Genomic DNA, 288,358 nt, shown 5'->3' with positions numbered 1-288,358 from the left:
ATTACTTTACTAGCATGTGAGATGAGTGCAATTGTGTGGTAGTTTGAGCATTCTTTGGCATTGCCTTTCTTTGGGATTGGAATGAAAAGTGACCTTTTCCAGCCCTGTGGCCACTGCTGAGTTTTCCAAATTTGCTGGCATATTGAGTGCAGCACTTTCACAGCATCATCTTTCAGTATTTGAAATAGCTCCACTGGAATTCCATCACCTCCACTAGCTTTGTTCATAGTTATGTCTACTTTGGCAGACTCCCCAAGGGCTTTTTCTAAGGCTCACTTGACTTCACATTCCAGGATGTCTGGCTCTAGGTGAGTGATCACACCATCGTGATTATCTTGGTAGTGAAGATCTTTTTTGTACAGTTCTTCTGTGTATTCTTGCCACCTCTTCTTAGTATCTTATGCTTCTGTTAGGTCCATACCATTTCTGTCCTTTATCAAGCTCATCTTTGCATGAAATGTTCCCTTGGTATCTCTAATTTTCTTGAAGAGATCTAGTCTTTTCCATTCTGTTATTTTCCTCTATTTCTTTGCACTGATCACTGAAGAAGGCTTTCTTATCTCTCCTTGCTATTCTTTGGAACTCTGCATTCAGATGCTTATATCTTTCTTTTTCTCCTTTGCTTTTTGCTTCTCTTCTTTTCACAACTATTTGTAAGGCCTCCCCAGACAGCCATTTTGCTTTTTTGCATTTCTTTTCCATGGGGATGGTCTTGATCGCTGTCTCCTGTACAATGTCACAAACCTCCGTCCATAGTTCATCAGGCACTTTATCTATCAGATCTAGTCCCTTGAATCTATTTCTCACTTCCACTGTATAATCATAAGGGATTTGATTTAGGTCATACCTGAATGGTTTAGTATGTTTCTAGATGAAATGGTCTAGAAAGTTTCCCTACTTTCTTCAATTTAAGTCTGAATTTGGCAATAAGGAGTTCGTGATCTGAGCCACAGACTGGGAGTCAGCTCCCGGTCTTGTTTTTGCTGACTGTATAGAGCTTCTCCATCTTTGGCTGCAAAGAATATAATCAATCTGATTTCAGTGTTGACCATCTGGTGATGTCCATGTGTAGAGTCTTCTCTTGTGTCGTTGGAAGACAGTGTTTGCTATGATCAGTGTGTTCTCTTGGTAAAACTCTATTAGCATTTGCCCTGCTTCATTCCGTATTCCAAGGCCAAATTTGCCTGTTACCCCAGGTGTTTCTTGACTTCCTACTTTTGCATTCCAGTCCCCTATAATGAAAAGGACATCTTTTTGGGGTGTTAGTTCTAAAAGGTCTTGTAGATCTTCATAGAACCATTCAACTTAAGCTTCTTCAGCATTACTGGTTGGGACATAGACTTGGATTACTGTGATATTGAATGGTTTGCCTTGGAAACGAACAGAGATCATTCTGTCGTTTTTGAGATTGCATCCAAGTACTGCATTTTGGACTCTTCTGTTGACCATGGTGGCTACTCCATTTCTTCTAAGGGATTCCTGCCCGCAGTAGTAGCTATAATGGTCATCTGAGTTAAATTCACCCATTCCAGTCTATTTTAGTTCACTTCTGTATTAAAAAAACCAGTCTGGCAGCTTATATCACAGTTTCTCGGAAGCATTCTGGGCCTTCTGGTTTGGCGCTCAGATGGGGAGCGCTGAGCAGAGGGAGGCAGCGGCATGGGAGGAGCCCTTGTGATGCCAGAGGCTGAATGTGCCCCCTCGAGATGTATCCGCGTCCTCACCCTCTGTCCCTGTGACTGTGAGGCCAAATGTGCCCCCTCAAGAAGTGTCCACGTCCTCACCCTCTGTCCCTGTGACTGTGAGGCTGAATGTGCCCCCTCGAGAAGTGTCCACGTCCTCACCCTCTGTCCCTGTGACTGTGAGGCCAAATGTGCCCCCTCAAGAAGTGTCCACGTCCTCACCCTCTGTCCCTGTGACTGTGAGGCCGAATGTGCCCCCTCGAGAAGTGTCCAAGTCCTCACCCTCTGTACCTGTGACTGTGACTTTCCTTGGAAATAGGGTTTTTGCAGACGTAATTATGAGGATCTTGAAATGAGACTGATTGGATTTAGGGTGGACCCAATTCCAATGAGTGGCGATCTTCAAGAGGAAAAAGGAAGGAGGTTTGAGATGCAGAGATGCACAGGGGGGACGGCCATGTGAAGTGGAGACTGAGGTTGGAATGACAGGTCTACAAGCCGAGGAATGCCGAGGACTGCCGGATACCAGGAGCTAGAAGAAAGGCCCAGGGCATTTCCCCTCAGAGCCTCCAAAAAGAACCAAGCTGCCAACACCTCGATTTTTGGATGTCTGGCCTCTAGGACTGTGAGACTGTGAAGCTCTATTGTGGTAAGCCACTGAGTGTGTGGTCATTTGTTGTAACCCTAGGAAATGAATACAGGGATGTATTGGAGACAATTTTAGGAGAGCAGGGGAAGGACTAACCATCAAGTCACTGTGATAACTAATTAGAGAGATCACCTCACATGTGGGCAAGAGACAATGAGGTCTAAATACAGTTCGGGCCGTAAGGGTGGAAAGAAGTAGAGAGATGTAAGCGATCTGTATTACATGTGTTCAAAGGCAGATTATTCCCTTTCAGACTCTGCTACTCTGGAGTGGAGGCACAGCGTCTTGTCAATCACGCTCTTTTCTACCCACGTAAAAACTCCTACTGCACAGATGGTGTAATAAAGGCCACACCTAAGAACTGAGCCTATAATGTGAGTTGTTGTTTAGTCCCTAAGTTCTGTCCAACTCTTTGTGACCCCACGGACTGTGGCGCACCAGGCTTCTCTGTCCATAGGATTCTCTAGGCAAGAAAACTGGAGCGAGTTGTCATTTCCTTCTCCAGGGGATCTTCCCAACCCAGGGGTGTAACCGGCGTCCCCTGTATTGGCAGGCGGATCCTTTACCAGTGAGTCTTCATGGTTCTCTATAATGTGTAACAGGGTGCTAAAATGGACTCTTCTTTCAGTCTTGAAACTTCAGCAGAGGCTCCAAGATTCAAGGACAAAACAATAAGTGCCAAGCACTCCCTCATGCTAATGCAAGGCAGTGGCTTGCCTACACAGAGCGTGTGAAGAGACCGTGAAATGGTTTTGCCGGCATCAGCCCATAAGCCACCTCCAGACTGCAGAAGAGAAGGCGAAGGATCATTGTGGGGCTGGAGAGCCTCCTGTGAGGAGTCCTTTGCAGAGAGGTGTCTGTGTGCTCCTGGAACAGGGTAGCGGAGGTAGGGAGTGTTTCCAACACACTTGAAGCCAATGAGAGGAACTTAGAGAAAACCACATTTGGAGAGCTCGAACTTGTTGCCTTGACAATTGAGAGTCATTGTGGAGTGAAAGCCAAGAGGCAGTGGTAGGAACTAGGTTTGCCTGGCAGCAGCTGCAGGAGGAGAGATGGTTGCTTAGGAATGGCCTGTGCTCTTACAGATGGCAGAGCAAAAATGACTCAGGGTGTTCTGTGGGCTGGGGACCACGGGGAGGCAGCTGGATAGAGCCCTTTGGAGAGGAACCCCCATCCAAATAGGCAACCTGCTAGGAGGCTGGGATGGGGGGAGAGATTCTAACAACTAAACGAGCACACGGCAGATACCCAGAAAGGGTAGCATTGGGGATTTCCCTGGTGGCTCAGTGGTTGAGACTCCACCTGTCAATGCACGGTACAGGGGTTTATTCCATCCCTGGTCCGGGAAGATTTCACACGTAGCAGGGCAACTAAACCCATGCACCGCGACTACTGAAACCTGCATGTCTAGAGCCATGCTCCACAATAAGACAAGCCACCGCAATGAGAAACCTGTGTGCTGCTACTAGAGAAAGCCCACATGCAGCAGCGAAGACCCAGTGCAGCCAAATATAAATTAACTTTTGGGTTCAGGATTGGGAACTCATGTACACCTGTGGCGGATTCATGTTGATGTATGGTATAAAAAATTTAAAAATTCGAAAAAAAAGAAAAAGAAAAAAAGAAGAAAGAACAGGTAGCGCTTTAACCCCAAAAGCCAACATGAGAGAGACTCATCCTCGCTAGGGGTGATAGGGGCTCTCCAAACATCCCCCCAGAGCACCAATGAGACTCAGAGCTGGCTCTGACTTTCATCCGACTCCAGCGATGCTGATGAAGACCACAGCCACCAAGTTAAATATTTTGCGCCTATTCCCTCTCATCACCAGTCTTCTAGTATTATATCCCTGTGAAGTGAGTAAAAGTCACTCAGTTGTGTCTGACTGTTTGTCACCCCGTGGACTGAATGGAATTCTCCAGGCCAGAATACTGGAGTGGGTAGCCTTTCTCTTCTCCGGGGGATCTTCCCAACCCAGGGATTGAACCCAGGTCAATGGCACCCCACTCCAGTACTCTTGCCTGGAAAGTCCCATGGACTGAGGAGCCTAGTGGACTGCAGTCCATGGGGTCGCTAAGAGTCGGCACAACTGAGGGACTTCACTTTCGCTTTTCACTTTCATGCATTGGAGAAGACAATGGCAACCCACTCCAGTGTTCTTGCCTGGAGAATCCCAGGGACAGAGGAGCCTAGTGGGCTGCTGTCTATGGGGTCACACAGAGTCAGACACGACTGAATCGACTTAGCAGCAACAGCAGCAGTTCCCGCATTGCAGGCAGATTCTTTACTAGCTGAGCCACAAGGGAAATCCTATCCAGAAGGGCCCAAAACAGTATCCAAATCATGAAAAAAAGGTAAACACTAGAGAGGAATCATAAAACTAAATTATCCTCCTTATGGCACATTTCTCAGCCTGACTCAGGCAAGGGAAGAGGTTTTAAACTGGAAGGGTCTTTTCAGTTTCACTACTACCCTGGGCTGGACTTTTATCTTTTTTTGGACAGATTTTAGTTGTGCCTTCTTTCACCTTAGTTCACTGAAAGTGTTTTAAAGATCCTATACCTAAAGTAACCTCTTGCTAATGTGGAATACAGCTCACACTTCTTGGCATGGTTTTATTTATTAAGCAGTATTTCCCAGGTGGCGCAGCGGTAAAGAATCCGCCTGCCAATGTAGGAGACGTGAGAGATGCTGGTTCCATCTCTGGGTTGGGAAGGTTCCCCTGGAGGAGGGCACGGCAACCCACTCCAGTATTCTTGCCTGGAGAAACATGTGGATAGAGGAGTCTGGCGGGCTCCAGTCCATGGGGTCACAGAGTCGGACACGACTGAGCATGTAGCGCAGAGGCAGGGATTCTACATACACAGGGTGAGTTTTGATCCAGTATGTACACAGTCTAAGGTAACAGGACTGTGAATTTTCTGTGATACTCTCATGAAAATAGTCAAGAGTAAACCCCATGCAAGAAGCAGGGAAGCATCAAGTTGTTTCTTGTATATTAAAACTTAGAAGACGTCTAACTCTTGACATTAATATTTGTAAAGCACATATGTCTCCTTTTACTACACTGATTTCATTATTGTCATGCACTCAGTACAAGGGGGTTTGGATGGTTGTTTCGTCTAACGGTGATAACTGAAGTACTCTTAAAAATGTGAGAAATTAGACCAAATTTATACATTTTTAAGGTTTATATTAGTTAGCGGGGTTTTCCTGTGTGTAATTGTCCAAACAAAGTAAGAATTTGCTAATGCTGCCAGAGAGTTAGCTTATGGTGTACTCTCTGTAAGGAAACCCTGAACAGCCATTCAGAGTCAGAGTTGTTTTTTTTTTTAATATATCCCCATGTATCCTGCTTTTTGCCAACTTGCTATGGCAAATAGGTTTAAGGGGGGTGGTTATGTTTGATGACTTATGTTTATAGATCCTCTATGGAGAAAATGGGCTTCCCTTGTGACTCAACTGGTAAAGAATCTGCCTGCAATGTGGTAGACCTTGGTTTGATCCCTGGGTTGGGAAGATCCCCTGGAGAAGGGAAAGGCTACCCACTCCAGTATTCTGGCCTGGAGAATTCCATGGACTGTACAGTTCATGGGGTAGCAAAGAGTCGGACACAACTGAACAACTTTCACACACATTATGGAGAAAATATCTGCAAATGATACGACTGACAAGAGCTTAATTTCTAAATTATACACACAGCTCACACAGCTCAATATCAAAAAATAAAAATAAAACTTGAACAAAATGGGCAGAAGACCTAAATAGACATTTCTCCAAAGAAGACATAGAGATGGCCAAAAGGCATGTGAAAAGATGCTCAGCCTCACTAATCATTAGAGAAATGCAAATCAAAACTACAAGGAGGTACCACCTCACAGCAGTCAGAATGGCCATCATCAAAAAGTCTACAAATAATAAATGCTAGAGAGGGTGTAGAGAAAAGGGAACCCTTCTGCATTGTTGGTAGGAGTGTCAATTAGTGTAATAACTACAGAGAACAGGATGGCGGTTCCTTAAAAAATTCAAAATAGAGTTACCATATGATTCAGCAATCCCACTCTTGGGCGTATATCTAGAAAAGATGAAAATTCTGATTGGAAAAGATACATGCACTCCAGTGTTCATAGCACTATTGGCAATAGCCAAGACATGGAAGTAACCTAAATATCTACTGACAGATGAATGGATAAAGAAGATGGGGTACATTTATACAATGGAATATGGCTCAGCTATAAAAAAAAAGTGAAATAACATCATTTGCAGCAACATGAGCAGACCTAGAAATTATCGTACTATGATAATGTCTATATGACAGAAATAAACTTATTTTTGAAACAGAGACAGATTCACAAGCATAGAAAACAAACTATGGTTACCCAGTGGAAAACAGTGGGAGGAGGGATTTTAAAAAGTCCTCTATAGAGATTTCTCTGCTGCTGCTGCTGCTGCTAAGTCACTTCAGTCGTGTCCGACTCTGTGCGACCCCATAGATGGCAGCCCACCAGGCTCCCCCGTCCCTGGGATTCTCCAGGCAGGAACACTGGAGTGGGTTGCCATTTCCTTCTCCAATGCACGAAAGTGATAAGTGAAAGGGAAGTCGCTCAGTTGTCTAGTTGAATAGAAAATCTGCTATTAAAAGTCAGCAGTTCTGTGAACCTAAAGGCAGTATATCTTTAGGTGCCTTTAAGTTACTTCTCGAATTGTAAGTTCCTTTTGGGCTTTAAAGTAACTCCAACGTCTAACTCATTAGCAACTTACTTTTAAACTCCTGAAAACAAGAGCCCCTAGGTTAAATAATGTAGCTTTTTCAAAGCATGAATGGGCTCATTTGGAGCTCAGGTTTTCTACTTGAAAAACAATAGCCGCTTCTCAAAACTCCTCAGTGGGAACACTCCTCTTTGATGACCAGTGACTGATGAATTGATCAGTCATGGTTGGTAACATCCTGCTTATCTTTGGTGAGGGTTTAAAACACTCTAGAATAGATGCCTTTTATGAGTCTTCCACTGGCTTTTTCATTCTAAGTGCCTCCTGAGAGGCACACGTCACATACAGAAGTTCATCTCCATCCTGCTCACCTCCTCTTGCTTTACAAATTGCCATGGAAACACCCTCCATGTGTGTCCCTTCAGCAACAGGAAGAAGGCTTGATTAGCATTCAGCTGTATGCCCTTGGAATTATTCTGATTAATCACTCATGTTAACATGATCTGGTCCAAGGAACCTGGCTTCATCCTGTACAGGAAGCTTCCCACCCTTGGATCTTTCTATTATTGCTGGGATTTGGGCAGGATGCTCCTGTGACATCAGTCAGTGGGGGAGAGGACTGTTGGGGGTGGGGAGGGGGACTTCCATTACATCCCCCTTGCCCCGCAGCCAGGTCAGCAGAACTGGACTTTTTATTACATGACAGGGACCAGAAAGGTGACAAAGCTTGCCTGAGATTTCTTCCAGAGCAGCCCTAGAATGGATCTACAGTACAGGTTACAGGAGGAGAGATGAGCAGGAAAAACACTGAACTCTGCTTGTACCTACCAAGCCCAGCACATTCAATAAGCCAGCTGTTATTAGAGGATTTGGAGGATCTGGGTTCTCAGCAGTGACCTGTCATGCAAGACAGAGTTTTGGCCTGGATGGCTGGACATCTAAAGAAGGTGGAGGCAGGGAGGGGCAGAAAGAGGATGGAGAGGAAGAGGGAAGTTTCCAGAAAAGATTTAAAGGTATTTATATTAAATGGTGAGATCATTTATATTAAATAGAGAAGGAAATGGCAACCCACTCCAGTGTTCTTGCCTGGAGAATCCTGTGGACGGAGGACCCAGGTGGGCTGCCGTCTATGGGGTCTTACAGAGTTGGACACGACTGAAGCAACTTAGCATAGCACGCATATTAAGTGGTGGTTTAGTCGCTCAATCGTGTAGGACTCTTTGCAACCCGGTGGACTGCAGCCCATTAGGTTCCTCTGTCCGTGGGATTCTCCAGGCAAGAATACTCAAGTGGGTTGCCATATCCTCCTCCAAGGGGTCTTCCTGACTCAGGGATCAAATCTGCGTCTCCTGCTTTGCAGGGAGATTCTTCACTACTGAGCCACTAGGGACGCCCATTTATATTAAAAGGCATCCACTATTTCCTTAGGACACAAATGAGAATGTGTTGAATACCAAAATTAATAGTCCTGCCAAGTTTAAATCATTTCATCAGCTGTTTTTCTTTCTTGCCTTTTTTGGCTGTGCTGTGCAGCTTGCGGGGTCTTTGTTCTCCATCCAGGGTTCAAACCCCCACCCTCGGCAGTGAAAGTGTTAGCTGAGTGCTAACCATGACTGCCAGGGAATTCCTTCATCAGCTATTTTCTGATAACAGCAAGTTAGAAAATAAATATCTGTGAATTTAACAGATTTTTTTTTTTAAGAAATGAACTCTGCCCTTCTGTTGTCATCTCACTCCTAGGGTAACAGAAAGGAAGCCAATAGTTTCAGTACCCTTCACAGAGTTAGTGAATAGTTTGGTCTATAATGCCCTCAGTGGCCCTTCATCACATCAGGGCAGTGGGCCGGGCTATAGTGCTGAGAACCTGTGTCTACAGGTGACATGTTTACGTGGTTATTCATCACAGCGTTTTGTTGAAATAAAAAAAGGACTGAAAATAACTAAAATGACATCCAAAGGAGATTCATTACATGTTATTTTACACAACTCACTGGAATATAATGCAACTATAAAAACAGTAATTTTTAATGTACTTTAATGACATCCATACTTAAGTATTAGGTTAAAAAACAAACAACAACAACAACAACAAAACCCCCAAAAAGTGTGCATTCTGTGTTACATTTGTGTTAAAATATGGTGATACTGAGTATACATATATACACACACATATATCAGTTCAGTTCAGTTCAGTTCAGTCACTCAGTCGTGTCCGACTCTGCGACCCCATGAATCGCAGCATGCCAGGCCTCCCTGTCCATCACCAACTCCCGGAGTTCACTCAGACTCACGTCCATCGAGTCAGTGATGCCATCCAGCCATCTCATCCTCTGTCGTCCCCTTCTCCTCCTGCCCCCAATCCCTCCCAGCATCAGAGTCTTTTCCAATGAGTCAACTCTTCACATGAGGTGGCCAAAGTACTGGAGTTTCAGCTTTAGCATCATTCCTTCCAAAGAAATCCCAGGGCTGATCTCCTTCAGAATGGACTGGTTGGATCTCCTTGCAGTCCAAGGGACTCTCAAGAGTCTTCTCCAACACCACAGTTCAAAAGCATCAATTCTTCGGTGCTCAGCTTTCTTCACAGTCCAACTCTCACATCCATACATGACCACTGGAAAAACCATAGCCTTGACTAGACAGACCTTAGTCGGCAAAGTAATGTCTCTGCTTTTGAATATGGCCTTGTACAATTTTAGGGTTATTTCTGGAAAGACATGCAAGAAACCAGCAATTTTGGGAAGGCACTAGGCAGCTGGAAGCAGAGGTGAGAGAGAGAGAGAGATTTCACTGAAATACTTTCATATCTTTTGAACCATGTGGATGTATTGTACATTCTGAGGGATGAGAAGGGAGGTGGGAGGGAGGTTCAAGAGAGAGGGGACATATGTATACCTATGGCTGATTCACACTGACGTTTGGCAGAAACCAACCCAATTCTATAATGCAATTATCCTTCAATTACAAATAAATAAATTTAAAATAAACAGTATTTAAAACCTTAGGTTTACTATCTATCTCATACAAAGTCTTTCTGCATTTGCTCATGGCCTATTGTCAAATTTCCTATTATTTTATTTTTCTGAATTCTTTTTCACAAGGCAGTAGAGCATAATTTTGTTCTTTTAAGAGTGTGGGTTTGCAGTGAGGCAGATACAGATTGAGAGCTGGCTCTACCACCAGCTGGCTGTGGGAATTTCAGCAAGTTGCTTTACCTGAATCTCACATCCCTTTTTTTTACAAAATGCTCTCTACAGTATAGCGGCTAGTTTCCCCCTGAGTAAGCGACCCAAGGGCAACAGGTACTAAGTGCCTTTTGTGGCAACCACTAGTAACACACCATCATGTCTGCCTTACTCTATTTCTTTAAAGCCAGCCACTAATCCAGTCCATGGCCAAGGAGTGGAGAAATAGACTCCACCTCTTGATGGGGGGAACTACAGAGAATCTGTAGACATATTTTAAAACCACCTGCAAAAGAGTGACCATATAATTTATCATTCAAACTCAGACATTTTTAACAGTGAAAAGTGGTGCTATTAGTAATCAGGGTTGGACAGCAAGTGTAAACTGGGACTCTCCTGGCCAAACCCAGATGTCTGGTCACTGAGCTACTGGTCTTCCCATAACTGCTCATGAAGATGCATCTCAAACCAAGACACATGTGCAAACATCTATTACAGATCGACTTCCAAACACACATACTTGCTTTGTAAGCCCCGTGAAACTGTAGCTCCTTGATCGCCTAGGAACACCAGCAAACGCCTTGCAGGAAAGGTTAATTCCCAGGCAAAATGAGAAAACATTCTGCCTGAAGATCAGCTAGCTTCCTAATCAGATCAGACAAGAGAAACCTCCATTAAGAGAAGGAAGGCAGGACAGAGTTCTGAATCTGGGAATTTTCCCCAAGGCTTTAGGCTGCCAGGCCCCTCATCATTCATTTCACTGTTACGCTATCCCTTTAAATCCCCTTAAGTGCAGATTCAGGGAGAAATTTTTGAAGTTCTTGCAGAAATGTCATCCAGGGTATAGCATCTTTTATGGGTAACCCACTTTTCAAGTGTGAATTCATGATTAGAATGCTTTATGATTAAAACTAATTTAAACATATACCTACATATCACATATGCCGAAGCACTTTAATTTCAGACTGTATATAAAAAACACAATAACTGTGTTCCTAAGCAAACTTCAGTTTCTAAAAATTTCATTAAAAAATTATCCTTTCAAGGATAAGATGGAAGTTACAGGTTAGAGAAAGTCAGACTAGTAGTAATAGCTATTTTTCCTACAAAAATGTCCAAAATAAAATATTTTCTTCAATAGCCAATCACTATCAAATTTAAATTGAGAAAATGCAATATTAGATCATCTCAAGTTTTTCTTGAGTTACCTCCTTTTTTTTTTTACTTACCACAGAAAAACTATCATTAGTGCCTCTGTAATTTATTTTGATTATGAATAAAACCACAACCACCCACTCAAACAAGCAAACACAGCAGCTGTTTTCCAGCCATTTTCAAAACCCTGGTCCCAGTTCCCACTTATAACATTACCACAACAGCAGCATATGCCGTCCTTTCTTGATGGTGTCATACCCGCCTCCCGTTGCCAAAATACAATGCCAAGAAGTGCCTTTCAAACACTGTGATATTCAAAATGTGCCATAATTTGACCCAGCACTATCCTGTAGAAAATAATATTAGCCACAAATATAATTTAGACTTTTTAGTAGTCACATTTAAAAAGCTTTTTTTAAAAAAAGTGGAGGGACTTCCCGGTGGTCCAGTGGCTAAGACGTCACTTTCCAATACAGGGGATGCTGGTTTAATCCCTGGACAGGGAGCTAAAATCCCACATGCTTTGCAGCCCACCTCACCCCAAAACATTTTTAAAAAGTGAAGCTAATTTTAATAGTACATTTTATCTAATCCAATATATCTTGAGGGGGTTCAGAGAGTATACCATCCTCAAATATGCCACTCTGGCCTAAGGATTATTTTGACTGAGGGCATGTGGAAGAAAGCAGATGCAAGAAAAACTCTCCCTCCTCTCCCCACAATTCTCCTAGAAAGAATAGAACAATTCTTCATTCCTTTCCCTAGAAAACTCTAGGATTTATAAACCCAGAGACGGCACTAGAGGAATCTACACAAGCATCACTAGAACAATTCTCATCTTCCAGTAGTTTCTCCATACTTGTGTCTTCCCACGATTAGCCTCCCCTAGAAGCTCAATCCAGGGCTTCCCAGGTGCCACTAATGGTAAAGAACCCGCCTGCCAATGAAGGAGGCAGTTTCAGTCCCTGGGTCAGGAAGATCCCCTGGAGGAGGGAATGGCAACTCACTCCAATATTCTTGCCTGGAGAATCCCATGGACAGAGGAGCCTGGTGGTCTTTAGTCCATAGGGTAGTCGGACATTACTGAAGCAACTTAGCACACACACAGAAACTCAAAGCTCCTTTCCTTTGTCTTGTCACTTCTCTACAAACTGACTGTTCTTTGTTAAGACGTGAAATAAGCCCATGTTCTAACGGCCCCTTTACTCGTCACTGAGTACTCCTATGTATACGAGGGGTCCACAGGTTAATACAATTGCATTTTTCTCTTGTTAATCTGTCTTTTATCTAATTTGCAGGGCCCTACCTAGTGAACTTAAGGTGGCTAGAGGAAAAAGGAAATATATAAATATTATTTCAACATATAAACAATTGTAAAGAAGAAAATGTTGCCTTCCATTCCAATCCTAGAGGGATCAAGCCATTAGCCACTGTAGTTACTTATAGACAGTGTGCTCTGAGGGAGTTCAGGATGGAGAAAAATAGGAACCATTCCATGCTTTGAATATGTTGTTTTTGTTTAATCTGTAAGTCATGTACAACTCTTTGCAACCCTATGGACTGTAGCCCGCCAAGCTCCTCTGTCCATGGAATTTTCTAAGCAAGAATACTGGAGTGGGTAGCTATTCCCTTCTGCAGGGGATCTTCCCGACCTAGGGATTGAACTAGAGTCTCCTGTGTTGGAAAGCAGATTCTTTACCTCCCTGGGAAGCCATCATGCTTTGGATATACTGGCCCTTAGATGGTTAAGATACGTACCTAAGAAAAATTTCCAAAGACTCCAGATTCCTGCATCTTCGCAAACATGAAAAGCAATAAAACTTGAGATGCCTGTTCTTTGTGATTAGCAGTAACCTTCTGATATTTGACTACATAATTTTGCCAGCAACAAATTCATACGGATCCTGGCTCCTCCCTTATCTCTTTAGAGCAGTTCCTCAGAGTGATCTGAGAGGCGGGCTCTTAGACTCTCATCCTCAATAAGTTCCCTGAATAAAACTTGACTCACAACTTTTACATATTTTTCAGTTGACGTGGTATAAAAATATTAATGAGATTTTTTTTTAATTAAGTGTTCAAAATCTGGTGTATATATTACACATAGAGCACGTTTCTGTTTGGACTAGCCAAGAGCTCAGAGCTCAGGAGCCACACGTGGCTAGTGGCAGCTATTTTGGAAAGACCAGCCCTACCAGTTCCTGATCCCTTAAATTTCTGTCAACCATATTCATTCTTCCCTGACTGTTCCCTTTTCTTGGAAATTCCTTCTCCTATCTTTTGAATCCTGCCTACCTTTCAGTGTCATCTCCAATGCAAGTTAAAGCTTTCCACTTGGGCTAAAGGTGTTGGCTCATTTATCTTTTCTACCATAGATTATCTTAATGTGTGCACGAATATCATTTCTCTTTATTGTCTTGTTGAAAGTCTTGAGACTTACTTTTGTTTCTCTCCTCAGGCCTAACAGATTGCTTTGCACAAAGTAAGTGCTCAATAAATCACTCGTCGTTTTAAAGTAGATTGCATTGAATTCACTGCAAAGGAAAAGAACTAGTGTATTGAGAATCAAATCACCAATAGCTAGTGAAACAGCTGTCTGGCAATCTGTTTTCTACCTACAGGGAAACGAGAAGCCTGCTGACTTCGACACTCTCTATCCAAAGCAACCATTAGTTATATGGAAATTGTTCACATAATGTAATATGGTGATTCCAGAGAATCCTCATCATTAAGTTGATTATATTTTATTTCGCTGTTACCACTTTAAGACTGTGCAGGGCTCCCTTTTTAACTTAGCTAGAATAATCTCTGTCATTTCTCAAAAAACTGCCAGTTAGTCGGTTTCAGGCGCTGAGGATTGTTGAAAGGGATGGAAGGAAATGGTAATTGCTTTGACTAAATATTTATAAAGTTCTCACAGCTTCCTTGTCCTATTCTATCTGAAAAGAGAATTCTGTCTGCTAGGGAAAATAGGGAAGGAGCACTATAACACCATATTTCCTCTCTCTGAGTTCTGTCTTTGCACCTCTGCTTGTTTCTATCTGCTGTGAGGCTGCAAACAGCATCAGACTGCCTTCCTTACAGAGGTCCCAGAGCCGAGGTAACTTAAGTTTCTTCTCCAGAGAACATGAAAAATTACCTCATACCAAAGACTAGTTGGGATTCCCTGATGGCTCAGATGGTTAAAGAATCTGCCTGCAATGCAGGAGACCCAGGTTCGATCCCTGGGTCAGGAAGATTCCCTGGAGAAGGAAATGGCAACCCACTCCAGTATTCTTGCCTGAAGAATTCTGTGGACAGAGGAGCCTGGCAGGCTACAGTCCATGGGGTCACCAAAGAGTTGGACACAACTGAGCAACTAACACTTTCCAAGACTAGTTACTAATAGTTTCTAAAGTGTTAACTTTACACAAGTGTTTGCACTGTATTTATTTGACAATAGAAATGAGACCTTGTGGGTCTTTGACTTACCTGGAGTCACACCTTTAGCCTGACTCTCCTGTAGGTATCAAGACCAACTCCTCACTCACACGAGCACTAGACTTGCAGAATACGGAGGCTCTCAAGCAAGAGGAGATTACTCCATGTTAGGAACTTGGGCTCTGACAAGAAAAGTCCTGGGTTAACAACCATTCACTGACTGTGAGATATTGAATAAGTTCATAAACTGAGCTTTGTTTCTTCCCATATAATACTATTTAGCTCATAAAACAGTGGACAAAAAATGTTGCCTGTCATTTCAGCAAGCACGGAACATTGCCTGTCATCAAGCCATCAACCACTGCAGCCGCTCCCAGCAGAGCACCCTGAGGGGAGTTCAGGCTGGAGAGCAACAGGATGCTGGCCCTAGATAGATAAGATGCATATCAAAGGAATAAGTTCAATGAACCCAGACTCTTGTGTCTTCTCTTACTTAGAAAATCAGTAAAATCATTAACTTCAGAAGTCTGGTTTTTTTTTGTGATTAGCAGTAATCTTTTGTTGTTCGACTACACTTTTTTTTCCTGACAAAAATTCCTGTATATCTTGGCTCCAACCTTACCTCTTTGAAACAGTTCCTCAGAACTAACTGATAGCCTGTCCAGGGTATAGTCCTCAGTGAGGTCACCGAATAAACCATTATTCTCAACTTTAGGTTATGCCTTGTTTTGTTTTGTTTTGTCGATAAAATCACTGTGAGGTTTACAGGAGATAAGGTGCCAAGGTACATAAATTGCCTGATGCATAGTAGGTGCCTGATAAATATGAAATATTATCATCTTCCTTTGAGAAAGACATCCACTTACAAAACAGTAGGTAACACACTTTTTAACGTCTCCTGTAGTCCAGACCCTATGCTGGCTTTCTGTATGTGCATGTTCAGTCGCTCAGTCATGTCCAGCTGTTTGGGACCCTATGGAATGCAGCCCACCAGTCTCCTCTGTCCATGGAATTTTTCAGGCAGGAGTACTGGAATGGGTCGCCACTTCCTACTCAGGGGATCTTCCCGACCCTTGGATTGAATTTGCATCTCTTGTATTTGGAGGCAGATTCTTTACCACTGTGCCACCTGAGATACATAAGACCTTTTCCAGGTCATGACCCACATGTAAAATGGTAATTGCCGCAGTCCTCAGAGGCTAACCAGTGAGGCTGCCCAAAGCAAGAGGAAAGCAACCCTGGGGTTAGAGCCAAGATCTTGGCATCCTTGTCACACAATTGTGATGGGGGCAGAATGTGCCACTCAAAACATGCCTTTTTAGCATAAGGATTATTTTGAGCTGATTCTTTTTAGAAACTGCAGGCACAGGAGCTCTGAAAAGGGAGTAGATGTCACTGTTTTCTGTTTTGTAGGTGAAATTTACATTAGAAAGGGAGCCTGTGCCAGAAAGAGAGTTATTATCAGAAATAACTTTTTCACCTGAGAGAGTTATCTGCATAGCCAGGCAACTTTTGCTTACCTAACATTTCCTCTTCTCACCTTTTGATGAATTGCCAGAACCCTCTCCCTTTCTTTAGCTTGGGATGGTCTATAAGCTTCAATGTCTAGCTGTCTTTTGAGTCTCATATCTTTGTGGGGGCCCCATAACCAATTAATTAAATACACTAATTTCCAACCTAATTTTAAAAATAAAAAATTTAAATTAATTAATTTAATTAACTTAATTAAGTACCTAATTAATTTAATTTACACACTTAATTAAACATTTTTTTCTTCTGTTGATGTCTTCTATTAAAAGTGGGGGGTGGTCAGCCAAGAACATAGAAAAAGAAAAAGAAAATTATTTTTCCTCCCCTGTGTATTTAGGATACCAGGGTGCCTCAGAACATCAGTTGAAAGTTTGGTATATTATTGTCCCCTGCAGTATACATGGGCTTACCAGGTAGTGCTAGTGGTAAAGAACCTGCCTGCCAATGCAGGAGACTGTAAGAGATGCAGGTTAGATCCCTGGGTCTGGAAGATCCCCTGGAGGAGGAAATGGCAACCCACTTCAGTGTTCTTGCCTGGAGAGTTCCATGTACAGAGGAGCCTGGAGGGCTATAGCCCATAGGGTCACAAAGAGTTGGACACCACTGAAGCAACTTAGGCATGCACTATCTATTGGAGAAAAACTGAGGCTTGAGAAAGTTAAGGCTACATAACTCATCAGTACCTAATAAGTACTGGTGCTGTTGCTAGTAAGCAGTGGTGCTGAGATTTAGTATGCAGTAATCCTCTCATTATTTGGTCAAACCAACACGTTTAATATTTATGGAAGTTATTTCTTGTTAAACTTTTTATTTTGAAGCTCTAATTCATATGCAGTTGTAAGAAATAATACAGAGAGAGCAAGAGAGATCCCATTAACCTTTAACCCATTTTCTCCCAATAATAACATCTTGCAAAACTATATTATCACAACCAGTACATCCACCTTGATACCGTCAAACCACAAAATATTTCCATGACCAGAAGGTGCCTTCATTTACCACTTTATAGCCACTTCCATTTCCCTCCTGCTTACTCCCCATCCTAACCCTGGAAAGCACTAACCCTGTTCTCCATTTCTATAATTTTGTCATTTCATGAATGTACATAAATGGAAAAATGAGGCTTTCTTGTTGCTTCAGTCTACATTAGATATGAGTCAAAGTATATACACTCTTTCAGTGAACTATAAATATGAGTATAGGGTGTATGAAAAGGCTTGAAGGTTACAATGCCAGAGAGATAGGGGAGGGCCAGATCATATGTGCCATATGGAGTACTTTGAATGTTATCCTGTAGGCCATGGAAAGCTGTGTAAGGATTTTAATTAGGAGGGTGACAACTTCAGATGTGTCATTTAAAGAGCTCATTCTGTCAACCATGTACTGGATTGGTCTCGGCTGGAAGCAGGAAGAGCAGTCAGAATCTAATGTCAGTAGTCCATGGAAGAGACTCCAAAGAGCTGAGCTAAGCATGGGCAGGAAGAGGAGGAGGAACCATCGGACAAAATTATTGAAGAGAAAGGATGTATGTGGAGGATGAAGTCTGGGACTCTGGCTTGGATGACTGGCTGAGTTGTTGTTGCTTGAGTTGCTCGGTCATGTCTGACTCTTTTGCAACCCCATGGATTATAGCCTGCCAGGCTCCTCTATCTATGGGATCTTCCAGGAAAGAATACTAGAGTGGGTTGCCATTTCCTTCTCCAGGGAATCTTCCCGACCCAGGGATTTGACCCACGTTTTTTACCTCTCCTGCATTGGCAGGTGGATTCTTTACCACTGAACCATCTGGGAGCCCACTTGGCTGAGTAGTAGGGCCATTTACCAGGATAAATGAAGGTCAAGAATGGAGTGAAGAGGATGGGCTTAGATTTAATTTCTAGGTACTTGTGAGATATCTGTGGACAATGTACAGTAGGATACATGGGGAGTGAGCTCTAAAGAGAGGTCTGAGCTGAAGATAATGATTTGCAGTCTTCTACCCGTAAGTAAGAGACAATGGAATTCATGGTGATGAAGAGTTCCCACAGAGATGGCCAACACAGGGAGAAGACAGAGTAAGATAAGTCATTTCCCTTCTATTTTTTACTCTGCAAATGGGCTATAGTGATAACCATCAAATCTACATCGTATTTCCAAGGGAGATGGGCAGAGGGGGAATATGCCTGATTAGGGTTAAAACCACTATAAGGAAAGAAAAAAAGAGAAGTCACTCAGTCTTGTCTGACTCTTTGCAACCCCATGGACTGTAGCCTACCAGGCTCCTCTGTCCATGGGATTTTCCAGGCAAGAGTACTGGAGTGGGTTGCCATTTCCTTCTCCAGGGGATCTTCCCAACGCAAGTATCAAACCTGGGTCTCCCGCATTGCAGCAGATTCTTTACCCTCTAAGCCACTAGGGAAGCCCACTAAAACCACTATAGATTTTGATAAATTCAAGGTATTACTACTACAGTAAGGATAATCTTAAAATATAAACCTATAATAAGATACTGGCTAGTTTTCAGCCCTTTTTATTTTTTTCCTTTTAGCACTTAGCACTTTTCTAAACTTTTCTGAACATCTAAGTCATACCCCTATATTTGAAGAAGTCAGAAAGGCAGACATGCAATTACAGTGGTATTCTGAGCAGTTGTTCAGGCATAAACAGCAGCTTCAACAGCCAGTATCTTATAATTACAGGCAAGTCCTCAACCATAGCTCCAGAAAAAGTGGGATAGGACCAAGCAAAGCACCACAGGATTATCTCCTCAACTGAGGAAGTGAAAAAGCAACACCCAGTGAATCTTTTCTTCAGTTCAAAGATGCATTCATCTTTGAAATTTCCATGGGCATATTGCTTGGAACATCTTGCACCAACAGAAGATGGCTCAAATAGAGAGGAGATACTCACATGCAAGAGCCCTCTTACAAATCAAAACATGTGTCAGTTCAGTTCAGTTGCTCAGTCGTGTCTAACTCTTTGCAACCCCATGGACTGCAGCACGCCAGGCCTTCCTGTCCATCACCAACTCCTGGAGTTTACCCAAACTCATGTCCATTGCATAGGTGATACCATCCAACCATCTCATCCTCTGTTGTCCCCTTCTCCTCCCATCTTCAATCTTTTCCAGCATCAGGGTCTTTTCCAATAAGTCAGTTCTTTGCATCAGGTGGCAAAGTATTGGAGTTTCAGCTTCAACATTACTCCTTCCAGTGAATATTTAGGACTGATTTCCTTTGGGATGGACTGATTGGATCTTCTTGCAGTCCAAGGGACTCTCAAGAGTCTTCTCCAACACCACAGTTCAAAAGCATCAATCATTCAGTACTCAGCTTTCTTTATAGTCCAACTCTCACATCCATACATGACCGCTGGAAAAACCATAGCCTTGACTAGATGGACCTTTGTTGGCAAAGTAATATCTCTGCTTTTTAATATGCTGTCTAGGTTGGTCATAACTTTTCTTCCAAAGAGCAACCATCTTTTAATTTCATGGCTGCAGTCACCATCTTCAGTGATTTTGGAGCCCAAGAAAATAAAGTCTGCCACTGTTTCCACTGTTTCCCCATCTATTTCCCATGAAGTGATGGGACCAGATGCCATGATCTTAGTTTTCCGAATGTTGAGCTTTAAGCCAACTCTTTCACTTTCCTCTTTCACTTTCATCAAGAGCCTCTTTAGTTCTTCTTCACTTTCTGTCATAAGGGTGGACCACAGCCTTGTCTAACTCAGTGAAACTATGAGCCGTTTCGTGTAGGGCCACCCAAGATGGAAAGGTCATGGTGGAGAGTTCTGACAAAATGTGGTCCACTGGAGAAGGGAATGGCAAACCACTTCAGCTTTCTTGCCTTGAGAACCCCATGAACAGTATGAAAAGGAAAAACGTGTATAGTTGTATCTATTAATCCTTCCGCCCTCCATTTGCACCACAGTCCCCAACCTCACTGTGGGGCTGACTTACCTTCACTTTCTGTTTTTTATTAATAGTATTCGTGGATACTACAGTCAAAGTACAGAGAGGATGCCAAACTGATTAACAAAGAAAATGCACAGAAGTTCCTATCTGTGCAAAAAGTTTGATGCTAAACCATAATATACTCTGTGTATCTGGGATATGAAATCACAGATTTCCAAATACTCAATATCACAGATTCTATCAAACTTACACATATATTTATTAGGCTAGTTTCCTTTTACTAGACTGAGGGAAATAGGAACTATTTATTCAAATTCTTTCTGTCACACTGACTGATGAACTCTTTCATTCAACCGGCCACTATCTGTCTGGGGAGGACTGGGAGCAGGTTTGGGTGAGGCCTGGGGCTTGGGGAGAGCAGAGTAGTTTGGAAAATTTATAGTCTGGTGGATACCAGAGATTTAATAGAATCTTGATTTTGAGGTTATCAGAATCTCTTCACATTTTTTAAGAATTCCATATTATCTAAGGGATCTCAGGAAACCAAAGGCATATATACTGTGGATTCTCCACATTTGCTAAAACTGTGTTTTTGGATAAAGCAATCTATAGTGAGTTATTTATCACTCCTTAATTTAGAAAAGGCTGTGAGCCAGGTGATAAAGGTCCCAGGCATGAGTTAAATAAAGGAGGGCTGCACAAGTACAATGGGCTTCCCTGGTAGCTCATCTGGTAAAGAATCTGCCTGCAATGCAAGAGACCCTGGTTTGACTCCTGGGTCAAGAATATCCACTCAAGAAGCAATAGGCTACCCACTCCAATATTCTGGCCTTCAGAATTCCTTAAACAGAGGAGCTTGGCAGGCTACAGTCCATGGGGTCTCAAAGGGTCACAGCTGAGCACAAGTACAATAAGGAATCCTACAAAACCAGTTGACCCACCAATGGTACATCTGCCCAGGGGAGAAAAGTATTATTGCAGGAAGTCACTCTGCCACTCTGAAGCTTTGATGAATGGAGTTGTGGACTAAGCCAAGGCATTAAATTAATAAGACTGGCTCACAGTTTAATAACAGATGAAATTCATGAAGGTAGAAAGCATCCTCCTGAAAGGTCCCATCCACCTCTGTCCTGTGTCTCTCTGCTTTTCACCTAGGTTTCACCTGTATTGAGAAGAATCACTCCCGGTTACCAGGAATCAGTGAAGCTGAGAAAAGCTATAAGGAGGAGCTGATGATGGCTCACCATGTGCTACAATAAAGTTGGGAGGTGGGGTGGGAGGTGGGATCATGTTGAGGGTCTGTGTTGGGACTCAACATGACCAAATCTATTGTAGGTCTGGGTGTGGGAGAGAGGAGTAGACCTGGGGACAGGGAAGGTAGAGAAGGGAAAATATACAAGTTGGTTCCTCTGCTTTCTGGAATGCATGGCTTCTTATCCTGGGAGGAGGACATGGCAACCAGCTTCAGTATTCTTGCCTGGGAAACCCCATAGACAGAGGAACCTGGCAGGCTAGTCCATGGAGTCTCAAAAGAGCTGGCCACGATGGAGCGACCAAGCGTGAATGCGTGCATGGCTTCCTACTGCTTCTAAATTCAAAATGGGTTTTTGGGCTGGCTGACTCTTCCTCTCTCCAATAATGAGAGTGAGAAGGAATATCAGTTAGTTTAACTAATCATGCATTCAACAAATATTTATTGCACAAGGGCCATGTATCACCTATTCCAGGAATTGCAGTGAACAAGTCAAGGAGCTCATCTTCTGGGTTGGGGTAGGGGATAGACATTCTAAAGAGTAAAAAAACCCAGCATCCTGGTAGCACTGATCTTCCCAGTGCCCTTGACCCAAGTCTTCCACATTCCACTTGTTTGCACTTCCCTGGCCTCTCATCCACTTGCTCTATCTACAGGGAACCATTGTCATAACCACAAGCCACACATTCTTGACTGCTCCTATACTCAGGCTCAGGCATGCTGTTTCCACTCTTCTTATTCATCCTTGTGGTCTCATTATCTGCCCAGTTCACTCCTATGCCTTGTCGGCAACAGGAGCACCATGAGCAGATTTTAGGATTTAGTCAAGCCCCGAGCCCTGAGTCCACTTCTCACATTACACCTTGATGGACTTCCAGGTACAACATACCACCCGCTTGGCCTTTGTTTTGCTACAAGTGCTCAGCTTTTAAATGCATCCCTCCCAATGCTGCCTTGTGTACACACTCTTCTCTGCTGACTATCACAACCAACCAGGAGATAATTCCTGGCAGACGCACCACTCTGGTGACCACCGCACATACTTGTGCTGAGAAAGCATACATACCGTCCTTCCCGTGTACAGTAGGCTGTGCCCCGCTTGCAGGCCCCAGTGGGGGTGATGCCCACTGCCATACCCCAAGGCATCACTCAGCACTATTGGAACTATTCTTCTGGGCCACTGTCTTCTTTAAAAATCAGAGTAACCAGCTCTCTGAGAGTTGGGCCTGGACACTCCAAGGAGGGTAGAGGAGAGGAAGCAAAATCCCCAGTCCCTGTACTTGGGCATGGACTGACCAGACAGGCTCAGGATTGTGCCTTGAGCTGGAACATTACCAGGTTACCATCTGTGTGCATACTCCGTTGCTCAGTCATGTCTGACTCTTTGTGACCCCATGGACTGTAGCCCACCAGGCTCCCCTGCCCATGGAATTTTCCAGGCAAGCATATAAATTGCCATTTCCTACCCCAGCGGATCTTACTGACCCAGGGATCGAAATTGTGTCTCCTGCATTAGCAGCCACCTGGGAAGCCTATTACCAACTGAGGATATATCGCTATTGCTAATGACTGCATATCTTACAAGATATGCGAGAGAATATTACCCCAAGATAAGAGTAATTGGTTGATGTTGGTTGATGACCAGCTGTCCGTAATGCTTTCTAAGAGATGGTGACAACTGAAAGGCAAAGAGTCCTTGTCTAGCACCCTCCCCCTCTTTGGGGACAGGTATTGGGATGGAGGAGCCTAGTGGGCTGCCGTCTATGGGGTCGCACAGTCGGACACGACTGAAGTGACTTAGCAGCAGCAGCAGCATTGGGAATTGTCTTGGTTCTCACTTCTTCCCACTCATTAATATAAGTCACTTACTAGTCTGTAGGAGTCTTGAGGTGGAAATGCTGTCCTGGAGAACTAAAAACTAAATCAAAAGCATGGCCTCTGGGGCGCTTCTTTGTGTCAAAGAGAATCAGATCTTTCAGGCACTTTGATGTCCTTGGGGAGATCAAACATAGATTCGTGAAGTAGCAAAAAGAGTTGTGTAAAGCAATATTGCAAACAAATGCAAATGAAAGTTGAATGGCTATACATTCTAGAGAGATCTGGAATAGAGATGCAATATAGAGATGACGGTAAAGGAAGGCTTGCTGGAAACAGCATCCTCTGAAGATAGTGGGCATCGTACCTACTGCCAGTCTTTACCACACCAACTGCTAGACAGAAGGAAAACTGGCCAGTGTTGCTAGGGAAAATATCCAAAGTCAGTGTTGAGCTGCCAGACCATCATTAGCATTCCCCTGATCACAGAAGAGCTCAGACTTGAAGGTCTTGCCTGATCAAACATAGTTGCTGTATAATGAAGTATTGAGCCAGTCCTTGGAATAGAAAACCTGAAGGTCTCCTTGGAACTACACAGCATTTGGAGTATGTTCATCTTCTGTTTGTGGGATCAAGTCCCCATCAGGTCCATTTTCTTTCTTAAATTTCAACTATTAAAATGGAAGGAAATGACTTTATTTAAGGTAGAATTGACCTTAAATCCAAGTTCTTTCTTCCAAACTGGTTAGCAACAGTGTTGGCTGTTCTGATGTAATAAATAGTACTTGTGTTGACCTAATGCATTTTGAAATAAGAAATGAATATAATTCTAAAAAAGGTCATTTAAACAGATCATTTTTTCCTTCTGGTTAATTTATTTTACCCACTTTACATTATGTGCATACTTTAAATACATTTCTTTTTTATTCAAATAAATGTCATTTTTTCAATTTGTCTAAATTTTTAAGGCAGCCTTTTCCACTATATATTAGGGTAACAAATATATAACCAAATTTCCTAAAGGAAGTCTCTTAGAAACGTGTTCATACTTGTTGCATCATCAAAAATAAATACTAGGTTTATCCAAGGTGCTCTGAATCTATGCAACAGTATGATTCAGGGGTCAGAACAACTGGGTTGTCATCCTATTCTTAGATTCTCAGGAGTCTGTAATTAATTCTCCACAACTTGCTGAGGGTGTATATCTCTAGGATTTGTCTGGACAGCAAAGAGTTTAAGGAACCTTCAGGGTAACTAGCATTGATGGAGGTGTTCATTTCTAAGCCAGCTAATTACTTAGTTCCTGAGAGGTTACACCCAAACTCCAAAAGCTTCCTGAAGAATAAAACCTGTGCCGCTAAGGCTATAATTGTTGGCATGAGTGTATCCTTGGGCTCCATTCCTAGAGGATTAATCAGCACACAGTAGTTCTTCTCCATGTAGACATAATGTTACTTAAAAACACCTAAGGAAGGGATTTCCTTGGCTGTCCAGTGGCTAAGACTCTGTGCTTCCACGGCAGGAGGATCCCTTCATGCCTTTTGGTGGCCAAAAACAAAATAAAAATCTAAACAAACAAAAAAATACCCAAGGAAATACTGTTTGACGTGGAAGAACTTAAAACCTTATACAGAAAAAGTAAGAAAACTTGGAAGAACCAGCTGTACATCAATTTAGGAAAACTCATATTTTTAAGGGTACTAAAATACAACAACAAAGAGAATGTGAGAAAAGGGGAAGTTGGGGAGTGATAGCATCCAAATAATTTTGCTTCATTTAATTGTATATCTGGATATTTGACTGTCTGTCCCTCTTTCACTACTTCAGGAATATTAAACACAAAATTGTTTCATTTTGTCGCAGATAACATATTCAAGAGAATATAAAGATGTGTTTTTTCTCCTCTTGGTGGCTCCCTTCTTACCTTGCTGCTGTTACTTACTCATTCAGTCATGTCTGACTGTTTTGGGATTCCATGGATTGTAGCTCCTCTGTCCATGGGATTCTCCAGGCAAGAATACTGGAGTGGGTTGCCATTTCCTTCTGTAGGGGATCTTCCCGACCCAGAAATTAGACCTGCATCTCCTGTGTTGACAGGTGGGTTTGTTACTGTTGAGCCTTACTCTGTTAGAAATGCAGTCTGCTTCAAATAACCAAAAATACAGTGGCTCAAGGTTTTCATCAAGAATCACAGTCTTTCCACTTCCATCTTTTCCACGAGTCACTTCCATCCTTGGTCACATGGTTTTCTTCCTCATGACTGCAGGATGACTGCTGTTTTTGCAGCATCAGGACCACTTCCAAGGCAGGAAGGAGAAAGACCAAAGGGGAATAGCAGTACTCTTTCTTTCTGGAGGCTTTGTCATTTGTTGGAGAACCAAAGTCTGTAGGGAGTTTTGCTTCTATCTCATTGGTCTCACATCACACCCACAGTTGAAAGAGAATCTAGGAAGACTAGAGTTGGTTTTCTTCCTGTTTTTCTAATTTTTTTAAACTTTTTATTTTGTATTGGGGTATAGCCAATATCACAACAATGTTGTGATAGTTTCAGATGCACAGTGAACGGACTTAGCTCTACAGAAACATATAATTACTCTCCCCTAAACTCCTTTCTCTTGTGTTGTTGGAAGAGGGTGTCTGCTATGACCAGCGGGTTCTCTTGGCAAAACTCTATTAGCCTTTGCCCTGCTTCATTCCGTACTCCAAGGCCAAATTTGCCTGTTACCCCAGGTGTTTCTTGACTTCCTACTTTTGCATTCCAGTCCCCTATGATGGAAAGGACATCTTTTTTGGGTGTTAGTTCTAAAAGGTCTTGTAGGTCTTCAAAGAACCGTTCAAATTCAGCTTCTTCAGCATTAGTGGTTGGGACATAGGCTTGGATCACTGTGATATTGAGTGGTTTGCCTTGGAAACGAACAGAGATCATTCTGTCATTTTTGAGACTGCATCCAAGTACTGCATTTTGGACTCTTTTGTTGACCATGATGGCTACTCCATTTCTTCTAAGGGATTCCTGCCCACAGTAGTAGATATAATGGTCATTTGAGTTAAATTCACCCATTCCAGTCCATTTTAGTTCAAAAGCAGACATTACTTTGTCAACAAAGGTCTGTCTTGTCAAGGCTATGGTTTTTCCAGTAGTCATGTATGGATGTGAGAGCTGGACTGAAGAAAGCTGAGCACCGAAGAATTGATGCTTTTGAACTGTGGTGTTGGAGAAGACTCTTGAGAGTTCCTTGGACTGCAAAGAGATCCGACCAGTCCATTCTAAAGAAGATCAGTCTTGGGGTTCTTTGGAAGGAATGATGCTAAAGCTGAAACTCCAGTACTTTGGCCACCTCATGTGAAGAGTTGACTCACTGGAAAAGACTCTGATGCTGGGAGGGATTGGGGGCAGGAGGAGAAGGGGACGACAGAGGATGAGATGGCTGGATGGCATCACCAACTCGATGGATGTGGGTGTGAGTGAACTCCGGAAAATGGTGATGGACAGGGAGGCCTGGCGTGCTGCAATTCATGGGGTTGCAAAGAGTCGGACATGACTGAGTGACTGAACTGAACTGAAACTTTTCTCACCCAGTCTGCCACATAACATTGAATAGAGTCCCATATACTATGCAGTAGGTCCTTGTTGGTTACCCATTTAAATATAGCAGTGTGTACCTGTCCACCCCAAACTCCCTAATCATCCTTTTCCCCTTTTCTTTCCCTCACACCAACCCCAACGACCATAAGTTCATTCCCTAAGTCTGTGAGTCTTTTTCTGTAGGAAAACTAGAGTTTTTAACCAATGGTATTTCTGCTCTAAACAAAGAAGCATTTTGTTAATTTAGAAGAAGGGGGAAATCCCATCGATAACCAGTGATATTTGCTACAAATTTCTTTCTGAATGTGGAACTCTGGAGCTAATGATCTCTACCTCCTGCTTCCCATCTCCTCAGCTCTTCAGTACCTCTCTCTGCTTGTACCCTCCCACGGACTGTGGCTTATAGGCCCTGGCTTACTTTCAATTATCTTCTTTTATCTTTCCAGTATTTCACTGAAAAAAATCTCTCCTCTTTTCCTGCCAACTCTGCCTCCTTTGGTCCATGCCTATTACTTCACTTTTTTCCCCTACTTTTTTCCTAGGTACCTCTAACAGAAGCTGCTCCTGATCCAAAATTCTTTTGTTAATCAAAACACACCCAGAAATAATTTTCTGCATATCCTCTTCCAAGTGCCTCATTAAACATCAGGCATTAGTCAGATATTTTTGTATTTGTAAAATTTTGCATTTGTAACATGAGCATAAACTGGCTAACAAGGGCTGTGGGGTGTGGAGGGTGGGGAGTGGGGCAGCTCTAAAGTAGGTGTTTGGCCATTGAGGGGGTTATATCCTTGGACCAAAAGGCAGAGCCTTAGTCAGAACCAACACTGAGTGTAGAGTCTCAGACTGGCAGAGCACGGCAGGGTGGAGGCTGGACAATGTTTGCCTTTGCAGCATTTGTAGACATGCTGCAATGCGTTGCTGAATTAGTGATGACATTGTGAAAATAGAGTATACACACAAAATACTGAATCTTCTTTGAGCACGTGCTGGGGGTAGGCAGGGGTGGCTGGCTGAGATGCTGAAGTGGGCAGTCAGATGCACCCAGATACGTACAGAAAGGAAAATGTAAAGTCAGAAGGTAAGAACCTCATAGCTGCAGATAGCAGCTGGCGTGGTCCAGGAGAATTTAAACAACTTGCCTCCCAAGAAGCAAGCTCATCCATGTCAACTGGACAGTTTGGGACCTGAGGATGTGACCAAGACAGACTTCTCTCTTGGGAGAAGCAGGCTGTTTTTTGGCAGCAAAACTGACTTTGAATCCAGATAATCTTTCTAACTGCACCACTCTAACCAACGTACACTTTCATAAAATGCTACATGCAAGGGGATTTTCCACACTGCCTACATCTTCTCATGATAAAGACCTTGCCAATGGATCTGCTGCCACTTGAAAAATGAGAAGGTATAATAACTGGGGGAGGCGGGGAAGAGAATGGTAAAGAGAAAGAGGCTGAGAGGACAGGAACCAATACTTTCAAATAAGACTAGTTGCCACGGAAGAAAGGAAAGTTGTCATCCTTGACAAATGGATAGACAGGGAGTGTCAGCTGGAAAACACTGGCAGGAAGGAGACATGATGCTTTGCTAAGACACTGGACACAGACACGCTGAGCCTTCAAGATCCAAAAGCTCATGATAAGGATGTTTATTTGAAAAGATTTTATACTCATCATGTACTTTGACAGTTTAGACATAGTTATCACGTTTGTTTTATAGCAACAAGAGTGATTATGTAATGCCTAGCTTTTTGAATTGCTCCTCAACACACATTATATTTTGTCAAATCCTGTAAGACCTGGTCTAAAATGAAAGGCAAATACATGCCTTCATCATGTTTCAGGCATTTTTAGATTAGGGCAGTGGCTTTGTGTTGACTTATGTTGCCATTGGAACGTAAGCACCCGATCTTTGAAAGGCAATTTGTATATTTGCCCTCAAATTATGTTCTTACACCACATAACTGACCGACTGATACCATATATTACAAAACCCTTAAAGGGAATAACTTTTAGATAATTATAATTATAAGTGAAATATACTCAGTGTCTACCATAATCCTGAACTAATGTTGCTGTTGTTCAGTTGCCCAGCCAAGTCTGACTCTGCGGCCCCATGGACTGCAGCACGCCAGGCCTCCCTGTCCCTCACCATCTCCTGAAGTTCACCCCAAGTTCGTGTTCACTGTATCGGTGATGCCTGAATTAATAGGAACACATTAAACGTAGACCCATATAAAACAATATATTCTTCTCTTACAGTTTTTGTATGAAGATTTTCAAGGATAAGGACATCTGTATCCTACAGATACAGCCCATGGGAACCAAGGCCAGTTGGGGAAACCATAACCTCCTCTCACCCTCCTGCATGGCCAAGTGATGTGGGTTCTCCCCAGGATGGTGCAGAGCAGCCTGTAAGATTGTTAAGAACATCTTTGCCTTCTCTCCTTCTGTGATTTCCTTGCTCATCCAAGCTGGAGAGGGGGACAGGCGAGGGGGAGTGTGAACACATCATCCTGGTGCTTTGGTTTCCTTAGTCCTCCTTCTCTACTCAGCTTGCCTCTTCCCGTCATCCCCTGGGAAGAACGATGGATGGGCTGTCTGACCTTAAGACACACCTTCTTCCATGTGGCAGCAGCTGTCGGAGCTTTGCTGTCATAGTCAGCACAGGTTTCTTCTCTAGCCCATAGGAGAACTCCATAAGCTGGCTCCTCCAGGCTGGTGCTACTGTCCATTAAAGAGGACAGAGACCAGCTGAAAAATCCTCTCTCAGATCTCAGCAGCCTGACTTGGAAGTCTTTAAAAATTTTTTTCCTGCATAATCTTATTTTTTATGCTAGAATCTGAACAAGATAAAGTGAAGTGTTTCTGTTTTTTTTTTCGCTTTCTTTTTTTACATTTCTTCTTACTTATAAAGAAGTAATTACTCTTCATAATAAATCCCAGTATCCAAGACTGTCCACCTCCACAATCTTTAATTAGATGGATACTCAGGTCAACTGGTGAAGGCCACCCTCTCAGAGAGGGAAAAGAAAAAAGTACTTGACTCACTTTCATCATTTTCCCCCTTGCAAAATAAATATGCTGCCATGAGAAGTCACCTCACTTCTACACAGAGATGGATGCTCTGCCACCTACCAATTCCTTAAAAAAAATCACAGAAGATGCAAAGATTTGTTTTTTACTGCCCAGTGGGGTTTTCGTTACTGTATATAGAAGCCAGAACATTCTTCTTTTTTACAGACACATTTCTTGCACCAAGTGCATGACTGTGCATTAAACAAATAGCTACTCCTTTCTGTATATAGGGAACAAAGCTTGACATTTTACCAAGCATAGCAGGGTTTACTATTAGGACAAATTTATCCACACCCATGAAGTGTTGGCTTATGGCTGAAAAAGAAATCTTAGATGAGATAGACACATGGATTCCTCTCATAGTTAACTGAAACAGTACACACAAAAAGGGGTCTTCATCTACACTCTCTCCCTTACATATTGTAAAAATACCAACAGCTGACTGCAGCCATCACTATCACGTGGCTTGTCAAACCAAGACCTCCTTTCATAGGCTCTGCATTCTCTATATCTTGCTGCCAGATATCCTGGCTTTTTCATAAATTTTAAAACAAATCTCATCATTATGCAAGGGAACATGCTGAAGCTTCCATGGTCTGTTCCCTCTCAATACAATGCACAGAAATTTACCCATTACAGGAGCCTCTTTTCCTTGGCATATGACCTTGCCGCTTACTAGGATATTTGAATCCAGAGCTTCCCAAACTCACATAGTCCTCTAGATTTTGCTAAGATCAAATCATTCCCTTGCACATGCTTGATAACCAGGTGTACCTTCTCACATTAAAACGTTTCTTATGGGCAGACAGTTTCAGTGCTTGGAATAACAGGGTGCACAGAACACGCCGCAGCTGCTGAGTTCCGTCCCTCTCTATGTCCAAGTAAAGCTGAGTGAGACTTTCAGTTCCAGTCCTATGTGTGTCTACAGAAGGTGGCACAAAAAATGAACAAAGACATGGAATATTGCTATGGAATAAACTGCAATCAACAGACTAACTAATGGTTAACTATTCAAGCAAATCCCTCTTTGCTACCAGCATGTCATCATCTTGCATCAGGAACTATCCCACAACAGGGCAAGACAGACGAAGCCACGACAGAACAGCTTTATATAAGCAAGTCAACTCACCATTGCACCCATCATTACTGGCATTTAGTTTTACATTTTAAATAATAGCAGAGAGTTTTGCCCAGACTCAGTTACATACATTGGTGAATTGGGCACTGGCAAGATGTGGGATCAGGGAATCGCAACGTGACCGCTAATTTCTATTCTTGATGGTGACATCAGGCACGGCTCCCTCCTCCAGAAAGGGAAGAGCTCCAGTAAAAACAAACAAACAAACCAACCTCGGTTGTAAAAGACTGACATGTAACACACAACATAAAGATGCAGCGTAAGTTCTATAAGCACCGTCCCAGGTGACATTTGGAAATATTTCATAAACCAAGACCCAGGAGTATCTGGTTACCATATTAAATTTTATCTCCCTATATCTGTTCAATATTTTTTAGAGGTGAAGTCCAGCTTCTTATGGAAAAAGGGAGGAGAATGTGGGCCCCACCTCAGGTTCCAATCCTTCATACCCCAGGAGCAAAGCAGTGAAACTTTGGTTAACTGAACCTATACTCGGTGTTTCAGTGAATCTCTGGGTGACTCCAAATGATGCCGGAGTCCTGAGCTCTCACCTTCATCTATCTACAAAGCCTTTCCTACATGTACAGTACTCTCCCTGAAGTGAGTTCTGCCCAGCACGGTTTTCTTAATCTTATTATGTCTCCAGAAATGTTCTGCTACCCCTGACCAATTAGTGCCTCTACCAGCTGTCTCACTGACCTTCTACCTAATCCAGCTTTGAAAACATCTGGACCCCAGAAAGTTTTCTCCTCTATCTGGGTGGCCACATGTTAATATGAGTTTATTAAGAAAAAAAAAAAATGTAGCCGTCCAAAAAAATGTACCCTACAGAAGCCTAGAAGCCCTTGTAACTGTGGACAGAACGGGGGAAGGTGAGGTTCAGGCAATCACAGATAAGAAATGGGAATAGAAGGCCTCATTCTCTCTTCTTTCTTTTCTTTTTCTGTAATATAATCAGATGTCTTTGTAACCTGATCACGATTCACAGAGGCTGAGCAAAATGTTAATGACTTATAATCACTTCTGTTGGCAAATGAGATTCTTGGGACCCATTTTCTCTCTTAAGAAATAAAACTCCAGTCATGTAGGATGACGACTGGCATGCCTTAGCTTAGAATTAGGTCATGAGAGCAAGATTACAGGAAACCAGAGTGGGGCTCCTTCTGTATTGTTGTTTTCCAGCACAGATCTGAGAGGTTCAAGCACACAGCAATAACAGTGAAAGAATTGCTAAGTGCTTGCATGTCCAAGAATCCGCCTACAGTGCAGAAAACCGGGGTTTGATCCCTGGGTTGAACCGGGAGAAGATCCCCTGGAGAAGGGAAAGGCTATCCACTCCAGTATTCTTGCCTGGAGAATTTCACAGACTGTATCGTCCATGGGGTCGCTAAGAGTCGGGTATGACTGAGCAACTTTCACTTCACTGCATGTCCAAGGCACTATGCTAAGGAACTTACACACGTGCTCACGACATTGCTTACCCCTGCCTTATAGGTAGGGCTTCCCTGGTGGCTCAGTGGTAGAGTCTGCCTGTCAATGCATGTGACATGGGTTCCATCCCTGGGTCAGGAAGATCCCCTAGAGAAGGAAATGGCAACCCATTCCAGTATTCTTACTTAGGAAATCCCACGGACAGAGCAATCTAGCAGGCTATGGTCCATGGGGTCACAAAAAGGTTAGACATGACTTAGAGACTAAACAACAACTATTTTATAGATGAGGAAAGTAAGTTTCAAAACTTTTCATAAATTTAAGACTCGCCGCTTGGTAAGATGCACAGCTGGGACTCACACCCAAGAAAATTGCTTAATCTCGACTCATTAGTAAATTGGGACAAATAATTTACCATGCAGAGTGATTGTGCAACAAACAAGTAAATATGTGGCAGTTTCCTGATGTCTAGTACCAGGTATTGAGACATACATTGAAAATCTATTATTAACTTTTGCTTCTCCTAAATGTCTTCTCTGCAGACTAAGTTACAGCTTCTGTCCATTTAATCTTTTCCAAACTATGGATTAAAACTCATTTAGTATCCAAATTCATTCTGTTTGCTTCTCCTTTTAAACTATTTGAGTGTGTACTGCCCATTGCCCTGGACCTCTTCCTATCACATCATTTTTTAAATTGAAGCAAGATAAAAAAGAGGTGTCTTTTTCTTACACTCTTTCCTTAAAAAAAAAAATATGTTTTACCATGTATATGCATAAACTCCTCAAAAAGTAACAAGCATTTAAAAAATCAACTTAAGGTATATTGCAACATACTTGTCTACCATACCTCATCAGTTACATGATTACTGTGTCTCATTTCTAAAGGAAATGCCTTCCTTGAAATGTACATATTTTAGGATTGGCAAATTCTTTAGCAGTTAAGCTAATATTTTGATGTATCTAGTACTTACTTAAGGAGATATGTTTTCATCCAGAAAGTGTTTATGCAATTGAGTATCACCAACACCTAAATCTCTCTGGAGAGGCACTGCAAAAGTCCCAAACAGTTGACACCCAGTCCCGAGAGGAAGACTTGCTATTTGTCATAGATAAACGCCTTTCCTCAATCAGGACATAGTTGATTTAAGTTTAAACAAAACTTTCACACCTGTCCATCAAAAGCTAACACTATTGTTTCAGGAACTCTTTTCTTTGGAAAACTACCACTGTCTCTAAAGGGTCTCAGCATTTCTCAGGCTTAAGCTATTAAGGTTTCTAGCCATCCAGGTAGGCCGGCTCTGTGTGTGTCTCTTCTTCCTGGTGGGGTCAACTGCAGATCCAGGCCTGTTGAGAGTTAGGGTTTAAAAACCATATACACATAAAACTGACAATTTTAATCTGACATATAACCAGATCTCATGTTACTTGTTTGTATGCTCTTTAATTTCTCTAAACTTCCTGATGGCTCAATCTCCATGCAATGCTGGCCTGAAATTAGTACTCAGCGAACTTGTGGGGGAGGAGAATTTTGCCCTTTCCCCTCCTCAGTTCTTCTGGCTGGCAATGAAAATGACATAAGGCAGATTAACAGGAGAAAATTAAATTTATTACTTGTGTACAGGGAAACCACAAGAGCATGAAGAATTCAAAGATAGCAAGGCAAGATAAAGTGTAAATATACATATACAAACCATTCTGAACTCTGAAAGGGGAAGTTGGGGTTTGGGACTTTGAAGGAAGTCCCAGGTGGCTCAGCGGTAAAGAACTTGACCACCATGCATTGACGCAAGAAACGCAGGTTTGATCCCTGGATTGGGAAAATCCCCTGGAAAAGGAAATGGCAACCCACTCCACTATTCTTGTCTGGGAACTCCTATGGATGGAGGAGCCTGGCAGGTGTAGTCCATGGCGTCACAAAGAGTCAGACATGCCTTGAGCACACAGTTATCCACCAAATATCCTGGATTACACATTCCTAAGTGCTTCCTTCTGTGCCTGTTAATAAGGCAATTCAGAGGAAGATGAGAAGAATTAATGCTTTGTAAACAAATGTTTGCTGAGTCATCTAAAGACAATGAGACACAGAGAAGACTTTGATCAAAAGGGCCTTGCTAGGTTCTTCCCTGTGACACTGAGTGTATACTTTCCGATAGTCATCTATGGTGATAGCTACTTCCTGGAATAAGCCTTCTATTTTAAATTCTTTCAGCAGTGAAGGGGAAGTTCAATGGTTCTTCCTGAGTCTTTTGAGCCTTGCTTGTTTTCAGCTCAAAATAACCCACATGCCAGAGTGGCACATCTTGGTGTGGTCTCCCCTGAACCCCATCAAACTCGTTCATTCAACAAGCGATTTAATCTCACAGTTGCAGGCCAGTAGGCCCTCACTCACCATAAATACAATTTAAAACTCAAGTAGTGGATAAAACCAACTTCAACCATTCCCACTGTATTAACCTTTTGAAAAAGGAAACTAGTAAGTAATATTGCTGCAGTGAAAAGGATAAGAGGAGGAATGAGCGGTTTTTTATCTTTCCCTTTCCTGAGAACAAAGAAGATGAAGAGGACAGTGAATAGGCCTGAACATTCCTAGCTTTTCACTTTAACTGCTTCTAACTCTGCATGTCTGTAACCAAGTTTGCTTTTCTGCCCCCTTAACATTGCAGGAGCTACACTTCACATCTATTTTCCTTTGACTCTATGCTAAATGCGGAGAAGGCAATGGCAACCCACTCCATTACTCTCGCCTGGAAAATCCCAGGGATGGAGGAGCCTGGTAGGCTACAGTCCATGGGGTCACGAAGAGTCAGACATGACTGAGCGACTTCACTTTCACTTTTCCTTTCATGCATTGGAGAAGGAAATGGCAACCCACTCCAGCGTTCTTGCCTGGAGAATCCCAGGGATGGGGGAGCCTGGTGGGCTGCCATCTATGGGGTTGCACAGAGTCGGACACGACTGAAGCGACTTAGCAGCAGCAGCATGCTAAACGCATCCTGTATCTGGTGTTTAGCATTACAACACCCTTCCCCTTGTAGTTCCATATCAGAAAGAAGGCCACAGAGCCACCAAACTGCCAGACTCAATTTCTGGGTTACTGACATCAGCCCATGACTGTCTCTAAAATAATGCAAGAGGAAGAAATTAAGATCCCAAGACCTTTGTTCCTCATCACTGACTCCTGACTGTGAGCCCTTATCTTATAGAAGCCCCTAGACTTCTCATGGGGTGGGGGGCACAGCTCTTGAAGTATGAGCCTACTGTGTTCCCCTCTGCATCAGCTGAGGATTAAAGCCAACTTTCTATTTCCTCCAAACTCTGTCTCCATATATTTTATTTGGTGGTCAGAGAAAACCAAGATTTTGGCCAGCAATAATATTATAAACAAGGGCCTGGGTGGTTGGGGCAGCTGGGGTGTCAGGGAGCGGCTCAGGAACAGGAAAGGCAGGTGCCTGTAGATAGCTTTGCCCATGCCATTGCAGTCCTGCTTCATGGTGCTTCTCCCGGCACCCCATGGGAAAGAGCCCCTTCATACAGGGAGAAGGGTGTCCTGACCAATTAGGAGCAGATAACCATTCAGAGATCAAATGGCCATCATCCGCTGGATCATTGATAAACCAAGAGAGTTCCAGGAAAACATCTATTTCTGCTTTATTGACTATGCCAAAGCCTTTGACTGTGTGGATCACAATCAACGGTGGAAAATTCTGAATGAGATGGGAATACCAGAGCACCTGACCTGCCTCTTGAGAAACCTATATGCAGGTCAGGAAGCAACAGTTAGAACTGGACATGGAACAACAGACTGGATCCAAATAGGAAAAGGAGTATGTCAAGGCTGTATATTGTCACCCTGCTTATTTAACTTCTATGCAGAGTACATCATGAGAAACGCTGGGCTGAAAGAAGCACAAGCTGGAATCAAGATTGCTGGGAGAAATATCAATAACCTCAGACATGCAGATGACACCACCCTTATGGCAGAAAGTGAAGAGGAACTAAAAAGCCTCTTGATGCGAGTGAAAGAGGAGTATGAAAAAGTTGGCTTAAAGCTCAACATTCAGAAAACGAAGATCATGACATCTGGTCCCATCACTTCATGGCAAATAGATGGGGAAACAGTAGAAACAGTGTCAGACTTTATTTTTTTGGGCTCCAAAATCACTGAAGATGGTGACTGCAGCCATGAAATTAAAAGATGCTTGCTCCTTGGAAGGAAAGTTATGACCAATCTAGATAGCATATTAAAGAGCAGAGATATTTTTCCAACAAAGGTCGGTCTAGTCAAGGCTATGGTTTTTCCAGTGGTCATATATGGATGTGAGAGTTGGACTGTGAAGAAAGCTGAGTGCTGAAGAATTGATGCTTTTGAACTGTGGTGTTGGAGAAGACTCTTGCAAGTCCCTTGGACTGCAAGGAGATCCAACCATTCCTTCTAAAGGAGACCAGTCTTGGGTGTTCATTGGAAGGACTGATGCTGAAGCTGAAACTCCAATACTTTGGCCACCTCATGCAAAGAGTTGACTCATTGGAAAAGACCCTGATGCTGGGAGGGATTGGGGGCAGGAGGATAAGGGGAGGACAGAGGATGAGATGGCTGGATGGCGTCACCAACTTGATGGATGTGGATTTGAATGAACTCTGGGAGATGGTGATAGACAGGGAAGCCTGGTGTGCTGCGATTTACGAGGTCACAAAGAGTCGGACATGACTGAGCGACTTCAACTGAATTGAACTGAACCATTCAAACAACCAACATTTACTGGACCTAAGATACAGGTCCAAATTAGTCAGAACAGCCTTCTCCCTGTATGAAGGGGCTCTTTCCCATGGGGTCCCAGGAGAACCATTCAGACAACCAATGTTTATTGACTATATCTTAGGTCCAAGGGCTTCCCTTGTGGCTCAGTTGGTAAAGAATCTGCCTGCAATGCCGGAGACCTGGGTTCGATCCCTGGTTTGGGAAGATCCCCTGGAGAAGGGAAAGGCTACTCACTCCAGTATTCTGGCTTGGAGAATTCCATGGACTATATAGCCCATGGGTCGCAAAGAGTCGGACATGACTGAGCAACTTTCATTTTCACTTTAGGTCCAAGGTCTTGTCCTGGACACTGTAGGACACGTAAAGACACAGACCAAGTCCCTGCATTCTAAGAAGTGCCAATCAATTTAATAGAAGATAAGAGGCATACACTAAACGGTTCTGACAAGTGCCATGGGAAAGATAGGAAGAAGTGGTGGGAGCTCCCTGGAGCATCTGAACTGAGCCTGGCGAGACAAGGAGGACTTGGGCAGTTGGAGACACAGAATGAGAATGTGCAAAGACAGTGAGCGCAAGCAGGAGGGAGGTGTGTTCTGCAAGCACCGCAGGGTCACTGAGAAGTAACAGGCTGTCAGCAACATTGGCAGGAAGCACAGGGCTGAGTTCTCTCCATCATGTGAAGGAACTCGCCCAGCTCCTTGAGACTCAGTGTCTCCATCTACAAAAGTGTAAGGGTTAAACAACACTGGATGAGAAACTAGGGTGATATGTTGTTATTTCCCCACATATTCCTCCAAAAATGAGTCATCAATTACAGTTCAACAGGGAAAGTATGTCAGTTTTATTATTGGACAGAAGGCCAACCCACAACCAAGAATATATGTCTTCAATTCGTTGGAAAAGGTTTACTTCCCTCTCAGATGATCCACTAATTCTTTTGATATTGGAGCAGTTAAGAAACTTGAATTCTGAGTCCTCTGTTTGTTGATGTTTGTTTTCCAGTTTATAAAAACTTTGCCAAAAGGTAAGAAACATCTCTTTGGTGAATCTGGGGAAAACGAGCTTTTCTTTAAAAAAAAGTTCCCCAAATTTATTTTTAAGATCATTTTACTCTTTGACCCATACAATCTACTAGAAACAGCAATTTTAACATATTTCCATTTGCTATGTAAGGTTTGTTTCCTTGTTGGTTTGTTCTATCCTCAAATAAGTTCTCTCAGGTTTGGGATGGACTTACTGGTTTGGGAACTCTTGAATGTGATCTGTAGGATCCGAGTACTATCTTTGAGAGTCTATCTGTCTGAATTGGGGAGGAGGTCTTCTTGCTCTCACACAGCAGAAATCCCACACTGATCAATGGGGCTCTTAAGTGATGTCTGGAAGGGGAAAGCTAGAACTATCTGCACTAGGAAAACAGCAGCTCCTCCTGACCAAGCTTGATTTCAACCACATTTTAAGGATATTTAGGCAAGTCTTTCTCTTGACATTTAGCCATCATGGACCAGAATCCCTGTTATGATGAACACTTTTTTGTTTTAAATGGCAGAATGTTATTTGCAGAGGGTAAAGAATTTCCTCTCTGTTCCACGTAATCTTCATAGAGATGGTATGTTGGAAGTTAGTTTTAAAGAAGGGTGATTTTGAATGGAGTTGGCTTCAGACTATACTATGAAACTATAGTAATCAAAACAGTATGGTACTGGCACAAAAACAGAAATACAGATCAATGGAATAGCATAGAAAGCCCAGAAAAATAAACTCACACAACTATGCACAACAAGAGAAGCAAGAACATAAATGGAAAAAAGACAGTCTCTTCAATAAGTGGTCCTGGGAAAACTGGACAGCTGTATGTAAAAAAATGAAACTAGAACATTCTCTAATACCATTCACAAAAATAAACTCAAAATGGATCAAAGACCTAAATGTAAAGCTAGACACTCTAGAACTCTTAGAGGAAAACATGGGCAGAACACTCTTTGAGATAAATTGCAGCAGCATCTTTTAGGATTCACCTCCTAGAGTAATGAAAATAAAAAACAAAAATAAACAAATGGGACCTAATTAAAAGGTTCTGGACAGCAAAGGAAACCATAAACAAAATGAAAAGACAACCCACAGAATGGGAGAAAATACTGCAAATAAAGTGATGGACAATGGCTTAATCTCCAAAATATACAAACAGCTCATTCAGCTCTATGTTAAAAAACAAACAAACAAAAAAAAACAAACAAGAACCCAATTTTAAAAAGTGGGAAGAAGATCTAAATAGACATTTCTCCAAAGAAGACATACAGATGGCCATAAAACACATGAAAAAATGCTCAACATCACTAATTACCAGAGAAATGTAAACCAAAATTATAGCAAGGTATCACCTCATACCAGTCAAAAAAGGCATAATTAAACAAAAAAACACCTATAAATAATAAATGCTGACGAGGGTGTAAATAAAAGGAAAGCCTCTTCCACTGTTGGTGGGAATGTAAGTTGGTACAACCACTATGGAGAACAGTGTGGCAGTACCTTAAAAAACCACCAAGTAAGTCAGACTGAGAAAGATCAGTATGTGAAATCACTCATATGTGGAAACTAATTAAAACAAGATACGAATGAACTCGTTTACAAAACAGAAACAGATATACGGATATTGAAAACAAACTGACAGTTATCAAAGGGGAAACATGGAGGGGGAATAAGTCAGGAGCTTGGGATGAACATAAGCATACTACCATATATTAATATAAGATAACCAGTGAGGACCTACAGCATTGGTGACTCTACTTGATATTCTGCGACAGTCTATACAAGAATCTAACATAGACTGAATATATTTATACGTATAACTGAATCATTATGCTGTACCCCTGAAACTAATACAACACTGTAAATCAGCTATGCTGCTGCTAAGTTGCTTCAGCCGTGTCCGACTCTGTGCGACCCCATAGATGGCAGCCCACCAGGCTCCCCCGTCCCTGGGATTCTCCAGGCAAGGACACTGGAGTGGGTTGCCATTTCCTTCTCCAATGCATGAAAGGGAAAAGTGAAAGTGAAGTTGCTCAGTCATGTCTGACTCTTTGCGACCCCATGGACTGCAGCCTACCAGGCTCCTCCGTCCATGGGATTTTCCAGGCAAGAGTACTGGAGTGGAGTGCCACTGCCTTCTCCGAAATCAGCTATACTTCAATAAAATTGAACCACCAAAAAATAAAGAAAGAAGGGTGAATTGGGCCTTGTGAGAAATGAATCTGGGGGGAGGAGCAGGGAATAAATACAGAGAGAACTGGCTCTGCAACCGTTTAGCTCTGTGACCTTTAGAAAGCACTTTGTTCTTCAGTGTTTGGGCTCCATCTGAGAGAGTGAACTGATGACACATTTCCGGTGCTTCACAGAACACCAGTTCCCAAGAAGGCACTTGCTCTCGGGGTTTTTGGGACTTTGCAGTTGACTTTGGGTGAACACCTTCTACTTTGTTCAAAGTACTGTGCTTTAAACTATGGATAGGACAACAAGCGAAAGGGAGATGGCTGCTCTTTTCAAGGAGCTCATATACAATTTTCTGTGTGTTGAATCACTTCTAAATTGGTTAAATGGAAAGGGCTCTGGGGGTCAAGATGAAGATATGATACTCCAAATGGTAAGTATGTAAGATTTTTAAACAAAGAGATCTTGTCTCTAAATAGCTCTAGATAACTAGGGTGTGTTCTGATATGTGGAGTTGGCATATTTATTAAAAGTTGTGTGAACTGATTATTCTGAGCATTTTCAGAGACCCTGGGAGCTATATCCTTCATCAGATCCTCTGCAATTTTTATAAAAAGTGAGTGCTATTTTGATTACTCTCTCTCTTCCCTCATCCCTCTCCACAGACTCATTGTTGTTGTTCAGTCACTCAGTCGTGTCCGACTCTTTGTTATTTCATGGACTGCAACACGCCAGGCTTCCCTGTCCTTCACTATCTCCCAGAGTTTGCTCAAACTCATGTCCATTGAGTCGGTGATGCCATCCAACCATCTCATCCTCTGTCGTCCCCTTTTCCTCCTGCTCTCAATTGTTCCCAGCATCAGTGCGTTTTCCAGTGAGTCAGCTCTTCACATCAGGTGGCCAAAGTACTGGAGCTTCAGCTTCAGCATCAGTCCTTACAATGAATACTCAGGATTTCCTTTAGGACTGACTAGTTTGATCTCCTTGCTGTCTGAGGAACTCTCAAGAATCTTCTCCATCACAGTTCAAAAGCATCAATTCTTCAGCACTCAATCTCCTTTATGGTCCAACTCCCACATCCCTACACGGCTACTGGAAAAACCGTAGCCTTGACTAAATGGACCTTTGTCAGCAAAGTGATGACTCTGCTTTTTAATACACGGTATAGGTTTGTCATTGCTTTTCTTCCAACAGACCTATTACTCTCCAAATTATATGCAAATACACATTTTACAAATAGTTGTTGTCTTTCAATTTGAAAGTTGTAGACATGTTTTTTCCAGTTTGTTTCTTTACCTAATATTGCCTTGTGTAGTTAGAAATGCTTCCAGGTGCAAGCAACAGAAGATACAATAGTAATCCAATTATCTCACATAACAAGTCTAATAACAACAGTTCCAGGGCTGGTGCAGTTCAGAGGTCATCAGGGTCCCAGGCTTGCTTGCTTTCTATCCTACTGTCTCAGCGCGTCAGCTTTGCACCTTAGAGCTCATAGCCATGACTGATGCTGTTCCCTGGAGCACAGCCTCTCACCATCACATTTAAGAATGGCACCAGGCAGCTCTCCTGGTGCCCTATCTTTGTTTTCCAGGAGAAAAATCTTTCTTAGAAACTCCACACCATGGTAGAGTCTCCTTATATGTGTTTGGCCAGAACTGTGTTACTGGTTGCCTCTAGCTGCAAGGAGATAGGAAGGTTTTTGAGGAAGTGCAATGGGATAGCGTGGCTAGAGTATAAAACTGAGCGACTATGATTTATCCCCTAAGGTAGGGCACATAGCCACTGGAACAGAGCTGGGACTCTGTTGTAAATGAAGAAGTAGGGGATGGTTATGGAGAAGGCGATGGCACCCCACTCCAGTTACTCTTGCCTGGAAAATCCCATGGGCAGAGGAGCCTGGTAGGCTGCGGTCCATGGGGTCACGAAGAGTCGGACACGACTGAGCGACTTCCCTTTCACTTTCCACTTTCATGCACTGGAGAAGGAAATGGCAACCCACTCCAGTGTTCTTGCCTGGAGAATCCCAGGGACAGGGGAGCCTGGTGGGCTGCCGTCTATGGGGTCACACAGAATTGGACACGACTGAGGTGACTTAGCAGCAGCAGCAGCAGGGGATGGTTGTCATAGACACAACAATTGTGCCTGCCCCAGCACTGAGGGGGACTCTGACACAGGTGTGCAGTTACCACGATTTAAACCAGGAGTTCTCAAACATCATCTGGTTACATCAGAATCATCAAAGGAGGTTTAAAAAGTGCCAGGAGAGCATTTCTATCCTCACTGCAGCATTATTTACAGCCAAGGTATGAAGGCAACCGAAGTGCCCATCAATAGGTGAATAGATAAAGAAGATGCAGTATATACACACAATGGACGACTCCTCATCCACAACAAAAAAAAGATGAAATCATGCCATTTGTGGCAACACAGATTGACCTGCTGCTGCTGCTGCTGCTAAGTCACTTCAGTCATGCCCGACTCTCTGTGACCCCATAGACGGCACCCACCAGGCTCCCCCGTCCCTGGAATTCTCCAGGCAAGAACACTGGAGTGGGTTGCCATTTCCTTCTCCAATGCATGCAAGTGAAAAGCGAAAGTGAAGTTGTTCAGTCATGTCTGACTCTTAGAGACCCCATGGACTGCAGCCCACCAGGTTCCTCTGCCCATGGGATTTTCCAGGCAAGAGTACTGGAGTGGGGTGCCATTGCCTTCTCCGTAGATTGACCTAGAGGGTATTAAATGAAATGTCAGACAAACATCATATGATTCATTTACATTTGGAATCTAAAAAACCAAAGTAAATGAACAAACAGAAATAGTCACAGATAAAAGAGAATGAACAGATGGTTGTCAGAGCAGAAGAAGGTGGGGGATAAGAGAAACAGGTGCAGGAGATTAAGAGGTAACAAATTTTCAGTTACATAAAGTGAGTTCCGTGTATGAAATGTGTCATTAATGTGGTGAAAGAGTCAAGATTCATATAGTATATTTGTATGGTGACAGATGGTAACTAGATTTATCATGGTGACCATTTTGAAATGTAGAGAAATCCTGAATCATTATGTTGTATACCAAGAACTAAGAGAGTGCAACAGATCAGCAATATTTCAAAAACATGTAAACTCACAGAAAAAGAGAACAAATATCCGATACCAGAGGTAGTAGGTGTTGGGGAGGGGGAATTGGAGGAAGGCAGTCAAAAGGCACAAACTTCCAGTTATAAGATATGCAGGTAGTAGGGATGTTGGAGAAGGCAATGGCACCCCACTCCAGTACTCTTGCCTGGAAAATCCCATGGGCAGAAGAACCTGGTAGGCTGCAGTCCATGGGGTCGCTAAGAGTCAGGCATGACTGAGCGACTTCACTTTCGCTTTTCACTTTCATGCATTGGAGAAGGCAATGGCAACCCACTCCAGTATTCTTGCCTGGAGAATCCCAGAGACAGAGGAGCCTAGTGGGCTGCTGTCTATGGGGTCTCACAAAGTCGGACATGACTAAAGCGACTTAGCAGGGATGTAAAGAAAGGCAATGCCAAAGAATGCTCAAACTATTGCACAATTGCACTCATCTCACACACTAGTAAAGTAATGCTCAAAATTCTCCAAGCCAGGCTTCAGCAATACATGAACCGTGAATTTCCAGATGTTCAAGCTGGTTTTAGAAAAGGCAGAGGAACCAGACATCAAATTGCCAATATCCATTGGATCATTGAAAAAGCAGGAGAGTTCCAGAAAAACATCTATTTCTGCTTTATTGACTATGCCAAAGCCTTTGACTGTGTGGATCACAATCAACTGTGGAAAATTCTGAAAGAGATGTGAATACCAGACCACCTGACCTGCCTCTTGAGGAACCTATATGCAGGTCAGGAAGCAACAGTTAGAACTGGACATGGAACAACAGACTAGTTCCAAATAGGAAAAGGAGTATGTCAAGGCTGTATATTGTCACCCTGCTTATTTAACTTCTATGCAGAGTACATCATGAGAAACGCTGGGCTGGAAGAAGCACAAGCTGGAATCAAGATTGCCGGGAGAAATATCAGTAACCTCAGATATGCAGATGACACCACCCTTATGGCAGAAAGTGAAGAGGAATTAAAAAGCCTCTTGATGAAAGTGAAAGAGGAGAGTGAAAAAGTTGGCTTAAAGCTCAGCATTCAGAAAACTAAGATCATGGCATCTGGTCCCATCACTTCATGGCAAATAGATGGGGAAACAGTGGAAACAGTGTCAGACTTTTATTTTGGGGGGCTCCAAAATCATTGAAGATGGTGACTGCAGCCATGAAATTAAAAGACGTTTACTCCTTGGAAGAAAAGTTATGACCAACCTAGACAGCATATTCAAAAGCAGAGACATTACTTTTCTGACTAAGGTCCATCTAGTCAAGGCTATGGTTTTTCCAGTGGTCATGTATGGATGTGAGAGTTGGACTGTGAAGAAAGCTGAGTGCTGAAGAATTGATGCTTTTGAACTGTGGTGTCGGAGAAGACTCTTGAGAGTCCGTTGGACTGCAAGGAGATCCAACCAGTCCATTCTGAAGGAGATCAACCCTGGCATTTCTTTGGAAGGAATGATGCTAAAGCTGAAACTCCAGTACTTTGGCCACCTCATGTGAAGAGTTGACTCATTGGAAAAGACTCTGATGCTGGGAGGGGTTGGGGGCAGGAGGAGAAGGGGACGACAGAGGATGAGATGGCTGCATGGCATCACTGACTCGATGGACGTGTGTCTGAGTGAACTCCGGGAGATGGTGATGGACAGGGACGCCTGGCGTTCTGTGATTCATGGGGTCACAAAGAGTCGGACACGACTGAGCAACTGAACTGAACTAAACTGAACTGAAGGATGTAAGTACAACATGATAAAGATACCATTGCTATATGTTATAACTGAAAGTTAAAGTCCTGAGAGTTTTCACACAAGAAAAACATTTGTTTTTCTATTGCTTTAATATTGAGTCTATGTGAGATGATGGATGTTCACTAAATTTATTTTGGTCATCATTTCATGATGTATATAAGTCAAATTATTATACTGTATACCTTAAAACTTATACAGGGCTATATTTAAATTACATTTTAATAAAATTGGAAGAAAATCAAACAGTAAATAGATAAACAAGCCCTGTGACTAAAACTAAGTAAAAAAAAAAAAAATTAAAGCGTCAGAGGGCTGGACTGCACCGACTCAGGACTGTGCCACAGGAATTTCAGAAGCTCATGAGGTGATTCTGGTGTGCGCCGGGATTGAGAGCTCACTGGACTCATCTCTTAGTTTCTGTGAGCACCAGTCAGCAGTCTATGACGGTATTAGGATGCTAACAGCATTTGCCACATAGGATAGGTGTTTGGAGTGCAGGCACATGAAGCTCCAGCTCCAGTCAGCACATAATGACGCATAATATGCTTTGGATCTCAGGCTACCCTCCCCTTCTGACAGACTGGTTTTAGAGGCAGTTGCTAATTTTCTCCAAAGAAACAAGGGCTTTACAAAATAGTGAGGAGTGAACTTGTTGATTTTGGCTACTGTACTAGCTCTCTGTTGCTGTAGTAACAAATTACCACACATTTATCAGCTTAAAACAGCACCGATCTGTAATCTCACAATTCTGTAGGTCAGAAGTCCAGACAGGCTCCATGCTCGGGGTCTCCTCTCCGGCAGCTTGGGTAAAAAATACATTTCAGGCTCACTGAGGATGATAGCACAACTCAGGCCCTCGCAGCTGGGGACTGAAACCCCATTTTCTCGCTGAATGTCAGCTGGGGTTCGCTCTGCTGCTAGAGGATGTGCACATTTATTTTTATGTGGTCCCCCTTAGCTTCAAAGCAACAACAGGGTGTCAAGTTCGTCCATGCTTCAGATCTGACGTCCTTTTCTACTCTGGATGGAGAAAGCTCTCCATTCCTAAAGGCTCTTGTGATTACACTGGGTTCATCTGGATAATGCCAGATAATCTCGTTTTAAGAAAGTAAACTATGATTTGGGCTTCCCAGGTGGCTCAGTGATAAAGAATCTGCCTGCCAATGAAGGCGATGTGGGTTGGATCCCTGGGTTGGGAAGATCCCCTAGAGGAGGGCATGGCAACCCATTCCAGTATTCTTGCCTGGAGAATCCCATGGACAGAGGAACCTGGCGGGCTACAGGCCATGGGGTCACAGGATCAGATACGACTGAGAGACAGCACAGCACGGCAAACTATACTTTAGCACAACAGAATCACGGAAGTGGCATCTCCTCAGATTCACAGGTTCTGGGGGTTAGGCTGGGACATTTTTGGAGAGGGGAGGCTATTTTACAAATTCCATCTACCGTAACTGCCCATCTACTTCACAGCTGAGCACTCCTTTACCCCAAAGGCCCTCATTCATTCTTCAACCGTGTTATCAGCAGGTATTCAGCAATCCCCAGGTAAGTGCTAGTACCTTTCATGTCTTTTACTACAGCTCCAATAGGTACAATTTAGCTCACGTATTAGGTAAAAACCAGGGCAGGAATGATGTCAGCTTCACATGTATGCCCTTTCATGGACACAGAGGAACAACAAGCTGACCTCACCTCAAGGTGTCAGAGGTATCAGGTAACCAAGCCTGGAAATTCCAATCAGACACAACGTGATAAACAAAACAGTTCACCCTAAGAGCAAAGTGAATGACACTGACGGGGTGAGCAACACCACGGTTTAAGAGGTAGTTATGAATGGAGACAATTTCAGAACTGAGTGGCCCCAGGCAATCTCCGTGACCATCCTAGCCACTCTGCACAGGCAGCTCCCAACTTTCCTGCCTGCTCAATTCACTTTTCCCAGAAGCCCAGATTGGTTAGAACAGTGTTCTTTTGAGCCAAGCATATCTGGGAGATGTTCAGAGCAATCTAAGGAGTTCCCGGGCAAGTACTGTTTTAGCTTCACTCTCAGTCTTTAAACTGGCAAATGTTTTAAAGCATTGAAAAATCAAAGCACAAACGGTGAGAGAGTGGGAAGGTCTGGATACTCTCAAAGAGCCAAAAGAAAACAAAACGATAAAGGACTGAAGACAGAAGCCACAGGTGAGCTTTAATGGCCAGATTTTTACTGAGATTCTGTAGTGGACACCACCACAGTGGATTCTGTAGCGAGGTGGGGTCCAGTCTCCCCTGCATGTCTGAGGCACTTGTTATTCCCCAGCTGCTGGGAGTGTGGGCAGCTGATGGTTCTCAATCAAGTTCCAAGAATTACCCTCAACTGAAGAGAGCTACCTTGTCCAAAACCATGCCATTTCTTTGGGCAGTCCTTATCCACTGACCAGCTAAATAGAGGTTTCCTGGCTCTCTGAAAGTGCAGCGTTGCTATGAAAGCTTTCATAAGCTGAAATGGCATAAAGCAAACAAGCAATTACCTTAGGACACATCTTGCACAAAACAGATGCACAGAATAAACTGAGATGGAGCACAGATGCTCCCAGACACAGTTCAAAACGCGGGTGGTGTGATGCTGAGATGCTGAGTGTAGTCCTTGGAGAAGGGCTTGATGGTGCCGCTTGCTCCCCTCTCAGGAGGGTGTGCTCTGTCTCTGTAATGGCTCCATCACAGCAAAATCAATGCTGTGGAATGGTATTTTCACTTTTCTTACCTTCTCCATAAAAGTGAAAATCTTCTTTGGATTTCTTTGTTAATAAGTGAAAGTGAAAGTCGTTCAGTCGTGTCCGACTCTTTGCGGCCCCATGGGCTATACAGTCCGTGGGATTCTCCAGGCCAGAATACTGGAGTGGGGAGCATTTCTCTTCTCCAGGGGATCTTCCCAACCCAGGTCTCCCACATTGCAGGCGGATTCTTTACCAGCTGAGCCACAAGGGGAGCCCAAGAATACTGGAGTGGATAGCCTATCCCTTCTCCAGCAGATCTTACCAACCCAGGAATTGAACCGGGGTCTCCTGCATTGCAGTTGGATTCTTCATCAACTGAGCTATCAGGGAAACAGGTACTAATATAGGTGTTTTGTAAAAGCAAAGTGGAGGAGAGCAACTTTTAAAGTGGGGGATATCTGTATTGGTGCCTAAGGGCCAGGCAGCCTTGCCCCAATTATACAGAATAGAAAGACTGAAGGGCCCACCCTCCTCCAGGGGATCTTCCTGGAGAGTTTCCCTGTTCCCTCTCCCTGGGTGTGACTCTCAAGGCCACTTAGCATCTGCCTTTCTGCATGCTCTGCTCAGGTCAGCAGCAGATCCTCACAGGTCCCATTAGTCCTGACAATAGATTGTTCACCAGAGGTCGCCAAAGTGTGTGCGTATGTGTACAGGCATGCAAGTGTGTGTTGTGCTTAATTCAAGAAAGAATGGGCAAACGATCTGGCAGTTTAACATACGACTGGAAAATAAATTTGTATTTTAAAATTGCACTATGAGCTTTGATTTTGCTTTTTTAAAGCCTCAATTTCACCTACCAAAAACGGTACCGAAAGCTAACAATGAAAAGGTGAAAAATCCAGAGGCGCAGAAACTGTGAATATATTTTGACTCTGTATGTTCAAGTCACACGCCTGATGTGATTTCAGCTTGATCGCACAGTTCATTGGAATTATTCACCAACACTCCCATTCACCATCCTGGTCTTGATATTAGAGTGGGGAGCAAATTGAGAATTGAGAGCAAAAAATAAAATTACTAGTTGGAATTGTTTGAGCATTAAATGATGTCCAGGAGACAATCTGACACGAAGAACTGCAAGAATAAAAAAGAGTACTGGGGGAAAATTGAATTACGTATTTAGCTGAAAATTAGAAAGACACTGAAGATTGAGAAAGCAAGAATTACATCTCATTTATCTTTTTATCTCCCACAGAGGTTTTCAGAGTAGGTCATCCATCATTATTTGCTCAACTAAAGGATCTAAGATTGTGACTTCATTACACCTTATAACTGTCACACACCTGTCTGCTGTGGTTATAATCCAAGGGGTTTGGGCTGGGTAACACTCCTCTAGCACTGAAGCAAGCCATCCTATGATGCCAGTTTTTCTTATAGCTTAGTGTGCCTTGACTCTAGAAGCCGGATTGTTTCTTGTCAAGTTGTCATTCTTTCTCATGTGGAAGAGAATACTGACTGACGGGCTTAGAATTAGGGTATTAGGAGATTTGAAGTCTCTATTACCACACCCCAGCTGCCTGGGTGTGATTTTGACTTATATTAATCTAACAAAATAAATCAAATGTTTGCTGACCTTCTGTACACAAAAGAGCTTGGGCTGAACCTTGGGAAGAATTACCTGTGGAGAGATGAAAGAAGAGGTAACCATGACAGCTCCTGATTTTAACATGATCTGCCATGGGGTGAGGTTAATTTTTAATTCTTAGGTGTGAGAAGTACAGTCACTTTTAGAGAGGAAATCACTAACATCTTTCCACCCTATCACATAAGGTGGAGTCTGGAGAAAACAGTGTCAAAGTAGACCAATCTACTTTAATTAAAATAAAAAACAACTCACTGATGATAATAATCGTGCTTTTGGGTAAAATTATTATATTTTCACACCTTCTATTTCCCTTGCTTCACTTATTTGAATTTCAGTAATGGCAAGAAGTTTGGGTAATTCTACATCAAAAGTTCTAGATGCAAACAGTTAAAAGAAAACCCTTGAAAAGATACTCTGATACGTGAGTTTCAAATAATCTATGTGGCGATCTAGAGTTATTAGAGAGCAAATATATTTACATTATTATGAGAGAATCAATTAGCCCTAAATGAGGTCATTTGTGATCTTAAAATTTGTGAGCACCAAGTAATTTTTCATTTCATCCCACTTTTAAGTCAGTAAAGGAAACTGGGTCTTGGTGTTTTTTGAAACTTCAGACTCAGATTAAATTTCACCACTCAGTTCTGCTTCACTTGTCGAGTCACCTGACTTCTGAACAGCTTTCCATCTGGTAAATCTGAGACCTTAGCAGCCTAAGAGTGTAAGGACAATAAAACATGAAAAGAAAGTCTAACTTAGTAAAATTATGAGACTGTCAGATGGATAATAACACCAAATGTCATTATTACTTAGATTGCAGAAATAGCAGGGCACATGTCTAATTTAGGATCACTAAGGAAACACAGGTGATTCACTCATTATTTCCCAATTCTTTTGTTCTGCTTCTACTTCTAAAATTTTGACACTTTAAAGAAGATGAAGATTTGAAAGCGGCTAATTTTTAAAGAGGAAAATGATATAAATGAAGTTATCACGCAACCTCTGTTAAGCTTCAAGGTTGATGACTCTTATAGTGAAGTGAGCATATAGCTGAAATTGGATCCTAAGACCAGTTTAAAACCCTTACTGTGCTGAGACAGAACAGGTACAGGACTGAGCCTGGTGTGCCTTCACCTGGCTTTGGCTGTTGCTGCTCCACATGGGATTTATTTAAGAAGGAACAATACAGACTTCACAAAATACACTGAAGTCAGATTACTGGCTATTTCCACATGGGAATCACAAATCCAGACACACTCCTCTGGGTAAAGATGGGATTTCCTCTGAAGACTTGGGCTTCCCTTGTGGCTTAGCTGGTCAAGAATCCACTTGCAAATGTGGGAGACCTCGGTTCGATCCCTGGGTTGGGAAGATCCCTGGAGGAGGGAAAAGCTACCCACTCCAGTATTCTGGCCTGGAGAATTCCATGGGGTCACAAAGAGTTGAACACGACTGAGCGACTTTCACTTTCACAGATTACTGGGTATTTCCACATGGGGACCACAAATCCAGACCACACTCCTCTGGGTAAAGATGAGATTTCCTCTGAAGATAGTGAATGTTTTCCCTATCAGTTTCCCAGGGGAGGAGTCAGTTCTCCAGCAGGAAGTGAAGTGTGAGAGCTGTAACCTGGGGTGAAGGAAGAGCTTCTTTATTTTACACAGGGTAGATGTCAATTTGGTGGACACTATAAAAACGTAGTGGTATCTGAAATGCTTCTAGTGGGGGTGGTTCAGCTACTGCTGGTGCTTTGGAAATAAGGCAAGGGAAACAGTCTGGTGAGCGGCAGGAGGATCCCAATCCTTCTAGGCAGCTCTCATAGGTTATTCTCTGCACTTTCTCTTCTGTTATTCTGGAACATCCAGGAGCATCTGTCCTCTGCTCTGCGCTAGGGAGAGGACAAGTTCCTCCCTCAGGACCAAACACGGTGGTAGGTGGAAGTCACAGCACAAGATGACAGCACACAGAGCAGCTGGCAACAGCCAGCCAGAGGCGAAGCCTCCGCCTCATTGTTTCAAATAAAACAGAAAAACACCTGTGATTCTGTTCTGGAGAGAAGCCTCTGCCACGGTGAAAGTCAAAGTCGCTCAGTCGTGTCCGACTCTGTGTGACCCCATGGACTATACAGTCACCTCTAGGCCAGAACACTGAACGGGTAGCCTTTCCCTTCTCCAGGGGATCTTCCCAACCCAGGTCTCCCACACTGCAGGCGGATTCTTTCCCACTTGAGCCACAAGGGAAACCTACGGGTGCCACAGGGGTGCCACGAAGAGCACCACTCAAAGCCTCGCACACCACTCTTGCCAGACAAGCTGATACCAATTTGGGGTTAAAAACAGTACGGCAGATTCTCACTGGTTTTCAAATACTGCAAAAAAAAAAAAAAAAAAAATCACCCGTATTTTTAGAGGGGTAGGTTCTAGAAGGAAACGTTTCCATACAAAAGAGAAAATTCTAGGATTCTAATGACGTGTATTCTCTGAGTCCTTTCTATTAGTTCTAGGAAATTATTTCTTCCTTCTCCTTTCTGTTGATTCTAGGGAAGTTTCTTCAGCTGGTGGGAGGGAACTGAAATTCACCAAAAAACACGTGATTAAAAAAAATTCTTTAAAACACATCTGCTGATAGGAAATGGGGGCAAAAAAAAAAAAAAAAGCCTAAAGAAACAAAAGCACTGCTGCCAATGGGAGGAAGAGAAAAAAAGCAAAGACAAGGGATGAGAGAAGCAAAGAATAGGGGAAGGTTCAAAGAGCCAGAAATTCAAAGGCAGGAAGTGAGGCAAAATTCAACCAGGTGAGGAGGTTGTAAAAATTAATTTTTATGAACAACAAATCATTTCTATGCCTAACTACTCTAAGCATATACCTTCATCTCGTCAAATAAAATTACAACATAAATCTTACCAGTATGAAAAAATAAAAAATAATACTTTCAAGAAAAAATTCAACTATTAAAATAATCATACCTTTCTAGTCTTCTCTCTCACACACATGTCCACTGAACAGTACAGTTATAAGGATGATATCCTTATGTAAAACTGAAGGAAAAAACTGAATCATTAGTTCTCTTTCAAACTCCTGCCTAGACTTTAGCATTGCTCTACAATCTGACAGCAACAATGAAAAGTGAAATTCAACCCTGAATGTTATCAGGAGTACGATTCCAGTGCTACAGGAATAGGAGGAAGAAAGACAAGGTGGCGAGCCTTCACATATGCCCAAAGCATGCTTGAGCAGAGGTGGGAAACAACAGTCTTACCATTTTTTTCATAGTAGGAGCAAAGAACTTCATAGATATAAGTACCTTTGAAGTATATAAAATGTCTGTCATTCAAGTCAGCTCAAAGACTACCTCAAAGATTACCTCCTGACCCCCCACCCAGAAAATTCTTCTACCACATCACACTTTTATTTTCCTACCACCACTCTGAAACATGGTGTTCTTTCATCTACTACCTTGTTTATTGCCTAGCTGTAGAATTAGGGTCCTATGGGAACAGAAATCTTATATACACAGTTCACCTCTGTATTTCTAGTAGATCCTGGGCACAATTATTAAATAATTAGCTGAATAAATAAATTTATAAAGTGTACGTGACAGATAAAAGTATACCAAGAAATAGGAAAGCAATCTTTTCTTTTCATATGTTCTTTCTATAACATATATGTATATCTATAAACATACATACACAGATACACACTTACCTGGACAAAAGCATAGGTGTTTCTGTTTTTTTTTTAATGTAGATTATTCAAAATCAGAGGTGGAATATTTTGTTGCTTTAAAGAAAAATAACATGTTGCAGTAAAAATTATTTAAGCCTATTTAAATTGAATAACTTTGATGGGAAAACTGCTTAATATTTTTGGTAAAATAACCCCAAAACTACCCATTAAAGACAATGTTTCTCCCACAACTTTTACATCAGTTAAAAATAATCAGATAAAGCAGCTTTAAAATGGTAATTTATTTTATGCAGTTGTTTAAATCCATTGTTTAAAAATGTTCAAAAGGCACTTTAAAAAACATTTAAAAATACATTTTTTCTGACTTATTGGTGATCACTTAAAATAAGCAAGTCACCAGACATTTTAAAATCATTCATGATACTATTACGTTACATAATTTTTAAATTCCAAAACACAAACATTCTCTGGGCAATATAACACACTGCTTAGCAGTAAGATTAGTTCCCCTCTAATAATATACTTTATATGGATCGCTGCAGGGCCCTGTAAAGTTTTTTAAACTTTGCTGATATAAACTAAAATCTAGAGAGGTAAAGGAGTTGAAACAGAGCCCTATTCAACTGTGAAACTAGTTTTAGAGTTGGTTTCTCTAAAGAGAATTTATAAAGTTTCTCATTCTAATCTGAACTAAAATTTCTATTTCAACTCCAGTATATAAACATAAGCCATTTTTTTAATTAATAGAGGTTATATTTAGTCCAACATAAACCACAGGTTGCCCCCCAGATTTCTTAAGTACGCTTCTGTGAAGCCTACTATAAATAAGCAGTGAAATGAGGCAAATGAGGGTGTTTTTTTTGAGAAAAAGGGAAGTTGGGGAGTGGAAGAATGCAAATAATTTTAAATAATTCTACTTCATTTAATTGAATATCTAAAATTAGTTTAAAATTGTAGACTTTTAAGTAGGTCAAGTATCCTGAGAGCCAGCAGGCATTATTCTTAGACAAATTTTTACTTCTAATCTCATAGGGAAACAATATCAATAGGTATAAAATTATGTAAGTGATATATACAAACTCTAATCACTAAGAATAGCTGAATTAATTTTGTGAGGGCAGCATTAGCAGTAGTTAGAAAGTGGAAGTTAGTTATCAGGGAAATAAAGATGGGCAATAAATACAAAGAAGTAGAAATTGTCAATATTCTAAAGAAGTAAAATATTCTAAAGAAATAAAAATTTAAATGAATAAAAGGGTAGACTTCATCTAATCTATCAAATGAGGGATTTTTCAAGCCTCAATCTGGTAATAATACAGTATAACAGGCTCAAGGAAGTGAAAAATTAATACTCAAACAATTATCAAAATAACCAATTAGCAAATTTAATGCTCAAATTCAATTACCATACTTTTAAATATATTAAAACCTGGTTAGTCATTTATTTCCAAATCTTCTTACATGTAACAGAAACTCCTCTGAAGTTCAAGGTATTTGAAAACAACTGAACTCTGGGGAAAAAATCTGCTTTGTATCATCTACAGACTTCCCACTTAAAATACAAGTATACTGTTATTGGAGAACAAAAGACAGCAAAGCCTGTTTTAAGACCATACTAAAGTCACTTACCCAGATGACAAAAATCTTCATTTAAAAGACAGTAAGTCATTATCCTCATCAAATCTGGTTTTATGTGCTCTATTAATTACTTGGAGAGATTTTTGCTTTACTACGTCCTATAGGACAGTCAACTGATCCTCGAAAGTGATGAATTTTGATAGAATTAGCAGAAAAACATTCTGCATACTATATATATAATAGTACTTTACTATCTCTATTGAAAATTTTTTACCACCAATTGTAGACATTTTTTATGATATTTATTTAGGTATGCTTTTAATGAATTATTGTGTACTTAACTAGTAATTACTGAACATTTTCTGCCCTAATATGAAACTACTAAACTTCATATTTTACTGTGGGCCCTGATATTAGTCACTCTGAAGAACCTAAAGGATTTTGTCAAATGAATGATTCACTGACCTTTTATATCATTTTTAGTCTCTTACCAAATATATTTATATTATCTTTAGTCTTTTACTAATATAGTGTGATTCTATATGAGACCCATAGTATAGAACTATGCTGTATCTAAATTTTGAAGGGTAACCACACTTATGGGGAAGTAATCCTCAGTGTGTTATAAGGATGATTTGCATATGATCACCAGGTTTAGGGGGTAATTGGAGGGCTTATTTAAACATAATTATTTGCTTCCACCACTAGAGTTTCAGAATTCAGCAGGTCTGGGGTGAGGTCCAGACTGACAAGTTCCCGGGTGATGCTGCCACTGCGGGTTGGAACCACACTTTGAGAACCGGTGCCCAAGGGAATCTGGGAAGAATGCATACTTCTGGGTCCCAAGAAAGAATCAAAATTTCTGGAATTGGGGTCTTGAAACCTCCATTTTAACAAGTTCCCAGGCAAGAGTATATGAACCACAATATAAGAATCATTATGACAATTTGGCTGGTTAATTTGACAACTACTGGCCAATGTATCAGATGTCATATGTCATTAAATAAAAATGGAAATAATGTTGCATGATTGACCTCAAGGCTAACATGGTGCAAAGAACACAGGCTCTGAGTATAAACCTTAGCTCTGTTACTCACTAACTTTCTGACAGTGGAAAAATGACTGTAGTTCTCTGAGCCTCAGTTTTCTCATCTATAATATGGGAGTAACCCCCAATTTGTGAGGATTAACACAGAGTATCTAAGCACATTACCTGGTGTATAGTAGGCATCAAATAAAAACTAGCTATTACTTATTATAAGAAATGTATGAAATATTTCCTTTAATATCTGATTTCATTAAAGCAGATTTCTCATTCATTTAAAATAAATATACTCCAAGGTAAAGAATAATAAAAAAATGTTACACTTAGCACTCCATACTCTGGGACAAACAGTGTTCTTAAAAGCCATACACATAGTCATTCATTTAATCCTCATAACAATCCTGTGAGGTAGGTAGTATTCCTGTCCCTAGTCTACAGATGAGGAAATTGAGGCACAGAGTTAAGATTAAGCAAATTGCTCAAGGCTACAAAACTAGTGACGGAACAAGACTTTAAACCCAGGTGGTCCAACTCCAGACCTCAGGATTCATCACAATGCTGATTTCATATGAGTCAATTTTAAGGTTTTTGGATGTTTATGGTAAACAATTTAGAATTCTAGTACAGAAAAGTAGCGTGTATGGACTGCAATTAAATTCATATTCATACCAAGGTAAAGAGTTGCTCAAAGAAGAGAATGCCTTGAAAGTTTGGCAGCTGATATCACCAAGAAAATAACAAAAAGTAATTTAATAGGTAAAAACTAGTCTAAGTTTTCACTATGTTGACAGAGTAATGCCATCATTAGCCACTAGGATGCACATTCTCTCAAATATACAACACAAAGAGGTCTTGGTTTTGACATATTTTGGCACAATAAATATAAACTATTTAGCTAAGCAGCAGAATCAATGGCATGACAGCCACATAAAATTAGCATTATGATAAAACATAAGAGAAATGTAAATTATTTGTAACATTTAAGATAATCATATAGGAGGTGTATTCTGTTATGATACACTCAGATGATACTTGGTAAAAACAACTAAAATTTAACATTTTCTTTCCTTCCAGAAATTCTTTAAATAGAGTGTTAGATGAAATAGAGGGTTAAAATTAGAATGAAACACTTATGTGTTTTTGACGACAGTCTTGAACGGGTATTCTGCTTTGTTCCAACTGTCCATTGACAAAAATGATCATCCTCAAAGAAGTCAGCATCAAAATTCAGTGTTATTCATAAATTAAGCATTTGGTCTCTTAATATTTGACACATTTCAGTTTGTTTAAGAATTCTGCATTTTTAAATGTTTTTAATTAACTCTGGTCAAAATCTTACAAATTATTTAGCCAGTGTAACTAACAGCCACCTCAGAACCGAAAAATGAATCTCAAACCTCTGCTTTAAACAAGTTATGCAAGGCACAAACAAGTTCTCATCTCTCAACAGAATGAGAAAGAAAGGAACTATGACTATGTAGTTGGACAGAGTTTTAAATAATCAGTTAAAAATGTTACTGATTCCTGAGAATAGCACTATTATAAGAAATGCATCTCCAAATAGCATTAAATTTACTATTCATTAGTTACCCATAATTAACAATGGGTAAAACAAGGAATAAAATATTTTAAAATGCATGTTTATAGAATGCTATTAATGCTTTCAGTAAACAAATATCAATAGTTGAGAATGGCATTTGAGAATGGTTAAGCACATTTAGAGAAGAGGCAACGGGGACTCCACAAAAGATTAACTATTAATTAGAATGAAGTATATAATACAGTCAAGGCCCATGATAATTTCAAAATGTGGTTTTATTAATGCACTTTAAGGACAAGTGCCATTCTTATTCTACCTTCTTCTGGAAGAAATACTACCAATTATAAATAGTCACAGCAAATTTTCATTAGACATAAACTGTCCGTGTGTGTGTCAGGGGGCAGTTGGTTCATTTATATCAGACTGCAAATATAAACTCATGTTCTGAGTCTACAGACAACACTGAGCAACAATATTTCCTTCTAAATTTTCTTTAAGGCAGATCTGTTTAGCATTGTGTGTGAGTTACTAACATGGTGCAGTGTAGTTTTAGCAAATTTAACTTTTAATTTCCCAGTGAAAGTAATACATATGGTCAGGAATAGGCAACGATATCTCTTTTCTAGTCCCTCTGCCTGGCCACCATTTTAAAAACACAAGTTTTTCTTATACATATATATATATTACTGTATCAAAACACATTTTAACAGACTTCACAGCACACTTAAAGCTTCAGTTTACAGTCGTTCATACGAAAGGTTTCTAACATGGAACGTTCACTTGGAAAGAATTCCTCACTGGGGTTCCAGTGTTCTCTATCAGGAATGGAGAAGTTCTTCTTCAGTGCAATGCTAGGCATTTTACCTCTGTTCATTTATGTTTTTCTTTCAAGGGCTCCTGATTTACTTTTGTATCTTCATTTTTGTATATCTGACTTACTTCCTTTAGTATCTTCTCAGGTAAGGCAGGTTGATATCTGTATAAATAACCATACGGACGAAGATGATAAACGAGGTATTCTAACTCATACATAGCTGTAGGATCAACATAGTGAAAAGAAACTGCAAGATCAGAACAGCAACCAGGACCCTAAAAAAGCAGCAGAAACAGGCATTATTAATAAATGGCATATTATTATGTACAATATTAACATAAGGATAAAAAAGGAAACACTAGTTTTAACAGAATCAAAGCATTAAAGCTGGCAGACTAAAGCAGAACCACATGCTTTATTAGATCCATGAAAGAAACCAAGTGTTTTCAGAGTTCTCAACAATGTAAAATCAAAGATGAAATTGCTGAAGTATATCTAACTGAAATAAAATTCTCTCATACCCTATAGATTAGCACCCCTCCAAAAAAACCAAACCTAGAAAACCGTGAGACTTCTTCAAATGAAAGAGTCAGCTATACAAAGGACAAAGTTCTATTTCTCCAAGTTTTGCTTTCTCTTCATAATTTTCTCATTATAAATTTTTGCTTGGCTCAGCCTCAGAAAGACACCTTTAGAACATTCAGTGACAACAAAGCCTTGCCCATAATGTATCTGCAAGCTAAAACTTCATCGATAGATTAACCCAAACAATCTGGTACTTAAGAGAGGAAGTGCTAAGTCATACCTAGGTTTGAGCCCCTATTTTGCCTACTAGTGTATAGTCTGGGGCAAATTACTTAATCTCTATAAGCTTCAACTTCCCCACGTGCAAAAAAAGATGCTTACTTAAAGGAGACAAAATGGCTGGTACCATGCTTTACCTGTAGTAAATACTCAATAAATGTTAGCTTACACTGACAGAATAATCACATTCCAGTGGCCCTCAGTTAAACTTTTGTTCAGTTATATAATTCTCATAGATTTCTGAGCTGGCATGAGAGCAGTTAAATCAAAGAAGACAGAAACAAAATAGCAACAAAAATACAAAAGCAGGAAAGAATAAAAAAGGAATAAAATAGAATAAAAAAAACTGGTCCCAGAATTAAGTAGTCACTCACAAGGTCATTCTGGGGTCAAAACTGGCATCTGGAGACTGTTTCACTCAAATAACTCCAAGAAAACTTAAGACTATCTACCATCTTTGCAATGACCCACGGAGAAAAAGTCAGACAAGTTCCCAGAGAAGATTCATAGTGATCCACTAAATCAAACATTTAATAATTCATGTTTGGAAGTATGCAGCTTACAATGCAGCAAAAATCATGAAGAAATTGTCCATTGTATTTTCTCTAGCCTTTTTCTAAACTCCTTTGAAACAAACACTGAATAGATGGGTTTCTTGGACGAACATGTAGACACTGAAAAATCTCTTTTCTACTTTTTACATTTTTAGGGAATTTAAAAGTAGAAATAAATATGAAAACTAAACAGATAGGTCAACTTGTGATTATCAAATCAGCTCTATTCAGTAGATATATGTGATCAAAAAATGCCACAGTCATACTTATAAAGTAGAAAGAAAGAGGTGAAATTAATTTGAGTATGTTTTAACTGAATAAATCTTTATTATTTTAATATTTAGATAGGTGATCAATATTTTCTAAATTATTGATGAAATCATTATTTTTATTTGTGCTAAGTCCGTGAAATCAAGTATGACGTCTATTACTGGGCACATCTAAATTTCAGTAGTCATACTTGAAGCACTCAACAGTCATATGTGGTTAGTGGCCGCTATAGTGGCCAGTGCATAGTAAACTAAAGACTAGGACAAAAGCGGTTAATATTAAATTCCTGGATCTTCTCTGGAAGCAATTTTATATCACTCTGAAATATTATTATAATATTTTGCTTAGATTTACTGTAGTAATTATGTTATACTCCATTGTGCTGTTTTTTTACTGGATGGCCAGGATAACTGCTTAATAATAACAGTTTTTTACTTATTATTTATTTAGTTAATATTTATAAGCAATAAAAGGCAATATAATAAAATAGTTATAATCCTTAGAAACAAAGTACCTAGTTCTTTGCATATGATTATGGATACCCCCCAAACTCAACAGAGTGAAAAATCATCAGAAATAAAAAAATCCAGGAACAGAGCCAGATTTTAAAGATGCTTAGGGAAAAAAAAACCTTTCATATATATATGCATATACACACTAGTTTAAAAGTGTTAAGCAAAGAAACCAATTAGAAGAGTAACAAAAATGCTAAAAACCTAAGGAGATATTTAAGAAATAAAGATTTACTTGAAGAAAACTATAAAAATTTACTAAGGGACCTAAAAGGAAATTTAAAAAATAATGGGCAAAGATATCCATTGTTCCTAAAGTAATTAAGTTTATGTACAAGCATAAAATTTGAGAGTTGCCAAAACAATTTAAAAGAAAAAGAGAGGGAGCAATAAAGAAGACAAGACACAGTCTTAGATTAATAATTTGAAGACTTTGTAAAGCTACAAGGTTCAAAGCAATATGGTACTGAGCCAAAACCAAACAGAACAATGGAACAGAACTGAAACCTCAGATATCGACCCCACTGTAAGTAATGCTACAGTGAATGATAATAATGGAGGTATTTTTACATCAGCAGTGAACAAAGGACTATTAATAAATGGCACTGGAATAATTAGTTAACAATTTGGAAAAATCAGGAGTTCTCTGCATCAACCATATACACTATTAAGTTTCAAATGGATTAGAGGTAATATAAACAAAACTGAAGAATTAATATGCTAAAACAACATTGGATCATTTCTGACCTATAAAAAAGGCAATTTCACACATAGAGGAATGTTTTTTTAATATTTGAAAATCCACTATATTTTAAATCTGCTGTATTAAGACTGACTTCAAAATTTTCTTGTGAAAAAAAATCTACTGCTAGGAAACAGACTGGAGTCCTAGGGAAAAGATTTCATTTCTGGGAATAGATTCACTTCCAAGTGAGAAGGTAGTGTGAAAGGGAACAGCATGAAAAGTCCTGAACAACTAATGTAAGAGCATAACTTTTTGATTAACTACAGTATTTCACACCCTAACCTGCTAGATACAATTTTCTTTCTTGGAGCTGTTTTTTTTTTTTTAAAATTAGAGTATAACTGCTTTATAATGTTGAATTATAGACAAATCTTTTCCACACTGTATCTTTAGTGACTACTCATTGGACAAGACTCTGATGCTGGGAGGGGTTGGGGGCAGGAGGAGAAGGGGACAACAGAGGATGAGATGGCTGGATGGCATCACGGACTCAATGGACGTGAGTCTGAGTGAACTCCGGGAGTTGGTGATGGACAGGGAGGCCTGGCGTGCTGCGACTCATGGGGTCGCAAAGAGTCGGACATGACTGAGCGACTGAACTGAACTGAAGGAAAGCAAGCAAGTATGTATGAGATTCAGGACAGCTTTGCAAACAGCAACTCCCTTAGAGAGAAGACAATTTATTAAATGATGAATAGTAACAGAAGTGTGGTTTCACTCTGGGTTTATATAGACCCTCCTGAGAGAGAAGAAGCAAAATCAGGCTGGGTCAATTTTGGAACTTACAAATCTGTTTTACAGTTTTTAAAATAACATAAATTTTGAGAGAATAAACGTAAAATTTCCCATCCATTTAAAAAGCTAGTACAATTTAAATAAGATATGTGCCTGGATGGGAGGAGAGTTTAGGAGAGAATGGATATATGTACATGCATGGGTGAGTCCCTTTGCTGTTCACCTGAAATGATCACAACATTGTTAATCAGCTATATCCCAATGCAAAACAAAAAGTTCAAAAGAAAAAAGAAAGCCATGATACAACTAAAAATAAATAAAATATGTGCTCTGTGAATATTTGTTAATATAAAATATATTATTAGGTATACCTTATTTTCAGGCAGGAACTGTTGGTAGTACTTTTAAGGGCAAAGTGGGATATTTTACTGTTTGAAAATAACAATTATTATGCCCCTTTGCTATTACTGTTATGTGTATCCAACATCAAAAACTCTTAGTGAAATCTTACATGCATTTAGGTGTTTTCATTATTATGCATTTGTAATGTTCTTGACTTTAGTATATTTTTGTACGGTAGGGGAGCAGAATTGAGACGGGAAGAGGTCAAGTAATCCTGGATAGCTTAAGAAAACTTTGCACTGAAAAAGCACCCCAAGTAGTACCTCACTGAAACCAAAACCAAAACAGACGATCAAAAGTCAGACTTGGGAATACATGTGTTTTACAGTTTAGGAAATTCTTGCATCTATAATAGCGGTAAGATGCTAGCATATGGATTCAAAAACTTCATTACATAAAACTGAACTTTAAAATGTTTGTTTATTCAAGTGGAATTTATCCCAACAAAAGAATATTTATTCTAACACACTCTACACTCCTGTGGGGAGCACATATAAGATTAATCAGACAGCAGTGGCCATGATAGAAATAATAAGAGCTTTTAAAATCAGAGAGGGACTGCAAATACTGCCAAGGCTACTCATCAGGATAGTCAAGTTACGTGACTCTCCTGAGTCTGTTTTGTCCTTTGTTAAGTGTAGGTTTACCATTAAGGATTAGCTATCACTTCTGTATAAGTACCAGGGACACACTGGTGGTTGAGAGCTGAAAAAGTAGTAATTTGCTTTAAAATTTCCTTTTAAAGCTGAAAACTTAAAAGCTCAGGTCAGATGTTCCAGGTCAAGGTTCGAAACTTCAGTGCTACTGACATTTGGGGCTGGATAATTCTCTGTTGTGAGGGGCTGTCCTGTGCATTGTGGAATACTCAGCATCTAGTAAGTTTACAATCTTGTGGATTTCTACCCATTAGATGCTAGTAGCAACCACTAAGTAAGCAACCAAACAGGTCTCTGCTGCTCCTGCTTCTGCTAAGTCGCTTCAGTCATGTCTGACTCTGTGCGACCCCATAGACGGAGGCCCACCAGGCTCCCCCGTCCCTGGGATTCTCCAGGCAAGAACACTGGAGTGGGTTGCCATTTCCTTCTCCAGTGCATGAAAGTGAAAAGTGAAAGGGAAGTCGCTTAGTCTAGATTTTCCCAAAAGTCCTCTGGGAGGCAAAAAAGAGCCCTTGGTTGAGAAACACTGTTTTAGATGGTGATTTGAAAACAATGGCTTGTAAAGAAGAGAACAGTACCATAAAGTGTATTATTGGTTACCTCAGGGCCAGAGAAAAGGTAAACAGCACCAGGGACCTGCCTCAAGACATTAATCAATAACAGAACTGAGGCTAAAAGCTAGACTCTGTGATTCCTGGTCTCCAGTCAGTCATTGATGGAATGCTAATATAGTGAAAAACTGGCAACAGCTTACTAAATATATACAGGCAGGAGGATGGGTAGGTTACAGTATATTCATATATTAGATTATTATACAGCTTGCCTGGAGAATCCCAGGGACGGGGGAGCCTGGTGGGTTGCCGTCTATGGGGTCGCACAGAGTCGGACATGACTGAAGCGACTTAGCAGCAGCAGATTATTATACAGCGGTTTAAAATTAATGAAGCAGATACACATATTAATGTTGATAAATTTTAATGTTGCAAAAAAGGCAAATGTGCAAGGATGCCTATGGTACAATTCTACTTATTTAAAAACCTGCAAAACAACATACTATGTATTATTTACAAATACAGAAACATGTAGGAAAAACATAAATACACGCATGGTAATGATAAACACTAAACTTGTTACAGTGGTTAATTCTCAGGAAGGAGCTAAGAGAAATGGACTGAGGCGAGGACACTGGCCTCACCTATCTCTACACCTTTTTGTTTAAAAAGAAAAAAATCTAAAGCAAATGGGGCAAAAGACTAATATTTGGTAAAGCTGGTTGTGTTGTATGTGCGTACCCAGTCATTGGTGGGTACAAAACAGTATATCCTCGAATATTTAGCTGTACATTTGAAATATTTAATAATTTATTTTAGATAAAATTCTCAGGAATGTAAGCTAAGGTATCAAGTAAGGTCCAGGACTGACAGGTACTCCCTGTATAACAGACACTGTCCTGTATCATGATGAACACTGGATCAGACAGGTAGATCAGGTCTGTCTTACAAATGAGGAAACAGGCTCAGGGGTTAGGCAAATTCTGTCCATCCAAGGTCACTCAACTATTAAGTGGGAGAGCAGGATTTGAACCTAGGTCTTTCTGAACCTCAAAATCTTTTCAGGTATTGTTCCTGAAGATGAGAAGGCTCTTTACCTAGATCTTCCCATAGCCTGCTTGCTAACCTCACTCAGGTTTCTGTTCAAAAGGTACCCTTTTAGCGAAGCTTTCTTCATTTGCCCAAACTGAAGTATCCCTTCCAACTCTGGTCACTCTCCATCCTCTTACCTGGCTCCATTGTTCTCCAGGGCACTTGCACTACCTAAAATCATTTTATAACTGGACTTGTCTGCCTGTTTATTGTATGTCTCCTCATCAAGAATGTAAGGTTCATAAGAATTGGAACTTGACAATATTACTGCTATCTTCTTAGTGCTGGGCATGCAGCAATACAAATATTTATTGGAATTATTATTGCTGATACCTTCATTCTCATCTGCTCTGTTATACTGCCATTCGATATAAAAAGACTAAGAGATTCTTGGCTACTGATACTAAAGAACATCACATTATTAGTTTTTTTAAATAAACAAAAGTCAAAGTACCTATACAGTAATAAAATTTCTAAACTTACCTCTACAGGAGGATAATAGTTATAATTCCAGTACCAAAAGGTTCTCGGCAGATAACCCTTGATTAAGTGGTGCTCTGGTACAAAAGGATGAAAAGTTTCTTTTCCGGTGGTATCTCTGGAATCTCCTGCTTCTACATTTATAATTTCCATGCATCTTCCCAGTGCTAAATCTTCGATTGAGGAGCTGTGCGTACATTTGTCTGTTTTAAATGCCTCAACAAATCTCTTCAAAGCTTCTTTACTCAGTACATATCCTGCTCCTCCACTCATGTAGCCCTGCTTTACATAGGGCTTAAATCTTCTCCCAAAGTAAATGGGTTCTTCAGGGTTGTATTTTGAGAGAAGCCATCTCAAGTTATCTAGTATAACGTAAGTATCATCATCTGCTTTCATAAACCAATCAGCATCTTCTAAATAATGATCATGGACATACTGAAAGGCTTTAATTGTTTTCCAGTACAGCTGGTCTCTGCCTTCTCTGGTTTTTAATCCCACAGCAGGGAAGTCCTTGTTTTCTTCTGAACTCATAAACAACACTTTATTACAACGCTGGGCCCAGGTAGCTTTGACATGTTTAGCCTTTTTCTCTAGATTCTGAGGCCCTGTCATTACCCAGCAAAGAATTTTAACCTTCTGATAGAGCTTTTCAGCGATGTCAGTGTTCTCATCTATTAAACAAAAATTGCTTAAAGTTAATTTACATGGTTGTAAATTCAAAATAAATTATACCAAAGAAGACATTTTCTTGAACAATTTCAAAAGACTCCCCTCCCCCTTCTATATACCTCTCTACTGTTAGTGATTCAGCTGAAAAAAAAAAAAAAGAAACACAACACTGACAGGAATGTTTCACTGCTGCGAATAAGCTTCTGAAGGGCAGGCAGCACAGACTCCTGAAGCAGCAGTCCATCCTGCCCACATCTTGTGTTATGCATCTACAGGTACCCTGAGGTGGCTTTAAAAGATTTTCATGACTACCCCAGTTCAAAAAAGATGAGTTAATGCAAAGCTGAGATCATTTCTTATAGTAACATACTTCATTCCAAAGTGCAAATCCACCAGAAACAGGACACAAGAACAAGCAGAGGTAGTATTTCCAAGATTGTCAAGAGCAGTGTTTTTCACAGTATAGGTTTGCAAAGAAACAGGGAGCTCATGCCAAAATATAAAGCAATACATTGGGCTTCCCTGGTGATGCAGAGCACAAGAATCTGCTTGCCAATGCAGGGGACGTGGGTTCAATCCGTGCTCCAGGAAGATGCCACATCCCTCAGGGCAACAAAGCCCACGCGCAGCAATGAAGCACAGCAATGAAGACCCAGCACAGCCAAAAATAAAACAATTAAAAAAATCATAAGGCAACATCTTACTTCTTCCATCAAGGAAGTCTTGCTACAATTTACCAAAAAGTCTATTTAACGAAGCAGTAAGCTTATCTGATTACATTCTGGCACCAGCTTCTAATCAGGATGCAGACAGGTTAACAAACAATTCACAGGCTGTTGGGCCAGGACTATATTTTGAGTAACACTGCTCCAGAGAAAGATTCCAATTATGAGATTCCACATCAGTGCTTGGTGAAGGATCAATTTTTATTTCCAGTAGTTAGAGACCTATACTTTTGCAACATGCCAAAAATGAATAATAAATAAAATTTCAAAAATAAATACAAAAACACAAGCCCTAAGTTTTTATGTTTAGATTTACACAAAAGTACTGTCTAATTACCATAAAAGTTTCTGACTGTTTAATTCTGATGTCAATACTTTTTTAGTTGTAGACCAGCATGACTCTACAAAACTGCACTTTGTGTAGCAATGCTTTTGGCAGCATCCTGAGGAAACGTCCTTGAAGTTAAGGTCAATCAGTTACAAAAGCTCAATCCTGTGAAAAATTAACAACTGGAGGGATACATTTCTAGTTAACCAAGAGCGAGTAAAGGGAAATGCTGGGAAGGGCATGAAAATATTCTAATTGTCCCTCTGAATATCAAGAATTTGCAATCCAAAACCAGACAAAACTGCCCTCTTTTCAGGCAGAGGCATTCATATTCCATACAGTGGAGGGGTTCAATCTCCTAGTTGTACATATATGCCAAATCCTGGGCGGGTAGGACTGTGGTGGGAGCAGAAATCCTTAATATGTTTCACATAGAGTAAGACATCCTTCTCCCTACAGTTGGAATCTGGTAGATAGCATTTCTCATTCTTTCAATTACTCATTCATTCATTACTCTGTGATGGGCATGCCGCTGGTAAAGGAGATAAAAAGATGAATAGAACACATGTTTTGCCACAGGAGAATTCATTCTAGCATGGGAACTTGGCATGCAAACCAATACTTGCTGTATATTAAAAGATGGTGTAACAGAGGTATGGGTAAAGGTTTCAATGAACTGAGGGGTAAGGTAATGGCTGAGAAACACTACAGAACAGTGGACTGGGAAGCTGGCTAGAACAGAGAAGAAGGGGATATAAGGCAGTGATCAGGAAAAATAAGAGACGATGCAGAAATTAGGTCTTTAAATGAAATTCACCAGAAGAAAGGACAAAAGACTCAGTGAAGCTAGGCTGAGCGCAAGTACATGGATACAACTGAAGGTCTGACTTAGGGGGAGCATGCTGCAGACTGAGAGAAGTAGCCTAGAAACGGTGAAGAAGCAGACTGTTCACATTCATGAGAAACAGGACTGCTGGTGAGCAGAGGAGAGCACCTACCATGACCTAGGCAGAAAGCAGTGAGCTATCTAACAACAGGAGGGAGAAAACATTTTAGGACTGCAAAGGAGAAGAAGGAGTATGGTGTACATGTTAAGTCTGTGAGAAACCTTTAGCACACCTACATTTTGTAGACCATCAAGTAGGAAAAGCAGGCCCTAATTTTGTGCCTGCAGTGAGGCTGATCTAGAACAGCCTCCCAGTAGAGAAGCCTGGCTCCCACTGAACAACTAAAGCCTAGAGCAACGGTGCAGAGCCAGTGCAGAGCCAGTGCAGAGTGAGCAAATGGCTCTCTGGTAAGAACACAGCAGCTCAGAGACGAACCACCGTCACAGAAACACTCACACATGACACTCTGTCACAGTATGCGTGTACTTGCTAGTTCATAAAATAACCAGGATGTGTACCTCACCCTCAATCTTAGATTGAGAGGTAGGAAAGAAGCAATTTACTGCCAAAAAGATAAGACAAACACCCCTTAATGTGGGACCCCGTTGCATCCCAGAATTCCAACCTTTTTTCCAAGCTGCTGTATTTTCTGTCAAATAAATCACCATTTGCAGAGATCTCTGAATTGTGAATGTCTTCTCATACTGTCTGGAACTAGGTTAAGGGAAAGACAGCAAGGAACAGATGGAAACTAAAATTATGAGGGCTGATGACATCACACAGGCAAAGAAAGAGCCAAAGAACAGAGGCTGAGAGCAAAGCAGCATTCACGGGGCACGGAGAGGACACAGTTGAGAACACCTGGTCGGAGGCAGAGGACCAGGAGAAAGTGAAGTCAAGTCATATCGATGTAACACATGCCTGGGTTTCTACTTCCCTAACAGTTTTATGCCTCTCAAAAGGAGAAAAGATTAGTTATGTCAGACACTGATAAAAAGTACACTGAAATTTATATATACCTCTTGAGTTTCTCTAGGAAAACAAGACTAAGCAAAAAACAAGACTAAAACAAGGTAACAGCAAAAACCAAAGACATAGATATGAACCATGAAAACAAAATTAAAATTTTCAGAACTAAATCTAACCTGAAAGTTTTGCCTTTTCCTAAGTTATGTTTTCTGAACTATTTATATTTGAAAATAAATTCAAAATTAATATCTTACATCCTAAATAAATCTGGGTTTTAGCAATTTTTTTCTCCTGAGGTAAAACAAAGAATTGTTATTTAATATCTGGAGTTAAGCTCATTTCCATCAAAAGATACAGTGATATAATAAGATTCATATAAGCAACTTTTTCTAATTCTCTCAACAGTTAAACATATTGAAAAATACAGTTTCTATTTACTCCTTAATACAGTAAACCATACCTTTATGTTGGCTGGCATCTGCATCGAAGTTCATCTGTCCTTCTAGATGATTCTGTTCATTGTCATCTGAATGCCTAGCGTGAGGATCATTATGAAGAATACTAGGCTGGATGTCCTTCTGTTCTTCCAACAAAATACTAAGTAGCTGAGAGCATAAAACAAATCCGACTGCTGATCCACAAAGGAAGGTTAAAATATTCAGCCAAGATTTAGAGGCCATTTCCCGAAAATGTATTTCTGTAAGAAAAAAGTTATTACGGTGTTATAAAGTAATACACATACCAAGAGGACTGGTAACTGTTAGCTATGTAACTGACGTTGCTTTAGTTGCTAAGGCGCATCTAACGCTTTGCAGCCCTATGGACTGTGGTGGCGCTGGTGGTCAGGACCCTGCCTGTGATGCAGGAGACAGAAGAGACGCAGCTTTGCTCCCCGCGCCGGGAAGACCGTGAGGAGGGCATGACAACCCACTTCAGTACTCCTGCCTGGAGAATTCCATGGACAGAGAAGGCTGGCGGGCTACAGTCCATGGGGTTGCACGGAGTTGGACACAACTGAAGTGACTTAGCAGCTGAACTGTAACCCACCAGGCTCCTCTCTTCATAGCATTTCCCAGGCAAGGATACTAGAGTGGGTTCCCATTTCCTTCTCTAGGAGATCTTCCTGATCTTGGAATGAAAATTCCTTTATAAGGAGAACATTTCTAAAGTATTTAACTTTCATCCCTCTATCTGCTGCTGAAACACACATTATGGACAGTTCGATAAAATAAATGAGTAGCAACTAGGAGGATCACTGTTGGGGTGGGACACAGGTAAATATGTCTGTATTTGCACACAGAATTACCTATTCTTCTCACCAAGATCCTCCATGGATCCAAGCCAGAGTGCCACATTCTTCTTTTTTCTTTGGTATCAAAGTACTTATATATACTTTTTTTCTCTATGTACTCTAATAAGGGGGTCAGCAATTTTTTTCTATAAAGAATTAGAAATAAAATACTTAAGGATTTGTGGACCACAGATGGTATTTTGTATATTATCTTTCTTCCTTTTTATTAAACAACCTTTAAAAATGTAAGAAACAGTCTTAGCTTGTGAAGGCTAGAGTCAGCACTGTTTCAGGACCTTCAGGCCAAACCTATCTGCCACCTGATTTTGTAAATGAAGTTTAACTGGAACATACCCAGGCCCAATCTGGAGAATGGCTGTTTCTGCTCTACAACAGCAAAGCTGAGTAGCGGCAGCAGCAGCAGTAAATCCCACAAAGCCTCATTTAGGCCTTTAAAGAAAAAGGTTGCCAACCCCTGTGCCCTAATACCCAGGGTTCACTGCAGTGTTGGATGCGGCCACCCTCTGCTCACTGCTTTTCACTGTTATCCCACTGGGCTGCAAGACCCTGAACAGCTTCTGCATAGCACTAGGATTAAGGAGGGTGCCTGGACAGTGGCTGCTGGATAAATGCCTGCTGAACTGCCTGACAACCAAACGGGTCCATTTTAAGGGTTTGCTAATAATTACTACATGTTGAACTTATAGATTCCTATGAGAACAGTCCTAAATCTATAGTTTCCAACTCCCCAAGATAATTTTTTTAAATGTTTGCTAAGCATCGACCACATGCCAGATGCAGTCCACACTTCATTCCACTTGAAAAACTTTTAATTTCACTCTTCATTCTCACTGTGACCACTGGGTGGGCAAGAGAACAGGAACAGAAATCTGGGACTTCCCTGGTGGTCCAGTGGTTAAGACTCTGCCTGCCAATGCAGACGACACAAGTTCCACCCCTGGTCTGGGAAGATTCCACGTGCCTCAAGGCACTAAGCCCACGGGCCACAGCTACTGAAGCCTGCATGCCACAGCCACTGAGTGAGCCTATGTGCTGCAATTACCGAAGCAGGCACACCCCAGAGTCTGTGCTCTGCAACAAGAGAAGCCACCACAATGAGAAGTCCATGCACTGCAACCAGAAAGGAGACCCCACTCAACACAACTAGAGAAAGCCCTCACGCAGCAACAAAGGCCCAGAGCAGCCATAAAATGAAAAAATCACTTAAAAAGGGAAAACAGAAAAATTTTAAAACCTAACTTGCACAGGCTGACACAATCGATGAAAGCTATGACTTGAATCCAAGTCTGTCTGCTTAAAAAGTCAGCGCTCTTCCCACTGCGTTTCTCAGATTCTTTACCCTCTCACCACCAACAGCACAGGACAATGGACGTGTGTAGTGAAGGCAGGGGTCTGGGAAATAGGACCATCAAGATAAAAATTGTTCTGAAACATTCTGTAAAACAAACCAATGATCACCACTGGAACAACAAACAACTTGATGTGGTTATATTTCCTGAACAGCTAGGTTTTTTAAAACTAAACCTAAGTACAACCAGCAAAACTGAACAAAATGTAAAAAGATGTAAGTCTGGTGACAGTGCTAAGATATCAAGGCCGTGAGAACTGCAGGGGGCTGGGGGAGGCGAGATCTGGAAATAGCAAGAAGCCAAGAAAGGAGGGCTGGACATCTGGCATGGCTTCATTCCTCAAGACAACCACTGACTCGGATAGAGAAAAGAAGAGCTGAGGCAAAGAAGGTAAGGAAGAAACGGAGGCCAACATCTGCCTAAGAGAAGAGGTTCTGGAAAACACTCAGGCTTTTATTTGGACCCTGAAAAGCCACAATCTAGGAACAAGGACGGAGCAGGTATTAGGCCAACCTTCACCAGGACTGAAGCCCAAGCTGGAATCATCTTAACCACTGATGGATTAGGGTGATCTGGCCCTAGCCTAACTGCAAACCGTAAAGTCTTCTGGAGAAGTAAAAAATTATGGAGAACTTCAAATTATCATTATCATTTTTTATAGCGATAATGTTCAACCCAATAAAAAAAATCAGATATCAAAATTAAAAGCTTGAATGAAGACAGAAAATAGTAGGAAATAGAAACAGACCCTCAGGAGACTTAGGTAAGAGATTTTCCTACTAATAACTTTTAGTTAGTCAATAAGTTAAATGACAAGACAAAGATATAAGGTATAGAAAAAACACAGATAAAGAGAAAAATTAATAAACCGAAAACCAGGTCAGAAGAAATTACACAGACTAAAGTACAAAGAGACAAAGATGGTAAGTAAAGAATTGAGTGAAAGAAACATAAGAAAGAGGAGAAAAGGTCTAACATATGTGTTAACTGGGATCTTTGAAGAAAAAGAGATAACTGATTGATGAGAAAGCACATGTGAAGGCAAATGACTGAACATTTCCCCAAACTGACAGAAGACTACCAACTCTCAGATTCAGGGGGCTCCATAAGACACACACACAGACACAGACACAGACACACACACCCCTATAAAGAAAACGATACCAAGATAAACCACAGCAGAACTGCCAAAAATCAAAGACAAAGAAAGCATTCTATACCTAGCAAAAATAGCCTTCAAAAATAAACCTGAAAAAGATTAAAAAACAAAAATCAGCTTTATTCTTAAAAGAAATACTAAAAGGAGTTCTTCAGGCAGAAAGAAAAGAATTTTAGATGAAAATTCAGAATCGTAAGAAGTTCAGTTCAGTCGCTCAGTCATGTCTGACTCTGCGACCCCATGAATCGCAGCACGCCAGGCCTCCCTGTCCATCACCAGCTCCCGGAGTTCACTCAGACTCACGTCCATTGAGTCAGTGATGCCATCCAGCCATCTCATCCTCTGTCGTCCCCTTCTTCTTCTGCCCCCAATCCCTCCCGGCATCAGAGTCTTTTCCAATGAGTCAACTCTTTGCATGAGGTGGCCAAAGTACTGGAGTTTCAGCTTTAGCATCAGTCCCTCCAAAGAAATCACAGGGCTGATCTCCTTCAGAATGGACTGGTTGGATCTCCTTGCAGTCCAACGGACTCTCAAGAGTCTTCTCCAACACCACAGTTCAAAAACATCAATTCTTCTGTGCTCAGCCTTCTTCACAGTCCAACTCTCATATTCATACATGACCACAGGAAAAACCATAGCCTTGACTAGACGGACCTTAGTCAGCAAAGTAATGTCTCTGCTTTTGAATATGCTATCTAGGTTGGTCATAACTTTTCTTCCAAGGAGTAAGTGTCTTTTAATTTCATGGCTGCAGTCACCATCTGCAGTGATTTTGGAGCCCCCCAAAATAAAGTCTGACACTGTTTCCACTGTTTCCCTATCTATTTTCCATGAAGTGATGGAAGGGTGAACCATAAAAACTTACTGTATGTATTGATGTGTACGCGACTGTTTGCAACCCTATGTGCTGTAGCCAACTAGGCTCCTCTCTCCATGGGATTCTCCAGGCAACAATACTGGAGTGGCTTGTCATGCCTTTTTCCAGGGGCTCTTCCTAACTCAGGAATCGAACCTACATCTCTTACGCATCTCCTGTTTTAGCACGTAGGTTTTTTTTTTTAACCACTAGTGCCACCTGGAATTTCATATATACATTGCTAAGTAAATCCAAATGAATATTGGCTAGATAAAACATTAAAATGTTCCCACAAATGCATTGTTAGCATTATCATTAAAATAAATGACAAAACTGGCACAAAAACTGTGAGGCTACAAGGAGTTTAAGTGTTCTAAAATCATTTTGTTGTGTAAAAATACTAATATCAGACTTTAAAAAACTAGGAGAGTATAATAGAAGGACTATTGTAATCATTAAAAAAAGTAAAACTCTAACAGAAAAAACTAAAACAGCACTTAATGATTAATACTTTAATCAAAGGTATTTTCAAGGCAAGAAAAAAGGAAGGAATGGATAAAAATAAATGAGACAGAAGGAAAACAAATAATAGTATGACTGACTTAAACACAAATTTATTTGGCAATGGCATTAACTGTAAAAGGACTAAAATGTGAATTCAAAAATAAAGATTACCTACCAGTCTAGAAGAAAAATAAACCCAAGTATACACTGCTTACAAGAGACATACATTAAATATATACAGAAGTTAAGAGCAAAAGGATGGGAAAAGATATGTTATTCAAACACCTATAAAAAGAAAGTATTTTATAATCAGATAAAACAAATGAGTAGTGGCTACATGATGTCTTCAAGATATTAATTCTACATTTATGATTTACATACTTTTCTATATTAATATTTATTAGGAAAAGCTTTGTATAAAATACTTTCATATGACCTTTTGTTTTATCCCATTTAATACATATTTGCTATATGCATGTTTGACATGGAAATCTCTTTTCCAGTGGGGCTCCCCTGATAGCTCAGATGGTAAAGAATCTGCCTGCAATGCAGGAGACCCTGGGTTGATTCCTGGGCCTATACTATGCTTATTCTACATCTTGTATCTCAGGCCCTCTTTTGAATAGTAATTCCAATTTGAGAATAATGACACTAAGGGGAAGCAGAGAACACAGTTGCTCAATATCAGAGATGGAAATTACCAATATGAAACTAGTAGGCACTTGTTTTCTTCCTTTGCTTTATCTTAACTGTAACTTCCTGACCTGCATATCAGGAAACAACAGTTAGAACTGGACATGGAACAACAGACTGGTTCCAAATAGGAAAAGGAGTGCATCAAGGCTGTATATTGTCACTCTGCTTATTTAACTTCTATGCAGAGTACATAATGAGAAACACTGGGCTGGAAGAAGCACAGGCTGGAATCAAGACTGCCAGGAGAAATATCAATAACCTCAGATATGCAGATGACACCACCCTTATGGCAGAAAGTGAAGAGGAACTAAAGAGCCTCTTGATGAAAGTGAAAGAGGAGAGCGAAAAAGTTGGCCTAAAGCTCAACGTTCAGAAAACGAAGATCATGGCATCTGGTCCCATCATTTCATGGGAAACAGATGGGGAAACAGTGGAAACAGTGTCAGACTTTATTTTGGGGGGCTCCAAAATCACTGCAGATGGTGACTGCAGCCATGAAAATAAAAGATGCTTATTCTTTGGAAAAAAAGTTATGACCAACCTAGACAGCATATTAAAAAGCAGAGACATTACTTTGCCAACAAAGGTCTGTCTAGTCAAGGCTATGGTTTTTCCTGTGGTCATGCATGGATGTGAGAGTTGGGACTGTGAAGAAGGCTGAGTGCCGAAGAATTGATGCGTTTGAACTGTGGTGTTGGAGAAGACTCTTCAGAGTTCCTCGGACTGCAAGGAGATCCAAGCAGTCCATTCTGAAGGAGATCAGCCCTGGGATTTCTTTGGAAGGAATGATGCTATAGCTGAAACTCCAGTACTTTGGCCACCTCATGAGAAGAGTTGACTCATTGGAAAAAATTCTGATGCTGGGAGGGATTGGGGGCAGGAGGAGAAGGGAATGACCGAGGATGAGATGGCTGGGTGGCATCACCAACTCATTGGACGTGAGTCTGAGTGAACTCCGGGAGTTAGTGATGGACAGGGAGGCCTGGCGTGCTGCGATTCATGGGGTCGCAAAGAGTGGGACACGACTGAGTGACTGAATTGAACTGAACTGTAACTTTAAGTTCATGCGTAATAAAGCATAGAGGAATACAGATGTCCTGCTCAACTCCCCCATTTAATTTCCCAGAGGAAAGCAGAAACAAGTTTGTCCAGTCTTCCTGCTGTTTTCCCTGAGCGCCAGGGTCCTCAAATTCTCCCTCCTGCAAGAAGTGTAATCTACTATTTCAGGAAAAATATCCTTCCTGCTTTAAGTGCTTCTTTTTGAAACTGTAAAATTCTCTAGATTATTTGAAGCCCTGTTCTTTACACTTTGCTTTAGCCAGAATCTTGGTCTGAGATTACATTTTAAAACGTCTGTTCAATTCTGTTTGCTATTATGTGGAGTGTGCATTAATACCTGACCTACAACTGAGGTTAGTGATTTGAAAGCACCATGAATTGAAAACATGAAGCTGAGAGAAGTGAGCGAAAGGTATCAAACTCCAAATTTCTTATAGTAAATATAGAAAGACTGGCTGGGCAATACTGAAGTGGTGAACCAGGAGGAAAGCTACTGAGGTAACATTAGCAGACACTTAAGAAACCGAGACATCGACTAGGAGTCACTCTGCAAGCAAGTCCCCATGTCTTCTGATTCTCCCACTGACACTCTGTCTTCTAACACAGTAGTTTCGACTTTTTCTTCTTTTTGTATTGGCTGTGACTTTCCTTAACACCGAATATAATTACGTCACAGCCTCAGGAGGGAACAAATCCAACTGAAATTTCCACGGCTGCAGAGTCTACCACTCCAGGTACAGGAAAGCAATAGTTACAATGGTATTCAATAATAGTAACACTCAGACAGAAAGTACTGTGACCGAGATGAGGATGTAAAACTGCAGGGCCAGAGAAAATTCTTATTTCTATCATCACAGCAACTATGAAATGAAGGAAGTACTGATCGAGCTCCAGTAAGCATGAATACTAACCTGTTACCCAATCATTTCCCAAGATTCTGTGCTTCAAAACAAGCCTACTTTGGCAGCATGGAGGTTTTATTATGTGTAGAAAGCTATGTTATGGGCAGGGTTTTCTTGGTTGAGGTGGCACTTTTTTAGAAAGACACCTGCCGTGGGGTGAATGGAAGGAAAGTTAACTTCTTGATTCTGTAAAATTTGTTTTTAACTTTAAAATATTTTGTGATGCTGTTTGATGCCTGACATAGTCTTACCCTTTCCTGTCTAGAGAATTTTCAGCCAGCATAGGTTGGCTTATCCCTACTGCTTTTAGCCCATTGCCTTTCAATTTCAAGGGCTCCTGTCTTATGACTAAATTTCTGTATACCTTCACTTTTCTTTCCTGTTCCTGGCATAAAAGCTATTTCATGTCAGTGGAATGCACCCCAAGCCTCACTCCGATTTTTGGCAAAAATCATCACCCTCGTTTCTTCAGATTCTTGACAAGAGTGCTGAAGTCGACCACACTGGAGGAAGACATAGCTTACCCAAACCACACTTTCTAGGGGCTTCAATATATATTAAACAGAACAGAGTGCAGGGAAATTATCAATGCCAACCACTTTCCAAATCTTATGCATAATCAGAATCATTTGAGGAGACTTAAAAAATACAGATTTCAGATGCAAAAGTGCTGGAACAACTAAAATTCATAGTTTCATTTTTTAAGGAACAGTTTTGTGCTCTTCCCTGGTTTGAAAAAAAAAAAAAAATCAAGCAAACACAGAACTACCTGAGAAAGAAACTGCCCCAAATCCCATCACTTAGAAACAATTAACATTAACACTTGGTGAGTACCCTTACACACATGAATAACATCCTTATGAATAACAGAGATGAAAGGACAAGTAATTATACCTAACATTTGGGCCCTGTACTGATAACAGCTTTATATAGATTACCTACAAATCATGAACTAGGGACTATTAATCCCATTTTACAGATGAACTCAGACACAGAGAGATTAGTAAGCATCCCTGGGTCATATTAGCAATTGGAAACAAGAATTCAGATTCTTAACCACTGTACTATCATTTTACAGAATTGGGATTTTATTAGTCATGTAACTTTAAAGATTTAACTTTGAACATCAGCTAAACATGTATAATGTGATCTCGCTTCTCTAAACAATCCCAGTAAAGAGAAAGATTATGAAAAACATAAAGCAATCTGAGGCCTTATTTTTATTACATAGTTCAAATTTAGATTGATTTCTTGCTTTGGGAAGGTGTAAATCAGCACACACACACACACACACACACACACACTTCCAATGCAACCAATTTTTGTGAACTACTTTTATTTCATAAAATTTATATAGCTTATATTCTATAAATTACACTGGAATTCCCATGGCTGCTTGATCTTAAATATATTTTAAATTGGATTCTATGCTCATTAATAGTTCTTTTATCACAGCTGCTCTAAAGGTGAATTCTTCATTAATGTCACATTTTTGTTGGCTGGGTTTCAGCAAGTAATTTTTGCAATGGCACTCACTGGTGCTATATTCTAAACTCCTGCAGGCTGGAGAATGTTTATTACTGCCTTTATACATGAAGTACAACTTGACTGAGTACAGTCTCTCTTCTTAAAACTCTGTAAAAATCACTCATGGTCTTCCCATTGGTGCTGAAACTGAGGGCAGACTGATCTTTTATCCTTGTAGATAAATGCTCCTCTTTTCCTAAGCTTGCTTTCCAGTCACTCCATTGGTCACTAATGTCCTTCTCACCAAGACTTCAAAGCCGTTTATTACATGAGCAAATCCTTTCTCCAGTTCTTCAGGCTTTAAGAAAGTCGGTGAAATTCACAATAAAGTTCCTAAAATCCTAGACTTTCAGTGATTTTTGTTTTTTAAATTTTAGTACTTTATATTATATCTTGCTAGGGTTGTCAGTCTAGTATTTATAAATCTGTTCTGGATTATCATATTCATTTGTGTCATTTACATATTCAAAATATATTTCTCCCTTCAAACCACATTAAAATGATTTTCAAAAAGTTTTTCCCCCAAACACTTTCCTTGTAAAGTTGGGATGAATCTTATATAGTGTCACAATTATAAATACTTATGGATACACTATATGTGAGGTGCTATTTTGAAGCTTTCATGTTTTCTCTGATTCTCCCTCTGATTCTCACAGTAGGAAGAATCAGTCAACCAGCTTTCAAGACATCATAAAGCTACTGAAAACAAGTACTGAAGAACTGAAATCAATTTTATAGTACTGGTTGGAGGGACAGACTCGTGGATCTATCAATGGAACAGAATAAAGAGAACCAGACACAGACCACCTAAATATGCTCAACTCACATTTGACAAAGATACAAAAAGCAACTAAATGGAGAAAAGATAAACTTTTTGATAAATGGTGCTGGATATTTCTAGGCAAAAATTAAACCCTGACCCAAATCTCACATATCACATAAAAATTAAATCAAAATGGATTATGGACTTAAATGGTCTTAAATGTAAAAGATGCAACTTTCCCTGGTAGCTCAGTTGGTAAAGAATGTGCCTGCAGGGGAGGAGACCCAAGTTCAACCCCTGGGTTGGGAAGATCCCCTAAAGAAGGAAATGGCAACGCACTCCAGTACTCTTCCCCAGGAATTCCACGGACAGAAGAGACTGGTGAGCTACAGTCCATGGGGTCGCAAGAGTGGGACATGACTGAGCAACTAAACCACCAATAAACCACAAATGTAAAACGTGGACTTAAATGTAAAACATGCAACTATAAAATTTTTATAATCGCATGAGAAAAATTTTTATAGTCGCAGAAGAAAAATCTTTGAGTTTGAGAGCTAGGCAAAGAGTTCTTAGACTTGACTCCAAAGGCACAATTCATAAAAGGGAAAAATTGATAAACTTTTGCTCTGTAAAGAACCCTACTGAAAGAATGAAAAGATAAGCTACAAACTGGAAGAAAATACTTACAAATCACATAACTAACAAAGAACTAGCATTTAGAATATATTAAAAAATCCTAAAACAGCAAAAAATAAATAAATCAACAATCCAGTCAGAAAATAGGCAAAGGACATGAACAGATATTTCACTGAAGAGGATGTACAGATGACAAGCAAGCACATGAGAAAATGTTCAACTTCATTTAGCAGGAGGAAAAATGCAAATTAAAACCACAATGAGATATCTCTACTTACCCATAAGGGTGCCTAAAATAAAAAGCAGTGATACCATCAAACGCTGGTGATGTGGAAAAGCTAGATCATTATATATTGCTGGTGAGAATGTAAAATGATGTCCAGTCACTACAGATCAAAGCTAACTATGCAGAGAAAAATATTCTGACCCATAAAACAAACCCAGCCTCTTCTTAAGGTGAACTATTAATCCTGACAGAACGGAAAGCAACAACAAATTTGAATGATATGCCTTCAATCTGGTGAAGCCCCTCTACTGCCTAGAGACTTAAAAAAAAAAATTTTAAAGTCAGAGACAAAGTTCCTAGTTGCAGCTGTCCAAGGTCCCAGTTCCTCAATTTACCTCTCTCAGGTAACTGACTAGAAACAGAAGCTGCCAGCCAGCAGCAGCACAGATCTCTAGCTCAAAATTTAAAGGAAAGATCCAAATGGTGCAATAAAACAATTATCTATATGCAAAAGGTAATAAAGGGCTTCCCAAGTGGCGCAGTAATAAAGAATCTGCCTGCCAATTCAGGAGATACAGGAGACGCAGGTACAATTCCTGGGTCAGGAAGATCCCCTGGAGTAGGAAATGGCAACCCACTCCACTATTCTTGCCTGGAGAAACACAAGGACAGAGGAGCCTGGTGGGCTACAGTCCATGGGGTCACAGAGAGTCAGATGCAATTGAGCGTGTGCGCGTGTGCACACACACACACACACACACACACAAGGTAGTAAGAGATTTTCATCTACATAATTTTCGAGCAAAGCTACCTGGAATTGATTCTATTTAAAAATGAAAAAGCAGAAATAAAAGGAACCTACATAAAAACCTTGTAGTGGGAAAAAATTTATAAACACAGGATGCAAAAGACAAGGGAAAAGCACAGACCTGAACACTTACTCTACAAAAAAGAGAATTTTAAACTAACTAGGACTATTTTGTAGTTTTTTAGAGACTGAAGGGATTGAAGCAATTATGGAGAAACTGATAGCTATGAAACATGGGCAAGGATGAGCCAACAGAGAAATAACTAATTTCTCAAAAGAGAATATAACAAATGAAACTGGAAAAAAAAAGTCAAAGATATAAAGGAAAATGCACTGAAATGAAGGGCACGCATCAAAATATTTAAAGGTCTCACATACAACCAAGAAAAATATAATATAAATAGATGGGGCACTGTTGAGAGATTCTGAACTTCACTTACAAACAAAACAAAACTCTAGTATCCAGGACAAACCAAGCATGTTAAAGGCAAAAAAAAAAAAAAAAAGGCAGAAATACAAGGAAAAAATTATTAGGCAGCTTTCTCCTGTGTATCCTTGTATGTCAAAAGAAATGGCGCAAAACTACCAAGTTTTTGAGGGGAAAAACAAGTCCATAGACTTAAATATTCAGCAAATTGTCATTCAAAAATCCATGTAACAGGAAGATATTCTCAAATATGCAAAGGACTTAGTATCCACACATCCTTGGTACATTATCTACTTAAAGATATAATCCAGGGGGACGAAGATGGCAGAGGGGTAAGTGGATGTGGAATACATCTTTCTCCATGGATACATCAGGAATATACCTTCAGACACAGAAGTGCATGCAGAACACCAGCTGAGAACAGACAGGAGTACCTGACCAGAGGAAAAGAATATATAGACCCACGCAAAATTCTGTAGGACGAAGGAACTAGGGGGAAACAGGAGTGTTAGTAGGACTGGACCTGCCCTCGGCAGGTGGGGGAACTGAAGCAGGGCTCCGATCCCGACCCTGGGGCAATTGTCTGAGTCAGAGGAGAAACATGTAAAGCTGAGAGTGAAACAGCTGATCTGTGGCAGAGTCAGTCCAGTCCTTGCCACAGCCATACATACCCTAGACGTTGCAGTGTCTGGGAGCTGGAGTTTAGGGATTGTAGAGCAATCCCAGGAGGAGGGCTGCTGTTGACTGCGGAGAGTGGGATGTGAGGGAGGAGACTGTGGTGGGAAATGCCTGTGAAGGAAAGCTGGGCAGCCATGGAAGCGAAGCAATACTGCTGAGTCATGCACAGGGGCGGAGCCATCACCACAGCCTCTGTTCCCCCCACACCCCAACACTGGTACTGAACAGTAGAGAAGCTGGCCCACCAAACGCCTGACACACTGATCTACAGAGTAGGACCCCAGGCAGCGGCCCCTCTATGTGCCTGATGCACTGAACAACAGAGAAGGACCCCAGGCAAGGGAGCCCTCTAAGTGCCTGAATGGCTGGAGCTACGGAGAAAGACTGGCCAAAGAGGCCTTCTGATAGCCAGCTACAAGAGGCTTGAAAAAAGACTCTGATGGGGCCATAACTCCTGGGGCAGAGGCAGTTGTGTCCCTACACACTTGGCGCCACCAGGGCCCCAACAAGCCAAGCAGCTGCGCCACCTTCACGCTCAGCACTCACTGGGGCAGAGCTGCCACAGGCAAAAATGTCTTGTGTCTATGCTCACAGGGTGGCTTCAGTAGTGTCTGACTCATTGTAACCCTGTGGACTGTGGCCTGCCAGGCTTCTCTGTCTGGGGGGTTTCTCCAGGCAAGAATGCTGGAGTGTACTGGCCAATACTGGTTGCCATGCCCTTCTAGAGCACTATATTTCCCGCTGCCCTAGCTGCCAACTCCCCTGAGTACTTGGTGCTGCCAGAACCCCTGTGACTCAAGCAGCCGCACCACCTCCACATTGGGCCTTCACAGGGGCAACCCAAGTCCTCCAGGGCAGCCACAGGAGCAAACCCCAGTGGACGACCCATATCCAGAGGTGGAAATAAAATCACAATTGAAACCCAGGGGCAGTGTGGCTAAGAAAGAAGACTCAAAACCCTCCCACCAGCTGTACAGCTGCAGATTAAATCCACATGATCAACCAGGTAGCCTCTGTGTCTGTGGAACATATAAAAGGTCATTGATGGACATCTAGGTTGTTTCCATGTCCTGGCTATTATAAACAGTGCTGCGATGAACACTGGGGTACATGTGTCTCTTTCAATTCTGGTTTCCTTGGTGTGTATGCCCAGCAGTGGGATTGCTGGGTCATAAGGCAGCTCTATTTGCAATTTTTTAAGGAATCTCCACACTGTTTTCCAAAGTGGCTGTACTAGTTTGCATTCCCACCAACAGTGTAAGAGGGTTCCCTTTTCTCCACACCCTCTCCAGCATTTATTGCTTATAGACTTTTGGATCGCAGCCATTCTGACTGGTGTGAAATGGTACCTCACTGTGGTCTTGATTTGCATTTCTCTGATAATGAGTGATGTTGAGCATCTTTTCATGTGTTTGTTAGCCATCTGTATGTCTTCTTTGGAGAAATGCCTATTTAGATCTTTGGCCCATTTTTTGATTGGGTCGTTTATCTTTCTGGAGTTGAGCTGCATAAGTCGCTTGTATATTTTTGAGATTAGTTGTTTGTCAGTTGCTTCATTTGCTATTATTTTCTCCCATTCAGAAGGCTGTCTTTTCACCTTGCTTATAGTTTCCTTTGTTGTGCAGAAGCTTTTAATTTTAATTAGATCCCATTTGTTTATTTTTGCTTTTATTTCCAGTATTCTGGGAGATGGATCATAGAGGATCCTGCTGTGATTTATGTCGGAGAGTGTTTTGCCTGTTCTCCTCTAGGAGTACCAATACAGTACTGTAAAGTAAAATAAAGTAAAATCAAAATTAAAAAAAAAAAAAAGGAAAAGTAGAGATCAGCTAAATGTGAAAATAAAATACATGGACCTTCAATGCTGTGAATTTAGAATAAATAACATGAATTGAACAAAAAAAAAAAAAAAGAGAAAAGGTCATTGAGAGCTCCCATAAAAGAAAAAGCACTAGTTCTGCTAGCTGTGGACACTGCAGGCAAGAACACAGAGTAGGAGCAGATTTGAATCTGAGCTGCCCTCACAGCAGGTTCAGAGATCAATAGTGTTGGAGGCCATCCTAGGGAGGTGAGGTGGACTGACTCCCAGCTGGGGAAAGGACTCTGACAGCAGTGACTCAAGAAAAGCATTTATTATTCTTATGTTTTGACATGTTCTGTAGATTCTTTTGGATTTTCCCTTCTCCCTGCTGCCCCACCCCGCCGCCCCCGCCAGTTGTAGTTGTCAATTTCATTGGCACTACAAAATCTAAGTTTTTTCCTTTTTTTCTCAGTCACATTTTTTATTGTTGTTATAAACCTCTGCCTCTATATCAGGCTTTTGCAGTTCTGGGGAGTTTTTTTCCCCTCCCTCTTTTTAATTTTAAATTTTAATTTTTTAAACGATTATTATTTTTCTACATTTATTCCTTTGTTTGCTTTTCCTACTGCTGTTTTCCCCTTGCAGTTAATTTTTTAATATATGTAAATCTTGTTTACCTACTTCTATATAACTTTGCATATCTATTCTTTTCTTTCTTTCCTTTCCTCTCAACATATTTGTTAGTTTTGTTTTCATTGCTTTATTCCTCACTTGGCACCTTGCTTTAGTTTTGTTTTCCAGTTTGTGTTTTAGTTAGTTTTGTTCTTAACTGGTAAATATAATTTTTGATTTTCTTTGTTAACCAGGTCAATCCATTGTACTTTATTTTTGTTGAACTGATTTGACTTTGCTCATGGGTGTTTATGTATATGTGCATATTCCATTATTTTAAATATTATTTGCCTGATTTTGTAACTGCTTGTCTGGGGTTCATCTTTGGTTTCTTGTTTTTGGATATTTGTTTTACTCTCACTTAATGCCATAACAAACCACTTGTGGAATTTTCGTTCCTGAGTAGAGATCAAGCCCTGAGCCTTTGGAGTGGGAGCACTGGCTCCAAGACCCTAGACCACCAGAGAACTAACCCTACGGGGTATCAAATAGTGAGAACTCACACAAAGGAAACCACTGTAATACAAGACCTGGCATCACCCAGCCACCAGTAGCACCCCATGCAGGATGCTTCATCTAACCAACAAACAAAACAAAACTACAAACCCAATCAGCAGCAGACAGGATTACCACCTCACTCAGCCTTGCCCATCAGAGGAAAAACAAACAAACAAAAACTCAGCACAAATCTCACCCTGTGAGAAACTTACACAAACCATTGGACCAATTTTAGAGGGGAGAAATCAAAAGGAAGAAAGAATTCAACCTTGAAGCCTGGGAAAAGGAGACCTCAAACACATAAGTTTAAAAAAAATAATGGAAAAGCAGAGAAATACTACACAAATGAAGGAACAAACTAGAAACACAGAAGTCCAAATAAATCAAGCGGAAATAGGCAAACTACCTGAAAAAGAATTTAGAATAATGATAGTAAAGATGATCAAAAACCTGCAAAGCAAAATGGGTAAAATGCAGAAATCAATTTAAAAAGATCTAGAATAATTACAGAATAAACATGCATAAACAACACAATTACTGAAATTAAAAAGACTCTAGAAGGCATCAATAGCAGAATATCTGGAGCAGAAGAACAAATCAGTGAGCTGGAAGATAAAACGGTGGAAATTACTTCTGAAGAGCAGAATAAAGTAAGAAGAATGAAAAGAACTGAGGACAGTCTCAGAGACCTCTGGGACAAAATCAAATGCACCAACATTTGAATAATATGGGTCCTAGAAGAAGAAAAGAAGAAAGGGTATGAGAAAAATTTTGAAGAAATTACAGTTGAAAATTTCCCCAACATGGAAAAGGAAATAGTCAATCAAGTCCAACAGGCACAAAGAGTCCCACACAGGATAAGACCAAGGAGAAACACTCCAAGACATACACTAATCAAACTACAAAGGCTAAACACAAAGAAAGAATATTAAAAGTAGCAAGGGAGAAGCAACAAGTAACATACAAGGGAAACCCCACAGGCTTAACAGCTGATCTTTCAGCAGAAACTCTGCAGGCCAGAAGGGAAAGGGAGTATATATTGGAAGTACTGAAAGGGGAAAACCTACAACCAAGATTACTGTACCCAGCAAGGATCTCATTCAAAATTGATGGAGAAATCAAAAGCTTTTCAGACAAGCAAAACTTAAGAGAATTCAGTACTGCCAAACTAGCTTTACAACGAACGTTAAACAGACTTGCATTTCTCTAATAATGAGCAACGTTGAGCATCTTTTCATGTGTTTGTTAGCCATCTTTATGTCTTCTTTGGAGAAATGTCTGTTTAGGTCTTTTTCCCACTTTTTGATCGCGTTGTTTGTTTTCCTGGTATTGAGTTGTATGAGCTGCTCGTATATTTTGGAAATTAATCCTTTGTCAGTTGTTCCATTTGCTATTATTTTCTCCCATTCTGAGGGATGTCTTTTACCTTGTATATAGTTTGCTTTGCTGTGCAAAAGCTTTTAAGTTTAATCAGGTCTCACTTCTTTACTTTTGTTTTTACATGTTACTCTAGGAGGTGGGTCATAGAGGATCTTGCTTTGATTTATGTCATTGAGTGTTCTGCCTCTGTTTTCCTCTAAGAGTTTTATAGTTTCCGGTCTTACATTTAGGTCTTTAATTCATTTTGAGTTTATCTTTGTGTATGGTGTTAGGAAGCATTCTAATTTCATTCTTTTACATGTAGCTGTCCAGTTTTCCCAGCACCATTTATTGAAGAGGCTGTCTTTGCCCCATTGTATATTCTTGCCTCCTTTGTCATGAAGATCTCTACTGTACAGTTCTTCTGTGTATTCTTGCGCCTCTTCTTAACATCTTCTGCCTCTGTCAGGTGCATACAGACTTAGCATTTTATTATATCCTTTACTGTTCCCATCTTTGAAATGTTCCCTTGGTAGCTCTAATTTTCTTGAAGAGATCTCTAGTCTTTCCCATTCTATTGTTTTCCTCTATTCCTTTGCACAGATCACTGGGGAAGCCTTTCTTATCTCTCCTTGGTTTTCTTTGGGAATCTGCATTCAAATGGGTATATCTTTCCTTTCTTCCTTTGCCTTTAGCTTCTCTTCCTTTCTCAGTTATTTGTAAGGCCTCCTCAGACAACCATTTTGCTTTTTTGCATTTCTTCTTCTTGGGGATGGTCTTGGTCACTGCTTCCTGTACAATGTCAGAAACCTCCATCCATAGTTCTTCAGGCACTCTGTCTATCACATCTAATCCCTTGAATCTATTTGTCACTTCCACTGTATAATCGTAAGGGATTTGATATAGGTCATACTTGAATGGTCTATTGGTTTTCCCTACTTTTTCCAATTTAAATCTGAATTTTACAGTAACGAGGAATGGGCGAATTTAATTCAGATGACCATTATATCTATTACTGTTTGCAAGAATCCCTTCAAAGAAATGGAGGAGCCCTGATAGCCAACAAAAAAGTCCAAAATGCAGTACTTGGATGCAATCGCAAAAATGACAGAATGATCTCTGTTTGTTTCCAAGACAACCATTCAATATCACAGTAATCCAAGTCTGTGCACCAACCAGTAATGCTGAAGCAGCTAAAGTTGAACGGTTCTATGAAGACCTACAAGATCTTCTAGAACTAGCACCCTAAAAAGATGTCCTTTCATTACAGGGGGCTGGAATGCAAAAGCAGGAAGTCTAGAGATACTTGGAGTAACAGGCAAATTTGGCCTTGGAGTACAAAATGAAGCAGGGGAAAAGCTAACAGAGTTTTGCCAAGAGAACATACCAGTCATAGCAAACACCCTCTTCCACCAACACAAGAGAAGACATGGACATCACTAGATGGTCAATACTGAAAGCAGACTGACTATATTCCTTGCAGCCAAAGATGAAGAAGCTCTATACTGTCAGCAAAAACAAAACCGGGAGCTGACTGTCGCTCAGAGCATGAATTTCTTATTGCTAAATGACATGTATAGAGATTTCAGTTATCTTTTAAGTATCTACTGTAAAATATAAATAGCCAGTTAAGAGTCACCAGATATTTTAAAGAAAACCTGTAATATGAAAGAAAAAATTAACACAGTCAAATTTAAAGTAACTTGAAAAGGACTATGTAATGACATGAAAACTTAAAAAAACCCAGAACTATCATCAATATCTTGGAAGATTTTTTAAAAAGTCATGCCATCATATTCTTGAAATAAGAACAAGACACCACCTTAAAATTTTTTTTCCTGACAATAAAAAGTGCAAGGGACTTTCCTGGTAGTCTAGTAGTTGAGACTTTGTCTTCTAATACAATCGATCCCTAGTCAGGAAGCTAAGATCTCACAAGCCTTTCAGCTAAAAAACGGAAACATAAAACAGAAGCAATACTGTAACAAACACAATAAAGACTTCAACATGGTCTGTACCAAATGAAAACAAAAAAGAAAAGTACTTTAAGAAATTAAGATATAAGGAAATCAAAAACCTCAATACAACAGGTTTAGGAAAAATTTAAGAAAATTACCCTAAAAGTAAGCAAAACGGCCAGGTAATAGAAAAACAAGAAAACTGATAGCTAAAGATTAGAGATGTAGGTAAGAGAGAGGATACCAACAACCAAACATTTCAAGGAAATTTCCAGACTGAAAAAATCCAGTAATACCCAGCACACTGAATAAGAACAGATCCATAAAGATACATTATAATAAAAATTCACAACAATTGAGTGAACAAAACCATTCTGTAAACGTTCATAGAAAGGGGCAAAAGGTTACATATAAGAGATCAGGAATTCAATGGTTTTGAACTTTCAAACAGCAATGTTGAAAGCTGAATGCAATGGAGAAACTCCCTCAAAATTTGGAGAAAAAATGATTTTGAACCTATAATTTTATTCCCTGTCAAACTATCCAATAAGAATGAAGGATAAGTAAAGGTATTTTAAAGACATGACAGGCTTGGTCAGGTCAAATATCTGGTGTATCACACTGTATCTATTTTAAAGCATTACTAGGGAATTGATGCAGAAATGATGAGAGAGCATCTGTGAAGAGATGCAGGTCTGGAACCTGGGAAACATTCAGTTGGTGATCTGTATATCTGAAATTCAACATTAAAAATAATAGCCAAATTTATAGTAAAATATGATCTAGCAAATAAAAATAGGTAACACTGAATGATGATTCAATTCAAAGAATACTGTTCTAAGTGATTTAAATTCATTCATTTAATCTTTCCCTAGCATGATACACAGAGAAGGCAATGGCACCCCACTCCAGTACTCCCGCCTGGAAAATCCCATGGATGGAGGAGCCTGGTAGGCTGCAGTCCATAGGGTCGCTGAGGGTCGGACATGACTGAGCAACTTCCCTTTCACTTTTCACTTTCATGCATTGGAGAAGGAAATGGCAACCCACTCCAGTGTTCTTGCCTGGAGGGTCCCAGGGATGGGGGAGCCTGTGGGCGGCCGTCTATGGGTTGCACAGAGTTGGACATGACTGAAGAGGCTTAGCAGCAGCATGACACAGGCTAAAAGAGTTACATAAATTCCTGATACTTTTGATATTTCACCAAGTGACCTGATCTGGTATCATTAAAAACTCAAGACAATTTAAAATTTTTTATAGCATATTCCCCTCTATGTCTGCAAACTGTAGCTTAGTAGCTGAACTCTTAATATAATCGAAGGCAATCATTTTAATAAAATATAAAAAAGCAGTTAAACAATGCCTGTACAAGTCAAATCCCTTATGATTATACAGTGGAAGTGAAAAATAGATTTAAGGGACTAGATCTGATAGATAGAGTGCCTGATGAACTATGGAATGAGGTTCGTGACATTGTACAGGAGACAGGGATCAAGACCATCCCCAAGAAAAAGAAATGCAAAAAAGCAAAATGGCTGTCTGAGGAGGCCTTACAAATAGCTGCGAAAAGGAGAGAAGTGAAAAGCAAAGGAGAAAAGGAAAGATATAAGCATCTCAATGCAGAGTTCCAAAGAATAGCATGGAGAGATAAGAAAGCCTTCCTCAGCGATCAATGCAAAGAAATAGAGGAAAACAACAGAATGGGAAAGACTATAGAGATCTCTTCAAGAAAATTAGAGATACCAAGGGAACATTTCATGCAAAGATGGGCTCGATAAAGGACAGAAATGGTATGGACCTAACAGAAGCAGAAGATATTAAGGGGTGGCATCACCGCAATCAGAGCACAAAAAGAAATAAAAGGAATCCAAATTGGAAAAGAAGAAGTAAAACTCTCACTGTTTGCAGATGACATGATCCTCTACATAGAAAACCCTAAAGACTCCACCAGAAAATTACTAGAGCTAATCAATGAATATAGTAAAGTTGCAGGATATAAAATCAAGACACAGAAATCCCTTGCATTCCTATACACTAATAATGAGAAAGTAGAAAAAGAAATTAAGGAAACAAGTCCATTCACCATTGCAACGAAAAGAATAAAATACTTAGGAATATATCTACCTAAAGAAACTAAAGACCTACACATAGAAAACTATAAAACACTAATGAAAGAAATCAAAGAGGACACTAATAGATGGAGAAATATACCATGTTCATGGATGGGAATAATCAATATAGTGAAAATGAGTATACTACCCAAAGCAATTTACAAATTCAATGCAATCCCTATCAAGCTACCAGCCACATTTTTCACAGAACTAGAACAAATAATTTCAAGATTTGTATGGAAATACAAAAAACCTCGAATAGCCAAAGCAATCTTGAGAAAGAAGAATGGAACTGGAGGAATCAACTTGCCTGACTTCAGGCTCTACTACAAAGCCACAGTCATCAAGACAGTATGGTACTGGCACAAAGACAGAAATATAGATCAATGGAACAAAATAGAAAGCCCAGAGTTAAATCCACACACATATGGACACCTTATCTTTGACAAAGGAGGCAAGAATATACAATGGAGTAAAGACAATCTCTTTAACAAGTGGTGCTGGGAAAACTGGTCAACCACTTGTAAAAGAATGAAACTAGATCACTTTCTAACACCATACACAAAAATAAATTCAAAATGGATTAAAGATCTAAATGTAAGACCAGAAACTATAAAACTCCTAGAGGAGAACGTAGGCAAAACACTCTCCGACATAAATCACAGCAGGATCCTCTATGATCCACCTCCCAGAATACTGGAAATAAAAGCAAAAATAAACAAATGGGATCTAATTAAACTTAAAAGCTTCTGCACAACAAAGGAAACTATAAGCAAGGTGAAAAGACAGCCTTCTGAATGGGAGAAAATAATAGCAAATGAAGCAACTGACAAACAACTAATCTCAAAAATATACAAGCAACTTATGCAGCTCAATTCCAGAAAAATAAATGACCCAATCAAAAAATGGGCCAAAGAACTAAATAGACATTTCTCCAAAGAAGACATATGGATGGCTAACAAACACATGAAAAGATGTTCAACATCACTCATTATTAGAGAAATGCAAATCAAGACCACAATGAGGTACCACTTCACACCAGTCAGAATGTCTGTGATCCAAAAGTCTGCAAGCAATAAATGCTGGAGAGGGTGTGGAGAAAAGGGAACCCTCCTACACTGTTGGTGGGAATGCAAACTAGTACAGCCACTTTGGAGAACAGGGTGGAGATTCCTTAAAAAATTGCAAATAGAACTACCTTATGACCAAGCAATCCCACTGCTGGGCATACATACCGAGGAAACCAGAGTTGAAAGAGACACATGTACCCCAATGTTCATCGCAGCACTGTTTATAATAGCCAGGACATGGAAACAACCTAGATGTCCATCAGCAGATGAATGGATAAGAAAGCTGTGGTACATATACACAATGGAGTATTACTCAGCCGTTAAAAAGAATACATTTGAATCAGTTCTGATGAGATGGATGAAACTTGAACCGATTATACAGAGTGAAGAAAGCCAGAAAGAAAAAACACCAATACAGTATACTAACACATATATATGGAATTTAGAAAGATGGCAATGACGACCCTGTATGCAAGACAGCAAAAAACACACAGATGTGTATAACGGACTTTTGGACTCAGAGGGAGAGGGAGAGGGTGGGATGATTTGGGAGAATGGCATTGTAACATGTATACTATCATGTAAGAATCGAATCGCCAGTCTATGTCTGACGCAGGATTCAGCATGCTTGGGGCTGGTGCACGGTGATGACCCAGAGAGATGTTACGGGGAGGGAGGTGGGAGGGGGGTTCATGTTTGGGAACGCATGTACACCCATGGTGGATTCATGTCAATGTATGGCAAAACCAATATAGTATTGTAAAGTAAAATAAAGAAAAAATAAAAATTTAAAAAAAAAAAAGAAGGGGTGGCAAGAATACACTGGAGAAATGTACAAAAAAGAGCTTCACGATTATTCATCAAGATAATCATGATGGTGTGATCACTCACCTAGAGCCAGACATCCTGGAATGTGAAGTCAAGTGGGCCTTAGAAAGCATCAGTACAAACAAAGCCAGTGGAGGTGATGGATCCCAGTTGAGCTATTTCAAATCCTAAAAGATGATGCTGTGAAAGTGCTGCACTCAATATGTCAGCAAATTTGGAAAACTCAGCAGTGGCCACAGGACTGGAAAAGGTCAGTTTTCATTCCAATCCCAAAGAAAGGCAATGCCAAAGAATGCTCAAACTACCGCACAACTGCACTCATCTTACATGCTAGCAAAGTAATGCTCAAAATTCTCCAAGCCAGGCTTCAGCAATACATGAACCGTGAACTTCCAGATGTTCAAGCTGGTTTTAGAAAAGGCAGAGGAACCAGACATCAAATTGCCAACATCTGCTGGATCATGGAAAAAGCAAAAGAGTTCCAGAAAAACATCTATTTCTGCTTTATTGACTATGCCAAAGCCTTTGACTGTGTGGATTACAATAAACTGTGGAAAATTCTGAAAGAGATGCGAATACCAGACCACCTGACCTGCCTCTTGAGGAACCTATATGCAGGTCAGGAAGCAACAGTTAGAACTGGACATGGAACAACCGACTGGTTCCAAATCGGAAAAGGAGTACGTCAAGGCTGTATATGGTCACCCTGCTTATTTAACTTATATGCAGAGTCCATCATGAGAAACACTGGGCTGGAAGAAGCCAAGCTGGAATCAAGATTGCTGGGAGAAATATCAATAACCTCAGATATGCAGATGATACCACCCTTATGGCAGAAAGTGAAGAGGAACTAAAGAGCCTCTTGATGAAAGTGAAAGAGGAGAGTGAAAAAGCTGGCTTAAAGCTCAACATTCAGAAAACAAAGATCATGGCATCTGGTCCCATCATTTCATGGGAAACAGATGGGGAAACAGTGGAAACAGTGGCTGACTTTATTTTGGGGGGCTCCAAAATCACTGCAGATGGTGATTGCAGCCATGCTTCTTGGAAGGAAAGTTATGACCAATCTAGATAGCATATTCAAAAGCAGAGACATTAGTTTGCCAACAAAGGTCCGTCTAGTCAAGAGTAGACTGGTTTTTCCAGTGGTCATGTATGGATATGAGAGTTGGACTGTGAAGAAAGCTGAGCACCGAAGAATTGATGCTTTTGAATTGTGGTGTTGGAGAAGACTCTTGAGAGTCCCTTGGACTGCAAGGACATCCAATTAGTCCGTCCTAAAGGAGATCAGTCCTAGGTGTTCATTGGAAGGACTGATGCTTGAAACTCCAATACTTTGGCCACCTTATGCGAAGAGCTGACTCATTGGAAAAGACTCTGATGCTGGGAGGGATTGGGGGCAGAGGAGAAGGGGACAACAGAGGATGAGATGGCTGGATGGCATCACTGACTCGATGGATGTGAGTTTGAGTAAACTCCAGGAGTTGGTGATGGACAGGGAGGCCTGGTGTGCTGCTATTCATGGGCGTGCAAATAGTTAGACAATATTGAGCGACTGAACTGAACCTTTTCAAATTACATAACATGGAAATACAGTTAGCACGCAAGTGAAAAAAGGATGTAAAGTTTTATATATAATATTATTATAGTTCTGTGCTTTAAAAAAATCTATCCTAAAAAAAAGCAACTCTCTCTCTCTATATATATATATATACCAAAATGTTAAAAATTTCTCATTTCTAATTCCAACTCTAATTTCTAATTTTAGTGGTAGAATTAGTGGTAACTATTTTTCTTTCCAAAATTTCTCCAAATTGAGTGCAATGAATATGAACACCGGAGTGGTAGCCATTCCCTTCTCCAGGGGATCTTCCCAAACCAGGAGGCAGATTCATCACCATCTGAGCCACCAGGCAAGCTCATACATTACATGTGGAGTTCTAAAAAAATTTAGTCTCAAGATCCTTTTAAACTCTGCATCATGGAAGATCTCAAACAGCTTTTATGTGGGTTACATCTATTGATTAGATTTGTATTAAAAATTAAAATGAGAATATATATTAATTCATAAATAGTAGTGACAAATTCACTGCCTGTTTTATAAGTTTTGTTTACAACTACCTGCTTATAACTTATTTTATGGAAAAAAAATTATATTTTCTAACAAACTTATTGAGAAGAGCAGCATTGCTTAAAATTTTGCAAATCTCAGCATCTGGTTTAACAGAAGGCACCTGGATCTGGAACTCCATATCTCCCTCTGCATTCAATTTGCTGCAATATCATGTATTATGTAGCTACTTAAAAAACCTGACTGCAAACTTATATGAGAATGAGTGAAGAAAAGCCAATAATGTACTGATATTAGTATAAATAGACTGACTTTATCAACCTTCTAAAACAATATACAGGACTTCACTTTTCCTGGATCACACTTTGAGAATTAAATACTGTATTATTTTGAAAAAAATTCTTTCTCTCCAAGAATACTGAATGGTGGCTGGTAGCTTGCTACATCATGAAATAAATAGAGACTTAAGGAGACTTAAGAGTTCTGATTTCCGGGTGAATAAAACTCAAAAAGGAAGAACTTTCCTTCTTGCCTCAAAGAGTAATGTTTAAAGTAAGCCTTTTTCCTTAGTTTGACACTCTTTTCATTGGGTTTAGATTTAATTCTCTTTAAGTTACTGGTAGTTACACTCAGGCTTGGAAATCCCAGTCTGAGCATTAGTCACTAAGTGGAGCAGACGTGAAAAGAAATCGGTTATGGCACTCTTTCCCCTTCTCTCTTTCTTCAATTTGATATAAAACAGTGTAATATAGCACTACTACTACTACTACTAAGTCACTTCAGTCGTGTCCGACTCTGCGCGACCCCATAGATGGCAGCCCACCAGGCTCCCCCGTCCCTGGGATTCTCCAGGCAAGAACACTGGAGTGGGTTGCCATTTCCTTCTCCAATGCATGAAAGTGAAAAGGGAAAGTGAAGTCGCTCAGCCGTGTCCGACTCTTCGCGACCCCATGGACTGCAGCCTACCAGGCTCCTCTGCCCATGGGATTTTTCCAGGCAAGAGTACTAACTTTGGGTATTACAGAAATCACTGAGGATGCAAAAAATATCTGTGAAACTCATCGAATAGCAAAAGGGATTCTCACATTTTGATCTTTTAACCTAGAACTGGTGGGAACATTTTTTTAAACGTAGAATTACACTTTGAGATTTACACAACTTGATTTTTAACATGACCGTGAGGTTTTACGAAATCTTTGGGAGGCACTACTGACTGAGTACCTTTCAATGTGTCAAATACTATCCTAGGAACTAAGGATTCAGTCATTGGTATATTTTCTCATGTTTACAGAATGTAAACTCCCAGAAGGCGAGAAATAGTTTCCTACCTCTCAGAGTTGCTGCCTATGATGCTTTTCACAAGACAGTGGTACAAAAAATATCAGCTGATTTGAACTGAGAGGCCATGTCCTTATTCATGCCGCAAGTCCACAAACCTGATTATGTCTCCACATCTACTTTATACTCTGTGGACACTTTTCTCCCTCCATTCCTTGATAATTTTCCCTTGGGCTCAGCTCTTTTATTGCTCTTTCCCAACAACTGATAAAGGCTTCACATAACAGTCTTTTTTTTAAAAAAAATGCTTCCCAATGCCACAGGATCATGCCCATACTGCTTATTTGGCGGACAAGATCTAGCTCTAGTTTACCAATAGCTCTAGTTTACCTAAAGCCTGTATTCAGACATCCTCCAATCTGCATGGTCTTTCATATGGATGACTTTGGGCATTCTATTCTTTCTGCCTGGAGTGCCTGCCTCAGTTATGTCTACCAGATAAATGCAGGATTATCTTTCATGGTTACCTTGGTTTCAGTACTTTTCATGACCAGTCTTACCCATCGCCCGTGATCAAATTAACTGCTCTTCCATCAAATGTTTTCTTGTTCCTTCCTTCACATCTCCTGCTATATACTTACACTGCATCATAGATTGTATGTGCATACATAGCATGTATGTGCATCTCTTTCCTCTAGACTATACATTCTTCAAGAACAGCAGCTATGACTCTTTTATCCCTATCTCCTCGGTATCTAACACATTGTCTGGCTTATAAAATGCATACAAATGTCTGTTCTAAGTGTGTGTATGTGGGAGGCACAGTTGAAATTGTTTAGTTGCTACTGCTACTACTAAGTCACTTCAGTCGTGTCCAAATCTGTGCAACCCCATAGATGGCAGCCCACCAGGCTCCCCCGTCCCTGGGATTCTCCAGGCAAGAACACTGGAGTGGGTTGCCATTTCCTTCTCCAATGCATGAAAGTGAAAAGTGAAAGTGGAGTCTCTCAGTCGTGTCCGACTCTTTGCGACCCCATGGACTGCAGCCCACCAGGCTCCTCTGCCCATGGGATTTTCCAGGCAAGAGTACTAGAGTGGGGTGCCACTGCCCTCTCCAAAAGTCATGTCCAATTCTTTGTGACTCCATGGACTGTAGCCCACCAGGCTCTTCTGTCCATGGGATTTTTCTAGGGAAGAATACTAGAGTGAGTTGCTATTTCCTTCTCCAGAGGATCCTCCTGACCCAGGGATTGAACCCACATCTCTGGCGTTGGCAGGCATATTATTTACCACTGAGTCACCAGGAAAGCCTGTGCAGTTGAAATTATCTTTTCCAAATAGGTATGTTCATCTATACTACCTAATTTACTAAATACTAGGTTGGTACAAATGTAATTACAGTTTCAGACTGTGAATTTTAAATCATTATAACTAGGCTCAAACACATTATTAATCAAAATAGGAACCATTACAATCAATACATTTTTGCCAACAAGAAGTAAGTTTGTTTACTCCTATAGCATAAAAATCCATGTCTTGGAACGCAAGGAACTCTTGGAACACATTTTCTGCATTCTGCTGCTTGAGGAAGTGTTTTTCCTGCAAAAAACTGTCAAGATGCTTGAAGAAGTGGTAGTTAGTTGGCAGGATGTCAGGTGAATGTGGCGGATGAGGCAAAACTTTGTAGCCCAATTCGTTCAACTTTTGAATTACTGGTTGTGCGATGAGCAGTTGGGTATTATGAAGAATTGAGCACTTTTTCTTGACCCATGCCCGCTGCAGGCACTGCAATTTTTGGTACTTCTCATCGATTTGCTGAGCATACTTCTCATATGTAATGGTTTCTCTAGGATTCAGAAATCTGTAGTGGATCAGACCACCAGCAGACCACCAAACAGTGACCATGACCTTTTTTTGGTGCAAGTCTGACTTTGGGAAATGCTTTGGAGCTTCTTCTTAGTTAAAATCACTAGTTGGTTGTTACTGGTTGTCATATAAAATTCATTTTTTCATTACACATCACAATCTGATCGAGAAATGGTTTGTTGTTGCATAGAATAAGAGAAGACAACACTTCAAAACAACACTTTTTTGGATTTTTGGTCAGCTCATGAGACACCCACTTATTGAGCTTTTTCACCTTTCCAATTTTCTTCAAATGCAGAACCACAGAAGAGCTGACAGTGAGTTCTTCAGCAGCTTCTCGCATAGTTGTAAGATCAGCTTCGATGATGCTCTCTGTTGGTCACTGTCAACTTGTGATGGCCAGTCACTATGCTCCTCATCTTCAAGGTTCTCGTCTCCTTTGCAAAACCTCTTGAACTACCACTGCACTGTACGTTTGTTAGCAGTTCCCAGGCCAAACGTGTTGTTGACGTTGTGAGCAGTCTCTGCTGCTTTACGACCCGTTTTGAACTCAAATAAGAAAATCGTTCAAATTTGTGTTTTGTTTAACATTTCTATAGTCCAAAATAAATATAAACAGTAATAAGTCATTAGCAAAAAAACATAAAGTGAGAAATGCACATTAAAATGATGTATAACATAACCACATTTATTCAGGATGTATTCCAATATCAAATGGCAAATTTCAACAATGAAAAAATTGCAATTACTTTTGCACCAATCTAATAAAAAATCATATAGTCCCATCACTTGACACTTTTATACACTTATATAATCCAAAGTTTATGAACTAGACATACAGCATGAACTATATATTTTCTTTGATGTGTATTCAGCTTATACAAATTATAATAGAAGTACATATTATCTGAGAGACTAAAATATTTTCTATTAGTAACTTACTAAAACTATAGAAATAGAAAATACTAACAAATAGCCTTCAGTTCTATTTTAAAAACTATTCCAATTTCAGATTCAGAAGATCAAAAGTGAAAATACCTTTTTTGTTACTTTTCAATGAGAACATTAACATTTTTTGCATCTTCAGCAGAAATCAAAAGACGACACAAACAAAAAGACATCCCATGTTCATGGATTGGAAGATTTAATATTGTTAAGATATCAATACTATTTAAAGTGATCTATAAGTTCAATTTATATCAAAATCCAATATTGCTTTTTTTAAGAAACAGAATTACCCACCATAGAATTTATATGGGATGTACCCCAAAGAGCCAAGACAATCTCGAAGAATAAAACTGGAAGACACATACTTTCTAATTTCAAAACTTACCAAAAAGCTACAGTGATCAAAACAGGGTGACACTGACACACAGCCCAGTGGAACAAAACAGACAGCCCGAAAGTAAACCCTCACATCCACGGTCAAAAGGTTTTTGACAAGAGGACCAAGTCCATTCACTGGACAAAGGACAGTCCGTTAAACAAAAGGTACTGAGAAAACTGGATATCCACTCATTGAAGGATGAAGTGGGACCCCTACTTTACACCACATACAAAAATTAACTCAAAATGGATCAAAGACCTAAACTAAGGCCTAAATGTATAAAACTCTTAGAAGGAAACATAAGACAAAAGCTCCACAACACTGGAGTTGGCAATTATGTTTTGGATATGGTATCAAAAGTGCATGCAACCAAAGAAAAGGCAGTCAAATTTGGCTTTATAAAAACTTAAAAAATTTGTGCATCGAAAGGTATTATCAATAGAGTAAGAAGGCAATCCAAAGAATGGGAGGACATATTTGCAAATGTATCTGGTAAGGGATTAATATCCAGAGTATATACAGGACTCCTAAAACTTAACAACAAAAACACAATTCAAAAATGGGCAAAGGTCTTGAATAGATAACTTCTCCAAAGAAGATACACAAATGCCAATAGGCATGAACACGTTGAGCATCAAATAAAATGCTCAACATCACTTATCATTAGGGAAATGCTAACCAAAATCACGAGATACCGCTTCACATCCATTAACGATAGCTACTATCAAAAGGAAAAAAAAGAAAATAACAAGTGTTGGTGAAGATGTGGAGAAATGAAAATGTTTCTGTGCTACTAGTAGGAATGTAGAATAGTATATCAACTGCAGGAAAGAGCATGTGGAAAAAATTAAAATAGAATTACCACATGATCCAACAATTCCATTTCTGGGTATATCCTCAAAAGAATTCAAAGCAGGGTCTTAAAGAGATATCTGTATATCCATTTTTATAGCAGCACTGTCATAGTAGCTAATATGTGGAAGCAACCCAAATGGTTGACTGGATATGCAAAATATGTTATATATACATGATGGAATATTATTCAGCCTTTTAAAGTAAGGCCTCCCTGGTGGCTCGGATGGTAAAGCATCTGCCTGCAATTCGGGAGACCTGGGTTCAACCCCCAGGTCAGGAAGATCTTCTGGAGAAGGAAATGGCAACCCACTCCAGTACTCTTGCCTGGAAAATTCCATGGATGAAGGAACCTGGTAGGTTACAGTCCATGGGATTGCAAAGAGTCGGACATGACTGAGCAACTTCACACACCACCTTTTAAAGTAAGGAAACTTTGACATATGCTACAACATGGATAAGCTTTCAGCATATTGTGCTAAATGAAAGAAGCCACTCACAAAAAGACAAATACTATGTAATAATCTCACTTATATGAGTAACTTAGCTAAAATCATAAAGATAGAAAGTAGAATGGCGATTTCCAGGGAATGGTAGGAGAGGAGAAAGTGGAGCTACTATTTAACGGGTATGAAGTTTCAGTTTTATAAGATGAGAACTCTGGAAGATGGTGGTCATGGTTGGCACAAGTTAAATGTACTTAACATCATTGAATTCTACACTTAAAAATGGTTAAGATGGTAAATTATATATATATATATATATATAAGACCATCCCAACTAAAATATATTTAAAAGTTAAATAACGTAACTGAAAAGTTTGGAAAAATAAACATGTGAGTAAGGACTTCCCTGGTGGTCCAGTGGATAAGGCTTTGCTTCCCAATGCAGGGAGTGTAGGTTCAATCTCTGGCTGGGGAGCTAAGATCCCATTTGCCTTGTGGCCCAAACCCCAAAAAACGTAAAGCAGAAGCAATATTGCAGCAATTTCAATAAAGACTTTACAAATGGTCCACATAAGAAAAATCTGAGGCATATACCTGGGAAAGGGGTGTGAGGATGGACTAAATCTAGGCAGATCTACTTAAGACACAAGATTTTTTAAAATTAAATAATGTGGTAAAAATTATTTTATATGTTATTTGGAAAATTAATCATATGAGTACAACATGTTGTAATTAAAATAATTTGATATTCTGGCTGAACAGGCACATCAGTGTACCTGTGGATCAGAAAAAATGTTTTTAATGCTTCTATTAATTCATACTAAAGACATACTGCTGTGAAACCTTTTTTCTCTACAGATTGTCAGAATTATTTGAAAGTGTATCAGTGAGACTGGAACACCCCACTCTTGCACGGATGATGAATCATTAATCAGAAGCAGCCTCAATTTCCAACCCAGAGCTTCAGATAAGGGTTTCCCAGACACAACATTCCACACATTTATCTTAACTTTGTAGTCTCCAAGGAAACGGGACTCTTAAGTCTGTTTCTCAGCCCAGGCCTGATGTTAATTAACCCGGTACACAGTCTTGCTGTGCTTTAAACTTATCAAATATTGCTTCATTTAAATTTTGTCTAAACTCCACCCCTCCCCAGAATCCTATAATAACACTGTCCCTTCTGGCAGTTCCTCTGGTGTGTGATCTCCCTCTTAGCAGCAAGTTAATTAACCTCACTTTGTTAGCCTAAAGATATATATCCCTGGTGGTCCTTACCAGACTGAAATAGAGTCTGTTTAAAAAAAAACAAACAAAAAAAACCCCCAAGTACATATGGAAATTTAATGCATAGTACACATAGCATTTCAAATCAAGAAAAAGATGGCTTATTCAAGAAAGGATATTGAAATAATAATCTTTTGGGGAAAAGATAAGCAACCATCCAGATCTCCACCTATTTCTTTCAAATTCTGACTATTTCTAAGATTTCAATACTTTAAAAAAATGAAATTAAAACAAAACTAGAAGAAAACATCTTTTTTACATTTTTATATCATGAACCGAGATTTTTTTCCAAATCTCAAAATGTATAAATATAGTAAAATGTATGAAGTTATTCATTTAATTAACTGGCAATGAAACTGCTAGTTCAAATGTACGTTGTGCATAAAATGTTTAAAAAAATCTGTACAGCAAAAAATAACAAAAACTAACATAAAAAAGATAATCAACTTAATATAACAACAGTTAAAAGAAGTAAAGGATTTGAATGAAAAAAAAATACAGTGGTCAAGGATGTTCACATTTCACTCATATTACAGAAATGTAAACCTCAAATGAAGAGATACTATTCTTAACCTATCAGAATGGCAAAAAATGTTAAGCACTGACACAGACATGAGAAAACTGACGCTCCTATACTGTTCCTCAGAATAAACATACTTATCGTCTTTTTAGAAGAGCAGTTTGACAGTATCTGTCAACCTTTTCAAGTGTGCCTTGACATATCATTTCATGATCAGAAATTTTTTTTATGGACACAAACACAGAACTGTGCAAAGATATTCATGGCAGCCATAGCCACAGATGTTTGTTGATGAGGAGCTAGTTAAAAAAAAAAAAATGGTACATCTCTATCAGAGATTACATTGTAGATGTTAAGAACAATGATTGATTTGCACTAATTAGGAAAATCTTGGTACATTTGGCAATTACAATTTTTTGTTAGTACAGTATTGCTAATGTACAGGAAACAAAACAAAACAAACCCAAACTGAAAACATAGATTAAACACACATATACACACATGTACTTCTATACAGACATACACATACATACAGAAAAGAGTATGTTTTCATTCCCATCTCTACCCCAGGTTCTCATCAAAGGTAACTACAGTTGCCCCTTGAACAACATGGGTTTGAACTGGTTGGGTTCACTTTTATGCAGATACTTTTGAATAAAAATACTGGAAAACTTCTTTGGAGATTAGTGACAATTTGAAAAACCTGCAAGTGAACCGTGTAGGCTATAAATATTAAAAAACTTAATACAAAGTTATGTAATGAATACATAAATTATAAATACTAGTCTACCCTTAAGGTGAGTGATGCTTAATATAAAATGAATAATATATTAGCTTTCCTACTGTTTCATAACTTTGCTTTCAAAGAACTGCATTACCATATAGGTACAGTATGCACCCCCCATCTCTCCCCTGCTTATAATTTACGTTTCAGCAACTGTGAACTATTTACAGTTCAATAAACACCTCAATGCAGTGAGCTCCTCTATTCCCACTGTCTTTTCCATCTACACAACACACCCTTCCTCTGCTATCCATGCCCCAACCTTGGTAAATCCCATTAAGCCAATGTTTCTTAATCCTGACATAATTGACATTCTGAGCTGGGTAATTCTCTGTTGTGGGGGGGTGCCCTGTTCACTGTAAGATATTCAACAGCATCCTAGGCCCATACTCACTAGACATCAGTAGCACTCCCCCAGTTGTGATTCAAATGTCTTCACATATTGCCAAATGAATGTATAAATATATCTAGATTATATACTAGTCTACGTTCTTACATAGGCAACTAGGTTCCACCTGGCATCCTACTCCCACACTTTCCTCTTGCTCTCCTAGTATTTGGTTTTTGCAGGTTAAAAAGGAACAAACAGAAATTTAAAAAACTGAACCTATTACCATCTGCTCCTTGCTGTGTTCTAACTTTGGACTCTCTGCTGTTCCTCAAATACCTGAGCGTCCTTATACTTGCTGTTCTCCGTTGGGAACACAACTCACCCAGATACTCACATGGCTTACTCCCCAACTCCTTCGGGCCTTTACTCCTGGTTGGGGGCAGCGGCGGAGGGGTGGGGTGGGTGGCACGTCTTCCTGAGCCACCCTCCTCTTACTGACAGCACCTATTAACATCTAATATATTACATATTTTACTTACTCATCTCGATTATTGTCTCTTTTCTCCAACTTGATCAGTGGTTCTCAAACCTGAGTCTACACCAGAATCACCTGAAAAGCTTGTTAAAAGAATTTCTGAATCAACAAGTCTGCGGAATAGAGCCTAAAAATTTGCATTTCTGACAAGTTCCCAGGTGATGCAGAAGTTCCAGGGACCACAGTTTGAGAACCAACGTTTTAGAACATAAGTTCCATGAGGACAGAGATTTTTGCCCACCTAGTCATTGTTTTACTTCTATGACCTGGCACATAGTAGGTACTGAGATAGGTAAATGAATTTAGTCTGTTCTCAGTGCCCTTTCTGATTTGGTCTGCTATATGGTGCCACAAAGACTTTCCAGGTGGTGCTAGTGGTAAAAGAACTTGCCTGCCAATGCAGGAGATGTTAAGCGATGCCAGTTCAGTCCCTGGCTTGGGAAGATCCCCTGGAGGAGGGCATGGCAACCCACTTCAGTCATCATGCCTGGAGACTCTCATGGGCAGAGGAGACTAGTGGGCTACAGTCCAAAGGGTCGCAAAGAGTTGAACACGACTGAAGCGACTTAACACGCATGCACCAGGGTGGACTCTAATTCAGTATGACTGAAGTCCTTACAAAAAGGGGAGAACACCACATAAGACAGAGACATACAGGGAGAACGCCATGTGACAACAGAGGCAGAGGTTTGTGTAATATAACTTCAAGCTACGGAGTGCCAGTGACACACAAAGCTAAGAAGCACAGAACAGAGAAAATTCCCCAGAAGGCAGAGCACGGCCCTGTCAACACCTTGATTTCACACTTGCAACCTCCAAAACAGTGAAATGATAAAGTTCCGTTGTTTTAAATAACTCAGTGTGTTGTACTTTGTTATAGCAGCCCTAGGAAGCTCACACAATGACCAAAAATGCAAATAACTCTATCAAGTTGTATATAGTTTCAAATCTGCCAGTTATCCAGCTTGCACCAATGTAAATATTTTAACATGTAGCTTTCCTTGTGAACTAATTAGACTTCCTGTTTCAGAATCTCCCTAATTTAATACCACCTCTCTCTGCCCTCAACATGTCCCCTCAACGTGCCAGGTAGCTCACACTACAGAGTCTAGATCACTTACTCGGATTTTCTTTTTGGTTTCTTCTACCTTCCTATAGGCTACCCTATTTCATATATAACAGCTTCTTTACATTTTCTTCTTCAAGGGACGCTTATTTTCACACATTATAGATTTTGGCCTGCATTTTCCTGTAGGACATTCTGAGTTAGCAGTAAAATGAAAATTTAAGTACAAATTCGACAATCATTTAGATTTCAAGGTAAAATGCTAACTTCTCTTTCATGGAAGAATTATGCATCCCTCACCCCCTTATTTAAAACAGAATTTTGCCACATTCCTTCCACTTTGCTATAGTTTGTATACTAGCCTCTTTACTAAAATCTCAACAAACATTGTAAAAGCAACATGGTTGTACTGGGAAGCTTAAAATTTTAAGTGAATCACAATTAAATTTCAGCATCAAGTTGTCCATTTTCCATTTAATATTTGTTTATAGGTGTACTGTCACAAGAATTCCAATCAATGATTTCTCCAGACTGAGACTCTAAAATCACCATGGTCCATAGAGTGTATAAGTTGTATAATCAATTTTTATGTTAGTGAGCACAAGTCAATACACAAACAGTAGTACTGCATATACCTAAAAGACACACTTTTCTATTTCTATGACTAGGTGATCATTAATTGATATGTACTCCTAAATGACTTTGTGATATTCTAATAATTTCTGGATACTGAATTTACTCAGAAATACAGACTAGTACAATCAATACCCCGCCCCCCCAAAAGCATATGTAAGGGAACATCTATCTTTAAATGGGTACTGCCCAGAAAATATTTTTAAAATGCTGAACCCAAAGTAAAAAGATACAGAAAAACACAAATTTCAGGGAAATTTAAGAGAAACATCTAATAGTTATCCACCGTAACTAAAAAACCACACACTTTTCCTGTGAAGAATTTTAAGTGAGTCATACTTTCCTTACTAAATCACTGTCTCACTTAACATATGGTAAAAAGAGTTAACTGTTTGGTAGCTTGAAACTTTACATTCAATTAAACTGTACATTACTATACACTAAGGCTGGCAAAAAATGAAATAAATACAATTATGATACACAATACTTAGAACACACATCATGTACATAAGGCTCATTTGACATTTATCTGATAAAAGTGTAAAAAGTTAGTTTTACCTCCTAAATACTCAGATTCCCACCCTCTAAACTAACACCAGAATTAAATAACTTGAAGTTACCCAGGCAGAGCTATCTATCAGTGCCCAATTTCTGGTAAATGAACACATTTCTGTCTGTTTCACATTGGCCTAATTACTCACTCTATTGCATTAAAGTTCTAACTTTTTAACTAAGCTTTAAAACCAGGATGAAACAAATTCATGGTTAGGATCATAGGGTTCAATCTGAAAAGCTCTAAAACGATATACCACAATAACTACAAGGCACTGAGAGAATCAGATTATAAATCCAGTCAACTTTTCCAAGGCCTGTGATGTTTAAATTCCAGTCTTTTGAAAATAATAATAAAGAGAGAGGGTAAGTGCTGGGCAAGAATAAATCCCCACATCCACATTTCGTTCATTTTCTGAGCAGGCAATGTATCCAAATTCAAAGCTGTAAAGTCAATTTGTCAGCATCTACTAATCCCATCGCACCTGGCGGGAGAGGAAGGCGGGAAGGAAAAAACTCGTCCCGCGTCCTTCACGGAGCAATGCCCCAACACACCTGCCTAGCTTATTCTGTCAGGGGCAGGGGAATTTAAAAAGAACAAATCAGCCAGACAAACCTGATGATCCAGAGAGCTCAGAGGAAGTCCCCCAGCACTTGCGCAAGGCTCCGGCTCGCTGGGCGCTGGCGCGACGCGGCAGCCCGGCGGCTCTCCTGGAAGGTGCCCACACCTGAGCGCCCGCAGCTCCGCGGGGGGAGGGCCCGGCGGGGCAGGACCGCTAAGTGGTCCAGCCGCGCGGTCCGGAGCGCAGCCCGCGCCTCACCGTCGCCACCCGACGGCAGGCGGCGCGCGAAGAGGCGAGGGGCACCAGAGAGCGAAAGGGAAGGACCTGCGACTAACAGGAGGTTACATGTCAACAAAATAGCGGCCCGGCGGGCAGGCGGCCCCACTGGCAGTTCGCGGAGACGCCGGGAGCAGGAAGTGCCCCGCGCGCCCCTCAGGAGCCCGCACGTCCCCAGACCCGGCAGCGACTCCGAGACACCTGTTTGGCGGCGCCAGGGGTGGGGTTCCACCCTCCACGCTCCCCCCACATTCACTCTCCCAGAGGGAAGGGCGAGGGGACCCGAGACCTTGGACCCACAGCCTGAGGGCGCCTCCGCCGGCCGTACCTGACATCAGCCTCGGCTCCCTCTCGCCCCTCCAGGGGGGCGGAGAGGGCGACGACACGAGACCGGCGACCTTCGCTCTGCTCGGCAGCCGCAGAAGTGGCTCGTGGCTGCTGGCCGGGGCCGCCCGCTGCCGCCCAGATTATTCCCCGGCAGCGGCGGCGGCGGCGGCCGAGGCGGGCCCAGCGCGCGCTCCCGCCCGCTCGCTCCGCCCCTCCCCGCAGCGCGTTCCGGCCGCGGGCCGCCGACGGCGCAGCCGCCACCCAGGGGTCTCCTAGCGCTGACGTCATCGCCGCCGCACCAGCCCCAGGGAAGGGCGGAGCGAGAGGGGGCAGGGTGGGGCGGGGCTACGGCGACGTGCGGGCGCGGGGATTGGCGGCCGAGAGCACGCCCCGCCCTTGTGCGAAGGGGTCTGGGAAGTCGGATCTTCTATGAGGGGTAGTCACAGCCCGCTTGCGGCACCTCGGTGGCGGCCTCCACCTTCCTCGCGTTGCTGAAGGGTCTTGCACTAGCTTCCGGACCTTGAGAGGGCCCAAAGCAGTGAAACATCAGGGACCAGGGCTGCAAATACCCTTGGGACCTTTGTCCAAGAGACAGGCTCTTCCCTTTCAGGAGTCTTATGGCCTCTAGCCTGCTTTTAAACTGTTCTTTTTACCCCTGTTATCCCCTCCTCCCGACTCTCAACTCAGTACCTCTCTGGCCTTAAGGAGAGGAAACACGCAAGATGAGGTACGCAAACGAGTGTTGGATAACCAGGTATGTGAATGAGCAGGGGCTGAGAACCCAATTAATGCTACCACAAAGCCTCCTGAAGGCACACATGGTCTTTGGTTCTGTGATAACTTCTCCACTGCCAGGCAGTGGCCCGAAGTTTCTTCGGAGCTCTCCAAAACCTCACCGTCTCACCTTTAGTTGGCAAAGTTGTATCAGAAAACTGTTTTGGGATTAGAGAGCGAGGAGCCCTCGAGCGATTGAGGCAGTCCCACAGCAGTCAGGAGGTGGGATCAAGTCTGACTTTACTGGTGGTATCTAACAAAGCCTAGTTTGAGGGTGAGAAAACTACCCTGCTTCCTAGGCAGTTCTTAAGTGCCTTGGCCTCTGGGCTGGAATCTTGATTCCCGCCACCTATTAGCTGTGTAACCTTGGCAAGTTGGTTACCACGCTGGAGAGGAATAATAAACAATGTAACTAAAGTATTGTTGTTGTTTCCTTTTATGTGTCTAGATTCAGCTTTAGTGTAGTTTACCAGGATATATCATTAATAAATCCGAAAGAATCTTTGGGAAGAACTTTAAAACATCTAGATTCTTATCCAAACCTGTCATTTTTTCAGATGAGAAACTGAGGTCAGAAAGATAAACTGAGAAGCCTGTTTTGGAAGAGAAGTGCAAGTATGTGATATCCAGGTTAGTGCTCTGTTGGATCCTCACCTCCATCTGTTCTCTCTCCCCCAACCTGTATATAATTATTGATCAGCCTCACCCTCTTTGTCTTCCACAGCCACTGTGAGACAGGGAAAAGAGACCCTTCGAGGTCAAAGTGTACCAAATAGAAAGCAAAATAAAACAAAATGCTTCAGGATTCTTATTTTAATTTTATTAAAATTTATAAGGAATAAGAAATAATCTTTTTCCAGTGAGCAAATATAGGAAACCCTTCCAAGGGTAAGCTCAGCTACAGCATGTCTAAGATAATTTTCTTAGTGGCAAGAGGTATGTTGATAGAACTACCACGTCAAATCAGGCCCCTCCTACCCTTCTAGGTATTATTGGAAATAGCTATTATTTTCATGAAAGCAACGTACACTTATTGAAACAAATATAAAAAATTTCCAAATGTCATAATTCAGAGAGAACAATTTTTTAAAATTCATGTTATGTTCCAGACATCTCTAAGAATAAAAACATATAAAGGTATAGAAATACAATGTATGATAAACTGGATTTTATCATGTACACAGTTCTTTTTTCATGAACAATATATCGTGAATAACATCATTTTTAAAAGTTGCCTAGTGTGAAGTGGACGTACCATTGTTTATCTAACCGGTATTCTATTGGTTCATTTCTGTTTTTTTCCCCAAATGCTTACTATTTTAAACAACTCTGTGATGAGTTTCTTAATGCATGTACGTTTGCACAACTGTACCGCTGTCTTCTTGAATAAATTCCTTGAAGTGACATTAAGTCAGCCAATTTTTCTTCATTATTAACTAGAAAAAAAGAAAGCTGTGGTTACTTTGAAAAATATGATTTACATGTGAGATGCAAAATGACCAGATTCTCCCATTTGAAACACAGATTAACCTTGAACAGTGTGTTTGTCTCTCTGGAGTGTGTTTCAGGAATGTGTGTCCAAGCGCCTTGGAGCAAAGTGATAGACACTGATAGCTGATTAAACCAAAATCCCTTCTCTATTACTTGGAGAACTCTGACTTTTTTTCGGGGCGACTGTGTCCAGTTAAAAATACTTGTTTACTCAGGCTCCTATAAGCCATGGTTTCCCATGTGACCTATCAATAGAATGAAAGTAGATGTTACTCATAGAGGCTCAAAGTTTTATGGAAGAAACTTTCTGTTAGCCATTGGACCTATACCTGTCCTTTATCTTACCTGGAACAGTGATATGATGCTAGATGTGGAGCAGCCCTGTTTCAACCACAGTAACAAAATAGTAGCATAGCCAAAGGGACTGGCTTGTGATTGCTTTGAAGGGTCAGCTTATCAGCCCTGGTCTGCTCACTTCTGGGTTTATTGTTATATAAAGGGGTTTGTTGTTATATGAAGGAAAATAAATCCATTTTCTTTAAGGTTTTTGTTGTTTTTTGTTATAAGCACTGAATAAAATTCCTAATTGGCATAAAAAGATAGGAAAAATCATTATTTATTTAGCGCTCTAGGTAGAATTTTTTAATAAACAGGGTAAGATGAAAATGGGAACAAAAAATGGAAACAAGCAACAGCAAAAAACCACTCTCTAATAAACTTAGTTTTCCTTTAAATATCCAAATATTACAATTAGATTAACAACTCTTTAGTAATAATTAGGTTAAATTCTATAAATTATATTTATATAATAATGTATAGATTAAATGGACTTCCTTGGTGGCTCAGACGGTAAAAGCATCTGCCTACAATGTGGGAGACCTGGATTCGATCCCTAGGTCGGGAAGATCCTCTGGAGAAGGAAATGGCACCCCACTCCTGTACTTTTGCCTGGAAAGTCCCATGGACGGAGGATCGTGGTAGGCTACAGTCCATGGGGTCGCAGAGAGTTGGATGTGATTGAGCAACTAAACTTCTAAAACTATAAATTATTTAGAATTTAATATAAATTGAATTTATAAATTAAATTAAAACTACTGGTATAGTAGTTTTAAAATATGTTCACAAGTTCTTTGATACTTCTTCTTTCAAAAATTGAGCTTAATTCCCCTCACCTAGAATTTGGACTGAACTTAGTGACTTGTTCTCATAAAGAGAATGTAGAAACGTTGTGATGTGACTTCTAAGTGGAGACTATATATGTGCCAGCTTTCTGCTTGCTCTCTCTGGGATTGCTCACTGGGGAAAGGTAATTGTCATGTCGTAAGGACACTCAGCAACTTAGAGAGAGGCCCATGTTGTGAATAACTAAGGCCAGCAGTCAGTGAGGAACTGAGAGCTCCTGAAAACAGCCACGTGAGTGAATTTGGAAGCAGATCCTTCAGCCTAGCCAAGCCTTCAGATAACTGCATCCCTTGTCAGTATCTTTGTTGTACCCGAAGAGAGTCCATGAGCCAGAATCACTCAGTTTAGCCACTCCCAAATTCAAGTCTGCAGGAACTGTAAAATAATAAATCTTTGTTGTGATAAGCCATGTGCAGCAAAAGTAACTCCTAAAAAGCTGGATATAGTGGAGCCTACCTAGCACAATCTAGGTATTTGATTATTTGTTGTTTCGAATGAGTAAACAACTGAATGAAATACAATATAGTATCTTTTTCACTTAAAGGGTAACATACCATGCTTGTATTATTTTTGACCCCTGACACCTGTATTGTGTAAGGTTTTTCTGACATGATCATAGGGAGATGAGTTGTGAATCTTATTGAAATCTGAACAATGACAGTCCTGGAGGAAACATATAATGAATAGTGAAGTGGAACCCTTGAGATGTGAATGATGTTCTCGTTTTTTTTTTTTTTTTACTTTTATTTGCATTTATTTTTTGCAGCATTTGTTCCTGGGCCGTAAGTTTTTGTTTCTTTACTTTCTTCTGGGATATCTTTTTCTTCTGTGCAACCTTCTCTTCTGGTTTAGGAACAATCTGTTCTTTTTCAGTAAGGATCTCAATTTTATCAGTAATTAGCTGAGTAGCAAGTTATCAAAGCCCTCTAAATCTCAATTTTCCCTATTGCTAAATTGGAGAAAGTAATTCTGACTGTCCTCAAAAGGTAGTCAGTGGGATTATATGTGACGGGGATTATATCATTCTTTTAATTACATTAGATTCATAAGTTAAATATTTTAGGAGTGTGTACCATGAAAACTTTTCTTTTAAGAAGTGATAACAAATAACTAATTTTACTGATGGCTCAGATGGTAAAGAATCCACCTGCAATGCAGGAGATGGCATTTCAATCTCTGGGTCAGGAAGATCCCTGGAGAAGGGAATGACTACCCACTCTAGTGTTCTTGCCTGGCAAATTCCATGGACAGAGGAGCCTGGCAGGCTACAGTCCATGGGGTCACAAAGTGTTGGACACAACTGAGTGACTAACACTTTGTAAAATATTAGTATTGTTCATAGTAAGAAGTTAGGATTTAAGAGTATAGCAGGATGGTAAGGTATTATATGTCAGATCTCATTTTATTACCTTGTTGAAATTTTATTGCATGGTAAAAAGAATGCATAATTATGACTGGCTCCTTTCTTTTTTCAAGAATTAATTTGTAATTGTGGCTGGGTGTGTGTCCCTCTTTATGGTTACAGTGGTAGTTAAACATACTTGCTAATAAACATACATTTAACCAATAATTTAGTTTGAGTCTAAGCAAAATTGTACCCAACAGCAAAAAACATAAATAGTAGAAAACATGTCTTTCTCTTTCAGAGAGAAGGCCTTGGGCACAAAAGGGAAAGCATTATATAATGGAACATCAGAGGTAGAGATTATGTAATTACAGACAATGCACAATTTGGTGGTGTGGCTAAGTCCAGAGGTAAATACACGAGGATGAGTAAGACAAGACTTAAGTGTAAGATTCAAGTCTTGATAATGTAATGGGTGAACTGTCCAAACTTCCAGGTTTTGTTGTGTTTTCTGCTATTCAGCTATAACTCTAAATTAGATGAAACTACAGACTCAACTAGATATCAGAGTATTTGTGGTTGTAGATGACCCCAACTACCTACCATCTTTATTAACCTGAGTAGGAAGAAGAACCCAAGAAAAAAGAGACAGAGCTTCCTTCTCTGGAGACAGCATGCTTTTCAATGGAGCTTCTCATTTCGTTAAAAATTCCTGCTAGGATACAGTATTTTCATTCTGTGGAATCCAAGAGAGCATTTTCCAAACAGTTTTTATTCCTTGCAGCTACATGTGCACAAAATCAACCAAGATTTTGAGACAGTTGGAAAGGCTAGTGTTATTTTCTGAATTGACTGACATGTGAAGGAGATAAAGGTGGAGAACAAAGGAGGAGATAAGGAAAAAAGGAAAGTCTAGGAAATACTTTTAACCTCAAGGAAAGAGGACTCAGCATGACTCACAAGTTATTAGCTTGAAAGCAGAGTCTGCCACGTGTACACTGAGGAATCAGAAATAGTCTCAGCTTAGAAGGCTGGGCTCCCTGGGGTTATCCTCTGTTGCGCTAGTTCCCTGGAATAAGCATCAGAATATGCCTTAATTATTTTCCCTGGTGGCTCAACAAAAGCAGAAAACATTTGTTGTAAATGAAGTAGGTGATGCTTTAAAATCCCTAAGCAGTACATTATTTATAAATGTGTTCATTACCTCTGTTAGTGTAAAAAACGGACAAATTTTAGCTATGTAAAGTGGCACAATTTTTTTCTTCTTTCTCTTAAGTTGTATTTAAAGGTTTTTAGATCTAGGAATGGGTTGGATAGATACTTTGTTGGGTTTCTGTCCATCATCCGCTGAGAAGAACTCTCTTCCTTTTCTTCCAAGTCCCATTTAGAGGTTTGGTCTCTCTAACCATGTATATATATATATACTATAGGACCCTTGTCCCTTCTTGATTGGATAGAGTTTGATCCTTGAAGGAATCTGACTCAATCAGATCCTTTCCTCTGAGGATTTGGAATTGGAAGAGAAGTTTTAGTTGCTCTCTACTGAACGCTGAAATTGTAACGCAGACGGGGGCTTGTAACCCAAACATGTGAACCCAAGGTAAGGGGAACCTATTATAGACGGAGAGGGAAATGAAGCAGACTGTCTGAGAAACGACCCTGAGCTTCGGTGCTGTCACAGAGACAGAGAACGGAAGGGAAGAGAGTCATTTTCTAGCTTCTCACAGATTTCCCATGACCTCCATCCCACTAAAGGCCCAATTCCTCTTGAAATCCAAGAATCCCTACATTGTATTCTTACATTAAGTTACACTTTTTTGTTGTTAAGTTAGTTTGAGTGGATAATTTTTCCATTCTTTAAAACACATTTCATCACTTCGTTTAAGAGTGATCTGAATCGTTCTTTTCATTTATAAGTAAAAAGCCTTTTGAAAGCTTTGGCCTGAGGAAAACATAAATCTTTGAAAAGCATTCAAAATTTCAGTCTTTTTTTTTTTTTTAGATTTCAGTCTTTTGAATGAAAAGAGCAAAATGGCAGAGTAGGAAGCTTCCCGCTCCCATTCTTCCACAGAAACATTGAAAACTAAGCAGAAACCATCAGTTTTGTGACCACTCTAGAAAACAGTTGAACGCTTACAGGCACCACATGAGCACTGAATCAAGAAAGAGGCACTTCAAAATAACAGGAAGGTTTTGTAGTGAGTTATTTGTCCTTCCACTACCATCGCCCCTTCATGTGTGTGCATGCACGCAGTCTTGTCCGACTCTTCTTGACCCCGTGGACTGTAGCCCACCAGGCTCCTCTGTCCATGAGGTTTTCCAGGCAAGAGTCCTGGAGTGGGTTGCCATTTCCTCCTCCAGGGGCTCTTCCTGACTCAGGGATCGAACCCGAATCTCTTGCATCTCCTGTACTGTCAGGTGGATTCTTTGCCACTGCACCACCTGGGAATCCCATGGTACAGGTTAAGTGAAGTAATAACGGCGAGACTGTCATCCAGGATGCTAGTACCTTTGTAAGAAAAAGGGACTCCAGAGCTGTCTGTCTGTCTCCTCATCATGTGAGGACACAGTGAGAAGACAGGCTGAATGGACAGGAACCTTGATTTTGGACTTTCCAGCCTCCAGAACTATGAGAAGTTTCTGTTATCTAAGGCATCCAGGCTGTGCTATTTTGTTATAGCAGCCCAAGCAGAGTAATACAGGGAGCAGCCTAAAGGACGATGCTCAGTGTTCACTCAGAACTCAGGAGAAAGCCTGAAAATACTGCAAGCCAAATGAAAAATCTTCAGGCAGAAATTATGGTTGAAACATATAGTAGACTGGCTAAGGCAAAAACTGGGGAGAGTTTCTTTGGGAAATTAGGACATTGAAAAGCAGCTATGGGGACTCCCCTGGTGATCCAGGGGCTAAGGCAGGATCCTCATTCCCAATGCAGGGGGCTCGGGTTGGATCTGTGGTCAGGGAACTAAATCCCACATACCGCAACCAAGATTAAAGATCCTACATGCTGTAACTAAGACCCAGCACAGCCAAATAAATAAAAATAAATATTTTTTTAAACGTTTTAAAAAATAAAAGCAACTTTGTAAATGGGGGAATTTAGAAAACCATGTATGTGCCCAGGATAAGACACATGCTCAAAAAACACTTGAGAGGACCCTCAGCTTTTTCTTGGGCTGATCCTTTGGCACAGTGCAGGCCTGGCAAGTTGAAGATCAGTGCCAATTTGCCAAGACTTGGAGGTTCCCAGCATTCAAAGAAATTTCTATCAAAACATTAGCTGAACACAATCTAAGAAACAGACTTCAATGACCACATTGACAAAAAATATAGTCTTTGCAGTAATAGTTTGGGATCAGCATTGAATAATCTGACTGCTACAGCCTTTCAGCAACCAAAAAGTAGCAAGCCTTGTGAAAAGGAGAGAACCTTACTTCCAAGTACATACTGTGAGTGAATGAAAGTTACTCAGTGTATCCAACTCTTTGCGACCCCCTGAACTGTAGCCTGCCAGGCTCCTCTGACCGTGGAATTCTCCAGGCAGGAATACTGGAGTGGGTAGCCGTTGCCTTCTCCGAGGGATCTTCCCAACCCAGGGATTGAACCCAGCTCTCCTGCATTGCAGGCGGATTCCTTACCCTCTAGCCACCAGGGAAGTCCCAAGTACATACTACAATAGTAAAATTTCCTGTTTTCAGTTTAAAAAAAATCAAAAAGCATACAAAGAAACAGAAAAGTATGGCTATTTCTAAGGAATGAAATAAATTGGTAGACTGAAGGCAGGAGGAGAAGGGAACGACAGAGGATGAGATGGTTGGATGGCATCACCCACTTGATGGACATGAGTTTGAGCAAGCTCTGGGAGTTTGTGACGGACAGGGAAGCCTGGTGTTCTGCAGTCCATGGGGTTGCAAAGGGTCAGACATGACTGAGCGACTGAACTAAACTGATCTCTGAGGAAGTCCAGACATTGAAATTACTGGACAGAGATTTAAAAACCACGGTCCTGAAACATGCTCAAAGAACTAATAGAAAACATAGACAAAGAACTAAAGGGATAAATTGAGTGGAATTACATAAAACTTTTGGCCACCTCATGTGAAGAGTTGACTCATTGTAAAAGACTCTGATGCTGGGAGGGACTGGGGGCAGGAGGAGAAGGGGACGACAGAGGATGAGATGGCTGGATGGCATCACTGACTTGATGGACGTGAGTCTGAGTGAAGTCCAGGAGTTGGTGATGGACAGGGAGGCCTGGCGTGCTGTGATTCATGGGGTCGCAAAGAGTCGGACACGACTGAGCGACTGAACTGAACTGAAGCAGCATAAAAATAGTCAAGTTTCCTAGATGCCTACTTCTATCCCAAATAATCCCAGCAAAGAAGGTCAAAGTCTTTCCAATTTTTATTTTGGTATAATTTCTGATTTTACAAAGTTGCAAGAGTAGTACAAAGAATCCTCATACAACTTTTCCCTTGATTATTGTTTTAAAATTTTAACCACTCACGTGAAATGTTTTCTTATTTTTCTTCCTCCAAAATTTAGGCTAATAGTGGCTTAACGTAAATACTAAACTTGATATGGTAATAAATATAACAATAATAACAATTCTAAAAATTAGTTGCTGAACCTGATACATGCCAGACAACAAGTGTTGAACTTGCACCCTCACATACTCATAACCCTATAACTCAGGCACTATTATTATGTTAATTTAATAGATGAAGATACTGAGACATAGGGAGTTTTAGGATCTTGCCCAAGGTCACAAATAAAAGTCTTCTGGTGTTGAATGCAAATGAAACCATTCAGATTCCTCGACCCTACCTACATTTTGCCTAGTTTTTAACGCTGATCTTTTAAATGAGGTGTCAGCAAACTGTAGCCTTTTGACTAAATCCAGCCCATAGAAGATCTTTATTTGGTCCCAGATCTGCTTATACAAGGGTTGCCCATCCTCTTACACAGATGAGTAGGCACAGCCTGGTCTCTCTATCCTAACCCGGCTGCTGTGTTTCAGATATCTGGTCATTTTTTTCTAACTGATTACTGTGATTTCTTGTCCTGCTCACAGAAAAGCAGCAGCCTAACTAAGTTGTAACTTCTTAGACACTGTTTGGCCCTTCTAGTGAATGTCTCTGGTCTAAAGGAAATACCTAAGTGCCCAATGAAGTTGACAGGCAAGGTTAATCCTCACCAAGCTGGGGCATTCCCGGGGCATTTTATGGTGACCCACTCTAGGTGTCTTAAGTAATAAAAGCAACACTGTGCATGTGATCAGAGGCAGCACACCTGAGGTGGGCAAAGTGTGCGTTGCTCTGGTCTTCCTTCAGGACGGAAAGGATTATTCCCCCAGCTATTTGGAGTGCTGCCAACAGACAGCCATCAGGTGTCAGCCCTCTCAGAGAATTGCCTCAGATGCAGCTACCTGCCTCAAGTCAAGATCATGCCTTCTTTCAGGGCACCCACATCCAGTGACTGATTAGCACAGGCGTATAGAAACCCAGCCTCCCAACCTCAACAAATAATGTTGTCTAGAGCCATTCTGTCATCAGAGTTCCCCGCCGGATGGACTAAGGCCTCTGTTAAGACTGCGTCATGGTATAGTTTCTCCTTCTGTCCAGTCTTCTTTTTCTTCCATTTCACAGGCACTGACCTCAAAAGCACTCTTTTCTGATAAGCTATGTATGTTCTCATTACTAGGGAACTCAGCCTATGACGAAACCTAAAGCAAGAGGAGAGCTTTTTCTCAACCCTCTAGAAATCCAAGCTTCTTTTTAAATGTCTCTGGTCCATAGATAATACAATTGTGAGTGACTTCTGTTTACCTGGAGTCACCTCTTCAAGCATTAACCTTGGCGCTCCACATGAGAAATGAGGAGAAATAGATCCAACGAGCCAGTGCTGTCGGTTATCACAGATGAACCCATAATCATTTCACCATGCTGTTCAGTGTGATTTGGACAATTACTGAAGCTTTTGGGTTGTTTATATTTAATCAGAGGTAGAATTCTGAAATACTTTCAGTATGCCAGGCTTCTTTATAACTGTCTTTGCCTTAGGGTAAACATCAAGGTATTTGCATACATCTTTTTTTTGGGGGGGTGGGTATAGTTGATTTTCAATGTTGTATTAATTCAGGTGTACCGAGAAATAAATCTGTTATACATAACACACTCTAGTATTCTGGTCTGGGAAATCCCGTGGGCAGAGGAGCTTGGTGATCTGCAGTCCATGGGGTCACAAGAGTCAGACATGACTTAGCAACTAAACCACCATCACTATATATACACACACACATATATATATATGTTTAATACATATATATACTCTTCCCATAGAGACCATTAAAGCGTATTGAATTCCCTGTGCTACACAATAGGTCCTTATTACCTATTTCATAGATATTAATAGTAGCGTATGTCAGTCCCAATCTTCCAATTTAACCTCCCCATATCCCCCAGTAACCATAAGTTCATTTTCTTCATCTGTGACTCTATTTCTGTTTTGTAGCTAAGTTCATTTGTAGCCTCTTTTTAAATTCTACATGTACGTGATATCATATGATATTTGTCTTTCTCTGACTTCACTCAGTATGACAGTATGACGGTCTCTAGGTTCATCCATGTTGCTGCAAATGGCATTATTTCTTTTTTTATGGAGGAGCACTGTTCCATTGTGTATTTGTTCTGCATCTTCTTTAGCCATTCCTGTCAGTAGACATTAAGGTTGCTTCCGTGCCCCGACTGTTGTGAATAGTGCTTCAGTGAGAATAGGAGATTGTGCACATCTTTTAAGGAAACTTGAAAAATCACATATTAGAGTAAGTATGGAAAGTATTCATGTTTTCCTATTTTTCTGGTATCTTTTAAAAAATGTTTCCTTGGTAATACAACCTGATAGATACTGAGTGCTAAATTGCTCAGTTGTGTCAGACTCTGAGACCCTATGGACTGTAGCCCACCAGGCTCCTTGTCCATGGGATTCTCCAGGCAAGAATACTGGAGTGGGTTGCCATGCTCTCTTCCAGGGGATCTTCCTGACCCACAGATTGAACCTGCATCTCTTATGCCTACTGCATTGACAAGTGGGTTCTTTACCACTAGTGCTACCTGGGAAGCCCCATGATAGATACTGGAGATTAGGTAAAAGGTGCTTTAATCCTGGCTATGAGACTTAACAGCTGCTTTCTGAGCCTCATGATCCTCCACTGTAAAAGGGAAACAATGATGCCCATTTTTTAGAGTTCAGTTCAGTTCAGTCACTCAGTCGTGTGTGACTCTTTGTGACCCCATGAATCGCAGCACGCCAGGCCTCCCTGTCCATCACCATCTCCCGGAGTTCACTCAGATTCACATCCATCGAGTCCGTGATGCCATCCAGCCATCTCATCCTCTGTCGTCCCCTTCTCCTCCTGCCCACAATCCCTCCCAGCATCAGAATCTTTTCCAATGAGTCAACTCTTGGCATGAGGTGGCCAAAGTACTGGCGTTTCAGCTTCAGCATCCTTCCTTCCAAAGAAATCCCAGGGCTGATCTCCTTCAGAATGGACTGGTTGGATTTCCTTGCAGTCCAAGGGACTCTCAAGAGTCTTCTCCAACACCACAGTTCAAAAGCATCAATTCTTTGGCACTCAGCCTTCTTCACAGTCCAACTCTCACATCCATACATGGCCACAGGAAAAACCATAGCCTTGACTAGACAGACCTTAGTCGACAAAGTAATGTCTCTGCTTTTGAATATGCTATCTAGGTTGGTCATAACTTTTCTTCCAAGGAGTAAGTGTCTTTTAATTTCATGACTGCCATCACCATCTGCAGTGATTTTGGAGCCCCCCAAAATAAAGTCTGACACTGTTTCCACTGTTTCCCCATCTATTTCCCATGAAGTGATGGGACTGGATGCCATGATCTTCGTTTTCTGAATGTTGAGCTTTAAGCCAACTTTTTCACTCTCCTCTTTCACTTTCATCAAGAGGCTTTTTAGTTCCTCTACACTTTCTGCCATATGGGTGGTGTCATCTGCATATCTGAGGTTATTGATATTTCTCCTGGCAATCTTGATTCCAGCTTGTTCTTCTGGATGACAATGTACAGCCTTGAGGTACTCCTTTTCCTATTTGGAACCAATCTGTTGTTCCATGTCCAGTTCTAACTGTTGCTTCCTGACGTGTTGGTTAAGTGAGAGGATATTTGCAAAGGGCCTGCAATATTCAAGTACTCAATAAATGCTAGCTATTTTTATAAAAAAGTATAATCATGATGATAAGTGGACTGGCCAAAGGTTTTTGAAAGGAAATATCTTTTCAACAAATACTGTAGTTTATTGCTACATATTTTCTTAGCAAACAAAGATAGTTACTATAAAGATTTCTATACTGAAATATACATAAGTGGTTGTCATCCAAGAGGCAATGTTTTGAAAGTAGAGGAGTTGAGTGAAGTGATTTCTAAAGTGTTCCTCCTTGCAGTGCACCCCGAAGTGTTTAAAGCCTTGTGAGTCTATGGATTAGGATGACCCTCCAAAAATAAGAGCAACTATTTCTTGGAATCTGAGTTTTTCTCTATTGAGAGTGGGTGCATGTCGACAGAACACTTGTTGTATTAGTCCTCTTGGCTAATAGTCAACTCGCAAATAATTCAGACTCAATCTATCATAACATTGTCTATACACCTGACAGTGCAGAAACAGTAATGATTAAACTATTATAACAATGGAAGTTACTGCCCATTATTTTGTCCTAACCTTATGGTAGCTTAAATTCTATTTAAATTGATTGTATATTATGGCTCATTATTTTTCCTCTCAATATTAATTACTTCTGATTAGTGCTGTTTATGTACATGGAGGCAATTCTGCCCAAACAGAAGGAAAGAATTCTGCCTTCCTTCTGTCATCTGTTAACCTTGTTCTCAGGAACTAATTTCTCTGATACAATCCCTGCATCTACTGTACATCTTTGTATGTCCTTGGACACATGCTCTCTTTTTCATCTTTTTCGTCTCTAGAATGAGTTGCATGTATAAGTCCATCCTTTAGAGCCAATTTAGAGTCAAGCTTTACCTCAATTTTGAGCTGGATTTACAGTTTCTCTTATTGAGTGGATCCAGGTTAGCAGACACACAAGACCATCTTTGTTTTTCTCCCCTTGTGTCTCTATATCCATCTTTCTACTTCCTGACTAAGAAGGAGTCTTTCTTTCCTCATTTCTCAAAAGAAATAGCACAGTATTTTGTGTGTCTCTCTGCTCTGTTTCAGCCACTTAATATATGTATGAGAGCATTATGTATGAGTCAAGATTGCATTCCCTGTTCCCTTATATATTAGACTTTGGTCAGAGACATAAATGATGGGGGGAAATGGTGGGGATAGGGGTTGAGGATGGAAAGTGGAGGCTGGTGAGCAGGAAGATAGCAGTTTATAGTTGAAGCCTGAAAGATCTCGATGGGAACTGAGGATGGTATACAAACACAGAATAGAAAGAAACTTCTAGAGTTCAGAAGAACCAGGACTCCATTCTGTGAAGAGACTGAAATTTGTACTCAATATAAACTGTGGAGTGGCTCAGTGGTAAAGAGTCCACTTGCCAACACAGGACACGTGGGTTTGATCCCCGTGTTGGGAAGATTCCCTGGAGAAGGTAATGGCAACCCACTCCAGGATTCTTGTCTGGGAAATCCTCTGTGGACAGAGGAGCCTGATGTACTAAAGCCCATGGGATCTCAAAAGTGTCAGACACAACTTAGCGATTAAACATCACCACTGTGAAATGTGGAGTGGGACCAGTGGCAAGAGGCACACACATGTCAGGCAGGAAAGAGCTGAAGGATGGAATAAAGATGAGGACATTTAACTCATTTTGCTTCTCATGTACAAATGGCCTTTTATGGTGCTGCTGGGTTTTATCTTTCAAGTGCAGACACAGCCCCCAATTTATTAACACGAGTGAGTACAGAGCTCCCTGGAGTATGAGAAAGGAAATGAGAAAAGAGCTGTGCTCCAGCCTACCAAGCTCCCAGCTAACTGAAAGGCTTGTTCCCTTTTTCATCCATTATATATTGTGTGTTTATATGAATGGTTGTGATACTGCTTAAACACTGTTTCTTTAGGAAAATGCATCCATATTTGAGTTGGATCACCTTAAAATGAATTCTTGAAATACAGCTCACACAGAGATAGGGGACTTCTTCTGGCTTACTATTAATAACATTAGCCATCTAGATGTTACGGATAAAGAAAATGCAGGTGGTAAAACAATGGCTTGGCAAAGGCATCATGATCAAGTCAAGCTAAAATTAGACTTCATGCTCCTTCATTCAGTCTGTGAAACCTCTTTTTCTCCTGGATCTCTAAGGAGCATTCGCCTTGAAGAGATTATTGGGGAAGGAAAGTCCAATGAACAGACCACTTCCTTTTTCTCTCTTCTTTGCATTGCTATTTCTCTTCCAGTTTATAAATCTTTCCTCCTCCCCACCTCCTTCTCCTCTGTTTGGGGTGGGGGGGGATGGACTTTTTTTCTCTTCTTCTTCTTTGCTTTCTGGTCTTTTATTGCTCTCAGTACTTGGCGTGCCTCTTATTTTTCAGCCCCAATTTTTATACCTCTCACTCCTGGTAGAGAAAACATTGTCACTATTAGGATCTTTTTTTTTTTTTTCTCTTTTTAAAGTTTACATTCTGAACTCTTTCTGGCTGTGTGCTAAGCATTATAAAAAAGGAAATTTTTTTATACAAAACTGTAGATTATGTGTGACTTAAAAAAATATACAGTCTGTTGTGAATCCCAGACATGATTTTATAACCACCCTCATGATTCTTGACTTTTGTTTCTCAATCCTATTAAAATCTGGTGATAGCAATGAATTGCCTCGCTCCAAAAACGTGTAAGTTACAAATATACCCAATTTGCATGCAATTTCAGAAGGTGCAAAAACTCTCCGAACCCCTTAAGAGTTTATAACCTCATACCAAGAACCGTGCTGGTTGTCTCAATACATTTTACAAATATCACACAATTTGAGATAGGAGGAGTATCTTAAAACATAGTCCATTTTAATTCATTTTGTTAAGAAAATCAATAAGCTATATATATGTATATATAACAGCCATTTTGTATGTTTGCAGAGATAAAGGGGGAAGAAACATTTTCAAATTATAAGTACATTGTAACATTGTCCAAAAGGAAGAAACATTTATTGAGTACTGCCTACTACATACATACCTATTTCCAACATTATTATAGCTGTTTTAAGAATTATATATATACATGTATATGTCTATAAATATACAAATATATACATATGTATACATTTGTGTATGTATTTATGTATGTGTAAATTTTTACGACAGCTATATCATGTGGGACTGATTATACTCAGATATGGAAATTGAACTCAGTGGGCTCAAATAGCTAATTCAGGTCACCAGCTAGTGAATAATAGGTGAGGATTCTAACCCACATCTAACTCCAGTGCCCCCTTGGAGGATAATTTCTTATCTTTTCTACTTACCACAAAACGTAGCACACAGGAGGTACTTGTGGAAGGTTGAATGTTGATTGGATTAAACTGAAGGAGGTTAAGTACAGAGCCCTGCAGTAGAGACTAGAGACCACTCTCCCCGGTGCCACCCCCCAACCCCATTTAATTTCATTTCTTTAGAGACAAGGAAGGGGGCATTCTAATAAATTCTTAAGAACAGAAAAGAATCTACAAAATCTCAGAGAAATGTAGTACTTTTCCTCTATTCATCAGAGAAATATGTCATTTCCAGCAGTGTGAGGGTAACAGGCTTGAATGTACCAGTTTTCATTTGGAAGGAATGGACTGCAAAGTTAATGCAATATTAACTTGAGGAAGCCGTTTTCAATTTAGTGAGTCCTCTGAACATTAAAGAAAGCATTCTGACTGAAGCTACTGCAATATAAAGAACAATTTGAAACATGCCTGGGAGGAAAATACAGTAATTTTAGCATTAGGAAGTTCTCAAATGAAGTCTAATTTTAAAGGGAAAAGAATCTCCTTGATTGAAGAAATTGTTCAGAACATATATGCACATACTCTAACTGAGGCTAGCTAATGAGGGAAGCTATAGTTTGAAGAGAGTTGGTGAGGAAAAGGAAAGCAATATTAGAGTTGGGCAACTCTGAGATAGAGGCTGATTACACTTCAAAGGAATATCTTTAGTGAAGCTAATAGATATTCAGCTAAGTTGAACAGGAACTACATTGGAAGTAACTATCTCAGAAGCCAGTCAAGATAACAGAGTGACGCAGAATCAGTTTAACTGTTTCCTTGATTTAAAAATAAGTCCATCTTGACTTTAGGTCAGGGCAAAATCATGATGGTAAAGTTTTTTAATCTATTCCTTAAAACTACTAAATAATTAGAATAGCAAAAGAAAAATTCTATTCACAATATCCTCCAGAAGACCAACCAAAAACATCCACATTAACCTCAGAACACCAGCGAGTGTTGTCTCACCCAAACCACCAATGAAGCAGGACCAATGCAGAACACGCCTAGGTTTAGTAGCTGTGTACAGCTAGTACAGGACAAAGAGTTTTAACGGTTCTATAAAGGCTACAATACAGCAGTTGCCAACAAGTCCTCAAAAAGAGAGAGTCCCTCCATGAATGGGGTTTTCAGCAAGTGAATGTTGTGAGAATAGCAAGGAAAAGAGAAGGCTCCAGACTCCAGATATGGATGAGTGGAGTAAAAGGAGCACAGCTCTACACTGAGGGACTGTGAAGAGATCAGAAGCTACTGAGGAGATGGAAATGCAGTGAAAGGAAAAGGCTCCAGACTCCAGTTATGCATGCGTGGAGTAAAAGGAGCACTGCTCTACACTGAGGGACTGTGAAGAGGTCAGAAGATACCGAGGGGACGGAAATGCTGACAGAAGACAGAAATATCTAATGAAACTCCTTTCCTAAGGAAAATGCTCCTGTGAGAAGGATTCAGATTGATCAGGACAGGAACTCTGAGGGCAAAGGGAGAGAAAAGGATCACATACAGTGGGGAGACTTAGGACTCCACAGAAGGCAGATCTCAGAAAATGGGAATAACTACACAGAGAGGCTGTTTGAATATATATTTGTGTATCTATCTCTCTATTTCTTTGTGATAACAATAGAAGAGAGAGCTCTCAAGCAGTAAAGATAGGAGAGGTACCTTGGTATCTCAATCCTCTACAAGGGAAACATTTTCTAAAAGCACAGCACACTCAAATTATTTATACATGAACAACAGAAAAGAATATTGTTGAACAACAAATATACTAATTTTTTTAAATGGACTAAATAATGCATTCCAGAGAAATGTACAATCAAAAAGCAGCTAAAAACTAAATAACATAGCAATTATCTGAAAGAACTCAAGAAAACAATAAACACTATAAAAGAACAGCATGTAGTATAATAGAATTAGGAAACTCAGAAATTAAAAACAAAGAAGAGAGATTCAAGAGAAAAAAAGAATACAGAAGACAGGAAAAGAAGATCCAACGTAAGTCCCATTGATACTGCAGGAGGGAAATGAAAGCGATGGAACAAAACACAAAATTCCATAGGCAAGAGTTTCTTAAAATGATACAAAATGAACATCTTCATTGAAAGAGCGCACCATTAACCTCGGGAAATGAACCCAGAATTGCCAATATCAGTACATACTCTAGTAAGATCGGACAGCAAAGAAAAGCCCTTTGGACATTGAGCACAAAGATCGAAGTCTCTTTCAAAGGAAAGATAAAACCAAATATTCATACGTACAGCTTAGGACATTTAGGGAAACATATTGGAGATAATTAAGAAAATGTCAATCATTTTTATATTTACCCAAAGTTGCCTTTAAGTATAAAAATTACAGGAAAACAAAGCAGTTTTGAACATGTAAGAACTCATGGAATATTGCTCCTTGAGAAGTCTGTCTAGAAAACAAGCTACAGACAGTCAGCACATGGTAGGAGATGCTTCAGTTAAGTGTCAGGCACATAACAACTTGCTAATAAATGTTAGTTGAACATATGGATAGATATATGGATACATGGGTTAAAGAATAAACTTAAATTTTAGGATATACCAGATAGGGAAAAGGAGAGGATCATCCGTATTACTAGTTACCAGAGAGCTAAGAATACAAAATCAGTCTTATTTCTGAGAAACTTTTTTAGATCAAGATGAACAAACTGTGTCACAGATTTGCCCAGGATGCCCAAATAGACTGTGGATGAGCTATGAAATAGATCCAAAGTTTTCTGATGCTTAGTGAAGTGCTCTTTAAAAACTTATTCACTGACAGAGTATAACGTTTAAATAACATTATTCATTCCCCCCTCCCCCCCAATAAACAAGTCCTGTTTTCTGTTGGAGAAGGCATTGGCGACCCACTCCTGTACGCTTGCCTGGAAAATCCCATGGTGGGAGGAGCCTGTTAGGCTGCAGTATCCCATTGGAAAATGTTGACTGAAAACTTGGCCACAATTGTTTTTCATTAACTTTAAAAATTTACAACAGTTTATTATAGAAAAATGAGGAAAATTCACTCAAAGCCTCATCTTTACCTTCTATTTTACTTTCTTGAACATTGGATAATTTCAAGTCATTTAACATAAATATAGCTTCCCAGGTGGCGCAGTGGTAACGAATTCGCCTGCAATGCAGGAGACAGTCCCTGGGTCAGAAAGATCCCCTGGAAAAGGAAATAGCAACCAACTCCAGCATCCTTGCCTGGAAAATTCCATGGTGGGCTGTAGTCTGTGGGGTCACAAAAGTCAGACACGACTGAGCACATACAATAAATAGTTTAACTTTTGTCTGTCTCTAATTTATTCTCCCTTTAAATTTGGTTGATAGAAATCTTAAACTTGCCAAACTGATTAGTGATGACTCCTTGGTACCTCCAGAAACCTGAAGGTAGTATCTTCAGATGGGGTTTTGATTGGGTGGGGAAAAAGAGGAAATGAGAGAGGGGGTGGGGGTGGGGAACTGCTGAGTGCTGAGGAAGAAGTGTCCATGGTAAGTAAGTTGGAGGTCCGTATGTTTGGCCTCTCTCTTCCCCGGAGCCACGTCCAATTTTGGCATCTCCGTATTGTATTGTTGGCATCCCTCTCCAACAGGGCTAGGGGGCCACATCCATAGCCATGGCTATGGATATGGTTACAGGAGGCACCATGTAGCGGAGGGGCTGGGCCAGGTGTTGCATATGTGGCACAAAAACAAATAAGATCTCAGCTAGAAGAGCTTCTGCTGACAGAGCAGATTTTCCTGTTTTGTTATGTTAAATATATCCGCAATCCTGAGTAAACCCCTTGAGGAGGAAATCACTTTCTTGATTTTGTGATAGAGAGATAGAGGCCAAAAATATTTAGTTTGGATTTTTTAAAAATATATTTTAAGTATCCAGCAATTATTTTCTTTCTTTCTTTTTTTCCCCTTTTTTGGCCTTGTGGCATGTGTTCCTTAGTTCCTTGACTAGGGATTGAACCTGAGCCCCTTGCATTGGAAGTCCAGAGTCTTAACCACTGGACTGCTAGGGAAGTTCCTAGTGTGAATATTAATGTGTATTATGTGTCCAGTTATTGAACACATGCAAATGGATTAGTTTTAGATGGTTGATTCTAATAACTTAAAATTTTACCGATAGCAATAAGTGTCTGAATAGTAGACTGCTTGGATTGAATTCCCAGCTCTGTCAGTAGCCACTGAGTCACTTAAGAAAGTTATTTCACCTCTCTAAATCTCAGTTTTCTCATGAAATGTGAAAAACGAAGAGTACCTCAAAGTCAAAAAGGGAAACGCAAATATCATATATAATGCATATCTATGGAATCTGGAAAAATGGCACTGATGAACCTAACTGCAGGGCTGCCCTAGAAATCAGAAACACAGAACAGACTTGTGGACACAGGTGGGGGATGGAGAGGGTGGGGCAAATTGAGCGAGTATCACTGAAACATGTACTTTACCATGTGTAAAATAGATGGCCAGGGGGAAGCTGCTGTGTAGCTCCGGGAGCTCAGCCTGGTACCGTGTGATAACCTAAGGGGGTGGATGTGAGGGAGGTTCGAGAAGGAGAGGACATATGTAACCTGTTGCTGATTCATGTTGTTATATGGCAGAAACCAAAACAATACTGTAAAGCAATTATCCTAAGATTAAAAAAAAAAGAGTACCTAAATCATAGGATGGTTGTGAGAACATTGTGAGATAATGCGTAAACATCACTGTAGTACAGATATTGGTATCTGTCAATCCCTTTGTAAATGTTAGCTGTGTTATTGTTAGTATAACCTTTAGGGGTCAAAAAAAGTGATGAGTACTATCTCTGACTAGTTTTTAATACTGCCATACCAAAAGGAGTGTTTTTATACTGGAGAGGAAGTAATATACACACACCCCAACACACACTCACTGAGTATGGTATACATTTTGCTTCTATCCCATATCACTCCTCTGGGTGTTAAACCACCACCACCCACCCCCCCTCGACCTTTCTGGTGGTTTTTGAAAGGAAGAGTGTCCAAAGAAACCAGGATCTCTTGGTAACACTGGTTGGCATCTTTTTGATAAATTTTTGCACTTTATTCTTGACTCTTCATTCTGTCTCGGAGTCTAGTGTATAATTATCACTATTATTGTTGTTGTTGTTATTTGATATCTTGGGCTCTTGACTCCACAGCCCAAAGTGCAGTGCTCTTCCCACTCCACCTCAGGCTCCTAGAGTCCTTGCTTGAGTCTCACATGCCAGGGCCTGTTTAATTGGGCTCATAAAAGAACTGGGACATGAGGTGTAATAAATAAGGGTTTTGAAATTGGGCAGACCTGGATTTGAATTCCATTACCAATACCATCACCAAATTATCTGTGAGATAATTTCAGTACATGTAAAATGGATTCGTTAATGTCCATCTCACTGTGTTTTGAAGGGGGTGAAATAGGATAATGAATATGCCTGGTATTAAAAAACCCTCAAATGTTAGTTTCCATCTATATTCAGTTCAGTCGCTCAGTCGTGTCCGACTCTTTCCGACCCCATGAATCACAGTACGCCAGGCCTCCCTGTCCATCACCAACTCCCGGAGTTCACTCAGATTCACGTCCATCGAGTCAGTGATGCCATCCAGCCATCTCAATCTTGGTCGTCCCCTTCTCCTCCTGCCCCCAATCCCTCCCAGCATCAGAGTCTTTTCCAGTGAGTCAACTCTTCGCATGAGGTGGCTAAAGTACTGGAATTTCAGCTTTAGCATCATTCTTTCCAAAGAAATCCCAGGGCTGATCTCCTTCAGAATGGACTGGTTGGATCTCCTTGCAGTCCAAGGGACTCTCAAGAGTCTTCTCCAACACCACAGTTCAAAAGCATCAATTCTTCAGTGCTCAGCCTTCTTCACAGTCCAACTCTCACATCCATACATGACCACTGGAAAAACCATAGCCTTGACTTGATGGACCTTAGTCGGCAAAGTAATGTCTCTGCTTTTGAATATGCTCTCTAGGTTGGTCATAACTTTTCTTCCAAGGAGTAAGCGTCTTTCAATTTCATGGCTGTAATCACCATCTGCAGTGATTTTGGAGACCAAAAAAATAAAGTCTGACACTGTTTCCACTGTTTCCCCATCTATTTCCTGTGAAGTGATGGGACCAGATGTCATGATCTTTGTTTTCTGAATGTTGAGCTTTAAGCCAACTTTTTCGCTCTCCTCTTTCACTTTCATCAAGAGGCTTTTTAGTTCCTCTTCACTTTCTGCCATCAGGGTGGTGTCATCTGCATATCTGAGGTTATTGATATTTCTCCCGGCAATCTTGTTTCCAGCTTGTGTTTCTTCCAGTCCAGCGTTTCTCATGATGTACTCTGCATAGAAGTTAAATAAGCAGGGTGACAATACACAGCCTTGACGTACTCCTTTACCTATTTGGAACCAGTTTGTTGTTCCATGTCCAGTTCTAACTGTTGCATCCTGACCTGCATACAGGTTTCTCAAGAGGCAGGTCAGGTGGTCTGGTATTCCCATCTCTTTCAGAATTTTCCACAGTTGATTGTGATCCACACAGTCAAAGGCTTTGGCATAGTCAATAAAGCAGAAATAGATATTTTTCTGGAACTCTTCTACTTTTTCCATGATCCAGCGGATGTTGGCAATTTGATCTCTGGTTCCTCTGCCTTTTCTAAAACCAGCTTGAACATCAAGAAGTTCGCGGTTCATGTATTGCTGAGGTCTGGCTTGGAGAATTTTGAGCATTACTTAATAGCATGTGAGATGAGTGCAATTGTGCGGTAGTTTGAATATTCTTTGGCATTGCCTTTCTTTGGGATTGGAATGAAAACTGACCTTTTCTAGTCCTGTGGCTACTGCTGAGTTTTCCAAATTTGCTGGCATATTGAGTGCAGCACTTTCACAGCATCATCTTTTAGGATTTGAAATAGCTCCACTGGAATTCCATCACCTCCACTAGCTTTGTTCGTAGTGATGCTTTCTAAGGCCCACTTGACTTCACTTTCCAGGATGTCTGGCTCTAGATGAGTGATCACACCATCATGTATATTTAAATGTGTATGAGTTTAGATTTACATCTTTCCTTCCAGAGATATGCATAACAGTAGTATCAAATTTGTTTTACTTCTATATTTGAATAGGAGAGATGATATTTTTCTAACTAATACTATTATGTAGATAAGCCCCTGTTATCCCATTTTTTAATTTCTCCTTAGGCAGTTACTTTTCTTGGAACCATTTTTTTCTATGCACTTGACCTTGAGTCATTTTCTGACTTATTACTTAACATAACTATTAGCTTATTTGATTACCTTTAATGAAGTTACATTGGTTCTTGAACTTAGAGATGCTCTTGTTTCTTGGTCAGCCAAGTCTCACCTTTGCAGATTTTAACAATTCAGTCAGCTCATTTTGCTCTTTATTATTAATGTGGTACTTCTGTCTCCAAACTTCTGTCAGAACCATCACTAAAAATATATTTTAGTGCAATGAGCTTTTTAATAATAGCATCTATTTTTAAAAATAGAAATAGATTGATTCTTTAATTAGTAAAAATCCCATTGATGTTGTACCCTTCAACTGACATGAAAATTAAAGAAAATCAGTGTATAGATTTGTGGCTATAAGCCTCCATCTAGGTATATATATACACTCCTATGGCATTTAGCATGCACACGTGTGTGCTGCTTAGTCATGTCCAACTCTGCAACCCCATGGCCCACCAGGCTGTTCTCCAGGCAAGAATACTGGAGTGGGTAGCCATTCCCTTCTCCCTGGTGGCTCAGATGGTAAAGTATCTGGCTGCAGTGAGGGAGACCAGGTTCAATCCCTGGGTCAGGAAGATCCCCTGGAGAAGGAAATGGCAACCCTCTCCAGTACTCTTGCCTGGAAAATTCCATGGACGGAGGAGTCTGGTAGGCTACAGTCAGTCCATGGGGTCGCAAAGAGTCGGACACAACTGAGCAACTTCACTTTCACTTTTCTTTTCTAAAACCAAATGGCATCAGTTCAGTTCAGCCACTCAGTCATGTCCAACTCTTTGTGACCCCATGAACCGCAGCATGCCAGGACTTCCTGTCCATCACCAACTCCTGGAGTCCACCCAAACCCATGTCCATTGAGTTGGTGATGCCATCCAGCCATCTCATCCTCTGTCGTCCCCTTCTCCTCCTGCCCCCAATCCCTCCCAGCATCAGAGTCTTTTCCAATGAGTCAACTCTTCGCCTGAGGTGGCTAAAGTACTGAGTTTCAGCTTTAGCATCATTCCTTCCAAAGAAATCCCAGGGCTGATCTCCTTCAGAATGGACTGGTTGGATCTCCTTGCAGTCCAAGGGACTCTCAAGAGTCTTCTCCAACACCACAGTTCAAAAGCATCAGTTCTTCGGCTCTCAGCTTTCTTTCTAGTCCAACTCTCAAATCCATACATGACTACTGGAAAAAAACCATAGCCTTGACTAGACAGACCTTTGTTGACACAGGAATGTCTCTGCTTTTGAATATGCTGTCTTGGTTGGTCATAACTTTTCTTCCAAAGAGCCAGCATCTTTTAATTTCATGGCTGCCATCACCATCTGCAGTGATTTTGGAGCCCCCCAAAATAGTCAGCCACTGTTTCCACTGTTTCCCCATCTATTTGCCATGAAGTGATGGGACCGGATGTCATGATCTTAGTTTTCTGAATGTTGAGTTTTAAGCCAACTTTTTCGCTCTCCTCTTTCACTTTCATCAAGAGGCTCTTTAGTCCTTCTTCACTTTCTGCCATAAGGGTGGTGTCATCTGCATATCTGAGGTTATTGATATTTCTCCCGGCAGTCTTGATTCCAGCTTGTGCTTTCTCCAGCCTGGCATTTCAAATGATGTACTCTGCATATAAGTTAAGTAAGCAGGGTGACAGTATACAAATGGCATAGCTATATAATTTATAATTGATTAAACACGGTCTTCTTTAGGGCCTTGGCCTTGTCTTGCTTTTGTTTGCGTGAAAGCCCTGATTCAGTTATATCACTTTGACTTCCAGCACCATTTCAATTTCTGCCAGTGTTCAAACAACAGGATTAGCAAGGTGATGGCCCACTGAAAAAAGGAGGGGCAGGTGACCAGGTGAGGAATGGTAGAATGGTAGGTATTCATACACACAACACTCTGAGTGTTGAGGGTACATCAAGAAAGTCTTTGTCCTTCAGGGTTTCTAAGTTCCCGGCCCTTTTACCCTCCAGGGAAGATAAACTGGCTTTTCTAAGTTCTGGGCTCTTACTCAAAGGTAATATAATTGTGCTTTCAGAGAAGTAGGAGATCTTTTGTGCCCAAGGGCCTAAAGGAGTGTGGGTGGGGTGTCCTGGGGATTAGTTGAGGCCCAGGAAGTGCACATTGAGAACACCTTTTGTGAGAGAGTATTGTTTCACACCCTGTGTGGTGGCCAGATGAGGAGGCCTGCCCTTCCCTGTGTTCCTGGGGTCACTCCTGGGGGCAGAGTGGTGTCTTCACCAGGCAGGAACCACATGAGAACAGCCCTAGAAGTTTTATGCCTCCTTTGAAATTTCTTCAGTTGCTCTGATCCCTGTGACCTGTCACACTCTAGAATGCTCACCAGCAAACACCCTGGGGATTTATGCTCACCAGGAACCACTGACAGCTCTGGTAGTCCTTCAACAAAGATATGTTGAGGACTTCCCTGGTGGTCCAGTGGCTGAGAGTCCACCTGCCAGTGCAGGGGACACGTGTTTGATCCCTGGTTCAGGAGAATTCCTCATGCCGTCGGGCCCAAGTGCCACAACTACTGAGCCCGTAAGCTGCAGCTATTACAGTCTGTGTGGCCTAGAGCTCACAGCCACGACAAGAGAAGTCCCCGCAATGAGAAGCCCAGCACACCACAACTAGAGAAAGCCCACATGCAGTAACAAAAACCCAGCACAGCCAAAAATAATAAATAAATATTTTTTTAAAAAGATTTATTGAGTGCTTACTATAAGCCAGGTTCTTGATCTGGGGGTAGACCTTTAAAGGGGGAGGATAAAACCTAAAGAGATTCATAATCTCTCTCTCCCTTTCTTTATGCTGAATTTTCTTTCTTCATAGAACTCAAACACTTTTTATGTATCTTCTGTTTATTGTTTGTTTTGCTGCATTAGAATGAAAAGCCCCAGAGAATAGGAACTTTATCTTGTTTATTTCTCTCTCCCCAGTGTCTAGAACAGTGCCTGGCACATATTTCACAAATATTTGCTGAAAGAGTGATTGAATGAATCAACCCCATTGTTTTAGTCAGTGAAAGTCAAGTAGCTTTGTATATTATTTTTTCTCCTCTTTCTAAATTTTCTTGGGCTTTTATACCTAAAACGTTGTGTTTTTCTGCTGCTTTTCCAAAAAGTGCTTATACTGCTGCATCATTTTTAACCTGCAGAGCTGCAGAGTGAACGTGTGAAGTAAAAGAGGAGCATTATCTACCTCGTGGCACCCCATGTCTTGTAGAACCTTGTAGAGCCGGTTCTTTTATGAAAGTCCTTTTGTGAAAGACTTGTGCAGTTTTATAATCTACTTAAATTTGTATTTATAGTATGAAGGAGCAAAACCCTCTGATTTCTACATGAAAAACAAACCCTCTTTTGGCTGCGTCTCTGTGCAATAGAAACAAGGAAACAGTAAGCCTCTGAAGCTTCCAGTCACCTCCTGCCCACCCGCATTGCTGTCACTCAGATTCTTCCCTGCTGCCCTGGCCTCAAAGAGGGGAGGAGGAAGGGCGAAGGAAGGACAAAGCAGAATTCTAGGAGCGTCCTCTCCACAGTTATCTTTGCCAATAAAATTTAAGATGCATCATTTTCTATATGTACAGAAGTTGTTTGCTAATTTTCTAGTAAAGGATTCATTGATGTACGCACCGCCCCCCCCACCAAAAAAAATTATGTAGAAAACCCCAGGGAACACGTCGGTGTCTTCTTTCATCAGATATCAATCACAGGTTTATTCAACTTAGCTAGCATAAACTTTTAATGAAACCTGAGTTAACAGGTTTCAAACATTTAATCACTTGGTGTTTATGTATTGATTTTCTTTACGGTGTCCCTAAATCTCAATTTAAAAACGGATGTTAACCTTTTTAGTATGCTGTGGTTTTCTTTCTTTTCCTTTCTTATAGACCAGTCATTTTCGGTGTTTTGCTCTCTTTGAATAGACCTCTTGACTCTTGAGATGTAGAGTGCTTTACTATTTTGCCTAAACTTTTTTTTTTTCTTGTAGTTGCCCCTTAAAAACTTTTTTGGTTTTCGCCTACCTCTTCCAGGGGCTTCCCTGGTGGTGCTAGTGGTAAAGAACCCTAATACGCCTGCCAGTGCAGGAGATGTAAGAGATGCAGGTTTGATTCTTGGCTAGGAAAGATCCCCTGGAGGAGGGCATGGCGATTCATTTCAGTATTCTTGCCTGGCAAGTCCCATAGACAAAGGAGCCTGACAAGCTATGGTCCATAGGGTCATAAAGATCGGACCTGACTAGAGCGACTTAGCACGCACCTCTTTCAGAAGATCAGTACAGCATTCTTGATGAAAGAATGACATTTTTAAGCTCAAATAATATTTTTAATGTGTAAATTTCTTTTGATTTTTTGAAAAAAATATTTATTTATTTGGCTGTGCTAGGTCTTAGTTGAGCCATGCGGGATCTTTGATCTTCATTGTTACATAGAGGATCTTTAGTTGAGGTATGCAAGCTCTTAGTTGCAGCATGTGGGATGTAGTTCCCTGACCAGGAATCAAACCTGGGCCCCCTGCATTGGGAGTATGGGGTCAGCCAGTGGACCATGGAAGCCCCTTAACTTTCTAATGATGAATCTAGTTACTTTTCCTCTTTTGACTTCCTAGGATTTTTGTGTCAATAAAAAGTTAAAGAAAAAAATACTTTGGTGGGTGGAATTTTATCAAAGTATAGCTGTAGCCTCCTTAATTTTTTTAAGCATTGCCTTACTGTTCCATTTCTCTCTTCCTTATCTTTTGCTTAATGCTGAATATTCACTGGACCTTCATGATCCTCCTGCAATTTGTGAGACCTGGGTTCAGTCCCTGGATTGGGAAGGTCCCGTGGAGAAGGGAGCGGCTACCCACTCCAGTATTCTGGCCGGGAGAATTCCCTGGACTGTATAGTCCATGGGGTCGCATAGAGTCAGACATGACTGAGTGACTTTCACTTCGTGATATACAAACACTGAGATGAGGACTGTACTTGCCCTATCTCTTTTCAAGCCTCGTCACAGTCCTGTAAGATAGGTAATAGTCTCAGATTTATTTTTCAGATAAGAAGACTGAGACTTGGAGAGTATCCCACTGAAAGTGGTAGAGTATTACTAGGAGGAGTCGAACTTTAAATCAGTGTCTATCTGACTCAGGACTCGATACTCTTTGTTGTTGTTCAGTCACTCAGTCGTGTCCAACTCTTTGTGACTCCATGGACTGCAGCACACCAGCCTTCCCTGTCCTTCACTGTCTCCCGGAGTTTGCTCAATTTCATGTCCATTGAGTTGGTGATACTGAAGAGGAAAAGTTAAAATTTTATATAACCTCCTGCTGCTTCTGCCTCTGTAACTCAGCTTGCTCCTTGCAAAGTCTGGATCACGTAGGTCACGTAGTCCCAGAAAGTGGGGACTTACAATAGTAGGAACTGGAGCTTATCTCATTTGCCTTTGTCCTGCTCTTTGCAACTTCCCAGCCCCTGTAAACCTGCTCAATCATGCCTGTCTGTGTAAAGGTCAGGCATCTCCCTCCCCATCCTGACTGCTGTTCCCAAGCGTGCGAAACCCCTTAGTTTAAACCAGCCTATTAACAGCTAGTGTTGCCTACTATAGTCTATTTATAAAAACTCTGTAATCCCTTTTGTCGGGTCTCAGAGCTTGGAGTGTGAAATCCTCTGGGCCCGCCGGCGTAATAAACCTGAGTTCTCCAACTCTCCGAGTGTGGTGCTTGGTTTCTTGAGTACCGATTTCTGCAACAGCACCATCCAACCATCTCATCCTCTGTTGCTCCCTTCTCTTCCTGCCCTCAATCTTTTGTAGCATCAGGATCTTTTCCAGTGAGTCAGCTCTTCGCATCAGGTAGCCAAAGTATTGGAGCTTCAGCTTTAGCATCAGTCCTTCCAATGAATATTCAGGGTTGATTTCCTTTAGGGTTGACTGGTTTGAACTCCTTGCAGTCCAAGGGAGTCTCAAGAGTCTTCTCCAGCACCACAGTTCAAAGCATCAATTCTTTGGCTCTCAGTGTTCTTTATGGTCCAACTCTCACATCCATACATGCCTGCTGGAAAAACCATAGCTTTGACTTATACGGACGTTTGTTGGCAAAGTGATGTCTCTGCTTTTTAATAATCTTGTCTGGGTTTGTTATGCCTTTCTTCCAAGGAGCAAGCGTCTTAATTAAATGGCTACAGTCACCATCCACAGTGATTTTCTAGCCCAAGAAAATAAAACCTGTCAATCATATAGAAGCATAGAAGCTCTACCAACATACTATGATGCTTCTATATGATTGCTGTCTGGGATATTATACCTTTTCAAGTTCGTTGTTTATTCAGTTTTCAATCCTGTCTTCACTGCATTTTGCACTCTCACAAAGGCAGCAAAACCTGGTGTTTCAGAGCAAGGCTCTGGAGCCAGATTAAGTGACTCCAGGCCTAGGCCAGCTCATACTAGCTCCATCAGTTCAGTTCAGTTCGGTCGCTCAGTCGTGTCCGACTCTTTGCAACCCCATGAATCGCAGCACGCCAGGCCTCCCTGTCCATCACCAACTTCCGGAGTTCACTCAGACTCATGTCCATCGAGTCAGTGATGCCATCCAGCCATCTCATCCTCAGTTGTCCCCTTCTCCTCTTGCCCCCAATCCCTCTCAGCATCAGGGTCTTTTCCAATGAGTCAACTCTTCGCATGAGGTGGCCAAAGTACTGGAGTTTCAGCTTTAGCATCTTGGGCAAACTCTTTAGCCTTTTGTGCCCTAGATTCCTAATCTGAAAGTGGGAAATAATAGTGCCTGCCTCATAGGCCTGAAAGACCTAAATGAACGATCAATACGTCTAGAGTGTTTAGAACAGTCCCTGGTATAAGGTAAATAGCTAATGTTGTTGCTTATTATTTATTTATTTATTATTACTAATTCAACACACATACATACTTCCTGAGTCCTTTCCTCTGCTACTAATGCCAGGCATCATGCTAAATTCTCTATAGAGCGATGGTTACCACAGAATCTTTGTATTAGGGGGTTCAGATCTAGTGGTGGATCCTAAACAAGTGCACTCAAAGGGTGGGGTTGGTGGGGTGGGTACTCTGTACTTAGACAGTCCAGATGTTGGGCTACATATTAGTTCACTAAATTTGAGAGGTGTTAGTTAAGGAGTGGTGGAATCAGAATCTGTAGCCCCGTGTATATATCTCCCAAACTAGTGCTTTCCCACTGAGGTAGATCACTTCCAGATAGGCAGCTAACTCTTCCCCTTTCACGTGCCATTTTACAGTTCAGCTTTTCCAATCCTTCCATCCAGAGGCTGTGTCTACTTCTTTCCCCTTGAGTTTAGACTAGCCTCGTGACATGCTTTGACCAGTAGAATGTGCTGACAATGTTGTGACATGACTTACAGGCTTAGACCTTAAAAGACTTTGCAGAGCCTTTCCTGCCCTCTTGGGATCTGGCTGCCGTGTAAAGAAACCAAGACTAGATTGCTGAATGATGAGAGAGAGGTGGAGAGAAAGAAACCCCATCAGTCTGCTGCCATTCAGTCACCCCAGCTGGGGTGTCAGTGCCGTGAGCCACACCTCCACCCTGAGTCCTGTAGCTGTTGTTGAGCTGCCCCAACCAGTACCATGTGGAGCAGAGTTAAACGGCCCAGATTGCAAAATCATAAGCAAATCAGTCAAATAAATGGTTGAGTTGTTTTGGGATGGTTTGTTTCATAGCAATAAATCCTTGGAACTTATGAGGTCCTGAGATTCCATTTTCACTGCCTTGGAAGTCAGCCACCACATTCAAAGCTTGGATTAGATAATGGAATAGTGAGAGTCCATGTGGAGAAATTTAAGTCCCAGCATTCCAATTAGCCCTGCCAAGACCCCAGATGGGAGGATAAAGCTACCACCTTCCACCTCCTAGGACAGCCTTGCCACCAGCTGATGCAGCTGTACGAAGGAGCCCCGGTGAGACCACCAGGAGAACCACCCAGACAACTCCCAGATTCATGACTGCTGTTTTAAGCCATTGTGTTTCGGGATAGTTTATCATCATGTAGCAATAGGTAACTAAAGCACCCACAATGTACCTTGGCTCCCCAGAAGCAAGGTCACTGAGGTTCTAGCCTACAGTGGGTTTGGGGGATAATAGTTCTTACCTTTAATCAAGTAATCATGGTAATGATCAAGCAGGTAATTTGGCTGATGGAAATTTCAGAGATGTGAAGAAACTTGCTCAGGGCCTCACAGGTAACCCCGTCACAGCAGAATGGTAAGGTATAATGTGACTGCCTCCTTTCAGGTGTTCTCCAGCTTTCTTCTCTCTTTGGCAGTGGTCTAACTCATCTCACTGACTTCCAGTCTCACATCCCTCCAGTAGACCAAATCAGTCCTCACTACTGTTGGCAAATAGCTGCAGGGTCTCTGGGTCACCCTTATTAACACCCTGGTGTCTAGGATGAAGACTGTGGCACGCAGTCTCTTGCTTCTTTTTCTTCTCTGGCTGCAATTCTCAACACCTCCTTTCTTTACCTTTTTAACCATGTGGAGTCACTTGCAGCACACAGTTCAAATCCCATCTTGTGTCATCCCTCTGAGCCTATGCACAGATCACTTTACCAGGAGTGCCCTTCTCATCTCCCCACCTCCTGGCTTGTCCATTCGCTTCCAGGACTTGACTCAGGCTCTACCTTGACCATGAGGCCTAATTTCCTGGTCTTCCCTGCGTACAGCTGATCACTCCTCACTTGTGTCCTCAAAGAAACAGTCCATGGAGTTCTCCAGGCCAGAATACTGGAGTAGGTAGCCTTTCCCTTCTCCAAGGGATCTTCCCAACCCAGGGATCGAACCCAGATCTCCCACATTGCAGGTGGATTCTTTACCAGCTGAGCCACAAGGGAATGTGAGCATCAGCCAAATTACCTGCTTTATCATTATCATGATTACTTGATTAAAGGTAAGAACTATTATCCCCCAAACCCACTGTAGGCTGGAACCTCAGTGCCCTTGCTTCTGGGGAGCCAAGGTACATTGTGGGTGCTTTAGTTACCTATTGCTACATTTAGTGAGGACTGGTCCTTAAGGAGAGGAGTACCCCAGGACAGGAGAGAAGTGAGACCCAGAAAGGATCAGGTCACATTGTCCAGGGCCTTGAATGTCATGCTGGTATAATCCAAGTGTCTGCCACCTGGACGTCCCCAAGTCCTCCCATTCTTCTAGAGCCACCGTTTCCTCCTGGGTCCAAGTTTTCCAAGTGTCCAGCTCCCATTCCACATTATATAAAAGCCCAACATCTTCTCCCTACGAATAACCCCGGAGCTTTAGGGAAATGGGGAGTTGAGTCAGCAACTCCCAGGCCCCCTTGTTCCCTTTCCCTGCTTGTGCTGACAGTGGCTACTGTCCACATTCTTCTGTGGCTGCTGCCCACTTTCTACACTGCCTCACTCAAGAGTTCTGCTTCAGTTCTTTCGTTTTCCCAAAGCAGCTTGTGCACAAGGCTGTGGCAGTTGGAAGACTTCTCTTTTTCTCCTAATTGCTTTTACAGTCTTCAATGGATGACATATTCAGATGGTTTAAAAATCAAACAGTGTAGAAGGTACATAGTGAAAATTCTCACTCCTACCCTGACTTTGTCTGCCTGTTTCCCCTCTTTTCTGGCCCCAGTAGCTTTTTTTTTTTTTTTTTTCAGCTTCTTTGGTGTTCCTCTAGGATTTACTGATGCAAATACAATATAGTGAAAATATAGAAAGATTTTTTTTTCTCTATTAAGTATTGTTGGTCAATAGCTGTGAAAGCTTTTTGTAAGTCAGTTTTTATACTGACTTACCTACTTTCTGTACCTGCTTTCAAATCTGTGCTGTCAGCTGCTCTCCATAGGGCTTTCCCCCAGAAAATTCTTTCTTTTCCATTTTTCTATGGAACTGATATTTTCTATGGGACTGATATGCCACAGTGACAGTATTTTTTTCAATTTTATTTTTAAAAAATTATTTATTTTTTGAAGGATAATTGCTTTACAGAATACAGTTTTTATATAGTAAAATAATTGGGAGATATGATCTGAGATGTGAGTTTTTATAAAATGTAAGTTCATTTATATTTAGTGGGTCTAGAAATTGTGGGATCTGGGTCTCCATAGTTATTCCAGCCCTCGTTAATTCCCAAGACCTGTCCCTTTCTCTAGGGTAGCAGACTTGTAGTATCATTTAGGTTGTAGTGGCAGAGGATGAGATGGTTAAATAACATCACTGACTCAATGGACATGAATTTTAGCAAACTCCAGGAGATAGTGGAGGACAGGAGCCTGGAGTGCTGCAGTCCAGGGGTTGCAGAGAGTCAGACATGACTGAGTGACTGAACAGCAACAAGGCTGTATGTAGCCAGGACTACAGCTCAGGAAAGAATTCAGTCATCAGAATGACTGAAACTTGGATATTAGCGATCATTGTCCTGATCTGGGGGATAAATCACTAGCCACCATTTTCTCCAGGGCTCCTGTCAGCTGCCATCTGGCTGGGCCTCCCTCTCTGTGTTGAGACCCTCTCCTCAGTCTTTTTACTTTTTTTCCAAATTCTGGACTGCTCACCGCTTTCTTCTCTCACTAGGCTGCCCCTGAGAGCTCTTACTTCCTTTTTAGTTTTATACGTGGAGCGATTTAGTTCAGTGGAGAGGGGTCACACATGAGGTACTCCTCTGGGAACTGCCAGATTAATGGGGAGCCTTTGAGCAGCACTAATTTTAGCAATCAAGCCAGGCTGTAATGATTTGCATATAGATAGGAAGGCATTGGAGTCCCCGCTTGTTAATATTAATGAGATCAGATTCTCATTGGATTTATCATCTAACAAACATTGCAGCTTGGGAGTTAGTGTAATTTGCACACTCATTCCCTGTGTAGTTTTATGGCAGAGACAAAGAGTATTCCCCCAGTGTGCCAGGTGTTCTCCTACATTACCCAGCCTCTGGGCCATGTGGTTTGTTCTGGCCAGTGACCCATGAGCAAAGTTGGTGTGTGTGTCTTCTGGACTGAGGCAATTAAGAGCCAGGGTACCGTCTCTATTACCCACCTCCCCTCAGTGGAGGCCAAGCATTCCAGATGGCATAGCTACAAGCTGCAGGAGGGCCATCTGATCTACACTGGACTGTGATATGAATGAAAAACAAATATATATTGTGATAAGCCACTGAGATTTTTGAGGTACTTTTATTAATATCTAATTGCATATCTATGCTACTTGAGCCGATTTTTGTTGGAAATCAAAGCTCAATACCTAAAATCTCTAAAATGATAGTGTGTTTGTGTGGGTCTTGTGTGGAACATGCAAATATGTCTCCACTTTCTACATGAATTACAATTTGAAAATCTTTATAATTGTTTATCTGAAGGCCCCACGTATATATAAGTGAATTTTGTTAAAGTGTCCTAGTATCTCAATACTTCTCAAAGCCAGCAAGATCATTAACTATTCAGTGTAAGCTTACAATGCACTGCCTTTTCATTCATTCCTAGTTCTGTACATTCAGATACAGGTACTACTTCCTATTTGGCCCCCTTCCAAATTTCCTTAAACTTTTCCAGAAACAGTTATATAAAATTCTGGTTGGAGATTTGTTTGGTTAAAAATTTTTTAAGGTAAATCTACTTGTCCTTCTCTGTTGTTAGGAAAGTGAGATTGATTTAGGAGCTTTCTACTTAGCAGCCCATCTAAAGGTTCCTAATGACCAACACGATTTTCTGTCATCCAGCGCAGAAAAATAGCAGGCCCCACTCTGCTGCTCCAATACCTTTCCTTCTCTGGCTGCTCAGGTGTTTTCTCCCAGGACTTATTTCAACTGGAATTTCAGTCATATTTCTGTGGCTGTCACATAGCTGTTTTATTAGTTTTCTAGGGCTGGTGTAACAAAGTGCCACAAACTGAATGGCTTGAAAAATAGATTTATTGTCCCCTAGCTTGGAGACTCACAGCCCAGTATCAAAGTGGCAGCAGGGCCATGCTCCCTCTGAGGGCGCTAGAGAAGAATCTGTTCTAGACCTCTCTCCTAGCTTCTGGGAGTTCCCTTGCTGGTGACAGCTTAACTCCTGTCTTTCATGACTTTCTCCCCATGTGCATTTCTGTGTTCAGATTTCCCGCTTTTTACAAGGACAGCAGTCATATTGGAATAGAGGCCTACCGTAGTCTAATATGACTTTATCTTGACAAATTACACTGCAACAACTTCCTTCCCTGGCTTCCCTGGTGGCTTGGACAAGTTCCGCCCCTGGATCAGGAAGATCCCCTGGAGAAAGGAATTGCAACCCACTCCGTATTCTTCTTCGTGACCCCATGGACTGCAGCTTGCCAGGCTTCCCTTTCCATCACCAGCTCCCAGAGTTTGCTCAAACTCATGTCCATTGCGTTGGTGATGCCATCCAACCATGGTCCTGGGGGGACATAATTCAGTGTTTACAGTGTCAAACATAATGATAATGGCTAGCCACAAAGCCCTTACAGTCATACCTACTTGTGCTGGAATTCCATTTTCTGCCATTTGAACCTCTGTTTTTTTTGTTTGTAAAACAGAAGCTTTAATCATTACCTTATAAGAGGGTTTCTGTGATAATTAAAGGATATCCTGCTTCAGTTTTGGCCATGAAGACCAAAAATTCATGACTTGCAAAACCAAAATAAAAAAATTGCAAAATACCTCCACATTCTAAACTGACTTGCTGAGCCACCTGTGCAAGGCTAGAGAAAGTCTGAGAGAGTTTGAGACTGTGAGCGCTGACGTGGGCAATCACCCATCTCTACTGACAAAGAAGTTGGAGTTGATAAGGTCAGAAAGAGAAAAAATGTTTTTTAAAGAGCTAGTCTCCTGCTTCTCGTGTGGGGGTTGGGGGGGGGAGTATTTTCCTCTCATCTCAAGGAGGGAGATAGGAAGCCTTCAGAGAGCTTGAGCGAAGTAGGAACTAACCTTTGACCCATGCTTTGGGAATTGGACTTCCCTGGTGGCTCAGACAGTAAAGCATCTGCCTACAATGCGGGAGACCCGGGTTCCATCCCTAGGTCAGGAAGATCTGGAGAAGGAAATGGCAACCCACTCCAGTATTCTTGCCTGGGAAATCCCACGGATGGAGGAGCCTGGTAGGCTATAGTCCATGGAGTTGCAAAGAGTCGGACACGACTGAGCGACTTCACTTACTTCACTTTTGGGAATTAAATGTGAAATGCTATGGCTGCAGGCACCCAGATGCTCCCCCACTGATAGAACAATGAAGAGGGAAGATTTCTCATGTGTTCCATGGACTGGCAAGATGGAACTATGTGGGAATCATTTGGAAAGACTGTCCAAGAAGGCTTTCTGCTAAGCTTCATCTCAGCAGAAAGAAGTTAGAGTATACCACTGGATGTAGAAACTGAGGAGGATTCCTCACTGGGCAGCCTAGAAAGAAGCTGGTTGGATGTTGGAAGGCGGCAGTGGGGGCTCTCTGAGGGAGCTATGTCAGTACAAAGAATTAGCACTGAGAATCTGCCATGTCCAGAGGGCTCCAGTGCCAGGTCATGTCTAGACTTCTAGAGACTAGTTGCACCTCTTCCCAGTGACATTCTGGGAGCTTCCCCGGTGGCTCAGACAGTAAAGAACCTGGCTGCAATGCAGGAGACCCAGGTTTGATCCCTGGGTCAGGAAGATCCCCTGGAGAAGGAAACGGCAACCCACTCCAGTATTCTTGCCTGGAGAATTCCATGGACAGGGGAACCTGGTGGGCTACAGTCCATGGAGTCAAAGAGTCAGACATGACTGAGCAAGTGATGACATATTCATAATGTCATAGTCACATGTCACATAATGACATTCCAACTCCAGAGGAACCTGGGTTGTCTAGGAAAGGAGGGGACATGGAAAGGAGGAGGGAGATGAAGAAACATTTTAGAGAGAGTTGGAGCAGAAGTCAACCATGTTCTCTTCCTCAAAATGACAGGCCAAAGGAAGCTCAAGCTGGGGGCATAAACAAGTTTTAAATTGGATGAGAGCATTGGGTTACATGTTAACAACCTTGAATTGGACATTTTAATGAGTGAAATGAGCAGATTTGGGGAGCTGAAATGAATTGGAGGACTTTTTAAGATCTAAGAATGGCTTAAAAAGTGAGGAGATCTGCCTCATTTCATTCTTGGAGGAGCAGACAGATCAATCCATGGAGTTTTGAGTAGAATGGGGAAAAGAATAAAGCTGTCTTCAACTTGTGCTTTATTGAATTCATTCTGGCAAAAAGTCAGTACTCAGTAAAACTTGCTATCAATCTGATGATGCTGGTAATTACGTAAGTTATTGGGTTGCCTGAATAAACCCACACCATCTTTCACGGTAGCGTCAGTGTGTAGGTTGAGGAAAACAGACATCATTCCGACAATTATAAGTATAAAGGGACTTAATATAGGTAATTAGGTGCTTGCAAAGTTGTTGGAGAACATGAGGAATAGCCTCTAAACTGAACCACCGGAAATTACTACCAGGAGATGAACATCGAAATGATTTGCCAGGGGAGCTATCACCCCTTCCAGTCATAAATGTGTGAAATCAAGTCTCTCAGGGAAGCTATTGAATTCTTGGTCACATTGCTATAGCTATAGGATTGTGAAGACACTGTCATCCTTGCAGCTGTTAACTTGTAACACTCTGGAAGCTGAAGTCTGGACATTGAGATGCTGTTGCAGAAAAACCCGATGCCTGCATGACTCTACTCAGTAGCAGAAACAAACAGAGTAGGCAGGTGGCCCTGGCCTCACTCCTGCCTTCCTAGTCTCTTTTGAGTATATTTAACTCACACTCTGAACGTTAGCTGTGAAGGAGTCATAGAAATGTAGTTTTGAGCTTTTCAGCCTTTGCAATACCAGAAGGTATCACAGAAGGTGGTTAGAATGGATGTTAAGAGCTCATGTTTCAGGCTTCCCTGGTGGCTCAGTGGTGAAGACTCTGCCAGCCAATTCATAAGACACCAGTTTGACCCCTAATCGGGAAGATCCCACATGCTGAGGAGCAACTAAGCCCATGTGCCATCACTGTTGAGCCTGTGAGCCTATCCCTTAGAGCCCGTGCTTCACAAGAGAAACCACCACAATCAGAAGCCTGTGCCCCGCAACTAGAGAGTAGCCCCCGCTTGCTGCAACTAAAGAGCCCACACAAAGCAGCAGGACACAGCACCGCCCAAAAAATGAGCTCAAGTTTCATACGCAGCACAGTGATCCCATGCATATGAAAAGACAGGCTAGGCCAGTGGCCCCAGCTTCTGTCTGGAGTACCAAATACTAGATTCACTTGTGTTTTTGTTTTTTTTTTTTTTTAACAAAATCAACTTTTTTGAGGTACAATCTGCATAAAATGCACTTATTTTAAGTGTACATTCAATGAGTTTTAACAAACATAGTACATATATAATCAGTACCATAATCATGATGTAAAATTTTGCCAGCATTCCAAAAATTTCCTTTGGTCTTTACAGTTAACCCCTGCTTTCCCTTGCCAAGCAACCAGTCATCTGCTTTCTGTCTCCGTAGACTGGTTTTCCCTGTTCTAGAATTTCATATAAATGAAAGCATACAGTAGGATGCAGCTGTTTTTAATATTTGCAATTTTTTTTCTCTCTTGCCAATAATATAGCCTGGCATAGTGGAATAAGTAGGATCCTTGAAGTTAGACAAACTCAGGGTTGAATCCCAACCTACCTACCTAACAGCTCTTAAGCTATTGCAAGTTGAAATGAACCCAGATTTCTTAATTGTAAAATGGACATTTAAAACAGAAATAAAAACAAAAGGCACATATTAGGGTCGTTGTCGTTTTTGTTGTTGTTTAGTCGTTCAGTCACGTCTGACTCTTTTGTGACCCTGTGGACTGTAGCCCATCAGGCTCCTCTGTCCATAGGATTCTCCAGGCAAGAACACTGGAGTGGGTTGCCATTTCCTTCTCCAGAGGATCTTCCCGACCCAGGGATTAAACCTACCTCTCCTGCATTGCAGGTGGATTTTTTACCACTGAGCCACTAGCGAAGTCCCCTGGAAAGATTAGAGTTAATAAATGAACAACACACAAATGGCACTCTAGGAAAAGTAATTATCATTCTTCTTGATGATGGCTAATTATTTCCTTTTTATGCTCGTTTTCCAACCAATTGCACTTAAACTGTAGTGCTTCTGTGGGGAGTTTTGTCACCGACTGCTGCCTGTGACTGCCATAAGAGCAATTAGAAGCTATTCTTTGAAATTCCAGGTTGCATCACATTCTGGATTTTGCCACTTGCTGTGTGACCTCATGCAAACTCTGAATCTTCCTGTGCCTCAGTTTTCTCTTCTGTAAAATGGGAATAATCATACCTAGAACTGTTATGGGAATTAAATGAAATGATATTTTTCATCTTAGTAAATACTCAAAGTGGCTAACTATTACTAATAACATTGTTATTTCACATTGAAATTTCTCTAAGATCCCTCACAGTAGATTCTGTCCCTATACCTTCACTCCAGTTCCGCCCCCCAAGAGAAGTGACTCTCTTTATCTGACTAGTTAAAATGTCCTATATTAGCCTCCAGGAACCTCTCCTTCTTACAGAATACATTTGTGCCCTCTCATCTGGCATGTATCCCAGGCTTTATATTATCATTGAACTGTAGAATGTTTGGGATTGAAAAAACGTTTCACTTGAATCCTCTCATTTTACAGCTGGTATAATAAAGGTCCAGTAAAGATGAATTATTTATCAAGGTCAGCTTTAGAATAGAAAGCAGATTAGAACTTGGGCTCCTAATTCTCAGTCCTATGTCTACAACATGATTTAAAGAGCTTATCACATAATATTCAGTGGTTTGCTGGCTTTTTATTTGAATTCTTCAACTCTCCCGTGCTCAGTTGATTTCTAGAGCCAAATCCAATGACTTTGGTTGTCACAGTGGCTAAGCTCTTGTCACTCTCTGTGATTAAAAAAATGATGCTCAGCCTTGTCAAAATATAATCAGAAAGTTTACCAGAAAGATCATCTGAAAATAAGCCACCCATATTATAACAACGTGAGATGGATATGCTGCATTGCGGGATACACTGTATAGATTTTGTGTGGCGGATAAAAATCTTGCTAATGCTGTAATGCCAGTACTTTAGTGACTAGCCATAGATTTATGAAGTCTTGCTCTCTAATTGCAAAGAAAATGCTTTTTATCATCAGTTCAGTCTTTGGGTAAATATTTTAAAAGAAATTTCCATGATATCTTCAGCCTAATAAGACAAAAAAGATAAAAGCTCTTATACTCCACCCACACAAGGCAAACACAATTGGATAAAAAGTAAAAGGCAGGTGAAGAAGAAGTGAAGTCGCTCGGTCATGTCTGACTTTTTGCGACCCCATGGACTGCAGCCTACCAGGCTCCTCTGTCCATGGCATTTTCCAGGCAAGAGTACTGGAGTGGGTTGCTATTTCCTTCTCTAGGACATCTTCCTGACCCAGGGATTGAACCCGGGTCTCCCGCATTGTAGGCAGACGCTTTACCATCTGAGCCACCAGAGAAGTCAGGTGAACCACTGTTATATTTGTGTGCAAGATAAGCAGTTAAACAGCTTTCTTAGGGCTGAAGAACTAAAACTGTCCCCTCCAGCAGTGTGTTTCTGCCCACATACTGCTATGGACTTGGGCGGGAAGAAAATTCAATATGTATATCCTTGGAAGGAGGGAGAAAGAAGGAGAACATGAACTAGTTAGGAGGGATGCCTAGCCTTTTATGGAAAAGTTGAATGACTCTTCAATATGTGTTTTATAATTTCTAAAACGCCATGTATTAGGGGACCCCAAGATCACCCCCACAGGCACAGCAATTTGACAGCTGGCCTCGCAGAACTCAGCATCAATGTGTACTCATAACTAAGATTCATTACCATAAAAAGATACATGTTGATGTATGGCAAAGACCAACACAATATTGTAAAGCAATTTTCCTTCAATTAAAAATAAATAAATTAAAAAAAAAAGATGCAAAGTAAAATCACAAAAAGGAAAAAGTGCTTGGGATAAAGCTGAGAGGAAGCCAGGTATCAGCCTCTTCGTCCTCTCCCAGTGCAGTGCCTTCCTTCCTTCAGCAGTGAGTTGTGACCACACATGGAAAGTGTCGTCTGGGGCAGCTCTTCAGTGCCTTGGTGCTCAGGTTTTACTGGGGGCTGGTCAATAGGCACTCTCTGCCCACTGCATACCCAAATTCCAGATCCCAGAATAAAGGCAGAAATTCAGTATAAAGCATATCACTGCACAGTCTAGACCTACTAAGCTGCCTTTGTCATTTAGGGAAAGTTTTCTATCAGCATAGGGAACTGTTTACTAGCTAAGTTCCCAGATGCCCGTGAAGGGCCGATCTTTCAAGCAGACCTTTCTAAGGATAACAGTCTCAGGCCTGCTATGCTAACTCCTCTGCACACACTGTTTTCCTCTTTCAAACATGTACAGAGGCGTAAAAAAGATGACTCTTGTAATCTCATTAGAAATAAGTCATCTGAACTTCCCTGGTGATACAGTAGATAAGAATCTGCCTACCAGTGTAGGGGACATGGGTTCAATCCCTGGTCCGGGAAGATTCCACATGCCACAGGGCAACTAAGCCTGTGCATCCCAACTCCTGAGCCCGAGCTCTAGGGCTCCAGTCCTTTGGCCACCTGATGCAAAGAGCTGACTCATTGGAAAATATCCTGATGCTGGGAAAGATTGAGGGCAGGATGAGAAGGGGGTGACAGAGGATGGGGTGGTTGGAGGGTATCACTGACTCAATGGACATGGGTTTGAGCAAACTCCAGGAGATTGTGAAGGACAGGGAAGCCTGGCGTGCTGCAATCCCTGGGGTCGCAGAGTTGAACATGACTTAGCAACTGAACAAAAACAACTAGGGCCCAGGCACTGTACTGAGCCCATGTGCTGCAACTCGCGAAGCCCACACACCCTAGAACCTGAGCTCCTCAAGAGAAGCCACCACAGTGGGAAGCCATGCACTGCAGTGAAGAGCAGCCCCTGCTCCCGACAGCTAAAGGAAGCTTGCACACAGCAAGACCCAGAGCAATCAAAAATAAGAAAAGAAAGCATTCACTTCAAAAAAACAAAAAATAAGTCGTCTGTAGCAAAGAGAGTTTACATGGCTTATCTAACGCTATATCTGGTTAGTTCGCTTGGGTGGCTTTACTGGGGCCATGGGACTGAGGACTCAGATCTGGCTGGTGGTATCTGGGTACTGGGTTCTTCTGCACATTGACCTTCCTGGAGCTACCAAGATGCTGCCAGGACAGATTTTTTTGTACTCATGTCTGATTCCTGGACTGGGATGTGTTGACTGAAAAAAGAAAACCACAACCTAAAAGGTGAGAATTATGTTTTCCTTTGAGGATTTCAAGCCTGAGAGACAGAACTCTCAGATCACTCTGAGAGACTGCTCTGAAGAGGCAAGTTTTTGCAGCAAAGACCAGGTAGTTGGAACATTTAAAAATTACTGTTAATTAAAGAAAACCAAATATCTAATGGAGAAGGAAATGGCAACCTACTCCAGTATTCTTGCCTAGAAAATCCCATGGACAGAGGAGCCTGGTGGGTTACCGTCGGTGGGGTCTCAGAGTCAGACATGACTGAGCGATTAACATACACGCACACAGATATCTCAGGTTAATGAATTCACTGTTTTTCTGTGTATGGGAAGATGCAAGCCTGGGCTGACTGAAATCTTTCCTTTGATACACACCTCAGCTATCTGGGGTTGGTATCCTGTGTTTACTCATCTCGGATTTCTTCAGGGTACACTGTCAGGGGTGGCTGTAATGTGATGGCTGGATAGCTGCAGCATGCTTTGTTTGGTATATGGTAGGCAGTATTTTTCATTCATAGATGGCTGGAACAGCCAGGCCTAGTGCTCTGTCTGTGTGCATGCTCCAGACCACTATCTTGGGCTTCCTTACAGCTTGATGATTCCAGACACTTGGGCTTCTCGCGTGATGGCTGGCTTCCCTTGGGGCAAACATTCTAAAAGAGCAGAGCAAGATCCTACAGCATTGCTTTGGTTACACTGTTACTTAACCAAATTACTAAGACCAATGCAGACTTGAAAGAGAAGTGAATTAGATCCAATAGCAGGGTAACAAAGGATTTGCAACCATCTTTAATGAATACTTTAATAAGTAATTTACCTGATTATCTTAATATCCCTTTCTGTTACAGTTAGCTACTTTGAATGTTTTATTTCTCCCACCAGCCTACAAATTCCTTAATGTTAGGGACTCACTCTGTCCAGTTTGATAGAATATTAAGTAGTATTTTAAATAGCACACATTAATTGTTGAATAAATAAATGCTGTTAAATGTTTACTATTTGCCAACCACTATACTAAGTTTTTTATTGTTTTGTTTAATCTTTATGTTAATCTTGAGAGGCATTATTTTTATTTTCATATTTTAGATGAGGAAACTGAGGTGTAGAACGGTTACGTTGTCTGCCTAAGGGCACATAACTAGTGCCAGAATTTAAACTCACACTGACGCTAGAACATGGGCTAAATCATTGTGTTGTACTGGTTCCATCACAGACGGGACTTTGCATGAGGAAGAAATCTCCAAAGAATCCAAATTATGGTATTCTACTGTGTAGGAAGTTAAAGAGGTCTTAGGAGTATGAAGCCTTTAATTTAACTCCTTTTCTGATTTTATTGGAGAAGTGGGGAGAAAGAATGAAGAGAAGGATAAATAATAATAATAGGACCAAAAGGCATTCTAATGGAGTCATGTTCTGTAATCCTGAATATTATTTAATCTTGAGGCATTTGTAATCTTAAAAAAACACTCTTTTTAAAAAAAAAATGGTGGCGTAAACACAAAGCATGAGATAAAGAAAATAAGTAAAAAAATGGAAATTTATTCCATACTGTGTTACACAAGCTTTCAGTTAAATTTGATCCTGAACAATTGATCATTTGTATTTTTAACACATTATTAACTAGGAATGTATTAATACATCTTTTGTTGTTGTTTAGTCGCTCAGTCATGTCCGATTCTTTTGTGACCACATGAGCTGTAACCCTCCAGGCTCCTCTGTCTGTGGGATGTCCCAGGCAAGAATGCTGGAGTGGGTTGCCATTTCCTTCTCCAGGGGATCTTTCCTACCCAGGGATTGAACCCACGTCTCCAGCATTGGCAGGTGAATTCTTTACCACTGTGCCATCAGGGAAGCCCATATCTTTTGTTACCCAAACATTACCGACCAAAGATGTTTCAATATTCACTTGCATAACCAATTGATGGCCACAGGTATTAGTTTCTCCAAAAATCCCCTGATCAATAGTGTATTAAAATCATATGTGCTAAGATATGGAGTCTAAGGGTGAAATGCCTACCTTCTGATATATCTGTCATCAGGAAATAGTTAAGATTAGAAACTTTTTTTCTTGAAACAGTAATGGTGAGGGAGGCCCCCACCAAAGCAACAATATCTCTAAGCACCCTTCTTGAATGCTCTCAGAAGAGCTTGAAGAGGAGTACAAAGTAAAGTATTTGAAAGTAGAGGGTGGAGGGTGATGGTGGAGCTAATCCTAAATACAGAAGAAACAAGCAGAGGGAAGGGAAGTGAAATCAGGAAAGGTGTCCTGGGAAGTGTCTTCCTGGGATGGTGCCTGGAATGTGCAGGATTATCAGAACCGGTTTCTTACATGACTAACAGAAAACATAAGCTGATAGCTAGCGACTTACACAAGTTGGAAATATATTTCTCTGGCATAAAAGCACCACTGGAGAAGAGAGGTCCAGAGTTCTATGGTGGCTCCACAGACTTAAGGAAATCCAGCTCTTTCTCTCCTTCTTGCTCTTTACTGTAAACTGACACAAGCTAGTTGCGTTCCGCATGATACTTACGGGCTTTTTGATAAAGAGTAACTTGGAGAAGGCAATGGCACCCCACTCCAGTACTCTTGCCTAGATAATCCCTTGGACGGAGGAGCCTGGTGGGCTACAGTCCATGGGGTCGCTAAGAGGCAGACACAACTGAGCGACTTAGCTTTCACTTTTCACTTTCATGCATTGGAGAAGGAAATGGCAACCCATTCCAGTGTTCCTGCCTGGAGAATCCCAGGGACAAGGGAGCCTGGTGGGCTGCCGTCTATGGGGTCGCACAGAGTCGGACTTGACTGAAGCGACTTAGCAGCAGCAGCAGCAACTTGGTAGAGAACAGTAAAAATGGTCACTTTGTCAACTTTCCTACCAGATGATATGAAAGCAAGTCAAAAAGCAAATTCTGCCACAAATGGAGACATCTATTAACAACATTTACTTATAAACAAGCATAATAGTTTCTGTTATCTAAGCTTCCCTGGTGACTCAGGTGGTAAAGAATCTACCTGCAATGCGGGAGACCTGAGTTCCAGCCCTGCATTAAAAGATCCCCTGGAGGAAGGCATGGCCACCCACTCCAGTATTCTGCCTGGAGAATCCCATGAACAGGCAGGCTACAGTCCATGGGGCTGCAAAGAGTTGGACACAACTGAGCAACTGAACATAGCACAGTCAATTCAACTAAATCTCTACTCATATCTCCTCTAATCTCCAATCTCTACCATAGTGGAAAATTCAATCAAGGCAAGCATGACAACATTCCAGAAGCAGGAATGTGATCTAGATAGCTGATATCAGTCAGTTCAGTCCCTTGGTCCTGTCCGACTCTGCGACCCCATGAATCGCAGCATGCCAGACCTCCCTGTCCATCACCAACTCTCGGAGTTCACTCAGACTCATATCCATTGAGTCAGTGATGCCATCCAGCCATCTCATTCTCTGTCGTCCCCTTCTCCTCCTGTCCCCAATCCTTCCCAGCATCAGGGTCTTTTCCAATGAGTCAACTCTTCGCATGAGGTGGCCAAAGTACCGGAGTTTCAGCTTCAGCATCAGTCCTTCCAATGAACACCCAGGACTGAGCTCCTTTAGGATGGACTGGTTGGATCTCCTTGCAGTCCAGGGGACTCTCAAGAGTCTTCAACACCACAGAAAAAGCATCAATTCTTCAGCGCTCAGCTTTCTTCACAGTCCAACTCTCACATCCATACATGACCACTGGAAAAAGCCTTGACTAGACAGACCTTTGTTGGCAAAGTAATGTCTCTGCTTTTCAATATGCTATCTAGGTTGGTCATAACTTTCCTTCCAAGGAGTAAGTGTCTTTTAATTTCATGGCTGCAGTCACCATCTGCAGTGATTTTGGAGCCCTGCAAAATAAAGTCTGACACTGTGTCCACTGTTTCCCCATCTATTTCTAGTGGTTTTCCCTACTTTCTTCAATTTATGTCTGAAGTTGGCAGTAAGGAGTTCATGATCTGAGCCACAGTCAGCTCCTGGTCTTGTTTTTTGCTGACTGTATAGAGCTTCTCCATTTTTGACTGCAAAGAATATAATCAATCTGATTTCGGTGTTGACCATCTGGTGATGTCCATGTGTAGAGTCTTCTCTTGTGTTGTTGGAAGAGGGTGTTTGCTATGAACAGTGCGTTCTCTTGGCAAAACTCTATTAGCCTTTGCCCTGCTTCATTCCGTACTCCAAGGCCAAATTTGCCTGTTAACCCAGGTGTTTCTTGACTTCGTACTTTTGCACTCCAGTCCCCTATAATGAAAAGGACATCTATTTTGGGTGTTAGTTCTGAAAGGTCTTATAGGTCTTCATAGAACCATTCAACTTCAGCTTCTTCAGCGTTACTGGTTGGGGCATAGACTTGGATTACCGTGATATTGAATGGTTTGCCTTGGAAACGAACAGAGATCATCTGTCGTTTTTGAGATTGCATCCAAGTACTGCATTTCAGACTCTTTTGTTGACCATGATGGCTACTCCATTTCTTCTGAGGGATTCCTGCCCACAGTAGTAGATATAATGGTCCATTCCGGTCCATTTTAGTTTGCTGATTCCTAGAATGTTGACATTCACTCTTGCCATCTCCTATTTGACCACTTCCAATTTGCCTTGATTCATGGACCTAACATTCCAGGTTCCTATGCAATATTGCTCTTTACAGCATTGGACCTTGCTTCTATCACCAGTCACATCCACCACTGGGTATTGTTTTTACTTTGGCTCCATCCCTTCATTCTTTCTGGAGTTATTTCTCCACTGATCTGCAGTAACATATTGGGTATGTACTGACCCGGGGAGTTCATCTTTCAGTGTCCTATCATTTTGCCTTTTCATACTGTTCATGGGGTTCTCAAGGCAAGAATACTGAAGTGGTTTGCTATTCCCTTCTCCAGTGGACCACATTCTGTCAGACATCTCCACCATGACCCGCCCATCTTGGGTGGCCCCACACGGCATGGCTTAGTTTCATTGAGTTAGACAAGGCTGTGGTCCTAGTGTGATTAGACTGACTAGTTTTCTGTGAGTATGGTTTCAGTGTGTCTGCCCTCTGATGCCCTCTTGCAACACCTACCATCTTACTTGGTTTTCTCTTACCTTGGACATCGGGTATCTCTTCACCGCTGCTCCAGCAAAGCGCAGCCGCTGCTCCTGACCTTGAAAGTGAAGTCGCTCCTCTCGGCCCTCCTGCGCCCATGCAGCCACTGATATCAGACAGTTTTAAAACCAAAAACCTGACCTTGCTTGGAAATCAAGCCTTAGGCACCATTTCTAAAGGTTCAAACATTGCATTCTTTTACTGTATTCTTACAAGGGTGTGGAGGGTCTCTAAAAGATTTTAGAGACCAAGCTGGTATTTTAAGTATCTTTATGTTAACCAATGAGAGTTCCTTTCTGGCATTCAGCATACTGGTTAGTAGACTTTTAAATTGCTGATATCTGTTGGATCATAGAAAAAGCAAGAGAGTTCCAGAAAAACATCTACTTCTGCTTTTATTGACTATACCAAAGCCTTTGACTGTGTGGATCACAACCAACTGCAGAAAATTCTTCAAGAGATAGGAATATCAGACCTCCTTACCTGCTTCCAAAGAAACCTGTATACAGGTCAAGAAGCAATAGTTAGAACCGGACATGGAACAAGGGACTGGTTCCAAATTGGGAAAGCGGTATATCAAAGCTGTGTATTGTCACCCTGCTTATTTAATTTATATGCAGAGAACATCATGCGAAATGCTGGGCTGGATGAAGCACAAGCTGGAATCAAGATTGCCGGGAGAAATATCAATAACCTCAGATATGCAGATGACACCACCCTTATGGCAGAAAGTGAAGAGGAACTAAAGAGCCTCTTGATGAAGGTGAAAGAGGAAGTAAGTGAAAAAGCTGGCTTAAAGCTCAACATTCAGAAAACGAGGATCATGGCATCTGGTTCCATCACTTCATGGCAAATAGATGGAGAAACAATGGAAACAGTTACAAACTTTATTTTCTTGGCCTCCAAAATCACTGCAGATGGTGACTGCAGCCATGAAATTAAAAGATGCTTGCTCCTTGGAAGAAAGCTTTAGCAAACCTAGACAGCATACTAAAAAGCAGAAACATTCCTTTGCCCACTAAGGTCCGTCTAGTCAAAGTATGGTTTTTCCAGTGGTTAAATATGGATGTGAGCGTTGGACCACAAAGAAAGCTTAGCACTGAAGAATTGATTCTTTTGAACTGTGGTGTTGGAGAAGACTTGAGAGTCCCTTGGACTGCAAGGAGATCAAACTAGTCAATCTTAAAGGAAATCGGTCCTGAATATCACTGGAAGCTGATGTTCCAATACTTTGGCCACCTGATGCGAAGAACTGACTCATTGGAAAAGACCCTGATTCTGGGAAAGATTGAAGGCAGGAGGAGAAGGAGACAACAAAGGATGAGATGATTGGATGGTATCACTGACTGGATGGACATGAGTTTGAGCAAGTTCTGGGAGTTGGTGATGGACAGGGAAGCCTGGTGTGCGCTGCAGTCCATGGGGTTGCAAAGAGTTGGACACGGCTGAGCGACCCAACTGAAGTGAAACCCCATTTCTGAAATTCATGGAGAACATAACCAGGAATCTGGTGTTGATCCAGATTTAGATGACAGAAACACCTGGAGTAGTCACTTCCAGGATATGGGTCTTTCGGTTGGAACATTAGCAACAACCTCAGAGTATGCACTTTACTTTAAAATTTTAGTTGACTGTAACTGGGATATAGTTTATCATAACTAGAACAAATAAAATCTTTTAATTTCATTTGATTTGTTGCCATTCTCAAACCATGGATTACACACCCTTCTGTTTAGATTCCATTGGCTGGAAGTTGGTAATGTGGTCACATTCAGCTGCAAGGGAGGCTGAGAAGTATAGCCTTTCTCTAGGAGGCCCTGTGCCCAGATATCATATATGTTACTACGAAAGGAAAAGAGATGAGTAGATACTTTGTGAACTCTGCAAGGCTTCTAGTGCTGAGGATTCACAATGGTTGCTCAATATTTTAAGTTGCATGGCAATAAAAGTCCGTACTCCACCCTCAGCCTACGGGAAACTTTCCAGGTATGAGAAATAGTCCCATGTTTTCCCAGAAATGGATCAGGGATGTGGCAATGGCTTAATGGTGGATAGATGTGTGAAGGCAAAAATTTCTTCTTCCATCAGTTCTCTTATGTCCTAGGTTGTATTAGGATCTTGCTGCTAAAAGTGTGTCCGTGAATTAGCATCTTCTGCTAATCACCTGGAAGCTTGTTTACAATGCTGACCCTACACTTCGCTGTACAGCAGAGTTGGGTACAACACTGTAAATCAACAATACTTAAATTAAAAATAAAATTCTGATTCTGCATTTTAAAAAGACCTACAGATGGTTCCTAGGCACAGCGAAATTCAGATGTTTCCTCCTGCTAATCCAACATAGATGTACCCAGACACACTGTGATTGGGGGTAATGTGTTTCCTTCAGCAGAACTACTTAGAGCACAAAAGAAAGTCTGGGAGAACTCAGACAACTGGTATATTATCACTTAGATCATAAATAACTCATTTTATACAGATTAGCTTATTATTCTATGCAAAAAGCAATTAACATACATGGTTTTTTGGTCTTTCGGAAGAAAGTAGCAAGAGGAATATGTTAGGAGTGGATCTGTTTGGTAATATATAAGATGATAAATATAATTAATATTACTGTGTGTTATACACAAAAGTTGTTAAGGGAGTAAACCCCAGGTTCAGTCATGTCTAACTCTTTGTGACCCCATGGACTGTAGCCCGCCAGGCTCCTCTATCCATGGGATTCTCCTGGCAAGAATACTGGAGTGGGTTGCCATTCCCTTCTCAAGGGGATCTTCCCAGCCCAGGGACTGAACCCTTGTCTCCTGCATTACAGGCAGATTCTTTACTGTCCAAGCCACCAGGGAAGCCTGTGTTATATACAGAAGTTGTTAAGAGAGTAAATCTTGAGTTCTCATCACAAGGAAAATTAAAAAAGTTTTTTTCTTCTTTTGCATCTATATGAGATGATGGATGTTCACTAAACTCATTGTAGTCATCATTTCATGATGTATGTAGGTCAAATCATTATGCTGTATGCCTTAGACTTATACAGTACTCTGTTAATTATATCTCAGTAAAACGGAGAAAATAAGAAGAGATGTAATAAAATTCTTTGCATTACACATAAAAAAAAGTGTGGATCTGTATAGATGATGGAGCTCTGGATAATTATTTTTCCAACTTTTTCATACTTGTCAAAATTTTTTTTAATGAGCATAAACTATTTTAAAGTAGAAAAAAATGGTGTTTGAGAATAATATGGAACAGATTTGTTTTAGCTTTAGCAATCAGTTATATCGCTGCCTGAGAAATAACTCTCTAACTGGTCTTGAAGAGAGCAGCAGTGGCATGGGATCATTGTGTATCCACCCAAGGCAAGCTTCTGCCATTGCCAAAATAAACTGCTTATTCACAGGAGACGGGCAGTGCTTATTTTGGAACATTACTCTTAATTGCTGACTTCTGCAACACAAAATTTTAGTGTCATTTCCTAACTTTGCTTTAAATGTATTTTCATCTTGAAACTTGGCACAAAGGTTTAATAAAATTTTCTTTTTGTAATTGAAATGATTCAATTCAACTAAAATTTATTGCCTAACTGAAGATTACACAGCTCTAAATCATTTTTTTGTTTTTTGTTTTTTTCCTTTTTTCTTTTTGGGGGAAATGTAGAAAGGAATCAAAAGACATGGTCCCTGCACTTGGGAACTCACTTTGCAGAACTGTCATGAAATTGGATTTAAGTGTGTGAAGTAATTTCATTCTGAATGGGTATTCCTGTAACTATATACATTTTTTTTCAAAAGCCCATGATATATCTGATCCATGTGATATAAAAACAAGAATAAACTCTAGCTTTAAAGATCAGATACATATAGAGTAAGATAATAGAAGATAAGGTACTTCTGTTAATAAGATAATAAGATAAGATAATTATCTTGGAAGTAAGATAATAATTTCACAAAGCAGATATGGGAACATATTGAAGGTACTGGCTCTTTCTCCTGCTGCCTCTGAAGAAAGATGAAGATGGGCAGATGAAGGGAGCAGAGAAAGCACTGGGTTTCCTTAATAAGTTCTTGGCAAGGCCTCTTACAGGAGAGCTTACAATGGAAACTTAACTGACTTTTGAAACAGCTAAACTGGGTTTCCCCAGAAGAAATTTTTGCTACAGTGGTGAAATTAGATTGTCAAAGATTAATGAGGAAGATGCTGCATTCTATCAGGATTTTTAAAAATAAAGCGTCTAATTCTCTGAAATTTTAATTTGTATACTGATTGAGACGTAAATTTTTATGTATAATATGATTTTAAAAATATTGCCTGCCATATCAGTAAATAAAGGATGTTGCAACCAACAAACCAGCTATCACTGTCAGTTCAGTTCAGTTCAGTCGTGTCCGACTCTTTGGGACCCCATAAACCACAGCACGCCAGGCCTCCCTGTCCATCACCAACTCCCGGAGTCCACCCAAACCCATGTCCATTGAGTTGGTGATGCCATCCAGCCATCTCACCCTCTGTTGTCCCCTTCTCCTCCTGCCCTCAATATTTCCCAGCATCGGGAGTCAGCAACGAGTCAGCTCTTTGCATGAGGTGGTCAAAGTATTGGAGTTTCAGCTTCAACATCAGTCCTTCCAATGAACACCCAGGACTGAGCTCCTTTAGGATGGACTGGTTGGATCTCCTTGCAGTCCAATGGACTCTCAAGAGTCTTCTCCAACACCACAGTTCAAAAGCATCAATTCTTAGGCGCTCAGCTTTCTTTACAGCCCAACTCTCACATCCATACATGACCACTGGAAAAACCGTAGCCTTGACTAGACGGACCTTTGTTGACAAAGTAATATCTCTGCTTTTTAATATGCTATCTAGGTTGTTCATAACTTTTCTTCCAAGGAGCCAGCGTCTTTTTATTTCATGGCTGCCATCACCATCTGCAGTGATTTTGGAGCCCAAAATAATAAAGTCAGCCACTGTTTCCACTGTTTCCCCATCTATTTCCCATGAAGTGATGGGACCGGATGCCATGATCTTCGTTTTCTGAATGTTGAGCTTTAAGCCAACTTTTTCACTTTCCTCTTTTACTTTCATCAAGAGGCTTTTTAGTTCCTCTTCTCTTTCTGCCATAAGGATGGTGTCATCTACATATCTGAGGTTATTGATATTTCTCCCGGCAGTCTCAATTCCAGCTTGTGCTTCCTCCAGCCTGGCATTTATCATGATGTACTCTGCATATAAGTTAAATAAGCAGGGTGACAGTATACAGCCTTGACGTACTCCTTTTCCTATTTGGAACCAGTCTGTTGTTCCATGTCCAGTTCTAACTGTTGCTTCCTGACCTACATACAGGTTTCTTAAGAGGCATGTGCCCTGAGGGATTCAGAATAGAGAAAAGCAGGCTACTAGCCCTAGATAGTTAAGGTGCACATCAAAGGAATGACTTCAGTGAGCCCATACTCTCGCATCTTCCTATACACAGAAAAACACTAAATTCATTAACTTGAGATACCTGGTTTTCTTTATTTTTTTTGACCTTGGCTTGCAGCGTGCAGGATCTTAATTTCCTGACCGGGGTTCTAACCCACACCCCCGGCAGTGAAAGTGTGGAGTCTTAACCACTAGATCACCAGGGAAGTCTCTGTTTTTCTTTAATTAACAGTAATCTTTTGATGTTCAGACTATTACAAAACTCCTATATATCCTGGCTTCTCCCTTACCTCTTGGGAGCAGTCAGTCAGAGCCATCTGAGAGGATACTTCTGGTCTTAAGTTCTCAGTTTTGTCGGCCAGATAAAATATAGCTCCTAACTTTTAGGTGTACATTTTTCTTCCAGCCAACAATAGCCTTGTTCTTTATATTTTAACCCCCACACTAATGGCAGAAAGAGAGGAGGAACTAAAGAGCCTCTTGATGAAAGAGGAAAGTGAAAAAGCTGGCTTAAAACTCAGCATTCAAAAAACTGAGATCACGGCATCCAGTCCCATCACTTCATGGCAAATAGATGGGGAAGCAATGACAGACATTATTTTCCTGGGCTCCAAATCACTGTGGATGGTGACTGCAGCCATGACATTAAAGGTGCTTGCTCCTTGGAAGACAAGCTATAGCAACCTAGAAAGCATATTAAAAAGCAGAGACTTCACTTTTCCAACAAAAGTCCATCTAGTCAAAGATAATTTTTCCAGTAGTCATGTATGGATGAGAGAGTTGGACCATAAAGAAGGCTGAGCACTGAAGAATTGATGCTTTCAAACTGTGGTGCTAGAAGACTCTTGAGAGTCCCTTGAACTGCAAGGAATCATACCAGTTAATCCTGAAGGAACTCAATCCTGAATATTCATTGGAAGGACTGATGCTGCGGCTGAAGCTCCATTACTTTGGCTACCTGATGTGAAGAGCCAACTCACTGGAAAAGACCCTGATGCTGAGAAAGATTGATGGCAGGAGAAGTGGGTGACAGAGGATGAGATGGTTGGATGTCATCACCGAGCTAATGGACATGAATTTGAGCAAACTCTGGGAGATAGTGAAGGACAGGGAAGCCTGGTGTGCTGCAGTCTATGGGGTCACAAAGAATCAGACATGACTGAGCAATTGAACAACCGTATTTTAAAAAAACAAAACCGGGAAATTCACAGTTTTTACTTTTTTAGTTACAAGAGATTCCCACTCAAACAAGCTTCCTTATTAGAAAGAAAGATGTAAGTCAATGTTACAGATATTTCTGTAAGTTATAGAAATATACAGTGTTACAGAATTCTGTACAAATGGGCTTCACATAAACTAGAAAGTTGTTTAAAACAGGTACCTTCTCTCTCACCTAGTCTCAGCTTCTCCATATCTGTCTCATTTTCATCTCTAATTTTCTTACTCATCATTTTTGCAAATGGCTGCCTCAGTCACTGAGCTGGCATAGCTTCGTTGGTCCAGTACTCACCATCGCCTAGCAACAGCTTCTGTGTTTTATGGTTTGAATTCATGATGGAGGGAATCTGATTGGTCCAGGTCATCTGTTCAAGTCTCTGATCAACCGGTGGATTGGCTGCCTGTTGTGATGCGCTGATAACCTGGTCCCGTCCACCACGATGGAGAGATTACATGTGATGTGGTGGTTTCCCTGTTCTTCTGGGCATATCCTTATTTCACTCAAAGTATATAGAAAGGAATAAATTGTATTTGGTCTTAGCAAACCTAAATCCATAAGATGACGTTATAGAAGACAATTCACATGAAATTGTTAAATGATGTAACTTGACTAAATTACCAAGTAAATAGTATGACAAATGCCTAGGGCTGAGAGTTCAGCATGATCTGTAGTGACCGGAGAAAGCTTATAACAATATCAGATGTGGAAAACCTAAAGGAGATCGTCAGATATTCCTCCCCATCCCGCATCCCCAGGGTGTTCCCTGAGTAATAAGTTTTAGATTAAAATTAACATCAAATTGTCCAAAGAATTCTGGTTTGAGATGGCTGAAGAAGCGCATGCCTAGGAAGAAAAATATATTAAAAAATGAAAACAAAAATAGCACAATGAAAGAAATGGAGTGGGGGGAGTTGTTGGTAGATAAGAGATTTCAAGAAATTTCTGGAAAATGTAAAATGGGTTAATGAGTGTTGATTGATGAGGCTGAGTAGAGGAGGCCATAGCCTAGAACACGGTAGGGTGCTGCCCATCTGGAAGAAGCCCAGACAGGCTCTAGACTTTGACATAACAGATAACAATAGGGGATAGGACTGAGAAATTGGACTGAAAGGGTCTGTAGACAGACATGAACCCCAAGTGAAAAATTGGAGGGCTCACATAGTCTTAATAAACTGCCTAGGAAAATCTAGGGCAGATGACTAGAAAACATTCCCAGGATAAATGCCTCCTTATTCTGGCATTTAAATGTTCCTGGAGTTACAGGACTCAGTAGGTAAAGAATCTGCCTGCAGTACAGGAGACATGGGTTCTATCCCTTGTTTGGGAAGATCTCCTGGAGGAGAGTGTAGCAACCCACTCCAGTATTCTTGCCTGGAGAATTCCATGGACAGAGGCGCCTGGCAGGCTACAGTTCATGGGGTCGCCAAGAGTGGAACATGACTGAAGTGAATTAGCACGAATACAATTACAGCTGGCTTCGTGCCTGCACAAACTTTACCTCCCATTAACTAGCCCATCTATATATAGCTCCTAGAGTCTTTCTACTGTAATTTTAAAAAAATTTTTTACTTCGGCATAATTTTAGATTTACAGAAAAGTTAGAGGAAAGAATTCTCATATACATTATACTCAGTTTCCTGTAGTATTAATATGTTAACTATGTTTACTTTTTACTTTCTCTTTTCTTGTCAGATAGGTAGATAGACATACAAACGTTTTGTTTTTTCTCTGAACTGTTCAATTAGTCAGACATGATGCCTCATTTTAAAGAACAAGGCATCATTTTTAAGGTATATTTCCATTAATGTATATTTCCTTAAAATATTAAATACTGTAATGTGTATTTCCTTAAAATATTCTTATACAAACAGGAAATTGATTAAAAATCAGAAAGTTAACATTGACATAATACTATTATCTGGTTGTTGATCTTATTCAGATTTTGCCAATTAAAAAAATGTCCCTGTTAGCAATAGAAATTTCCATCACATTGCATTCAGTTGCCATGTCTCTTTCTGTCTCTTTCAGTGATGACCAACTTCATAGCCTTTGTGTTTCATGATATTGACATCTAAGATTACTCTTCAGTTATTTTGTAAAATGTCACTCAGTTCTGGTTTATCTAATGTCTCCTTATGACTAAATTCAGGCTTTACTCTATTGGCAGCAAATCACAGAAGGAAGAGACTTTTCTCAGTGCATCTTATCAGGAGGCATCTGTTGTTAGTTTGTCCCATTATTGCCTAAATCTTAATGTCAACAGCAAGCAAGGATCAATAGATATCAGATGAAGGTCTCTAACATGAAAAGAAAAACCCGAGATACACTAACATGAAGAAAAAAAAAATTCGGGGAACAGAGGTATACTTTAGAATAGGAGAGATTTTCCAGTTGGTAGCTTCTGAGATGTCGAAAACAAAAGGTAAACTATAAAAGATAAATATCAAAGGTATAAAAGGTAAAAGGTGTAAGAGGTAAAATATAAAAGACATAGCCGATCAGTGAGTGCTGGGATCATGTATTAGGATCAGATTTGCTGTATCAAACAACAGAAAATCACTTAAAAAATCAGAGATTGACAATGTAGAAGTTTCTCACTCATATAAAAGAAGTAGATAGCTCTGAGGTGATTGGTGACTTCAGTGGGTCACCAGGAACTTTAGCGTGTTGCTTTCCTATTCTACCGTCTAGTAGATGCTCTCTGTTCTCAAGGCCCCTCACAGTCCAAGATGCTGCTGGAACTTTAGCCATTATGTCTGAATCAAGGTCAAACAAGAACCTTTTTTTTTTTTTTTAAAGGAGTGGGGGTTGTTACAGTGTCAGCTATCTATAAGCAGCTTTCCCATATTTTTGCTTACATCTCTTTTGGCCAAACCTACATTCAAGGAAAGCTAAGAAATGTAGTCCTTTATTCTGGGCAGCAATGTGATCACATAATAATTATGATAGTCCTACTAAGGAAGAGGATATTGGTATTGACTTAGGCAGCTAGCAGATTCTGGCACCTAGTTTAATAGGCAGCATAATTTCCACAGCAGAAAGGAGATGCAAATCATTAAGTATCTAGTACATACCTGCTATATGTGTGCTCAGTCATGTCAGACTCTTTGTGACCCCATGGACTGTAGCCCGCCAAGCTCCTCTATCCATGGGGTTATCCAAGAATATTAGAATGGGTTGCTAGAAATGGAGACATTTCTGTCTCCGCTAGTACATACCTAACAGGATATGTTTTTGTACACATAGTCATAACAATTTAAAATTTCAGAAATCTAGTGACTGGAAAAAAGAACAGTGTCATTCCAAGCAAAACAAAACATGTTTAACAAATACATAAAAGATGTTTAACCTTGTTTACAAAATTAGAAGATGACAAATAAAAATGAATTTTTTTCAGAATCAGCTTGGAAAAATTAAGATACTGAAAATATCTTATGTCGGTATAGGTTTTGAACAAGAGTTTTCTCTTCAACTATTGGCATAAGTATAAATAAAGTCAGCCTTTTGGAAGGAAAATTTGGCAGCACTTACCAAAATATGAATGTATTGGTTTTCTGTTGCTGCTATAACAAATTACCATAAACTTTAGAGACTTTATGTATATTTAAAGCACACAGATTTATTACTTTAAACTCTATAGGTCATAGTTTAGTATGGCTCTACTGGATTAAAATCAAGGTGTCCTCTGGTCTGTGTGTCTTTCTAAAGGCTTTAGGGAGCATCTGTTTCCTGTTTGTCTCCATTTCTGGGGCATTCAGTTCCTTGCAGATATGTCTGAGGGCTTCATTTTCTTGCTGACTGCCAGCTTGGGGCAGAGCCACAGTCCACTTGTGGTCTTTGGCTCAGAGTCTTCATCCACTGTCCTAAAACCAGCTGTGACGGCTCAAGTGCCTCTCACACTTCACATCTCTTCCTTCTTCTGTCCCAGCTCTGACCCAGTCAGAAAAGTCTCTTTACTTTTAAGGACACATGTAATTAAATTGGGCCCAGCCAGATAATCCAGGATAATCTCCCCATCTCTAGGTAGATAACCTTAATCATGTCTGCCAAATCCCTTTTGCTATGTGAGAGAATGATTCTAGGATTAGAACATGGACATCTTTGGGAAGGGGTGGGAAGCATTACCCTGTCAACCTCCATAAAGCATACACTGTGTTGTATCTAGAAATCGCACAGAGAACTGCAACAGACACCTTAAAACCTGAGGTGAGGGGGGTGGGGAGACAGAGAAAATGTAAGACTTACAAAGAATAATTATCATTAACTCCTTCAAACTTATCAGTGGCATGAGATGCTAAGGAAAATATGGAGAAAGGCTTTCAAAGTTGTCTGGGGAAATTTTAAAATCCAGATTATTGCAATGCTTAACCAAACTATCGATTGAATTTGGGGGGAAGGGCATTTTCAAATATTCAAGAATTATAATTTTTCCTCTAACACACCTTTCCTTAAAAAGTTACTTGAGGTGGATTTCAGCAATAAGAGAGAGTAATCTAAGGAAAAGGAAGATGGGGGACACAGGAAGCAGAGAAATAAAGTCCCAGGATGGTTGCTGGGCAGCAGCCCATGGAGAACCCAGCCCACATTGGAGCGGGAAGATTGAGGACTCCAGACAGAAATGGTATCGAAAGACTTCAGGGTGGATAGGACTAGCCCACAGAGGGCTCGAAAATACTGAGGCTATAGTAAAGGTACAGAGTGCATGCGTGCTTTAGTCGCTCAGTCATGTCTGACTGTTTTTGCGACCCCATGGACTGTAGCCTGCCAGGTTCCTCTGTCCGTGGGATTTCCCAGGCAAGAATACTGAAGTGGGTTACCATTTCCTTCTCCAGGGGATCTTCCTGGCCCAGGGATTGAACCCGTGTCTCCTTCACCGGCAGGTGGATCCTTTACTACTGAGACGCCTGGGAAGCCCAAGGTGGAGAACACATGGTCCAAAGTGAAAGCAACATGTTCTGATCTAAGTAACTGAGAAACCTCAACTGTGCTTAAACCACAGTTTTTTGCCAGCTGTGTTTTAAGCCGCTCTAAGCAGCAAATAAGTAGTCCCTTTTGTGTGAAATACTGCAGTCAGGGCAGTGGGGCTGTAGAGGAGAGTACAGTACCTGTGTACACATCCCACCTGGGCAGATTCATATGTGATGACTGTGGGAACATGTCTGGAAGGATGCCTGCTATGATGTTTATAACGATTGTAGTTGAGAGATGGGATTTGAGTGATTTCTTTTTGTTTATCTGTGTTTTTCAAAGTTTTCTAACATGATCCTCTGTCAGCTGTTTGAGTTAGATGGTATCAGTGATTTTTAAAAACAATGTAGAGAATATTGTGTCATTATTATGTGGAAAAAACATAATGGAGATAGAAACTATGTTCCAACTTCTGGCTTCGGTGCTAATAAGCAAACTAGGACAACTGGTCATCCTTTGTCCTGTTGTGAGACCTAGCAGGAAAAAAAAAGAGGCCAAAAGCATACAAAGGGTGTTCCGTGCATACGTTCAAATTGACTGTGTCTTAAATTGCCAAGCACACCAGGCACAGGAAACAGGAACGAGATACAGTCTCTGTCCTGAAGATACTCCAAGTCAGAGAAGGAGCAGACCAGGAACACTTCAGTCACATCACACAGTGAAGAGTGCTGTGCTTCATGTAAACATGGAGTGCCCTGGAACCCCAGAAAAATGGAAGCCCCCTCAAACCAGGGAGGGTCCCGTGCGGCTTCTGGTAGGAGATGACCTAAGACGTGTTCTCAAAAGCAAATGGGAACAAGCCGGATGGAAAGGGCATTCTTGGCAGGGCAGTGGTGTACACTGTGGGTTGGAAAGACCACGGTGGGCTTCCCTGGTGGCTCAGTGGTAAAGAATTTGCCTGCCGATGCAGGAGACACGGGTTTGATCCCTGATCCAGGAAGATCCCACATGCCGCGGAGCAACTAAACCCGTGCGCCACAACTGTTGAGCTTGTAGTCCAGAGCCCAGGAGCTGCAACTATTGAGCCCACGGGCCCTCCAGCCTGCGCTCCACAACCAGAGAAGCCACACAATGAGAAGCCCATGCGCTGCAACTAGAGAGAGCCCCCTCTGCATCGAGAGAAGAGCCTGCGCAGGTGAGGACCCAGCACAGTCAAAAACACATAAGTAACATTATTTTTTAAAAAAGGAAAGACCATGGTGATCCTGTAGCTGCTAGTGGCGTGAGGGGGTTAGAGCCTCGGGGGCGTGTGGTTCTGGCATGGCGGGTAGGAGATGGGTTGTGAAGAGGCTACAAAACCTACTCAAGTGTCTGGGCTTTTACAGCATTTACTCTGGTGGTTGCGTATGAGATGGAGTGAAAGGGAATGGGATCAAGATTATTTATGATGTGAGGGTTTAGAAAGAATATATGTGATCCTTGTGGAAGCCCCTCCCAACTCACCCTGTCTAGTCAGATTCCTCTGCCTCCCCTACCCTGTCATTGCACCCTACCTGTTTCCTTCTCAGTACTTAGATTTCTCTTCTTAAACTATTTTGATCACTTACCTGATTATAGTCTTTCTACCCCATTAAGCTATAAGCCGCACAGGACAAAGACTGTCTGTTTTATCCACCAATGCAGTGCGTATGCTGCTGCTACTGCTAAATCGCTTCAGTCGTGTCCGACTCTGTACGACCCCATAGACGGCAGCCCACAGGCTCCCCCGTCCCTGGGACTCTCCAGGCAAGAACACTGGAGTGGGTTGCCATTTCCTTCTCCAATGCATGAAAATGAAAAGGGAAAGTGAAGTCGCTCAGTCGTGTCTGACTCCTAGCGATCCCATGGACTGCAGCCTACCAGGCTCCTCCACCCGTGGGATTTTCCAGGCAAGAGTACTGGAGTGGGGTGCCATTGCCTTCTCCGATGCAGTGTGTATAGCTTGCACCTAAAGAGTTGTGGGCACTCAACAACTGCCCAGAAAAAGGCAGCAGCAGCGATGGAGGTGGAAAGAAGGCAGATTTGAGAGTTTAGATACAGACTAGAGAGAACCTGGTGATTGATTGATTTAGAGTTGTGCCGGATTGAGTGCTGGGGTTGGAGAGCATAAAGATGAGTCTTCAGGGGCCTGACTCAGGAGACATCAGACTCAGCTGGTGGTTGTTGGGTGAGTGTGGGTGGGGTGGAAGGGAGAGGGTTGGGGTGAGAATGTGTTCTCACTAGAGAGCAATTGCAACCCTAAACTCACCCCACAGGTTTAACTCCCCTGCCTTCCTGCTTTTTCAGTGATTCTTAAACTTTGCTGCACCTTAGAATGATGTGTTAAAAACCTGACATGGGGGACTTTCCTTAAATCAGTGAAATCTATCTACCAGTGAAGATAGGGATGGAGCCTCCGAATTTTTAAAGCTTTAAAATATCGATATTCCGGTGAGCACCATTGTCCCATGAGTTTCCAGATGAGCAGTCCCCTTCCTGCCCTTTGTCTGGAAACCCCAGGCTTATCAGTCATCTCACTCTGCCGGCTCATGGCTGAGCCATCAGCTGGCTTCCATTCCTCTTCACCAGGGTTGGGTCCTGGCACTGAAACCCTTCTACAAATATTTGTGCTTTTAACCTGCCACTGCCTGTCATGTATGTCACCTCGGCCAATATTTACACTTGTAGACGACTGTGCTTAATGCTTAATGGTGTGTTCAGCTTAAAAGGTGTGAAGGATGTGAATTACTTGAGTTTTCCTGTTTCCTTTTGAACCTTGGAAAACATCCAGATGGTTCTCTTTAGCCCTTATTCACTTTCTTCAAACATTTCACAACTGGGGCCGGTAAAAGTAGACCCAATGACGCAATACTCAATTTCTAATTTCTTGCCAATAACCAGGAAGCATCTTGTGGGTTGGTGGTGTGGCGAGGAAGAGGGACAGCATATTGTGTAACACTGTGTACCAACGCAAAATTGGGCTGTGGTTATCTTCTGGGGTAACCCCTGGTGGTTTTTCAGTATGGACATGACTACAAGTGTCTGTGGTTTTTCAGGGCACAAGATGATCTCCTGAAAGTGATGAGGTCCAGGAATGAAACTTCACTGTTTGAAAATTAATTTTAAAAATTAATAGGGTGGGTTTTTTTCTTCAGAACCTATACATGATTTGACAGTTGAAAGTGTTTGCATCTTACTTTCCGTATTTGGTTTCTACACACATTCTTTGATCCTGAAGACAAATTTTGTACTTGCAGACTCTGATTTCTTCTATGGCAAAGTTTCTGGAGGATCTTCCCTAGTGGCTTAGATAGTAAAGAATCTGCCTGCAATGCAGGAGACCTGGGTTTGATTTCTGGGTCAGGAAGATCCTCTGGAAAAGGGTATGACAACCTACTCCAGTATTCTTGCCTGGAAAATTCCATGGACAGAGGAACCTGTTGGCTACAAACCATGCACTCACAAAGAGTCAGACACGACTGAGCAGTCTCTCCCCAGGGCTCGGTTTGGCACTGCCTGGTCCAAAATGATTTTCTGGTTCCCTGGTGGCTCAGACGGTAAAGAATCTCTGGGTTTGATCCCTGGGTGGGAAGATCCCCTGGAGAAGGGAACAGCTCCCCCCTCTGGTATTCTGGCCTGGAGAAGTCCGTGGACAGAGGAGCCTGGCAGGCTCTGGGATTGCAGAGTCGCAGACAACTGAAAACTTTCATGCACAAAGCTTCTGGAAGTGCTGCTGGGAGGAGAGATGGCTCATTTTCAGGGTGAGCCTAGTGAGGGGGCAGAGAAAAGCTCTTGCAAGGGGCTGGAGCCCCAGGTGCAAAGCCGGGAGGCTGGATTTGGTTGGAGGAGCTGCAAGTGATGGGATGACTGGCTTGTAACAGTTAAGGTTAGGTGAAAGGCTGGAATGAAGAGGTGGGTGGGCACAGGGGTCTCATGCACTCAAATGACATCCCTACAGCCTGCAATGACGTCTTCCTCTTCTGCATCCTGCGCATCCAGCTTCCCAAAGAGTGAAGTGTTAGTCACTCAGTTGTGTCTAACTCTTAGCCCACCAGGCTCCTCTGTTCAGGGGGTTTTCCAGGCAAGAGTACTGGAGTGGGTAGCCGTTCCATTCTCCAGGGGATCTTCCCAACCCAGGGATTGAACCTGGGTTTCCTGCATTGCAGGCAGATTCTTTACCATCTGAGCCATTAGGGAAACTATTAAGTGTAGATGTGATCGTTGTGCTTTTCCCTTAAAAAACAAAAATGAAACAAAAACTTCACTATGTTTTCCAATAAGACCAAATTCTTTAGACTCCCTCAGTCTAGTTGTGAGACTTTTTCCCTGCTTCTTTATTTAAAGGCAAAGTGTAGAATACAGAAAACAAAAAAAACCCAAGGACAATGCGAAAAGGCACTGGAGTTCCAGGAGACATTCCACAAGGTGACCTAACCAAGGCCATTTATTTTGCACACACAAGACTGCACAGCCTCTTTGACTTGAACACGTCGAATTCCTTGCAAAGAATTTTGCCTTTGGGAAAATCCCTGAAAAGTCCTTCAGTGTTTAAGTCCCTTAAAGAGTCAAGCGATGCTTGCACTTGAGAACATGTGGATTATCTGAAAATGTCTTCTGATATTGACTTCTAATATAATTCCACAGTGGTAAAATTACTCTGTATTTTAGTATCTTTAGACCATGAAATTTTTGCACTTTATTTTTTGTCCCTGGTTATGTTCCAGCATCTCCTAGTTTATAGTCTATGGGAACTTGAACAGAATTTGTATCCTACTATTGTGTGAAAATTGTATGAATCTTAATCATGTTGAATTGGTTCATAGTGCTTTTCAAATCTACTATATCCTCCTACTTCTCTGTGTATTCATTCTATTAACTTTTGAGAGTTTCATATTGAAACTCCAACTAAAAACCTTAATTTATTTACTTAAAAAATAATTGTGATATATAGTGGAACTATATGTAACCTTGTTCTGTATTTTCCAAGTCTATGGTAAATGTGTTACCATAGTTTCATAATTTAAAAAATAAGAAAGAGGGGGGAAAAAAGAGAAGAAATGCTAATCTAGCGGGTTATTACAAGAAAGAAGCAAGATCTGCTATTTAAGACCTTGCTTCTTTCTTATACCAATCTTATTCTTTGGCCAATTTTGTCATTTTGCAAATGTTCCTCACTCTTTTAAACCTCTGTGTTTTTGATTAAAGGAGTCCTTTTCTTTTTTTCCCCAGAATGCCTGTTCTCCATCTCTACCTGGGAAGGCTTATCAGGTTTGAGGATCTAACTGAAATGTGATTTCCTTCATCCGATTGCATTGTCATTCCAGGCGGAAGTGCCTTTTATCTGTACTTGATTACAGTTTAATATTTTAAAACTGTAATTAGAGTATAATTTACATGAATTGGCCAAAAAGTTTGTTTGGATTTTTCTGTAAGATGGTACAAAAAACCTGAACGAACTTTTTAGTCAACCCGATATTTCCTAAAAGTAAGTGTACAGGTTGATGAAGTTTCATAAGCTGAACACACTTGTGACGCCAAGAACCAGAATGTCACCAGCACCTAGGAAACCTTCTCCCATCCCCACTCCCATCCAAGACCGTAACAACGGTCTACAGGTCAGGACACAGATTAATTCTGAACTTCATCAAAGCAGGATCACAACTGCTTTTTAAGAGTATATACTCTTTCATATCCATATCTTTCCCCTAATATTATGTTTGTGAGATTCATTCATGTTGTTACAGTATTTGTGGATGATTCATTCTTGTGGCTGTGTAGTGTTTCATTGTGAGAATATACCACAAGCCAGTCATGCATTCTACTGTTGATAGCCTATTTGCTACTTTGAACGTTCTAGTATTCACCTTTTGGTAAAAGTATGTGTGCATGTTTGTTGCCTGTGAACATAGCAGTAGAGTTGTGGGGTCATAGGTGCACATACATAGATACTGTTAGCCAATTTCCCATGTGACTGCCTCACTGTACACACCCACTGCTGATGCATGGGAGTTCTAGTTGCTCCACATCCTTACTGTGACTTGATATTTCCATCCCATCCATGCACTGAATATGCCTTCCAAAGAGTGTCTACCACAGAGTTTCTATTCAAGGCTACAAAGAGACCCAGATCAATGTATAAAGTAGAACAACCCCCCCCCCCCCCGCCTTCAACTCTTCTGCCTTGTGAGGTGTTTTTTTTTTTTTTTTGGTTTGTTTATTTGTTTTGTTTCGAGTATTTGAGAAATAAAATTTCTTCCTTATTTTGAAAACTAAAGAGAGCATAGGAAACCTTCAGATGTGCTGGAAATGTTCTATATCTTACACAGTATGATGGTTACATAAGCATAAATGAACATGAATGAACATAAACATGAATGATTTAAAAAACTAATAGAGCATCAACAAATTTGTATACCTTTCTACAGTCCCATCCCAACGATCAGTGTAAAGAAAGACTTATGTGAATACATATTCAGAATAGGTTCTTGCCAGGCTGGGGAGTAGATTAGTGATTTGAATGTAACCCAGTCTGGAGGTTCTCAGAGAAGCAGATTGACCACTTGCAACATGGTGCCTATTTTTCTGCCTTAATTGTCACTCTAAGTTTACTTGATGGAAAAGGGGAGAGGAATCAGTGTGCATTTCTTCCAAAGACAAGTTGGTTCTAAATGAAGAGGTGATACTGGTAAAAACTCTTCAGCTTCCTTCAAATATCATGTTTGTGCCGTGTTTACTCCACTGCTGTTTGTACTGGGCACTCCGAAGCCTGGAGTTCTGGAATAAAATAAAGATCAAGCATAGATCTAGAAATCTTTAAAAAAAAACAAAACTGTAAGGTGTCATTTTTATTGTTTTTTTTTTTCCCAAAACAATATTGCCACCTATTGGTAGAAAAGGAGAACTTTATTTCAATGTTTTAATTGCAAGCAGTAATGATTCAACCATGGATGAAAATAAGCTGTATTAACTCAACATTTTCACCCTAACCTGCTCCCACCACCTTTCACAAGAGATAGAGCTCATAGGATTCTTAAATGTCACAAAATCAAGTACTTGATCCAGACAGCTGGCATCACTGCCTTCTATGTTTGCTTGAGAGAAATTTTAGATGTTTCATTGTTAGCTATCATTCCATATAACACTATTTTAAGATCAAGAAACTACTTTTTCTGTCACGTGTGTTAGTAAATTCTCCCAGTAAATCTCACGCTCATTAGCAGAGATGTGTCGTCACACTGTTGTGTTTACAATATTGTTCTGTTGAAAGTTTTCACTTTTGTCTCAGACGCAAAGGATTTGTTAACAAAATGATCCACTTGTTATATACAAATAAATAATACCAGTATTTATTAGAAGATTATCTGGCTTACTTTCAGTATACTAATACTAAAAGAAAAAAGAAATAGAAACAGCAAAGGATACATCACCAAATTGGGTTTTGACCAACATCCAGACTCAAACAGCACTGGGAAGTCCATGACATAGCACCTCTGGAGTCCTAACTGGGAGAAGGTTCCAGGCAGTGCATCAGCTCTGTGGGTGGGACTTCAAAGATTGAGTTCCTGCTTAAAATCCTAGGATGTAAACTGATATCATCAATCTGTGAGCAAACTGCAGCTCTGGTTTCATGTTCAGTTCACTTCAGTCGCTCAGTCGTGTCTGACTCTTTCCAACCCCATGGACTGCAGCACGTCAGGCTTCCCTGCCCATCACCAACTCCCGGAGCCTACTTAAACTCTTGTCTATCACGTCGGTGATGCCATCCAACCATCTCATCCTCTGTCGTCCCCTTCTCCTGTCTTCAATCTTTTCCAGCATCAGGATCTTTTTCAATGAGTCAGTTCTTTGCATCAGGTGGCCAAAGTATTGGAGTTTCAGCTTCAGCATCAGTCCTTCCAATCAATATTCAGGACTGATTTTCTTTAGGATGGACTGGTTGAATCTCCTTGCAGTCCAAGGGACTCTCAAGAGTCTACTCCAACATCACAGCATCTAAAGCATCAATTCTTTGGCGCTCAGCTTTCTTTATAGTCTAACTCTCAATGGTCTAACTATGACTACTGGAAAAACCATAGCTTTGACTAGATGGGACTTTGTTGGCAAAGTAATGTTTCTGCTTTTTAATATGCTGTCGAGGTTGGTCATAACTTTCCTTCCAAGGAGCAAGCATCTTTTAATTTCATGGCTGCAGTCACCATCTGCAGTGATTTTGGAGCCCCCCAAAATAGTCTGTCACTGTTTCCATTGCTTCCCCATCTATTTGCCATGAAGTGATGGGACCAGATATCATGATCTTAGTTTCCTGAATGTTGAATTTTAAGCCAACATTTTCTACTCTCCTCTTTCATTTTCATCAAGAGACTCTTTAGTTCTTCACTTTCTGCCATAAGGGTGGTGTCATCTGCATATCTGAGGTTATTGATATTTCTCCTGGCAATCTTGATTCCATTTTGTGCTTCATCCAGCCCAGCATTTCTCATGATGTACTCTGCATATAAGTTAAATAAGCAGGGTGACAATATACAGCCTTGACGTACTCCTTTTCCTATTTGGAACCAGTCTGTTGTTCCATGTCCAGTTCTCACGTTGCTTCCTGACCTGCATATAGATTTCTCAGGAGGCAGGTCAGGTGGTCTGGTGTTCCCTTCTCTTTAAGAATTTTCCATAGTTTGTTGTGATGGTTCCATGTTAATGCTGGTTTTTTTTTTTTTTTTGTCTTAAAACTTGAAATGTTGCTAAGCCTAGGGCTTGGTGGGCCAGCTCCCCTCCAGGGGCTCAACAATCTCAAGAATGTTCCACCATCTTATCTATGGTGCTGCAAGGCTTGCAGTCACAGTAGGCAGTCACTCAAGTCACTGATATCAGGGCAGTGTCCAGGCAGATTAGAAGCAAGGTCAGAGGACTGTTCTGCTTTGTCTCTGAAGCCTAAACAAGACTATTTATTTAATTTCCCTAGCAGAGATTTGGCAAAGTCTACTTTATTAACTTCAATTTATTACATTTTACTGTTTTTCTTTTAACTGCTGGATGTAACAAAGTTTTCCCTTAGCATGAAAATGAATGCTTTTAAAAATAATAATTAGGGGAAACTTGCATTCTTCTCTGATAAAATACTAACATGTCAACAGTAATACTAGTTGCATATCAAAGACACCATAAAACAAAAATTGCCCTGGTAAAAATGTTCTGAAGACATAGAAAACTTGACAGTTTAAATTTTTAGTGCATCTTTTTCTTGTGTTTTGTTTGTTTGTGTATTAATTTGCCAAACATTTATGGTGGTTGTTGTTCGGTCACTAAATTGTGTTAGACTTTCTGTGACCTCATGGACTAAGCACACCAGGCTTCCCTGTCCTTCACTGTCTCCCAGAGTTTTCTCAGATTCATGTCCACTGAGTCGGTGATGCTATATAACCATCTCATCCTCTGCTGCTCCCTTCTCCTTTTGCCTTCAATCTTTCCCAACATCATGGTCTTTTCCAATGAGTCGGCTCTTCACATCAGATGGCCAAAGTATTGGAGCTTCAGCATCAGTCCTTCCAATGAGTATTGAGGGTTGATTTCCTTTAGGATTGGCTGGTTTGACCTCTTGGCAGTCCAAGGGACTCTCAAGAGTCTTCTCCAGCACCACAGTTCAAAAGCATCAATTCTTTGGGATTCAGCCTTCTTCATGGTGCAACTGTCATATCTGTACATGACTACTGGAAAAAACATAGCTTTGACTAGATGGACCTTTGTTGGTAAAGTGATGTCTTTGCTTTTTAATACACTGTCTGGGTTTGTCATAGCTTTTTTCCCAAGGAGCAGAATCTTTATTTCATGGTTATAGTCATCATCTGAAGTGATTTTGGAGCCCAAGAAAATAAAGTCTGCCACTGTTTCCACTTTTTCTCCATCTATTTGGCATGAAGTGATCGACAGGATGCCGTGATCTTAGTTTTTTGAATGTTGAGTTTTAAGCCACCTTTTTCACTCTCCTCTTTCAACTTCATCAAGAGACTCTTTAGTTCCTCTTTGCTTTCCGCTATTAGAGTGGTATCATCTGCATACCACTTGTTGATATTTCTCCCAGCAATCTTGATTCCAGCTTGTGATTCATCCAACCTGCATTTTGCATGATGTACTCTGCATATAATGAAGGAGGGCATGGCAACCCACTCCAGTATTCTTGCTTGGAGAATGACGTGGACAGAGGAGCCTGGCAGGCTACAGTCCATGGGGTTGCAAAGAGTTGGACACTACTGAAGTGACTGAGCATGCACACACCCTGCACATAAGTTAAATAAACAGGGTGACAATATACAGCCTTGTCGGACTCCTTTCCCAATTTGGAACCAGTCAGTTGTTCCATGTAAAGTTCTAACTATTGCTTTTTGACCTGCATACAGGTTTCTCAGGGGACAGGTAAGGTGGTTTGCTATTCCCATCTCTTTAAGAATGTTCCACAGTTGGTTGTGATCCACACAATCAAAGGCTTTTGTGTAGTCAGGGAAGCAGAAGTAGATATTTTTCTGGAATTCCCTTGTCTTCACTGTGATCCGATGAATGTTGGCAATTTGATGTCTGTTTCCTCTGCCTTTTCTAAATCCCGCTTGTATATCTGAAGTTCTCAGGTCACGTACTATTGAGATCTAGCTTGAAGGATTTTTAACATAATGTCATAAACATTTATTAGGAACTTACTATATGTTAGCATTTAGCTAGAAGCTGGGAATACAAAGATTAATGTGACAGCTGGTTCCCACTGAGAGGCTGTACTGTAGGCAGGTAAGACACACACAGAGACAGTATTAATTGTAATACTGATAATACTTTGTAGAAAGTATAGTTACCAAAATATTCTGAAGACACGGTGAGAGGCACCTCAATCCTGATGGAAAGATGGAGGGGAGGACAGCTTTGTCGGGGGAAACCCGAGTCCATTTCCAAATAAGTGTTTGCTTGGCAGACTGAGCGACTGAACTGAACTGAACTGAACTGGCAGAGGGCAGGGGTTGAGGGTGGTGCAGGGCTAAAGTGGAGTTTGAAGTGTCTCCACCTGGGACTTCCAGGTGGAGCGGTCTACTTCCCATTTGGAGATGGGAGTCAGAAGCAGGTGCATAGAATAGAGAGTGAGAGAGAATTTTGGAATTTCACCCAAGAAACTCTGTAGCAAAAAAGACGCATGGCTGGGGATGAACATCAGAGAGGGCAGAGGCATCCTGGCTCCCAGAGAACCTCCAGAAGCAAAGAATCAAGATTCCCCAAGAGAACAAGAAAGTTCAGTCATGGAACCAGAGGGACTCATCCACAGCCATGAGGCCAAATTGGCCAAAAGTTCCACTTTGTTTGACTCCTCGGGGTTTGTAATATTTTTAAAATAGTTGCCAACTTCTAAGGGTCGAGTGATGCCTCATAAAATCTGCATGTTTAGCTGCCCATGAAGCACTGGAATATCGGCTATGTAGGGCCTAGCTTCCTCACAGCTGCACAGCAGCAGCCCTTTTGCTGTGGTGACGGGCTCTCCAAGACCCCACAGGCTCATATCCTGAGGTGGCCATTTCGTTCATTGAGGTGACCTGCCTCCTCTGGGCATTTACATCTGGGATCTTCCCCTAGAATTTCAAGGATGGTGTGATCTCCAAATGTCCACTGCAGCAGAGGAATGACTAAGGAATGAGAGAATCTCCCCTGCCTTTCAATTAGTAGCTGGTGAGTCAGCGGAGTGACCTGAGGGAAGGGAAGATGAAGAAGATTAAGTAAACCAGGGAAGCAGCCGAAATCACCATGGATTGAGGAGTGGCCAGGAGGGAAGGGAGAGCGTGGTGAGGATAGAGGGGCAAGTGACCTTTTCTTTAAGGGCCACAGAGCAGATCTTTTTGGCTTGGCTGGCCAGATGATCTCTGTCACTACTCTTCAACTATTCTGTTGTTCAGCACAAAAGCAGCTATAGATAATAGATAAACAAATAAGCATGGCCATATTCCAGTCAGATTTTATTCGCAAAGCTAGGCTTTCTGTGGCCCACAGCTTGCCCAGATGGCGTACACTGGGTCAGGGGTAGGACATTAGGTTGAGAGGAAAGCCGACAGGTCTGTAGACAAGGGGAGGGGTTGGTAAAAAGGAGACATTGAAGGTAAAGAAAAGCAGGAGAATGATTGATGAGGCCACTTCCAGAGGGAGCAGGAGGGAGACAGGGCAAGGCGCTCAGTGGGGGTGAGGGGAGGAAGACCGTGCCAGCCAAGGCAAGAGCTGAGCAGAGCTGGAAAGCGAGCTTGCAGTGTGGGAGTGAAAGGAAGCTGGATATTGATCCTGTTGCTGCTGGTGCCAGTTTTGTGGATAAAGTAGGAATGAAGCAATCAACTGAGAGTCATTGGGAAGATGGGATGAAGACGCTGGAACAACAGAAAGTTGACAAACGGTGCTGAGGGCTCAGCAGAGAAATAAATGTGTTGTTGCATTGTTGCCATTTTGCATGGCAGCAGCAACCCCAGAGTTTCGAGTCAGAGAATGTAGATGGTGAATTTTGAGATAGTAATTCAGAACACATGGGTCTCAGCTGAGACGTTGTAGATGAGGCCAAGAGGGTCCTGCAAGATGGGAAGGAGAGAACAGGTCAAGGAATTAGAGGGGTTTTGTGAACAGATCTAGAGAGTGTGAAGGTTGTTCAGCCAGTAAGTCATATCCAACCCTTTGTGACCCCATGGACTGTAGCATGCCAGGTTTCCCTGTCCTTCACTATCTCCTGGAGTTTGCTCAAATTGATGTCCATTGAGTCAGTGATGCCATCCAATCATCTCATCCTCTGTCACCCACTTCTCCTGCCATCAATCTTTCCCAGCATTAGGGTCTTTTCTAATGAGTCAGCTCTTCGCATCAGGTGGCCTAAGTATTGGCGCTTAAATTTTAGCATCAGTCCTTCCAATGAATATTCAGGACTGATTTCTTTTAGGATTGACTGGTTTGATCTCCTTGCTGTCCAAGGGACTCTCAAGAATCTTCTCCAGCATCACAGTTCGAAAGCATCAATTCTTTGGCACTCAGCCTTCTTTATGGTCCAACTCTCACATTCATAGATGACTACTGGAAAAAACATAACTGGCTAGACAGACCTTTGTTGGCAAAGTGATAGCTCTGTTTAACACACTGTCTTAACTTTTCATAACTTTTTGTCATAACTTTTGTCATAACTTTTTTTCCAAAAGAAAAGTGTAAAGATGGAGAGCAGAAAAGATACAGGAAGTGATTTGAGAACAAATGATTGGGGTTTAGAATTTCTGTGTTGGGGCATTTCCAGGATATTAAGATCTAAGTCAGGCTCCTTTATTAGGGGGTTGAAATGCAGTGCAGCTAAGGACAGTCAGTATCGGGAAGTAAAGTTGCTCACTAGCTATCTTCACAGAGGCTGAAATCTCTCAGGATTTGGAACGAAGGGGCTTTCACTCAGTGATGGAGAGTGACCTGAAGGCAGCAGATGACAGCAATGAGGAGGAGTGGGAGGACGTGTGTCTGCCTGGCACGGGCATTCACTAGAGGTGGGAGCAATAAACTCCTTCTAGGCTCACAGGTGCCTGTTCTAGCCCTGTGGAGTCAGCACTTTCCGTTGCCAAGGAGACCAGTTCATCGCTGTCTCTACAGACAGGCCCGTTGGGGCCTGTTCAAGATGTGGAGGAGGAGCGTGTTGCTCACAGGCTCACCCTCTCCTTACAAGTCCCTACAGGCCCCACTGTGAGCTTTCTCTCAAACTTCTGTGGCGTAGTCCTGTCATTAGAGAATATGTGGGACTTCCCTGGTGGTCTGGTGGTTAAGAATCCACCTTGCAACAATGCAGGGGGCGCAAGTTCAATCCCTGGTTGGGGAACTAAGATCCCACATTCCTCAGAGCAGCTAAGCCTACGAGTCACAACTAGAGAGTCAGTATGGCAGTAAGGAAAGATCCCAAGACCCAGCCCAACCAAATAAACAAGTAAATAAATATTTGTAAAAACTAGAGAATATGTCGGCTTTCCCAGCCTGCCTGCTTCTTCTGGCCTGTCTCTGATTCTATTCAAGCTGCAGCTCCAGCCGATAATGGGTGTCTGCTCCCCTTTCACCAGCAGATGGACAGGTGATCAGAATATCTCTGCTGCAAATATTCCTGGGAGAGGAGCCTGGAGTCTTCCTAAATGACAGCCCCCCAGCCCCACCCCCATAGGGGCTGTATGACCAGCGCTGTGGCAGAATCCATTTGGAATCACAGGGCAGGGGGTGTTCAAGTTGTGGACAGTTAGTGAGCACTCTTCTCCAAGTTCCACCCTGAGACGGGCCTCAGACCAGGACTCTCCAGGTGGAAGATTCTGAGGAGCCTCTGAAGAGAACTAGAATAATGGGCTTAATGAAAGAAAGCCATACACGTGTAGCTTATGTAAACTGCACGCAGTATCGTCTGCACCAGATTGTTAACCACTCTGTTTAATAACCTGTCCTTATCCCCTCTCCCCCTGCTTTCTCCCAGAAATTGAAGCTTTGCTTTTGGCACCAAGTATGAGCTGGCCCTTTGAGTTTAGAGAGAGGGACAGATCACACAGGAATTAAATCAGAAGATGCCAGCCCCAGGGCTGGGCCATGCCCTCGTCTCTGGAGCCTTAGGAATGGAAGCTGAGTCCACATGCTTCCTCAGCTGCTGTGTCTGTGATCTTCCCTGTCAGCTGTTTAAAGAACAGCTGAGGAAGGAGGCCTGCATGCTTCTGGGCTCCCTCTGCATGTTTCAAGCATGAGTCAGACCCAGAGGCTAGCGTTTGTCCCCTCAGTTAAGAGCTGCAGCCTGTATCTCTCCAGATAAGCATCTCTGAAAAACAGCCAGTGCCGGACAGATGTAAGGATCAGAGAATGCCAAGCCTTAATTCTGGGGAGTGGGGCATCCTGGCCCACACCCTGAGGAGATAGCTTTCACCCTTCAGGTAAGATGAAAAGAAGGGAAAAAAATTCACCCCTGGTTCTCACACTAGAGAGAAGAATCAATCCTTATGGCAGTAACATTTTGCAGTTTTTGGTTTGTGTTAACAAGTCTGAAACCTATCCAGCCAACATAGCTCATATTACTGGCAAAGTGTTTTATTTTAATTCTTATTTATATTATATTATATTTATTTATTTTTGGTGGCACCGGGTCCTAGTTGTGGCACTCAGTATTCCAGTTCCCTGACCAGGGATCAAACCGGCATTCCCCATGTTGGAAGGTGTACTCTCAACCACCAGGCCATTAGGGAAGTCCTGCAAGGTGGTTTGTAACATGTCATCTAAGCCAGTGCACAGTCATTTAGTAACCCTTATATAGATGCGATGATATACTGGGTCAAGCGACTAGGACACACTGCTAAGAATTTGTTTGATTTTCATTTGTAATGCCTATTCCTTGCAATGTGGCGGGGAAATGGCACTGGTTTGGTTTTCAACCCAAAGCACTGATTTAAAAATTGTACACAGGAATCATCTGGAATTTAAAAAAAAAATTCTGACTCCCAGGCCTCCTTGCAGAGAAATCACATCAGAATCCATGGAGGTGGGAACCAGGAGTCAGGAGTCACAGATTTCCCAGGGGATTCCCCTGAATAGCCATGTCAGAGACCATCCACCCCCTGAAGAATCACATTTACTCATGTGACCATCCTCTGTCTATGGAATTCTCCAGGCAAAAATACTTGAGTGGGTAGCCATTCCCTCCTCCAGGGATCTTCCTGGCCCAGGGATTGAACCAGAGTCTCCTGCATTGCAGGCAGATTCTTTACTGTCTGAGCCACGGGGGAAGCCCAAGTGACCACAAGTGTCTCTATTAATTCAGTTCACCTTGTATTTGTTGGCATTTTGACTTGGCACTCTGAGAGCTGATTTGATTATCCTGAGGATATTTCTGGGTCCTAATAAAGTCAAAATCACTGGGAAGCAGCAGGGATAAGAGCCAGGTGGAAAGAAGAGGTCTCATGAACCACAGGGGAAATTTTCTCAGTCATGAAACCTGAAGGCTTGCAGAGCATCTCTCCAGGTCAGAGGTACTGAGCTCTGAGTCTGGACAGCTGGACGTAGCAGCAGAAGCAGTGAATCTGGGGTAAGTGGGGAGTATACCAGAGAGATTTTCTGGAATAATTTCTCTCTGCAACTGGAGATAAAGCTTATAAGCCAATTTATAAGCCAGGTGTAGTAGGATACGAGGGTGGACTTGGTCTGTTTAAAGAATCAGGAACACAGTGTACAGACTCTCAAAGTCTTTAAGTCTCTAAAGGTGATGATTCTCAGAATGATTTCTTTTTTTTATAGTTGAGAGTTTCGATGATTATTACTTTGTCAAGAAAATCACCACATTCCTTTATCAAATATGTGTTCAGTGCCTTTTCTGTGCTAGGCACACCATTTGTTACTAGAGATACAAAGATTAAATAGAACATAGTATATGCCTGTGTGAATCAATGTCCTAGATGGAGAAAAAGGTGCATAAATCAAATCCTTTTAAATAAAAGGGTAGCAAAAAATTTATGCCAGATTTGGACACAGTTCTGTGAGTCTGATGTTAACCCTAATGGCATCAACCCTTGTTGATTTCATTTTCCTTCTTCCATTGCTGTATCCTGGACTCTATTTTTTGCATATAATGTAAATTAAATACTCTATTGGTTTGTACTGCTGTTTTCAGGAGAAGGTAGGATTCTTAGCAGGGGAGGCCAGACGGTTTGGATCCTAAACTTAAGAGCAAAGAGCAACTTCTTTGAAGTCTGATGTGTTACTGAACCAGAGAGAATTCTATACAGAGGTTAAGGTAGGCAGAATTGCTACAGTAACTTGTTTCTTTTGAAATCTTTTCAGGTTTTCAGCCATGTTGACTGTTTCTACCATACTGAAATTGAGTGAAAATATTTGCTTGACCCGCATCTCTGCTCCTAGTGATAATTATTCAATGTTCTGTCACATCTTCTTTCCTAAATTTGTTGTTCAGTTGCTAAGTTGTGTATGACTCTCGCAACCCTGTGGACTGTAGCCTGCCAGGCTCCTCTGTCTGTGGGATTTCTCAGGCAAGAATGCTGGAGTGGGTTACCATTTTCACCTCCAGGGGATCTTCCTGACCCAGGGATTAAACCAGCAAGCGGAATTTTTACCCCTGAGCCACCAGGGAATCTGAATCACTGAGTAGTGATCTCCAGTCTTTTAAATATCTTTTGCCTCTCCCCTCAATGCATTTATTTGCAGTCTCCATGTGAACTCTTGGGTCCCTTCCCTTTTTCTCATTTCCTGACCCCTCCTTACCAATGTCTCATTATCTCTTTGCTGGTTTATTACACATTTTCCCAGCAGGCTCCCTCAGGCACCACAGTAGAGGGTGCTGAGCTAAACTGTAACATGCTTATTAGAACAGTACTTTATACAAGAAATCAAAACTGTTGCTTTTATAATATCCAGCAAAACTGAGGCAAAGAAAAATAAAAGGGTAGCAAAAAAGAAGCTGATGAGAAGGGAATGATCTAGGCAGAAGGGAGAAAGTACTAAGACATAAAAGGATATAGATGCTCAAAACCAGCGTGACCAGTGATGTAGTCTGGTGGGTCAGTGATATTTACCAAGCTGATTCAGGGCTTCAGGAGGGTGGCAGATTTGCTAAACAATTACACAGAAACCAGACAGACCCAGGGAGCCCGAAGGTGAAATTAGATTATCCAAGACAAGACTCTGAGCAAGCCCAGCTGCTTGTACACAGTGTTTGTATTTGGAATAACTAAGCTGCAACTGTTATTCCTTCCTCCCAGGCTTCCAGCCTAGGAGTGGAGTTGGGTGAAATGAACACAACAGTTTAAACGTCCATCTTCTGGTTTACATGATTCAAGACAAGAAGAGTCCGATTTATTTTTAGGGTGGCTCAGTGGCCTGTTCCTCCTGATCTTATCCATGTAAAGTTTGTACATTGAGACCACCTCCTGCCCAGTCTCTAATGGCAGAAACATTAGCATTATTCTGCACCTCCCTGATGTGTTAGACAGCAAGTCTACACGACTGCCTTCCCTTTAAAAAAAAAAAAATTATTTACTCTTGGTGGTGCCGGGTCTTCATTCTTGCATGGGCTTTTCTCTAGTTGCGGAAATGGGGCCACTCTTCGCTGTGGTGCAGGGCCTCCTCACTGTAGTGGCTTCTCTTCTTGCAGAGCACAGGCTTTAGGCGCTTGGGCTTCAGTAGCTACAGCTCGCAGGCTCTAGAGTGCAGGCTCAGTAGCCATGGTGCCAGGCTTAGTGTCTCCGTGGCATGTGGGATCTTTCCCCACCAGAGATCAAACAGGTGTCCCTTGCACTGCAAAGTGGATTCTTAACCACTGGACCCCTAGGGAAACCCCTGCCTTCCCTCTTCTACTCAGCATGTGCTCCGGTCCCTTCACCCTGCGGTCCACTGGAATGGCTGCCAGAGTCCCGCTTCCGGCCAGCACACCTGGTCCTGCCATCTCCTACTTCAAAACCTGTGCTGTTTTTTGAGTGGTACCTGTGTACCACTCTCAGCCTTGCTTCCTAGAGCCTCTGATGGCTGTCTGACCCCTTCGCTTGTGCTTCCACCACTTATCTCCATAAACTGGAGCTCTAGTAGATGACTCTTTCCAGAAGCTACCAGGACTTTCCATGCTGCACTGTCATTGTTCATGCTTGGAATGTCTCTCCCTTCTATTTTCTGACTGAGAAATGGGTAGTTACTCAGCCACAGTGCAATGCTTCCCAAGTGAGTTTTTCTAAAGATGAGCACCATCAAGGATATAGTATCTTTATTTATAATCTTTTGATTTGAAGGGGCGTTTTTTGCCTCACCTGAAACTGATAGGCATTCATATTTTTGAGTGACAACTGCTAGTAATAGTAAAAAATAAAAAATATCTATATTTATAAGCAGTTCAATATGTATTGAAGTCTTCCCCATGTCACCCTAAGCCCTCTGAAGTCAGAATTGTGGGAGACCGCGGAGGGGAGGGGGAAGCCTCTGATCTGGGTCCTCTCATCTGGTGAGATGATCCTGGCAGCCCCTGGTCTCCCCGGCCTCAGGCAGAATGCCCAGTTCTGTATGTCCATGCAAGGCTCTTCTCTTGTCTTATTTATTTACTCCCTTGTTTTTCTGTAACTTTTTAAAAATCTAAACATTCTAAAGTATTTAATGTCTGTTTTTTGTATGCGTTCTGACATGATATGGTGGCTTCCCTGATGGCTCAAACAGTAAAGCGTCTGCCTGCAATGCAGGAGACCTGGGTCCGATCCCTGGGTCAGGAAGATCCCTTCGAGAAGGAAATGGCAACCCACTCCAGTACTCTTGCCTGGAAAATCCCATGGACAGAGGAGCCTGGTGGGCTACAGTCCATGGGGTTGCCAAGAGTCAGATGTGACTGAGCAATTTCACTTTCTTTCTTTACATGATATGTATTGTTTGTGGGCAAAAGTTTGACTTATGTAAGTTTATTCAAATGTTACTGTTATCTATCTCATCTTGTTTCTTATGCCTGGATTGCCATTTTGGAAGGAATGGGAAATCCGGTAGCCCTGCAGTGGACATTTATCACATTTTTAATGGAATACCCACCACATGCTACTCTAATAAGGAAGGAGACAGTTTGATGATGTGGCTAAGAGTGCTGGCTCTGGGTTCTGAATGCCAGTGTTCAAATCCTAGCTTCTTCACTTATTAGCTTCATAGTCTTAGGTAGGTTACTAAATCTCTCTGCCTTTTAGATTTATCGCTTGTAAAGTAGGGACACTTTAGCACATCTCAGAGGTTGCTGTGAGGGTTACATGTGATAAGCATATCTATCTAGGGTGTTCCTCTTACTGGAGAAAAGTCACACTACAGATTGTACCACAAATGTTGATAATTTCCACTCCCTCATGGATCCTCAGTGATGCTCGGAGACCCCTTGCTGCTGCTGCTGCTGCTGCTAAGTCAGTTCAGTCGTGTCTGACTCTGTGCGACCTGATAGATGGCAGCCCACCAGGCTCTGCCATCCCTGGGATTCTCCAGGCAAGAACACTGGAGTGGGTTGCCATTTCCTTCTCCAATGCATGAAAGTGAAAAGTGAAAGTAAAGTCGCTCAGTCGTGTCCGACTCTTTGTGATCCCATGAACTGCAGCCCACCAGGCTCCTCCGTCAATGGGGTTTTCCGGGCAAGAGTACTGGAGTGGGTTGCCATTGCCTTCTCCAACACAGACCCCCTTAGTTATAGTTAAATCCTCTTCAGGAGCTTCTTCCTAGATTTCCTAGGTTCTTAAATCCCTTTATCCCCAGCAGGTTCACATTTAACAGTCTTGCCTCTTATTTATTTATTTACTTATTTTTATTGAAGGATGATTGCTTTACAATGTTGTGTTGATTTCTGCCTCTTATTATTTAAAGCTTAAGTCCTCCACTTACACTGGTGTTCAAGGTTCCTGCACTTGGGGAAATAACATGCCAAAAGGGGTGCAGGCAATAAGGAAGTAAACAAACCATATGGAAAATGTTTTTATCTAACTAGAAATGATTTGTCTGACAACATAACGGGAATCTTTCATTTGGGTGAAAGGGGAAGCCTTTCTGCAGAGGTGACAGTGAAGCTGAGACAAGGCTGCCATGTGAACAAGCAACAAGACCTAGACAGAAAGACCAACCTGTGCAGACACCCTTGGAGGAAAAGGAGCTGAAAGTGGGTGAGGAACAGAAGGTCAGCCAGCAACACTGAAATCCAGGAAGTAAGGAGGAAGATAGTAGGAGATCAGACCAGACCAGGCAGTTCAGTGGAGCTTACTGTGGGGAAAGAAATGTTCTTCATCTGTGCTGTACACTGTGGTAACCACTAGCTGCATGTGGCTATTAAATTTAAGATAATGCAGATTACATAAAACCTAAAATTCAGCTTTTCAGTCACACTAGTCACATGTGGTTCCATGAATATAGTGAATGTTAGTTGCTCAGTCATGTCTGACTCTTTGTGACCCCATAGACTGTGGCCTGCCAGGCTCCTCTGCCCATGGAATTCTCCAGGCAAGAATACTGGAATGGTCTGTCATTCCCTTCTCCAGTGGCTCTTCTTGACCCAGGGATTGAACCTGGGTCTCCTGCATTCCTGTCTGAGCCACCAGGGATGGATACAAATATATGTAAAAATTATTAACAAAATATTAAAGAATTCTTTTCCTATTACTAGCATTTCAAATGCTCCCTATAATCCTACCATTTAAATGTGTCCAACAAACATGTTTTTCAAGAAATGGGACTTCTAGTCCTTATATCTGCAGAGATTTATCATTAGTGTGTGTGTGTGTGCTCAGCTGGGTCTGGCTCTTTGTGAGTTCATGGACTGTGGCTTGCCAGGCTCCTCTGTCCGTGGGATTTTCCAGGCAAGAATACTGGAGTGGGTTACCATTTCTTACTCCAGGGGATCTTCCTGACCCAGGGATTGAACCATTGTCTCCTGTGGCTCCTGCATTGGCAGGCAGATTCTTTACCACTGAGCTACCTGGGAAGCCCATTTATGGTCAGAGTGATTAAAGGTCCTTGGCCCTGTCTGCCACCTGAATCACTAGGAAACGTGGGCATCTGGGCTGTCTAGGCCTAGGCCTCAGGCATATGAACCTCTGTTTTTATGAACTTTTTATTGAAGTGAACACATCATGTCATAAACATGAATTTTTATGAACTGACCAAACTTGGGTAACCAGCACTCGGATCAAGACACAGATTATCACCACCAGCTCAAGGGAGCCATTTGTACCCCAGCCAAAGTTATTACAGTCCAGCCAGAGTTGTCAATATCTTGACTAACATATGGAATTATTTTGCTTTTGGAATTAAAAAAAACAACTAAATATATTCTCTTGTGTTTAGCTTCTCTCCCTCAGTGCTGTGTGAGAGTCATCCATATTGCTGCAGATAGTTCTGATTCATTCATTCTCACTCTTGTATAGTATTTCATTCTGTGAATAAACCTCAGTTTATTTATCCATTTTACTATTGATGAGCACCTAACTAGTTAACAACTGGTATTTGATATCTCTTATATTTGAGACAAGAGTGTGAGCAAGCTCCAGGAGATAGTGAAGGACAGGGAAGCCTGGCATGCTGCAGTCCACACAGTCACAAAGAGTCAAATAGGACTGAGCAACCAAACAGCAACAATTGAGATCTATTAAAATTAAGAACTTCCATTCAACAAAAGTCACCATTAGGAGAATGAGATGTAAAGAAAAATGTTCTCCATACACACACACACACAAAACAAATGTGTACCCTGAATATAATATATATACATGCTTATTACATATGAATTAGTAGAAAGCCAACTCAAAGAAATACTTGACACATCTCAAAAGAAAATACACAAATAACCAATAAACACATGCTCAACGTCATGAATGGTTCAGGATATGGAAATTAAAATAATCACTGAAATGGTTAAACTATAAAGGACAGAGTCCCAAGTGGTGGTGTGAGGATACAGGACAGTTTGATTCTCACACACTGTTCATGTGAGTGTCGATTTGTACAACCATTTTAGGAACTCTTTGGGATCCCTGGTGGCTCAGCTGGTAGAGAATCTGCCTGCAATGCAGGAGACTCTGATTCAATTCCTGGGTGAGGAAGATCCCCTGGAGAAGAAAATGGAAATCCACTCCAGTGCCCTTGCCTAGGAAATCCCATGGACGGAGGAGGCTGGTGGGCTACAGTCCATGGGGTCACTAAGAGTCAGGCACAACCGAGCAACTAACACTTTACTTGGTAGATCTACAAATGATTGAGCAATTCTCTTCTCCAATGATTTAGCAATTCTAGTCTCAGATTACTCTACAGAGATGGATATATATGTGCCCCCGAGACAAGTATAAGATGTTTTTAGCAGCACATTTTTTATGGCCCCAAACAAACATCTTTGTGTTTAAAATAACCTACATGTAGATTTTGAGAACTCATTAGGGGTGAGAACCATAGCAATAGCAAATGCACTTTTGATAGAATTTTCATTTTCATTTTTATATGCTGACTTAATAGGAAAATTATAAGACATTACTTTTCTCTTTTGCAAGGAATAAGCTAAAATTATGGAAAGGGCTAAAAATGATTTATAAATTTATAATTTATATATTATATAATTTATAATTATAAAATATTGTTTTGGTTGTTAAAATACTAAATGCTTTATGGATTTTTTTCTTATGTGGTAGAATCTTTAAGAAACCTTGACCCTGATAGTGGAATCAACTATGGGAAGAGGTTAAAGTCAGGAAAAAGTAATAATAATTCTTTAGTAACAAGTCTGTACTCTAATGAGCTTCCCAGGAGGCACTAGTGGTAAAGAACCCGCCTGCCAATGCAGGGGACAGAAGAGACGTGGGTTTGATTCTAGGGTCAGGAGGATCCCCTGGAAGAGGGCATGGCAACCCACTCCAGTATTTTTGCCTAGAGAATCCCTTGTAGAGAGGAGCCTGGTGGGCTTCCATTCATAGGGTCACGAGAGTCAAACATGACTGAAGCAACTTAGGATGCATGTACACACTTTTTTTTTTGAAGTGAAGTGAAGTCGCTCAGTCGTGTCCGACTCTTTGCAACCCTGTGGACTGTAGCCTGCCAGGCACCTCTGTCCATGGGATTCTCCAGGCAAGAATAGTGGAGTGGGTTACCATTTCCTTCTCCAGGGGATCTTCCTGACCCAGGGATTGAACCCAGGTCTCCCGCATTTGAGGCAGACGCTTTAACCTCTGAGCCACCAGGGAAGCCCTTTATTGAAATATAGTTGACATAATATTGTGTTAGTGTCAGGTGTAGAGCAAAGTGATTCAGTCATATGTGTATATATATATATATATATATATATATATGTTTGACATAACATATGATATATTTTCCAAATATTCTCAGTATACTTTGGAGAGATGAAGAGACTGGAGGGCCTCTTTTATACAGCTTAGCCCTCACTTGTATCTTGAGATAAAAAAGGAGGGTGAAAACTATTTCCCCTTCCAGGGAAGCCACCTGTTCTTTGGACATCATCAGGGAAACCATCTTTTCAGGTAAGTCTCTCACTAGAAAGGCTTGAAACCATACTCACAGAAAACTAGTCAATCTAATCACACTAGGACCACAGCCTTGTCTAACTCAATGAAACTAAGCCATGCCCACAGGGCAACCCAAGACGGGCGGGTCATGGTGGAGAGGTCTGACAGAATGTGGTCCACTGGAGAAGGGAATGGCAAACCACTTCAGTATTCTTGCCTTGAGAACCCCATGATCAGTATGAAAAGGCAAAATGATAGGATACTGAAAGAGGAACTCCCCAGGTCAGTAGGTGCCCAATATGCTACTGGAGATCAGTGGAGAAATAACTCCAGAAAGAATGAAAGGATGGAGCCAAAGCAAAAACAATACCCAGCTGTGGATGTGACTGGTGATAGAAGCAAGGTCCGATGCTGTAAAGAGCAATATTGCATAGGAACCTGGAATGTTAGGTCCATGAATCAAGGCAAATTGGAAGTGGTCAGACAAGAGATGGCAAGAGTGAACATTGACATTCTAGGAGTCAGCGAACTAAAATGGACTGGAATGGGTGAATTTAACTCAGATGACCATTATATCTACTACTGCGGGCAGGAATCCCTTAGAAGAAATGGAGTAGCCATCATGGTCAACAAAAGAGTCTGAAATGCAGTGCTTGGATGCAATCTCAAAAACGACAGATGATCTCTGTTCGTTTCCAAGGCAAACCATTCAATATCACGGTAATTCAAGTCTATGCCCCAACCATTAACGCTGAAGAAGCTGAAGTTGAACAGTTCTTTGAAGACCTACAAGACCTTTTAGAACTAACACCCAAAAAGGATGTCCTTTTCATGATAGGGGACTGGAATGCAAAAGTAGGACGTCAAGAAACACCTGGAGTAACAGGCAAATTTGGCCGTGGAATACGGAATGAAGCAGGGCAAAGGCTAATAGAGTTTTGCCAAGAAAATGCACTGGTCATAGCAAACACCCTCTTCCAACAACACAAGGGAAGATTCTACACATGGACATCACCAGATGCTCAACACTGAAATCAGATTGTTTATATTCTTTGCAGCCAAAGATGGAGAAGCTCTATACAGTCAACAAAAACAAGACCAGGAGCTGACTGTGGCTCAGATCATGAACTCCTTATTACCAACTTCAGACTCAAATTGAAGAAAGTAGGGAAAACCTCTAGACCATTCAGGTATGACCTAAATCAAATCCCTTATGATTATACAGTGGAAGTGAGAAATAGATTTAAGGGCCTAGATCTGATAGATAGAGTGCCTGCTGAACTATGGAATGAGGGTCGTGACATTGTACAGGAGACAGGGATCAAGACCATCCCCATGGAAAAAAAATGCAAAAAAGCAAAATGGCTGTCTGGGGAGGCCTTACAAATAGCTGTGAAAAGAAGAGAGGTGAAAAGCAAAGGAGAAAAGGAAAGATATAAGCATCTGAATGCAGAGTTCCAGAGAATAGCAAGGAGAGATAGGAAAGACTTCTTCAGTGATCAATGCAAAGAAATAGAGGAAAAGAACAGAATGGGAAAGACTAGAGATCTCTTCAAGAAAATGAGAGACACCAAGGGAACATTTCATGCAAAGAAGGGCTCAATAAAGGACAGAAATGGTCTGGACCTAACAGAAGCAGAAGATATTAAGAAGAGGTGGCAAGAATACACAGAAGAACTGTACAAAAAAGATCTTCACGACCCAGATAATCACAATGGTGCGTTCACTCATCTAGAGCCAAACACCCTGGAATGTGAAGTCAAGTGGGCCTTAGAAAGCATCGCTACAAACAAAGCCAGTGGAGGTGATGGAATTCCAGTGGAGCTATTTCAAATCCTGAAAGATGATGCTATGAAAGTGCTGCACTCAATATGCCAGCAAATTTGGAAAACTCAGCAGTGGCCACAGGACTGGAAAAGGTCAGTTTTCATTCCAATCTCAAAGAAAGGCAATGCCAAAGAATGCTCAAACTACTGCACAATTCCACTCATCTCACACACTAGTAAAGTAATGCTCAGATCTCCAAGCAAGGCTTCAGCAATACGTGAACCGTGAACTCCCTGACATTCAAGCTGGTTTTAAAAAAGGCAGAGGAACCAGAGATCAAATTGCCAACATCCGCTGGATCATGGAAAAAGCAAGAGAGTTCCAGAAAAAACATCTATTTCTGCTTTATTGACTATGCCAAAGCCTTTGACTGTGTGGATTATAATCAACTGTGGAAAATTCTGAGAGAGATGGGAATACCAGACCACCTGATCTGCCTCTTGAGAAATCTGTATGCAGGTCAGGAGGCAACAGTTAGAACTGGACATGGAACAACAGACTGGTTCCAAATAGGAAAAGGAGTCCATCAAGGCTGTATATTGTCACCCTGCTTATCTAACTTATATGCAGAGTACATCATGAGAAACGCTGGACTGGAAGAAACACAAGCTGGAATCAAGATTGCCAGGAGAAATATCAATAACCTCAGATATGCAGTTGACACCACCCTTATGGCAGAAAGTGAAGAGGAACTAAAAAGCCTCCTGATGAAAGTGAAAGAGGAGAGTGAAAAAGTTGGCTTAAAGCTCAACATTCAGAAAACAAAGATCATGGCATCCGGTCCCGTCACTTCATGGGAAATAGATGGGGAAACAGTGGAAACAGTGTCAGACTTTCTCTTTTGGGGCTCCAAAATCACTGCAGATTGTGACTGCAGCTATGAAATTAAAAGACGCTTACTCCTTGGAAGAAAAGTTATAACCAATCTAGAGAGCATATTCAAAAGCAGAGACATTAGTTTGCCGACTAAGGTCTGTCTAGTCAAGGCTATGGTTTTTCCAGTGGTCATGTATGGATGTGAGAGTTGGACTGTGAAGAAGGCTGAGCACCGAAGAATTGATGCTTTTGAATTGTGGTGTTGGAGAATACTCTTGAGAGTTCCTTGGACTGCAAGGAGATCCAACCAGTCCATTCTGAAGGAGATCAGCCCTGGGATTTCTTTGGAAGGAATGATGCTAAAGCTGAAACTCCAGTACTCTGGCCACCTCATGCGAAGAGTCAACTCATTGGAAAAGACTCTGATGCTGGGAGGGATTGGGGGCAGGAGGAGAAAGGGACGACAGAGGATGGCATCACTGACTCTATGGACGCGAGTCTGAGTGAACTCCGGGAGATGGTGATGGACAGGGAGGCCTGGTGTGCTGCAATTCATGGGGTCACAAAGAGTCAGACACGACTGAGCTACTGAACTTAACAGAGAGGCCCCAAGTGGGAGCCAGGCTCTCTACTGGGTGTCTGTCTATGTAGGTGTGCTGAGTTGTAACCAGCTCTTTGCGATGTGATGGACTGTAGCCCACCAGGCTCCTCTGTGCATGGGATTTCCCAGGCAAGAATACTGGAGTAGGCAGCCTTTTCCTTCTCCAAGGGATCTTTCTAACTGACCGATGGAATTGGTGGCTTTTGCCTCTCCTGCATAGGCAGGTGGGTTCTTTACCACTGCACCGCCTGGGATTCCCTAATCCTCTTATTAATATTATCCATAGAGGTATTTATGTTACTACCATTTGATGGGTGCAGGAGTTTAGGCTCAGGGAGGCAAGGCCACTTATAGGAAGGTCACACAGCCCCTTGTGACAGAGTCAGATACTCTGGGAAGTGGGTGTTTCTGATACCTGCGATGGAGAAACAGGCAACAGATATTTATCTAGGTTTTTTAAATCATTGTGCTAAGCAGTGGATTAAGTCGGGGTGTCTCGGAAGAGTAGAGAGACCTGAGAATTGGTAGAAGAGGAAATTGAGATCTTGAAAGGGGTGCTGTTTTCTTTGGAGAATAGCGGCCACGATATCTGTAGAGTGGAAGGCAAAGGACTGACTTACTCCTTCTGATTGTGTCTGGACACTGGACAGGAGACAAATAACATACCCAGCTTGAATGAGACTCCTCAAAGTAGGGATGTGCCCTGGGGGAAAAGGTTGTAGTCTAGGTGATGAGTAGTCTGAGAAGATGGAGAATTTCTTTGATAAATAGGAGAGTGGTGGCTAGTATTGTTTGCTGGGACAGGGAGGAGCTGTATGGTGAGGAGGTTGGACATGTTGCTCTAAATGGACCTCTAGTCAGGGGTTCCGGGGGGAATTGACTTGAGGAGTCGGGGGGTAGGCATAGGGGGCAGATCTGGGTTACCCAGGACTATCCTCGGAGGTAGATGTCAAGGGTAATGATGAGATGAAGACTCTGGGTCGGAACTCTGAATTGATGGCAGTGGCCTTGGCTGCAGGCTTTACACTTAAAAATCCACTTATAAATCCCTCTCAGCTCCCCATCCCTCTCCAGTAATACTCTTAGAACTGACGGGTTCTCGGGCAGATGCTCCAGAGAAGCTGTGTCTTTTTCCTTCTCGCACCAGGGCCTGATGACAGACATCTGATCTTTGGTCAGCTTGCTGTGATAGGCCATTGAGGTGCTACTGGAGCCAAGTGCAAAGGATCTGATCTCAACAGTCCCATCATTTCATGGCAAATAGAAGGGGAAAAAGTGGAAACAGTGGCAGATTTTATTTCTTGGGCTCCAGACTCACAGTGGACAGTGACTGCAACCATGAAATTAAAAGACGCTTGCTCCTTGGAAGAAAGCTATGACAAACCTAGACAATGTATTAAAAAGCAGAGAACATCGCTTTGCCGACAAAGGTCCATCTAGTCAAAGCTGTGGTTTTTCCGGTAGTCATGTATGGGTGTGAGAGTTGGACTGTGAAGGCTGATCACCGAAGAACTGATGTTTTTGAATTGTGGTGTTGGAGAAGACTCTTGCGAGTTCCTTGAACACCTAGGGAATCAAACCAGTCAATCTCTAAAGGAAATCAACCCTGAATATTCATTGGAAGGACTGATGCTGAAGTTCCAATACTTTGGCCACCTGACTCATTTGAAAAGACCCTGATGCTGGGAAAGATTGAGGGCAGCAGGTAAAGGGATGACAGAGGATGAGATGGTTGGATGGCATTACCGACTCAATGGACATGAGTTTGAGCAAGCTCTGGGAGATAGTGAAAGACAGGGAAAACTGATGTTCTGCAGTCCATGGGGTTGCAAAGAGTCAGACACAGCTTAGCGGCTGAACAACAGCAATGAAGCTGCGAAGGGCACCTGCCAAATCATGTTAGGACCATTTATCAAGCACTTGCCCTGTGCTGGACATTATAATTTATGCTTTTCAGTCATTTCTCTTCACCTGTATACCTCACAACAATTTTTCAGTGTGAATATTTTAATTTCATTTAGCAGTTGGTATGCTTAGGATAAGCGAGGGGAAAATTTGCTGGAGGTCCCCAAACCTGTAAATAGCAGAGGCTGGGTTTAACTTCGTTTGTGTGATTCTAAAGACGGTGTTCTCTCTGACACCTGGGCTGTCAGGTTTCAGGCTGGAGAAAAGGGTCTAAGCGTGTAGTCTACACACCAGTCCTGGGAGCTCTTTGGTTGGAATGAGTGAATAGATCTCAGATCCTGCACCCCTTGAGGGTGATATTGTCCACAAGGAGGCGGCAAAACACAGGTATTACAGTGTTTTGTGGCCCTAACCAAGGGCCGGAGTAGGTGTGATTATTAACATTTCGTAGGGGAGGGAGAAAAAAAGAGGTCTAACAATGCTCCTTGGGGGTGGGGTAGGGAGTCCCTCAGTCGTGTGTCCAACTCTTTGTGACCCTATTGGCTGTGTACCCTGCCAGGCTCCTCTATCCATGGGATTTCCCAGGCAAGAACAGTGGAGTGGGTTACCATCTCCTCCTCTAGGGGATCTTCCCTACCCACAGACTGAACCCATGTCTCGTACGTCTCCTGCATTGGCAGACAGATGCTTTACCGCTGAACCACCTGGGACGCTGTTTCTTTCCTCCTACCTCTGGGCTTTCTTTCAAGGTAGGAAGAAGTTCCCACTTTCATTCCCCACACTATGATCTCACATCCTCAGCTGCATTCTGTGAAGCTCAGGAGCATTGTGAGTGATCTATATTTTAAGAGGATCACTTGGCAGCAACTTATCTAGAATAAATTCTCCAGGAGCAAGGGAGGAAGTAAAGAAGCTGTTAAAGTGGTTTTCTGAGAGAGACATGCTGGTAACTTCAACAAGCAGGTAGCAGAAGTGGAGGAGACAAGAAGAGTTGGGTTTGGGATTGATTTTGGTTTGCAGTTGCTGATGAACTGGATTGGGTAAATGAAAGAGGATGACTTGGCCTTTTGAGTTTAAACACACACTTTAGTTTGTTAATATGGTTAATTACATTCTATTTTTAATCCAGGTTAGTTTCTCCCTGTTACAATTATGCAACATTTTGGGTACTTAAACTTTCAAAGCTCTAGGAGTGCGTGAGCACTCACCTCATACCGCTCTTCATCCTGTGCTGTGACTGATTTATCATATATGCCAAATCCAAGTTTTGTGTTCAGCCCTGATTCTCTTGAATCACCTGGAATTATGATTTTGACCCACTTTCTGCTTGTTAGAACTCAGTGGTCACAAGTCTCTTGGGAAAAGTAGGATTTCTCAACCTTAGCGCCCCTGACATTTTGGATGACATAGTTCTTTGTCACTGGAGGGGTGTCCTATACATTGCAGGGTGTTTAGCAGCATCCCTGGCCTCTACTGTGTTTTGACAACGCAAAATGTTTCCAGATACTGATAACTACCCTCTGGAGGGTGAAACTGCCCCAGGTTGAAGACTAGCTAGGCCTGGGAGGAGGATAGAGAACACTTACTAGACAACCAGAAATGACAAGGAGACCAGTGTCCTCCTTTCTTCTGAGGGACTTTGGGCCCATGAACTGGCTTAAATCTGGCAGTTGGTTGAGGGTCCACAGTTCTTCATTTCTGACTCAGGTATGACTTATTTTTGCCACCGCTACTTACTCTAATCAAGCTGGACATTGGAAGGGCCATCACCTATTTCAGTCCTGGGGGCATTACGACCAACCATCAAAAGTCAAAGGTCTCCATGGCTCAGACTCTTTTGATTTCTTTCGGTTCTCTACCTACATCTTACTTGTCTTCTGTGGTTTTGTTGTTGTTCAGTTGCTCGATCGTGTCCGACTCTTTGCGACCCCATGGACTGCAGCACACCAGGCTTTCCGGTGCTTCACCATCTCCCAGAGTTTGCTCAGACTCATGTCTATTGAGCTGGTGATGCCATCCAACCATCTCGTCCACTGTGGTCTCCTTCTCCTCCTGTCTCAATCTTTTCCAGCATCAGGGTCTTTTCTAATGAGTCGCCTCTTCGCTTGAGGTGGCCAAAGTATTGGAGCTTCAGCTTCAGCGTCACTCCTTCCAGTGAATATTCAGGACTGATTTCCTTTAGAAATTGACTGGTTTGATCTCCTTGCTGTTCAAGGAACTCTCAAGAATCTTCTCTAACACCACAGTTAAAAAGCATCAATTCTTCAGCACTCAGCCTTCTCTATGGTCCAACTCTCACATCCATACATGACTACTGGAAAAACCATAGCTTTGACTATATGAATCTTTGTTGGCAAAGTAATGTCTCTGCTTTTTAATATGCTCTCTAGGTTGGTCATAGCTTTTCTTCCAAGGAGCTAGTGTCTTAACTTCATGGCTGCAGTCACCACCTGCAATGATTTTGGAGGCCAAGAAAATAAAGTCTATCACTGTTTCTATTGTTTCCCCATCTATTTGCCATGAAGTGATGGGACTAGATGCCATGATCTTAGCTTTTTTGGTGTTGAATTTTAAGCCAGCTTTTTCACTTTCCTTTTTTACTTCCATCAGGAGGCTCTTTAGTTCTTCTTCACTTTCTGCCATAAGGGTGGTGTCATCTGCATATCTGAGGTTATTGATATTTCTCCCAGCAATCTTGATCCTAGCTTGTGTTTCATCTAGCCTGGCATTTCGAATGATGTACTCTGCATATAAGTTAAATAAGCAGGGTGACAATATACAGCCTTGATGTACTCCTTTCCCAATTTGGAACCGATTTATTGTTCCATGTCCAGTTCTGACTGTTACTTCTTGACCTGCATACAGGTTTCTCAGGAGGCAGATAAGATCGTTTGGTACTCCCATCTCTTTAAGAACTTTCCATAGTTTGTTGTGATTCACACAGCCAAAGGCTTTAAGTTCAGTTCATTCGCTCAGTCATGTTTGACTCTTTGCGACCCCGTGGACTGCAGCACGCCAGGCTTCCCTGTCCATCACCAACTCCCAGAGCCTACTCAAACTCATGTCCATCGCATCGCTGATGCCATCCAGCCATCTCATCCTCTGTCATCCCCTTTTCCTCCTGCCTTCAATCTTTCCCAGCATCAGGGTTTTTTCTAGTGAGTCAATTTTTCACATCAGGTCGCCAAAATATTGGAACTTCAGCTTCAGCATCAGTCCTTCCAATGAATATTCAGGGTTGATTTCCTTTAGGATGAACTGGTTGGATCTCCTTGTAGTCTAAGGGACTCTCAAGAGTCTTCTCCAACATCAGAGTTCAAAAGCAACAATTCTTCAGTGCTCATTTTTCTATAATCCAACTCTCATATCCATGCATGACTACTGGGGAAAAAAAAAGGTTATCCATACATGACTACTTTTGAGTAAAGTCAAAGGCTTTAGTGTAGTCAATGAAGCAGAAGTAGATGTCTTTCTGAAATTCTCTTGCTTTTTCTGTGATCCAACAAATGTTAGTAATTTCATCTCTGGTTCCTCTGCCTTTTCTAAATCCAGCTTGAACATCTGGAATTTCTCGGTTCACATACTGTTGAAGCCTAACTTGGAGAATTTTGAGCATTACTTTGCTAGCATGTGCTGCTGCTGCTGCAAAGTCACTTCAGTCGTGTCTGACTCTATGCAACCCCACAGACGGCAGCCCACCAGGCTCCTCCATCCCTGGGATTCTCCAGGCAAGAACACTGGAGTGGGTTGCCATTTCCTTCTCCAGTGCATGAAAGTGAAAAGTGAAAGTGAAGTCACTCAGTCGTGTCCAACCCTCAGCGACCCCCATGGACTGCAGCCTTCCAGGCTCCTCCATCCATGGGATTTTCCAGGCAAGAGTACTGGAGTGGGGTGCCATTGCCTTCTCCTTGCTAGCATGTGAGATGAGTGCAATTGTGTGGTAGTTTGAACATTCTTTGATATTGTCTTTGGGATTGGGATGAAAACTGACCTTTTCCAGTCCTGTGGCCACTGCTGAGTTTTCCAAATTTGCTGACATATTGAGTGCAGCACTTTAACAACATTATATTTTAGGATTTGTAATAAACGATGTGATTAAATGCTACCAGTTGGCTCCTACCACCCCAGAATCTTATTATCCCTGTTGAATTCAGAGGCTCTAGTTTAATAGCAGCACTTCCCCGTATCATTTCTAACTTTTTAGAGAACAGCCACCATAGCACTCCTTATAGAAGCTGTAATTCCTTCCCCAGTGCATTTCTCAAAGCCATAGTGGGAGTATCCTTTGAACCATTCTGGGGACATAGTTAGAGATATCTGAACAAGTAGTGCATAATAAATCCACTTAAGCGTGTCATTTTTTCCAAAGCCTTTTGGATCACTTGATCATTATACCAAGAAGCTTATGAAACGTCAAGTTCATTGACTGTGAAGTCCCTTTCACTCCAGGTTTAGGATCATTTGTAACTGCTCAAGCTAACACACTAATTTCAGAATCTCTGTTTAGCGCACTTAGCTAATTTCAGTGGGTCCAACACTGCATTTCATCTTCCCAGACCCAGTACAATTTAAAATCCATTCTCTTGCACATTACTGAGGTTCTTTCAGTATATACTGATGAAATATTGCAGCTCTTGAGGTGTGCACTGACCTTCTTGTGAATCACACTTCATGGCTTACCTCCTGGGCTCTGCTGGGACTGGAGTCTGGATACTGGTGTAGAAGTAATGAGAGGCATAATCTTTGAAGAAGATCAACTGTTTGATGCTAGGTGACCACCTCCGGGGAAGACATAGGTTCTTCTGATTGGGGATGACTGACGTCCTCAGACTGTGGTAGAAGGAAAGGCTGCTTCTACTGCCAAAGGAGGATCAGTAGGAATTTAGAGGTTCCAGTGTCCCCAGATTCATTGAAATCTGCTCCCATATTCCTGTTATTTTACTTTACAATATTGTATTGTTTTTGCCACACATCAACATGAATCTGCCATGGGTGTACACGTGTTCCCAATCCCGAACCCCCCTCCCACCTCCCCCCCAACACCATCCCTCTGGGTCATCCCAGTACACCAGCCCCAAGCATCCTGCACCCTGCATCGAACCTAGACTGGTGATAGAACGATTTTCTTTAACTCAAAATTTTGATTCCTTTTTTGGAGTAAAACAGGCTCTTTACTCTTTAGAAGATTCTTTTCTGAAACTTATTTCAGTGGTTTATTTTTATTGAACTGTAGTTGACATAGGACATTATATAAATTACAGGTGTTCAGTATAATAATTCACAAGAATTACTTTTTCTCTTGCATCCATAGTGAAAACTAGCAGCAGACATTAATTGCTCCCAGTTTGTCAAAAAAATAGATGCATCATTTTTTAGGCAATGTCTATTTTGTTAGTTATGCTCTCATTTTTAATCCAGATAATGTTCTCTGTCTTGCAATTATATAATGGCTTTAATATTTCACCTCTCATAGTTCTGGAAGCATTTGAATACTGTCCCAGTCAGTTGCCATTCTTCACACCACTCTTCAGGGCACTGTGGTTTCCTTGTTAATTCAAGATGAATATTTGGTCCCAATCTTCAGGAATCAGACCACCTCCTTCTTGTTGAAGCTCTTTCCTCCAGTGATTGCTGAGTCACCCTCTTTTCCTGATTTCCTTCCTGCTTTCTCAGCCTTTTTGTCGATGCCCTTCCTTTGGTTTTTTCTCTAGCATGGCATCCCTAGGGCCTTGCTTTTTATTTTTCTCTCTTGCTCTGCAAGAAAAATTCCACTATTTCAGGAGATAGTACCACTCCTCTGGTGACTTGCAGTCTACATCACAATACTTGCTACATGTTGAGCTGCTACCATATGCCATTCAAGTTACTAATGTGTGTGTGTTAGTTGTTCAGTCATGTCCAATTCTTTGTGACCCCTATGGACTGTAGCCCACTCTGTCCATGGAATTCTCCAGGCAAGTATACTGGAGTGAGTAGCCATTTGCTTTTCCAGGGGATCTTCCCAACCCAGGGATCGAACCCAGGTCTCCTGCATTGTAGGTGGATTCTTTACTGTCTGAGCCACCAGGGAAGCCTACAAGAGTTACTAATATATATAGTCTTTAAATTAAAAAATTATGATCCTACAATCTCTGGTAAGAAACCCTTGATATGGGCATTATCCCAATTTTCCAATGAGGAAGCTAAGGCTCAGAAGTTCAAAATGTTACTCAAACCAGTTAATAAGTGGATTTGAACCAAAGGCTGTCTGACTTAAAAGTTATTGTCATAACAGCTACCATTTATAGCTGCCTAAAGATCCAGCTCAGATCTCCTCATTATAAGACTTGAATATCCAGTGGCATGCAGGAGTGCCGTTACTTAAATGTACCCTATTATTTCAAGCTTAATACATGTAACTCCATTCAATCTCACGTGCCATTCCACCAATTCCAACCCCAACCCCATTCAAAAAGTACACACCTCCTCTGGTATTCCCTATTATTTTTCAGGTAAAAAAAGTCTCGAAGATTTTGATTCTAAAGATCTCCATCTCCTGCTCTACTGGCTTACCAAGTCCCCCAATGTTGAGGTCAGAGGCATCTCCCATCACTGTGGCTCCAATGTCATTTTCCACTTCCTTCCTGAACTCCTGCCACTGTTCTTGCCATTTCATAATTGGCTGTCTGTAGAAGGCAATGGCACCCCACTCCAGTACTCTTGCCTGGAAAATCCCATGGACAGAGGAGCCTGGTTGGCTGCAGTCCATGGGGTCGCTAAGAGTCGGACATGACTGAGCAACTTCACTTTGATTTTTCACTTTCATGCATTGGAGAAGGAAACAGCAACCCACTCCAGTGTTCTTGCCTGGAGAATCCCAGGGACGGGGGAGCCTGGTGGGCTGCTGCCTATGGGGTCACACAGGGTCGGACACGACTGAAGCGACTTAGCAGCAGCAGCTGCTGCCAAAAGGGCTTCCTTGGTGGCTGAGTGGTAAAGAGTCCGCCTGTAAAGCAGGTGACATGGGTTCAATCCCTGGGTTGGGAAGATCCCCTGGAGGAGGGCATGGCAGCCCAGTCCAGCATTCTTGCCTGGAGAATCCCATGGACAGAAGATCCTGGTGGGCTACAGTCCATAAAGTTGCAAAGAGCTGGACACGACTGAAGCAGCTGAACACACATGTACATGCACTGCTGCCAAAAGTATCTTCTGAAAGAAATCGATCTGGTCCCGTCAGTTTGCTTTAGAACTTCTGATTCCATTTTGCCTGCCAAATAAATGTTAATCTCCTTGGTATGCCACACAAGGCCCTTGATGATTGGCCTGGCCTATCTTGCAGTCAGCTATTTTTCATGCAGGTACAAGTGGTTACTTTTCAGATGGATTGTAGATGCCATAGAGAAGCAGAAAATACAAAGATTTCCCAACTTGACTGAATTCAGTTTTGAATTTTTATCATTTTGACTGTTTTCTCAATCAATGGATACTTTAAACACAATTATTATCAGGCAGAGATGTATTTTATATTTGGCAGGGAAGATATTCTCATAAATATTGGGAAACCAACTAGATAAGATTCTCATGAAATACATCTTCCAGGATTCAGAGTTTATTTCAAGAAACTTTCTTAGGCTAAGTTATTAGAAAGATACGGACTCTAAATTTCAAGAGTATACTTGGACTGAAAAATTTATTTTTCTGTGTATTGGATGGGAGTAACTGGGAAAGATTATAAGTTAGGATGGTGAAGGAATACATTCCCTAAAGCCTATAAAAAGCAGGGAATGATTTTTTTCTTCTCAATAATTCAAATAAAAAATTTTAAATGACCCTGGTCCAATAGGGGAATAAAGGCAGAGTTGGAAAAGGGCATGATTTAGTGAGAAATGTCACTGTGAAACTCTGTGTTCTATTACATCCTATGATAAAAGGGAGGATAAAAGCTATTTTCCATCCTAATGAAGTCATAGTTCTTCAGCAATGCCCCCAAGACACTGTCTCGTGTGGTCAGTCTCCCACTGATGAAACCGTGTGGAGAGGGTGGCCTGGGGGTTCACACGCGTTTGAGTTCCAGTCCTAAGCATGCTCTCTGACCTTGAACAAATCAGAGCTCTGAGATGCTCTTTTTTGTTCTTCAAATGGGAATGAAATACACAATGGCGAGATTTCTGTGAACTAGGATTGATCTGCAGGAATTTATACAGGTCCATTTGCTTTCTTCTGTGCCATGCTTCTAGCTATCTCCTGTGTTTAGTGCTTCGCCCTCTGGAAGTGTCCTTGGAGCTACCTGTGTCCAGTTGATGAACAGATAGGGAAATTCAAGAGAGGCCCTATAGGTTGTCTGCAGTGACATCAGAAAGGAGCTGCACGACGGGTCCCTACCCTGTATTTTTACCCGTTCATTGATTTCATTCCAAGTGATGAAGAAACCAGATGCCAATGAAATAAGATGGAGGTAGAAAATTGGAGTGGATGTAGCAGGCATTCAAGAGCCTGCTTAAAGCCAGTGCTGTGCTAAGAGCTGGTGGACAAAGCAGCCAACTTTCCTGAGGTGCTCATGGGCCTGGCAGCGGTGACACAGACAGAATCCAACATCTGTAGGACGGATTAGACTAGAATAGCCATAAGGGAAGTACCAAGTGCTGCGGACCCAGAGGAAGGAGAGATGCATTTCTGCCTGGAGACAAAGAAGAGTGTGGGGGCAGTATACAGGGTCGCTGAGGGTCAGACACGACTGAGCGACTTCCCTTCCACTTTTCACTTTCATGCATTGGAGAAGGAAATGGCAACCCACTCCAGTGTTCTTGCCTGGAGAAGCCCAGGGACAGGGGAGCCTGACGGGCTGCCATCTCTGGGGTCACACAGAGTCGGACACGACTGAAGTGACTTAGCAGCAGTCCACCAGTGCACCATTCATTAATGCGACACAGATCTGCGGAGCAACACATCTGCTCCAGTGAACTACTGCGTCCTGCTACCACATCTGAGAACAGGAGGAGGGCGAACCTACTAATAATGTCCAGTCACGGAGTGAGGACATGTATGAGATGCAGGGGAAATGACAATGCTAGGCAATAATTTCCTCTAAAATAGATGTGAACAAAAGCAAAAGCAGCATTATGTACGGTGCAGAGAACCAGGCAGCCTCTGAACGGCTGGGAGGGGCTTGTTGCTGTCTGTGGAAACCCGTCTTGTCTGGTCGCATTTCTTTTCCTACGGCCAGATGCATAGATGCAGCTTTACCCCTCACCCTCTCCCTTTTCCTCTGCTCGTTTCTTCTATTCTGCACACAACTCCCTCCTCCCCAGCCCCTTTTTTCTCTGGACTGCTGGTCTGAGGCAGCATCTACCTTGTGGCAGCAGAGGCTCCTCCTCTTTAAAGGTCTGCCAGGACCTCGCAGGAATGGGGTAACTCGAAGTCAGCACTAAGGTATCCAGACAAGCAGAACCTGGGGCAGGAGGGGCGGGCAGAGAGCAGGCTGAGAACAGCTGAGGGCGGCCCTCATTCCCCTTGATACAAGCCCGCATCTATTTATGCATCACATCCTCTGTGCAGTTTTGAGTTATCTATTAATGTAATCAGAGAGTAGGTCACTGGTGTTCAAAATCAGTTAGTCGTCAGAATCTTCAGCAGGGCTTTTAAAAGATGTAATCATCCGGGCCACACAGAGATCCATAGAAGTGGAACTCTTTGGTTGGAGATCAAGTGTTAGAACATTTTATAAAGCTGTACACAAATTACTTATAATGTAGATTTAGGCCTGAGAATCACAGAAATTAGTTGTTTTCTATGAAAAAAGAGTTCTCATGAAATGTTATTTTTGTGAACTACCAAAAGGGGAAGCTGAAAAACCAGCTCCTTTCGCATATAGAGTGAAGCTTATAGATTGTAAATGGCTATGAAAATTGAAATTTCAAAATATAATGACCTTAAGTAGTGGTTTTTTTTTTTTTTTAGTATTTCCCCTCTTAAGTTTATGCAAACTTATGGGAGTAGTTGCAAAGTCTTTTGCTTATGTTCTCTAGTCTGGAGGGTGGGCAGGCTATTCTGACCCAGGTGTAAAATGTCTTTAAAAAAATAATTGTGGTGGTGCCTGAATGTTAAATAGTAACTTTTGCCCAACAATGATAATAATGTGTGCTAAGTCACTTCAGTCTTGTCCCACTCTTTGTGACCCTATGGACTGCAGCCTGCCAGGTTCCTCTCTCCATGGGATTCTCCAGGCAAGGAAACTGGAGTGGGTTGCCAGGCCCTCCTCTAGGAGATCTTCTGGACCCAGGGATCGAACCCGTATCTTATGTCTTCTGAGTTCTTTACCACTAGCGCCACCTTGGAAGCCCCAGTGGCGGTAATAATGGCTGACATTTTAAAAGCTCTTACCGTGTCAGATGTTCTGCTAGATCTCACTAGTTCTTTGATCACCTCTAAACCTACAGCAGTCCTGGAAGGTTGCTAGGTGGCTTCCACCTGACAGGTGAAGGAACCAAGGCTTGCTGTCACCTAGTTTGTAAGTGATAAAGTCAAGATTCCAAAATGTGTATCTCTGATTCCAGAGTCAAGCATCGCAAAGCAAGAGCTTGTGAGAGAACAAAGCTGGGTGCAGAAGGCTGGCCGAACCGGAGACAAAAGGGAGAATGTGTGTGTAGACCAAGGATGCCTGGTACTAAGGAGACCAGAACAGGGACAGGAGCTGGATGGGATGATGGCCAAGACAATAGGGGTGTTCTTGCCCATCTGCCTGTTCTAGATTAAGACTCCTCTCCCTCTCTTTTTTTTTTTAAAGTAATTAATTAATTTATTTTTGGCTTCCCTGGGTCTTCAATGCCGCACGGGTTTTTTTCGAGTTGTGATGAGAGGGGGCTACTCTGTAGTTGCAGTGCGTGGGCGTCTCATCGTGGTGGCTTCTCTTGTTGCAGAACACAGATTCTAGGGTACTCTGGCTTCAGTAGTTGAGGCTCCTGGGCTCTAGAGCAGGCTCAGTAGTTGTGGCGCACAGGTTTAGTTGCTCCTCAGCATGTGGCATCTTCCTGGACTAGGGATCGAACCCATGTCTCCTGCATTGGCAGGCAGATTCTTTACCACTGAGCCATCAGGGAAGCCCTAGACACCTCTCCCCTTAGCAGAAACAGTTGGCCCGGAGGTGAATCTTGACCTGTGCTCCAGGGAGCACACCCAGGTGTGGAGGAGGTAAGCCCAACAGTACAGCATTCCACTGAGATGCCAGTGATCCACCGCTTGTGGGAGGAAGCAGATGGACTTTCTAACCAGTAGAGTTCTCAGAAATCCTCTTGGAGCTCCTAAGCTTGCTAAATGACCACCTTTCCTGCATTAGATTTTTTTTTTTTTTTTTTTGATCACCTCCATATGGCTGGAAGTTTGCTAAGCGCTGGATTGTGTCAGTGGTTCCAGGAGGAAAGGGGTGATAAGAGATGGCAGGGAGAAAATGTAGTTTGGGGTTAGAGGCTGTTCTGTGTGAGGGAAGGCGGAGATTGGCTCTAGGAATGTTCCAGGGGGGCTGGATAGGTAGCCAAGCTATGTAATCAGCTACCTGTGTAAAGAGAATGTAGAAGAGAACCTGGCTGCAGTTGGACACTGGAGAGAGAGAGATAACGGTAGGGATATACTTGGCAGCTGGAAGTAGAATCCTTGACTTGATTAGGTCGAGTTCAACTAGGTTGAATGTGACTGAAGAGTTGGCTAAAATCAAGGCCATAGTCATGTTTTCCTGGGGCCTTTGATACTGAGGATGGTGGAACATACACCGTGTATGTATACATACATGTATCAGTCAGGGTCCTCTAGAGAAACAGAACCAGTAGGAGATTTGTGTATTTATTGTAAAGAGATTTATCTTAAAGTATTGGCTCATGCAATTATGTGGGAGAATGACAAGTCTAAAATTGATGGGGCAGGCTAATATGCTAGAAACTCAGGCAAGATTTCTATCTCGAATCATGAGGCAGAAGTCTCCAGAAATCTGTTTTTGCATCTAAGGTCTTCAATTAATTGGACAAGGCCCACCTATTAACACATTGTCAAAAGTAATGTGCTTTACTTAGTCAACTGATTGTAGAAATTAGTTACACCTACAAAACTGCTTCACATCAATCTCTAGACTGTTTGATTAAATGACTGGATGTTATGGTTTAGCCAAGGTGACAAATAAAATTTAACCACCACAGCACCCTTAGGCTGCCTGCTGATAGGAGTCAAGGGGTATTGTTGAGAAGAGACTCTCTATGGCTGTGGTGTCATGGTAGCCCTATAAAGTGGATTTGCAGCCATACATGGATAGCAGTGGTCTTTTCAGGGTGGCAGGGACTAGTGGCCTGCTTGTGCTTGCCAGCTGTATAAACTTTTCCTCAAGAAGCCCTCTAGGCCCTTCCTATCTCAGAACTCCCCCAGATGCCAGTGGGGCTGCCAAGGAGCAACATCATTTTTCTGCTGCCTGAAGTAGGCCTGTTGCTGCCAAGTTTTCAGATTGCAGGATATCCTGGGCTGGGCAGTTTCCTAGATGGGATTTCTTCTAGGCCTATTTGAACGCTGGGCATATAACAAAGGGTGAAATCAAACTACTGAAAGGCCATCAACTGGCCTAAATCAGTGCTGAACTTTAGAATCATTTGGGGAGCTTTGTCTAGGGCAAGATATCGATGGTTTAAATATTCCCCCCGTAGATTCGAATACACAGCCAGAGTTGAGAATCCTAGGTATTTAAGATTGGTTATCCTAGAAGCAGACCTCAGACCAAGCATTTGCCATTTATTTATAAAGGATGTGTTCCAAAGAGAAACCAAGAAGGCAGTGGGGAGGCAGGACAGGGAAGGAAAAGAAGCCAGGCAAAGATGCTATTTCAGGGCAAGTATCAGTCTCCTCCCGATCCCACAGGAAGTTCTGGAACGTAAATTATACCCACAGAGTTTGTCCACCAGTGAGGAAAATGATCAGGACTCCCCTACTTCTTCTTCAGTCAACTGTTATCTTTAGGGTTTCCAGGAAGAAATATAACTCCCCTCCCAACCCGCCCAGCTACTTCCTATGCTCTGCACAGGCAAGGTTGCTCTGGTGCCCAAATCAAGCCTCTGGAGAAGGTCACAGGTACCTGCTGTTAGCGGCAAGACCCTCAGAAATTGGGGGCTTAGAATATAGAGCTGCTAGAAGAGATCCCAAGGGGATTTTAATGAGAGCACTAAGAGTTTCCATACACTAAAAGAGTGGTTATTATTTCTGGGTCTGCCATAGTTGCTAGGGGTCTGCATGAGGTAGTCAGGGGAGCCTATTATAAAGTTTCTTCTTCAAGGACTCAAAGACAGCATTGATTGTTGATTATACTTAGCGAGTGTCCAGACCCATGAAGGGTCTGCGATTTTGCCCCTACTTGTAAACTAACAAGTTCACCAGACAGTTTCATGGATGCTGGCAGAGGAGACGACGCCTCTGGATCAGAGACAAAGGATTTAATTACGGCACTAGCAGTAGTCAACTATCAGCATTTTCTTGCAGCAGTTCCCTAAACCCAAATTCCCACAGGGTAGTGAAGAGGGCTAGGTGACAGCTACGCATGCATCGAGTAAGTTGTGTTACAGAGAAGAGCCACCGGCTTAGAGAACCTGAGTCTTTTATAGCGGGAAGGAAGTTACCAAGCAAAATCTCCCTTTGCTCTAGAGGGAGGAACAATCTCTTCTTTCCCAAGACTGTTCACTGCACAAGTGTTTTTGAAGATAGCTAACGCAAAGGCAGTCAGTGAATCTGTTTGCAAGACCTGTAGAAAGAGAGACATTGAGATAACCATCTCCGACAACAGTAGGCACAAGGGCAGGGGGATGTTTGGTGTCTGCTTTCTTCCTTCCTGGTTCTGACATGTGTGGGGTTTTTCTTTGTTTCTCTTCTGATGGCCTTGATAACTTTAGCAACTCTCAAAAGCTTTTTATTTACTTTATTCTTATTTACCTTTGTGGTTATTCTAAATATCACTTTACCATACTATGACAGGAAACATACTTGACCTCTTGAGCTGGGTTCTGTTATCTGAGGACTAATTAAGGTTGTCTAAATAAGCTCTAAGGATCTTTCCAGACACAGGGTGAAGACTTAAACATATGAGATATTTGGGAGCATGGTAATTTTAGCAACAGGGAAAGAAAAGAAGACATTAATATCTACAAGAACAACTTAATTTCATTTAAAGTCATAATGTTGTACAATGGACTGGTTATTTGTGTCATAGAGGAAGAAATTAGAGCTCTATGTCACTTGTTCAAGGTCATGGAGCTACCAACAGTGTTGCCAGGATTTGAAGCTAAATCCATTTAAATCCCGAATCTACTTCTAGTCACCACTTTCTGATTCTAGAGCCAGACATCCTGGAATGCAAAGTAAAGTGGACCTTAGGAAGCATCACTATGAACAAAGCTAGTGGAGGTGATGGAATTCCAGTTGAGCTATTTCAAATCCTAAAAGGTGGTGCTGTGAAAGTGCTACACTCAGTATGCTAGGAAATTTGGAAAACTCAGCAGTGGCCACAGGACTGGAAAAGGTCAGTTTTCATTCCCATCCCAAAGAAAGGCAATGCCAAAGAATGTTCAAACTACCACACAATTGCACTCATCTCACACACTAGCAAAGTAATGCTCAAAATTCTCCAAGCCAGGCTTCAACAGTATGTGAACCATGAACTTCCAGATGTTCAAGCTGGTTTTAGAAAAGGCAGAGGAACCAGAGATCAAATTGTCAACATCCACTGAATTGTTAAAAAAGCAAGAGAGTTCCGGAAAAACATCTACTTCTGCCTTATTGACTATGCCAAAACCTTTGAGTGGGTGAATCATAGCAAACTGTGGAAAAGAGATGGGAATACCAGACCACCTGACCTACCTCCTGAGAAATCTGTATGCAGGTCAGGAAGCAACAGTTAGAACTGGACATGGAACAGAAGTCTGGTTCTAAATAGGAAAAGGAGTACATCAAGGAGTACGTTCCCCTGCTTATTTAACTTCTATGCAGAGTACATCATGTGAAATGCTGGGCTGGATGAAGCACAAACTGGAATCAAGATTGCCAGGAGAAATATCAATAACCTCAGAAATGCAGATGACACCACCCTTATGGCAGAAAGTGAAGAAGAACTAAAGAGCCTCTTGATGACCATGAAAGAGGAGAGTGAAAAAGTTGGCTTAGAACTCAACATTCAAAAAACTAAGATCATGGCATCCAGCCCCATCACTTCATGGCAAATAGTTGGGGAAACAATGAAAACAGTGAGAGACTTAATTTTAGGGCTCCAAAATCACCGCAGAGGGTGACTGAAGCCATAAAATTAAAAGACACTTGCTCCTTGGAAGAAAAGCTATGACCAACCTGGACAGCATATTAAAAAGCAGTGACATTACCTTGCCAACAAAGTCCATCTAGTCAAAGCTATGGTTTTTTCAATAGTTATGTATAAATGTCAGAGTTGGACTGTGAAGAAAGCTGAGCACTGAAGAATTGATGCTTTTGAACTGTCGTGTTGGAGAAGACTCTTGAGAGTTCCTTGAACAGCAAGGAGATCCAACTGGTCCATCCTAAAGGAAAACAGTCCTGAATATTCATTGGAAGGACTGATGCTGAAGCTGAAATGCCAATACTTTGGCCACCTGATGTGAAGAACTGATTCATTTGAAAAGACCCTGATGCTGGGGAAGATTGAAGGTGGGAGGAGAAGGGGACGACAGAAGATGAGATGGTTGGATGGCCTCACTGACTCAATGGACGTGAGTCTGAGTAAGCTCAGGGAGTTGGTGATGGCCAGGGAAGCCTGGCCTGCTGCAGCCCATGGGGTCGCAAAGAGTCAGACACTACTGGCAACTGAACTGAATGGGAGATCCTCCCATACAGGATGGCATCCTGATGATGCTGAAGAGCTAGTGACTTCGTGAGGAGGATAACAGTTTTCACCTTTACTTTTTATGACAGGACATTATGGAAGCTTAAATTGTACTATACTATAATTGAGATGCCTTTACTCCAGTTCCCTTATCAAAGCCTACCAAGGAAGCCAGGCTTGTTTTAATTGCATTATTGAAAATAAAGTATAATATCTGATCTATTTGTTTAAGCCCTAGACTAATCTCCTTTCCACCACCCATTGTCACCCGCACTATATACACATATGCTCAGACTAATACAAAACTGAATTTATTTTTTAGCCTGTGTATACCATTGTTCTCAAAGACCACATCCTTGGAACGCCCCTGCCCTTGAAAGTTGAATAAGTGATGAAAGTTAAAAAATGGCTTAAAAAACATAAGATATGTTGACTCTCAACTTTTCAAATATGATATTTTTAAACATAAAAAAATTACGACTCCACATGATAACAGTTATATGATTTTGTATTCCATTGATTGAAAAATACATGAATAAAACCAATATGAGTTCAGTAAAGCTTTGAAATGAGATTTTATTTTCTTCATATCAATAGCATCTATATCCATCTGAAAAATAATCACTCATATGTGTGTGAGAAATAGCTAACTTCTAGGGAGGTTGGACCAATTTTTAAGGGCCTTGGGGATATAACAAGAAGATTTGGAATTTATTCTCCAGGCAAAATGGAGTCAAAGAAGTTTCAAAGCAAAGTGGCAGAGTTCAGTTGATTACTTTTTTCTGAAAGATAATTTTGGAAGCAGTGCAGAGAGCCAAATGGCATATGGGAAAACTAGTAGCAGAAGGTTGGTTAGGAGATAGAATACACCAGGAGTCACAGTGATGACCTGGGCACTGGAGGCCTTGGGAACCAGCTATGTGTGGCATATGCCAGAGAGGGCATGTGGCTGCATGCATGCTAAATTGCTCAGTCGTGTCCGACTCTGCGACCTCATAGACTGTAGCTCACCAGGCTACTCTGTCCATGGGATTTTCCAGGCAAAGATACTAGAGTGGGTCACTGTGCCCTCTTCCAGGGAATCTTCCCCACCCAGGGATCGAACCTGTGTGTCTTATGTCTCCTGCATTGGCAGGCGGGTTCTTTCTTTACCAGTAGCACCACCTGGGAAGCCCAGAGGGCATGGCTGAGAGTATGTCTAAACTTGGAAGCTGTGTTAGAGGGTGAGTCCATGAGTGAGACTTGTTCCACATGAGGGGAACCGTCCCACCTGCTCCCCTTCCCTTATCTTCTCATGTGGTTGGTACCACTTCCTGCAGGTTTTACCCTGCAAATGTCTGGGCATCCCTGCAGATGCAGCATCATCCCCACCTTCTCACTGTTCCCTGCTTCCCAACAGTTCACACTCTAGCTCTCCTTCCCACTGCTTCCAGAGATATTTATCTTAAAACACAATGTGTCTATGAAGGACTGTGTTATAATTCTGCTATGAACTTGTGTAGGATGCATGTGAGACCAAGAGGTACGGCCCTAACTTGTCTAAAATGACAGAAAATAAATACAGCAATATACTACTATATCTGGAAATTAGAAAGTATCTTCTTGAGTATTGCATCCTGTTTTTTTTTTTAACCCGTCAAATGGGTTGAAAGCAATGAGTACACTGAGGAATTGAGAGGCAACCAACAGAGTGGAAAATTAAGGATCAGAAGTTTACGTTCGCAAACCTGCATTTCAAATACTAAAAAAAGAAATTCTGTTAGACCCTAGAATGAAAAGGTGAGAAAAAAAATATGACTATCATTTGTGAGTTCTTGCCATGGACACTACCTGGGCAGGTCTGCCTTCTGCTTGAGGCACAGGGCTAAGAACCCACAATGAAAATATTTTCATTTCTTTTAAAGTCAGGAAAAAGTGAACAGTGAGTTCAAAGAAAATTTTTTTAAAAAATTATTTTCTGATTTTCAGTTCAACTTCTTAACTGAGGCATCCTAGGTCTTCTGGAAAGATGCTCTTTTTTTTGGGGGGGGGAGTAATTGATTTATAATGTTGTGTTAGGTTCAGGTGTACCAAGGAAAATATTTTAACATGTAGTATTAATAGACTTGTCTGTACATCAACACAATTAGAAAATATAAATGTAAATATTTTTATAAAGGTAAAGATCCATGAAGACAAAAGTGCTTCAGTTCAGGTCAGTCCAGTTCAGTCCAGTTCAGTCGCTCAGTTGTGGCCGACTTTTTGCAACCCCATGGACTGCAGCATGCCAGGCTTCCCTGTCCATCACCAACTCTCAGAGTTTACTCAAACTCATGTCCATTGAGTCGGTGATGCCATCCAACCATCTCATCCTCTGTCGTCCCCTTCTCCTCCTGCCTTCAATCTTTTCCAGAATCAGGGTCTTTTCCAATGGGTCAGTTCTTCACATCAGGTGGCCAAAGTATTGGAGTTTCAGCTTCAACATCAGTGCTTCCAATGAACACTCAGAACTGATCTCCTTTAGGATGGACCAGGTGGATCTCCTTGCTGTCCAAGGGACTCTTAGAGCCCTTGAAAATCTTTATATGGACCCATATCTGGGGGCTCAGACCTACCCTGGGAATTTAGTTCACTGTTTTCTAATCTGTGAGTCAAGGGCTCATGATTATTGCTCTTGTAGTATTGTTTGTAGACTGAGTAATAATCTCTGAAAAACAATTGTGTACCTTTATGTTGAGTATGATAGGAATTTAAAGTATTTCTAACATCATTCTTTCATGTATATTCTCAGCAATGATTACCAAAAATATAGCTGCTATGATTTATATCTGGAAAGAGTCCTTATAATTTTGTGTTGTTAGAAAATTGATCCATAAACTGGAATGACTAAGAAGTACTGATACAGTAGATGAGAGAGTCAATTCCTAGGCAGATTGATAAGAAGTCCGGGGGTCCACAAGGAGAGAGGGGTCTGGAATTCTCAAGGAGGGGAAAGGACAAACTTTTTTCCCTCTGCATTCCTTAGGATTATATAACAATAATGTATCCTGCTTGAGGACAGTTTCTGAAAAAAACCTTCTGGCTAATCCTATAATCTTAAAATGTAAATTATGGGAGTGGGTCTAGTAAGGTCTTTACAACCTCCAGACATTCTTTTGATCACTGTAATAAGTAATTAAAAAGTATATAACTCCATTGCTAACACTAGTGAGGGGGCACTCTTTCTGCCCCCTTCTGATGTCTGTGTCAGAAGCTTTCTCTATCTCTTTTATACTTTAATAAAACTTTATTACACAAAAGCTCTGAGCTATCAAGCCTCGTCCCTGGCCCTGGATTGAATTCTTCTCCTCCGAAGGCCAAGAATCTCGGTGTCCTTTACCTTACAAATAGCTGTGAAGAGAAGAGAGGCGAAAAGCAAAGGAGAAAAGGAAAGATATAGGCATCTAAATGCAGAGTTCCAAAGAATAGCAAGAAGAGATAAGAAAGCCTTCTTCAGCGATCAATCTAGAGATCTCTTCAAGAAAATTAGAAATACCAAGGGAACATTTCATGCAAAGAAGGGCTCAATAAAGGACAGAAATGGTCTGGACCTAACAGAAGCAGAAGATATTAAGAAGAGGTGGCAAGAATACACAGAAGAACTGTACAAAAAAGATCTTCACGACCCAGATAGTCATGATGAGGTGATCACTAATCTAGAACCAGACATCTTGGAATGTGAAGTCAAGTGGGCCTTAGAAAGCATCACTACGAACAAAGCCAGTGGAGGTGATGGAATTCCAGTGGAGCTATTTCAAATCCTGAAAGATGATGCTGTGAACGTGCTGCACTCAATATGCCAGCAAATATGGAAAACTCAGCAGTGGCCACAGGACTGGAAAAGATCAGTTTTCATTCCAATCCCAAAGAAAGGCAATGCCAAAGAATGCTCAAACTACTGCACAGTTGCACTCATCTCACACGCTAGTAAAGTAATGCTCAAAATTCCCCAACACAGGCTTCAGCAATACGTGAACCGTGAACTCCCTGATGTTCAAGCTGGTTTTAGAAAAGGCAGAGGAACCAGAGATCAAATTGCCAACATCCGCTGGATCATGGAAAAAGCAAGAGAGTTCCAGAAAAAACATCTATTTCTGCTTTATTGACTATGCCAAAGCCTTTGACTGTGTGGATCACAATAAACTGTGGAAAATTTTGAAAGAGATGGGAATACCAGACCACCTGACCTGCCTCTTGAGAAGTCTGTATGCAGGTCAGGAAGCAACAGTTAGAACTGGACATGGAACAACAGACTGGTTCCAAATAGGAAAAGGAGTACGTCAAGGTTGTATATTGTCACCCTGCTTATTTAACTTCTATGCAGAGTACATCATGAGAAATGCTGGACTGGAAGAAACACAAGCTGGAATCAAGATTGCTGGGAGAAATATCAGTAACCTCAGATATGCAGATAACACCACCCTTATGGCAGAAAGAGAAGAGGAACTAAAAAGCCTCTTGATGAAAGTGAAAGAGGAGAGTGAAAAAGTTGGCTTAAAGCTCAACATTCAGAAAACAAAGATCATGGCATCCGGTCCCATCACTTCATGGCAAATAGATGGGGAAACAGTGGAAACAGTGTCAGACTTTATTTTTGGGGGCTCCAGAATCACTGCAGATGGTGACTGCAGCCATGAAATTAAAAGATGCTTACTCCTTGGAAGAAAAGTTATGACCAACCTAGATAGCATATTAAAAAGCAGAGATATTACTTTGCCGACTAAGGTCCATCTAGTCAAGGCTATGGTTTTCCCAGTCATGAATGGATGTGAGAGTTGGACTGTGAAGAAGGCTGAGCACCGACGCATTGATGCTTTTGAACTGTGGTGTTGGAGAAGACTCTTGAGAGTCCCTTGGACTGCAAGGAGATCCAACCAGTCCATTCTGAAGGAGATCAGCCCTGGGATTTCTTTGGAAGGAATGATGCTAAAGCTGAAACTCCGGTACTTTGGCCACCTCATGCGAAGAGTCGACTCATTGGAAAAGACTCTGATGCTGGGAGGGATTGGGGGCAGGAGGAGAAGGGGACGACAGAGGATGAGATGGCTGGATGGCATCACGGACTCAATGAATGTGAGTCTGAGTGAACTCCGGGAGATGGTGATGGACAGGGAGGCCTGGCGTGCTGCGATTCATGGGGTCACAAAGAGTCAGACACGACTGAGCAACTGACCTGAACTGAACTTGTGGTTCAGCAACAAGCTTTCATAGATCTGTACCAACTTTATCAGCATTTTAAAAAGATCTTAATTATTATACCTAACACTCTCTGGGCTGGGCCAGGGTGTGTTTGTTTAGACAGACAACAAGTACCACATGGTAAATCTGAACGAGGATGACTAGCCCTGGCCTTTACTTGAAAGGTAAGGATTCTTCTCTGAGTCTTCCATGGCTCAGTTAAAGTATCGAAAAATATTGAAAAATTATTCCAGCTGGGTCACCAAATTGTAAATGGAGTTGATTTTCGAAAAGGTAGGCATGTATAATTTTCTTTTGTTTTTAATTTTTATAAGACAGAATATTTATTGTTTTTACACTGAAGCCATCTTTCTTTGATTAGTACCTCTAAGTTATCAGTGATGTAGGTAATACACCAGTCTTCCATCATCATAGAAGGTTCTTGTGGTAGAAGGGGAATGGGCTCCAGATTTGGACAAAACTAAATTGAACTTTATCCGGTTCGATGTCCTTGCAAAACTATTTAATTTCTGTTGAACATCAGTTGTTTTTTTCTGCCTATAAAAGGGGATAGAGTATTTTTCCCCAGACATTTCTCATTCTTATTGAGCCATCTTGATAACAACTATCGTCTTGTTATATCAAACACAGGATTGGGAGGTGAGAGAGTAAGTACAATTTTGTCTAGAAAGCAGCATAGCATTTAAAATTTTTTTTTTTTTTTTTTTTAGTTAAAGTACAGTTGATTTACGATGTGTGAGTTTCTGGTGAACAACAAAGTGATTCAGTTTATATAAATATATTTTTATATTCTTTCCCATTATGATTTACTATAGGCTATTAAATATAGTTCCCTGTGATACACAGTAGGACCTTGTTGTTTATCTATTTTATACATATTAGTTTGTGTCCGCTAATCCCAAGCTCCTAATTTATACTTCCTGCACCCTTCCCCTTTGGTAACCATAACTTTGTCTTATGCCTGCCAGTCCGTTTCTGTTTTGTAAATAAGTTCATTTGTATAATATTTTAGATTCCACATATAAGTGATGTCATGATGTTTGTATTTCTCTGACTTTACTTAGTATGATAATCCTGAAGTCTATCCATGTTTCTTCAAATGGCATTATTTCATTCTTTTTTAAAGGCTGAGTGGTATGGCACTGTATGTATATACATGTGTATGTATCCATTCTTTATCCCATTCATCTATTGATGGAGATTGAAGTTGTTTCTGTATCTTGGCTATTGAAAATAGTACCGCTTTGAACACCGAGGTGTATGTATCTTTTTGAGGTAGAGCTCTTGGCCCTTCTGGATATATGTCCTGGAGTGGGGTTGCTGATTGGTGGCTCTGTTTTTAGTTTTTTCTAAAACAAATTTAATTGAAGTATCATTAATTTATAGTGCTGTGTTTAATCTGTACAGCAAAGTGACTCAGTTGTACATATATGTATGTGTTATTTTTCATATTCTTTTCCATTATGGTTTATCACAGGATATTGAATACAATTCTCTGTGCTATACAGTAGAACCTTGTTTTTATCCATTCTAGTGAATATATGTGATAATTTATATCTGCTAAATCCCAACTCCCAGTCCATCCCTCTCCCACCATCTCTCCTCTTGGCAACCACAAGGCTTGGTGATCTATATCTGAAACTCTGTGTCTGTTTCATGCTGCTGCTGCTGCTGCTAAGTCACTTCAGTTGTGTCTGACTCTGTGCGACCCCATAGACGGCAGCCCACCAGGCTTCCCCGTCCCTGGGATTCTCCAGGCAAGAACACTGGAGTGAGTTGCCATTTCCTTCTCCAGTGCTTGAAAGTGAAAAGTGAAAGTGACGTCACTGAGTCGTGTCCAACTCTCAGCGACCCCATGGACCGCAGCCCACCAGGCTCCTCCGTTCGTGGGATTTTCCAGGCAAGAGCGCTGGAGTGGGGTGCCATTCAGATAGGTTGATTTGTGCTGTTGTTGTTTTGGGGGGCTGTATTTTAGATTACATATATAAGTGATATCATATGGTATTATCTTTTGCTCGCTGACTCACTTCACTTAGTATGATCATCTCTAGGTCCATCCATGTTGCTGCAGATGGCATTATTTCGTTCTTTGTAATGGCTGAGTAATATTCCATTGTTTATATGCACCATATGTTTATTCATCTGTTGATGGACATTTCAGGTTGTTTAATGTCTTGGCTATTGTAAATAGTGCTGCTATGAGCACAGGGGCACATATATCTTTTCAAATTAAGTTTTGTCTGGATATATACCCAGGAGTAGATTGTTAGGTCATATGACAGTAGATTGTTAGATCTGCTTTTAATTTTTTGAGGAACCTGCCTACTGTTTTCCATAGTGGTTGCACCAATTTGCACTCCCACCAATACTATAGGAGGGTTCCCTTTTGTCCGCACCCTCTCCAGCATTTATTATTTTTAGACTTTTTAAGATGCCCATTATGACTGTGTAAAGTGGTATCTCATTTTAATTTACATTTCTCTAATAATTGGCAATGCTGAGCATCTTTTCATGCCTATTGGTCATCTGTATGTCTTCTTTGGAGAAATGTCTATTTAGGTCTTCTGCCAATTTTTGTATTAGGTTGTTTTTTTCTTGTTGTTGAATTGTAGGAGCTGTTTATATATTTTGGAAATTAAGCCCTTGTCAATCACATCATTTGCAAATAGTTTATCTCAGTCTGTAGGCTGTCTTTTTGTTTTGTTTATGATTTCCTTTGCTTTACAAAGACTTGTAAGTTTGCTTAGGTTCCGTTTGTTTTTATCTCTATTGCCTTGGGAGACTGATCTAAGAAAGCATTGGTACAATTTATGTCAGAGAATGTTTTGCCTATATTTTCTTCTAGGAGTTTTATGGTGTCATGTTTATATTTAAGTCTTTAAGCCAGTTTATTGTTTGTATGGTCTGAGGGAGTGTTCTAACTTCATTGATTTACACGCAGCTGTCTACTTTCCCAGCACCACGTACTGAACAGACTGTCTTTTCCCCACTGTATATTCTTCCCTCTTTTATCAAAGATTAATTGTCGCTAGGTGTGTGTGTTTACTTCTGGGCCCTCTATTCTGTTCCTTTAATCTGCAGAGCATAGCATTTTCTAACATTTCTTTTATTGACTGATTGATTTTGGCTGTGCTGGGTCTTTACTGCTGCAGGGGCTTCTCTCTAGTCGTGGCGAGTGGGGGCTCCTCTCTGGTTGTGCACGGGCTTCTCATTGCGGTGGCTCCTCTTGTTGCAGAGGACAGGCTCTAGGGTGCTTGAGACTCAGTCGTTGCGGCACCTGGGCTCAGCAGTTGCGATTCCCAGTCTTAGAGCATAAGCTCAATAGTTGTGGTGCCTGGGCCCAGTTGCTCCTCAGCATGCAGGATCCTCCTGAATCAGAGGTTGAACCCATGCCCTGTGCAGTGGCCAGTGGATTCTTTACCACTGAGCCAGCAGGGAAGCTCTGAGCATACCATTTTCAGTTTCAACTCTATAGAAAATGTACTCATTTTATTTGTAAAATAAATATTGATTCTTTAAAAAAAAATCATTATATTACATTCATAATAGCCAAATGAATCAATCAAATATCCTATACTTCATACTGCTGTAGTGTTTTGTATTTTCTTTCCCACAGTCATTATTTTTTAAATTATTTTTATTGTTTTTCTTTAGAATGGTTTGCAACCCCCACACATATCTGACTCTAAAATAGTTCCCTCACTCCAAAGTTGGACCCCTTACCCTTTAAGCAGTTTCTTCCCACTCCTCTCTTGAATATCTGGCCATCACTCATCTGCATTCCCTCTAAGTGAATTTGTCTATTTAGAATGTTTTATATAATTGGAATGATATAGGATGTGACCTTCATCTGGCTTCTTTCACTTACGCATAGTGCTTCTGAGGTTCATTCGTGTTGTAATGTGTACCAGTACTTCATTCCACTTTATACCTAAATTTGCACCTATATTCTGTTGTATGTATATACCACAGTTTGTTTATTCATTCATCCACTGAAGGACATTTGATCTGTTTTCACATTTTGGCTTTTGTGAACAATGTTGCTATGAACTGTCTTGTATATGTACTTCTTTGAGTACCTGTTTTCAATTTGGGGGAGTACATAGCCAGGTCAGATGGTAACTCGATAATTAACTTTTTGACAAACTACCAAAATGTTTTCCACTGTGGCTGAGCCATTTTCCATTCCCACCAAATGTCTGAGGGTTCCAATTGTTCTAGATCCTTGCCTTAATATAAATATTGACTTTGTAAGGTTGTTGAGTGAATTAAAGGAGATGGAAGTTTCAAAAGGGAGAGCAGGGAGCAGCCATCCCTCCCACGCCCTCTCATCACACACAGTGCCCATGTCTGTCAAGGCCACGCTTGGCCTTGCAGAGTTCACAGCCCCACTGCTCTTCCTCACATAGGTACCAAGGTGAGTGCTTGGGTGTGGGCTGGGATTGGACAGGGTTGGAGGAGGGAGTGGCGGGACACAGGGCTTCCCTGTGATGACACTTCTCTGTCCACATCCATCACAGCTCCCTCTCCATCTCCCTGTCGAGGCACTCTCTCTCTCTTGCTACTTGGTCACCATTCAGAAGGCATTTGCTTTTCTTATAAGCAATCATAGTTAATATTTCTGGAGGGGGCAACGGCAACCCACCTCAGTATTCTTGCCAGGATAATCACACGGACAGAGGAATCTGTTGGGCTGCAGTCCATCGGGTCTCAAAGAGTCAGACATGACTGAAGTGATTGAGACCCACGCATGCATAGCTAACGTTTTCCAAGTTTAGTATACAAAGAATGTCGTAATAAAACATATGAAGACAGAAAGGAAAAAAAAAAGTGCAGAATTCCACCATATTGAGCAACTGCTGTCATTTTGTAGTGCTTTGCAAGTTCTTATTCCTAAATGTTCTGAACACAGATCGGTTATTTTCACTTCAATACCCATATGTGTCAGGAGAGAAAATTTGAAATTACCCATGTCTGGGCTCCTCTCTAGAACTCTGGATTCATTGTTTTGAGGTTAAGATCCCAGCATCTACTGTTCTAGGGGCTTCCCTAGTGGCTCAGATGGTAAAGCGTCTGCTTGCAATGCAGGAGACCAGAGTTCGATCCCTGGGTTGGAAAGATCCCCTGGAGAAGAAAATGGCAATCCACTGCAGTGCTCTTGCCTAGAAAATCCCATGGACAGAGGAGCCTGGTGGACTACATTCTATGGGGTCGCAAAGAGTCAGACACAACTGAGCGACTTCACTTTCACTTTCTTTATGGTATTCATCCATAGCCAAGACTGTGAACCACAAAAGAACATAAAACTTTTTTCTTTGACTTTCAATTTGTAGGTCCATTACCTAAAATTGACAAGTATTGATCACCTCTGTTGGTAAAGGGTGGTGAGAGAGGAGACTGAGCTCTGGACCTGGACTTACTTGGATTCAAAATTGTATATAAAATCACCAAATATTACACCTCAGTTTCCTTACCTTCCACACAGGAACAAAGCCTATTTTGTAAGGTTATTGGGAGTTTAAATAAGATAGCATTGAACTTGAAAAAATACTGATTTCTTTTTCTATGGTACCATGTGCCCAAATAGTGCACTTCCATTTAGTGCTCAAAATTCTAAGGCTGGAGGAAACTTAACCCTTATTTGTTGTTGTTTAGTCACTAAGTGGTGTGGTGACTTCTTGTGATCCCATGGACTGTAGCCTGCCAGGCTCCTCTGTCCATGGGATTTCCAGGCCAGAATACTGGAGTAGGTTGCCATTTCCTTAGCCAGATGATCTTCCCAACCCAGGAATTGAACCCACATCGCCTGCATTGGCAGGCAGATTCTTTACCACTGAACCACCAGGAAGAGCCCCAACTCTTATTTAGCCTAGCCTATTATTCCACAGACATGAAAATACCAAGAGGCCATGCTAGGTCTACTGGACACATCATACAATTATTATATAATTGGGATGACCCTGAGGAGTGTTCTCCTAGCCTAGTATTGTCTATCCATAGTCATAGAAAACTGATCTTCAATCAAATGGTAATAAAATGGTGAAGGGATTGAATGGAACATGCAAGTGAGAATCTTCTTATTTCTGGACTTTGGGCTGGTACTGTTGGGTACCATGATGAGTAAAAATATATTCTTTATCTGAAGTGGCTCCCAGAAACTCATAGCACTGGCTGCATACCAGTCATCTAGAGGAAGTCTTCAAGCTTGTCCATACCTGGACTTTACCCAGAGTTCTTAATTCAGGATTTAAACATTCTTTTGGTCTATGGTACACAGAGGGAGCAGGGATTTGCCTGAGCATCAAAAAGGAGGCTTTAGAGAACCTACTGAAGAGTGATTAAAAATTATCCTACCCATCATTAATTTAACAGGTATATCTGGAGGAAAATGTCTTTTTCAGCTATTTGACATCATCTGGGAAAAAGAAGATAAAAACAGTATACAGTTAAAGCATGGGGGCAGAAGATTAGAAATCAAATAACAACAAGAATTTATAATTCCTCGTAAAAGAGATGTAAACAACGTAGAAGCTCCCTGTTTTGTAAGAGCAATAAGCCAGGCAAACTCCAAGTAACAAGTGTGGCAGATCTTTGAGGAAAAAAATCCATTTCAGCCCTGGGTTTTTATTAATTCTGACTTGCAACTGTGTTCTAACAGTTTGGCTCAAAGATACAGATATAGGTGTATCTATTTAGGTGATTTTTTTAGGTGGAATATATCTATCAATATTTATGGTATAAAAAGTTAGAACTGAGAATTTTAAAAAAATCTATTCTTGATTCATTTTAGAATGACAATAAAACTTTATATATTAACATAAATCATAATTTTATGAGAGATAATTTTAATTTCCCCTCCAAAAGATAGTGATAAAAGCAGCATTGTTTATATATTTTACAAATCTCTTTTATATCTGGTTTAGAAGACAGTTGAATTCTCATATCTGTTTCTCTTTTCAATCTATTGTGACATGTTGTTTGGCATAAGTATATGAAGAGAATCATGCAGATATGTAATTGGAAAAGGGAGGCGTATTTTAGCAGCCTTTCGAGATAATTATGGAAATTACTCTTTGATACTACACCAGAGTTGACAAATATAGTTTCTAAAGGTTGGTTGTAGTGTGGAATCTGAAACTATATCAATAAATAGTTCATACTCTGTACATTCATGAGAGAATGAGTCAGATTGTGTCTTAGTATTACTAAGAAAATAGTTTTTATCTCATTGAAGACTGTATTCTGAGAGTTGCTGCTATAACACAAAGACATTGATGATTTTACATGCACCTGGCAGGGGTGAGACACCCTTCTTAAGCCTTGGATTGAAGAAAAATGAAGAAAATTGAGCTAAATAAACGTCAAGAAACAAGACACCCATTTTGAAGGGATCATATAGCAAAGCTAAGAAGCAGGAAGAATAACTAGACAGATTCAGTTTATAGTCCTCCCCCCAAACAAAGTCTTTTTGAACAAAAAACTCTTCAAGGATAGAGTTTACTCATAGTATTGCCAAGGGGGCATGCAGAGGGGACTTAGGAAAGAACCTAAAGTAAAGCACCAAAAAGTCCTACCCTGAACTCACATGACCCCACCCTGGACTTCACCTTTGCCATTTTCAAGGTCTTTGTTTCACATCACCTCCCAAATTACGCCAAACTGTTGTGGGTTTCCAGGTGGCCCTAGTGGAAAAGAACCCACTTGCCAATGCAGGAGATGTAAGAGATGTGAGTTCAATCCCTAGGTTGGGAAAATACCCTGGAGAAAGAAATGGCAACCCACTCCAGTGGAGAATGCCCTGGACAGAGGAGCTTGGTGGGCTACAGTCCCATGGGGTTGCAAAAAGTCAGGCATGAATAAAGCTAGCACACTGTATAAAATAAATCGCACCCTCAGAATTTATAATCAGACTTTCAGTTCAGTTCAGTTGCTCAGTCGGGTCCAACTGTTTGAGACCCCCACAGACTGCAGCACACCAGGCTTCCTGTTCATCACCAACTTACAGAGCTTGCTCAAACTCATGTCCATTGAGTCGGTGAGGCCATCCAACCATCTCATCCTCTGTCATCCCCTTCTCCTCCCACCTTCAATCTTTACCAGCATCAGGGTCTTTTCAAATGAGTCAGTTCTTCGCATCAGGTGGCCTTTCAGCTTCAGCATCAGTCCTTCCAATGAATATTCAGGACTGATTTCCTTTAGGATGGACTGGTTGGATCTCCTTGCTGTCCAAGGGATTCTCAAGAGTCTTCTCCAACATCACAGTTCAAAAGCATCAATTTTTCAGCGCTCAGCTTTCTTTACAGTCCAACTCTCACATCCACACGACTACTGGAAAAACCATAGCTTTGACTAGACAGCAAAGTAATGTCTCTGCTTTTTAATATGCTGTCTAGATTAGTCATAACTTTTCCTCCAAGGAACAAGTATCTTTTAATTTCATGGCTGCATTCACCATCTGCAGTGATTTTGGAGCCCCCCAAAATAAAGGCTGTCACTGTTTCCATTGTTTCCCCATCTATTTGCTATGAAATGATGGGATCAGATGCCATGATCTTAGTTTTCTGAATGTTGAATTTAAAGCCAACTTTTTCACTCTCTTCTTTAACTTTCATCAAGAGGCTTTTTAGTTTCTCTTCGCTTTCTGCCATAGCGGTGGTGTCATCTGCATATCTGAGGTTATTAATATTTCTCCCGGCAATCTTGATTCCACCTTGTGCTTCATCCAGCCCAGCGTTTCTCATGATATACTCTGCATATAAGTTGAATAAGCAGGGTGACAATATACAGCCTTGATGTACTCCTTTCCCAGTTTTCAACCAGTCCATTGTTCCATGTCTGGTTCTGTTGCTTCTTGGCCTGCATATAGAGATAGGTAAGATAGGTAAGATAGTCTGGTATTTCCATCTCTTTCAGAATTTTCCATAGTTTGTTGTAATCCACACAGTCAAAGGCTTTGGTGTAGGCAATAAAGCAGAAGTAGATATTTTTTCTGGAATTTTCTTGCTTTTTCGATGATCCAGCGGATGTTAGCAATTTGATCTCTGGTTCCTCTGCCTTTTGTAAATCCAGCTTAAACATCTGTAAGTTCTCGGTTCACATACTGTTGAAGCCTCGCTTGGAGAGTTTTCAGCATTACTTTGCTGGCACGGGGCTTCCCTGATACCTCAGTAGGTAAAGAATCAACCTGCAATGCAGGAGACCCCAGTTTGATTCCTAGGTTGGGAAGATCTGCTGGAGAAGGGATAGGCTACCCACTCCAGTATTCTTGGCCTTCCCTTGTGGCTCAGCTAGTAGTAAAGAATATGCCTGCAATGCAGGATACCTGGGTTTGATCCCTGGGTTGGGAAGATCCCCCGGAGAAGGGAAAGGCTACCCACTCCAGTATTCTGGCCTCGAGAATTCCGTGGACTGGGGTCACAAAGAGTCAGACATGGCTGAGTCACTTTTACTTTGACTTTGCTAGCATGTGAGATGAATGCAATTGTGTGGTAGTTTGAACATTCTTGGCATTGCCTTTATTTGGGATTGGAATGAAAATTGACCTTTTCCAATCCTGTGGCCACTGCTGAGTTTTCCAGATTTGCAGGCATATTGAGTGTGGCACTTTCACAGCATCGTATTTTAAGATTTGAAATAGCTCAACTGGAATTCCATCACCTCCACTAGCTTTGTTTATAGTGATGCTTCCTAAGGCCCACTTGACTTCACATTCCAGGATGTCTGGCTTTTGTGAGTGATCACACCATTGTGGTTATCAGGGTCATTAAGATCTTTTTTGTGTAGTTCTGTGTATTCTTGCCACCTCTTTTTAATATCTTCTGCTTCTGTTAGGTCCATATCATTTCTGTCCTTTATTGTGCCCATCTTTGCATGAAATGTTCCCTTGGTATTCTAATTTTCTTGAAGAGATCTAGTCTTTCCCATTCTATTGTTTTCCTCTATTTCTTTGCATTGATCACCGAGAAAGTCTTTCTTATCTTGCCTTTCTATTCTTTGGAACTCTGCATTCAGATGGGTGTATCTTTCCTTTTCTCCTTTGCCTTTTGCTTCTCTTCTTTTTGCTGCATCTCAAAACTGCACCACAGGAAAGGAGGGAATACACAGCAGGCCAAAGCTAAAGATCACCCTGAAAGTCTGAAAGCGTTAGTTGCTCAGTTTTCTGCAACTCTTTGCAACCCCATGGACTGTAGCCTGCAAGGCTCCTCTGTCCATGCGATTCTCCAGGCAAGAACAGTGGAGTGGGTAGTGAGTCCCTTCTTCAGGGGATCATCTTCTCAACCTAGGGATCAAACCCAGGTCTCCTGCATTGCAGGCAGATTCTTTACCACCTGAGCCACCAGGGAAGCCCCAAAGATTACCCTAATGAATGGTTTTGGTAGAAAATTATAGTTTCTGAAAAATCTTGAGCTGGGTATTAATGAAAGTTATCCTTAGGCCACATTCTACCATGTGTACCAGGAGACATAAAATCATGTATTCACTCTTTTCTGTTCGCTTGATAAAGTTCAAGTTCTCTGTCCCTTAGGTGCTCTGACAACCACCTTACATGAAAAATCCACTCAAAAGCAGCAATATATTTCAGAGATAGGACATGGTAGCCCTTGGGGAAGACATTTATCAACCAAAAACTAAAACCAATGTCTGGTCAGAAGCCTGTTTAGAGATCAGCCTCAGGTGCCATCCCTAAGGGTACAGTCAAGAGGACTCACTAGATTCACAATTCTACTGAAATTGTTGTTCAGTCCCCAGTAAATTCCTCATCTTCCAGTCCAACGGTATGCTTTTTATTTTAGTCTTCCTTACTCCTGAAATTGATGCTATTGGCTTGTCCCATGACTATTGAATCGGTTTTCTCCACTGTGTCTATTTTGCTACTCTCCATGGATTTCCTCTGGTCTCCTGCTTGATCGTTCTTCTCCTTACTCCTAAAATGCTGGCATTTCTAAGGCCTGCCCTTTAATTCCCACCTGTTTTGTCCTCCCAGGATGATTCATTCTGTTCTCAAAGCACTCTTACGACTCTTAAAACGTACCATTTTTTGAGCAATTATGTGTTGAGAACTGTTTTTATTTCTTCATATTTGTTAATCTCACTTAAATCTTATAACAACCTTGAAAGGCTCTTAGTAGTATTCATGTTTTACTCAAAAATGTTACGTGCCTGTTCAAATCACAGCTTGAAAGATCTGGGATTTGGTCTTAGATATGACTACAAACTATTGTTTTAAACTTACCATACGCCACCCAATATAATACCAATCCCAATTTCGGTCTTAAACCTGAGACCAGGGCTTTTTACCTTTAGGGCACTGCAGAGACATCAGTAAAAATTGTTTTAAATAGAGATGCTCTTTGTCCTTTTTCATTGTTACTGAATAAAAAATCTTGGTAGATGGTTTTGATGCATGCTGTTAATACAATGATGAACTTGATACTGATGTTCAACTTTCTCTTGGGTCATCACCTAGATGCCTACCAGAAACATTGACTTTGACATGAACAAACTGAACCTACATTCTCTCAAATCTCCCCTTCTTGTATTTCAGATATTGTTAATATGTCACCAGTCACACAAAGATAGACATTTGGGAGTCATCCTGGAATCCTTCTGCTCCTTCATTTTCCTTATCCTCTTGGCTCCAAATCCTATGGAATTTAGCTGGGAGATGTTCGTACTGCTACTTCCATTACCTGTCACCTCCAAGCTAGTCTCCTTGCTTTTAGTCTCTCCACACTACAGTTCCATCCTACATCTTACTGCCTTCTTAATTTTTCTAAAAAGTGTCTTTTACCATGTTAATCATTCTTTTATTGTCTTACACAAAGGGAAGTGAGTTTTAAATTCCAGTCAAACTATCACAAAGCAAAACCATGGCAATTTAATGGTGTACTGGGTATTTTCAAATTTTATCTTCTGCTATTTGACCTTTGAACTGTATTTAGGATGTAAGCAGATGCTGGTGGTACTTTTAGGAAATCATGAGAGAAGACTGAAGATGAGAGGGTTAAACATGAGGATTTCTGTTTTTCCCATTCTGAATTGTAATGCTTGTAAGTGAAAGTTACTCAGTTGTATCCAACTCTTTGTGACCCCATGGACTATACAGTCCATGGAATTCTCCAGGCCAGAATACTGGAGTGGGTAGCCTTTCCCTTCTCCAAGGGATCTTCCCAACCCAGGGATCGAACCTAGGTATCCCGCATTGTGGGCGGATTCTTTACCAGCTGAGCCATAAGGGAAAGCCAAGAGTACTGGAGTGGGTATCCTATCCCTTCTCCAGCAGATCCTCCTGACCCAGGGATCGAACTGGGGTCTCCTGTGTTGCAGGCAGATTCTTTACCAACTGAGCTATCAGGGAAGCCCCAGTGCTTGTAAAGAGAATCCCTATAAGTAGTTATATTGAAATGAAGAGAAACAAGGAATCAGACATCTAGGCTAAGTGCTCAGTCACTTAATTGTGTCTGACTCTTTGGAACCCATGGACTATAGCCCGCCAGGCTCCTTTGTCCCATGGAATTTCCCAGGCAAGAATACTGGAGTGGGTTGTCATTTCCTTCACCAGGGGCTCTTCCCAATCCAGGGATCTAACACACATCTCCTTCGTCTCATGCATTGGCAGGCAGATTCTTTAACACTGTACCACCTGGGACCCCCAAGTGTCAACCTTTTTATTGATACGATTTAAATAGTAAGCTCTGCCTTGAAGCTATCAACATTTGGATATGTCTGTGAATTAGTTGGTAATCCAGTTGTGTTTTTCAACTTGTGGGGCACAGATATGGGGAGTTTGGCAATTTTATAGCAAGGACTTAGTGAATGTGGATGCTGCTGTATCATTGTCTACAAGTAATGTAATTGATACATCTATAAAATGCTTTTCGAGTGAATATAATGATGAATGAAATATAAACTTAATGTGTGACTAAAGTCATAGTAGGTTGTTTCATTATACATTTTGCTGTCAATGGAGAGCCAATTACAACTACTCATGTGACTTGTTTAAAATTTAAGTTAGGAAGAGTTCCACATGCCTGAAAGGGTTAACAAGCATTAATTTAGTGGATACACAGCTCAAAAATTTACAGTTTTTAAAATATTTCAAGTGGAAATGCTGAAATGAAGATGGATATAGTATTCTGGAATTTCTGGAAAGATCTAAGTTTACAATATAAATTTGGGGATCAGCATGCAAATAGTTTTAAAGTCATGATACTAGGTTAGATCACTGAGTAATACTGACTGTGGATTAAGAAAATAATCATAAGGGTGTCCAAGGACTAAACTGTAGGGCTCTCTGGTATTAAGGAATCAAGATGACAATAAAGAACCAGCAAAGGAGACAGGGTGCCTAGTAAAAAAGAGAGGAAAATGAAGAGAATATGAATCCCAAAAGTAAGCATTTAAAGGACAATGATTGACTATCAAACGTTGTTAAAAGATCAACTAAGGTGAGGACTAAGAAATGGCCGTTGGACTTTGAAATGTGAGGGTACCTGGTGACTCTGAGACAACAGTAATTTTTGTGGCATGTGGGAGAGAAGCCCTTTTGGAGTGACTGTAGAAGAACGCTGGAGATGGGGAATTTCGGCCATTGGAAGAATTTTGCTGTGAGGTTAAAAAGAGATGGAGCAGTAGACAGAGGAAGAACTAGAATTACAGAGTCAGGAATTTGTTGTTGTTTTTAAGATGAGAGAAATGACAGCAGGATCACACACGGAGGGAAAAGTTCCTGGAGAGAACCACCTCAGCTGTGTTACTACTACTAATTAGCCCCTTCCTGGTTTTAAGCTGGGTTACATATTCTTATAATTACATGTCTATTTTTAGTCATTAAGCTTTAGACTCCTAGGACTGCTGAATGCCGTTTCAGTGAACTGCCTCTACCCTTCCTTCAAAGCACTGTTTGCTCAGGTCAACAGCAACGTCCTCATTAAGAGAGCTAATGGTTAATTTTCTGCTCCATAACTCCTTAATGCGATGATTTTGATCCATCCTCCTGCTTGTTGCAACTCTTCCGTCAGCTTCCAGGCCAGCACTGTCTCCTGACTCTTCTTTCCCTTACCCCGACACCTTCTCAGTCCGTTTCGCCTGCTCCTGCCTGCCTGCCTCTTCAGTGTTGGCATCTCCAAGGCCTTGCCTTTGCGCGTTCTCGCCCATGTACTCCCTCCCACAATTGTCACATCCAATCCTTTGGTTTCAGTTTTTACCTCTATTCGTGGTTCAATAGCCTATGTAATAATAGCATCTAACATTTACTGAGAATTTACTATTATGTGTCAGGCACTTTGCTAATTTCTTTATCTGCCTTGTCTGCCTTCCACCCACACTAAAAACTCCTCTGAGTATTACTATCCTCATTTTCAAATGGGGAATTTTTTGCTCAATAAGGCTCTGAATCTTGCCCCTATCCCAGGGAGTTAGCAAATGGCAGAGCTTTGATTGAACTCACTGTCTGTCTGACTCTAAAGCTGTTGTAGTTACTATGCTTTATTGTTATCTAAAAGTCTAACTTAGATCTCCCTAGTTTTAAACTGGCATATCCATCCAACTGCCTAATGGACATAGCTCAGGCCACCCACTCCAGTATTCTTGCCTGGAGAATCCCATGGACAGAGGAGCCTGGCGGGCTCCAGTCCATTGGGTCACAAAGAGCTGGACACGACTAAAGTAACTTCGCATGCATGCAGGCATTTCTATCTTAATAGGCACTAACCTAAACATGTCCCAACCTCTTCCCTACCCTGCAGATGCCCTTGTTCTAATATTTCCTCCTCTGATATTCCTTACTTCCTATTATGGTTTCTCCTTCAATCCGGTGCCCGAGTTTAGACTGTTCTGGATTTCCCCTCTCCCTCTCCCTCATACCCACTGTCTCCACATCCATCAGGTTCTGCCTCCCAGCGCCGCTGACATTCTCCTCTGCTTTCTCATTGACTTCCTGCTGGTAGGCTCCCCACTACAGTTGCTTCTCCCCACAGTTGTTGAGGTTAGCTCTTGAAAAAGCCAATCTGATCATTTCATTGCACCTATGAACCTCTCATGGCCCTTGTCACCTCCACTGTCCTTTCCATTCTATTTACAGCATCACTCTATACGTGTCCTTGCCACTCTCGCCTATCAGAGGCGTCAAGAACTCACACGACGAATTATTAATATATGTGGACGCTCTTACATGCTGAAGAACACAAAATGAGTTTCAGAGTCTTCACTGAATTTTAAGTGGCTTATCACTTATTTCTCAATCACCGGAAGGCTGATACACAACTACTGTTATATGTATAAACTGCTCAATATTTTGACAATAAAAAAGACATTCTTGTTTAGAACTACATACCAACAAGATTATTCTCATGTGAAACTCTTATTTTAATTACTATTCTCAGCTAGAGCTGTTCTCTGGCTGGGGATCCTGCATATAGGGGATACTGATTTTACATAATAGAGTCGGGTAAAATGTGAGTGACAGAGTGGGGACGGGTGAGTGGGAATGGAGAAGGATGAGGACACCTATACCAGAGTCTTTTCAAAACAGGAGTAGGAGGAACTATATCTCCATCCTTAATAGCTGAACTAAAACAGTTTTAAAAGTGACTCTGCTCCTTTGTTAGCTTCCAATAAAAAATGCAAGTGAAGACTGGAAAGGAGATTATACTTGATAATATGTTATATTTTAACACAGCACAACCTGGATCTCACTTGTACCCTGAAATAAAAAGGATAATCTTCTTATATAGATCAGTCTCCCAGACAAGAGGCCATGTGAGGTTGTGGACAGGGGATTCTGGGTTCAGATCCCTTTGAGTTCAAATCCTGATAACTATGTGATCCCAAGTCCTGTCCTATCTCCTGATTCTCAATTATCTTTAAATAAGGAGACATCTTATTTGAAAGGTAAATGTGTTTCTTAGATGAGAAATTAACACTTACTGATCTGAACTTCTACACTGGGATGCTGTAAATAGCTCATGTCTGTTTAATTTTAACAGAATTGTAAGAGTAGAAGAAACACCAAAGTTTGTTTATTTCAGCCTCATTATTTTACAGATGTGGAAACCCAAGAAGATCAGGAGACATGAACTATTTGTATACTTGTGAATAGACTTCAATATTCTAGTTTCCTAACCTAGCATCATTAACATGCTTTGATGGGACTGTTAGGAACTCACAGCTAGCTAGGAGACTCATACCTCTACTCAGTTACTAAAATTGTAAGACTGGAACATCAGCTGTGAGTCAGGTGCGAGCCATAGGAAGGAAGGATTCATTTTCCTGAGGACCACAAGGAAAGCTTCATCCAGTTCATTATATAGAGTGGAGAACATTCTATTCTTCTCACTTATTCCACGGCAACTCACCATTACTAAATTCAACAGGAATTTACTTTAAGGTGTTATTAACATCAATGAAGCTTTTTATTATCATGTACTTTTTCTTAGTCAATAAATACCCAAGGACAGGTACTATCATGTATTGTCTAACAATTATATAGTTATTAAATTCTAGAAAATGGACCTACCTACAAAAAGATTGAGAAAAAACAATTTAGTAGATATTTAAAAGATATTTAAAGACTTTATTTTAATTAATGCTCTCAAGGCTTAACAAATACAGTCTTGTGTTGCCAATTACATTTTGGGGATGGGGAACAGGCCTACAGGTTTTACTTGACAGAGAAGGTTTTTAGTCTGATTCCTTAGGGTCTGAAGGTCAAATAATTTTAAATGCTCCCTGGCAGCTTTTAGCATGAGATTTCAGTATTCAGTAATGAGATAAGACCATTATCTCAGAATGAGATAAGACCATTATCTCAGAATGAGATAAGACATGGGAAAACTGGCCAACATAATTTAGTTTTCATTTGCATTGGATAATTCAGAGAATATGAATCATTTTCCATGCTAGTTTGTTGTTGATGTTTAGTTGCCAAGTCACGTCCAACTCTTTGTGACCCTATGGACTGTAACCCACCAGGCTCCCCTGTCCGTGGGATTTCTCAGAATATTGGAGTGGATTGCCATTTCCTTCTCCAGAGGATCTTCCCCACCCAGGGATAGAACCCCTATCCATTGCATTGGCAGGTGGATTCTTTATGGCTGAGCCATCTAGGAAACTTCTACTGTAGTCTAATCCACCACAAACTCAGTGTTATGACTTAAGACCGATGTGTGGGGTCAAGCTGTGATAGGAAGCAGATGGCACACTCCAGTTAGGACTAATCAGAAGTGTGGACAGGGTTTGGGAAAGCAGGATGGCTCGGCACCTCAGGGCTAGGCCTGATGGAGGTAAGGAGGGAGCAGCGCCTGGAATCTTCCCAGGTGGCTTAGTGTAAGGAATCCTCCTGCCAATGCAGGAGACTTAAGAGATTCAGGTTCAATACCTGGGTGGGGAAGATCCCTTGGAGTAGGAAAAGGCAACCCACTCCAGTATTCTTGCCTGGAGAATCCCAGGGATGGCGGAGCCTGGTGGGCTGCTATCTATGGGGTCGCACAGAGTCGGACACGACTGAAGTGACTTAGCAGCAGTGAAAGAGGAGGGCAGGGAATCCAGGGCATAAGCTTGAAAGTGGCTCTGAAGGGACAAGCAAAAGACATCCAGTACAGTACCACCAACCACAGCAGGTAACATATCAAATGGTATCTGTCTTCTGCTACCTAGATGAGGTGGAAAGGGAAATGGGATTTATACTATTATGATTCAGTTCTTTATGATTTAATTCAAACTGTGTGTGTTTGGCTAAATCCCTCAATTTCTCTTATTTTTACATTGTAAAATGTGGGTAAAAAACCTACTTTCCAAATTGTCCTTAGGTTTGCTGCTGCTGCTGCTGCTGCTAAGTCACTTCAGTTGTGTCCCACTCTGTGTGACCCCATAGACGACAGCCCACCAGGCTCCCCCGTTCCTGGGATTCTCCAGGCAAGAACACTGGAGTGGGTTGCCATTTCCTTCTCCAATGCATGAAAGTGAAAAGTGAAAGGGAAGTCGCTCAGTCGTGTCCCACTCTTCGCGACCCCATGGACTGCAGCCTACCAGGCTCCTCCACCCATGGGATTTTCCAGGCAAGAGTACTGGAGTGGGTGTCATCCTTAGGTTTGAGATAGTACTAATAAACAGAATATGTGCGTGTGCTCAGTTGCTCAGTCAGTCTGACTCTTTGCAACCACATGGACTGTAGCCCACCAGGCTCCTCTGTCCACGGGATTTTCTAGGCCAGAATACTGGAGTGGGTTGCCTTTTCCTACTCCAAGGGATCTTCCTGACCCAGGTATTGAACCTAAATCTCTTAAGTCTCCTGCATTGGCAGGAGTATTCTTTACACTAAGCCACCTGGGAAGCCTGTAGTATACAGACTAGGACGTAGCAAAGTCTATTTGATGCTGAAAAGTTTAGGGAAATAAGAACTTAGTCCTCTATCATCTTTGCCATCAACTAGTATCCACTATGTGCTCTGTTCTTAGGGAATTTATATCCTTGGCAATTACTGAACTAGTTGGAAATGTATTACATGAGGATATCAAACCTGTATCCTTGACAAGCATTGACTGTAGTCCGATCTCAGTATGTCTCTGCACATGTAATTTTACTAGTTCTTAATTTATTTTGGTGCTGATGTGACCAATAAAATACAAATTTATCATAGTGTTATGAAGTCATGGGGCCTTGTTTATTTTTATCATAGCATGTTTTCTGTATCAAAGAGACACTAAAAGTGCCCTGCCTTCTTGTGGGGGCAGGTCAAGAGAACCTTTTTAAACAAAATTCTAGAAGGAATCTTTGTACTTAAAAGGTTTAGGGGCCACTCATCTATTTTGGTTTTATGTATCAACATGACTTGAATCTTACAAAGAAGTATTAGGCCTTAAATGTATTTTTCTGAGGGCATGTCTTTCCCAGTTCTGCATAATAAATTTGAGGGCAGTACTGGTAGAAGTTCAACAGTGCCTTTAAAATGGTGAGTCTCCATGCAGATAATAAATAGGAAAAAGTCTAATTTTAGGGTAATTCTCCAGTATAGGAATGGGGATGAAATCTAGAAAATGTATTTTGTCCTGAACAGAAATCATTCATGTTTAACAAAAATAACAGAGGCTATATTAACCCTTTTCTCCTCTGTCAGCATTTCCAGTATAACCCAGATCTTCTTGTCATTCTGTTCCACAGGCAGATGTGATGAAAAGAAAAAGGCCTGGGGATCCAGACAAACATGGCTTCACAGCCTGGATCCACAACTATTAGGTGTGTAAATTTGGATAATATTCTAATTGGGTCTAATGTAAAAATAACCAGATTGCAATGCTATGGGGTTTTTTGATGAGACAGTTGATAATGTGGGGATGAAAAAATTGATTTCCCTCCTTGGGTGCTATAACTCTTCAGAACTCTCATCACTTTAGTACTTAAAAATTTCAGGATTTGGAAGGACCCCTAGTAGTCTCTCACTTGCTTATTTTAAAGATGGAAATGTAAAGAGGCTATAGAACGTATTTAATGATCATATTACTATATAAGTCATAAAATTCAGACTGGAATGGAACTCAGTCCTTTTCCAGAAAGCGTAACTTGTCAACGACAAGTAATGAGTAATTGAATTGAATTGAGTATAGGTATCCACTGAGCTGGTCCTGGGACTCAAAAGGTGAAGAAGTTGACACAGCCAACAAGGTGACAATCTGGTTGAGCGCCAATACAACCACATATGACGTCTGACGATCCATCACAAGACAAATACACTGAGCCATATGCTCAGAGGAAGGAGAAATGTAACTCTGTCTGAGGTAGAAGAACCTAAAGAAATCTAACTTGCATTTAATAAAAGGTGGAGACCCTTCCAGGCATCTGCCTCAGTATTTATTAATTTAGCAAATACATGCCTATCCACAGCTATGTATCAGATGCTCTCTTATAGTAAGGAAGAAATAAGGTGCTAAAGATTTGGCAGTTGAGGACATGAGGAAGATACGCTGCAGAAGGCATATTGCAATCAATTACTGATGATTTTTCTAAGAACAAACCAGGTAGAAAGTTTAATGAATTGTCAGAACAGCAGGTAAGGCCATCCTACGTGTCAGTGGGGTACCTGGCCAGACCTCTGAGGTTATCCTTCAGCAGAGGCACTAACGCTTTAAGACGCGGGAGCCGTTCCTCCGCCTCCATCGCTCTGCATCCTGTCCTGGCCAGGCTACAGCGCCTTCACGCCCCGCGGGCCACGCCCCTGCGCGTTGGTTGGTCTTTACAGAAGTGATGAAACTTCCCTCAAGCATTACAGGAGCCGCGAGGGTATAAAGTGAGAGGTGAGAGAAAGCCCCCACCCTGCAAGCCGCAGCTGGTCCGGCCCACCCACCCCATTGGAGCCCAGGTAGGCCGGCAGCCGTGGGTCGCGGCGCCTTTGCAGCGTGCAGCAGGGCCGCCCCGGGAGAGGTAGGAAGATGCGCGGCAGCATGGCCCGCCCGAAGGGTGGGCAGACGCGGATCCCGGCACCCCGGGATGCTGCAGCTCCAGCCAGGCCGGGGAGGCGGGGCCGATTGTTGCGCACCTGGGAGCCCGCTGGGGCGGGAAGACCTCCGCTGGTCTGGAAGAGAGGGGTCACGTGGCCCCCAGAACCGCGGCCCTGCCGCTCCGGAGAGACGGTCGCGGCGGTTTAAGTTGGCGCCTGTAAATTTCTTTTTTTTTTTTTCTTTAATTATTGTTATTGTATTGCGTCTAAACCTGCGGATATTTCTGCATCTCGAGGGTCCTGCCCTGAATGGGCTGGAGGGCGCACGTAGTCCGAGTGCAGCTGGGAGTCGTGTTCCCGAGGCTCTGATCCTGCAGAGAGTCTGCTGAGCTGTCAGTCATGGCCTCGGATACTCCTTACCTCCGGTTTCCACCTGGTTTCTCCTAGCTACCCTTCCCCCCATCTCTTGTTGCAAGACTCAACAAGTGACTCGCTGAGCAAATCTTGCCCAGAAGAGATCGGTTCGGGATGACAGGCGGCGCGGTTAGTGAAAAGGCAAACAAAAACAAAAAAAAATCTGGCATGGATTTTCTCAATGGTTATCTGTTTTATAGGAAGGGCTTCAAATTAATATTATTTTGAGTGAAGGAACACTTCCCGCCCCCACCCCCCACCCCCGACCCCCGCGCCCCAAGCCTGTGGCCTGCAGTATTTCTTCACCGTCTGTTGTCCGTGGTGCTTGACAAATAATTTAAAAGCACCAGTAACTCAGCCTTTTCATTGATTGATCAAATTATTGTAAGATTCATTAGAGGTAACTTAGTAGGTCTTGGAGCTGTGCAGGAGTTAGTTGCTGAGATCTTAAACTTCACCATAGCACTTAAGTATTGATTCAGTAACAATTAGCCACATTTGAAAACGGGAAATGCTGGCTAATCCGGATTGAGGTTTAATAGAGAAAAGCAATGTAAAGTATCTTGTCAATATTTTTGTGCTGATTTTACATGCTGCAGTAATAGTAATACTATTTTCAGTACATTTTGTTAAAATCTATTTAAAATTTTATTTTTTTCTCTTTTAACGGGGCTACTAGTTTATTCAACATTACATATGTGGCTCACATTTCCATTGGACAGCACTGCTTTAGACTTTTATGAGGAAATACGGAAAATTACTGGGAACAGGTAACAGCAGTGGGAAAAAGCCTTGCCAAGTAGGATGTTTGCAAGTAAGACTGATTGCAATAAAAATAATTGGTGATAGTTTTAATTTGCTTTTCCTACTGAAGAAATGTGTGCTTTGCAATCATTTGTCGTCCCTCTTTTCCCTCCAATTGAGTGCTTAAGTGTATTGCTATAGCACGATTAGTGGGATTCACTAAATAGCATTAAGAAGACTTAGGGGAATGATTCACTAATGACCTCATGTGATTTTCAAAGCACTTCCAGAGCCTGTTTTTTATTGGTATAGAGTCAGAGGTAGATGGCTTATTAATAGGCAACTCACTTAAACCACACTGAATTTTCCCAGTAAATCTCAAAGTAAATCCAAGCGTACCTAGTTAGTTGTGCTTTGCAGGTACTGCTTTTTGTCTTCAAATTGAAGGTGCATGGCAAGTCTGCATAGGCACCATATTTCCCAACAGCATTTGCTCTTCTTGTCTGTCACATTTTGGTAACTTAAGATTTTATTACCGAAATCTGACAAGTGATCTTTGAAGTTTCTATTGGAAAAAGCTTGCTACTTGCTGAAGATTCAGATGATGGTTAGCATTTTTTTTAGCAATATTTTTAAAATACAATATGTACATTGCTAGACATCATGCTATTGCACATTTAATAAATAGACTACACTATAGTGTAAATAAAACTTTCATATGCACTGGGAAACCAAAAAGTTCAAGTGACTTGCTTTATTACAAGAACCAAACTGACAGTGTCTCAAAGGTGTTCCTGTGTCTGATTATGGGTATTTGGTCAAATGCCTGGAAGGGTCCACATAGAACATGTGATACTTTCTTTCCAAGTAGTTTTAATACAGTTTTCCATTAATTTGGTCGGTCTCATGAAAAGGCCTAACAAGGCCATGGTTCTTTTGGCCTTTTGAAGATGAACCACATTGTTTTTCAGAGATACTGCTCTGTTTGTCCCACCTACTTTGGTTCATTTAAATACGAATGAAATGTCTTCAGAGGATTGTTCCAAGTGATTAATGTAACTTGAATATTTATATACTTTTTGATGCCATTTATCTAGGCATTTGCTACAAATTTGCATTTAAAAAATACCAAAATAGTTTCCAAGAGTTCTGGATTTTTACCTGAGTAAAGTAACTGGAGTTGACAGCTGAGAACTGAATTTGAATAGAAAAGTAATTAACATTTGTATTTGTGTAGGAAGTACTTACTTGCTTCTTGGCCTACAAAGACAGCCGCACGTGGTTTTCCAGAGATACTGCTCTGTTTGTCCAGGCTACTTTGTTTTCTTTTTGACCAAGGTGGCTTTGAGACAGAAGTGTTTAAGAACAGTTTGGTCCTTTAGAACATTTTGATGGTGAACATTTTGTATCTCTGTCTACTTAAAAAAATTTTTTTTCTCATTAGGCTAGGATATCAGATAATAGTGCTTTCTCTTCTCTTTTTACAATTTCTTTGATAATATTTGAATAAATCACTTGGCGGCAAGCTAGAAGTAGTGAAATGTTTACAATATCTAGGTATGTTAATATTACACTTAGGCAGTATATACGATCATCTTTTCTACCCATTAAATGTCTGTTAAGACCAATCTAGACAGCATATTAAAAAGCAGACACATTACTCAGCCAATAAAAGTCCAACTAGTCAAAGCTATGGTTTTTCCAGTAGTCATGTATGGATGTGAGAGTTGGAATATAAAGAAAGCTGAGTCCTGAAGAACTGATGCTTTTGAATTGTGGTGTTGGAGAAGACTCTTAAGTCCCTTGGACTGCAAGGAGATCCAACCAGTCCATCCTAAAGGAAATCAATCCTGAATATTCATGGGAAGGACTGATGCTGAAGCTGAAACTCCAATACTTTGGCCACCTGATGTGAAGAACTGACTCATTTGAAAACACCCTGATGCTGGGAAAGATTGAAGGTGGGAGGAGAAGGGGATGACAGGATGAGATGGTTGGATGGCATCACTGACTTGGGACATGAATTTGAGTAAGCTCTGGGAGTTGGTAATGGACAGGGAAGCCTGGTGTACTGCAGTCCATGGGGTCGCAAAGAGTCAGACACGACTGAGCAATTGACCTGAACTGAACAGGTAAAGAGATGTATTTAGGGGACTTGCCTGGTAGTCCCTGGCAGTTAAGACTCCCAGACTGACTGCACAGGGTATGGGTTTGATCTCTGGTTTTAGTTGTTGTTCAGTCGTTCAGTCCTGTCCAACTCTTGGTGACCTCATGGACTGCCGCACACCAGGCTTCCTGGTCCTTCACTGTCTCCTGGAGTTTGCTCAAACTCATGTCCATTGAGTTGATGATGCCATCCAACCATCTCATCCTCTGTTGCTCTCTTCTTCTGCCCTCAAACTTTCCCAGCATCAGGGTCTTTTCCAGGGAGTTGGCTCTTTGCATCAGATGACCAAAGTATTAGAGCTTCAGCTTCAGCATCAGTCCTTCCAATGAATATTCAGGATTGATTTCCTTTAGGATGGACTGGTTGGATCTCCTTGCAGTCCAAGGAACTCTCAGGAGTCTTCTCCAGCACCACAATTCAAAAGTATCAATTCTTCAGCATTCAGCCCTCTTTATGGTCCAACTCTCACTTCTGTACATGACTAGTGGAAAAACCATAGCTTTGATTATATGGACCTTTGTCAGCAAACTGATGTTTCTGCTTTTTAATATGCTTTGTAGGTTTGTCAGCTATTCTTTCGAAGGAACAAGCGTCTCTTAATTTCATGGCTGCAATCTGCAGTGGAGGAACCAAGATCCTGCATGCCCATGGCGCAGCCAAAAATATTGAATAAAAAATGAAAGAAAGATGCATTTATTCTTGAGGCCTAAGAGGCAATCGTAGTATGCTGGAGCATCTCTTGGATTTTTCAGAGCTTTTGGGATTCTGGGATGAAGAGAGAAGACTAGGATCTCTGGGTGGGCTGGAGCCAGTCTCCATGTGTATCTGTGTCTTGGGTGTAAACCTAGGATAGAAAACAGAATGTGGCCTGAACACTGCTAGCTCTAGCTGACCAAGTCATAATGTCAGAGGGAAGCAGGCTTTGACTAGGGGCTAAACGGCTGTATATTAATAGCCGGCTGGATGTAAAGGTCATTCATCTTTTCTGAATACTTGTAAGTAGATTAAATCAATTCTCTTACCCTCTGTGCCTGCCAACCTACTGGTAAATTGTTGTGGATAAGATAACATATTTCATGCTTTGAAGTAGCTTATGCAAGTTTTGGGAATCGAGATTGAATGCAGGCTTGGGTTGGATGTTGACTATTTAATTGGCCTGCTTTTATCTCCATAGAGAACCCGGAGCTTCATCGCACCATGTGCGGCATTTGGGCGCTCTTTGGCAGCGATGACTGCCTTTCTGTTCAGTGTCTGAGTGCTATGAAGATTGCACACAGGGGTCCGGATGCATTCCGTTTTGAAAATGTTAATGGGTACACCAATTGCTGCTTTGGATTTCACCGGTTGGCGGTGGTTGACCAGCTGTTTGGAATGCAGCCAATTCGAGTGAAGAAATATCCTTACTTGTGGCTCTGTTACAACGGTGAAATCTACAACCACAAGAAGGTAAGCAGAATAAAACCAGAAGCTATCTGGATGTGATTAAGTGTCAGAGATAGTTGATTATAATAATTTTATTTTGTTTAATGTTTTTTACTTTTCAACCACTTCCCATGTTCATTCTCACTTGCTCCAATTATATATAGATAAACAGGGCACAGATGCACGAAGAGGTAGAATGACTTGGTCACCAAACAATAAATGAGGATTCCATTTCAGGTTTTTAGCTCTTAAGAACCTTTTTTTCCTATTATTAATTTGAATATTAATTATAACCTGTGTTAGGCACCAGGGCTACAATAATAAATATGAGAGGTAGGTCCGCATACTACTGGAGTTTATTCTATTAAGGAGCAGACAAAAAAAATCATTGTGCGTCTACTTGTGTTCTTGTGTGCTCAGTCATGTCCGACTCTTTGTGACCCCATGGACTGTAGCCCGCCAGGTTCCTCTGTCCATGGAATTTTCCAGGCAGGAATACTGGAGCAGGTTGCCGTTTCCTTCTCCAGGGGATTGTCCTGACCCAGGGGTTAAACCCGAATCTCACATCTCCTGCATTGGTTGGCGGGTTCTTTACCAGCTGAGCCACCAGAAAAGCCCCATACATATACTAAGCTTTATGAAAAAATGAATTTGGAGTTGATGGGTATGGGAGATCAGTTTCAGTACAGGTTTGTCAGAGAAGGCCTCTTGAGGAACTGTCATTTGAACTCAGACCTACTGGACAAGGGTGAACTAGCAGGGCTGGGAAGAGCATTTCGTCCAGAACGAACAGCATGTGTAGAGCCCTGGGGTGTTCATAAGTGAACAAGGGGCAGGTGGCCCAGATGGGCTTGGAGAGGTCGGGCAGGACCAGGACAAGCAGAACAAGAAGACAGACAGTAGAATGTAATTCTAAGAGCAATGAGATTTGAAGATTTTAAGGCAGGGATAGAATGTAATATCTTGTGGGTGATCCTGCTGTCGACTAAAAAAATACGCGCAACCTAAAAGTTGAGAGGTAGGTTTTAGTCTGTGGGAACGTTAGGACAGTATCTCTGGTGACCCCTGGAGAGCCAATCCTGAGGAGCCAGGCTATATAAAAGTTTGCAGCAAGGGGCAGGTAATCTGAATAATAAAAGATGACTGTTAAGAGAAAACAAAATCTCTCACATGAGGAGATTTAGGGATCTTCTATGTATGGGAAGATGCAAGTGTCCAGGCTTGCTGAAATCATTTCTTCCGGTATGCATCTAGCTATCTGGGGCCAATCCTGCTTTCTTTATTGTTCACATACTAATTCCTTGTTTACCTTTAGAGATGGCGAAAGTGGCCAATGGCCCACTCACCCACCCTCCCAGCTCCTCTGCACTTCCTGGAGAGGAAGTAGATGATGGCTCCCAAATAGCTGGCTTTGTTTCACCTGGGCTTGGAAATTTGCATGTGGAAAAGGCTTGTTTACTGTAGAGCATAAAATAGAAAACATTTCATTTCAGATTGCCCTTAAAGTGCTGTTGCGCAGTTGTCTTAATTAGAGCCAAGGGACAGACAGGTGGCCAGATGCAGTGGAGTGCAAGAAGGAAGCACTTAATCTGGTGAAAGCGTACTCTTAGAATGAGAATGGTGAGGGTGTGAAAATTCTGACCCGAGGAAGCCACATTTGCTAAGAGCACTGCAATATGGAATTATTTGGGGCTAGTGTTTCATAAGAAAATTTTGGATCTAAAATTGGCAAGTTATTTTTTGTTGCTTGCCTCCCCAACTGTGAATTTTGAAAATTTCACATTTATAGAAAATAACAGAATATAGAGCACCTGGATTGAATAACTGCTAATGCTTTGCCTTTTTGGCTTCATCTCTCTGTCTGTACTACACAGACATTCAATTCTGGGCTTAATCACTTTACAGTATACCTAGGTGGTGTAGAATCTGCCTGCTAATGCTCAATCCCTGGGTCAGGAAGATCCCCTGGAGAAGGGAATGGCAAACCCACTCCAGTATTCTTCTCTGGGATACCCCACGGACAGAGGAACCTGGTGGACTAGGGTCACAAAAGACTCAGACATGACTGAGCGACTAAACATCAACACCAACAAAGACTGTGGCACTTTAAAATGTTTAAGCATTCATCTCCTAAGAAGGACACTCTTCTACTTTATACCAATACTATTATATAACTCCCGAGAATCCATAATACCCTCCAATATTTAGTTCATAGTAAATTTCACCAGGTGTTCCAAGAATATATTGATATTTATAGCCGTGTTTTGGTTTGACTCAGATTTCATTCAGGGTTTATACATTTGGTTGTGATGTTTCTCGGTACTTTTTGAGCCTTTGTGATACGTTCCTGTCATTCATGAGTCAGTCAGTTCAGTCGCTTAGGCATGGCTGACTCTTTGCGACCCCGTGAACTGCAGCATTCCAGGCCTCCCTATCCATCACCAACTCCTGGAGTTTACTCAGACTCATGTCCATTGAGTTGGTGATGCCATCCAACCATCTCATCCTCTGTCATCCCCTTCTCTTCTCACCTTCAGTCTTTTCCAGCATCAGGGTCTTTTTAAATGAGTCAGTTCTTTGCATCAGGTGGCCAAAGTATTGGAGTTTCAGCTTCAGCATCAGTCCTTCCAGTGAATATTCAGGATTGATTTCCTAGAGGATGGACTCTCATTCGTGAGTAGGGATTTATATTTTAGTTATCCTCCGGTCATGTTTCTCTCTAAACAACAGCTTTAGCCATTGTTTGTTGTCCACTTAGTTCACTTATAGGAATACTTCAAGGAAAATGCTTCTCATTTGAAGAATCATTGCAATTATTCAAGGCTTCCCAGGTGGCGCTAGTGGTAAAGAGTCCGCCTGCCAAAGCAGGAGACGCAAGAGATGTGGGTTTGATTATTGGGTTGGGAAGATCTCCTGGAGTAGGAAATGGCATCCAACTCCAGTATTCTTGCCTGGAAAATTCCATGGGCAGAGGATCCTGGCAGGCTGCAGTCCATGGGGTTGCACAGAGTCAGATACAACTGAACAAGCTGAGCACAACAGGGGCTATTGCCCACTACACGTACAAACACACACACAGATAGTTATTTAACAAGTTCCTTTCTTGTATTTGGACTTCCCTGGTGGCTCAGATGGTAAAGCGTCTGCCTACAACGTGGGAGACCTGGGTTAGGTCCCTGGGTTGGGAAGATCCTCTGGAGAAGGCAATGGCAACCCACTCCAGTACTCTTGCCTGGAAAATCCCATGGACAGAGGAGCGTGGTAGCTTACAGCTCATGGGGTCGCAAAGAGTCGGACTCGACTGAGTGACTTCACTCTCACTTTCACTTTCTTTCTTGTACTTAATTAAGGCCTACTATACACCAGACATCATTTTCATGGAGCTTGGAAGAGAAATGGAACAGGAAAGGTAAAAATGGACTTTGAAACTAGTGGGAATAGAGGGAGGAAGCAGTTAAAACTTCCTTTCTGGGAAGTCCCTGGTGGTCCAGTGTTTAAGACTCTGTGCTTCCCACTGCACAGAGTGGGTTTGGTCCCTGGTCCAGGAACTAAGATCCTACATGCAAGAGGTATGGCCACAAAACAAAACAAACAAACGAAAACCAACAAAAAAAACTTCCTTTCTAAGCCAAGTTAGTACCATATATGTAAGAATGCTAAGTTGTATCATAGCGGTAGTGGCCTGACTTTCCCCTTAAATGAGATAGGAAATGCCTAGCTTTCCTTGAACAACATAGCTGCTTTTGTGTATTTTGTGAACACGTTAAAAAGTTAAATATTTTGAAAACATTTTTTTCTTCTAAATTAGCCAAGTACATTGTATTTTCAGAAGCAGAGAAGTCCCATTGCTTCTTCCCATCGTTCAGGTTATCCAATGCAAACAGCTAAAATCTGTCTAAAGAGTAGAACCGAGATTTTAGGCTTATGTAAAAAATTCTTCAGCGTAAGCTTCAAAGTCCCCCTTTTTTGATAAAAATAAAATTTACTGCAAAATATAGCCAGCAGTGTGTTGGGAGTGGATGGAGGCCCATCAGAGAGAAGAATATGAGTGCAGGCTGGGCAGAGAGAAGGCCCTCTCGTGGAGGGGAGCACTTCAGAAAGCTGCAGCCAGCACGTCAAACAACAGTGTGATAGCTGGATGGTGGCAGGGAATTGGGGGCTTCAAGAGAGTGGGCAGTGTACATGTGAATCATGAACCAAAAAACTACCTGTGCACTTTAGGCCAAAGAGCCGTGGTGATGGGGTGGTCGTGGAGGGTAGGTTGGAAGCTGTTGCTGGCTGAAAGTCATCAAGTGTTGTAGGCTTATTTATCCTGCAGGTACTTAATAAGCCCAGCAGGGCCAGCAGAAGACCCTCTGCAACCCCTGCCTCCTCGTGACAGAGATCACCACACACAGTCTCTCAGAGCGGGGAGAGGCGACCAAGAGGTGACTTCGTGGTCACTGAAAGTGGCCAGAGCCCATCTTTGGACAGTTCTAAGCTTTTAGGCAAAAGGTTAAGAAATTAAAGAGTGAGTGTTGTTGTGAAGCATGCTTTTCAGGTCATACAAGCATAGAGACTTCTTAAATTTTAAAAACATGTTCTAAGTGTTCAAATCTACCCAACATTTCCATTTGATTGGGTTTATGTGAACCTCTTCTCTATTATCAGCCAAAAATATGAGTAAGTACAAAGAAAGAGGGACACACTGAGAACTTCGCACCCTCACGATTTACCAGTGGTAACGGAGAGCCACAGGAGTTTGGGCCTGATTTAATGAAACCCTCTCTACGTGTGGTGGGTATGATGGTATCTTTGTTGTTCCCCAGGAGGAGGTGGATGAATAAAGCTTCAACATCATCATTTCGTCCGTCCCTGAGAAGTAGCTTTAATGCCTAATGTGGAAGAATGGGATGCCATAGACCTCCCTAGGGCCAGCAACTTTGTTTTGGACTATTTGTCTCCATCATCGTGATGGAATCGTCCATTGCTTTCTGTTTTCATAGGAAGTGTTTCAGAGGACACATTTTTAGTGTCATGACACCTGGACAGTCTATTTACTTAACTTACCTACTTATGTAAATACACATGTATTGGGTTTCCCCAGTGGCTCAGCAATAAAGAATCCTCCTGCCAATGCAGGAGATGTAGGTTTTTATCTCTGGGACAGGAAGATCCCCTGGAAAAGGGCATGGCAACCCACTCTAGTATTCTTGCCTTGGAAATCCCATGGACAGATGAGCCTGGCGGGCTACAGTCCAGGGGGTCACAGAAGAGTTGGATGTGACTTAGAGACTAAGCAACAACAACTACACATGTATTACATATATGATGTCTATATAATATCCATTTCCATCCCTCCATATAATACAGAGGTACAGTATCTTTGTCTTCTATTTATCAGAATGCGCCTAAAGTTCTCATGGGCTTAGCTTTATGTTACAATTTGATTCTGAGTTCAAATAAGCTATATTTTGATAATGGCATGATTCTTTTAAATCACATCACTAAGGTACACAAAATTATAGAGCACAAAAATGCTGAAGCAACTTTGCAATAAAAAAAAAAAATTAGTGAAAGCACAGGATTCTGTAACATTTTCATTTTGCTATTGTTTCCTCAAGTTGCAACACCATTTTGAATTTGAATACCAGACCAAAGTGGATGGTGAAATAATCCTTCATCTCTATGACAAAGGAGGAATTGAACAAACAGTTTGTATGCTGGATGGAGTATTTGCGTTTATTTTGCTGGATACTGCCAATAAGAAAGTGTTCTTGGGCAGAGATACCTACGGAGTGCGACCTTTGTTTAAAGCCATGACGGAAGATGGGTTTTTGGCCGTGTGTTCAGAAGCTAAAGGTAACGATAGAGTTTTTCGGTGGTTTTTCATTATGGTCCTGATTCCGTGTTTTCTTCTAGACCATATTTACAAATCTAATCCAATCCATATATACAAATGGGGCAACCCAATTTTTTACAAGTGACTATGTTAGTCGTGGAGTTTCTAGGCCTCCTTTTTTTTTTAACCGCAGAGCTGGAGTCTCCTTTTTAGCACTTACAATTCTGTGATCCTTACAGGACAGATCTGTAGTGAAGTCATATAAGTTTTGCTGTGCTAATAGGTTCTGCATCTGGTTTGGTCCCATGTGTGTTTCCAAGTTTCCCTGTGTCACATGGTGACGGGAAGGTTGGCCAGTCCTGCAGTTACTGCACTGTGGTACCGTGCCAGGCTGTTCCACAAAGTCATTTTATTAAACAGCTTTCTTGGGGTATAATTTACATGCCATACAATTCATCCATTTGATGGGTACAGTTCAGTGGTTTTTAGTATGTTCATAGATATCTGCAACCAACACTAGTCAATTTAGAATTTTGTTTTCTTATCATCTCAAAACTAAGCCTTGTACTCTTAAGCGGTCACTCCCCATCCCTTTATAGTCATTAAGCATTAAACTCCCTGTCCCCGTCTTCTTCCTCCTTCCCCACCTCCAGTCCCAGCCAACCGCCAGTCATTCTATGAGGATTTCCCTATTCTGGCCATTACATACCAATGGAGTCATATCCTGTGTGGTCCTATAATGTTTCCAAGGTTTGTCTATGTTGTAACATGTTATCAGTACTTACTTCTTTTCATTTACGTTTTATGACCTGAAGATATTCCATTACCTGGATATACCACATTCTGTTCATCCACTGTTTCTCCTTTAGTCAGTTGATGGACAATTGGCTTTTATGAATAATGTTTCTCTACATATTTGGGTACAAGTTTTTGTGTGGTTTCATTTTTCTTGGGTATATACCTAGGAGTGATCACATGATTTACTCTATGTTTATAAATAGCATTAAAAAGAATAAAATATTTGGAATAAATGTAACAGAAGTACAAAACTGCATGCTGAAAACTGTAAAACATTGTTGAAAGAAGATCTAAAGAAATTGGAAAGCATCCCATGATCATGGATTGAAAACTTACCATTGTTAAGTTGGCACAGACTCCCCTAATGGATCTACACATTCAACATGATCTCTGTCAGTATCCCAGGTGATTACTTTGTAGAAATTGACAAGCTGACTCTGAAATCCTTAGGGAATTGCAAAGGATTCAGAATAACTGAAGCAATCTTGATAAAGAATAAAGTAGGAGGACTCTCCCTTCCTGACTTCAAAATGTACTACAAAGCAAGGGTAATCAGGACAGTATGGTACTAGCAGAAAGATAGACATATAGATCATAGAGCTAAGAGTCCAGAAGTGCATCCATACATCTGCAGTCAACTGATTGTCAGTTAGGGTATCAGGACCATTCGATGGACAAAGAATAGTCTTTTCAACAAATGATGTTGGGACAAGTTGACACATGCAAAAAAAAAAAACACCAGTTAAACCATTACCTCACACCATTTATAAAAATCAAAGTGGATCAAATTCTAAAATTTGATCACTAAAGTAAGCACTAAAACTTTACTGCTACTGCTAAGTCACTTCAGTCGTGTCCGACTCTGTGCAACCCCATAGATGGCAGCCCACCAGGCTCCGCCATCCCTGGGATTCTCCAGGCAAGAACACTGGAGTGGGTTGCCATTTCCTTCTCCAGTGCATGAAAGTGAAAAGTGAAAGTGAAGTCACTCAGTCGTGTCTGACCCTCAGCAACCCCATGGACTGCAGCCTTCCATGCTCCTCCGTCCATGGGATTATCCAGGCAGGAGTACTGGAGTGGGGTGCCATTGCCTTCTCCGACTAAAACTTTATAGTAAAACTAAAACTTTAGTAAGCACTGAAACTATAAAACTCAGGAGAAAGCATAGGGGTAAATCTTCATGACCTTCGATTTTGCAAAGATTTCTTTGATATGACACCAAAAGCACAAACAACAAGGGAAAAATAGATAAATTGGATTTCATCAAAATTAAACATTCTTGTACTTGAGAGGACACCATCAGGATAGTGAAAACTCAACCCACAGAATGGAAGAAAATACTTGTACATCATATTTATCATTTTTTGACAATGAAGTTGAGAAAGACAGTCACTGTTTATGTCCTAGCTAGGCAGCAATGACATGCTAAACTGTGACCTACCCCCTTGTCTGCTTTTTTGCTTCATTGTTTAAATTCTTTCTCACTTGATGTGATCATACGAGAAAGAGCAAGTACATACATTATTCACCCAAAGTGCTGTTAGGGAAGCCCAGCAAAGAACACAAGGGAAAAATAGAGTCCTTACTTCCACATTGTCTCTGATAACCTTGATACGGAATATAGTCTCACATCCAGTTTACCCTCTGAAATTTCTTGACTTGTAATTTTTTTTTTACATCTTTAACTGCCCTTTTCTAAACAACAGGTCTCATCTGGGGTACTACAGCAGTTTTCCTTTCTCAGTGCTTCCAGAATAGACTATCTAAAACTCATTTGGTCCTGGTGCTTTAAATCGTAATTGCCCTCAACTTCCGCAGGGGCTGTGTGCCTCACGTGAGGTTTCCTGGTGGGTGGTAAGATCTGGATCTCATTTGCTGTTTGAATTCCATACTACGCAGTAGATTCCTGGGTTAACAAACTCAAATTGTACATCATAAGTATTCTGTGTAGACAGGCTGTTACTATTTACAGTAAAACTTTAAATTATAACATTTAACTCACACACAGTATGTAATAACTACATAAGGGATATCTGAGTTTAAAGCACCTTCACAGTGGATCATTTTGCTTATTAAAGGACGGAGAACCATAGCTGTTTTTTTAAAAAAATGACTCAGGGATGACAAATGACTGCCAGGGTATCGTAAAATTAAATTGCAAGTCCATCTTTTTGTTTAATAAATGTATCTTTTCTTTGCTTAGTAAAGAAAATAGATTTTTTAAAATCAGGAATTCCAGCTAGGGAGAAGAAATTAAACATTGGAGGTTTTCTTATTGCCTTAAATTATTAGAAACCAGTGTAATTTTTCTGTATATCTCTGTACACTATTACCTGTCTAGTAGGGTTTGAGGTAATTATATTTTTCCTATTTTGCTTATGCAGTGAACGTTGTATTTGTATTAAAAAGAGAAAATAAAGAGGAATTTAGACATGAAAGTTACTATGAAGTATTATCCTCATTTGAATAAATTTATCTTTTTGATTTTGTAGGACTTGTTAACTTGAAGCACTCCATGACTCCTTTTTTAAAAGTGGAGCCTTTTTCGCCAGGACATTATGAAGTTTTGGACTTAAAGCCAAATGGCAAAGTAGCATCGGTGGAAATGGTGAAATACCATCACTGTGGAGACGAGCCTCTGCACGCCCTGTATGACAGCGTGGAGAAGCTCTTCCCAGGTGAGAGAGCAGATGCCCATCCACCTGCTCCCCACCTCTCGCCCTGAGAGTACAGGAAAACTGTACTCTCACATCACTGAAATGACATCAGTTTGCAAATCTGTTTCCTTTTTAACTTGAAGGTGATGACACGCTGAAATTTGGCCTGCTTCACTGTTGAGCAAATGCCGTCGTGATAGAGGTGGATGATTGCATACCTGTTTCAATAAATAATTCAGCCCAGACCTTTCTGCAGCTGTTTCATTTCCTTTATGTGTTAATAGGTTTTGAGATAGAAACTGTGAAGAGCAACCTCCGGATTCTTTTCGACAATGCCGTTAAGAAACGTTTGATGACGGACAGAAGGATTGGCTGCCTTTTATCAGGTGAAGTCAGCTTAAAAAAAATCTAATTACACTTTATGCATATGTAATTTAAATGATTTATAACTATCCTGGAGGCTTAGACTATGAAATACTTATTACTTAAAATACTTACTATTGATTCAACCTTTCCTCCATTACAGGATGAAAAAGTTTTCTGTAAGTTGCTTTCAATATTCAAAATAATACAGCAACATAAAGTTATACTATAATTGTATTGGCATGAGTGAGCTAGTAAACATGTTTTAGAATGTTCATGTCCTCCTACTCCACAGTCTTTATGTAAGCCCTAGAATGTGTAGTGTTTTTTGTTGGTGTTCAGTCACTCACTAAGTAGTGTCCAACTCTTTGCAGCCCCATGGACTGCAGCACACCAGGCTTCCCCTGTCCTTCACTATCTCCCGGAGTTTGCTCAGACTCATGTCCATTGAGTCCATGATGCCATCCAACCATCTCCTTCTGTGTTACCCTCTTCTCCTCTTGCCCTCAGTCTTTCCCAGCATCAGGGTCTTTTCCAATGAGTCAGCTCTTCGCGTCAGGTGGCCAAAGTATTGGAGCTTCAGCATCAGTCCTTCCAATGAATATTCAGGGTTAATTTCCTTTAGGATTGACTAGTTTGATTTCCTTCCTGTCCAAGGGACTCTCAAGAGTCTTCTCCAGCACCACAGTTCAAAAGCATCAGTTCTTTGGCATAGTGGCTTTTAACCAGTTTGAGTACAGTTACTATTATGACAGGTTAACTGTTAGATTTTTCTTACTCAGGGTGATTTTCAGTTTATAAAACTTGGGGATTTTAAAGGCAAAACTCTAATCTTGGTGCTTAGGAGGAATGTAAATCATCTCTGCTCCCCTCTTAGGTAAGGCCCATATCCACCACACTTTCTTTCTTGCTCACAGGTGGCTTGGATTCCAGTTTGGTTGCTGCCACTCTGTTGAAGCAGCTAAAAGAGGCCCAAGTACAGTACCCTCTCCAGACATTTGCAATTGGCATGGAAGACAGTCCCGATTTACTAGCTGCTAGAAAGGTAAGACACTGCCTCTTCCTGTTAAGTGGTTAAGACAGACTTGTTAATAATTGATGATTCTATACTTTGCTGCTGTATTGACTTAGGTAATTGTTTTGAATTAAATATATTAAAATGGAATGAAACACCTATTGAAAATTACTTGTGCTGTACACTGTATTTTGGGTACTTTTATCTTCTGTGGGCCACACAATCCTCATAAAACCCAATGATGGTAATCCTGTCCTTTGAAGAATAAGGGCATAGTAGAGTGGTTAAGGCTAAAGGCTTTGGAGCCTGATTGTTGGTTTCAAGTCTTCACTTTAGTACACAGTCCCACACTCATGTAATGGGAGTGCTCATATCTACTGTGGCACAGTTTTGAGGTGAAAATTACATAGTTCATATAAAGTGTGTGGGATAGAACCTAGCGTGTAGTAAGTACTTAGAGTGTTAGCTGTTGTTGTTGCTTTTCAGTTTCTTTATAAGATCCTATTTAGGACTGTGGGCAGAGAGAACGTTGTACACATTCAGTGCGTGGCACACCTGTTCCCCCTCTGGAACTTCCATAGAGTGGATGAGAAGGATCAAGAGTGGTGTGAAAGCCAGTTGACTGATGCTGAATGAACCCGCAAGAGCCAGAGAAAACTGAGAGGAGGGGCCGTTTAGTTTAGAAGTAGCATTCTAGATGTAAACTGAGGCATTGCAGAGGGCCAAAAGGAGATAAAATCAGCATGAGGGGAGTGGACGCCATGCTTGCTGGGGTGAAGTCTTGGAGAGAGAGGGCAGACAGGAGGTCTACCTCTTGTGGTCAGTGGAGGGCAGACCCTGGGGGACACAGGGGAGCCAGACTAATGGGGCTTGTATGCAGTGGCCTGGAGAATCATTTCCCCTTACTGTGGTGGCCTGTGAAATCATTTCCTCTCAGTTTGTCTTACTTGTTTTCCACCATTGTTAATTCATGATGTGTTATGAACTACTGTTTCATTTTTGAGAGTTTTCCTTTTCTGGAACTTCCCTGGTGGTCTAGTAGTTAAGACTGAGCTTCCAAAGCAAGGGTCATGAGCTTGGTCCCTGGTCGGGGACCTAAGATCCCACATACTGTATGAAATGGCTGAAAAAAACCAGTTTTTTCTTGAAAGATTAGTCCTTTTCTTTAAAAACCAGGCATATGCATATTTCTTTATGTAATCAGGTGGCAAATCATATTGGGAGCGAACACCATGAAGTCCTCTTTAACTCTGAGGAAGGCATTCAGGTCCTGGATGAAGTCATATTTTCCTTGGAAACTTACGATATTACAACAGTCCGTGCTTCAGTAGGTAAGGTATTTTATGATCCCCAAAAGATTTTAACACTGAAAAGAGTGTAAGGGTTAAAAGCTACTATTTCAAGCAGTTGTTTAAAGAACAGTACTCATGAATGAACTCAGGTAAAATTCCTGTGTCAGCAGTTGTTGGAGACAAAACATTTAAGAATTTCTTAATTCCTGAAGAATTAAGTATATATAGTTAAACTTCCACATTTTGGTATCACTATTTATATTCCTTCAAAGCGTAGATGCGTAGTTTTCTGTACCCTCTTTCCCCCTGTTTGGACTATACGTTCTAACTAGTTTCTGTAAGGAATCCTCGTTTTAGATATATTTTGGTAAATAGTCCATCAATAACTATTATTGCCTAGGAATAAATACTTGCTTTGCCCTGTGGGTACATACTGAGATCATAATTATACTCCAAATCAGACTGGCCAAATATTGCTGAGCTGCTAAACGCTATTGGCTTTGACACACCTCTCTTTTAAGGAACTCAGAATCCAATAGGATTCCATTGCAAAGTTTAGAGTCTGGATTCTCATGCTTTAAACTTTGCAGTAACATCACTGGAGTGCTTTCTCTCCCAAAGGAGCAAAAATGATTTCTTGAAGGGCAAAAATCTTCGGTATGACTGTGGTTTCTGGCTTTCCAAAGTACTTAGATATACAGTATTTCTGGTACTAATATTTCATTGGTGAAGGAGATTAGGGGAAAAGATCTAAAAAGTATCACTAGGGAGGTGATAATGAAAAAACCCAAGAACGAATACTAGTTTACAGGGCTGTGGAGCAGGACCAACCAGCATCTTTTAACATGCTTTGCTGTATTTGAAATATGCTGAATGGGGAGTAAGTATGAGGGAAGAAGCCCCAAATTAAAATTAGGCTACCAAAACCCCAACGTATTATTTTCATGTAGTGATACTAGTGTGAGAGTTATCAAATTTAAGACATTTGAGTCATTGTTCAGCAGAATTTTTTTAGCGTTTTTAACATTGTTTAGCAAAATTTTCAGATAGACATTCTTGGTCTGAAAGCAGGAATATTTAAAAACCTATATATAAAATTATGAAAGGGCTATGTTATCACAGCAGTACAACTTTTAGATTAAGTACATATAAGTGGGTTGCACTGTAGATAAAAGGTCATTATTTTGCAAACTACTTCACAATAACAGAGTCTAAACTAATAGCAAAGCTTGCCGCCATTTTCGGCATTTTTGGTAGAGGGTTATGTGGACATTAACAATAATTTCTGTCTCTTGTTTAAGGTATGTACTTAATTTCTAAGTACATTCGGAAGAACACAGATAGCGTGGTGATCTTCTCTGGAGAAGGTTCAGATGAACTTACGCAGGGTTATATATATTTTCACAAGGTACGCATTCTCAAATGGAAGGATATTGGTCCTAGGGGAAGAAAAGTATGAATTATTTGACCACTTTCTCTTGTCTTTTTTTGATATAACAGTAACACTTGGAGTATTTTGTGAGGCATTTGAGAAAATCTGATACTGTCTGTATTTGTTTGGGTGAGAAAGAAGTCTTAATTGTGTCAGATAATGCCCATCTTTTAAAAACTAGTTAACATAAGAATCCCATTTCTGGTATTTCTTAGTCCCCTGTTGTCTTACGGGCTTTGGACAACGTGAACCTGTCATTTTATCTGTTGGTTCTAGCAGTCTTGGAGCCAGGGAAGGCACACTTCATAAAGCATTTACTTTCTTCCCTAAGCTTTGGTCTTTTTGTCTTACTCACCTTTAGAGTTGGAGTTGTGTGCAAGAATACGAAATAAGAAATTTCATGTACCAAAAGCAAAGCTTGAAGGGTGTATTTTTAACTTCAGCTCTGTTTGTAAACAGGCTCCTTCCCCGGAGAAAGCTGAGGAGGAGAGTGAGCGGCTTCTAAGGGAACTCTACTTGTTTGATGTTCTCCGAGCAGATCGAACTACTGCTGCCCATGGGTATCTTGATATTTTAGGAAGTGATTATAAAAATAACCTCAAAAAACAAAAGCCTTTCTTTTCATTTAGTATATGCTGTGAAGTATGCCTTTTATAGAAAAGATGAAGCTTGTCTCGTAGTGCAGAAGCGGTAAACTGAATCAGAGCGGTGTTGTCAGGCTGAGAGTACATGGATAGGTGGTTTCAGGTGGAGTTTCTGTCTTGAAAACATAACATTCTGCCCACTTCTGGGCAGCTGAGAGGAAAGGCACTTGCAGCTCTTCGGGGTCTTTTTAAGAGAAATAAAGCTTATACAGCTTCATGTAGTTTAGTAAGCCTTTAGTGCTTGCTTGCCATGTCTGTTTGATGCTGTGGGGACCATGTAGGGGAGAGGGAAGTGAAGATGCAAGAGATTAATCAAGCTTATAAAATAGGTTTCTTTGGTATCATTTCTGATTATTGAAAGTTACCACTTTTTAAAGCTGGTCATTTAAAGACTCTTAACCGTATGTGATGGGGCTTCCCTGATGACTCAGTGGTAAAGAATCCTCCTGCCCAATGCTGGAGTGTCAGGTTCAATCCCCGGGTCAGAAAGATCCCCTGGAGAAGGAAATGGCAACCCACTACTCCAGCATTCTTGCCTGGGAAATCCCATGAAAAGAGGAGCTTGGTTGAGTACGGTCCATGAGGTCGCAAAAGAGCCAGGCACAACTTAGTGACTAAACAGTAATAACAACTGTATGTGATAAACAGTCTCTTTTGGTTGCTTCTACCAAATCACACTTAGGTTAGAAAATAATAGGAGGCTGGAGAATGAACTGAATTCAGATGTTTTTATTACTAATTGATTAATAACATATTCAGTATAAATCAGTGGTCCATGGTGTTCTTCATCAGAGGTCACATCATCTGTTTTTTGAACCCTGGTTAGGACAGGTAGATAATAGCCATAGATTGGCATCACAGTTTTTAATAGGATAATAGGTAGTCTCACCTAGAAAAAACTATGACTCAGAAAAGTCTAGGCAAAATCCATTCTTAATGTTCAGATCACTCATAATTCTTTTTCTGCTTTTTGAGATATTTCATAGATTACAGAAGGGAAAGTAAAAGTAATTATTCTCCAGTAGTTTGTTCACTCCCTAGACGACATAATACATATTTTGAGTGAAGGTTTTTGTACTCATGCATTTAGTGTAGGGCAGTTATGTAGGACTGTAAAAATGACTTTATGATCTTAACATCATTTAGAGGCTGGGTGAATTCCTAGGAGACTAAATCAGAATCAAAACTGGCAGGCACTAAAGATCCATTTTGATTTAGATTTCGTTTTCCTTTTTAAGCCTTGAATTGAGAGTCCCTTTCTTGGATCATCGCTTTTCTTCCTACTACTTGTCTCTGCCACCAGATATGAGAGTTCCCAAGGTGGGTAAATCAACTTAAGGTAAAAACTGTCCGTTGATACTGGTCATATTTAGAACTTTTACTGATACTCCTTTCATTTTCATGTCAGAATGGGATAGAAAAGCATCTCCTGAGAGAGACATTTGAGGACTCCAATCTGATACCTAAAGAGATTCTCTGGCGACCAAAAGAAGCCTTCAGTGATGGAATAACCTCAGTTAAAAATTCCTGGTTTAGGATTTTACAGGACTATATTGAACATCAGGTATCATAAAAGTATATTTTATGGAATAAGACAATTGGATGCAAAGTTGTAATCACTGTTCATTTTGTATTTAATGTAAATGTTTGTGACTGTAGGAGGGATTCCCTATAAATAATACTTCTTTTAAATTTCAAGGATTCTGTAAAAATTAAGTAGTATGAGGATTATAAGTAGCATCTAGAATACAGAGAGGAGACTCAGTGGTCCCCTCTGACTTTTATCTTACACATTTTGGGGCACCTGTTGGGTGCCAGACTTACGCACAAAAGAATCAAACACTTAGAGCCACCACTTTGGAGAACTATGCGTGTGAATGTTCCTGAAAGGTCACTGCAGCTATGTACAGTAGGGTATTTTAGCAGTTTCTAAGGGGTTAAAAGAGTCTCTCAGTATTCAGAGATGTCTTTTCTTTTTTTTGTTTGATTTTTGTTTTTGTGAAACCAGATTAAGTACATCTATTTCTGTGCCATTTATAAGGCCATTTCACTTCTGTCCTGTCCTGATTCTCTTGCAGGTTGATGATGCAGCAATGGCAAGCGCAGCCCAGAAATTTCCCATCAACACCCCCAAAACAAAAGAAGGCTATTACTACCGTCAGATCTTTGAAAACCACTACCCGGGCCGTGCCGACTGGCTGCCCCATTACTGGATGCCCAGGTGGACCAGCGCCACGGACCCTTCTGCCCGCACTCTGACCCATTACAAGGCCGCTGCCAAAGCTTAGGCACTCACTGAGCCCTGGAGTCAAAGTAATCATTTCTTCTCCTTGTGAAGGGTAGGGGTCTTGAGGGCAGGAAGTGCAAAATAAAAGTCTTAAATCCGAGACTTTGCTATGATCATTTATATTCATACAGCCCTGTGACCAGAGGTAGCTAGAAAGTGAACAGCTTTTACTGTATCACAGGAAGGTAGAGAGTGAGATCGGAGAAGGGAAACCATCTGGTGGCTGGGAGACCTCACACAGCCTCTCCTGTAGAGGACTGCTGGGTCTCATGCCAGCAGGGCATCCTTATGGTCCTTGCCTCATCTGAGTGTGGTCCTCCTCTGGCTTCTTCCCTTGGTTCTCTCTGCATTCCCAACAGCTGGCTAGTTACACTCTGGAGAGGTGAGTGACTTGTAAGACTTGGACAGCTCTGTTTTGTAAAATAGGTTGACTGGAAACTGCACAGCCTAAAAGCTGAGAATTATGTTTTATTAGGTGGAGTCTCTGACTTAAGCCCCGAAGACCGCCTCTCAGAAGGCTCTGAGGGACCGCTCTAAAGAGGTAAGGGAAGGGGTAGGATATACAGGAGTTTCTGCAACAAAGGCCCAGTAGTCTGGCATATCAACCGATGACTAGTAGGGACACCCAGGCATCTCAAGTTAATGAACGTAGCACTTTTCCAGGTATGGGGACATGCAGGAGTCTGGCCTCACTGAAATGATTCCTTTGGTGTGCACCTCAACTGTCAAGGGCCGATATCCTGCTTTTCTCTATCCTGAGCCCCTCAGGGTGTACAGTTGGGTGGCAGGTGGCTGATAGCTTAATGGCTGCAATATCCTTTGTTTGCTGACACATCAGGCAACATTTTTCATCCACGGATAAGTAATTTACATTTTATTCTGTTGATCTGACATCTCTTCTGTAACTATTGTTGTAAATTGGGAGTCAGCAGGCTTTTTCAGGGCTAGACAGTAAATGTTTTAGGACTTACAGACCTCTGTTGGAGCTGTTCAGCTGTGCCACTATGGTGTAAAAGCAGCCACAGATGGTGTGGAAACTTGGGGGCAAGGCCATGATAGGCACACACATGGGCATGGCCGTGTTCTATTAAAACTTAGAAAAAGAAGCAGTGGGCTAGATTCAGCCCATAGGCCATAGTTTACCAAGCCCTGTTGTAGAGCCACGTATTTCTCATAAAAGCGAAAAGCATTCTGAACCCAGTTGGAGGAAGAGAAAATGTAACAGTGAGCAGGTCAATTTTCATTTAAATGCTCGTTGGTTGTTTAGGGACAGGATTGTGAAATCTATTTTAAAGGTGAGTTTAGTTATTAGAAATTTTTGAAGGAGAAACTCCTGGTGCACAGGTATATACAAGAATGCTTGATGGGAAGAGGGAGTACGCCAGGAATTTAGCCGGTAAGTTGAAAACTGGACACTGTTGAAGGTGAGCTATAGGCCTTCGCTTATTTTTACAGTCTTTAAATATACGTTGACATAAATCGTGCCCATGTCATCTTAGGTCAGTCTCCCAAGGTAATAGAAGTAAAAGCAAAAAGAAACAAGTGGGACCTACTCAAACATACAAGCTTTTTGTACAGCAAAGAAAACCATAAAATGAAAAGATGACCTATGGAATGGGAGAAGATGTTTGCAAATGATGCATGGTCAAGGGCCTAATTTCCAAAATAACCCAGTTGAAAAATGGGCAGAAGATCTAAATAGATATTTCTCCAAAGAAGACATTCAGATGGCTAATGGGCAACACTGTTAATTATTAGAGAAATGCAAATAAAAACTGCAATGAGATACACCTCACACTAGTCAGAATGGCCAGTATTAAAAAGTCTACAAATAACAGATGCTAGAGAGAGTGCGAAGGAAAGGAAACCCTTTTGGTGGGTTGGTGGGAATGTAAATTGGTGCAACCACTACGGAGAACAGTATGGAGGTTCTTCAGTGAAAAATAGTTGCCATATGATCCAGTGATCCCACTCCAGGGCATATATTTGAAGAAAACTCTACTTCAAAAATATGCATGCATCCTAATGTTCAAAGCAGCACTATTTACAATAGCCAAAACATGGAAACAACCTAAATGCCCATCAACAGATGAATGGATAAAGATGTGGTATACAGACAAACACACACACTGGAATGTTCAGTTCAGTTCAGTTGCTCAGTTGTGTCCAACTCTCTGTGATCCCATGGACTGCGGTACACCAGGCTTCTTTGTCCATCACCAACTCCCAGAGCTTACTCAAACTCATGTCCATCGAGTTGGTGATGCCATCCAACCCTCTCATCCTCTGTCATCCCCTTCTCCTCCTGCCTTCAGTCTTTCCCAGCATCAGGGTCTTTTCAAATGAGTCAGCTGTTTGTATCAGGTGGCCACAGTATTGGCGTTTCAGCTTTAGCATCAGTCCTTCCAGTGAATATTCAGGACTGATGTCCTCTAGGATGGACTGGTTGGATCTCCTTGCAGCCCAAGGGACTCTCAAGAGTCTTCTCCAACACCACAGTTCAAAAGCATCAATTCTTCGGCGCTCAGCTTTCTTTATAGTCCAACACTCACATCCATACATGACTATTGGAAAAACCAAAGCTTTGACTAGATGGACCTTTAGCAAAGTAATGTGTCTGCTTTTTAGGTTGGTCTAGGTTGGTCATAACTTTACTTCCAAGGACCAAGCCTCTTAATTTCATGGCTGCAGTCACCATCTGCAGTGATTTTGGAGCCCAAGAAAATGAATTCTGTCTCTGTTTCCAATGTTTCCCCATCTTTTTGCCACGAAGTGATGGGACCAGATGCCATGATCTTAGTTTTCTGAATGTTGAGTTTTAAGTCAACTTTTTCACTCTCCTCTTTCACTTTCATTAAGAGGCTCTTTAGTTCTTGCTTTCTGCCATAAGGGTGGTGACATCTGCATATCTGAGGTTATTGATTTTTCTCTCGGCAATCTTAATCCCAATTTACGCTTCATCCAGTCCAGCATTTATCATGATATACTCTGCATATGAGCTGAATAATCAGGGTGACAATATACAGCCTTGATGCACTCCTTTTCCTATTTGGAACCAGTCCGCTGTTCCATGTCCAGTTCTAACTGTAGCTTCTTGACCTGCATACAGATTTCTCTGTGTGTATACACACACACATATATATGTATGCAAATATGAGAATGTATATTCTCATACATACATATGTGAGAGGTTGCCTTAGTTTGGCCTGAAGTCTGATAGATCCTTGGAGGAGGGTCCTCAGGAGGAAAAGGCAGCCACAGGAGGCAGTTCCATATGGCTCTAAATCTGTGCAGTGGATAAACCACAACATCAGGCACATACCTACCAACTGGTCTAATATAAATACTTTATTGCATTAACTCACTCAGTGAGTTCACCTTCACTCTGAGGAAGTGGGGAAGATTTTATTTTCTGAAGTGGCCACAGCAGTATTTCTAGTCCCACAGACTGCCAGAGCCTTGCTGTGCCTCTCAAGAGGCAGTCTTTTTCCCATCATCATGAGCCTGGGCAGAATTTTATGAGTGCCTTGACTGGTAGAATCAATTAGTAAGTCACTTATGAGGTGAGGTCACACAAGGCATTTCGCCTCTGCTTTTTTCTCTAGATGTGCGTTGTAAGCAATCCTGGCCACATGGAGAGGCTGTGTGTAAGTTAGGGCTGTCCCAGCCACCGTCTCAGTCAGAGTCCATCACCAGGTGTGGGTTGAGTGAACCTTCAGATGATTTCAGCTCCTAGGCTGGGCCTGCCAGCTGAGATCTCAGTTGTGGGGAGCAAAATAAGCCATCTATGCTGTGCTCTGTGCAAATTCGTGACTGATCAGTCTGTGAGCCTAGTAAATGGTCATTGGACACGATTACACTTTGAGAAGTTTTCCTACACACAGTAGCTGAACAGGTAAGCCCCATTATCTCTATTTGACAAAAGTTAAGTCACTTCCCCGGGGCTTCCCAGGTGGCGCTAGTGGTAAAGAATCCACCTGCCAATGCCGGAGACAGGGGAGGAGGATTCGATCCCTGGGTAGGGTAGATCCCCTGGGATCTTCAGGAAATGGAAACCCACTCCAGTTTTCTTGCCTGGAAAATCCCATGGACAGAGGAGCCTGGTGAACTACAGTCCATGGGACCGCAAAGAGTCTCACACAACTAAGCGACTGAGCGCACATGTGCGTGCACACACACACACACACACACACACGTACATCACTTGCCAAATCATTCAGATAATTACTAAGTGACGAAGTCCCAAGTTAGCCAGACAGATTGGCTCCAGAGGCTTGTGGTGTTCTTTACTGACGATCCTCCCATTGCCAGCATGAAACTACAGCCTGGCTCTCTGTTGTGAATTAGGAACTAGGGGAAAGGGCCTCCTCGGGCTTGAGTTGGGAGCAAGAGCAGGGAGAGTTGGGTTACTTCCCAGGGCAGCACAGTGATGATAAGCATTTTCTATAAAGGGTTAGATGATGAGAAAACAATCCAAATTTTCAGTGCATTTCAATAACAAATGTTATTTCTTGCTCAAACTGTATGTTAATCTGGGCCTCTGGTGGGCTCTGCTCAGTGTTGGAGGGTCATATCATTCTGGGATCCAACTGATGGAAACACAATTTGACTAACACTTCCATGAACAGCAAAGCAGGGGATAAAGACTGGTGAGTCATGTGCCACAGCTTAAATCTTCCACCCTGCAGGGACACATCACTTTTCACAGGTCAAAGCAAGTCATGCAATTACTCCTAACTTCAAGATTGCACCTGCTAGAAAGGGAAGTCAAATATTTTTGAACTGTATTAACTCCCCAAATCCACCCTTCAGTCACCAAATACTCAGTTCCTACACGCTGTCATTCCTACACACAAAATATACTCATCTTTCAAGAGTGACAATAAAAAATTCCATCTTATCCTGGCCACATGCCCAGAGTTGTGGATTACTGGGTGACCGACTGAAGTGCAAGGTGGCACCTCCTCATGAACTTATAAGAAAAGTTACCTGTTCCCCATCTGTTCAATATATAACAGAAGAGCAGTAACAGAATAACAAAACATACATACTATTTGAAAAGGGTATAACGGGAGACATACAGCAAAGCCTGGTGGGCAGCAGTTCTGACCCTCTCCTCAGCATTTTGAGTGCTCTTACCCAGAGGCTCCAGCAGAAAATTGCCTCTCAAGGATCACCATCAGCCAAGACAACAGTGAGCTGGCAGAAGGAGGCAGGGGTGAGAGAGCTGAGGAAATTGCTGCCTGAGCACAGGTGGAAGTGGGGAGTGCTTTTGGGGGGGGGAAGCTGACTTTTGGCAATAAAATTAACTCATACTGTCCTAATTTTGCTTACCCAGAACCAAAGGTCATCTCTTCTGAATGCCAGAGACTGCTTTTAAAGCTATAAGCAATCTTCACTACGGCCCTATGAGGTATATGCTATGGAGCTCGTCCACATTCTCTAGATGAGCGTGGTGCTGCGGTGTTATGTCATATGCCCCAGTTAGTGTAGCTAACTGGTAGTCAGAGTGAGGTATTTGATCCCCAAGTTCCAGAATTTTAGGGCCTTTGAGCTTAACCCCTTCTCTGTGTTACCCTTCAAAGACTTAGAGTATACAATATAATTATGTGCATGGCAAACTTCCATAATTTTTCTCTAATTGTGTATTTCAAATGGGATTATGTATTCCATTTAATGGATAGCTTGTAAGTTATTTAACATATCTACTAATTTAAGCATGGGAGAATTTCTTTTTAAAAATTTTGAAGAAACTTTGTAATGAACACAAAGAAACACACACTTAGTTCAATTTAGATTTTATGTGATTTAGGTCTTATGTGAACTCTTACCTAATCTGAGACCCTAGCTAGCCAGTAAATGGAGGTCAGAAATTAATTTATAGTCCTTTTTGCAACTTGGAGAATTTTTAGTAATGCTAAGGAAAAATTCAAACTTGAATCGTAAGTTTATCTTAGAAATTGGTTGTTGCTGTATAACATATTTCATTTCTGAAGGCCGCTGCTGCTGCTGCTGCTGCTGAGTCATGTCAGTCGTGTCTGACTCTGTGTGACCCGATAGACCAGGCTCCTCTGTCCCTGGGACTCTCCAGGCCAGAACACTGGAGTGGGTTGCGGTTTCCTCCTCCCTTCTGAAGGCTAACATAGCACAGGAACCACAAGGTGGCAGCCGAGACACACAGTTTTCCCTCCCGACAGTTTTCATGAATTTCTCAGATGCAGGGATGTGGACAGACTTTCATACCAAATTTGAGAGAGAACATCTTCTTTTCATGAAATAAACCCCAGCACAGAAGCATCATAGTTTGTTACAGGTAATAAGTGAGCAGTTTTAGGCCATTATAAGCACTATATATATATATATATATATATATATATATATATACACACACACATATATTTTTCCCCCCTAAACCTTCTATCTCCTCCTCTTTGATCCACCATCCTAAACACACCTGTACAAAGTGTGTTCTTAAAAGATAAGATCTCTCATATCCAAAGGTAAGAAAGAATGTGGACAACCCCATCTGCTTTTATCTGCCTTTTGAGCAATCAGACGTACACAAACCATCATTTGTATAATCATCCACACTAGCAAGCTCTGCCTCATGTCAGTTTATTCTAATTCAGCTAAAAGACAAAACCTTGTACTGAGCACTCTTTACCCATAACACCACCTAACCTGTACTGGTGACTCACTGTGAGCCTAGCCCTGATCTAAAACCATGGTAGGTCTCTATAACAACCCTGAGAGGTACCCACTATTGCTGCTGGATTTTATGAATGAAGAAATGGAATGTAGGAGCAGCCCAAACGTTGAAAGAGAAGATGATTAACTCATGGCCAATGAAATTGTCTGTCGATTATAATGGATGCCAAAGAACAGACTTGTATACTAATAAGGCAATTTTTATTTGGGGATGTATGACCCATGGAAACTTGATGAGCCCCCCAATACAATGGTCATCATCCTTTATAATTTATGAGGTTAAGCTCATCAGCAGAGGTTTTAGTGAGGATGTTAGAAGTTCTGGAGCCGGAGATTTGAAAGTGGAAGGTTAGGGAAGAGCCCTGGATTTGTCTTGGTCTGTTTCTAGGAGTGAGAAGAAAACACAGTATAAAAGAATGACTCATAATTGGGTAAAGTGGCAGGTTTTTTGAAGCTATGCATCAGTTGATCAGATCAAATTTTATGGGCTACTGATTTGGGATTTTTGTTGAAACACATTGAACACAACATTATATCAATCCAATTGTTATCCCCAGACGGAGCCATGTTCTACTATATTTGGTACAGGAGTGCCCATTGTTATCCCCAGATAGAGCTATGTTCTACTCTATTAGGTACAGGGGTGGTCTGGGTTGTGTGGTTCTCAAATGGCCACAAGATGGGGCAAGATGATATTCAGCTGAAATGTTCCACAAGATTTGGGGGGTGAAGTGGATTTTCCTTCAGATTTAACTGCTGAATTGTATGTATGTGTGTGCGTGCATGTTCACACACGCAGCAGGCATCTTCCGTGGCCATAGATTAAATCCACAACCCCCAGGTGATAACCTTGTGAACATCTTTGTTACATTGTACATGTGATATATGCCATAGACCACCATCACCCAACCAGAAATTGCACACTCAATAGCTGAGAGGAAAAGTTGCTAAGAGAGTAAAACCTGGAAATTTTCATCATAAGGAAAACAAATTTTTTCTTTGTAGCTACGTATCAGCCCTGGGATTTCTTTGGAAGGAATGATGCTAAAGCTGAAACTCCAGTACTTTGGCCACCTCATGCGAATAGTTGACTCATTGGAAAAGACTGATGCTGGGAGAGATTGGGGGCAGGAGGAGAAGGGGATGACCCAGGATGAGATGGCTGGATGGCATCACTGACTCAATGGACGTGAGTCTGAGTGAACTCCGGGAGTTGGTGATGAACAGGGAGGCCTGGTGTGCTGCGATTCATGGGGTTGCAGAGTCGGACACAACTGAGCGACTGAACTGGACTGATAGGCAAAAGTGCTCCATCTTCATAGAGATGGATGGAAAGGACTCTGATAAGCCCTTTAAGTACAGGTTTCTGATAACCTTAAAATCATACCACTGAGACGGTGTTAAATTTTTCAGAACACTAATAAACTAATGGATCTAATCTAAGGTAAAGCAGAACAAGTTAATTACATGGGACAAAGTGAACTGATAAGGATGATTATAATTTTTAAATGATATTTTATTTGAAACATTGTTGTTTCTTTAATTTTTTGTTTGTGAAATCTTTTTTTTTTCTTAAGCAATCTATAATTTACAACAATTTGGTAGGTTATATCTTTGTAAATAAAATAAAACATTTTTCTCCCTAGGGATTTCTTTAGAATTCAGAACGTCTTATTGAATATTCTCATTTTCATGGAAATATAGTGATTTGCATAAGTTCAATAAGAATATTTTCCTTATCACAGGTTACAATTGGGAATATCAATTATATTACAAAGGCTTTGACTGGAATGCCATATTTAAGAATGATGTGCACAGAATTATATATGGCCAGACAGATATAAGAAACTAAGATTGATTTCACAGAGCCAATGCTAACAAAACCCTCTTGGAATATTGGCCTGGTACTTGGCTTACAGGGTGCCAGCCTAATGGGTTTGTAAAGAAGGTCTCTTCCTGGCAGACCCAGGAAGTTTAGGATATCATGTGAGCCTTGAAGAGAGAGAAATTCATATGAATCTGTAGGTGCTGAAGGTAAAGTCTGGTGGCTTGGTCCCAATGTAGCTTCTTAGCCTTAAGAACCTTGTAAAAGTTCAATCTGAGATTCCTTATTGAAGTTTTCACAAAGCAGACTTTTAAAAAGCCTATACGATAAATCACTATTCTTGCTGCACTTTGTTAATAATCAGGCCAGCTTTAATGAGACTAGACTTACTTTGCAAACAAATTAATTTCACTGAAGATCTTTGAAAAAATGGGAGTAATTATAGGACAAAATTCCATGTTTCAGTGGAAACTATAGCATACCCTTGTAGAACTTTTCTTCCTTTTGCTAAACTGGCTTTTGCTGTTTTGCCACTGGTTAATGTTTCCAATTTTCCTTGTACTTTCTAGACTTGATATCACTGAAAATTAAAAAAAAAATTTCCTTTTCCCTGAAGTCCAGCAAGGTGATACTGGATGGCTTGATATAAACTTTAAAGAAATCACTAAAGCCGATGATGCATGGACAAACTTCATGCTTCCTGCCGTGTAGGCCGCTCAGAAAGTTCACCAGAACACCTGATGCTATCACTGGGAACATTCAAACTGAAACAAAAAAATTCTTCAGATTGACGCTGCCTGTCCTGTGTCCTCACTCTACATCTGAAGAAGCTTCAAGCCCAATACCTAAAAATCTTCTCAACTGGCTGTTCTCTGAACTCAAAACAGAGTTTATAGTTTCTTCTAATCATGAAAACTTTTGTGTCCATAGAAATGGGCTTCCCTGGTGGCTCGAATGGTAAAGAATCCACCTGCAATGTAGGAGATCCAGGTTAGATCCCTGGGTCAGGAAGATCCCCTGGAGACGGAAATGGCAACTCACTCCCATCTTCTTGCCTGGGAAATTTCATGGACAGAGGAGCCTGGCAGGCTAGTCCTTGTGGCTGCAAAGAGTCAGACATGACAGAGCGACTTGTTTTTTTTCCATAGAAATGTCCCTCATTAAATGCCTGACTACCCACACCAGAGAAAGGCCTGATTTATTTTTGTTTTCTTCTTAGAATTTTTATTTTCTTTTTATTCCATTGCATCCCCAGTGGGAAAGACATACTCCCTCCAGCAACTATTGCTCCTTGAGGTATCAAGTTGGGGAAAAGCGCCTCCCCACCCCAGGGCATTCTGAGTGTAACCCTGTCTTCCTGAAACAGTGTGCAGCTGGTCAGAGTGTACTTCCACTTGAGCTCTTCAAATCTCTGGGGTAGCGCCCATTACTGCAGCCTGGCCACCCTCTCCTGGGATTAACGTTGTCATTCCCTATGCTTGGCCAGCTCCAGAGCACCAGCTCTCTCTCCTCTGAACTCAGTGTGAAAATCGCTGTCGTGTCTGACTCCTTGCGACTCCATGGACCGTAGCCCTCCAGGCGCCTCTGTCCATGGAATTCTCCAGGCAGGAGTACTGAAGTGGGTTGCCAATCCCATCCCCTCAATTTGGGGGCTGAAGCACTGAAGGCAGCGCCGGAAGTGACCCGAGCAGTAGGGAGTGGGTGAGAAGACTGTCCCCCTTGTCAGGACTCTACCTTTAGAGAAAGACCTAATTTAGACGGACCTCCCCTACTTCCCCTCAAGCCACCACCCCCTGAAGTAACGCACAACTGTTTAACTGAACTGACCTGTGCAGGCCTAGGAGACTAGTTCAGTGAGATACGAAACAACCTTCCCACTCAGCTCTGGACTGTGAGGCTTCTTGGGGAAATTTCAAAGGGAGGGAGTGATGGGCGGCAGAGCACGCCGTCCCCAAGGATGTCACTTCGGTATGAGGGTGATTTTGCATTCAGCGCACTTGAGAAGCAGCGGGAGCAAGGACAGTCTGACCTCCCCTTTTCTTCCTGGAAACAGGAGCTAAAGCTCCCCTGTGATGACGGCCTCCCCATGGCAGGAGGAAGGAAACAGTCCTATCACCAGGGACAGAGTGAGGCAAGGGAAGTCTGCCAGCCAAACCTTGGGCTCTGCCCTCACCTGGCAGACTGGCTCCAGAACGCCCACTGCTAACAAGATCTGCGGATGCTCAAGTCCCTTATATACAATGGTTTGGTACAGTTATCCCTCCATATCTGTGGGTTCTGAATTTTGATCCATGGTTGGTTGAATCTGTGGGCAGATTTTTTTTTTTTCACAATTACTACTCTTCTCAACCTAATATATAAATACTTGGGAGCTTGGGATTAGCAGTCGTAAACTAGCATATACAGGATGGATAAACAAGGTCCTACTGTATAGCACAGGGAACTATCTTGATAGCCTATGATAAACCAGAATGGAAAAGAATTTGAAAAAAGAATGTTCATATATGTATAACTGAGTCATTTTGCTGTATAGAGAAGCTAACGTTCCATTGTAAATCAACTATATTTCAGCAAAATTTTTAAAAAGGTACTTGAGCCTATTCGCTTTTTGGGTCTTCATTTTCTTGTGGAGACTCTCCTATACATGTAAAACAAAATTTGTATGTTTTTTTCTGTCAATCTGCCTTACATCACAAGAGATGTGGGTTCGATCCCTATGTCAGGAAGGTCCCCTGGAGAAGGGTATGGCAACCCACTCCAGTATTCTTGCCTGGAGAATCCCATGGACAGAGGAGCCTGGCGGGCTACATGTCCATAGGGTCTCAGAGTCAGACACGACTGAAGCGACTCAGCATGCGTGCATGGCGTACATCAGTTTAGTTCCTAGACCAGCCACAGAATCTAGAAGTTCCAGGGTAGAAGGAAGTTTCCTCTCCCCTACTCTGCTCAATAGAGAATAAAGGTTGTGTGAATATATGACCCTGCAATATAAGGTGTCTTGCTTCTGCTGTCTCTTTCTGCACATTTTAAATTCCCGGTGGACAGTCACCATAGCTATTTAACTTTAAACACAGTGTGGAGCCTAATTTGGGATCTTGGAAGTAGTAGGCTCTTAGTGTAACCGGGAAGGGTTAATTTTGAATTTACACTGGATTAGCTTCTGTGACTTTAACCCTGATTTTTCTGCTTTTGTTATTATAAGCATACAGGATGGTCTGCCTCAGGGAGATGGCCTGAGCCTACCAACTACGAAGGACTGTAAGGAAGTGAAACTAACACATTCCCCTGCCTGAGACTTCCCATTCTAGGGGGCATTTGCAAAGATTGAATAGTCTTTTTACTTTGTTTCCTCACCTCCCCAATCATCTCCGATCGATAAAAGAACCTAGCAACCAGGCCCCAACAAGATGGTTATTTTGAGGCAATAGCCTGCCATCTTCGAGGTCAGCCAGCTCCTGAATAAAGTTCCTTCCTGATCCCAGCACTTCGTCTCAGATTCATTGACTTATCTTGCAGTGAGCAGAGTGAGTTTAGACTAGGTAACAGTACAGATATTGATTGATTTACCTATCATTGTGTGTTCATTCAAAAGACACATGCTATGTCTCTCTTTTGCAGAAACGTGAAAACTTTATTCTGTGGAATAAAGGACCAGAGCAAAAGAGGTAGGGTCAGTCTCATTCTCCCATCCGTTTGGTCTGTTTGTTTTATTTGGCTGCTCTGGTTCTTAGAGTTACAGGATCTAGTTCTCTGCCAGGGATCGAACCTGGACACCTGCACTGGGAGCATGGAGTCTTAACCACCGGACGACCAGGGATGTCCCTTTCCAGCCCTTCTAGTTTGCTACTAGAATTGAAGCCTCATTGAATGGTGTGACTCTTCAAGTGCTGATGCTATGTTCCAGCTCAGAGCCCCATCTAGCTATTGGGCATCTCCACAACCACATGTTCTGCGTTTAGTCCCTGCACCTCTGTACAATATTTGCATGCTTGCCCAGTCCCCACACATTTTAGTAAGGTCAAGGTGATGTTAGCTGTGGAGCTGACAATTTCCAACTTGAAACCTGCGGCTCTATGGATAGCAGATTCATGTTCATTGTGAGAGATGTCTGAGACTTTCTTTTTCAGACTTGACGGGATAACCAGAGAAAGCAAAAAGCAGATGGGAGTTAGAATACCCAATTATCTTCTGCTCTCTCATAAGTTCAGAGGCTTCCTACACCCCTCTGCTTAGTGGCAAAGTTGAGCAGAAGAGTGAGGTAGGAGTCTCATGTGGAGTCTCCACTCAAACATGGAGTGGAGACTGTGAAAATAGATGGGCAAGATTTGGGACTTGCTTACTTTTGAGAAAACGGTACTAGTCTAGCAAAACAGAGGCACTGGGAGGTGGGACCTGGAGGTAGTGGGGAGGGAGAAGCGTGAAGCACAGAAATCAAATGCACACAGGGCGTTTTCAGTGGCCTAGGGGATGTCCGAACAGTCAATCCGGAAGGTTTAGGTGATGAGGTCAGTGCTTTCTTAAGGTGTAAGAGTGTTACATGTGTTTTTGGTGGGGGAATGGGTTGAAAGATCAATTTTTCCATCCCTATCTCCTACAACTGTACTGTTTAGGCTTTATCACTGGAAATCCTGGTAAGGAGCTGCTTGACTCTGTGTGTGTGTGTGTGTGTGTGTGTGTGTGTGTGTGTGTATCGTCATAGGCAAGATGCCCCTCAAAAGAGGGGACAGAGTAGATCTGCAGTCTCTGCCCCCTCCTTTCTCAGGGGCCGGCATTGGAGAGCCATGCTAGCAAAGAGGGGCTGCTACACATCACTGGCCAAGAGAGGAGACGCCTAATGGGACCACAAGTCTGATATGCATAGCTGACCAACCGTCCTCTCTGCCTCCATGGCCCCAAAGTGGCGCGTGTCACCTAAGGCAGGATGCAAGGTGACCTATAGTTAATGTTAGTCACTCAATTGTATCCCAGTCTTTGTGACCCCTTATACTGTAGCCTTCCAGGCTCCTCTGTCCATGGAATTTTCCAGGCAAGAATACTGGATTGGGTTGCCATTACTATCTCCAAGGGGATCTTTCCAACTCAGGGATTGAACCTGGGTCTCCAGCATTGCAGGCTGATTCTTTACCATCTGAGCCACCAGGGATATCCCACTATTGGGATACAAGAAAAATAATATTTGTATTCAAAAATTTCCCTTTAAAATTTCTTTGTACACCATTACAAAATGTGCAACATGTCAGTACATTAATTAAATATATCCATGTAGCATGTTCTAAATTTTTTTGTGGATGGTATGGACATTCAAAAATTTGAAGACCATTGTCCTAGTAGGTAAAGTCCAAATTCCCTTCCCATGGCATTCAAGAAATCCTGGCATGATTAGGCTGCACATGAAGTATCAGTGCAGATGGTTCTTAGAACCTCACCAGGGAGCTGCCACAGAAGCACTCTCACAATCTCAGGGTGCAGGAGCCACAAGGTGGTCCCCAAGAGTACCCCAGGGAGCTACTGGGAACCAATCATTCTCTCTTGAGTCCTGCTGCAGCTTCCAGTACAGAACACAGCTTCTTTCCCCTTTTCACCTTCCAAATCTCTTGCAACTTTCCTCTTATAGGCAGCTCCTCATCCCAGGGTAGGGGATTCTGAGAGTAGACCTTGAAGGGGAAGGTGTGGTACTCCTGAGTTAACAGCATCATCCAGCATAGGAGCCCATGAGAGATTTTGAGCTTCTTCCCAGCTGGAAAATATACCTTATTCATCTTTATCTTCTTAGTGGCTAGAAGTTCCTGGAAATTAGAGCTACCCAATAAATGTTCGTTACATGATTGAATAAGTGAATGCAGAGAGGAGACTAACTCCCTGAAACTGGATGATTTTGGCTGTCTTCTAAAACATGCTTGTTGTTGTTCAGTCACTAAATTGTGTCTGACTCTTTGCGACCCCATGGACTGCAGCAAGCCAGGCTTCCCTGTCCTTCACTATCTCCCAGAGTTTGCTCAGATTCATGTCCATTGAGTCCATGATGCTATCCAACCATCTCATCCTCTTCCACCCTCTTCTCCTCTTGCTTTCAATCTTCCCCAGCATCAGGGTCTTTTCCAGTGAGTTGTCTCTTTGCATCAGGTGGCCAAAGTATTGGAGCTTCAGCTTCAGCATCAGTCCTTCCAATGAAGATTCAGGGTTGATTTCCTTTAGGCTTACTGGTGAGAGATCAATGGCCACTCTCCAGAAGAACCTTATATTTGAACCTTATATCACTTCATGGTAGAGATAACTGGCAATTCAGAATGACATCTTTCCCATGCTGACCAGAACTGTCAAATTTATGAAATATAAAATCCTAAAATCCTAGGTAATGTCAACAGAAAAAAATACACGCAACCTAAAAGTTCAGAGTTATGTATTATTCGCTGGAAAATTTTAAGATTTCTAAACCCTGGATATAGCGTCTCAAGTAACTGGGAGAGAACTGCTCTGAGGAGGCAAGTTATATAAAAGTTTTGTAACAAAGGGCTGGTGGGATGAACTTCAGTAGATTATTGTTAATTAAAGAAAGTCAGATATCCCAAGTTAAGGAATTTAGCACTTTCCTATGTACAAGAAGATGCAAGAGTCTGGGGTCCCTGAAATCATTCTTTTCATGGAGTCAGTATCCTGTGCTTTCACATCCTGAGCCTCCTTTCTGCAGGGCTCACTGTAGGGAGTGGCTGCCGTCCTTATTGATGGTGCTAGCCTGCAGGTATTCTTTTCCTGCCTGAGTCCCCTTAGCGGTCACCAGCTCAAGTAGGAGGGCTGCAATCGCTGACTGTGACATTCTTGTTTACTGATATGGCAGGAAATATTCAATTTCTCAGCAGGAAGGAGGCTTTGCAGTTCAGTGCACTGAAGCTGGTAAGGGATGTTAGGTCACAGAGCCATCCTCCGCCTTATTGAATACACTGATTTTCTCAAGTTCCTTCCAGTACCTGAAAGCCATGTGCTTGTTTAATAAAATGCCACTAGGTGGCACTCTTGCCTCTTTGTGGTAGTAGGCCATTGCCTTTTCTAGGCAAGGGAATTGAGTGTTACATTTTAAAAGCAAGGAAACTGTCCCTCACATTATAACTACAAAATTGACGATGTTGTTCAGTCGGCCAATTGGGTCCAACTCTTTGCGACCCCATGGACTGCAACAGGCAAGGCCTCTCTGTCCCTCGTCATCTCCCAAAGTTTGACAAGTTCATGTCCATTGCATCGGTGATGCCATCCAATCTTTTCATCCTTTGACGTCCTCTTCTCCTGCCCTCATTCTTTCCCAGCATCAGGGGCTTTTCCAATGAGTCAGCTGTTCACATCAGATGACCAATATACTGGAGTTTCACCTTCAGCACCAGTCCTTCCTGCGAGTATTCAGGGTTGATTTCCCTTAAGACTGATTGGTTTCATCTCCTTGGGGAGTCTTCTCCTGTACCATAGTTCAAAGGCATCAGTTCTTTGGTGCTCCGCCTTCTTTATAGTTCTGCTCTCACGACTGTAGGTGACCACTGGGAAGATGATAGCCTTGACTACAAGGGCCTTTGTTGGCAGAGTAATGCCTCTGCTTTTCATTATGCTGTCTAGGTTTGTCATAGCTTTCCTGCCAAGAAGCAGACATCTTCTGATTTCATAGCTGCAGTCACCATCTGCAGCGATTTTAGAGCCCAAGAACAGGAAATGTGTCTCTACTTCCACATTTCCCCATGAAATAATGGGCTGGATGCCATGATCTTAATTTCTTTTTTAAAAATTATTTAGTTTTAAGCCGGCTCTTTCACTCTCTTCCTTCACTCTCACCAAGAAGTTCTTTAGTTCCTCTCTGCTTTCTGCCATTAGAGTGGTATAATCCGCATATCTGAGGTTGTTGATGTTTCTCTCACCTATCTTGATTCTAGCTTGCAACTCATCCAGCTTTCATAAAAATCAAAGAGCCTAGCTAACATCCTTATCTGTAATGTTTTCACCACTTCAGAATTAGCATGCAGCTGGCAATAGAATCTTGCTCCTTAAGTGTCCCTAGTTACCCTGTCCCTGCTTCCCATGCTGGGTGGGATAATTCAGAAGTTTGCTGTCTTACTTCCAAAGTCTGTGGAGCAGCAGGGGTGGAAACAGTGGGGAAACTTTTTTTTCTTTTTTTCCGCAGCAGGTGTGTATACACCTTAAATTGACTTAAATTGACTCTTTGCGACCGCAAGGACTATCCAGTCCTTGGAATTCTCCAGGCCAGAATACTGGAGTGCGTAGCCTTTTCCTTCTCCAGGGCATCTTCCCAACCCAGGGATTGAGCTCAGGTCTTCCGCATTGCGGGTGGATTCTTTACCGGCTGAATCACAAGGTAAGCCCAAGAATACTGGAGTGGGTAGCCTATCCCTTCTCTGCCAGGAATCGAACTGAAGTCTCCTGCATTACAGGCAGATTCTTTACCAACTGAGCTATCAGGGAATCCCTACTGAATTAATTCAAATTATGGCTAAGAAATACCTGATCATGATAAATAGAAGACAAGTTCCTTCAATATATGTGGACATCTTTCCTTTTCAAATCTAAAAATTTATTCCTAAGAAAGGCTTTCCCTGTAACTTTTTATACTTTTTTTTTAAGCTTAAAATAAACACATATTCATTGACTAAAATCGAGAAAAAAAGGAAAGGCAAAGAGAAAAAAGAAAAAAATTTATGACACTCAGCCCCAATAACTAATAAACATTTTAGTGAATGCTTTCATAATCTTATTAATCATGCATTTATATATATGATTGACTTGTCTACACTTAATACATACTCTGTGTTCCAGGCACCACACTAGGTTTTGAGTTTGCAAAAGAAAACCAGATAGAAAATCTCTCTCTACAAAGGAGATGTAGCACCTTTCTCTCTCTTTCTCTGCCTTTATGTTTTCTTATAAATATATATGTCTATATTGTGTGTATACACACACTTACATGTTTCCAAAAATGGTATTATATTATACATTTTTTTGTATCCTAATTTGTCTACTTAACAATATACCAAGATTATTTTCCATACTTTAAATGTTTTTCAAAGGCATTAATTTTAGTTCATATTTTATTTTTAGCTATTCAATAGCTTTTAATCTAATTTTCCTCCTTTTGAGAATGTAAATTGTATTTACTTTGTTACTATGAAAATAATGATTCAAGAAGCAACTCTGTAGCCAAATCTTTACTCATAACTGCAGTTGCATTCCTCATTTAAACCGCCAAAGGTTGGATTGATAGATTAAATGAACTGCAAATTTTTCAAGTTTTCATAGCTATCACAAATTTCCTCCATAAGGACTACATCAATTTTGGTCTCTATTTGCTCATGCCTTTGAATCCTCCAATACTGAGTATTTTCATTTAAATAAAGTTTTAAACATTATAATAATAATACTTAAAAATGACACTTTTTGCTTTAATTTATATGGTTTATACTAACTTGATTATTAACAAGCTGAATTTTTTTTAATATTAACCATTTTTTACGTTTGAATTGCTTGCTGATTTTTCCTGTTCAGTTTTCCATTGGGCTTTTGTTTTTTCTTATGGATAAGTAGGGATTCTTTATGTTGTTGTTTTGTCGCTAAGTCGTGTCGGACTCTTTGTGGCTCCTCTGTCCTCTACTATCCCCTGGAGTTTGCTCAAATTCGTGTCCATTGAGTCCATGATTCTACCTAACCATCGTATCCTGTGCTGCCTGCTTCTCCTTTTGCCTTCAGTCTTTCACAACATCAGAGTATTTTCCAGTCAATCAGCTCTTCACATCAGGTAGCCAAAGTACTGGAGCTTCAGCTTCAGCATCAGTCCTTCCAATGAATATTCAGGGTTGATTTCCTTTAGGATTGACTGGTTTGATCTCCATGCAGTCCAAGAGACTCTCAAGAATCTTTTTCAGCACCACAATTTGAAAGCATCAATTCTTTGGCACTCAGCCTTCCTTATGGTCCAACTCTCACATCTCTACATGACTACTGGAAAAACCAAAGCTTTGACTTATATGGACGTTTGTTGGCAAAGTGATGTCTCTGCCTTTTTAATACACCAAGTATGTCATAGCTTTCCTTCCAAAGAGCAAGGGTATTTTAATTTTATGGCTGCAGTCACTGTCTGCAGTAGTTTTGGAGCCCAAGAAAATAAAGTCTGCCATTGCTTCCACTTTTTCCCCTTCTATTTTCCATGAAGTGATGTGACTAGATGCCATGATCATAGTTTTTTTAGAAGATGAGTTTCAAGCCAGCTTTTTCACTCTCTTTCATTCTCATCAAGAGGCTCTTTAGTTCTTCACTTTCTGCCATTAGAGTGATATCATCTGCATATCTGAGGTTGTTGATATTTCCCCCAGCAGTCTTGATTCCAGTTTGTGATTCATCCAGCCTGGCATTTCGCATGATACACTCTGCATATACTGGAGGAGGGCATGGCAACCCACTAGCTTTGTTCATAGTAATGCTTCCTAAGCCCTGCTTGACTTCACACTCCAGGTGACCACACCATCGTGGTTATCCAGGGCATTAAGACCTTTCTTGTATAGTTCTTCTGTGTATTCTTGTCAAGTCTCCTTAATCTCTTCTGCTTCTCTTAGAAACTGCTTCTTACAGTTTCCTTTATTGTGCCCCTCCTTGCATGAAACGTTCCCTTGATATCTCTAATTTTATTGAGGAGATCTCTAGTCTTTCCCATTCTATTGTCTTCCTCTATTTCTTTGCATTTTTCATTTAAAAAGGCCTTCTCATCTCTCCTTACTATTATCTGGAACTCTGCATTCAGTTGGGTATATCTTTCCTTTTCTTCCTTGCCTTTCTCTTCTTTTCTTTTCTCAGTTATTTGTAAAGATTCCTCAGACAGCCACTTTGCCTTCTTGCATTTCTTTTTCCTTGGGATGATTTTTGTCACTGCCTTCTGTACAATGTCATGAACCTCTGTTCATAGTTCTTCAGGCACTCTGTCTACCAGATCAAATCCCTTGACTGTATTTGTCACTTCCACTGTCTAATCATAAGGGATTTGATTCAGGTCATACCTGAATGACCTAGTGGTTTTCCCTGCTTTCTGAAATTCAAGCCTGAATTTTGCAATAAGGAGCTCATGGGCTGAGCCACAGTCAGTTCTAGATCTTGTTTTTGCTGATAGTATAGAGATGTTCCATTTTTGGCTGCAAAGAACATCATCAATCTGATTTCAGTGTTGACCATCTGGTAATGTCCATGTTTGGGGTCATCTCTTGGGTTGTTGGAAAAGGGTATTTACCATGACCAGTATGTTATTTTGACAAAACTCTCTCAGCCTTTGCCCTGCTTCATATTGTACTCCGAGGTCAAACTTTCCAGTTATTCTGGGTATCTCTTGACTTTCTTGGAGAAGACAATGGCACCCCACTCCAATACTCTTGCCTAGAAAATTCCACGGATGGAGGAGCCTGGTGGCCTGCAGTCCATGGGGTCGCGAAGAGTTGGACACGACTGAGTGACTTCACTTTCACTTTTCACTTTCATGCACTGGAGAAAGAAATGGCAACCCACTCCAGTGTTTTGCTTGGAGAATCCCAGGGATGGGGGAGCCTGGTGGGCTGCCATCTATGGGGTCACACAGAGTTAGACACAGCTGAAGTGACTTAGCAGCAGCTTGACTTTCTATTTTTGTATTCCAATTCCCTATGATGAAAAGGACATCTTTTTTTTTTTTGGTGTTAGTTCTAGAAGGTGTTATAGATCTTCATAGAACCAGTCAGCTTCAGCTTTTTTAGCATCAGTGGTTGAGGTATAGACAAAGGATTACTGTGATGTTGAATGGTTTGCCTTGGAAACAAAGAAAGGTTGTTCTGTTGTTTTTGAAGTTGCATCCAAGTACTGTATTTTGGACTCTCTTGTTGACTATGAGGGCTATGCCATTTCTTCTAAGGGGTCCTTGATCACAGTAGTAGATACAATGGTCACTGGAATTAAATTTGCCCATTCCTGTCCATTTTAGTTCACCGATTCGTAAGATGTTGAAGTTTACTCTTGCCATCTCCTGATTGACCACATCCAATTTACCTTGATTCATGGACCTAACATTCCAAGTTCCTATGCAATATTCTTTACAGTATCAGACTTCATTTTCACCACCAGACACATCCAAAACTGATTGTTGTTTCCACTTTTGCCCAGCTACTTCATTCTTTCTGGAGCTCTTAGTAATTGCCCTCTGCTCTTCCCCAGTAGCATACCTTCCAACATGGGGGTCATCTTCCAGTTTCATATATTTTTGCCTTTTTATAGTGTTAATGAAGTTCTCCAGGCAGGAATACTGGAGTCAGTTGTCATTTCCTTTTCCAGTGGACCACGTTTTGTCAGAACTCTCCACAGTGACCCATATGTCTTGGGTGGCCCTGCACGGTATGGCTCATAGCTTCACTGAGTTATGCAAGCCCCTTCTCCATGACAAGGCTTTCATTCATGAAGGGGGATCTTTATATATTACAGTTATTATGCCTTGCATATATGTTTCTGGGTTGTCATTTGTTTTCTTTTTCTTTTTTGGGTCATATAGAATTAAACATTTTAAGATTTCTAACTTTACACCCTCTCTTAGGCATTATTTAGCAAAAGGTAGAAGCAGAGATGAGTATTTTTAGGTTTCTGTACAAATTATCCTCCAGATTTAACTTTCCTTTTTATCTTTGGTTTAAAATTTCTGTAAAGAATCATTGACCTTACAGTAGGGAAAGTACTTACTAAATCCATCAACTCTAGTGAGAAACATTACCAAAATGTTCTTTATTGGGAAAGAGGGCAAGGTTGTTGTTGCCGTAGGGCCCATTTTGAAATATGTGGGAGCATTTTGATTCTCATATGATGGGAAGATTCTACTGACACTCAGTGGATGGGGCCCAGAAGTACTAAACATCCTGCAATGCGCAGCATAATGAAGACTTGTTCTTCCTGAATGCCAATAGCAGCTGCCATTGAGAAACATAGAGTTAGACTATCATCCAACTGTCTTAAACAAAAATACTAATTAAAATACTTCATAAAAATACTTGAGGAAAACACTATACAAAAACATGTTTTCAGTTGATGTATTTTCTCCACACTGCATTTATATATGCAAGCTTAATGAACTGGAGCACATCAATTTCATGCTCTAATAAGTAACATAGGTTTGTGTTGAGTATGGGTACCCTGCAGATGTTCCGCATAAGACTGCTTATCATTTGGGCTTATCAAGGAAGTTATACTACTGATTTGCTCAGAAAGAGTTGCACAGGAAGCTGAGACAAATGAACTGAATTTGTCAACCGAGAGTAGTGATGCTCCAAAAGAATTCTATTAGAGGACGCGTCTATTCCCCTTCATATCTCATCTTGTCTTTCATTCTATTTTTACCAGTGAGGACTATGACCTCAGAGTGGCCAATGCAATTGCTTTTCGCTCAAGGTTAGGCTTCTGTTTGCTCTGGGTGCTGTTTGTTCCAATGCAAATGTGGAGGGCAGAAAATAACCAAGTCTGTTTTTATCTGTAAGTGTATTATTCTCTGGAAATATAATTATTTTGTTCATTTAAAATTGCCTTTGATCAAACAGGTTGGTATAAACCAGATTTTTTGGGTTGCCTGCAGGTGGCAGTGATTATTAACTTGTCATTCTAAATAAAAGGTGTTGGTTTTACTTAGCAGTTCTAAAGTGCTATATTAATGGCAGTTTATTTTGTTCTAATAAAAATTAGTAAGATTTACATGCTGCCTTTGAAGAGGAGAGTTGATTTATACATTTAACGTGATGTCATTTAAAATATTACGTGACTAGACGTGAAACACAAAAGACATTAACATACTTCACTGGATTATGCAAAACATTAAAAAGTGACAAAAGAGTTTAAGAGCAGGATTTGATTATTGTGGCCAAACTCCAGTAATGTATCTTGGAAAATTTGATTCCCAAAATATGTAAAACATGATAAACTTTGCACTCTAAGTTTTATCTCCAGAACAAGATATAGCAGTAACAGTTGATTGTACCTTGACGATACTGGCAAGTCACATTCTGGAATGCAGACAGCAGTGCTGTCCAAATGGAAGGAATTACAGAAAGGCAATGGGAAAAAAACCTGAAAATGTAATCTTCCTCTTACATAATCTTTTGGATAATATATGCAGTTTTAAGGTCATGAGGAAGACACAGTGGAGCTGCAGAAGTCTGAAAAACAGTCGACTAAAATGGTCAAGGGAAATGAGTAGGGATCATGTGCAGGTTGACTGAAAAGGCAGATCTTCATCAAAACGATACAGGAGGAGTGGGAATGGGACCAGAATTATTTTTTCATGGCCAGTGACTATCATTTGACTTTTGAAAGGGTAATACAGGGAATTTAAAGAGAAGGGCTGGTTTCAGTTATGTACAGTCATGGATTATGCATATAAGATGAAATCATAGTTTCCATCTTCATATGGACAGAAAGAAAATGAGGAAAAAAGGGACAGACTGAAGAGACAGGATATAGATCTTCTAAAGAACGAATCATAATAGACCACAAATTTCCCAAAGTTTTCCTTTAATATTAATACATAAATTTGGAAATCCTGTGTCTTCATTTTCAGTCTGTTCAAAATACTTTTGAATTTTTCTTTCAATTTCTTCTTTGACCCATGGGTTTCTTAGATGGGTGTTATTTAGCTTTCAAATATTTAGTAATTTTCCAGATTTCTTTCTGTTGTTGACTTCCTAATTTAATTCTATGTGGTCAGAAAATGTACTTTTGTTTTTCAAAAGTAATACTTCTTATGATTTGAGTTCTTTTAAACATATTAAGGGTATGTTTGTTTGGGTGGATGACTGTACAGAATGGAATTCTTTTTCTTTTTTTAATGTAGGTTTTATTATTATTATTTTAAAATTTTAACTGTGCTAGGTCTTCACTGGGGCACATGGGCTTTCTCTAGTTGTGGTGCAAGGGTTTCTTGCCGTGGTGCATGGGCTCTAGAGTGTGCAGGCTCGGTAGGTACGGCTCACAGACTCTTTAGTTGCAGCGTGGGTACACTTGCCCCGTGACATGTGGAATCTTGGTTTCCTGACCAGGGACTAATAGATGTCCAGGAACTAATACAAGATTAGATCTGTCCTCTGCATTGGAAGGCAGACTCCCAACCACTGGACCACCAGGAAAGTCCCAGAATGTGGTTCTTTGGCCTTGAATAGTCACTCAGTATGTTGTCAAGTTAAGTAAAACTAGTTGCTAGCTGTTGTAACAAACAAACACTCAGATTTCTGTGGCTTAACAAAATAACTGTTTTGATCTTTTTCACAGTCCAAAGAGTATTTGATGGGCAGCTTTTCCTGTGATGATTCAGGTACCTAGACTCTTTTATTTGGTGGTTCTGTCATCCTCAAAAGTATTCTCAAATTTCTATACCAAAAGTTTTGCTTTCAGCTACTTAGTAAGTAAAGAGAAAGAACATGGAAGATCCTATGAGAAGTTCAAGAAATCAAGCCTATAAGTGCTTTAAATTTTTTCTACTCACTTTCCATCATCTGGAACTCTATCACATGACCCAGCCTAATAGTAAGGAGGGCAAGAAATACTGGTTAGAGATGTTCTCAAGACAAGGAGAAAAAACACGGATCTTGAATAGTGCCAGAATTCTCTACTGCAATACATTTAGAATTATGCAAAACTAGGTCACCTTAGATGAAGGCATACATCTCTCAGTTTCTTAAGCTTTCTGAAGTTGTTTACTCCATTCATCTCTAAATAAAACATCCCAGTATTTCTTCCTGTGTAATTGCAGAAAATTGTAAGGAAGTCCTTATAGGATTCCTGCTTGTCGCGTATCCTCCAACAGCTTTTTTCCTGACTTGATGGTTCATTTCTGCTAGTACAGGTTGTTCCAGTTCATGATAAATATGAACACAGCTTTCTTTCTTCGTTCTTTAAGGTCACACCAATAGAGAGCTAGTAGTTGTGATTATTAGCAAAGCATTACAGAAGACTTAGGTGGAGAATCAAGAGGGAAATCCCAACATGGAAAAGAAAGTTACTTGACATTGCTGCTTGAATGCTCCAGTAACCAAACGCTACCAAAGAAGCTGTTCCTTGGTTATTTCTCTCTGGATCCTAGGATCTAGCCTAATGACATCATATGAAGGGCATTCTAAAACTGTCTCCCAGTTTCTTCTTCTGCTCCTCCCCAAAACAACCAACCAGCCAACCATTTTTCAGTTGCCAGAACAATCAACAAAATGATCATTTTAAGAAAATCAAACCTATTTGCCAGTCAATTAAATGACAAAACAGTAGGAAATAGACAATCTGTCAAAAGGAAATATCTTTTTCCCCCCACCATATTAGAAACCAAAAAATTCCATTATTTGGAATGACTCATTTTCTACACAAAGTCATTGGTTCTCACCTTGTCCATCTAAAAGTCTTTAAACTATTTCCCCAAATAATAATTTTCTCCCTAAAGTGCCTTCCTGCTTCCTAGAAAACTACCTTTTTTGGTCTTTGCAATGGTTTTTTATTCTCTCTGGCATTTTTCCTCCTCCCATCAGTATATATTCTAATTAATGCTTTCATAATTTCAAGAAATTATTTAAAAAGTATAAAGAAAACTTAACTTTAAAGGATATTTAGGAAAACAGCAGACATTTTCAAATGTAACTGCACATTAGAATTATCTGGAGAGAATCTAGAACTTGTTCTTCAGACCATAGTCCAGACCAGTTTAGCATGAAAGGAGGAGGTAGGAGCTATAAATCAATATGCTTCTTTAAAATGTTCTTCAAGTCATTCCACTGTACAGCAAGATTAAAAACTACTAGGTTAAGGAGAGCTCCATTCTCAATTTTAAGGAGTTAACTTTTACATGATGGTCAAATTGCAATAAGATATATGTGTTTACAAAATTAGAGAGCTAGGTGTACATTTAGAGCTGTTTCTCTTGGGAAATAGCCTACAATTGGCTTGGATGATCACTGATTGAAGATACTGACATGCTGAAATATGATGCACTGGCTTCCAAATGAAATGAGATTGCTGTTTTCTCTGAAGGCAATAGCACCAACTATGGTAATCACTTGACTGTCAAATTTGTGTATTCCAAACCTCTCATTACCAGTTGAATTTTACCCACGGGTAATTAAAACACTTCACGATGACTATAATTTAAAGCAAAATAAATTTTATTAACTTTCCTATGGCTCAGATTATTAAACAGCTGGTAAAGCTTTCATAGTCAGTGATGTGAAATAAATGCAAGAATGATTCAATAGCCTTAAAGAGATCTTAAGGAATTCCCTGGCGGCTCAGATGGTAAAGAATCTGCCAGCAATGCAGGTCTGGGTTTGATTCCTGGGTCTGGAAGATCTCCTGGAGAAGGGAATGGCAACTCACTCCAGTATTCTTGCCTGGAGAATTTCATGGACAGAGGAATCTGGCAGGCTACAGTCCATGGGTTTGCAAAAAGTCAGATATAACTAAGCAACTAACATTTTCACTTTTTCAAGAGATTTTAAACTCTCAGCCCACCCAGTGTCTAACCCTCTATTAATAAATTCATTTCAATATTAGTTTTCTGGGCCCAGAATTATCCTCTTAAAAGAGTGAAAACTGCCTGAACTTCTAGAATTCTACTTTTTTCAAAATGCAATACATGTATATAAAGGAATTAGAGAAATGGGCACATGGATATGATATATACAGAGTTTTTCCTTCAAGGTGTCTTTCTTACTCTACTTTCAACTCTTGCTCATCAGAGACCAAGTAACTGTTCCCTCCACCATGGTTCCCCTTCTTAATTCCACATCTGTATGAAGTATCATTACAACTTAGTTTTTCCAAATCAGAAACTTCCAAACCATCTTTGATTTTTTAATTCTCCCTCACTGCTTAACTCCAGGGTCATAAAAATAATAATTTCTCACTTTGGAATATCTGTCAGATATTTTGCCTCCTCTGTGTTTTCACTGCTGATTTTGAAGATCAGGCCTTTATTGCTGAACCTTCTGGTTGATGTCCCAATTTTCATCAATCTTTCTCAATTCACCTTGCTCTTTTATGAGCTTTGCCTTCTTGGTCCACCATTTCAGCAAAGTCACCAACTCCTCAGCCTGCTTCTTAGGGCCTATGTAAGGAGGATATTCTCTGACTTTCCAACCTATTTCTTACCATTCCAATACCCATAGATGCTGATGGTGTAGATTTTCCATGTTGTTGTTCAGTCGCTAAGTCATGTCGTACTCTATAGATTATAGCCTGCAAGTCTCCTCTATCCATGGTATTATTTTCCAGGCAAGAATACTAGAATAGGTTGCCATTTCCTTCTCCATGGGATGTGCCCATCCCAGAGATCAAACCTGTGTCTCCGGCATTGGCAGGCAGATTCTTTACTGCTGAGCCACCAGGGAAGCCCAGATTTTCCATAAAAGAGTCATAAAAGAAACTTTTTAAATGGGGGGATGGTCTTAAAAGATCATTATTAGTTCTTTTGAAAATTGCCTCGAATGTAACACAATTCCCCAAAGATGCAATCTAGTTAATTTACAGAAATCAACAGCAATTTACTTACTTCTCCCAGAACCATCTGCTCTGTGGCTTGTGTGTATCACTGCCACTTGCCTCAGCTATAAAGAAATGATAGTAACTCCCGATCCCCATTTACTCCTTGTCACAATGAGCTGGCAAAGGAGATGGTAGCCAGATAGACGTGGAACTTAGTACAGGTTTATGTTTCAAAAAGATGTTATTTTCGAAATTGAAATAGAGCATGCAAAGCTGATCCTTTGAAGATTGGCTCCTCCCACACTTATGAAGGTAGCACCGAAGTTGCTAATCGGTGTGTTAGCTTCCCCTCAGCAGCATCTCCTCTCTGAAAGTGCCTTAGTCTTCAAAATCTGTCCCCATCCCCAAGGGGCAGGCCGCAGTGTTCAGATTCTCTGCCTTATAAATCACTCCTCCCAGCCTCTTGTATTCAAGGCAAGTGGAGAGTAAACCCAAGGAGAGCTAAACTTTGTACCAAAGCCGGTAGCCTACAGCTTGGCTGAGTCAATTATGCTTACTCTTCAGTAATACCCAGTAACACCCAGAGGACTGGCCAGGCCAGTTAATAGTAACTGAAGAATGCGAAAAATCAAATAAAAACAAAACAAAGTCAAAAAGCCCTGGAAAATTTCAAGTGCAGTTTCATCAATATTTTGCTCATTTTATTTCATTTATTTCCCCTTGCTCAGACAGTAAAGCGTCTGCCTACAATGCGGGAGGCCTGGGTTTGCTCCCTGGGTTGAGAAGATCCCCTGGAGAAGGAAATGGCAACCCACTCCAGTACCCTTGCCTGGAAAATCTCATGGACAGAGAAGCCTGGTAGGCTACGGTCCATGGGGTCACAAAGAGTCGGACACGACTGAGTGACTTTCACTTTCACTCTCTTAAGTTTTTTTTTTTTTTTAGAAGGATATAATGTCTGTCAACAAACTGGAGTGCTGCTTTAATTAAAATGTATATAATGTAGCCTTTTCCAGATTTTATGAACTCTTTTTTTTTTTTTAATTTTTAGTTTTTTATTTTTTAAATTTTAAAATCTTTAATTCTTACATGCATTCCCAAACATGAACCCCCCTCCCACCTCCCTCCCCAGAACATCTTTCTGGGTCATCCCCATGCACCAGCCCCAAGCATGCTGCATCCTGCGTCAGACATAGACTGGCGATTCAATTCACATGATAGTATACATGTTAGAATGTCATTCTCCCAAATCATCCCACCCTCTCCCTCTCCCTCTGAGTCCAAAAGTCCATTATACACATCTGTGTCTCTTTCCCTGTCTTGCATACAGGGTCGTCATTGCCATCTTCCTAAATTCCATATATATGTGTTAGTATACTGTATTGGTGTTTTTCTTTCTGGCTTACTTCACTCTGTATAATCGGCTCCAGTTTCATCCATCTCATCAGAACTGATTCAAATGAATTCTTTTTAATGGCTGAGTAATACTCCATTGTGTATATGTACCACAGCTTTCTTATCCATTCATCTGCTGATGGACATCTAGGTTAACTGAACCAGGAAGAAATAGAAAATCTTAACAGACCCATCACAAGCACGGAAATTGATACTGTAATCAGAAATCTTCCAGCAAACAAAAGCCCAGGTCCAAATGGCTTCACAGCTGAATTCTACCAAAAATTTCGAGAAGAGCTAACACCTATCCTCCTCAAACTCTTCCAGAAAATTGCAGAGGAAGGTAAACTTCCAAACTCATTCTATGAGGCCACCATCACCCTAATACCAAAACCTGACAAAGATGTCACAAAAAAAGAAAACTACAGGCCAATATCTCTGATGAACATAGATGCAAAAATCCTCAACAAAATTCTAGCAATCAGAATCCAACAACACATTAAAAAGATCTTAAGTTTTGAAAACAAGTCCGTGACATCATATTGTTTCACCGTGTAGAATTAATTAAACGTGACCTGTAGACTGAGGTAACTCTAAAGCTGTGGAGGTCTACATAAGCAAACCAAAGTCTAAGTCTGTCAGAGCCTCAAGTTACAATATTGAAACTGAAGGACAACTAATCACAGGCAGCCAATGAGGCTTTGGCTGTAGCCAATCAATAATTTTCTTACTTTGCTTCCACCTTTTCTCTATGAAAGTCCCCATGATGACCTGTTTCTGGAGTGCTAACAACTTTTGGTTTGGCTTTCCCTGATACCCATCAATTTTTGCTCAAATAAAATCTCAAAATATAATATGCTCCCATTTAACAATCTTTAAATACTTCATTATGTATTGTCATTAAGGCATCACCGACTTGATGGACATGAGCTTGAGCAAGCTTAGGGAGTTGGTGATGGACAGGGAAGCCTGGCGTGCAGTCCACAGGGTCGCAAAGAGTTGTTTGTACAGGACTGAGTGACTGAACTGATGCGTCTTTAACATATGAAGTTTTGTTTACATTTTAACTGAATTAATAGTGTAAGGGAGGAAAAATAATTTTTCCTCTATACTTCTAAGTTCTTGGTTGAGATCCTTTGTAATAAAAGAAAAACAAATTATAAGCATGTATGCCTTATGTGTACTGGTCACCAAAAAAAAAAAAAATGCAAGAGCTGCATATAAGAGTAGAGTTTATTTGGAGCCTTAAGAATTATAATTTCCCCCTTAATCTCTTAATATAATAAACTGCTGCTGCTGCTGCTGCTAAGTCACTTCAGTCGTGTCCGACTTTGTGCGACCCCATAGACGGCAGCCCACCAGGCTCCCCAGTCCCTGGGATTCTCCAGGCAAGAACACTGGAGTGGGTTGCCATTTCCTTCTCCAACGCATGAAAGCGAAAAGTGAAAGTGAAGTCGCTCAGTCGTCCGACTCTTAGCGACCCCATGGACTGCAGCCCACCAGGCTCCTCCATCCATGGGATTTTCCAGGCAAGAGTACTAGAGTGGGGTGCCATTGCCTTCTCCAAATATAATAAACTATATAATATAAAATTAATAAATTGCAATAAATATTAATATATTATTGTATAATATTGTATTTGTAATGTTAATATAATTATATTCATAATAATATTATACCATTATATAATTATATATCATTATATAATTAATATGTCAATATGATTATAATAAAATGTAATAATATAATAGAAAACATCAATATACAAATTAACATTAATATTATATTATAAATTAATATTACTGTGTGTTATAATAATTACATATAAATATGGGCTTCCCTTGTGGCTCAGCTGATAAAGAATCTGCCTGCAATTCAAGAGAGCTGGGTTTGATCCCTGGGTTGAGAAGAGTCCCTGGAAAAGGGAAAGGCTACCCACTCCAGTATTCTGGCCTAGAGAATTCCATGGACAGTCCATGAGGTAGCAAAGAGTTGGACACAACTGAGTGACTTTCACTTTCATATATTAATGGATTTTTATATATATTGTGTTTTATACTAAAATTTGTTCTCTATTTGTTCTCTGGCATACAAACCCATTTAAATATATTTTATA

At 41.3% G+C, this 288,358-nt stretch overlaps 2 protein-coding genes across 15 annotated transcripts; one reads left to right on the top strand and one right to left on the bottom strand.

Annotated features, from left to right (window-relative positions):
- Positions 1 to 53,638: 53,638 nt before the first annotated feature.
- Positions 53,639 to 106,974, bottom strand: C1GALT1 (core 1 synthase, glycoprotein-N-acetylgalactosamine 3-beta-galactosyltransferase 1). 3 transcript variants are annotated; one of them, XM_069587500.1, is made up of 5 exons: positions 106,645 to 106,940; positions 106,094 to 106,370; positions 69,194 to 69,430; positions 65,159 to 65,826; positions 53,639 to 58,629 (listed from the first exon to the last, which is right to left on the bottom strand). In XM_069587500.1, the coding sequence occupies exons 3-5, from the start codon at positions 69,411 to 69,413 to the stop codon at positions 58,411 to 58,413; spliced, it is 1,107 nt and encodes a 368-aa protein (XP_069443601.1). In that variant the 5' UTR covers positions 69,414 to 69,430; positions 106,094 to 106,370; positions 106,645 to 106,940; the 3' UTR covers positions 53,639 to 58,410. The 3 variants fall into 3 exon arrangements, with proteins under 3 accessions (XP_069443601.1, XP_069443598.1, XP_069443599.1); XM_069587497.1 differs by having other exon boundaries at positions 106,094 to 106,188; positions 106,645 to 106,937; XM_069587498.1 differs by lacking the exon at positions 106,094 to 106,370 and having other exon boundaries at positions 106,645 to 106,974.
- ASNS (asparagine synthetase (glutamine-hydrolyzing)) lies at positions 106,573 to 257,925 on the top strand. Of its 12 annotated transcripts, none has more exons than XM_069587492.1 (15): positions 106,573 to 107,397; positions 107,975 to 108,047; positions 234,146 to 234,251; positions 235,497 to 235,571; positions 241,269 to 241,540; positions 247,120 to 247,357; positions 250,628 to 250,813; positions 251,077 to 251,178; positions 252,073 to 252,200; positions 253,375 to 253,501; positions 254,764 to 254,870; positions 255,354 to 255,454; positions 256,777 to 256,858; positions 256,947 to 257,102; positions 257,617 to 257,925. In XM_069587492.1, exons 5-15 carry the CDS (start codon positions 241,292 to 241,294, stop codon positions 257,824 to 257,826), a joined length of 1,686 nt encoding a protein of 561 aa, XP_069443593.1. In that variant the 5' UTR covers positions 106,573 to 107,397; positions 107,975 to 108,047; positions 234,146 to 234,251; positions 235,497 to 235,571; positions 241,269 to 241,291; the 3' UTR covers positions 257,827 to 257,925. The 12 variants fall into 12 exon arrangements, with proteins under 12 accessions (XP_069443593.1, XP_069443592.1, XP_069443588.1 ...); XM_069587491.1 differs by having other exon boundaries at positions 234,146 to 234,394; XM_069587487.1 differs by lacking the exon at positions 234,146 to 234,251 and adding an exon at positions 171,368 to 171,406.
- The last annotated feature ends 30,433 nt before the right edge of the window (positions 257,926 to 288,358 follow it).

The sequence above is a fragment of the Ovis canadensis genome, chromosome 4 (assembly GCF_042477335.2).
Source record: "Ovis canadensis isolate MfBH-ARS-UI-01 breed Bighorn chromosome 4, ARS-UI_OviCan_v2, whole genome shotgun sequence".
Lineage (NCBI taxonomy): Eukaryota > Metazoa > Chordata > Mammalia > Artiodactyla > Bovidae > Ovis > Ovis canadensis.
The sequence above is the reverse complement of the archived record's forward strand: the minus strand, read 5'-3'. Positions and strand labels throughout refer to the sequence as shown.

What these genes read in the sequence shown, in the direction of transcription:
- C1GALT1 (XM_069587497.1), bottom strand. Translation starts at nt 106,931, where the DNA reads ATGACGTCAGCGCTAGGAGACCCCTGGGTGGCGGCTGCGCCGTCGGCG. An exon ending in GGAGCCGAGGCTGATGTCAG is followed by an intron (nt 106,189 to 106,644) that starts GTACGGCCGGCG and finishes GGCACCTTCCAG; the next exon opens with GAGAGCCGCCGGGCTGCCGC. An exon ending in TGAGCTCTCTGGATCATCAG is followed by an intron (nt 69,431 to 106,093) that starts GTTTGTCTGGCT and finishes TTTTTCTTACAG; the next exon opens with AAATACATTTTCGGGAAATG.
- ASNS (XM_069587484.1), top strand. Translation starts at nt 167,252, where the DNA reads ATGAGAAGCCCATGCGCTGCAACTAGAGAGAGCCCCCTCTGCATCGAG. An exon ending in GATTGGCTGCCTTTTATCAG is followed by an intron (nt 251,179 to 252,072) that starts GTGAAGTCAGCT and finishes TCTTGCTCACAG; the next exon opens with GTGGCTTGGATTCCAGTTTG. An exon ending in AGGACTATATTGAACATCAG is followed by an intron (nt 257,103 to 257,616) that starts GTATCATAAAAG and finishes ATTCTCTTGCAG; the next exon opens with GTTGATGATGCAGCAATGGC.